Source organism: Mytilus galloprovincialis, chromosome 5 (assembly GCF_965363235.1).
Source record: "Mytilus galloprovincialis chromosome 5, xbMytGall1.hap1.1, whole genome shotgun sequence".
NCBI lineage: Eukaryota > Metazoa > Mollusca > Bivalvia > Mytilida > Mytilidae > Mytilus > Mytilus galloprovincialis.
The window spans coordinates 4,159,252-4,447,609 of record NC_134842.1 but is presented as its reverse complement, the minus strand read 5'-3'; the positions used below and the strand labels follow the sequence as shown (position 1 = coordinate 4,447,609).

General features: G+C 32.2%; 6 protein-coding genes across 12 annotated transcripts in view; 3 read left to right on the top strand and 3 right to left on the bottom strand.

Annotated features, from left to right (window-relative positions):
* The window catches only part of LOC143076957 (uncharacterized), an 89,187-nt gene extending 2,726 nt beyond the window's left edge, over window positions 1–86,461 (bottom strand). The window contains exons 1-13 of the mRNA XM_076252853.1: window positions 85,916–86,461; window positions 78,977–79,003; window positions 51,269–53,026; window positions 50,196–50,395; window positions 31,540–31,766; window positions 27,007–27,175; window positions 25,554–25,728; window positions 24,716–24,854; window positions 23,514–23,606; window positions 20,146–20,290; window positions 3,791–3,922; window positions 3,148–3,313; window positions 2,388–2,564 (exon numbers count right to left, since the gene is read on the bottom strand). Coding sequence (XP_076108968.1) covers window positions 2,388–2,564; window positions 3,148–3,313; window positions 3,791–3,922; window positions 20,146–20,290; window positions 23,514–23,606; window positions 24,716–24,854; window positions 25,554–25,728; window positions 27,007–27,175; window positions 31,540–31,766; window positions 50,196–50,395; window positions 51,269–53,026; window positions 78,977–79,003; window positions 85,916–86,393 — 3,886 coding nt within the window. The 5' untranslated portion in view covers window positions 86,394–86,461. The remainder of the gene's footprint in view (window positions 1–2,387; window positions 2,565–3,147; window positions 3,314–3,790; window positions 3,923–20,145; window positions 20,291–23,513; window positions 23,607–24,715; window positions 24,855–25,553; window positions 25,729–27,006; window positions 27,176–31,539; window positions 31,767–50,195; window positions 50,396–51,268; window positions 53,027–78,976; window positions 79,004–85,915) is intronic.
* Window positions 86,462–125,445: 38,984 nt separating this feature from the next.
* Window positions 125,446–146,219, bottom strand: LOC143076956 (uncharacterized). The gene is made up of 7 exons (XM_076252852.1): window positions 146,057–146,219; window positions 138,378–138,787; window positions 136,792–137,027; window positions 134,943–135,555; window positions 131,183–131,209; window positions 126,979–130,040; window positions 125,446–125,637 (listed from the first exon to the last, which is right to left on the bottom strand). Exons 2-7 carry the CDS (start codon window positions 138,577–138,579, stop codon window positions 125,446–125,448), a joined length of 4,332 nt encoding a protein of 1,443 aa, XP_076108967.1. The 5' UTR covers window positions 138,580–138,787; window positions 146,057–146,219.
* A 233-nt stretch (window positions 146,220–146,452) lies between these two features.
* LOC143074989 (splicing factor ESS-2 homolog) lies at window positions 146,453–168,779 on the top strand. 2 transcript variants are annotated; one of them, XM_076250210.1, is made up of 7 exons: window positions 146,453–146,639; window positions 149,284–149,437; window positions 151,190–151,294; window positions 151,737–151,882; window positions 158,468–158,944; window positions 165,315–165,430; window positions 167,053–168,779. In XM_076250210.1, exons 1-7 carry the CDS (start codon window positions 146,490–146,492, stop codon window positions 167,366–167,368), a joined length of 1,464 nt encoding a protein of 487 aa, XP_076106325.1. In that variant the 5' UTR covers window positions 146,453–146,489; the 3' UTR covers window positions 167,369–168,779. The 2 variants fall into 2 exon arrangements, with proteins under 2 accessions (XP_076106325.1, XP_076106324.1); XM_076250209.1 differs by having other exon boundaries at window positions 151,190–151,312.
* A 1,989-nt stretch (window positions 168,780–170,768) lies between these two features.
* LOC143074987 (WD repeat and SOCS box-containing protein 1-like) lies at window positions 170,769–185,741 on the bottom strand. 2 transcript variants are annotated; one of them, XR_012978205.1, is made up of 10 exons: window positions 185,707–185,741; window positions 183,852–183,939; window positions 180,752–180,932; window positions 179,591–179,850; window positions 178,371–178,603; window positions 177,663–177,835; window positions 177,065–177,178; window positions 176,387–176,500; window positions 175,037–175,116; window positions 172,354–172,490 (listed from the first exon to the last, which is right to left on the bottom strand). XR_012978205.1 is itself a non-coding variant. In XM_076250206.1 (9 exons), exons 2-9 carry the CDS (start codon window positions 183,907–183,909, stop codon window positions 172,316–172,318), a joined length of 1,308 nt encoding a protein of 435 aa, XP_076106321.1. In that variant the 5' UTR covers window positions 183,910–183,939; window positions 185,707–185,739; the 3' UTR covers window positions 170,769–172,315. The 2 variants fall into 2 exon arrangements, 1 of the variants encoding a protein (XP_076106321.1); XM_076250206.1 differs by lacking the exon at window positions 175,037–175,116 and having other exon boundaries at window positions 170,769–172,490; window positions 185,707–185,739.
* On the top strand, window positions 181,497–193,772 carry LOC143074988 (uncharacterized). Of its 2 annotated transcripts, none has more exons than XM_076250208.1 (2): window positions 181,497–181,516; window positions 192,441–193,772. In XM_076250208.1, the coding sequence occupies exon 2, from the start codon at window positions 192,492–192,494 to the stop codon at window positions 193,605–193,607; it is 1,116 nt and encodes a 371-aa protein (XP_076106323.1). In that variant the 5' UTR covers window positions 181,497–181,516; window positions 192,441–192,491; the 3' UTR covers window positions 193,608–193,772. The 2 variants fall into 2 exon arrangements, with proteins under 2 accessions (XP_076106323.1, XP_076106322.1); XM_076250207.1 differs by lacking the exon at window positions 181,497–181,516 and adding an exon at window positions 185,337–185,459.
* Window positions 193,773–200,934: 7,162 nt separating this feature from the next.
* LOC143074986 (protein retinal degeneration B-like) lies at window positions 200,935–264,693 on the top strand. 4 transcript variants are annotated; one of them, XM_076250201.1, is made up of 24 exons: window positions 200,935–201,007; window positions 208,027–208,054; window positions 223,046–223,576; window positions 228,785–228,917; window positions 237,470–237,673; window positions 239,020–239,265; window positions 240,438–240,797; window positions 241,474–241,566; window positions 242,531–242,575; window positions 244,540–244,647; window positions 245,073–245,204; window positions 246,413–246,593; window positions 247,249–247,456; window positions 248,738–249,248; window positions 249,905–250,075; window positions 250,846–250,992; window positions 251,484–251,632; window positions 253,178–253,303; window positions 253,757–253,873; window positions 256,443–256,588; window positions 257,616–257,765; window positions 259,268–259,451; window positions 259,923–260,051; window positions 260,794–264,693. In XM_076250201.1, exons 3-24 carry the CDS (start codon window positions 223,499–223,501, stop codon window positions 261,124–261,126), a joined length of 3,951 nt encoding a protein of 1,316 aa, XP_076106316.1. In that variant the 5' UTR covers window positions 200,935–201,007; window positions 208,027–208,054; window positions 223,046–223,498; the 3' UTR covers window positions 261,127–264,693. The 4 variants fall into 4 exon arrangements, with proteins under 4 accessions (XP_076106316.1, XP_076106319.1, XP_076106318.1 ...); XM_076250204.1 differs by lacking the exon at window positions 242,531–242,575; XM_076250203.1 differs by lacking the exons at window positions 200,935–201,007; window positions 208,027–208,054 and adding an exon at window positions 211,591–211,752.
* Window positions 264,694–288,358: the final 23,665 nt, after the last annotated feature.

The following is a 288,358-nucleotide window of genomic DNA, read 5'->3' as shown; positions in this document are numbered from 1 at the left end:
TAACTTGACCTCTATTTTGTCATCAGTTACAACATATTAAAATTTGGGAAATTTTGGTAGAACAGTTCATGCGTAAATGCACGGACACAACTGGAAACTCCATTTTTCAATCTTTCAAGAACCATAACTCCTGAACAGTAAAGGTCAAAATCGTCATTATTGAACTTGACCTCCATTTTGTCATCAGTAACAACATATTAAAATTTGGGAATCTTTGGCTGAACGGTTCATGAGTTAATGCACGGACAACATTTGATTGCCGCCCGCCCGACCGCCCGACTGCCTGACCGCCCGACCGCCCGGCCGCCCGCCGTACATCCCCAAATCAATAACCGACATTTTTGTCACAAAAATCCGGTTAAAAATGAAACAGATCGTTAAAAATCATTAATAAAGAGGAAGTACTCCTACAGAGTTGACTTATGATCCCAGCTATATGAATTATTTGTAGTGTTGCTGATCATTATTGCATATTTAAAAACATCTATCTATCTATAACAGTTAGTCCAATATAGAGTAAACAAGAATGACTCCCCAGTACACGGATGTTCCACTCCAACTATCATTTTCTATCTTCAAGGGAGCATGAAATTGGAGAAAAACTCTTAATTTTGCATTAAAATTAAAACGTTCATATCAGTGGGAACATGTGTACTAAGTTTCAAGTTGATTGGACTCCCACTTCATCAAAAACTTCCTTGACCAAAAACTTTAACATGAACCGGGACAGAGGGACGAATGGACACACGGTACAGACAAACAGACCACAAAAAATAATGCCCTTCTGAATCATAAGTGCGGCATAACATTGCAACAAAATGGTCAAAGGAGTGATCAACTGACAATTTTCGACTAACTAGACTTTTTGCACATCTTGTTTTTTTATTGCTTTTGTATGTATAAAAGGGAGATAATCATGTGTCTCCATTGTAATATACACCATGTAAAAGACTATCTTTGTATCTGAAAGTAACTAATCATTTACTAATATACTGTGTATTCATTTCAGGTATCAGTCATCCTTATTATTAAAGCTATAAACCTAGGAAGATGTTGACTGTCATTTAGAAAGCAGGGGCGGATCCAGGATTTCCAGTTAGGGGAGGGGGCGCAAAGTGTTATTTTGGTGAGCGGAGTGAGGGGAAAATTTTTGGAGGTTTTTTTAGGTAAAACTATTGAAATATTCTTTTATTAAAGGGGTGAAATGTAGATATCTCGAACTATTGTGTAGTAAAATTAGTGAGAAATTAAAGTTTCAAGCTGAAACCGCCTTAATCCACACCTGACAACAATCTACAGATAGACAAGTGGACAGACGGAAGCAAAGTGAGACGAGACAGATCACAATTGGTCACCTGACCAATATATTTTTCAAACGAAAATTTATATCTTTACCAGCAATTTTTAATTGTCCTTTCATACTATCTGTGTTTTACTTTCTTGATTTTCGGAGGTCGTGCCAGACTTTACTGTGTTCGCCACAAACAACTAAAATCAGAATGAGATGCATTCACGCAGTTATATTTATTTTCGTGGGATCCCAAGCATACAGTAATACGGTACAGAATTCGGCTAAATATTTAGGTTGCAAGTGAGAAATAAATATAGACACATAGATACAAATTAATAAACTAACCTTTCGCTTGAAACAGTATTTCTCTCTTTCATTACGGATATTATAAAATAATCTCACTGTTTTCTTGACCGTGTCATGATGAAATTGTGAAAGTGAGTAAGGGATGTTTTGGAACTGCGATTATCAAACAAATTGATTATAAAAACCGCAAATACAATGTAACATTTGTTTTTACTTTTACTGCTAAAAACCCTATTATATTTGTCATCAAACACAAATCCTTGTTTGACACCTTCCTTTGAAGTTATTTATAGAACTTTAATAAAGCGTAGGTCAGTTGATTAGTAATCTCGTTTATTTTGTTAAACTGACTGTTTTTTATACTTTGAATGTTAAAAAAGATTGAACGGTCTCTTCTGATACTTCAATATGTTAAAGTCAACCCATGCTTTGCAAATTTTAGGAGGGGGCACCACTGGAAAGATGAGAGATAATACTTGTCATCATTTTATATTACCAATGTTATTTCAACTGATCAGGCAGAGCTAACGTTTTAATTTGCATAAGGACAGTTTATTTGATGATGTGTGGGATAAGGAAGATGACTGTTATAATTATAATTGATTTCTAATCACCTATCAGTGTCAACAAATGTATATACAAATGAACTGAGTGTATGATATAGCACAAATATCTGGACTCTTCATTCATTAATTTATCCCGAAAACACCTGTCTATAGATGGACTGGTCTTAAATAAGTGAACCGGTTAAACCCTGCCCAATCAAGCAAACAAATCACTTTATACATACCATGTAAAGGTCTAGCACCTGAAGAATCTGGTAGAAACATTGACACCAATCTTTTACAGACATCTTTTACAGCTAGGTCTAGACTGATTTTAGATTTATGAGCAGGATACTGGATTGTAAGTCTACTACCAAGGCCTGAATGGATCTTTTCTATTGCATCTAATAGTATGTAGTTTGCTGGAATTCAGAAAACGTGATTATAGTTTTTATTTGGGTTAAGTTCATGAAAAATAGCAATTCAAACATTTTATTGCTCAATAAATTATAAAGGGTGATTTATAATGAATATGTCTCTGAAATTACAATCATGATAGAATTAAGAAAATGTTAATGTAGAAGGGTAATTACTTGTGTTATAATAAATGAACAACCGCATATTTTTTTTCAATTTAACTACAATTCATAAATAAAAATCAAAGCAAGAAAAATGTATTCGGAAACAAAAAGCATTCATATTATATCATTTTTTTTTCAATAACAAATAATTACATTCATTTATCAATCCATACAGAAATAAAAGCCAAGACAATTGTGCTGTTTGAGTGACAACAAAGTAGTAGCGCAGTCTGTATCATTAGCCACTAGTCAATTAACATACCCCAGACTAGTAAAAAAAAATTTGGACTAGCAAAAACTTGGTTGAGGCACATAAGAAGAATGGCAGAATTTTGGTCGTCAGGCTATTAAATGGAAGAGTTTTTGGTGCAGACTGGTAGCATCAGACAGAACAGCAAAAATAGAAAATTTACAATATACTTACCACACATCCATATAGGACCTCTCCAGTTACTATTACCACCCATCATTTTACCGTCTGCCTCACCAGGAGCATAATGTAAGGTGTAATTTTCAGTAAGTGAAGTTTCTGGATTCTCTGTTGGCCTCTTTCTAACAGGAAGTGTTAAAATGTAGTCTTTACTGTGAATCTAATAACAAGTAATGTTAATACAGTAGTTTTAAAAACACGAGGTGTGAATATTGTTTACTGAAAATCTACCAACAGGAGGTGTCTTGTATTTATTGAATAATAAAATGAGTCTTTTGACATTGTGGATTATAGGTCATAAGATGGCTTGATAGTAGTCTTTAACCCCGCCACATTATTTATGTATGTGCCTGTCCCAAGTCAGGAGCCTGTAATTTAGTGGTTGTCTTTTGTTTATGTGTTACATATTTGTTTTTCGTTCATTTTTTTTACATAAATGAGGCCGTTAGTTTTCTCGTTTGAATTGTTTTACATTGTCTTATCGGGGCCTTTCATAGCTGACTATATGCGGTATGGGCTTTGCTCATTGTTGAAGGCCGTACAGTGACCTAAAATTGTTAATGTTTGTGTCATTTTGGTCTTTTGTGGATAGTTGTCTCATTGGCAATCATACCACATTTTCTTTTTTATATATTACCTTAGAAAGAGACCTTATTCCAAAATTAGAAAGGAACTCCTCTTCATCAAACAAACTTTCTAGTAAATTTGTTATACGTTCAGGAGGTACACAGGTCAGAAAAAAGGTATCGTCTTCTGATTGCTTTATTATCTACAAACAATACATAAACATTAACAACATAATATAGGAATTTGAAATAAAAAAATTAAATAAAATGTTTCACTGAGCACAGCCTGATAAAATTGCAGAGGTCAAATCCTGAACAGTTGGTGCATGTTTGGAAACAATATTCAAGCTTGATACTGTCTGGATTGTGATCAAATTTTGACATATGATAGGTTTCTGACACAAAATAAATGTAGTAAAATATGTTAAATATTTGAGATGGGTTGAAACATTAGCATTCATTTTCAACTGAAGATTTCTTGCTATTGCACAATACTGTGATATTGTGCAATATTGTGCTACTGCCTAATACTGTGCTTTTGCTTTAAACTGTGCAATTGAAGATTTCTTTCTATTGCACAATACTGTGTACTGTAAATTCAGAAATTATTGTGTGCACTTCTTATTGGGATTTTGTGAATTTAGAGTTAAATGCGATTTTGATGTTAACGATTTTGAGAAAATCCTGTTTAATTCATATAAAATATTTCAAAATGCAAGTTTAAATTATTGTGTTTACAACTCTGTATATTTTTCGCAATAATAAAAACACTGCAATAATTTCTGAATTAACAGTAATTGGATATTTCTTGCTACTGCACAATACTGTGCCATTGAAGATTTCTTGCTGATTTGCATTGCTGTGCAATTCAAGATTTCTAGATATTTGGCATGATTTTTGTTGTTGCTCAAAACTGTGCAATTGGACATTTCTTACTATTGCACAACTGTGACTGTGCAATTGTAGAATTCTTTCTGATTTACATTACTGTGCAATTGATGATTTCTTGTTATTGCACAATACTTTCCAATTAAAGATTTCTTGCTACATGTATGTACCAATTATCAGGTTATCTGCATGTTGATATCGTAAAATATCAGCTGCGAGACGTAAAAAGAAGCTTTTTGTCGAGTGAGCGTAGTGAATGAGATCAAAAAGCCTTCATATAATGTCAAGCAGCTGATATTTTACCATATCAATATGCAGATAATCTTATAATCGATTTATCGGGCCATATTTGCGTGTTTCAGAAGTGTTTTCTTTGTTTCGCCAGCATACAAAAGATGACTTGATAAGTTCGGGTCAAAGTTATTAACGTCGGTTCAAACATTATGACGTCGCTGATATGTCCGGGTCAAAGTTATTCAGGCCGGGTCAACGCATTTGACGTCACAAAGACATGATACGGAATAATATGAAGATCTGAACAGAATGATATAGACAGAGGGACGACTGATAATGAGCAATATTTGGCAATTGAAGATTTTTGCTATTGCACAATACTTCATATAATAATCTATACATCATATTTGGTGTGTATCTCCTGCCACATCAGTATTTTTTGCATTTATATATAATTACATTAGATGTAAGTTTCATTATAATACGTTATTCTGAGTGGCTAACATGTTATTCCGTAAACAATTGCATCAGACAATAACATTTATCATGCATGATGACACGAGGTCCCACAAAAAAGTGCACAGGTGAATTAAATAAAACTGGATAAAAATCGTGTTTTCATGATTTTAGCTAAAAAAATGTAATTATAAGTATTGAATTCTTCTTTTTGAAACTTTATAGGGTTGTAAAAGCGTTGACCGTGCGTACATTTTTAGAATGAAGCGCTTCCGCGCTTCATACAAAATGTACTTCGGTCAACGCTTTTACCACCCAATAAATTTACAAAAAGAAACATTCAATTCTTAAATAAATAAGAAATATAAATCAATGGAAAAATGGAAAATTTTAAGAAAAAAAACCCTAGGAAAAAAAATATTTACCTCATCCCCCAATTCTTTTTTAACTCCCTTTAAGTAATTATTTACAAACTTAATTCCAGCTTTCCCTTTGTGGTTTGTATCCTTGCAGTATAATTACAGCGAGATCCATACACTAAAACACAAGTTATTGTCTGGAAACTGGAAAAACGCTTTTTTAAATTTTTTTTGGCCCCTAATTCTTGAACATTTGGGCCAATTACACCCAAAATTCAATCCCAGCCTTCCCTTTGTGTTGCTTTACCTAGCATTACAATTTCAGAGAGATCCATACACTGAAACACAAGTTATTGTCTGAAAACTAGAAAAAAACACTTCTTTTGTGCCTTTTTTTGTCCCCTCATTCTTGAACATTTCAAGCAATCACCCCCAAACTCAATCACAGCCTTTCATATCTGATATGAAACCTGGTTGTACAATTTCAGAAAGATTCTTACATTGACACACAAATTATTGTCTGGAAACTAGAAAAATGCTTATTTAGACCCCTTTTAGGTCCCTTTTCCTAAACATTTGGGACCATAACTGCCAAAATCAATCTAAACCTTCCTTCTGTGGTTTCAAACCGTGTGTTTAAATTTCATAGAGATCCATTCACTAAAACTAAAGCTATCGTCTGGAAACCAAGTGCCTTTGGAAGACTATGACAATGACAATGACAACATGATACCAAAAAATTTGTTTGCTCTGGTATCAAAATTTTCACTGTTCTAAACCAGATTTTTTTTATGGCGCTGTGGGATAAGATATGGCAAGATGTAAAGCACGGAAAGGAATTCAGTAAGACTCCTGCCCATTTTTAAAATATGATCTCTGACAAATAAACCAGGTGATCACCTGATAAAAATTGTACAGGTAAGTAATGAAAATTTGAAAACTGTAAAAGTAATTGGACAGTAATTTGATAAGAAAGTGCTGCATTCTGTTCAAAAGAGCCTGGGCAGGACAATGATTTGATCAAAAGCTCACAAGACAACCAATTTTGATTTTCTGTCCTATCTATGTGGGAAGGGTAGACAACTTATGATTTACTGCATTTTTAATGTAGGAAGTGTAAATTAACAGTAATAGATTGCCTTCAATCCAAAATATTTAACAAAGTGAACAAGAAATTGCAATGAGACCTACATGTAAAGAGTCGGTTTGTAAAACCTGTTTTAATTCCTCTGTACATCTAATACCACTAAAGTAAATAGTATCACAAGCTACAAGGGGAAGTAACCCAACAAGTGATCTAACTATAATTACTCCACATACATGTATAGAGTCTGTTTGTAACACCTGTTTTAATTCCGCTGTACATCTAATACCACTAAAGTTAACAGTTCCACAAGCTACAAGGGGAAGTAACCCAATAAGTGATCTAACTATAATTAAAAACCAATTGTTCAGAGAACAATTGTAGGTCTTTCCACTAGAAAAGATCTTTTTTGATATTGAAATATTAAAAATCAGTTTAAAATGTTAGTTCCTATGGCTGTATGATGTATTTATATGAATTTAAAGCAAAGGTCAAAATCTAGAACGTCATATTAACCTATGACCTTGACCTCAATTTCAAGTTCACAAACCAAGGACCTTAAATCAAAAGACCCAAGGTCTTTAATATGTTTGGTTTATCAGTAATATCACTTTACGCGTAATTCTAAATGTAAGATGGGCAAAAACTCCTATTTATTGTCTGCGCACCCTTTCAATCAAAATATACAAGTAAGGACATGTCGCAACTAACAATTTATGAAAAATTATTTGTCGATATGTCATAAGGTATTTGAAAATAAATGAAAATAAGCCAAAATCAAAATTTAGAATATGACCTTGACCTTTGACCTTGACCTCATTTTTATTATTTTCGACCAAGGACCCCAAATCTAAAGACCCTATGTCTTTATCACTTATGGTTTACCATTTAGAAATGCATATCACTTAATTTAAGGGAAAAGGGGGAATAACTCTCATATGGAGTCTCCGTAAAGCTTCGGTCCAAATGAATATCCTAATCCTGAAGATGTAACGAGCAATTTGGTAAAATAAATTTGTCGTAATCTTTAACGGTTGCGAAGGAGTAGTGGCCACAAGAAAAACAGTGTTTGGGGAGATAACTCTTACAACGTAAAGTATTTTGTTACACAGTTGTAAATTTTTAAAGCGTATAAACTATACGATACCATATTCCAAATATCTAAGCGACATCTTTTGAAACATCAATAATACGCAAGAAAAAAAATTAGGCGGAAGAAAAAAAAAAAAAAAAATAATAATAATAATAATAATAATCAGAACAAATTCAATAGGTCTTTCCACGGAAAGGTGGAAAGACCTAATTACTCCACATACATGTATAGAGTCTGTTTGTAGCACTTGTTTTAATTCCGCTGTACATCTAATACCACTAAAGTTAACAGTACCACAAGCTACAAGGGGAAGTAACCCAACAAGTGATCTAACTTGTATTGGTATGTATTGCTCTGTATGTTGGTCTACCAGAACATCATTATAAAATGTCATCTCTGGATTCCACATTCCTGAAATTTGAATAAATAAACAGAAATGTAAAAAAAAATAATAAACTAGACACAAAAAGAAGGAGACATATAATTTTACCTTGTATAAATATCAAACATGAAGACTTTTTGATTTCTTTCTTATAATAAACTTGGAATACACCTTGTGGTTACCATGGATAAAGCAATTCAGGATCAATCCAAAATGCAAATATAATTTTCTTTTTTTAAATTTCCTTTGTCAAGATTTTTTTTGTAATAACATAAGCAACACGACGGGTGCCACAGGTGGAGCAGGATCTGCATACTCTTCTAGAGCACCTGTGATCACCCCCAGTTTTTGGTGGTGTTAGTGTTGCTTAGTTTTGTGTACTATTTTTTGTCTTTTTTAGCTGCCATGGTGTTGTCAATTTATTTTGATTTGTGAACTTGACTGGTCCTCTGGTATCTCTCCCCTCTCTCGGATGTACTTTTTAAAAAAAATATTATGTTAATATTACGTACCTCCATTATATATATCCTTATTTAACTGTTTGGAAATACACAGGAAATCTTTGAGGTATTTAACCAGATCATTCTGAATGTCTCCAGGGCTAGGAAAGTTATGTCTGGTTAACTCTAGTCCAATCTGTATCATACTTATAGCAAACAAAGCCATCCATGTTGTAGCGTCAGCCTACAAATAAATATATATATCATTCCTTGAAAGGTCTATGTCATAGAAATGATGGAGTATTACAGTATCACATTCAAGGAAAACAATGTTATTTATGTAGAATTGTCAGTTTACAAATAATAATAAGGTCAATGTCAGTAATCGGTGGTCTAGGGGGTCCAGTACATGTAAAGCTAACATAAACATGAAACATGTTCCATACCTGTTTAATTGGGCGCACTACGTTTGCGCGCATTTGGGGATTAAAATGTTTTACGTTTGCGCGCAGCTTTTGATTACATTTGCGCGCATTCATTTTACAGGTAAACTCAGGTAAAAATATAAATAAAAATTAAATTAAATTATAATTGACTATATATTTTTTTATTTTCATAATAAATATGACTATCAATTATTAATTTTGAAAATATTTCTTAATTCAAACTATATATTGTTCATATTGAATTATAAAACCAATTATAAAGTGATCATTATAAACTCCGTAGTATAGCTTAATACATCTAACTTCATTGCGAATATTTCAGAGTGAAAAGGATTTAAACGAATAGTCATCGTTTTTAAAATAAGTAAATAATTTAAGTTAGTTTGTAAAGTTACACCAAGGCACAAACATGGAGTTTCGACACGTACCTACATGTAAAGTAATGAAATTATCAATACTTTTACCTTTATGATTAGCTATGTTTTAGCATTTTAACATTTTTATCTGTACAATTTGTAGGATTTAGTGCTTGTGCATAATAAAACGGACTTATCTTGCTCGAAATCCCACTTCCACCTCATCTTTGGTGAGTAGGGGACCAAGACTAACGGAATGAGTACTTATACTTGTAAATAATTGAACTGATTATAAATAAATCAGTATTATTACCTGTCTTTTACCTGAGTTTACCTGTCAAAAAAATGCGCGCAATTGTAATCAAAAGCTGCGCGCAAACGTAATGATTTTTGCGCGCAAATGTAATGGTAATGCGCGCAAACGTAATGCACCGGTTTAATTGTATATCCCTCTGGTGGACAGCCTCTGTCTACAACACTTATATTGTCAGTGATATAATCCATACCTGTTTAATTGTATATCCCTCTGGTGGACAGCCTCTGTCTACAACACTTATATTGTCAGTGATATAGTCCATACCTGTTTAATTGTATATCCCTCTGGTGGACAGCCTCTGTCTACAACACTTATATTGTCAGTGATATAATCCATACCTGTTTAATTGTATATCCCTCTGGTGGACAGCCTCTGTCTACAACACTTATATTGTCAGTGATATAGTCCATACCTGTTTAATTGTATATCCCTCTGGTGGACAGCCTCTGTCTACAACACTTATATTGTCAGTGATATAGTCCATACCTGTTTAATTGTATATCCCTCTGGTGGACAGCCTCTGACTACAACACTTATATTGTCAGTGATATAGTCCATACCTGTTTAATTGTATATCCCTCTGGTGGACAGCCTCTGTCTACAACACTTATATTGTCAGTGATATAGTCCATACCTGTTTAATTGTATATCCCTCTGGTGGACAGCCTCTGACTACAACACTTATATTGTCAGTGATATAGTCCATACCTGTTTAATTGTATATCCCTCTGGTGGACAGCCTCTGTCTACAACACTTATATTGTCAGTGATATAGTCCATACCTGTTTAATTGTATATCCCTCTGGTGGACAGCCTCTGTCTACAACACTTATATTGTCAGTGATATAGTCCATACCTGTTTAATTGTATATCCCTCTGGTGGACAGCCTCTGTCTACAACACTTATATTGTCAGTGATATAGTCCATACCTGTTTAATTGTATATCCCTCTGGTGGACAGCCTCTCTCTACAATACTTATATTGTCAGTGATATAATCCATACCTGTTTAATTGTATATCTCTCTGGTGGACAGCCTCTCTCTACAACACTTATATTGTCAGTGATATAGTTCATACCTGTTTAATTGTATATCCCTCTGGTGGACAGCCTCTGTCTACAACACTTATATTGTCAGTGATATAGTCCATACCTGTTTAATTGTATATCCCTCTGGTGGACAGCCTCTGTCTACAACACTTATATTGTCAGTGATATAGTCCATACCTGTTTAATTGTATATCCCTCTGGTGGACAGCATCTGTCTACAACACTTATATTGTCAGTGATATAGTCCATACCTGTTTAATTGTATATCCCTCTGGTGGACAGCCTCTGTCTACAACACTTATATTGTCCGTGATATAATCCATACCTGTTTAATTGTATATCCCTCTGGTGGACAGCCTCTCTCTACAATACTTATATTGTCAGTGATATAATCCATACCTGTTTAATTGTATATCCCTCTGGTGGACAGCCTCTGTCTACAACACTTATATTGTCAGTGATATAGTCCATACCTGTTTAATTGTATATCCCTCTGGTGGACAGCCTCTGTCTACAACACTTATATTGTCAGTGATATAGTCCATACCTGTTTAATTGTATATCCCTCTGGTGGACAGCCTCTGTCTACAACACTTATATTGTCCGTGATATAATCCATACCTGTTTAATTGTATATCCCTCTGGTGGACAGCCTCTGTCTACAACACTTATATTGTCAGTGATATAGTCCATACCTGTTTAATTGTATATCCCTCTGGTGGACAGCCTCTGTCTACAACACTTATATTGTCAGTGATATAGTCCATACCTGTTTAATTGTATATCCCTCTGGTGGACAGCCTCTGTCTACAACACTTATATTGTCAGTGATATAATCCATACCTGTTTAATTGTATATCCCTCTGGTGGACAGCCTCTGTCTACAATACTTATATTGTCACTGGTATAGTCCATACATGTTTAATTGTATATCCCTCTGGTGGACAGCATCTGTCTACAACACTTATATTGTCAGTGATATAGTCCATACCTGTTTAATTGTATATCCCTCTGGTGGACAGCCTCTGTCTACAACACTTATATTGTCAGTGATATAGTCCATACCTGTTTAATTGTATATCCCTCTGGTGGACAGCCTCTGTCTACAACACTTATATTGTCAGTGATATAGTCCATACCTGTTTAATTGTATATCCCTCTGGTGGACAGCCTCTGTCTACAACACTTATATTGTCAGTGGTATAGTCCATACCTGTTTAATTGTATATCCCTCTGGTGGACAGCCTCTGTCTACAACACTTATATTGTCAGTGATATAGTCCATACCTGTTTAATTGTATATCCCTCTGGTGGACAGCATCTGTCTACAACACTTATATTGTCAGTGATATAGTCCATACCTGTTTAATTGTATATCCCTCTGGTGGACAGCATCTGTCTACAACACTTATATTGTCAGTGATATAGTCCATACCTGTTTAATTGTATATCCCTCTGGTGGACAGCCTCTGTCTACAACACTTATATTGTCAGTGATATAGTTCATACCTGTTTAATTGTATATCTCTCTGGTGGACAGCCTCTGACTACAACACTTATAGTGTCAGTGATATAGTCCATACCTGTTTAATTGTATATCCCTCTGGTGGACAGCCTCTGTCTACAACACTTATATTGTCAGTGATATAGTCCATACCTGTTTAATTGTATATCTCTCTGGTGGACAGCCTCTGACTACAACACTTATATTGTCAGTGATATAGTCCATACCTGTTTAATTGTATATCTCTCTGGTGGACAGCCTCTGTCTACAACACTTATATTGTCAGTGATATAATCCATACCTGTTTAATTGTATATCTCTCTGGTGGACAGCCTCTGTCTACAACACTTATATTGTCAGTGATATAGTCCATACCTGTTTAATTGTATATCCCTCTGGTGGACAGCCTCTGTCTACAACACTTATATTGTCAGTGATATAGTCCATACCTGTTTAATTGTATATCCCTCTGGTGGACAGCCTCTGTCTACAACACTTATATTGTCAGTGATATAGTCCATACCTGTTTAATTGTATATCCCTCTGGTGGACAGCCTCTGTCTACAACACTTATATTGTCAGTGATATAGTCCATACCTGTTTAATTGTATATCCCTCTGGTGGACAGCCTCTGTCTACAACACTTATATTGTCAGTAATATAGTCCATACCTGTTTAATTGTATATCTCTCTGGTGGACAGCCTCTGTCTACAACACTTATATTGTCAGTGATATAATCCATACCTGTTTAATTGTATATCTCTCTGGTGGACAGCCTCTGTCTACAACACTAATATTGTCAGGGATATAGTCCATACCTGTTTAATTGTATATCTCTCTGGTGGACAGCCTCTGTCTACAACACTTATATTGTCAGTGATATAGTCCATACCTGTTTAATTGTATATCCCTTTGGTGGACAGCCTCTGTCTACAACACTTATATTGTCAGTGGTATAGTCCATACCTGTTTAATTGTATATCCCTCTGGTGGACAGCCTCTGTCTACAACACTAATATTGTCTGTGATATAGTCCATACCTGTTTAATTGTATATCCCTCTGGTGGACAGTCTCTGTCTACAACACTTATATTGTCAGTGATATAGTCCATACCTGTTTAATTGTATATCCCTCTGGTGGACAGCCTCTGTCTACAACACTTATATTGTCAGTGGTATAGTCCATACCTGTTTAATTGTATATCCCTCTGGTGGACAGCCTCTGACTACAACACTTATATTGTCAGTGATATAGTCCATACCTGTTTAATTGTATATCCCTCTGGTGGACAGCCTCTGTCTACAACACTTATATTGTCAGAGATATAGTCCATACCTGTTTAATTGTATATCTCTCTGGTGGACAGCCTCTGACTACAACACTTATAGTGTCAGTGATATAGTCCATACCTGTTTAATTGTATATCCCTCTGGTGGACAGCCTCTGTCTACAACACTTATATTGTCAGTGATATAGTCCATACCTGTTTAATTGTATATCTCTCTGGTGGACAGCCTCTGACTACAACACTTATATTGTCAGTGATATAGTCCATACCTGTTTAATTGTATATCCCTCTGGTGGACAGCATCTGTCTACAACACTTATATTGTCAGTGATATAATCCATACCTGTTTAATTGTATATCCCTCTGGTGGACAGCCTCTGACTACAACACTTATATTGTCAGTGATATAGTCCATACCTGTTTAATTGTATATCCCTCTGGTGGACAGCCTCTGTCTACAACACTTATATTGTCAGTGATATAGTCCATACCTGTTTAATTGTATATCTCTCTGGTGGACAGCCTCTGACTACAACACTTATATTGTCAGTGATATAGTCCATACCTGTTTAATTGTATATCCCTCTGGTGGACAGCCTCTGTCTACAACACTTATATTGTCAGTGATATAGTCCATACCTGTTTAATTGTATATCCCTCTGGTGGACAGCCTCTGTCTACAACACTTATATTGTCAGTGATATAGTCCATACCTGTTTAATTGTATATCCCTCTGGTGGACAGCCTCTGTCTACAACACTTATATTGTCAGTGATATAGTCCATACCTGTTTAATTGTATATCCCTCTGGTGGACAGCCTCTGTCTACAACACATATATTGTCAGTGATATAGTCCATACCTGTTTAATTGTATATCCCTCTGGTGGACAGCCTCTGTCTACAACACTTATATTGTCAGTGATATAATCCATACCTGTTTAATTGTATATCCCTCTGGTGGACAGCCTCTGTCTACAACACTTATATTGTCAGTGATATAGTCCATACCTGTTTAATTGTATATCCCTCTGGTGGACAGCCTCTGTCTACAACACTTATATTGTCAGTGATATAGTTCATACCTGTTTAATTGTATATCCCTCTGGTGGACAGCCTCTGTCTACAACACTTATATTGTCAGAGATATAGTTCATACCTGTTTAATTGTATATCCCTCTGGTGGACAGCCTCTGTCTACAACACTTATATTGTCAGTGATATAGTCCATACCTGTTTAATTGTATATCCCTCTGGTGGACAGCCTCTGTCTACAACACTTATATTGTCAGTAATATATTCCATACCTGTTTAATTGTATATCTCTCTGGTGGACAGCCTCTGTCTACAACACTTATATTGTCAGTGATATAGTCCATACCTGTTTAATTGTATATCCCTCTGGTGGACAGCCTCTGTCTACAACACTTATATTGTCAGTAATATAGTCCATACCTGTTTAATTGTATATCCCTCTGGTGGACAGCCTCTGTCTACAACACTTATATTGTCAGTAATATATTCCATACCTGTTTAATTGTATATCCCTCTGGTGGACAGCCTCTGTCTACAACACTTATATTGTCAGTGATATAGTCCATACCTGTTTAATTGTATATCCCTCTGGTGGACAGCCTCTGTCTACAACACTTATATTGTCAGTGATATAGTCCATACCTGTTTAATTGTATATCTCTCTGGTGGACAGCCTCTCTCTACAACACTTATATTGTCAGTGATATAGTCCATACCTGTTTAATTGTATATCCCTCTGGTGGACAGCCTCTGTCTACAACACTTATATTGTCAGTGATATAGTCCATACCTGTTTAATTGTATATCCCTCTGGTGGACAGCCTCTGTCTACAACACTTATATTGTCAGTGATATAGTCCATACCTGTTTAATTGTATATCTCTCTGGTGGACAGCCTCTGTCTACAACACTAATATTGTCAGTGATATAATCCATATCTGTTTAATTGTATATCCCTCTGGTGGACAGCCTCTGTCTACAACACTTATATTGTCAGTGATATAATCCATACCTGTTTAATTGTATATCTCTCTGGTGGACAGCCTCTGTCTACAACACTTATATTGTCTAAGCCCAGGAAGCCACCATAGAATATGTATCTGTCACTGCACTGAAGGTTTGCCATCCACCTGTTAAGATTTAGGGAATAAGATATTAAAACGAATTACTCTTCCAGGGACTCATAAGGGACGACATCAAAAAATTAATGACATATAAAAAACTTAACTCAAATAGTTTGGGGGTAGAGGGGTCAAATTGCTGCAAGTTTTGTATAAATTGACATCTATTTTACATATATCCTTATTGGTCAATCAATTTTTCCCAAGTTAAGTTAGTAGGGGCCGGGGTCAGTGAAAAAACTATATGAATTAAGTTGTTTATCCTTCATTGAACTTTTGATGTCGTCCCTAACAGAAGCAGTAATGAAGATATTGTTATAAATCAGGTCATTAGTTTTCTTGTTTTGACCAGTTGCACTCAAATACAATGGTGTATTAAAAACAATGGTGGATTTCGAAAGAAATGTTATCAATGTTTCACTTTGTGATTATTTGTTTTGAAAATAGACCATTAAATAATACCTTGAATGCACACATGTGTAGTATAATCAAAACAAGTAAAAATCAAGTCATTATATGTAGTCGGCCCAGTACATCACAAAATTATAATTACTTTGGATATATAATCAAAACTTGATTTTGTGGCCAAAAAAGACCCATCATTTCAATGTGTTCAAGGAAATACTAAATATCCTTCTTAAAATAATCAAATCAAGTATCAGGCAGTAGCCAGGAATTCCCAAGGGGGAATTACATGAACTCAAAAAATAACTTTAGCAGTTACAATTCAAACAGAATGTTGACTTTAACAGTGCTTATTAGTTTTCTTTTTTTGGGGGGAGGGGGAGGGGGGAGAGTGCAGGTTCATACGAACTCCTCTAACTGAGTATCCACATAAATACAATTATGTACAATTCATGTTAAGACATATACTAACCAGTTATAGTTCTTCTGAAGTTTACAGTACGAGCTGAATAAGAAGTTTAGATCAGTTCCTCCAGTCATTTGGAACACCTTTAGACTTGTCCATGCATGAATAGGTGGATTATTGTCATCGAAGTTAAACTCACATCCTGGTAACTAAAAAAAAATTTAATATTTTGTAAATAGTGAAATTCCTCATTAGACAGTGCCTCAAGAATGTGTTAAGTCTGAGTGTGTGATTGGGTTGCTGTCACATTGATGTAGACCCCTATATTTATATCAAGGTCACATGATATCTTTAAGACAAACCATGTGTGACTTTAAATGAATTAAGAAGTTCAAATAAATTTGCATTGTATGGTATAGAAACTTTTATTGTCATGTTTTACTATAAAATGTTAAATCACATAAAAGTCATTTCTAATTGTGAGACTTGAATGTGACCTACCAAATTAGACTATTTACCAGATTTGTTATCACATAAGCAACACGACGGGTGCCACATGTGGAGTAGGATCTGCTAACCCTTCCGGAGCACCTGAGATCACCCCTAGTGTTTTGTGGGGTTCATGTTGCTTATTCTTTAGTTTTCTATGTAGTGTCATATGTACTATTGTTTGTCTGTTTGTCTTTTTCTTTTTTAGCCATGGCGTTGTCAGTTTATTTTCTATTTATGAGTTTCACTGTCCCTTTGGTATCCTTCGTCCCTCTTTGATAGAAATATTGCAGTCAGGAATGATAAATTGAATCTTTCTGCTATAACAGCACAATTAAAGATAGTGGGTTTATTAACTGAGCTTTTAACAAATGGAACAAATAATTGTTTATAAGTTATGAAATATAGAAACAGACCTGTCCTTCCGGGGACATGTATCTCTTTGATAATAATAGTAGTAATTGGTGCTTAGCAAAGTCAGGATCAAGACGACAAAGTGGTATCATCTGAAAACATGTGTCCCAAGTGGCAAACTGGAATAGAAATAACAATGCAATTATGTTATAACAAAATGACTCATATTTCTAAAACTAATTTATTTTAAAAATAGATGTTTTTCCCATGTATTTGAAGTTTAGAGTTAATTGAAGATCTGTAATATATTCCATGTTGAATATATTCATGACTTTATTATATTAAAGCAAGTTAGATTTTATATAGGAAACAAGAATGTATGTTGACCTTGATAATTCCTTTGGCTTCAATAAAGACACAACTATTTTGTATTTGAAGCTTTTCTGACATCCATCGGTAGTTTTACTGTTGCAAATTAAATATACCTGGCGACGTGTAGCAGAGACAGATAAATGGGTATTTGAAACAGTAAAACTACCGATGTAAATCTGCAAAGCTTCAAATATGATACATTATCTCTATTCTAATGCAAAACAAGCAAACAATTCTATTTGAATCCTTATTTCAGTGTAAAATTTTTATTGAAAAAATTCAACGAAAAGATGTTATCTTTTTTTGCCCTTTAACTGGGTGACATCATAGGAATGCTTCCATCATCAAACGTAAACACTGGGATTTTTTGTGGCTTCTTGACCACTTTAGAATGTAATAATTTAAAATTGGACAACAAGAAGATTTCTAGGTGCTGCAAATGAGTTTTTTTGTTATTATTGTAGAAATTATATGTAAATACATTGCACAATTCAAAATGTTGGCTGCCTTAGTTAGAACCATTGATACAAAATAATTGCATTAGAACATGTGTTTTTGGGTTGCTGTCTCATAGTTCAGTAGTATTAGAGTATTGTATGTTGACCTTGAGACAACTTTTGATTATTTATGTCTTTGGGTTGTTGTCTCATTGTTCAGTAGTATTGGAGTATTGTATGTTGACCTTGAGACAACTTTTGATTATTTATGTCTTTGGGTTGTTGTCTCATTGTTCAGTAGTATTGGAGTATTGTATGTTGACCTTGAGACAACTTTTGATTATTTATGTCTTTGGGTTACTGTCTCATAGTTCAGTAGTATTGGAGTATTGTATGTTGACCTTGAGACAACTTTTGATTATTTATGTCTTTGGGTTGCTGTCTCATTGTTCAGTAGTATCGGAGTATTATATGTTGACCTTGAGACATCTTTTGATTATTTGTGTCTTTGGGTTGTTGTCTCATTGTTCAGTAGTATTGGAGTATTGTATGTTGACCTTGAGACAACTTTTGATTATTTATGTCTTTGGGTTACTGTCTCATAGTTCAGTAGTATTGGAGTATTGTATGTTGACCTTGAGACATCTTTTGATTATTTGTGTCTTTGGGTTGTTGTCTCATTATTCAGTAGTATTGGATATTGTATGTTGACCTTGAGACATCTTTTGATTATTTGTGTCTTTGGGTTGTTGTCTCATTGTTCAGTAGTATTGGATATTGTATGTTAACCTTGAGACAACTTTTGATTATTTATGTCTTTGGGTTGCTGTCTCATTGTTCAGTAGTATCGGAGTATTATATGTTGACCTTGAGACATCTTTTGATTATTTGTGTCTTTGGGTTGTTGTCTCATTGTTCAGTAGTATTGGAGTATTGTATGTTGACCTTGAGACAACTTTTGATTATTTATGTCTTTGGGTTACTGTCTCATAGTTCAGTAGTATTGGATATTGTATGTTAACCTTGAGACAACTTTTGATTATTTATGTCTTTGGGTTGCTGTCTCATTGTTCAGTAGTATCGGAGTATTGTATGTTGACCTTGAGACATCTTTTGATTATTTGTGTCTTTGGGTTGCTGTCTCATAGTTTAGTAGTATTGGAGTATTGTATGACAAAAGTATTAAGTTAATTCTGTACAACTGATACATGTCATAAATGTCAAACTGCCGAAAAATATACATAGTATTTCTGTTTGATAGTCATGATAGTACTATTTATAACTTTCTTAACTAATTCTGAAAAAGACATACCCATGGGAATTCCCATTTATCTGGCACAGATAGGATATCTTTAGCTTTGAAATGTTTTCTCCATTTTATATTTCTTTCCATAACATCCCAGTTTCCAGGTTTAACTACAATAAATTATTTTTCTAAATAAAACAACTTTCATTGGTGAAATACATAAGATCTAGGTTTATGCTACACAGAGTTAAGAAAAATCTTCTATTTCTTACTTCTATGATATATTGAAAATGGTAAAATTATTAATTGTAGTTGTGACAAAAGCATGTTTTGATCTTTGTTATGTTTTTAACAAGTGAAGTTTGATATGGTCTCCAATACTTATGGTTATTCAAGCTTACCCTACTGGAGCAACTGAGGTTACCTTTGGTGAGATTTGTCTATTTTTTGTGTGGTATTTTATGGCCTGTTTCTTTCCATGGTTATTGTGTAATAATATAAGACTTTTTGTATGGTCTCCCCTGTTTTTGTTCTTTACTTTTAATTTTTGTGAAACTTCATGTTAAAATTCAGATTAATTAGAGGGAGATATAATTCTATCTTTTGAAATTTCCCTTTTTTTCAAGTCACCCTTCTGTTCATTTATGTTATATATAATATAAATACCTGTTTTAACTTTATTTTCTGTAGCTTGTCCTCTGTGATACCACTCATCAACATCATAATAATAAAATTGTTTATTCCACAGAAGTCCTGCCCAAGCTCCTTTAGCAACACTCTTTTCTTGGTCTGACCATTGACAATCAAACAGCTACAAATATAACAGGAATAATTTATTATGTTGTTACTATGACAGTTCAAATGTCTGACAAATGCTGTTACCCAGTCGTTCAAAATGTGTGACAAAAGGTAAATTCACAAAAATACTGAAAAGTCAAAACAGAAAGTCCCTAATTAAATGGCTAAATCAAAAGCTCAAAGGCATCACATGAATTGATAACAACTGTCGTATTGTTGACTTGTTACAGGCATTTTCAGATGTAGAAAATGGTGGATTGAACCTGGTTTTATAGCGCTAAACCTCTCACTTGTATGACAAGCACATCAAATTCCATTATATTGACAACTATGCGTGAAAAAGCTCAGTCCAAATGTCTGACATATATGTTGTAAACATGTCAGTCCAAATGTTTGACATATGTTGTTATCATGTCAGTCTAAATGTTTGACATATGTTTTACCATGTCAGTCCAAATTTATGACATTTGTTGTTAACATGTCAGTCCAAATGTATAACATATGCTGTTATTGTCAGTCTAAATGTTTGACATCTGTTGTTACCATGTCAGTCCAAATACATGTTAAATGTTATAATGTCAGTCCACATATTTGAATTGACATTTGCGGTTTAATATTATGTCAGTCAAAATGTCCAACTTATGTTGTTAACTTGTCCGATGTATGTTATCATGCCAGTTCAATTGTCTGACATATGTTGTTATCTGTCCAAATGTTGGACATATGTAGATAAAATACCAGTTTAAATTGTCATTTAAGGGCAACAACTCCTGTTATGAGTAAACAATTTTGATTTAAATGGATAGTAGGTAGCTAGAGGTTTATATGTCTTTATTGTGTTTTGGGCATGTCAAATTTGGTTGTATTCTGTCTATGTCAGAAAAGTATATAAAACCACAAAAAATCACACAGATAAAAAAAATTTAAATAGGGATGAACAACTTCAGGGCTATATAAAAGCTAGATATGTTGCAACTACACAAATGGCCCTGCCTAAAAAAATTGAAAAATCCACAATTTCAACAACAGATGTGGACACAAACATACACATTAGATAGTATCCAGCTGTCAAGGCTAATACTTGGTCAGAGACCACAATTATTTTGTAGTGCATTTCCTTTAGACAATAAATGAAAATTAGAATATCCCACCTGAACTATCTCAATATTTTTTTTACAGAGTGTTGTACTACTTTTGGGACAAACTATATCAAAATCATAGAAAACTTCATCTGCTCTTACTTAAAATATTGACAATTTTATGTTAAGGGGGTCCTGAAATCATTTAACAGCTTCTGACGTGCTAATTTTTAAACTTTTACTTTAAAATTCATGACTCAAATTCTTAGACAGTGTAATTTCATCCCCCTACTTGCTATTTGAGGCATAACACATGGAGAAATACATTTGGAAGGGGTATACAACAAATTGGCAAGTAACACACTGTCCACACTAGGGACTACTTTCATGAACAACAAAAATCAAAGGACAATAATTGTAGTCTTGGACAACTTGTTTGATGAAAAATTTCCTTGATCAATGAGTAGTTAAATTTCTAAACTATCAGCAAACAAGAAGTGAATGTACTGCAGATCTAACAAGATGTGATGAAAATCAGCATACATAGGTAGTGGAACACAACATAAACTTGATCTGTAACTGGTCATGATTAATTCACATACCTAAAATTAGCCCATTTAAAAAAAAATGTGTATAATGGTTTGCTACAGAATAACAGAAAGAAGGAATAATGTATGTATTGACAGAATGACAGAAAAGGGTTAAACCCAATCCATAAAAGCTGTGCATAATAAGATGTCTTCAGTAAAATCTTTTTCCAAGGAGTTTTGTATAAACTGAGTGTGACACAGAAGATATGGACCACAAAAAATCACAAAAGAAGAGATGACCCAGCTAGACAATGACATGTGTACCTACTGAATTATAAAATGACTCAGCTTTAATCTTCCATTCCTGTATAACATTAGAACTACTGTCAAGGTAAGAACGTTTTCCTACAGGTAATAATTCCCATTCTATAATATCCTGTTCACCAGGGTTTACTTCAAGGTTGTAGGCTGCATAGCAACAGTCTGGCTCTGAAAGAAATAAAACTGAGTGACTGAAACACTATATACTAACACAGTTATAGCAAATAATCATTTATATTTATTTTGACTTAAGGGTCACAGATAACTTACATTAATCATGTTAATATGCAAATAAAGTACAAGTCATATCCAGTAACAGCATATAGTCAACTTATATACCTTCAAAATGGGAGATCTCATTGAGGGGAAATTGCTGTAATTCCTTTAAAAAAAAACTTATTTTCTGTGATATTTCTAAAGAAAATTTACACATGAATTATAAGGTGTTTGTTTTAATCACCCTTTAGATGCAGATACAAAATCATACTGGATTTTATGGATGTTGTTTTGTTTACAGTCATAAATTCATGTTCACCTTGGAATATATCGTCATGGAAGATTATAAAAATCATGTTTGCATATTGAATAAATTTCTAATATTGACGAAAACATTATGTTTGATTGATTGGTGAATGTTTACTTGATGTCCAGAGGCAAATATTTCATGCATCCTTTGCAATCGTTCTTTCCCAAGTAGAATGTGTGGACATTTATACACAAGGCATCAATTTTAATGTCTCAATTTGAACTGGAAAATGTGGTGTATTTATCTATTCCAGCACAGTCAAAAGATACCCCATTTATTTAATGAAAGATGGCATGTTGAACAAGGCCCTAAGATGACTTAAAGTTTGTCTTTGTTCTCTATTGGCTATATATATTTCAACATCTTACTTGTATTTGAATGGTTCCTCTTCAATTTAATTTCTGGAGATTGACCTGAACTTGATTTTGAAAAATTTAAACAGAATTCACCTAAAACACAGAAACACATGAATTTAATTATTATACAATGTCAATGAAATGATTGTGTATTGTTGCATGTATTGGTGTGCTAGTGTACATGTCTAAAGGGTGTTCCTTTTTTACTCATAAAACAGTTTACCCCGAACAGTGAAAATTTTTTATCTTGTTGTTTTTTTCTGTATGAGAAATTTTGTTTTATTACATTCTGTTGAATGATGAATCTTGCTAATAAATTAAAAGTGTATAATTGCTGTCTCTTGACTCATACCCCACAACACCCTCCTACTCATAAAGTTTATAATATCTGTCACATAAAACTTAATTAAATATAATAATAAACTCACCCAACTGATAACTGACAGAAACAGCTGATTCTTCACCTTTGACCTCAAAACAGGGGACATTACTCATTTGTTTGGCATCATATTCATGTCTGGAAAAAACAAATATGTGAAGGAATGGACTTTTTATCAGATTAAATTAAACATCAATGCACAATTTCTTCTTATGAAAATAAAATTATCACTTTTATGTGTTTTTAAATGATGAAAAACTATTTAGACTTGTCAATGAAGTTATTTTCAATCGATTGAAAAGGTCATTTAAATAGTGCTAGTGTCAAGAAAACTTTAAAGAATGTTTTCAGCAAATACATTTCTTCAAACTATAAGATTGTTTCAATTGAAAACAGTTGCTTTTCTTGGATTGATAATGAGATTCATATTCATGATAACTGGATCAACATGTACTTTGAAAATAAAAATACACAACATATCATGTTGATTGTCACAAACTCTTAAATGTCCCTTTTGTAACTCAATGATGGAACCACCAATCTGAACCAAGAAGTGAAAATTGCTTTCTTTGGTTCATCATCATGTCAGACTATTCTAATTTGATTCATGAATTATTATTGATTACTGTATCTTAAACAACAATTTACTGACAGGTTTTATGTTCAGTTTTGTAGTTGGTTCCTGTTTCTTATCAACAATTTACTGACACACCCAGTAGGTTTGAAGTTTTGCTTCCTGTATTGTTATAGGTTTAGAATCCTGCTTCCTGTATTGTGATTGGTTGCTGTATCTAAAGCAACATTTTTGAGACAGGTTTTAAGTTATGTTTTCTGTATTTTGAATTTATGTTAAAAGATATCAACTTTTAAATATTCAAACTAAACATAGAACTATTAGAAAGCTTGCAAAGTAGAATGTTCACATCTCGGTACCGCCCACAATCCCATGTTTTTGTACTTTAAGATCTTACAATATACCTAGTAATTTCATATGTTTTAGTCCTGCTTTAAGTTAAATTGTAAATAATTTTATCTTACTAAGGAGACATTGATATAGTGGATACATTGTGTGTTACATAAATTTTCCTTTTAATTGGTGTAAGACTTTAGAACAGTTATATTTTTTTTTATATTAGATATCCTTGTATTTATTTTCTTGGTGGAGGATAACTATAACTCCCACTAAGTGGAGGCGTGCCTTTATTGGCAGAAGTTAGAGACATACCGGTACAGATTGGTTACTCTACCTGAACCAAAACTTTGGAGACAAGTTGAGTGTTTGGACTTCATGACTTATATTGGTCACTGTATATCTACACAGAATGGTGTCATTTTCAGGTTTGGTATACTCAACCATAATCTGCCAATGGCCGTCATCAAACACACCTGAAAAATACAATACAGGTAAATGAGAAACACATAATCTACCAATGGCCGTCATCAAACACACCTGAAAAATACAATACAGGTAAATGAGAAACACATAATCTACCAATGGCCGTCATCAAACACACCTGCGAAATACAACACAGTTATATGAGAAACCCTTAATAACAAGAAAAAAAGAAAATCAACATAAACATTTGAATGTAAAAAAAACTTTTTTTCAAAAACCAAAATTTTTTCTACAGCTATTGCATAGTCATATGAATAATATTTATATAATTGTGAATTGTGGATTTCAATTATCAATCATCTGTTACTGTTTACTTTTGAACTTGTTAATATAAGTGATGTATGAAGTTTGGAAAAATTTGGTCGATTATATAGGAAATCACTGAAGCATGACTGTGGGACAATATCAAAGTTTATAACATTGGTTTCCAATTCAGCTTGATGTCAGGTAACATAATATTAAAGCCTTACAGTACCAGGGGTCTATGTTTAACTGTAGATATAATTTTGGGGAGGGACCTATTTCTGTAGAATAATGAAAAAAAAATAGTTTTCATGGATGTTTAACTTGCTGTTTGGTGTATTTTGTCGAAACCCTAAAAATCATGATTTATCTTGTCCCACAAAATTGCCAAAAATAAGAAAAAGTCTATCAAATTATAATCAATCTAAAGTATCCAATAAACATACCAGTGTCCAATACCTCATATTCTGATTGTCCTGGTGATCTCCCCTTGTTCTGCTCTATAAGTTCTGTGTATGGAAATTCTGTCTGAGGATACAAATATAAGGCCTTCATGTATCTGTGGTCAGGATCATTGTCCAAGTAGAAATACAGTTCTTTAACATCCTCTCCATGGTTACCCTGAAATATTGACCTTGAGATTAACCTGTCAGAGTGCTTATTGAATTCCTGTTTATGGTTGGCTGTCACAATATATACATATCATAACACTTGATAACAATCACAGATTTTTTTGTAAGGAGTAGTATTTTAGCAATCAAGTCTTCAAAAAGAATTTTCTAAAGCTAAAACAACTCTTCTTAACAAACGTAAATTATACAAATTTAAGGAATGCAAGAAATTTTATATCTGATGTGCAAATCTAAACTGAGCTTAGGAAGAATTTACACAACAAGAATGTGTCCATAGTACACAGATGTCCGACAGGCAATATCATTTTCTATGTTCAGTGGAACATGCAATTGGAGTCAAAACTCTAATTTGGCAATAAAATTATAAAGATCAAGTGTATTAAGTTTTAAGTTGATTGTACCTCATCTTCAACAAAGACTACTGTGACTAAAACTTTAACCTGAAGCGCATGGACAGATGCATGAACGAACACCCCCAGCCCATAAAACATAATGCCCCGACGTGAGGCAATAAAATAGTTGGTGGGTCACATCTGTGAATACTACTTTTTCACATCTGAGTATACTACTTTTTCACATCTGTGTATACTACTTTTTCACATCTGAGTATACTACTTTTTAACAACATTTCACTTTTGAAAGCTGTATATTTGTTCACCAGCCTTGCTGTATTATTGTTAAGTAACAGTAACTTATTACCTGTTGTCCTGTGAGTCCAAAAAATCTTTCTTTTACAACAGAATCTAATTACCTGTGGTCCTGTGAGTCCAAAAAATCTTTCTTTTACAACAATCTAATTACCTGTGGTCCTGTGAGTCCAAAAAATCTTTCTTTTACAACTGAATCTAATTACCTGTTGTCCTGTGAGTCCAAACAATCTTTCTTTTACAACAGAATCTAATTACCTGTGGTCCTGTGAGTCCAAAAAATCTTTCTTTTACAACAATCTAATTACCTGTGGTCATGTGAGTCCAAAAAATCTTTCTTTTACAACTGAATCTAATTACCTGTTGTCCTGTGAGTCCAAACAATCTTTCTTTTACAACAGAATCTAATTACCTGTGGTCCTGTGAGTCCAAAAAATCTTTCTTTTACAACAGAATCTAATTACCTGTGGTCCTGTGAGTCCAAAAAATCTTTCTTTTACAACTGAATCTAATTACCTGTTGTCCTGTGAGTCCAAACAATCTTTCTTTTACAACAGAATCTAATTACCTGTGGTCCTGTGAGTCCAAAAAATCTTTCTTTTACAACAGAATCTAATTACCTGTGGTCCTGTGAGTCCAAAAAATCTTTCTTTTACAACAGAATCTTTGCCATTCCACAAAGACAGTCCCATACAGAGTTGTTGTTGTTCGTCAGACAGACCAAATATACCGTCCTCTCCCCATCTATAACTGTCAAGAGTTATCTCCCCATAGGATGTACTTTCCCAACTGTAATATAAGAATTCTGTAATCTAATCAGACAGACCAAATATACCGTCCTCTCCCCATCTACAACTGTCAAGAGTTATCTCCCCATAGGATGTACTATCCCAACTGTTATATAAGAATTCAATAATCTAATCAGACAGACCAAATATACAATCCTCTCCCCATCTATAACTGTCAAGAGTTATCTCCCCATAGGATGTAATATAAGAATTCTATAATCTAATCAGACAGACCAAATATACCGTCCTCTCCCCATCTATAACTGTCAAGAGTTATCTCCCCATAAGATGTACTATCCCAACTGTAATATAAGAATTCTATAATCTAATCAGACAGACCTAATATACCGTCCTCTCCCCTTCTATAACTGTCAAGAGTTATCTCCCCATAAGATGTACTATCCCAACTGTAATATAAGAATTCTATAATCTAATCAGACAGACCTAATATACCGTCCTCTCCCCATCTATAACTGTCAAGAGTTATCTCCTCAAATGATGTACTATCCCAACTGTAATATAAAAATTCTATAATCTAATCAGACAGACCAAATTTACTGTCCTCTCCACATCTATCACTGGCAAGAGTTATCTCCTCATAGGATGTATTATCCCAACTGTAATATAAGAATTCTATAATCTAATCAGACAGACCAAATATACCGTCCTCTCCCCATCTATAACTGTCAAGAGTTATCTCCTCATAGGATATACAAATATACCGTCCTCTCCCCATCTATAACTGTCAAGAGTTATCTCCCCATAGGATGTATTATCCCAACTATAATATAAGAATTCTATAATCTAATCAGACAGACCAAATATACCGTCCTCTCCCCATCTATAACTGGCAAGAGTTATCTCCCCATAGGATGTATTATCCCAACTATAATATAAGAATTCTATAATCTAATCAGACAGACCAAATATACCGTCCTCTCCACATCTATAATTCGCAAGAGTTATCTCCTCATAGGATGTATTATCCCAACTGTAATATAAGAATTCTATAATTTAATCAGACAGACCAAATATACCGTCCTCTCCTCATCTATAACTGTCAAGAGTTATCTCTTTATAAGATGTACTATCCCAACTGTAATATGGACCATAATTTGGTATTCAGCCTTTGGTTTCTTTTTGTATCCTTTTTTATAAGTTCTAAAATTTAACTTTTATTCAGTGGGTTCTGTTGGTGTTAGAATAGTATGAATGGAACAATTGAGTTTTTCAAGAAAAAATTAATACATTTTGATTCACCGTTTACGTGACAGGAAACCAAACAGGAAACCAATCTGGATTTTCTTTATTTTGCACAATATATTTCAATAGACATAAATGAACACCATTACTTGTGTAACTTGCTTCATGTTAATATTTAAAATCTATTTTCAATGTTAAATTAAAGTTTTTTTTAAACGTGACAGGAAACGATAAGAAACCGAAAGCATTTTTTAAGTTTTATTTTATTGCAAAATCTGCTTAAAATAATCTGAACAGTATACTTTTTCTTAAAATCCATCTTAAATGTAACAGTATTATAAAACTCCTAAATATGTGCATGTTTTGAAAACAATTTGTACAATTTATTCAGAAATTTCCATATTTTCTTCATTGATACAGGATACCATAATCGTTGTATCTTGATGTTTTAGCCAAAAAAATATATTTATATTTGGTTTTGAAATTCCAGTTATATACAATTTATTCCAAATCATTGGCAATGTAAAATTCTGTAAATCCAGTAAAGAAAAAAACTTTTAACTTGTAATTAAAATCGTTAAAATAGGCACCATGTGATATTTGTGACCTGTACACCATCTACATGGTTACCACATTTTAACCTACTTTAGTGGGCTAAAATCAATAAAGTACTTCCTTTCAAGTCATGCTTGGTAAAAGTTTACTTTTCCTTTGACAAGTTTATTGTGTTTCTGAAAAGTGTTTGCAGAACATTTATAAAAAATATTAATTAAAAATTGTAACAAAGATACCAACTTTGTATATTCCATGTGTAACGGTATATTAACATGTATTTTTTATTAAATTATCTTTATTCACCTAAAATATCCAGTAATATTTACTGCTGAAGCAAAATCAATCCAACGAACATCGGCACCATGATAAGAGACGTAATTTTGATTGAATTTTCCAAGGACCCTTTACGGCGTTATTGGGAAACAAAGTGTGTTAAAACGTCGGTCAAATCTGAAATCGATTTTGTCAAGTCATTGGGCATTTATTTTCACACAAGATAGTATGTAACATTATGCACATAGGAAAATTAATAGACCCCAGGCACAATCTCTTTGAAAATTGTATTTTCCTTTTTTAAACACGACAAAACAAGTCTACAGATTATGTTTGCTAACATCCCGTTGGAAACAAAAACAAAGTTTAGACCTAGTATATCGTCTGTCCGGCGGTAATGGCGTGATCACATGTTAGTCACATGTTTCACGTATGACCGGAAATGATTAGAACTTAAGGACAAAAACAATTTTAATAAATAACTGGACTTCTGTTTCGTGTGAAATGTAACGCATATATAACGATAACGTCATTTTCTTACTTAATTATTACGAAGATCAAAACAAGAATGTAAATCATCTCTGATTTACCTGTTTGAACATCTTGCGAGAGTTCATATTTGCATATTGTTTTTAAGAATTCTATTACAACAAAGCAGATAACATCATCTAAAATTTGCGTTACGAAATCGGACACAAAAGTCACGCCACTGTTCTTACATCTGCTACATAAATACTTATAGTTCTCAGCATTTTCTTCTCATTATTCTTATTGGTCGATGTTCTTTGTTATTTGAAAGCAAAAGTTACGAATTTGCCGGTGACGATTATCTATAAATCAGTCAGTGTTATGCTCTTCGGAAGCAAAAAGTAACGCGAGAAACGACACAAAAATACGGTTGTAGAATCTTTGAAATTCGTATATTTCAATTTTTTTTCTAGGGAAGAGTAGCATACACTTGTATGTTGATAAAACCAATGGCATCTTTAGATGTAGTTACAACTTTTCTTACAGTAATTCACATTTTATCACTTTTCTATAGTTATAGGAAACGGAGCCCAATAGCAAATTATGGTCCATATAAGAATTCTATAATCTGAGAGGGCATTATTTGTATTTTGTATGTTCATCATATCAAAATTCTTAATTTGTAAATTGTCAATTTGTATCTTGTATCTGTATGATTTCAAAATTCCTTATCGGTAAATTGTCAATTTGTTTATTTTAATCAAAGAAGAAACCAAGTGCCATATGTCGTCATTATAATCATTTACTTAGCATAATACAACTATGACATTTCACACATTGACATTTAACAAATCTACATGTTACACGTTACAAAACATCAATATACACCTTGACAATTTACCAATTAAGAATTTTGAAATAACAAAAGTACAAGTTACAAATTGACAATTTTCGAATTAGGAATTCTAAAATTACAAAAATACAAGTTACAAATTGACAATTTACACATTGACACTTTACACATTAAGAATTTTGGCCCTTTTGGCTTTCCATAGATATATGTATGTATTGGTAAGTTAAACTCAAATCTGCATTATCTTAATATTTAAGGTTAACTACACTATATTGTATATTACAAGTTTCCTAAAGTTAACTACACTATATTGTATATTACCAGTTTCCTAATGTTAACTACACTATATTGTATATTACCAGTTTCCTAAAGTTAACTACACTATATTGTATATTACCAGTTTCCTAAAGTTAACTACACTATATTGTATATTACCAGTTTATCTTAATATTTAAAGTTAACTACACTATATTGTATATTACCAGTTTCCTAATGTTTCCTCCCTAACAGTAAGTTAACTACACTATATTGTATATTACCAGTTTCCTAATGTTAACTACACTATATTGTATATTACCAGTTTCCTAAAGTTAACTACACTATATTGTATATTACCAGTTTCCTAAAGTTAACTACACTATATTGTATATTACCAGTTTCCTAAAGTTAACTACACTATATTGTATATTACCAGTTTCCTAAAGTTAACTACACTATATTGTATATTACCAGTTTATCTTAATATTTAAAGTTAACTACACTATATTGTATATTACCAGTTTCCTAATGTTTCCTCCCTAACAGTAAGTTAACTACACTATATTGTATATTACCAGTTTCCTAATGTTAACTACACTATATTGTATATTACCAGTTTCCTAAAGTTAACTACACTATATTGTATATTACCAGTTTATCTTAATATTTAAAGTTAACTACACTATATTGTATATTACCAGTTTCCTAATGTTTCCTCCCTAACAGTAAGTTAACAACACTATATTGTATATTACCAGTTTCCTAATGTTTCCTCCCTAACGGTACACCACTGTCTCTCTGATAAATATGGACCCCAGAATTTATTTCCATAGATATGGTCAAAGACTTTCTTCCTTACAGGATCCTGTTGGCCTGGTACCTCAGTATGTTTCCTTTTTAGAGCCTGTTGCCCTGGTTCCTTTGCATGTTTCCTCTTTGGCTCATGTTGATCTAGTACCTCATGTTTTCTTTTTGTTGACATCTATATATATATACAGATATACAATTAAAAATAAGTATGTCATATGTTTCTTCAACATGTTTACACAATGTATTTAAAGACAGTTCTATCAAAATGTTCATATAATCTTAAAGTTATAATAAACAAGTGACCGTTGAAAAATAATGTTATTCTAATTCTTTAACCAATGCATACAAACCTCATAAACTTAGTCTTCTGTGCACGATTTTATCATTTTTTTGCGTAAATTTCGTATAATCGTTAATTTTTTTTTTCAATAAGTCACTGTTGTTTTGAAAATATGGCAGTTAATTAAAGCTCGTGTTTTTTTAAGCCGAAGTTTAAAAACGATTGTCACCCAATCAACTATCAACAAAAAAAGCATGGATACTGAGCATGTGTTTAACATGAACAATCAGATAATAGTTTATTTTAAGGACATCCATGTGTATAGCGATCACCAGATTTGTATGAAATGGTTCACACTGAGGTCACTTTGCATACGGAAAATATGTTGAGGAAGCAATTAAAATAAAGTAAACTTCTTCTAAATATGAACATATTGGAAGAATTTTCTTCAGAAAAAAGTATATGTACATAAGTTTTATAATGAAAACTATCCATTGAGTTATAAGAAAACATATGCATTACAGTAGACTCCACCTAATCGTATATCGGCTATTGTAATATTATTTCAAAACACCAAACCATTCCCTATATGTTTAATGTTAATTGCATCATGTAATCGAATATTGGATATGAGAATATATCGGCAAATCAGATAAGAATATTCGGGTAATTTTGTTCAAAACCATGTACGATTGGATATTTTCAATGTTTTTCTGACAGGAAATGAAATTATTAAATTTTTGTCTTTATTCATTGGTTTCCTTTGTCATGTGAATTACATGCCCTTTTACTTCAAATGGTTTGAATCTATTTATCATCATGATCATGGTGATGCAACTGATAAAAATCACCTCCAGCTTCATCAAGCCCTTTCACATATTAAGCAATTGTCAGGGTCAATGAGGGTTAGTAACATCTCAGGATTAGATCTACTTAATATAATATGCAGAATATTCAATGAATATACATTCATTGTCTAATTGAATATATCTGGTAATTGGATATTTTTAGCTGACATTTTGTGTATCCGATTAGGCGGAGTCTACTGTAGTAGGCTAAATTACAAATATAGGCGGCTGTAACATGTGTTCCGCGAAGCCGGATGGCCACAAAGCTATAAGCTTGGTGCTTTACAGCAGGGGGTATGGGGGCAAGCTGAAGGCCCCCAAAAGCTCTGGCATAAATAGAGCAAAATCATGCATTCTCACAATCTCCTGGCACCTAATTTCATCTTTCAAATGACCATTTTTTTATGAATGGAAAAAAAAATCTCGAATGGTTTGGTTTTTTTTTCTTTACCTTATGCTAAAAATTCATGTGCTTCTACAGGAGTTTTATCTATATAATAATTAGATTTGTTAGAAATCTTGATCGATTTTTTTTTGCATATCTACGTGCATTTGTAAACAAATCACCCCCTTTTTCTCCAAAGACTGTTACAAGTATTTAAATCATACAATTATTTCTCAAGCTTTGTCAGAAAATTGATATATATCCTCTGATATTCTCTTTTTTTGAAACTGTTCAATAAGTCAAATACATAAATCATTTGGAAATGTTATTTATTTGTGGTCTAGTTGACAATATTCTACTTTCGTTTTTGACCTTGATTTTGAATAACATATATGATCTACTACACTTTCTTTTATCATGTTTATTTGACTGATATTTTTTCCATAACATAATATTGTCATCCTATCTGATTGTCTTGAACTTCACGCTCTAAAAGCCAAAACCAACAAGTTGATGACCATCGGAACATCTCTATTGATGTATTGTTATCTTTCAATGACCACTAGAACGTCTCTCTTGTTATCTTTGAAAAGAAACAATGAATTCTGACTTTAAATAGACAACCAATCAGTGACCTGAATTCATGTGAACTATATTTAGACCAAGGTAAACACTGACTTTTCATCTTTGTTTATCGTGACCGCGACTTTGCAACAATATGTCTCTCGGCTGCCACTAAATTGAGAAAGATATTTTTTTTCTTTTTGAATTTATATTTTTGTCAGTGAAGTAGCGGGCACTTGAAGTCACAGACACAGCGGAAATCCGCCGTCTACCATCTACTTTGGAAAGCCCTGTATAGACTTTTAACTGGCTATATATCTGACCAAGGATTTCAAATGACCAAGGATTTATATATAGTCTTCCTTTACAATCCTTGATCTAAACTGAAGTCATGTTCCTTTGTCATAAAAGTTGTGATATACATACATGTATGTATGTGCCTGTCCCAAGTCAGGAATCTGTAATTCAGTGGTTGTTGTTTGTTTAAGTGTTACATATTTTTTTCGTTCATTTCTTTTATAAAAATAAGGCCGTTAGTTGACTTGTCTTGTTTGAATTGTTTTACATTGCCATTTCAAGGTCTTATGTAGCAGACTATGTGATATCGACTTTGCTCATTGCATTGTTGAAGGCCATGCGATAACTTATAGTTGTTAATTTCTGCGTCATTTTGGTGTCTTGTGGAGAGTTATGTCTCACTGGCAATCATACCACATCTTCTATTTTATATATCTCAGTTATTTTTATTGTATAAGATTGCGCCAGAATGATTTTGTATGGTTTGCAATGGTATAAATGGTACGAGTTGACTTATGGTGGTACTCATACATGTGATTACAGATTATCAGATATATTAAACCATTGACATTAGATTTGTTCCATGTCACATTGTTATAATTTACGTGCCTGATGAATCGTCGTTACATGGACAACACTAAGTGTTTCATACTCAATCACGTGTATTTTCAAACCTTGTGCTCTCATCTTTTTGCCAGTTCTAAATGTTTACCTTAAGATTTCTTTATCCTCTAATAACCGGGGGAACTGAACTTCCTCTCTGTTTACATTTTTTACCGCAATTTTTTTCAAGACAAATGTCATTATCTCCCCTGATCTGTATCTGTATCTGTCTAACTTCTGCCAATAAAGGCACACCTCCACTTATTGGGAGTAATAATATGGTTATCCTCCACCAAGAATATATATATACACGGATTATTTATATAAAAAAAAAAAAAAAGGTAAATAATATATATCTGTTCTAAAGTCCTCCACCAATAAGAAAAAATTATATACAACACACTGTATCCACTAGATTAATGTCTCTTTAGTAGGATATAATTACAACACACTGTATCCACTAACTTAAAGATTAATGTCTCTTTAGAAGGATATAATTATTTACACTTTAACTTTAAGCAGGGCTAGAAAATATGAAATTAGTAGGTATATTGAGATCTCAAAGTATAAAAACATGGGATTGTGGGCAGTACCAAGATGCGAACATTCTACTTTGCAAGCTTTCTAACAGTTCTAGGTTTAGTTTGAATGTCTAAAAGTTGATATCTTTTAGCATGAAGCTTGTAGCATAAGCATCTACAGAGAGGTTCCAGCAATTGATCAATGTCTGATATAAGATTCCTAGAATTCCATTGTTCTCCACAATAATAATATGGGTTGATGAGAATTGTAAGCAGATCAAATTTAATATTGAGCTTATATTTTGCAAAAAGCACACTGCACACTTCAATAATTTCACGAATTAGTGTCATTCGTATATTTTCCAACTCAGTACACACAAGAAGAAAATGACTCAGTGTTTCATCACTTTTTCCACATAACATGCAGGTCGGATCAGGATTAGTGATGTTGAATACAGCTCTTTTTGTTTGCAGTATATAGCTACCAGTTAGGATCTTTAAAGGGATTGGGATTCTTGATATATCTCGAATATTCGCAGAGCAAGATCAGGGGTTACACGAAAGACCTGAAAGTGGACCTGAAAAGACCTGAAAAGACCTGAAAATATACGACTAAATTATTCAAATTGCAATAACTTTTTTTTTATTGGATGGAATTTCTTCAAATTGGAATTTTATTAATTGCAAATATCCATAGTTCATTAAAGTCTAAACATTTTAAATTTTAAACAAATTTTGGATGCCAAAAGTTGGACCTGTGGTGTGTTTGATTTTTTTAATTTTAATTTGAAAAAAGGTTGAAATCAATGATCATCTATCGTATATCTAAATAATTATGACGTCTAGCTGGGAACAGTATATCTAATATGTAGGTATTCCTGCGTCTAGCAAGGCTATCTTAATTATTCTACGGATTCAATAAACTCGAATTATTCACTTGCAAGTGAAAGAAAATCTACAGCATCGCTGTTTTTTTAAATTTAGAAAGGAAAAGGGGAATATGTCAAAGCGGCAACAACTCGAACATAGATCAATCAACAGCCGAAGGCAACCAATGGGTCTTCAATGCAGCGAGAAATACCCGCACCCGTAGGCGTCCTTCAGCTGGCCCCTTAAAAAATAGGCACTGGCTACGGTTACATGGGAATGTAACAATAATAAAAATATTATTGTTACATTGGAGTCTAATTGCCGGAATGGAAAGCTGGGTAAGGAACCGATTAATTACGAATGTATTGAGGCTACGGTTACATTGAGTTACTAACAAACATATTTCTCTCTTTAAAGATTTTAAATTCCGTGTTTATGAAAACGTACTATGAATTTAAAATAGCGAGAATAAAACTTGAGAACCACAACATATAAATTATTTTCTTAGCACTATCAAGGAGGTTATTATTCTAATATAACCTCCTTGGCACTATGATATATAGATGCTTAACACATGACATGAGTAAAATCTCTTTGTTCTTACTGTGCTATAATCTGGATAATGCACAGCAAAGGTAACTTTTTACAAACATCGTAGTTTCAAAATAGGAAAAATGAAAGGTTCCTTAATCCTTTTTTTCATCTAAGCTTGAACATAAAAAGTTTTATTATATTTTGTGTACAACATAAATCTTAAATCAGCGTTTTAATTATGAAAGATGGTTAAAACATTTTTTGGTAATTTCTGCCAAAAGAGAAATGCATATTAGTATATCCGAATCAAAGAAATCAGATTTGAATTAGTTATAGACTTATATAATAACGCATTTTTATAACGACTTTTTGAATATCTATTCCCCAGATTGTTGGATCGAATTTAAGGGGGGTCATTTTAAGATTCTTTTAAAACAGGGAGACAAGCTGGAGACCAAAGAGACTTCATTTAGACGGACGTGTCTTAAAAATTAATACAGTAGATACAAAGCAATTTTGGGGAAGGGGGGGGGGGGGTAAAGATTAGAAAGAGAAACGTATTTTCTGTTTATTCAACATTTAAAATTTAGGAAATATCTTCCTCGGTTTCTCTTTCTCTTTTAAAGAAAATCATTGAGGGAAATAAATTCAAAAGCTCAATAACCCTTTCAGTAATGTTTTTTTTTCTTTCATACAACGTTTTGAAAGTACAGAATTTTTCAAAGTCTTAATCGTCACTTATTAAATAAAAAATGGGAATAGATTTAACAGAAACATTAAAAAAATATCTACCATTAAATCGCAATTTTACAATATTGAATAAGTCTAACACGGCTGGTAATCTACACACGCAGAACATTTGGTTCTGCAAAGAAAACCGTGAGAGGATTTTCCGGTTGTGCTTGAGTGGAGCAATTGTCACCGCTTCAAAGGCTATAGACATTTCTAAATCGCAATTTTCTTATTCGACTGATCAAAATATTGAAAATCGGAGAATGCTATGCTGTGGTGAATACTTTAACGAAGAGATACATGTATCATTTACTGTTGTACGTGGAGTTGAACTCCTACAAAATGAGTTGCCCCACGAAAATTTGCCGAAAAAAGTTACATTTAGATTTTGAAATGGTTCTATTAACAGACATATAAGTTCAAATTTACTTTTTATTCGGTCAATGGGTAAAAATGTCGTCTTGGGCGGCGTGGACGCTGTCCGGTGTTGATAGACATCTTAAAAAAATCTAAAAACCTCACAATTTCATTTTGTCATGCGTGAGGGGATCAGTTCTGATTGAGGACATCGTGAATGCGTGAGGGGACTTGGAATTATATCTTTATATATAAGGTATCAATCGTTGAAAGTTGCCTTGATATGGTTAGATTGTTTATGAAAAAACAAAGGAGTAGGTCCGGTAAGGACCGATTTTGGCCTCAAATTTCAGATTCATCTTTTGAAAGATTTTGACCACTTTTTAAACACTTAAGTGTCTATTTCATTTGATTCAATTAGTTGTAAGATTTTAACTGATTTAGTCATAAGAAACGATCCGAATCAAGCTCAAATATGAAAAACTACCAATTATGCCGAAAATGTCACTTTTCAGATGTTTTTTTGTGGCCGCATCCGTGTTCATCCACTACCTTTATATATGTTATGTATTATCATCAAATACAACTTATATTTCAATATTAAGGATTAACACGAATGCTGCCACTTTCGTTTTACACGGAAACCGTAAAAAAATTAACTAAAATGCTGGAATTGTGGAGATTTCAGTAATTTAGCTACTACCCGATATATGTGCATTGTATTGTCAAAAACAGCCCATATTTATGTAGCAGAAGCATTCTTTTATCCAATAAATAACTATTAGTTTACATTTTAACAGCTACTTAAAACTGCTATATTTTGGGGCCAAAAAGGGGTCTTACTTGACCTTCTCCTTTGTATGCATCAATACAAATTATGAGATAGAATTTTGAAATAACAACAAATCACAAAGTTTTCTTTTTATGAATAAAAGTCTAACCAATAAATTTCAAATTTTCATTGTTATATCAGTATTGCAAATCTAATCCTGAATTTTGTCTATCCTTGTTTTGGAATGTTGTTTAAGAAATGCATGTGACGTCACTTTGTGGGTTGGTGGTATGGATAACTCGGCTGTGAATTTTTATGTGCTGGTTTAGGTTGTTTTATTATCCGTTTTTATTGTGTAGTTAGTCACCACTTCAATTTTATCATGTATATATTATATAGTCATTTTATAAAACTTCACTGGTTGTAAAATCAAGTACTATTCGAAATAACAAAGATGTTCTTTTTCCAAGCAGAAACCTTCTGGCCGTGTTAGGCACAACTTTTTGGAACTTTTGTTCCTCAATGTACTTGTCTTGGCTTTCGAACTTTTTTTCATCTGAGCGTTTGTGTAGACGAAAGACGCGTCTGACGTATAATTTTATTTTAACCTGGTACCTTTTGTTAGCTATAATTGGCATGTTTCTCTGTCCTATATGTTCTCTCATTTATTTGTATTGTAGTCCTGTCATGTAATGTTGTCTTCAAATGATATATTTACCATTGCCGTAGAAGCGGGAGGTTTGGCATGTTACAAAACCGGGTTCATCCCACCATTTTTTTCTTAAAATGTCCTGTGCCAAGTGTGTGTGTTAAAGTTTATTGTTAACTTGTGTTTCTGTTTTGTCGTAGTTTTCCTCTTATATTTGATGTGTTTTCCTCACTTTTAGTTTGTAGTCCGAATTTGTTTTTCTCAATCAATTTATGAATTTCGAACAGCGGTTTACTACTGTTGCCTTTATTGGAGACATATTTGCAATTTATTGGTTAGACTGTTTATTCATATACAGAAAACTTTGTGATGTATTGTATAAATAAAAATATTCAAACAAATATCCAAATTTGTGTTTAAGCAATCATTTTTTTTTAAATACGCAATATAAGGGGAGTTAACTCTTTTCGTAAAAAATATATAATGGGCTGATATGAAATTTTTCAACTTTTATTTGTAGCTAGAAACAAATCGTTGACATATTTTTTCCCTTTATTGTTCGTAAAACATATCTTCCAACAATTGTATTTCAAAATTCTATTTCATTAATTTTGTTTATGCACACAAATGTGTTTTTTCATGAACAAAATGACCACATTTAGTTAACTTTCAAAGACTCATAGTTTGGAAATAATATTATGATTTCACGTCCTCTCACGCATTCACGATGTCCTTAATCAGAACAAATCCCCTCACGCATGACATAATACAAATATGAGGTTTTTAGATTAATTAAGATGTCGATCAACACCGGACAGCGTACACGCCGCCCAAATCGACATTCATAGCCATTGACCGAAAAAAAAGTAAATTTGAACTTGTAGGTCTGTAATTAGAACCATTTTAAAATTTGAATGTCACTTTTTTAGGCCAAATCTCGTACGGTAACTGATTTTGTAGGAGTTCAACTCCACGTACAACAGTAAATTATATATGTATCACTTTGTTTAAGTATTCACCACAGCATAGCATTCTCCGATTTTCAATATTTTGATCAGTCGAATAAGAAAATTGCGATTTAGAAATGTCTATACCCTTTGAAGCGGTGACAATTGCTACACTCAAGCACAACCGAAAAATCCTCTCACGGTTTTCATTGCAGAACCAAATGTTCTGCGTGTGTAGATTACCAGCCGTGTCTAAACAAAAAAAAGTTAGCAATTTAAAACTTACACTAGTCGTATTTCCCCAAATCTTTACCCTATAAGCCTACAAGGAACTTTCCTGGGATTGAACATCGTCCACATATAAAACGTTCTCGTAAATTAATGACGTCATCTGTTCAAACAGTTATTGGCCAATCAAATCGGTATATAGAGGTTAATCTGCACGCTCAGGGTGACCCTCTAACCCGAACTCCTAGGCGTCGTTCGGGTTAATAAGGGTCACCTGAGCTGTGCAGATTAACTTCTATATACCGACTTGCTTGGTCAATAACTTCATGTATAACATATTTTGTTTTGATTTTATACGTGTACAGTTATCTCCGTTTTTATCTTGTAAATAAATAAAGTCAATGAACATAGTCGTAGGGGAACATGTCAACGGTTATATATGAGGGTTTGAATGCTTAGAATGGGAATTTCAAATATTTATTTTTTAATCATTGTCGCCCATAATTTGATTTTCCTTTAATTTATAATTAAGCACCACTTTAAATCCATATGCTTTTAAATTTAAATCAATTTCAGGGCCGCTTTTTTTGTTTTCTTAAAACCTCACCCAGGCCCTCATATACTAGAAACTCACTGTTTTCGCTTGCAATGGGGTAGGACAAAATAAATCTGTTGTCGATTTCCTTTTACTCTGACAAACTTGAATTACAGAAAACTACCGTGAAGACATAACAAGTTGCTATATTATTGTTTAGTAGCTAATTTGCTGCAATAATCATTTAAAAGAAAATACAGTGAAGGAAAATATATTTTTCCACCAAGGCAACTGCATCGGTTGCCTTAACGTAAGCTACGCCCCTGCTATTGAAGTTATCAAGACCAAATATGGGCCATCCGTAGACCTCATCATGAAGTATTACCAGATGAGGCTGTGTAGGATTTCATCATCCCCTTTAGAAGTTATTTCCCTTTTATTGTTTTTTTTCGACATGGCCCCCTCGTTGTTTTTGAAGATATCATAACCTTATTTGGACAATAGTTAGATCTCATCATGATATGTTACCATATGAGGCTGCTAAGGATTTCATCATTCACCATGAGAGTTATGTCCCCTTGAAGCAATAATAACAGTTGCAGTAAATGTACATAAAACAATTTTTACGAATAAAACAAATGATATAATACTTTGTTTATGTCAATAACCTAATGAACTCAGGATGAATGAATTAACATTTGCCATTGGTGACAATGATGGCTTAAGAGTTAGTCAAATAATCTATACTCAAAAACAAGTAATAACTCACGACACATACAAACAGTTTAATCTTAAATAAGATAAAGAAACTCACCATAAACTTATCAAAGCTGATTATACATAAGATAATAAACTTTTAAAAGCTGATTATACAGAAAATGATAAAACAATGTTAAAGATAATCAAAGCAATAATTGACAATATTTTTTTTATTATTATTTGAGGAACAATAAATGTAATTTTATCATTGGTACAGTATACAATTTTACAGAAATTGAAAAAAAATAAAAGAATAACATGTAGAAGGACACAAATTTCCCCGCTCAAGCTCTGCAATTTCCCAAGTTAATAAGGACATAAGTCTAAAATTTGGATGGGGGAACTTAAGATCGGGACATACTTCAAACTGAATATGCAATTTACGAAGATATAAAGGGGCAAAACTCTAGGAGGGTATTTTAGGTGACTGAAATATACGCAATTGCTTTTAGGAACTGCAGTAATACTAAAATATTTGCAAATTGTAATGTAAAAGAAGTTTTATATTTTACTTCCATTCTTAATTATTTTAACGGAATTTGGTTCAGTATCCGGCTTGTCGAAGTTAAAAAATTAAATTTATAATACAATAACCAGTATAACATTTTTGTCCAATGTTTAAAAATTCACAATTAGTTTTGCATTTACAGTATGCACTTATAATCCATGTTTAAACATGATATTTACAACATAATGGTTATTACTGAACAAAGTTTTAACATAACATTTACAATATAATGATTAATATGGTTAATACTGGTCCAAGTTTAAACATGATATTTGAAATATTAAGATTATTACTGAGTTAATATAACTAGAGGCTCTAAAGAGCCTGTGTCGCTCACCTTGGTCTATGTGAATATTCAACAATTGACACAGATGGATTCATGACAAAATTGTGTTTTGGTGATGGTGATGTGTTTGTAGATCTTACTTTACTGAACATTCTTGCTGTGTACAATTATCCCTATCTATAATGATTGGCCCAGTAGTTTCAGTGGAAAATGTTAGTAAAAATTTACTAATTTTATGAAAATTGTTAAAAATTGACTATAAAGGGCAATAACTCCTTAATGGGTCAATTGACCATTTTGGTCATGTCGACTTATTTTTAGGTCGTACTTTGCTGTAAATTATTGCTGTTTCCAGTTTATCTCTATCTATAATAATATTCAAGATAACTAGAGGCTCTAAAGAGCCTTTGTTGCTCAATATTAAACAATGGACACAGATGGATTCATGACAAAATTGTGTTTTGGTGATGGTGATGTGTTTGTAGATCTTACTTTATTAATCATTCTCGCTGCTTACAATTATCTTTATCTATAACAGTAGTTTCTGTGGAAAATGTTAGTGAAAAATCCACAAATTTTATGAAAATTGTTAAAAATTTACTATGAAGGGCAATAACTCCTTAGGGGAAAAATTGACCATTTTGGTCATGTTGACTTATTTTTAGTTCTTACTTTGCTGTACATTATTGCTGTTTACAGTTTATCTCTATCTATAATAATATTCAAGATAATAACAAAAAAAACAGCAAAATTTCCTCAAAATTACCAATTCAGGGGCAGCAACCTAACAACCGATTGCTGAAAATTCCAGGGCAGATAGATCTTGATCTGATCAACAATTTTACTTCCTGTCAGATTTGCTCTTAATGCTTTGGTTTTAGAGTTAAAAGCCAAAAACTGCATTTTACCCCCATGTTCTATTTTTAGCCATGGCAGTCATCTTGGTTTGTTGGCAGAGTTACCTGACACATTTTTTAAACTAGATACCCCAATGATGATAATGGCCAGGTTTGGTTTAATTTGTCCCAATAGTTTCAGAGAAGATTTTTCTAAAAGATTAATAAGATTTACGAAAAATGGTTAAAAATTGACTATAAAGGGCAATAACTCCTAAAGAGGTCAACTGACCATTTTTGTCATGTTGACTTATTTGTAGATCTTACTTTGCTGAACATTATTGCTGTTTACAGTTTATCTATATCTATAATAATATTCAAGATAATAACCAAAAACAGCAAATTTTCCTTAAAATTACCAATTCAGGGGCAGCAACCCAACAACAGAATGTCGGATTCATCTTAAAATTCCAGGGCAGATAGATATCAACCTGATAAACAACATGCAATAACATGAATTGTTCTATATAATAAGAATGTTCTTATCCCGGGCATAAAAACAATGCCGTATTTTGCGAAACCTTTTCAACTTTTGATCTTCAGTGCTGTACAACTTTGTACTTTTTTCACGTTCGATCTTTTATATCTGGGCGTCACTGGTGAGTCTTGTGTGGGCAAGGCGCGTTTTTGGCGTATTGAATTTTGGACCTGATGCTTTTTGTTATCTATTAATCATGTTTTTCTGTGTCTAATATGTTCTCCTGTTTGTTTGTGTTGTGGTCCTGTGGTGTTGTGTTGTCGTTTCGGTGTTGTATTTAACTTTGCCATTAAAGTGCGAGGTTTGGCATGCCTTAAAACCAGGTTCAACCCACCACTTTTATTCCCCTTTAAAAGTGTCCTGTACCAAGTCAGGAAGATGGTCATTGTTATAATATTGTTCGTTTCTCTTTGTGTTGCATTTTAACGTTGAGTCGTTTGTGTTTTCTCTTATTTTTGAGATATTGAGATAAGACGTGGCACGGTACTTGTCTATCCCAAATTCATGTATTTGGTTTTCATGTTACATTTGTTATTCTCGTGGTGTTTTGTCTGATGATTGGTCTGTTTCTGTGTGTGTTGCGTTTCGGTGTTGTGTCGTTGTTCTTCTCTTATATTTAATGCGTTTCGCTCGGTTTTGGTTTGTTACCCCGATTTTGTTTTTTGTCCATGGATTTATGAGTTTTGAACAGCGGTATACTACTGTTGCCTTTATTTACCTCATGTCAGATTTGCTCTAAATGCTTTGGTTTTTGAGTTATAAGCCAAAAAACTGCATTTTACCTCTATGTTTTATTTTTAGCCATGGCGGCCATCTTGGTTGGTTGACCGGGTCACCGGATATATTTTTTAAACAAGATACCCCAATGATGATTGTGGCCATGTTTGGTTAAATTTGGCCCATAAGTTCCAGAGGAGAAGATTTTTGTAAAAGTTAAAGCAGGACGACGACGGACGACGGACGACAAGTGATGAGAAAAGCTTACTTGGCCCTGTGGGCCAGGTGAGCTTTAAAAAAAAAATCCGGCAAAATTTCATTAAAATTACCAATTCAAGGACAGCTACCTTTGGTATCTTTCGTCCCTCTTTTAAGCAACCAGTTGTGAAATTCATCTGAAAATTTTAGAGCAGACAGATCTTAACCTGATAAGCAATATCAACCCCTATCAGATTTGCTCTAAATGCTTTGGTTTTTGAGTTATAAGCCGAAAACTGCATTTTACCCCTATGTTCTATTTTTAGCCATGACGGCCATCTTGTTTGGTTGGCGGGTTCACCGGATACAATTTTTAAACTAGATTCCCTAATGATGATTGTGGCCAAGTTTGATTTTATTTGGCCCAGCAGTTTCAGAGGAGAAGATTTTTGTAAAAGTTAACGACGGACGACGACGACGGACACCAAGTGATGAGAAAAGCTCACTTAGCCCTTTGTGCCAGGTGAGCTAAAAAAAGAAGATGTGTTATGATTGCCAATGAGACAACTGTCCACAAGAGACCAAAATGACATAGACATTAACAACTATAGGTCACCGCACGGCCTTCAACACTGAACAAAACCCATAACGCATAGTAAGCTATAAAAGGCTCCGATAAGAAAGTGTAAAACAATTCAAACGAAAAAAACTAATGGCCTTATTTATATAAAAAAAAATGACCGAAAAACAAATATGTAACAGATAAACAAACGACAACCACTGAATTACAGGCTCCTGACTTGGGATAAGGCACATCCTTAAATAATGTGGCGGGGTTAAACATGTTAGCGGGATCCCAACCCTCCCTAACCTGGGACAGTGGTATAGCAGTACAACATAAGAACGAACTATAAACTTGCTTATTACAATATAATGATTATTATTTCTTATAAAGAAATATATGATGTCTGGAAAAAAAAATTCTGAAACAAAGTAATTGTTAATAGCCAAAAACAGAATGAACATGTAATTTGGTCACAATGTTAGGCGTAAAAATTGTACCAACTATCTAGTTAACCCTAAAACAAGTTAACTTTCATTCTATGTGGAGCTTGTTCTCAACGTTACTAATATAAACCATTGATATAAACATGATAAATAACTCTTTAAAAATAATTGATCATTACTGATTTTAAAACTTGTTCAACATACTGCTGAAATTTACCATTGATATAAGAATCACAAAAATTGTCATGCATTGTACAAATGAGAACACTAGCAATGTAATTTTCCAACCTATGATATGAGTTTTATCAAATATGGCAACAATTGAACACATGAGAGAACTGACAAAACAAGACCAATGGATGCCCGGTATTTCTAATTCTCCAATAATGAGTCAGGCGAGGAAAATGAATTTAAAATAGGTTAACATAGCAGAAAACTGAATTGGGCTATAACTATTATAATGATAATACATTATAGGTACATGCAATTATTCAACTTTTAACCATACATATATTAAATAATATTATTAAATTCTTCAATTTAGAGTATGGAAAAATTAAATCTGAAAGTCCCTTCAGAACATAAAATTGAGAATGGAAAAGGGGAATGTGTGAAAGAGACAACAGCCTGACAATAGAAAAAAACAAGAGCAGAAGGTCACCAACTGGTCTTCAATGTAGCGAGAAATTCCCGGACCCAGGGGCGTCCTTCAGCTGCCCCCTACACAAATATATACTAGTTCAGTGATAATGAACGCCATACTAATTTCCAAATAGTACACAAGAAACTAAAATTAAAATAATACAAGACTAACAAAGGCCAGAGGCTCCTGACTTGGGACAGGCGGGGTTAATTATGTTTATGAGATCCCAACCCTCCCCCTTTACCTCTAGCCAATGTAGAAAAGTAAACGCTAAACAATACGTACATTTAAAATTCAGTTCAAAAGAAGTTCGAGTCTGATGTCAGAAGATGTAACCAAAGAAAATAAACAAAATGACAATTATACAAAAATAACAACAGACTACTAGCAGTTAACTGACACGCCAGCTCCAGACTTCAATTAAACTGATTGAAAGATTATGATTTCATCATATGAATATCAGGCACAATCCTTCCCGTTAGGGGTTTAGTATCAAACCATCATAACATATATGAGAAAAACATAACCCGTGTCATGCCAACAACTGTTTTTTTAGTAAATGTGTTTAGTTCTGATATATATACATATTTTCTTTTTTCTTCTTCATGAGTACACACCTTAAAATATTTCCCAAAATAAAGAGCTTAAAAAATTGCACTGAACCCCTAGTATGTCAACTATTGGTTGATTTAATCTATATATGTTTTTTGTTTGCATTGTATGAATGCTAGATATTGACCTATAACCCACATCTGCTGTCATGTTAATCTATATTCATTCTATATACATACAATATGTTTGCAACTAAAACATTACAAAACAAAACATATACAATACAATGTAGTATGTTTGAACAAGATACATATATTAATGAAATTATTAAATTCTTCAATTAACAGTATAGAAAAATTAAAATCAGAAAATCCCTTCAGAACATATATACATATTCTCCTTTTTTTATTCATAGAGTACACACCTTAAAGCACTTCCCAAAATATAGAGCTAAACAAATTGCAGGGACCCCCAAGTATGTCAAATATTGTTTGATTAAATCTATATAAGTGTTATTTGCATTGTTGGAATGTTAGATATTGACATATACCCCACATCTGTTGTCATGTTAATCTATATTCATTCAATATATTTGAAACTAAACGAGATCATAAAAAAACATATACAATATAATGAATGTATGTTTGAACAAGATGTTTTGTCAAAGAATTACATATTACTTATCTAAGTTTAAAAACAATAATTATAAATATGTAAAATTCAATACTTATTTCAGAACTAATTAAAAAAAACTGTTTATACCAATATTATTACGGATAAAAGTTTGAACTTGAGATGAACAATGTAATTGTTAGATATTACTGATCCATGTTTGAACATATTTGCCTGTACCAAGTCAGGAATATGACAGTTCTTGTCCATTCGTTTTTGATGCGTTTTGTTTTTTGATTTTGCCATGTGATTATGGACTTTTCAAATTGATTTTCCTCTGAGTTCAGTATTTTTGTCATTTTACTTTTTTCAATACAATGCTTCTATTACTGATCCGTGTTTGAACATTTTATTTACAATACATTGGTTATGACTGGTGCATGTATGAACATAATATCAAAAATACAACGATAATGTCTGATCCAAGTCTGAAAATATTAACAGCATAATTATAATACTGATCCAGTTTTCACTTTTTATTTACAATGCAAAATCATTATTATTCAATGTCAGACCTAATATTGTTTTTATACTGCAACTTAAATAAATAAATTGATAGCTATCTAAACGCAAATTTCAAATTTTATTCCTTAATGAACCCTTGAATATCGAAAAAGTGTTCAATGATGAAATTGATATTGCAAAAAATAAAGGTGTGTTACTATATTTAGGAAATCAATAAAACTAGTTGCAGTATAAAATGTTTATGATTGATGCATGTTTGAACATGATATTTACAATACACTGATTGGTATGCATCCGTGTGCACATGCTATTAACAATACAATGGTAATACATTTTTTTTTTATTTAAACACAAAAATCACTATACCATAGGTATATATAAGGCTATAACTAAAACAGATGTATATATATCAATATTTTCTACATCAAATTATATCATAATGTTAAGATTCATTGACTGACACTTTATTCATGTTTGCTCTTTTTTCCACAGCATATACATCTTTTCATTGCTGATGGACAATCATCATAATCAATACTGCTGTTTGAGTCATCATTGTCTTCTGAGTCTTCTTCACAATATTGCCCATCATTAACTTGTTGACTTTTTAGGATTATATTTTCTTCACTACTTAACAATGCATTGTCAGATTGACATATTCTCTGCGTTAATTTCCTAATGTATAGTAACCATGTTTTCATTTCATCATCTGAGTCAGACGTTTCCGTAATTTTATTCAATATAGTCTCTATTTCAAACATGTTTATATCATGTACATAGTGCCACAATAAAGCTGCACACATGACATGATTCACTCGTTTTTCAAATATATGAATATTTCCATGTTTAAATCCAATACAAGCTTCATGAAATGCAGATTTAATATCCAGTTCTTTATTTCCAACATTTCCTAGTATCCACTGCACGAGTTTAAAACGGCCATCCCTACATGCTTCGTTCAAAAGATTCTTTAGGTCTGTGTTTTTACAATATCCTGCTTGTAGGAAGTACAGTATAAGTTCAAACTTTTTCTTTTCAATTAATTCATTCATAACTGATGCTGAGTAAGAATCTTTATGTTTTGTTATTTGAAACAAATAATTTACAATAATCAATGATTTTGGTTCATCAATTTGCGTTTGAAACAACAAGTCCTCTTCAGTCTGTAGCAAATTGGGCTGTTCATCTTTCATTTGAAACACATTTTTAACTATACTAGTATTTAGTTCATCATATTTTTTCGGAAACATTATTTCAACTGAAGCTACCAGACATGCTTGAACAAATGCTTCTTTTATGTGAAGCTGTTCATTATTTACTTTATGAAATATATACTTCACATGATGGATTTTACCTTGTAGACAACAGGTTATTAAAACTTCATTGATTGGAATTTCATTAAGAGGAAGATTAAGAAGAATCCAGGTCATAACATAATTACTGACTTTTTCTTCCTTACAAACTGCACTCACAATTGTTCTTATATCGATGGAATCATGGTCAATTTTATTAATTTCATTCCACAACAGACTCAAACAGACAATTAACTGACTATTAGTATAATCTTTTTTTTCAAATCTTAATAATACATCCCTTCGAGAATATTCTGATTTGCATGCATTGATCATTGCTTGTTTCATGTCCAACGCATAGAAAGATTTACATAATATTTTAATTGTTTCAATCTCAGCATCTCTACAGGCTTTGTTCAAAATCATCTGTTTATCAAATGAAATAGAGCCTCTTTTTTCAAGAAACCAATTCACAAGAACATAATAATTCATTTTAAGACATGTGTTTATGATTTCTTTCATATCTTCGGTTTGTATGCTACTCGAGTGTTTATTAAGTATAAAAATAATTAAATCATGCAAGTCATTTCTTATTTCCTTGTCAACACTTATTAAGTTCAAGTCATTTCTTATTTTGATGTCAACACTTATTAACTTTAACACCCCCGAAACAATGTCCAAGCGCTGTGGTTGAAAAGTTTCAAGAATCCAATTCAATGTGAATATCAATTTATTCACGTTATTTACCACTTTTATCCGATTTTCCTGAATGATAGTATATAGGAGATAATTTTTTTCACTACACGCTATCATGAACAATGTGTCTCCACCAATATCCAGTGATGTTTGTTCAAAAGTCTGAACTACCCACTTTGCTACATCAACCCTGCAATCTTCACATGCTAACATTAATACTTTCTTTGGATCCATAGATATATGTGGATGACAGTTTTCATGAATCCACATCAATAACTCAAAGGATTTCCTTTCATACGCTGTATTTACCATTTCTTCCATTTGTAACACTTCTTTGTCCTCTGTACCATACCATATAGCGCGTACTATTTCCAATAGTGTAGTAGAACATTCAGCAGTATAGTGTTCAGTTACAGATTGTAAAACTGCCGTTTTATCTAAACTCTCGAATTCAATATTTTTCATAAGGCTTTCTAATATATCTGATCTTTTACAAACTAAAGCTGAATCTATAATGGTATACACATCCAGTTTAGATTTATCAATGTTAAGAAAAAGCCATTCTAAGACTTTGATCTGTTTGGAGGAACATGATTGTTGACATACAACTTTCAAATCAAACCGATCAAATCCAAGTTTTTCCACAATATATTTTACTATTTTTAACTTTTCAACTTCAACATCTTCTTTGTGGAAAAATAAATGATGAAGTTTCCCCTCAGATTCGTTACATGTTGCAATGAGAGCTGACTGAACGTCTAAGTGTTCAATGTGGCTGCTATTGATTATTAGTTTTACAAGATGAAACCGTCCATAACTACAAGCCAAAGTTAATATACCTGTATCATTGAGGCAGACAGGAATGATAACATCAAACATATAATCAGGAACATCCTCTTTTTGTATAAGTGATTCAACAACAGGAATAAATTCTTTGGAATTGATGTCAATTTTTTTAATAAGGTAATTAAATAATTCTGGATTATAAGGAATACTGGTGACTAAACTCTCACGAGGTTGATTAACAAAAGCTAGAAGACATGAAATATAATCAAATGTTTTAGATCCAGAAGTAAGATACTCAACTGTATCCAAACTCTGGTACTTGCACGCATGTGTCAATATAAAGGAAGGGTCATCTAATTTCTGGTCTGGAAATCTTTCTATCATCCATTTTAGTTGTTTAGACGATAAAAATAGATTTCCCAAAAGAAATTGTCTAGACACCATATGTTCTAGGATAAAATTTTCTTTATTATATACCATCTTGAAAAATAAGATGATGTCAAAAGGAGTCTGATTGTATTTTAAAAGTAAGAATTCCAACACAGGTATATTACATACTTCATATGATTTCCGTATACATACTGTAAGAAAAACACATGTTTCTTTGTCATAATCTTCCCAAAATGTGGATATTGAAGTTATGTTTGGTATAATACCTTGATCAAGTAAAACAGGTATTTTGTTTTCTTCTATTACGTCCAATGTGGCTTTAACACATCTTACATCTTTAGTCGCACAGATGGCATATAAAGATGAAATCAAAGCAAACTTCATGTAATCAATAGTAAATTGATGACTGCTGGTTTTTATTAATGTCTGCAATGTCTTCAATACAAAGTTAAATGTATTTAACTGACTTTCTGATATTGCTAATGATTGAAGTAAGTTAGCAAGATGTATATCTTTTTTCTTTATGTGTAAAAGATACTTATTAGAAAAATCCGTTTCACTAGATCTGATCATATTTTCTATATGTTTATCTTTGTCATCTTCCTTTTCCAAAGCTTCTAATAAACAAGGTAGCAGGAGACTATATACTTGTTGGAATATTTCAGTATTAGATAAGATAGACATAAAGGCATCTCCTATGTGCATGTATGTCATAAAGTCTACCATGAATATATCCACTAATCTATTAGCCAATAGTTTATAACTGCTAGATGGAACTCTCAATACTACCTCTCCCTCTTTTTCAGTGTACGATTCTGGTTTAACCATCTTAAGAAAAAATGACCAACTGATTAAAGGAATGATCTTGTTTATATATTCTTCATCAATCGATGCAAAAGATAAGATGACACTCTCTTGAAGTGTTGAATGGTGTAATTTGTAAGACCTTTGGTTGGGATTTCTTATCAAATAACTTCCTTTAAGTTCGTTAACTGCATCTGATATGTGGCATTTTTTAAGTTTTATGGTCTCTCCGTAGATTGCATCAATTATTTTCGGAATCTCTGTAACGCTAGAAGTATCATCAGGGTTAATACAATTTTCATTTATTGCTGTATAGACCATAACTGCATACTGTTTCATAAACTTTATTTTATCCTTTCTTTGATCTCCACCTTTACGTCTTATTGCATTCATTTCTTCTAACATGGCCTCTGTTGGCCTGTCAAAAAATTTACTACCAAGACGATAATATTTGTCATTATGGACAAACTGATACATCACTAAAGGAAACCCTTGAATAGGATTCTCTTGTAAAATTTTCCAAACCTCTGTCTCATCTAAAATTGTAACACCGTTACAATCCAAAAACCCTTTATTGTCAGTATAGTCTGACTGGCGAACTGTTTTCATGTATTTTGTGAGAAAAGTATGTTTCTCTTTATAACTAAGTACATACTTTTTGGAATTTAGATCAATGAAGTCAAATTGAAAAAGTCTATGACTGTCAAAAAATTCTTGACACTGACGTTTGACTGTATCTCTGATTGTTATAATGACTTTAGTTTTACCTTTACATACATATGCATGAACTAGGTCTAGAATTGGTGCATCTTTTTCTCTATTAAACATACAATTTGTTTCTCCGAAAATGTCATCAAGTAGAAGCACCAAATTAGCTGCTCTATTGTCTATATTTTCTTCTCCTCTGTTGTCCTTCTTTTCTTTTTTATTGGTTATACTATCCCATTCTGCCAATGTTAACTTCATACATTTGAATGACTTGTTTTCAGTACAAAACATATGCAAGACTTGACGACCAATCCGACTTTTTCCAGTACCCGCGGGTCCTGTTATTAACAAGACTCCATTCCGTTTCAGCAGTAATAAGCCATCCGTCACTGCCTTAGTCGCCACAAATGTATCTTCTATCACATCTACTTCAATAAGAGCTCTTGTATCTTCTGAAATATATTTTAAGAGTGAGTATGTATAGTCGTATAGAATTTAAATTAGTTTAAGGTAGCAGTTAATTGCATTTGACTAGTGCTATCGTAAATCATATAATAATTGACCATCGATGCTTCATTATATAAATCGACTACCTACGTTCATATTAATAATAATCTACTATCAATGTTCATATCGTATAACATTTCTATCAAATAAAAATCAACTATTGATGATTATATCATATTGTTATAGATGGATATTACTATAATCATAAAGAACAATACATTTTATATTTAAAATTTGTTGGAATCAAAATTTGTAAACTGAAAAATCTTAGATGGTTGTTATGCAATACTCCACTAGGACAACTTTGAACTCAATTTAGGGAAATTAAATTAAATATTTTCATAACTAGTACCAAAAGAGGATATCAGAATATTTTAGATAACATCTAACTTATTATTGTATTGACATAGCTGTAAAACTTAAAACTGTCAGTGAGCAGGCACTGTACTGTTAAGCTATAATTAAATGAATTGCTGGTTTCCGTCATGTTCATTTTTTTGTTAAGGGTACTGAATTTTATGTTAATATTACGTAAAATACGTTTATGTCCAGCGCCATTAATGAACTATTGTCTTATTTCCTCCATGAGTGACGTCAAATAGAAACATAGATGATAAGTATAGTATGGAATTTTAATGTTTACATTTAAAATATCACTTGTCTTTTTGGAAATTAGAGCAAACCTTCGCAGTTTTGTTTGTTTATAACGCCATTTCATGACATGAGCCAGAGTTTTCGTTAATATTTCAAAGTTATAGTAGATTTTAAGTTTTGTGAGTCGCGCATGTATTTCGTCGTCAAGTATAAATACAGCGTTGCTCGAGCACTTCGGCATATAGTATCTGGCTGTCAAGCTGAACAGAACAGTTATCGTTATCTACAGATAGATGTGAAACCAGACATGTTAACTTTACAAATTCTAATACTAGTAGTAGTTTTAGAAAAAAATATAACAGTTATTGAATATATATACATGTATATATATAGATACGATATCCCATCACGTTGACAACCTTATATAAGTCAGTAATTTAATGATATAAGACTAGTATGTTTTCATTCAAGTCCTGGAAATCTGTATATACAACAGATACAGTTAAGTCGGCCTCATACCTTGACTTAAGTCTAGAAATTGACAATGAGTGTCGGTTGAAAACAAAAATTTACGACTAATGAGATGATTTTAGCTAAGTAGCAACATTCCAGCAGCACCAGCATACGGGGTATATATATATATATATATATATATATACAATTCGTCTAAACATCAACCCAACAATGTTAGATCTGTAAATTTGCTTTCGCAAATTTTTGGTTCTTCCCTCGCCGGGATTCGAACCCATGCTACTGTGATATCGTGACACCAAATCGCCTGCACTGCAGCCGTCCCGCTAGACCACACGACCACCTGGGCTCTCAAAAAAAGAGCTTTCGCTGGCCATGTGTTACCTTTCCACGTCAGTTTTAATCTAGCGGCGTACTACAGTACATGATATATAAGGCATGAAGATGTTATTGTTACAGATCAGCTAAATTATCTATAGTAAAGGATCCTACAAATTAATATAAGATACAGTCACAGAAAATAATTATATTCATAAGTACGTCCGAGTCAGTGACAACCCTACAACATATATATATATATATATATATATATATATATAGATTACTAAAAAATCCAACATTTCCGGTATGAATAGTTTTAATTCACTAGTACTTTCATGTTTAAATAACAATCTTCAGGTGAAACTATACATGATTAACGTAACTATGTAACGGTAGGTATGTAACGTCATAGTTGTCGTTGAGTATATAAAGGGAGATAAATCGTATTACACTTAGTCTATATATAGAAGTATGGAGCGTCATTATTACACAATAGAAAATGTATAGTTTGCATTCAATCGTGATTTAAATTTTGAAATAAAATGTTTTTCCTTGACTTCTCGTGTAATGTCACAACCCATATTCATTTTATAAAATGGGAATATTTTATATATATTATTTATTATATATATATATATCCCAATTGATACGATATTCCCGTGCTTGCATTTCCTACCATGATTTTCTTGATAGAGAATTGCTGCTCACAAGGAAGCTATTAAACCAACAGTTCCAAACGGCGAAGTTAAAATCATCCCTTTGTAAATTTTACGGACGCCATCACGAGTTGGTTGACTGTTATGGGATAACCGTTTCAGAAATGATATCGCAAATGTTCTATACCTCGTAACTACAATTCCCTTCCCTTTCATGAATGTGACTTCCCGAATTAGACTATTTACCAGATTCGTTATAACATGAGCAACACGACGGGAGGATCTGCTTACCCTTCCGGAGCACCTGAAATTACCCCTAGTTCTTGGTGGATTTTTTATTGCTGATTCTTTAGTTTTCTATGTTGTGTCATGTGTACTATTGTTTGTATGTCTTTTTCATTTTTAGCCATGGCCTTGTAAGTTTATTTTCGATTTATGGGTTTGACTTTCCCTCTGATATCTTTCGTCTCACTGTATATTAAGTTACATATGGGGTTCAGAAGGCCAGCATCTTACTCACATTTATTTGGTATCTGCGGTTGGATGTTTCGCATCAAGGATTATCAACAGCCCAGTACTCATCACTTCGATATTGTTATGACTATATCAATTACATGGTCATTTTTTTTTTTTATAAATTTACTGTTTGAAAAAGTATAAACTATTCGAGATACCAAGGATTTTCTTATCCCAGGCAAACATAACCTCAGTCGTACTTGGCACAACTCTTGGAATTTTGTGTCATAAATGCTCTTCGATTTTATACTTGTTTGGCTTTCTAACTATTTTTTTTTATCTAAGCGTCACTGCTAAGTCTATTTGTAAGCGAAACGCGCTTCTGGCGTATCAAATTATAAGCCTGGTACCTTTGATATTATACAGCTTTTAATGAATTGATACTTAATGAGGATGCCTAGCCTTTGCCTCGTGTGGACGATTGGTTATATTCTTAAGCAGGTGACAAATGGTTTCGGTGTAGACCTCAACCAAGATTTTTTAATAAGTTGAACTCTATCCAGATGACAGAGAAAAACAGCATTAGACTCAGTCATAGACTTTTTACAGTAACCCCGTTTGGCTTAGCTACTAGCCTAGAAGTTTTTGAAAGGCTAATGGATGACGTACTGAGAGGACAACAGTGGGGGGAATGCCTCATGTATATAGATGATGTAATTATTCTAAGGGAAACGTTTGAAGAAGAGCACGTGATTAAGAATGTGAGAGGCCAACCTTGCTACACCCCTCACTGAAGTAGATGAAACACCAGATATCAAGAACACAGGGCTAATTCCAGGAATGAGCAGAGCTGTCACAAGGAGCGAACTCAAGGAACAAAAGAATGGAATGAGACACTTAAAGGGGGTTAGGAAACATCAATATTGATACTTCATTCTTGATGAATATGTATTAGTTTTTATGGGCATTGAACAAGTATTAGTACTAAATAACTCAGGGTGCTGATAAATTGATGTCTTATATCTTTATGTTTATATAAAGACTACTGTTTGTAATAAGCTGATGAGTCAATCCATTTCAGGACTAGAGGGTTAAGTATTATGTTGCCAGCCATTTAAGGGCATGAGGGTTTAGTCTTATGTTGCAAGACATTTCAGAGCTTGTGGGTTTAGTCTTATTGTGTAATGTTACAGCGTGTTCAAGGTGAAACGGACTGTCTACAAGCCATATGTTAGGGGCTATCATTCTGTAGTTTGAGTTTCTTATTTTGAGTCATATTTATTTTTCGTTGACTGTTAATCATCAATCAGGCCGAAAATAAATACTTGTATTCATTCAGGTGTTTTTATTGATTGCACTGTTAATGGCGACTTTAGGGTTTTACTATCGGTATTTGTTCATGGATATACGTTGATTTATCAATGCTTAAATGTTATTTCGATTCTCCTAGATTCTATGAGAATCGAAATAACAATTAAGCATTGATAAATCAACGTATATCCATGAACAAATACCGATAGTAAAACCATTAGATAGATGTCTCGTTTGCATTCCACGCGTCAAGAACAAATTAACAATACATCCAATAAATAGGTCCAAAATCTTCTTGAAACGATATGGTTTAAAATCACAAAATCCAATGAATGCTTGTATTGATATATTCGAGATATTATCAGATGAAAAATACTACAAACTAAACGGTTTTAATCTTTCAATCTATGATATTTCCTTCAAATTGACACAGATGGACGACATTACTAAGTGGTTGTCGCCTTTTGTGCTATATGCTACTTGTTTTTCGTTCTTTGTTATGTGCATTAATCAGGCCTTTAGTTTTCTCTTTAAATTATGTTACAAGTAATGCTGTATCCTTTTATTGGGTACTGTGTGTTATGCATGTTCTGGGTGTAGCTCATTGTTAAAAACGTATGATGATCTATGGTTGGTCTTTATGGGGAGTTTTTTTTACCTTCAAAACTTTCTTAGCAATAATATAAATGCCCTCCGTCTTGCGTTCACACTCGCATATACCCACAATATATTCACGTCTTTGACAATGGGCGTGCCTCTGAAACGTTAAAGTCGCCCCTGTATACCCCTATATAAATGTACCTGGCATGATTAGAAAATGGTTGACCTATATTTTATGACAAATTTTAACGACATGGTTTCGGAGTCTAATGTCAATTTGATATTTTGACTATCTAAAGATGCGTTAGCTGGATAGTGTGGATGAACCTGATCTCACTCCTTTTGGAGCCAATGTGATTCACTCATTTGTGCTTATTTCTATTAAGCTCAATGATTACAAGATATTTGAACACCCAGAAAAAGTAACATAAAACAAATACTCCGAGGAAAACTCTAAACGGAAAGTCCTTACTTAAGGCGGCTCGCGGGTCTAAATGATTTTTTAAAATTTAATATAGGATTTCTCTATATTTTTCTATAAATGAACTTTATCTTATACTTAATAGAAAAATGAAATAAAAAAATGGGGTCACCGTTCATTTACGCTCACAATCTGCTTTCGAAAGAAGCATACATTTTTGTTAATGTCCTTTTTTTCTGTTGAACTAATAGGAGAAATAGCGGTAATATCGAAATAAAAAAAGAACTAAATTACAGAAATCGCTAAAATTTTATAATTATTTAGTTTATGTACAGCTTATTCGAAAACAACAATAAAAAATATAGGTCACCGATGAATTAAAAAAGATTTTTCAATTTTAATGCCAAAAAATGGCATTTTTGCACCAAAGGGAGATAATTTGGAGCTTTTTAAGTGATATCTACATTTTAAAAGTCCGCTGGGGCCAACACGAATTGATTTTTTGGAATGATTTTTGTACCACATGATAAAGTAACAACTACTTAAGGTAATAAATAAAATTTGTAATGAAAATTTAATGTTTAATTTTTTTCTGAAAATCTTATACCCGCGAGCCTCCTTAAATGATTATTCCAAAAGCTTAAACACATTACAACCGCCACATTGCTGACCTGGTACAGGCATATTTGGTAGAAAATGATGGGTTAAACCTGATTATATAGCTATCAAAGTATTTGTAAAATTACATAGATAAAATACGTCAGTAGTTAAATGTTCGTAATGAATCCGTATTACAGGTGTAAAAAAACGGTACGGATCGTTTGTGTCTAAATGGTTCGCTTTGGTGCATCTTTCTACATTCTTATGCACTTTAAGATTATGCACTCTCTTTGTTCGAGTACATTTTCACTTCATAAGATGATATCAAATTAAAGGTTTTATCTGCTCTTCTTGACATTTAATATTTGTTGATATTAACTTAAGAAATTGCCAATTTAATAAGTTTAAATGACAACAGCATCAGGTGACAAACTATAATTGTACTTGTTAATCTTGTGGCAAAGTAAGTAACTTGTTTTTTATGCAAAATGGAGAACGATCTTTACAATCACGGTTCACCCATTAGCTGCATATGAACGGCTTACGGGTTTATTAATTTTTGAAAAATAAACAGCTTTTACTAAATTTTTGTACGATATTTTAGTTTATTCATTGATATGATTATTTTTGCATTGTGTTAAGCGAGTTAAGTTATCAAATTACACGATTTATAAATATTGTATCATGAAGAAATAATAAAATAAGAAGAAAAAAGGCAAACCATTGTTATTAAACAAATGTTGATAGTTATCAAAGGTACCAGGATTATAATTTAATACGACAGACGCGCGTTTCGTCTACATAAGACTCATCAGTGACGCTCAGATCAAAACATTTAAAAAGCAAAACAAATACAAAGTTGGAGAGCATTGAGGACCCAAAATTCCAAAAAGTTGTGCCAAATACGGCTACGGTAATATACTCCTGGGGTCAGAAAATCCTTATTTTTTCTAAAAAATTCAAAGTTTGACACAGATATATATCTCGTCTGTTCACATACAATTTAAAAAAAAACTATATGATGGACAGCAGTATTGCGTGTTTATTCCAAATCGCTGGACCATAAGATTGTGATCATGGATTAGAAATGTCTCGACATACTTAAATGTACTGATAGTAATGCAACTTTATGCAAATAATTATCAATCTGTCACAAGTATTTCTTCTTAAAACGACTTAAACAGGAAATTTTACATTTGAATTGCTAATTTATTTAAAGTCACTGTACCATGAACAAGGGGATAAGGCCACAAAATATTCGTCAAAGAGCTATGTACTGATATTGAATACAGCAATTAGAAGATGAAAATATTGGAAAATTGTTTGCTTCCTTTGAAGTTGGATCTCAAAAACCATAACGAAAAAGTATTTCTAGTGGACCATTAGCATTAACCAGATGCTCCGCAGGGCGCAGCTTTATACGACCGCAGAGGTCGAACCCTGAACAGTTGGGGCAAGTATGGACACAACATGTAAGCTTGATATAGCTCTGAATTTGGATTGTGATTAAATAGTTGACACAACATAGGTTTCTGACACAGAATGAATGTGGTCTAAGATTTTAGATTGGACATTTACCTATTATGGTCCAACATCCAAAATATACAAAAAGGCAACAGTAGTATACCGCTGTTCAAAACTCATAAATCCATGGACAAAAAATCGGGGTAACAAACTAAAACCGACGGAAACGCATTAAATATAAGAGGAGAACAACGACACACAGAAACGGACCAAGCATCAGACAAAATACCACGAGAATAACAAATATAACATCAAAACCAAATACATGAATTTGGGATAGACAATAACCGTGCCACGTCTTATCTTTATATCTCAAAAATAAGAGAAAACAAACGATCAAACGTTAAAATGCAACACACACAGAAACGAACAATAATATAACAATGACCATCTTCCTGACTTGGTACAGGACATTTTTAAAGAGGAATAAAAACGGTGGGTTGAACCTGGTTTTGTGGCATGCCAAACCTCGCACTTTAATGGCAAAGTTAAATATAACATTGAAATGACAACATAATATTACAGGACTACAATACAAATAAATAGGAGAACATACTTAGTATTAGACAAAGAAACACATGATTAATAGATAACAAAAAGCATCAGGTTTAAAATTCAATACGCCAAAAAACGCGCCTCGTCCACACAAGACTCACCAGTGACGCCCAGATATAAAAGATCGAAAGTGAAAAAGTACAAAGTTGTACAGCACTGAAGATCAAAAGTTAAACAAGAATGTGTCCAAAGTACACGGATGCCCCACTCGCACTATCCTTTTGCATGTTCCATGGACCGTGCAATTGGGTAATAATCTAATTTGGCTTTAAAATTAGAAAGATTATACTACAGGAAACATATGTACTAAGTTTCAAGTTGATTGAATTTCAATTTCATCAAAAACTACCTTGACCAAAAACTTTAACCTGAAACTTCCACTTATATTTTCTATGTTCAGTGGACCGTGAAATTGAAGTCAGAAGTCTAATTTGGCTTTAAAATGAGAAAGATCATATCATAAGCAACAAGTGTACTAAGTTTTAAGTTGATTGGACTTCAGCTTCATCAAAAACTACCTAGATCAAAAACTTCAACCTGAACGAACGGACGCACAGACGGACGAACGGAACTACAGACGAACGAACGGAGCCACAGACCAGTAAACATAATGCTCCTCTACTATCGTAGGTGGGGCATGAAAAGGTTGTGCCAAATATGGCATTGTTAAATACATGGTTAGATTCAGCATATCATAGAACCCCAAGAATTCAATTTTTGATGAAATCAAATAATGATCAATTTAAGACCCTTTAGACCTCAATGTGGACCAATTTGAGAACCTGGCCCAAATATTAAAAATCTAAATACATGGTTAGAATCAGCATATTGAAGAACCCCATATATTCAATTTTTGTTGAAATCAAACAAAGTTTAATTATTGACCGTTTTGGACCTTAATGTAGACCAATTTGAAAACGGGACAATACTGTGCAATTGAATATTTCTTGCTATTGCGCAAAACTGTGCAATTGCGCAATATTGTGCAATTAGATATTTCTTACTATTGTGCAATACTGTGCAATTGAAGATTTCTTGCTATTGCGCAACACTATGCAATTGAAAATTTCTTGCTATTGCACAATACTTAATACAATAATTTGGACCCCGATTTGGACCAACTTGAAAACTGGGCCCCTAATCAAAAATCTAAGTACATGTTTAGATTCAGCATATCAAAGAACCCCAAGAATTGATTTTTTGTTAAAATCAAGCTAAATTTAATTTTGGACCCTTTGGACCTTAATGTAGACTAATTTGTAAACAGCACCAAAAATTAGGAATCTGAATACACTGTTAGATTTGGCATATCAAAGAACCCCAATAATTATTTTTTTAATGAAATAAAACAAAGTTTAATTTTGGACCCTTTTGGACCCTAATTCGTTCGGTCCAAAACTCCCAAAATCAATCCTAACCTTCCTTTTGTGGTCACAAACCTTGTCTTAAAGTTTCATAGATTTTAAGTTATGGTTCGAAAAACAAGAAAAATGCTTTTTTGGGCCCCTTTTTAACCCCTAATTCCTAAACTGTTGGGACCTCAACTCCTAAAATCAACCCCAACCTTCCTTCTGAGTTCGTAACCTTGTGTTTAAATTTCATTGATTTCTATTTCCTTATACTAAAGTTATTGTGCGAAAACCAAGAATAATGCTTATTTGGGCCCTTTTTTTGCCCATAATTCCTAAACTGTTGGGACCAAAACTCCCAAAATAAATCCCAACCTTCCTTTAGTGGTCATAAACCTTGTGTCAAAATTTCATAAGTTTCTATTTACTTAAACTAAAGTTATAGTGCGAAAACTAAGAATAATGCTTATTTGGGCCCTGTTTGGCCTCTAATTCCCAAATTGTTGGAACCAAAACATCCAAAATCAATCCCAACCTTCATTTTATGGTCATAAACCTTGTGTTTAAATTTCATAGATTGTTATTCACCTATACTAAAGTTATAGTGCGAAAACCAAAAGTCTTCGGACGCCGACGACGACTACGGACGACGACGACGACGCCAACGTGATACCAATATACGACCAAAATTTTTTCAATTTTTGCTGTCGTATAAAAACTATTTGGGACAAATGGGACAGATTAAAACACATGGAGGAGTGTTATACAGGAGGTTTGAGACAGATATTGATCAAGAAGCCAGAAAACAAATTATTGTTTATAAGAGTCGAACACAAAAGCTCTTGTACTACTTTCCTGATGAACCATCGGCTGCTCATTTAGGCGGCAATAAGACACTATTATAGAAGCTCAAGAACTAATAATATTGGCCTAACATGCGACAGATGCTTTGTAAGAAAATCCAAGAAAAATCAACCTTCGGGTACATGCGTCTCAGGATAACCAATGGAAAGAGTAGCACTAGAGATATTTGGAACACTTCCATTAACAAATCGATGCAATAAATACATATAAGTAATCTCAGATCTTTTTTACCAAGTAGAATTGGTTGATCCATACGATGTATCTTTGTCCAAACTAACTATGGTGTTAGATTGTGGTTTGTCATTACGTCGTCTGATCTTTTTATTACCGCATTCGAATGTGACTTATTCCCGATTGTGACTGTTTTTCTGAGTTTGGATTCGTATTGCTATAAAACGTGTATCGGTACTTTTCCATCCCAACTTCATTTATTTAGTTTTGATGTTATATTTGTTATTGTAATGGGAATTTGGCACATGTCTTAACGTTCGTAGTTGTAAACCAATTCAGTTTAATCATGATTATCTATTAGGCATAGATAACCTTAGCTGGATTTGGCAAAACTTTTAGGAATTTTGGTCCTCAATGCTTTTCAACTTCGTACTTTATTTGGCCTTTTTAACTTTTTTGGATTCGATCGTCACTGATGAGTCTTTTTTAGACGAAACGCGCGTCTGCCGTATATACAAAATTTAGTCCTCGTATCTATATGAGTTTATTTATATAGTCATTTTGTAAAATGTACTGTTTGCAAAATTATGAATTATTCTTAATGATAAGGATTTTCATGTCCCAGGCGGATAACCCTGGCCGTATTGGTCACAACTTTTTGGAACTTTTGGTCCTCGGTTATCTTCAACTATGTACTTGTTTTGGCTTTCAAACTATTTTCATCTGAGCGTCGCTGGTTAGTCTTTTGTGGACGTGGCGCACGTCTGGCGTATAAATTTCAAACCTGGTACTTTAAAAGAATGGCTATTACTCGTTTGTTTCTCTGTCCTATATTCTCTTCCATTTATTTTTTATTTAAGTCCTGTCATGTAATGTTGTCATTATAATGTTACAATTAATATTTCCATGAAAGCGGGAGGTTTGACTTGCCACAACGCCAGGTTCAACCCATTATTTTTTTTCTTAAAATGGCCTGTACCAAGTCAGGAAAATTGCCATTGTTATATTATATAGTTAGTTTCTGAGTGTGTTACATTTCAATGTTGTGTTTCTGTCGTGTCTGTTGTGTCGTAGTTCTCTTATATTTGATACGTTTCCCTTAGTTCTCCTTTGTAACCCAGGTTTGTTTTTTCTCTATCGATTGATGAATTTCGAACTGCGGTATTCTACTGTTGTATATAGCCCTACCAAATTAGAAAAAGTTCAACTATCTGTATTGTTACATAAACTGTTATGTCTCGTTTTTTTGTAATTTCAATAGTGCAAATGATAAAATTAAAATAGCAACACTTTAAAAAGTAGTTTTTGCAAATAATCAAAGTCAATAAACCAAGACTGAAAGTAAATGGCTAAACCAATTCTATGGAAATGAGATGTGCCAATGCTAATACTTTTTAAAACTGTATACCAAATACCGTAAGTAGTTCCCTTTAAACAGACCTTTTTTTTCACAGCGAGTACTTTAAGATCTGTACATAGTGTCTTTTTGTTGTTAGGACATTCAAGTGCCCGGCCATGTCAACTTGTATTTATGTCCATCTTATTAGTTAAAGGATATAGAAAGATGTGGTATAAGTGCCAATGAGACAACTCTCCATCCATGTTTAAATTTATAAAAGTAAACCATTTTAGGTCAAGGTACGGCCTTCAACATGAAACTTTGACTCACACCTAACAGCAGTCTATAAAGGGCCACAGAAATTACTAGTGCCTTTTCCAGCTGATTTTTAAAGTTCGTTCTTATGTTGTACTGTTAAACCACTGTCCCAGCTGGTTAGGGGAGGGTTGGAATCCTGCTAACATGTTTAACCCCACTACTATATGTATGTGTGTGCCTGTTCCAAGTCAGTAGGCCTGTAATTCAGTGGTTGTCGTTTGTTTTTCGATCATTTTTTATACATAGATAAGGCCATTAGTTTTCTCGTTTGAATTGTTTTACATTGTCATTGCGGGCCCTTTTATAGTTGACGAAGTGGTATGGGTTTTGCTCATTGTTGAAGGTTATATGGAGACCTATAGTTGTTAATTTGTAATTTTGGTCTCTTGTGTAGAGTTATCTCATTGACAATCATACCACATCTTCTTTATTTTTCTTTCAAAATTGTTAGATCTGAAATTCAAGAGTGTAATGCTGCTACACATGTGGCACCTGTCGTTTTGTTTATGAGATAACAAATACGGTAAATAGTCTAATTCGGTAAGTCACACTCATGAAAGGGAAGCGAATTGTAGTAACGACGTAAGGTATCATTTGGGAAAGGGTCAACCAACTCGTGATGGCGTCCGTAAAATTTACAAAGAGATGATTTCAACTTCACCATTTGGAACTCTTGATTTAATAGTCTCATTATGAGCAACAACCCTCTATCAAGAAAATCATGATAGGAATTGCAAGCACGGGAACATCGTGTCAATCGGGAGATATATACACCCCATATGCAGGTGCTGCTGGAATGTTGCTACTCAGAAATGGAAAGTTCACAATTGGAAAGCTGAAATCATCTCTTTTGTCATAAAGTTTTTCAATCGACCCTCATTGTCAATTTCTAGATGTAAGTCCAGATATGAGGCCGACTCAAATGTATCTGTTGTATAATTTATCTCTAGTTCAATGGGATAGATGCAAATGTGAATTATTTAGTGAAAGTACATCATCTATATAGCGGAAAGTAGAGTTAACGGATATTGCTAACTTCTTATCTTTCTTCCTCAGAAGTTCCTGTATGAAGTGTCGCTCGATTATCAATACTAGTGTGAAAACTAAACATCCACGTTTTTTTCTCTGTTATCTTCCACAGATTAATTAAGAAACAAGTCGGCAAAAAAGGGGCAAAATTCGTTCCCATTGCAATGCTGATAGTCTGTTGAAAAACACGTCCTGCGAACGTAACAAATATGTTGTCAATCAAGAAATCAGGCATCTTGATAATGTCAGTTTCAGAGAATTTTTTTTTAATCAGAGTGATCCTTTACAAAGTAGGATTTATCCCTTTCTTAGACAAGATACTTGTATCTTCGTTGGCCATTCTTTTTAATGAAACAAAGCAACTCTTTCAATTTGTCTTTTAGTTTGGAATTATGTTTGTTAACACAGATGACATTGAACAGCTTACAGTCTTTGATTTGAGTGGTACACCTGATGAACTCATTGGTTCAACAGATGTCCATGGCTAGCAGACCACTTCTCCATGACTCATGTGACTTGTATGAAAGGTAAGCAAAACTTTCAAAGTCAATAGACCAAGACTAAGGTGTATGGACCAAATATTCTCCATAAAAATGAGATATGACAATGTTAATACAACTGCATACAAAATATAATTGACCAACCACTAGTGGTTTCCCTTTAACTGACCTTATCACAAACTAAAACATATACACTTAGCCAAGTTTCAAAGTCAATAGACCATGATAAAGTGGTGGGGCCAAATGATCTATATGGTAATGCTAATGAAACTGTATATCAATTATTATTGACTGTATATTCATGGTTCACAATAAAATAAACCTACTCACAAACTATTCCGTTGTTGACTTTAGTTAGTTTTGGGAAATTTCAAATGATTAAGAAAACAAAAAATAATTACCCTCCAGTCTTTTTTGTTTACTTCCACCTGGAAAACAGAAAACAACAATTATGTAATGGTGTTCACATAACCTGAACAATACAGTATAATTCAAGGTCAATCTAAAAGCTAACTTTTATTTTTCTATTTAAACAATATATACATGAACATAATATAAATGAATAAAAGTAAATACCACAGATATTCATATTTAACTTCCCACCAATTGCTTTTTAATAATGGTAAGGCTATTTACACAAAGTTATCAGTTCAGTACCACATAATGGAATTCCCGCTTTTTACATCGCGATGACCGTAAGGGCATTCCAGTGTATTGCTATCGCCTAGATTTCCATTACGTTACTTTCGTTTTGTGTTTGTAACCGTTCTATAAACATTATAAGTACCTGGACATTCACGAGTGCAAAACAAAACATTCCTTATCATTTGTCATAAATACATCTCTTCAATAAATACTGATACAAATTTTTTTGTTTCGAACATTAATTAACATGATATGAAAATGTTTTGGCATTACATTTATTTATGTACAAGTAAAAAATCATTGATATTATTTATGCCCACATACTGAAAAATTCAAGCATGCAGAAGAATATCTCACTAACATTTTGCATCTGGTGCAATAAAATTGGTACCGTTAATTTTATTGCGACAATCTCGGCAAGATAAATATGCATGGAAGATTGTATTTGCAGGAAAATATGAATCCAATCTTCAAGAAAAATTGAATTTTTACATTAGAGTGTCCACCATGCACTTGCAGTGCACTATTATTAGAATAGTAGAATAGAATAATATACAAATGGACGAAAATTTTATATTTACATGTAACTGATGTATTACTATAAAATAACACAACAAACCAGTGTATACTGATTTGTATCACTACAATAAAATAGTTATAAAGTTGAGGTTGAATTTCCTGTAATTTATTCTTCATCCACGCACAAACTTGTCTCATTAAAAAATATATCTCTGTACATTTACCTCAGTTTCAGGTAAAGAGATGTGTTTTTTGTATGTGACAAGTACTTTTGACCATCCACAATAACTTGGGGTCATTTGATGTTCAGTACTTTGATGTGTTTTGTAATAAACAAATTTCAGAGATGTAAGATAACAACATAACACAGTCTATGGTACGTTATACTCTACCTTTAATAAAGCATGCACACTGTTCTTGGCAATGTGATTTATATAGATTCTACCACTGCATTGAGTGTAATACAATATTTATCCACTCCAGACAGTTAAATTTTTCAAATTGAAAACGTGTGGCTCGCCGAGCGTTTTAAATATTTTAAATTTAACTGTCAAGAGTTGATAAATATCGTATTACACGATATTTGGTGGTAGAATCTGTTTCTCTAATGATTTTCAAACAATATGTAGGCAAACATATTCCATAATTCTTTGCAAATGATCCACAAAAAAAATGTGTTCTTTCTATGTGACGTCATCAGACATGGTCGCCTTTTTTCATGCTGTCACAATAGGAAATTCAGAGGAAAGCAAGAAAATTCTATGTCATAATCGGATTTTAACCAATGAAGAACTGAGATCAAACGAACCACACATTGATTACATTTTTTTATACAATGGGTGCAGAAAGAGCAGTTGAACGGCAAACGATTTATGGCTTCTAAGTTCAAGACATTGGTCACGTGATAAAAGGTCAGAGTTTACGATTTTTTTTGTAAACGTGCATGCCTCGTGGTTTTTGGACTCGTATCGTCTTATTTGTACTCGTACATTAATAAAAAACCAAAGTGTTCAATTCTAGATTGAATAAGCTTTCTTATTTTATTTAATTATAATAAAAAAAAGTATTGTTAAAATGTTATAAATTCACGAGTGAAGTGAAACTTTTTTTCTGAAAATTTGCGTAGGTCCACGGAAAATCCGTAATAAATCCTTAAATAGGTTTGGTAACGTGTTGAGGGTAATAAAATATGAAGTAAAACCATTTTTTGCTCCTACTATTTCAATATCAGATCACAAAAACCCCGGATACGCAATTGTGTCAGTTTATTCGTGGCGAAGCGGAGATCAAAGGGAGATAACTCGGTACGCGCATCGTAGGATATTACAAGTTCACAACAGTAAATCTGAGTAAAATTAACGATTGCAGATCTATTTCGACGAGTTCTTGAATACCTTTCAATATTCTATGATCCTCTACTGTTGTAACATTAAAATAGCCATGAAAAGGTTGAATATGACATTTTTTTTCAAGTTCTTACAGGTTTTTGAACACTTCCAAAGAAGACAATTACCTACATTTTATAACGAATGTAGGAAAAAAAGTCACAGGAAAAAAAGTCACGGAAAAAAAGTCACAGGAAAAAAGGTCACAGGAAAAAAAGTCACAATATATATTTTTTGCATGAAATAGTCATAGGGTCTGCACATACATGTATTAACAGGAGAAACATTCCCAATTAATATTTTTTTATGAAAATGGTCATAAGGCCGCACATATATATATATATGAATATATTGGGAAACATTTCAAATAGATATTTGTTTGGAAATAGACATTTTTTAATTCATTTTATTTGACTAGCTTTGGAAATTTAGATATAAATCGCAAACCATTTAAATGGAACATGTACATGCTGGTGTACTAGATTGATACAAGTCGTGTTTTCAAGGATTCTCAGATCCGGACATCCTGGCATTTACATTTATCAGGGGGTGATGCTATCAGGAATCCTCTAGATTTTTCGTCTATTTGAAGATGATTGCTGATTATTTATATTGCCAATTTTTTTTTAACCAGAGGTTATAATATGTTAAAAATCAAAATGTCGAAAAAAAAGTTAAAGTTAATATTTGATACTTGCCAAGAAAGATATATCCATATGCAAGTGGCTGATGAAGAAGTAGAAAAAACAATATCAAGTTTGAACAAAAATAAAGTATCAAATATTTATGGAATCACAGCAGAAAATATTATATATGGTGGTGAAGATCTGAGAGATTATATACGTGAACTCATAAATATGTCATTTAAATACTGCTATGTCCCAGACCTACTAAAAAAATGCACATTATTTCCAATATTTAAAAACAAAGGAAATATTAAAGATGCTATTAACTATAGTGGAATAACTGTCACTCAAATTTTATCGAAAAAAATAGAAAAGATTTTGAAACTAAGAGAAAATGCAAAAATTATAGAATCTCAAAACCCATAACAAAGTGGATTCACAGAGAATACCATTCCATTAATGTGTGAACTCATCACTTAGGAATTTGAGAGAGAAAATAAAGACCTAAAAAGACCAACTTACTTAGCTATGCTTGATGGGAAATCAGCCTTTGATGTTATAGTACATGCAAATCTCATTGGAAGACTATATCAAATTGGAATATCTGACCAATCTCTACTAATGATATAAAATGTTTACCAAAATGCTGCTACATTTATTAAATTGAATGATCACCTTTCAGAATCTTTTCTAGTAGAACAAGGAGTACATCAAGGTGGAGCTATCTCTGCTGACTTGTAAAAAAGAGGGACGAAAGATACCAAAGGGACAGTCAAACTCATAAATCTAAAACAAACTGACAACGCCAAGGCTAAAAATGAAAAAGAAAAACAGAAAAACAATAGTACACACGACACAACATAGAAAACTAAAGAATAAACAACACGAACCCCACCAAAAACTAGGGGTGATCTCAGATGCACCCGAAGGGTAAGCAGATCCTGCTCCACATGTGGCACCCGACATCATTTGTGAAACGGTTATTCCATAACGGTCAACCAACTCGTGATGGCCTCCGTAAAATTTACGAAGGGATGATTTCAACTTCACCATTTGGAACTCTTGGTTTAATAACTTTCTTGTGAGCAGTAAACCTCTATCAAGAAAATCATGATAGGAAATGCAAGCACGGGAATATCGTATCAGTTGGGAGATATATACCCCGTATGCAGGTGCTGCTGGAATGTTGCTACTTAGAAATGGAAAGTTCACAATTTGAAAGCTGAAATCATCTCTTTTGTCGTAAAGTTTTGTTTTCAACCGACCCTCATTGTCAATTTCTAGATGTAAGTCAAAATATGAAGCCGACTTAACTGTATCTGTAGTATCCTTTATCTCCAATTCGATGGGATAGATGCGTTCCACATAGTCACCAAATTTTGAATTGTTTAGTGAAAGAACGTCATCTATATAGCGGAAAGTAGAGTTAAAGGATATTGCTAACTTCTTATCTTTCTTCCTAAGAAGTTCCTGCATGAAGTCAGCCTCATAATAATAAAGAAACAAGTCGGCTAGTAGAGGGCACAGTTTGTTCCCATTGGGATGCCGACAGTCTGTTGAAAAACATGTCCTCCGAACGTAACAAATATGTTGTCAATCAAGAAATCAAGCATCTTGATAATATCGGTTTCAGAGAATTTTTTGTTTGAATCAAAGTGATTCTTTACAAAGTAGAATTTATTCCTCCCTAAGACAAGATACTTTTATCTACGTTTGCCATTCTTTTTTATGAAGCAAAGTAATACCAACTCTTTCAATTTGTCTTTTAGTTTGGAATGTGGAATACTTGTGTAAAGAGTAGAAAAGTCAAATGTTTTAATACTGTTACAAGATGAAAGAGAGTTAGATTGTATGTACTCTAAAAGATCTTTGGAATTTTTAAGTATCCACATCTGATTCACGCCGCCTCTAGAATAGGCAGTTTCACAATAAATTTGAAGCCCGTCTTTGATTGCTGATAAAATAGATGTTAATAATTTGGAAAGAGGTTTCGTGGAGCATTTGGAAGACCCAGCAATATACCGTTGTTTGTAAGGACACTTATGTAGTTTAGGTATCCAATACAGTGATGGAAGATCCAGTTCTTTATCTTTGGTTGAAATACCAAAGGAACAAAGAACAGACCTATGATATCCAGGATTTCCTCTTTGGTAAGTGTCGTGAGGGTATATGTTGAGTTTCCAAGTGAATTGTCTATACCTAATTCGTTTATCAAGCAATTAATGTAATGACTTTTACAGACAAAAACGATGTTATTTGGGGCTTTGTCTGCGGGGACAACAACATATTTATCATGGAGCTCAGATAGGTGTTTAGCAACATCAGGGTCTTTAAAGATTGACGTAGCATGAGCATTGATGGACCCATTCAGTCTCTTAATTCTGATTTGTATTAACGACCTCACTGCCTTAATCCATTCGGATAGAGTGTCTACGTCTTCCTTCTCGCGCTTAGCCCATTGCCTGGCATAATCCTCGACTGAATATAAAGTATATGTTAACCCTTTATTGAACCTCTTGTGTGAAACAGGACTAGGCGGAAAAATTGGTAACATAAACTGTTGTGCACCTACCTGGACTGATGATGTCGCTATTATAGCAACTAATCCTCTTGAGATACAGTCTTTGGTCGATATTGCAGTTGACTTCAGTAGAAGAGAAGGATATCTGTTACAACCAACTAAAAGTGTCATACTGCCAGTAAGAACAACCACAAAAACAATAGAAACTGAAGAAGGATTATGGAATATGGATGATAAGCCAATGCCAGTAGTTAAAACAGCAAAACACATTGGAATACATAAATCAGAAAAAAACAAGAAAACATAAAAAAAAGCAAGGCGCACTTTGTATAGTTTAATGGGATCAGGTCTACACGGAACTAACGGATTAGACCCAGAAACAATACCCACACTAGTAAAACCGTATGTACTACCAATTCTAACTTATGGACTAGAAATTTTGACCCCAAAGGGAAAATCGCTAACAACTTTAAATCTATACACACGAAGTTATTAAAACAGCTATTATCGTTACCTACAAATACAGCAGACCCAGACATTTATATACTATCTGGCATGATACCAATTGAAGCTGAGTTACATATCAAACTTTTGACATTATTTGGAACCATCTCTAGATCAGAAAATACTTCAAATGTGTGGAGAATAGCAGAAAGACAGCTTAAATTTAAATCCTTTAATAGTAACAGTTGGTTCATTGATATTAAAAATATACTGCTTGTTATATAATATAGAAAATATAGAGAAGTATCTGGGCAATCCACTTACAAAAACAAAACGGAAATCATTTATAGACGGTAAAGTGCAAAGCTACTGGACTAACACAAATCTTGATGACTGAAAGATGTACTCAACTCTTCAGTATATAATATACTATCGGGAAAATACACCCACTGATTACTACAAAAACAGCACATAATAGAGACATTGTAAGGATTCCTTCAAGAACTAAAATTGCTACAGGAATATATATTTCAATCTAATCGAGCATCATTCAATAAAAACAAAGTCAATCCAACATGTAAACTTTGTAATAAGAGTCCTGAAACCTTATCACATTTTCCATTGACATGTGAGTCACTTGAAATGGTCAGGAAAAGATTGGTGGATATAATAATTGATATGGGTAGTGAACTTTTAGCAAAACCTTACTTTGTAGAAGAAGTAGACTTAGTTCAACTAATAGCTAATCCCTTCTACTATACTGTGAAAAATTGTAACAATGAAATTGTTCAAAATATTGCTGGACAACTAGAAAGAGTGTGTAGACAGCTTATTAATCTGCATATGAAGCGATATGAACTGCTACCTAAACAACAAAAATGTGAAAAGAAAAACAATCTTTCATGAGGAGTGAATTTTAAGTTACATGTGACATTATGCTGATGATCAGGGTGGGAATCTCCACAGGTATCATCAGTTGTAATCAAATCAAATAGACAGTTAAATCAACCTTAATAAATTTTGGTTATTATATGGGTGCATACAGATTAAAATTAAAGATAAATTTTACCTTTTTATTGTCAAATTAAATATTAAATTGCATTACAGAAGTCACTTTTTACCGATATATCACTGTGTATACCTGATTGGATTAGACATTCATTGTGTATTATAACATTGTGTGGTGGATGATAACATATTTAACTTTTTTGGAGGTGTGCCTACATTGGCAGAATCTATATTGATACAGATACAGAATCTATGGATATTTCGGGTATAATGCTAAAGATTAAAACTTTAAAATCTTCTTTTTCAATTACTTTCGGGCAAGGGTCGAATTTTTGCAAGATTGACTGGACTACAAGACCCCCACAAAAATATTCTTGTCAGTTTCCTAAATTAAAAGATTCCGTAACTATTTTAATGGTTCAACATTAGAGGAACATGAAGTATCAGAAAAGTTATTCAAGAAAGTGTCGAAATATAACTGCAATCATAATTTTACTCGAATTTACTGTTGTAAACTTGCAATATCCTACGATGCGTGTACCTAGTTATCTCCCTTTGATCTCAGCTTTGCAACGGATAAGCTGACATAATTGCGTATCCAGGGGTTTTGTGATCTGAAAGAGTCAAATACGAGCCAAAAAATGGTTTAACTTCATACTTTAAAGCCCTCAACACGTTACCAAACCTATTTAATAAGGAATTATTAGGGATTTTCCGGACCTACGAATTTTTTTTAGAAAAACAGTTTCACTTCACTCGTGAATCTATAACACTTGAACAACACTTTTAATTACAATTATATAAAATAGGGAAGATAATTGAATCTAGAATTGATCACTTTGTTTTCTATTAATGTACGACTACAAATAAGACGAAACGAGTTCAAAAAACCACGAGGCATGCACGTTTATCCAAAATATCGTAAACTCTGACCTTTTATCACGTGACCAATGACTTGACCTTAGTCGCCATTAAATCGTTTGCCGTCTAACTGATTCTGACCATTCTTAGCGATCAAACTTTCGACAAGGTGTTTACGGTAATTTTATTTAAATAACACAATATAATCCACATAGTAAAACATTTACAAAGTAACATCATTCCTAAAAGTACAGCCTTCAACGATAGTCTATCATGTTAATGTCTCTTGACGACAGGAGCATTCATGAATTAGACTATTTACCGGATTTGTAATCACATAAGCAACACGACTAGTGCCACATGTGGAGCAGGATCTGTTTATATACTAGTATTCACCTCTAGACTAAATTAAACAGGGCTAACCGACCATTGATATTTTTTATGTGAAAGGGGGGGGAGTTGTTTTGTAAATGTTGGATTCTAAATTTCTTGAAAGAGATTTTATATATTTCAGAAGGGAAACGAAATGGTTTGTTTCCATTTAAAATGAGGAAAACATAAATCAATGATGAAACTTAAAAAAAAAATAAACCATTTTTTTTTGTTTTTTTTTAATTTCGAACAAGGAAATACATGTGCTCCTTCCCTCAAACTAGAGTCGGTGTCTAACACATTTATTTATGAATATATAATGTACAGATCATCTGTTTAAGCTTTAAATACAAGGATCTGACAACACGTCATTTTATTTTCTGTCCTTTGTATATATTACATCAGCCAATGGCATTTCAGCCTTTAAATTTTTGAGGCTGTGTATCAATCCAACAAAACCAGAGGAGTGAGCGTTTTTAATCTGCTGTCTAAATGAACTGAAAACACTGCATTTATTTATTTTTTACTGAGACCTGTTGTTCTCTTACAGATACAGAGTGGTGTTTTGAATTTTTCAAAGTGAAGATTTACGGTAGCGGCTTTTAATATTTTGCGTTTATCCTTGAAACATAATATATTTTAAAAAAAAATAGTGCAATGTGTCTGAATATACTCTATAGTAAAGGTACTTTTTGGGCGTTTTTTCCTTTCAGAGTTTTGTTGTTTTATTGGCTATTATCTTGATAACTAATAATAGAGAAACCTTTTCTTGCAAGGTATAGACAAGAACATATATAATCAAAGTACTGAAGTATGAAAGTTGTTTGCGACTTCAGGGAACTTAGTTTGGATTTCATTAAGATTTACCACACCTTCATTCAATAATAGCATCCGATGAAAAATTCTCTGCTAGGAGAAATTGTTGAAACTAGATTTTCAGGTTTTAACAATTCAGGTGAGCAACACGAGGCGTAAAGATTGATGCCTACGGTTGACGAAGAATTCGGCATAACATTATACCGCGGCAAATTTATAACTTTATACAATTGAATGCCACTTTTCTTATCCCCTCTTTTTTTTTTGGTTACAAATGACCGGTTCCTTATATGAGCAATTACTCTATCAGAGTCCGTTTTATTCCCAACTGTTTGTGTCTATCTTAAGAATATATAAAGAGAAACTCGAACAGCTAAAATGATCAGAAAGGCAATATTTACATAAATGAAAATACTAAACTTCGTGTATTATCTTCTTATAGAAAAATTACTAATACCGAAATTGACAAATATAATGCCTTCCCTCGTTAAAACGATCATAGAGCATGACACAAAAGAATTATTTATTAAATTTGATAACTTTAACCGTATTGTATAGACTCCATATGTTTATTATTAAAGACTTGCGATTTAAACAAAACTTTGCAATTCATTTATATTTTTACAATTTTCCAACAATATCAGATTTGATTTTTCGCATCTTAAAACGAGGTATTAACATGCCAAGGTTTATCTCAAAGCTGAACTATTTTCCAAACGGTAGCAACTGATTTGATCATTATTAGTAGTAACGGTTACTCCGCAGAAGCAGATCGGAATAAGTAATGACGTAGACAGTAATCATTCTAATCGTAATCATGTTCATTGACCATAACGACGATGAAAGCACATCATATAATGACGTTTAGACATCACATAATGAAGTAAATAAAACCACATAATATAACATTACAAGCACATAATATAATGACACAAACACATCATATAAAGATGTTTGCACATAATATAAAGGAAACTGTACATCATATAATGATATGTACACATCATATAGGTATAGTTGCACATCATATAAGGATCTTTCAACATAATATAAGTATATTTTCACATCAAATAAGAATGTTTGCACATCATATAAGTACATTTGCACATCATATAAGTATATTTGCACATCATATACGTATATATGTGCATCATATAAGTATGTTTACGCATCATATAAGTATGTTTGCACAACATATAATGATGTTTGCACAACATATAATGATGTTTGCACGTCATATAATGATGTTTGCACATTATATAAGGATATTTGCACATCATATAAAGGTGTTTGTACATCATATGATGACAAGTACACATCATATAAAGGTAAATGCACATCATATAAAGGTAAATGCACATCCTATAAAGGTAAATGCACATTACATAAAGGTAAATGCACACCATATAATGAAAAATGGGCATAATAAGACAGTTTTGGCGTTCCATAGTTTACCCTTCCGGAGCACCTGAGATCATCCCTAGTTTTTGCTGGGGTTCGTGTTGTTTTTTCTTTAGTTTTCTATGTTGTGTCATGTGTACTATTGTTCTTCTGTTTGTCTTTTTCATTTTTAGCCATTGCGTTGTCAGTTTGTTTTAGATTTATTAGTTAGACTGTCCCTTTGGTATCTTTCGTCCCTCTTTTATAAGTAAATAATACATTTTCTGTATAAATAACGGCAACAGTAGTATATCGATGATCAAAACTCATAAATCGATCATAGAAAAAAAAAAATCCCCGGCTACAACTTTTGAAAATCATGCTCAACTATTGACAATTCACTTGGAAACTCAACAAATACCCTCACAATACTTACCAAAGAGGAAATAATGGATAACCATAGATTTGTTCAATGTTCCTTTTGAATATCAACCAAAGATGAAGAACTGGATCTTCCATCACAGTATTGGATACCTTAACTACATAAGCGTCCTTACAAACAACGGTATATTACTGGGTCTTCCAAATGCTCCATGAAACCTCTTTCTAAATTAATCCAATCAATGTGTTTGTAGTGTCCTTCATTTTTTGGTGGTGTGTTTCGTATATGCGACTTTTTGTATTTCTTTGGTTTTATAACGTGTCTCTGTACTTTAAAAGATCCCGTCAGTATCATGTGTACTATTGTCTGTTTGTCTTTTTTATTTTTAGCCATGGCGTTGTCAGTTTTTTTTATGATTTATGAGTTTGACTGGCCCTTCGGTATCTTTCGTCCCTCTTTTAAATCTCGGTCTATTTCTGAAATTTATTCTACCATACCTTTGATTTTAACCCTGTATGCTAACATTGCCTATGTGAAATTTTAAAATTGTTTGTATGCACATTGAACGACAAATTAAGTGACGTTTAACATTTTCTGACGTCAGACACGCAAATCAATGAATGTGTTTATAGGTAAATGTTTTTGTGCTCTGTTAAATTGTTCCTTTTAAAATTGTTACAAAAGAATGACTTCTGTACCCATATTTTGACTATTTTATTTATTGTGTCTGTTTAGTTAACGCATCATTGTAAATATAACGGAAATTGATGAGACTGTCATCAAAGTCAGAGGGTTAGCGCTATAAAACCAGGTTTGATCCACCATTTTCTACATTTGAAAATGCCTGTACCAAGTCAGGAATATGACAGTTCTTATCCATTCGTTTTTATGGGTTTTGTTATTTGATTTTGCCATGTGATTATGGACTTTCCGAATAGATTTTCCTTGAGTTCAGTTTTTTTGGTGATTTTACTTTGTATTTTATCAGCAATCAAAGCCGGGCTTCAGAGTTATTGTGAAACTGCCTATTCTAGAGGTGAGGTGAATCAGATGAGGATGATAAAAAATACCAAAGATCTTTTAGAGTACATGCAATCTAGATTCAATTGTTTTACAATAGTATTACAACATTTGACTTTTCTACACTTTTCAACAGTATTCCCAATTCCCATCTAAAAGACAAATTAAAAGAGTTGGTATTGCTTTGTTTTCTTTAAAAAAGGGCCAATGTAGAAACAAGTATAAATCCTACTTTGTAAAGAATCTGATTCAAACAAACAGTTCTCTGAAACTGAAATTATCAACATGCTTCATTTTTTGATTGACAACATATTTGTTACGTTTGACGTACGTGTTTGTCAACAGACTGTCGAAATATTCCCGGGCTTGTATTTCCTATCATATTTTACTTGATATATGGTTGCTGCTTACAAGAAAGCAATTGAATCAACAGTTACAATGATGAAGTTGAAATCATCCCTTCGTAAATTTGACGGACGCCATTACGTGTTGGTTGATCGTTATGGAATAAACCTTTCATAGATGTTAACGGATATGTTCCTCATTTTGTAACTTCAATCCCCTTTCCTTAATATTGTTCAATAAACAGGTTAATTCTATATAGATGAAATTTAAAATTTGATGTTTGGAATAATCATTCCTATCTGCATACATTTTCTAAAGAAATCGCTGATTTTTTTTATCTTACAGGGTAAGAGCAATAGCTACTAAAAGCAGCCATACCATGCAGATACTGCTGACACCGTTCGGGGCAAAAATTAGCTTTATACAATGACATGCAACAGAAAGTCCTAATAATCATAGTAATTTGTAACTTAGTGAAAAGTAAATATTTACCTTCAAGTCTCTTTTGTTTGCTTCTGACTGAAAAAGAATTAAATATACAACTGTTGTTTAATTGGATGTATATTTCTGAAAGACTAATAACTTTCAACTTTTTCATTAATCAAAAAGATAATCATGGTTAATATGCCTAATTTGTGGCTCGTGGGTCTAAATCATTTTTTTTATTTAATATAGGATTTCGCTATATTTTTCTATAAATTAACTTTATCTTATATTTAACAGAAAAATGAAATAAAAACATGGAGTCACCGTTCATTTACGCTCTCAATCTGCCTTCGAAAAAGGCATACATTGTTTTTAATGTCCTTTTTTTTTGTTGTTGAAGTAATAGGAGAAAATGCGGTAATATGGAAATGAAAAAAGAACTAAATTACAGAAATCGCTTAAATGTTACAATTATTTAGTTAATGTACAGCTTATTCGAAAATTCCACATTTAATGCCAAAAATGGCATTTTTACACCAAAGGGAGATGATGTGGAGCTTTTTCAATAATATCAACATTTAAAAAGTCATCTGGGGCCAACACGAATTGATTTTTTGGAATGAGTTTTGTACCATATGATAAAGTATCAACTACTAAAAGACATTTGCGGAAACAAGGTCTATGCCTAGGATTACACTTTAGACTTACGATTACAGGTGAGAAAAACAAAGGGTCATCTCAAAATGCAAAAACAAACCAACATTACATAAACAAAATAGCAAATGGTGTCTTCTACATATATAAATAAAGATGTTAGCAACACGTTAAATTGCATGTGTTCGAAGCGGTTTTCTGGATATACCGTAAGGACTGCACAAAGCCGAATATTTTAAGACAAGGATTTTAAGCACATAATGTGTAGATAGATGTATGATATATATGTTATCAGCCGGGTAAATAAGCTTTCCTCGCGAAACAGGGTACTTTTAATGCAATGGTTAGTATTCGAAAACCAGCACAAATATTGTTCAGATGATTCTCTAATCCACGATTACAACTTTGTACCCGCAAGTGTTGCGTTGTCGACTTTAATAGATTGACTGTGTTTTTTAACAATTTCTTCTGGCCGGCTACACTTTTGATTTTTATATCCCTAACATTCAATAGAATAGATATGCGTATAAACTTTGTGTTGAAATGAACAACGTCGCAGTGAGAGATCACAGGCTGTTCCGGGGTTGGAACACCCCTTTTCTTGCAAATCAATGCTTATGATTAGGGACATTTGGTCGGATCCCCCCTTTAACAGTATCTTGGGTTGGAATCCTTTTTGTAAAATGGCCCTTGCGTCGTTAGTGCACTTTATATAACAATTCCATGAAAATAGCACCAGTCTCGGAACAGGGGTTTAATTTAGCTCCTGTTTCGAGCATATCAGTTAAACCTATGGTCATAAAGGATAGTTATCGACACCGCGAAAAAAATACCGTCCATACTCAATGATTCCTAGATCTTTTGATAATAGTTGCACGAAAGAAAAACAACTTGGAACTCGTTTCTCATTTTCTGTGTGTTGCTGTTGAAAACATAGATAGAAAAGTTTTAACTATTTTAGTACAGCTATTCAACATTACAACTGAGTCTGGTGAACAGTCTAAAATATATTTCCGACACAGAAAAATTCTTCGATAACTGTTTTTTTTTCTGGGAGGCGGTGGGTTATCGAATGGTTGTGATTTTTTTTCTATAGAAACCAAAAACGTAGACAAAAAGTCTGTGTCCTATTCAGGAAAAAAAAACATTTATTTTAAAAAATTTATATCGAACGGCAAGTGAAACTTCACGAAGAATAAATAGCTAAAAAATACCCGTCCGCTGTATTTCCTAATTCTCTTTAAAACAAAATAAAAGAGAGAATGTATGTCTTAGTATACAATGGTTTATTGCACCTTTCCTAACACAAAATATTGCTGTTGTTTTTTTCAATTTGTTTTTTGCAATTGTCCCAATCTATCAACTGTAACGACAATTGCGATATGTTGCGTGTCTCATGTTAAATTTATTTTAAAAATAATGTTAGTTCATTCTATCATACTTCGTTCAATTGCAGTATTTTCAACCTTGGATAACACTGTATACAATAATTAATGTTAACACATTGTTGCAAATATATTTGAAAAAAATCCTTGTTCAACTGCAGAAAAACATCCCTATCGTACATTGTTTTGGATCGACGGTTTATTTTTACACTTTGAGAAAGCCCACGATTTAAATGTTACCTGTAAGTGTAATTGTAATCCTAATTGTAAGTGTATGACAGTTTCCGCAAATGTCTAAAGGTAATAATTGAAATGTGTAATGAAAAATAAATGTTATTTTTTTTCTAAAAATCTTATACCCGCGAGCCTCATTAATTTGTTCTTCTTATAAAAGCATCACTTACTTTTATTTTCAAGGTACGGATTCGTCCTAAATATTTCACAATTTAGAGAAACCCAAAACATTGAAATGGAGCTTCTCAATGTAAAAAACAATTAAGTTAAAATTCCATTATGTAGATAAGCGTTATGATGAATACAGTAGTGGTGACGTCATGAGACGACAACGTTGAAGAGCTGACAAGTTTACTAAGTAGCATATAGGGTAAACATGAATAAAAAGAAATATATATTTTAATTAACTAAGTAGTAGTAATATATTTTGTATACATTAAAAAGATAGTCTAACGTTGATAGGGCGGAATACTTTACCTAGCAGTGTTCAGGGTATACATCACAAAAAGAATGAGATTTTAACGTTGATAAAACTACTGAATTTAGTATATAGTATAAAAATCGAGAGAGGTACTTTTTTGGTTGAAAGAGAGCTGATTACTGTACCCAGTATTATAGACCGTATACATTATAGAGTGAAGGAGATTGACTGATTGATTTACTTAATACAGTAAAACCTGTCCAAACCGAACACCTACGGGACTTTGCGTTTTGTTCTGTTTTCACAGGTGTTCGGATTAAAGAGGTAAACGGAAGTCGACACCAAAATAGTTTTGGCACTTACTGACAAAGCACGATAGGTGACACAACAGACGACAATTTATTTTCATGATGATTTATATGTAAATGTAAAAATCTAGATAGCTGAAGATAGACGTATCTTTCCTTTTTTGATATAATTCAAACGCCGATCCGTCAATCACAATCCTCGTTGTGTAAAGATACAAATCGTTCAATAATGTCCGACGTGGAGCCAATTTGATTTTTATAATTATTTTATAATCCGTTAATTCAGTGACCAATTCAGATTCTCAGTCACTGCCAAAAGACGATTCCGTTGTCGTCATTTTCAATGATCTAAACACACGAGTTCTTGGACTAAACTGGTCACCCGCTGATCGATACTTTGCCACAAGATAAGAGCAAAACAACAGCAGGGGTCCAGTTTATTCTCGGACTTTATCGTTGACAAATAGATAACGGAGGAGGAGCATGAATTATATATATAGGGCCTCAAAAGGGAATCCGGCATCCCATAAATATAATTCGAAAGTCTTGCACGAAGTCTTATTCCAACGAAACGCTTTAAATTCTTGTTTAATTTAACAGGTTAGCTACTAAATGACAATTATCAATTTATGACTGTAAACATTTAAGTAACGAGCATTTAATTGATCTAAGGAAGAGATCCATTCTTGTCCTTTTCGGCGATAGGGCAGCTGACCAGTTTTCTTTACAAACAAATCATTTGATCACTGAATATAAAGACATAAGCATGCCAATTAGTTTGTAATAACAACTCACCAGTTCATTAAACCTCAATTACCCTCGGGGATACTCTGTCATCCTGTGTTTGTTAAATTAAATCATGCAAATAATTAAAAATACTTTTTTGTTTTGACTGCTATCGATCGATTTTGACAGGTAAGTTTTAGATATATACTTACTAACGAGCCTTCAAAAAGCGTTCGGAGTTCGGTGTTGACAGGGTTCGGTTTTTTTCAGGTTAGATTAACGTAAATTGATAGGGAAATTTAGTGGGACTCTAAAAATCGTACGGTTTAAACTGAAATTCGGTTTTAGCAGGGTTCAGTTTACCCAGGTTTCACTGTACTTCTACTTCTACTTCTACCATATAGTGACCGCCTTCAACAAATTGAAGATTATGTCACAGGAGGAAACTTACAACAAGACATAGATTGAAAAAATGTACAAGTTTTTTTAAAAATACGAAAAATTAAAAATATAAAATGTTTTGTATAATAAAGTAAGATGTTGTAATTAATATTGATGCTTTGAGATTGAAGATTTGAAAGAGTCTACTGAAGTGCAATTTACAATGTTATCTGGAAGTTTGTTCCAGTCGTATGTTACCGTGAACTTGTATAATCAGGGATTATGTAGAATCCCAGATTTTTCAGGGAATATGTAGAATCACTAAAATCATATATTATTCCTGAAAATGACCTGTGATTTTACATAATCACTGAATATTTTAATCATTATTCTACAATTCCCTAATATGATTTTAGGGATTATCAATGATTTAAGGATCTTTTGCAGGTTAAAAAATCAAATAAAATATCAGTTGTCCTTTACATTCCTTGTCAGTTGAAATTGTTTTGCTTTTAAACACAGGATGATCCAAAAGATAAACCAAACACAGGGTTTCGAGATAAAGTTGAAGATTTCAAAATTAATAATATCAACATTCCCTTTTTAGCGATAAAGGATTAGGTCCATTAAGACACCTTTTTGGCTCCAAAATAGAGCAGTTTTACAAAATTGTTAAAATGTAAACTTTTAATTATTTATTGGACAGTAGCATGCTTCAGCTACATAAATATGGGCTGTTTTTGACAATGCAATGTACATATATAGGGTACTAGCACCATTAAGTCATGCTAAATCACTGAAATCTTGACTATAGCATTTTTATTAAATCTTAGACTGTTTTCGTGCAAAACGAAAGTTGCCGCATTCGTGTTTATCCTTAATAGTGAAATGTAAGTTTTATTTTATGAAAATACATATCATATAGAAAGGTTGAGGATGAACACAGATGCGGCCACTTTCATTTTGACAAAAAAACATCTGAAAAATTACATTTTCGGCATATTTGATAGATTCTCATTTTTGAGCCTGAATCGGATCTTTTTTAATGATTAAATCATTTAAAATCGTTCACATAAACTAATTGATTCAAATGAAGTAGACACTTGAGTGTTTAAAAAGTGGTCAAAATCTTTTGTCAGATCAACCTGAAATTTGAGGGCCAAAATCGGTCCTTACCGGACCTTCTCCTTTATTTGTTTTGTTTGTTTATTAATAATACTTTATTTCCGATAGCAATTACAGCTCAGAAAACTGATTTATCTTTAGAAATGTATAGAAAAACAGACAGAACTAAGGATTGACAATTAAACAAAATTTTAGATTAAGCTTGCATTTGTTGTAATATTCTCATATCAATTCCACAGAGTGAAAGGAAAGGAAAACCAAAATACCCTAATGGCAATTGTGCTTTAAAAAAAATCTGAAAAAGAATATCGCCTGACCACCAAAGTTGCTAATTTTATAAGAAAAAATTGGAAAAGGGGGGGGTATCCTTAGATGTTTTAACTGACCACTTTATTTCTCTAAGGCGTGTCGTAAAATCTGACTATTTATTCATTTCAGTTATTATGTATAATCCCCGACGTTTCAGGGATTCTACATAATCACTGATTATTCACTGTAACATATACATGTAGGATAAACCAAACAGAGAAAAAAAATAACGTTGATAGAGCTGATAACAATACCTAGTAGTTCATATTCTAAAACAAATATCCAAATAATAAAAAGTCTTAATAAAGGAAACAGTAGTATACCAAAGTTCAAAAGTCATAAGTCGATTGAGAGAATACAAATTCGGATTTAAACTTAAACCGAGAAAAACATATCATTATAAGAGAAAACACATAAAAACAACAGGAACACAAACGCAAACATACATAGAAATTAATTATTTGATAACAACTGCCATATTCCTGACTTCGTACAATACATTTTTTGAAAAAAAAATTGTCGATTGAACCTGGTTTAATGGCTATGTTAAAAAATATATCACTAAGATGACAACATCAAGTGACAGAAATACAACACAAACATACCCCAAGGACATTTATCACAGAGAAACGCACACAAAAATTAACTAAAATGTCGACACAACATGAAAACTGCAGAACAATAACGATCGTATCCATCAATGATAGACACAGGATATCAGAAACAGTGACGCGCTTACGTAACTAACATGCAATCTCGAGCTTTTTAAATTGTTTTTTTTTTTTACTATTGTCGTATAAACAATTTCCATACAATTGTGGTATATATTGAAAGGCACTATCATAATTATTTGGACTACAAACGATAAGACGTAGCACATTATCCACCCGAAATCTTAACAGAAATATCAACATAAATACATGAATGTTGGATGTACAAAGTACCTAGACACGTCGTAAAAATAGACCATAGACAATGAATTGGGTCGATGTATCAGCATTTTATGTGTATTTTTTAAAATTATATGCCTGATACTTTTGATATCATTTAAGTCTAGACGAATTGGAATTTTGTAGGTCTGTTTGATTTCATCCTATATTTAAATCATCGTGTTTACCTGTACACGAATGAGTTTATATGGATAGAATCAGTCAATCAATTGCTTTAATATTGTTTCACTTTCAATGTTGACATTCTGTTCCTTTTTATAACTGGGCACGTCTTATTCATTATGATGTCGGTGATGTGTCCGTCAAGGTCTAAATTATTAAGGTCTGGTTAACGTGTCTATGGTCATAAAGCTGTGGTATGAAATTTAATTAAAAGCTGAGCAGAGGAATACAGACAAACGGAACACAGATAAAGCATGATGATTGTATTGAGCGATATCACTGACACTGAATAGGGATTGGTACTATATATTGTTTTATAATGACAACAACTGAATTTTAACCAACGTTACCTGATGTGACATCAGTATCATGTTGTTTCTCCTTTATATCAGCAATATTTTTTTCACATTTTTCTAGCTGTTCCTTTTGTTGTATAATCTGTCCATCATGCACTTCCAAACGTTCTCCGTGTTCCTTTATCATCTTGTCATGTTGTTCATATTGAATTTCAAGTTTGCCTATTCGTGTTACTAGATTCTCTATCTCATTCTCTTTCTTATCTGATTGGTTTTGCAATCCTTTCATGATTTCTTTATTCTTTTTTATGTCATTCTTACATGTCTCTAATTCCTTAGTACATGCATCTATAGTTCCTTTGTAGTCAGAGAGTTTGGTTGTCAGTTTCTGTGTTTCAGCTTCCATTTTATGAATTTTCGCTACCAGCTCTTCTTCATTCGTGGTAAGGCGATCAAGTGATGATTGATGACTGTTGATCTTGTCAGTCATTCCCTGAAGTGATTTTTCACAGTTTCTTAGTTCCAGTAACATATCTTTTAGGGATGTATCCAGAATAACATGTTGTGCAGATTGTGCTTCAATCAGTAGTGGTGGTCCACCAAGACGTCCAATGGCCTATTTAAAATGGATTTATACGAAATTAAAGTAAGTACATCACATAAAATGGTCCTTATCACGGAAATCATTTACAAATGTAACTATGATCAACTTGACTGATTTTATCATGGATCTTTACAGTTAAAATAATGGAATTTGATTTTTTTTTAAATAGTTACTACACAGATCATTATCCAAGACTTAATAGCCTTCTAATTTTGTTGGACTCAAAGGTTATATATTTGTTTGGTCTAAAATTTTATATCTTTAGAAGAAAAAAAAAATTCCGATAAAATTTGTTTACACAGTGTATAAAAGCATCCATTTTTTCCCCAAAAGATGTTATGGTTTTACACAAAAAGAAAACCTCCACCAATATCACATGATAAAGATATTTAAAGTATCTGTTAAGACCGTTCTTTGATAAAAGGTGAATTTCAATTTTACCAGAATCTATGTTTTAATCGAAAGATATGACAAATACATCACACAACATTATATACATTTTTTTATTTATCAGCAAATACCTTTAAAAACTGAAAAAAAAATCGACAGAAGATCGACCTTAGGCATAAGAATATCAATACAACTGTCTAGCTATTTCAAGTAGAACAAAAAAATCTCTTTTGAAAGTCTGTTACTGTGCGAAAGTTGAACTGTTAAAGAAAAATCTACTTTACAGACCAGCATTCATCTTTCCTTTGTCATTGAATGTCCCCAAATCTACCAAAGTCTTATTCATGTACATGTTTTCGTCCTCTAAGTTCATTATTTTTGTGATTTTGCTTTCCACTTGCAAAAGGTCAATTTCTATCCGACACAACTCATTTCAAATCTTAGCAAGACTATGTGTGATATCAACAAATTAACCTAATAGTCCAGCAGATAAGTGCAATATATGAAGGTATTGTGCACTTTGTGTTTAAAGTACCAAATTTTGCTCAAACATACTTCTATCTATAATCTTCAATTTTAGATATGGAGACAGGCTGGAAATATAGTTCGCGGATGCATTTTTAAATTTCACCTTTTTTAATTCTCTTTCACATGTTTAGATTTAAACTGTAAGAACTGATGTTTTAATTTGATCTGAATAAAAATAGATGGGTATTAGTGTTGTTTATAAAGTTGAAGCAACATTTTGTGACGTTTGGTCAACTTCCGGTCGAAATTTCATGATAAAATTCAAGCATGAAATATGTCGACTTTTAATTTGCAAAAAGTGAGAAGAAGGTTGTAACAAAATCATGTATTTATTTCTTAGGAGATCATTAAAATTCATTTTTGGTGAATAACATTATTTCATTAACATTATTTTTGAATAAAGATAGACATACACTTAATAAATCAGGAGTATCAAATACAATTCAAAGATAATCTCTTAAAGATTTAAACTTCATGAGACATCAGAGGATCAAAGACCAGGATTTTTTTTTAAAGAGGTTGACTGGACTTTATTTTAGTTCATTTTTATTTTTTGTTTTTAGTGTGACGTCCATTTTCACTGAATAATACAATTGTATATAGGAGCCAACTGAGGACCATCTCCGGGTGCGGGAATTTCTCGCTGCATTAAACACCCATTAGTTACCTTCGGGTATTGTCTGCTGACTGGACATTATCTTAGTTTATTTATATCTTGTGGAGTTTACTGTGACGTCCACTTTTACTGAACTATAGTACACAAATGTATATAGGGCCCAGCTGAGGACCACCTCCGGGTGCGGGAATTTCTCGTGCATTAAACACCCATTGGTGGCCTTCATCTGTTGTCTGCTATTGGGTCGGGTTGTTGTCTCTTTGACATATTCCCTATTTCCATTCTCAATTTAAAATGTATAGTTTGTCAAAATATGACAGACGAATAGCTGCAAAATTAATCAATATTGGTACCAGATATGTAACTTTTGCGGAAAATGTCATAAACTACAAAGAATTTCCATGTTTACTGTCTACGACCAATCTGAATACAAAATCTGATGGCAGTGGTCTTCTTCATACTTTGTACAAAAACAAAAAAAGTTCAATTCAACAGAACCAAAGAGAGCCAAAAGACAAAACAAGGATACAGATGATTGTAAAAACAACCAGGCAATCGGAGCTGGAAACTCACCCGCACCAGCTATCCATGTAAAATAGCATTGAAAAAATATGTAGGTTTCTTTTGTGGTTCGTATAAACCAGATAAAAACCTCCACAAAGTAACAACAAGTAATGTTGATATCCCTGTTCGTCAAGTGTACTAAAGCTGTAGGATACAACTTTATTAGTGAAAATCAGTGCTGGGGACCTTATTGTAAAAGAAACGAAATATCCTTGTCTTTCTAATCTTTATCGAAAGGCATCAGGAGTTCCTAGTGAAATTGAGACTTTATAAGGAAGAGCCATACGAATAAGCCATGGAATCCTTTAGCTGAATTCATCAGTTACATTAAAGATTCCATAACCAAGGAAGATTTAACACTAGTTTTCAAGATGTCAGTTTATTCTAGGCGAATAAGGAATCTAGGTGTTGACATTGAAGACAGAGTGAAGATAAACGAATACACAATTATGGGTTGTTGGAATTTGAGAGAGCTTTCACATATTTGACTTTGATGGAGAGTGGTCTATATGGCACTCATACCACAACTTCTTATAGCTAATGCTTGCTGATTTACTTGATAATCAGGAATGAAAATAAGGGAGAGGGAACTAATTTCAAAGATGATATAGGACACTTTTTTCTAAAAGCAGGTGATGATGACTTTGACTCAAACTAAATGCAGATTTTTAAAGCAGTACAAATCATTCGCAGCGACATTTTTATTGGTACATTTGGTTTTGACTATAGTTTTCCAGGACAATGTTTCAAGATATCTTTTAAATCTTTTTACACATGTTAATTGACATGTAGTACTTGTATGTTGTTTTACAGACAAGATATAACAACCGACTCTTATTCTCAGGAAACACTAACGATTGCTTAGATGTTAATTTCCAACAGCTACAAACAAATATGTAACTCTCCAACGATCCGGCATCATGCATCTAAAGAAACCCCATTACATATGCACCTAGGAATAATGGTTCACTGTCAGACAAAAAAACTCGGAAATTAGTGGATATATTTTTCATTTAGGTTTGTAGATGCTATATTTTTGGTTATATATAGTTTAGGGGTGGGGATCTAGACCGTTTCCAAGTTCTCAAACAGGAGGGTGGGGTGACCCCACGTGACTCCCCCTATGTTTCATTTGATTTGTTATATATTTCCATACATGAGTATATGTGGTTTAGTGGTGGGGATCTTGAACGTTTCAAGTTCTTAAACAGGAAGGATGGGATGACCCCCAGGGACTCGCCCTATATTTCATTTGATTTATCATATTGTCCCATACATGAATATATATTGTTTAAGGGTGGGATCTCGACCGTTTCCAAGATCTCATACAGGAGGGCGGGGTGACCCGCAGGGACTCTCCCTATATTTCATTTGATATATCATATTGTCCTATACATGAATATATAGTGATTAGGGATGGGGATCTCGACCGTTTCCAAGATCTCATACAGGAGGGTGGGGTAACCCCCAAGGGACTACCCCTTTTTTTCATTTGATTTGTTGTAAAGTCCCATACATGAAAATATATTGTTTAGGGGTGGGGATCTCGACCGTTTTCAAGATCTCATACAGGAGGGTGGGGTGACCCCCAGGGACTACCCCTTTATTTCATTTGATTTGTTATATAATCCCATTCATGAGTATATATGGTTTAGGGGTTGGAATCTCGACCGTTTCCAAGTTCTCAAACAGGAGGGGTGGGATGACCCCAAGGGATTCCCCCTAGATTTCATTTGATTTATCATATAGTCCAATGCATGAATATATATGGTTTAGGGTTTTTGGGATCTCGACTGTTTCAAATTTCCCAAACAGGAGGGATGGGGTGACCCCAGGGACTCCCCCATATTATATTTTATTTGTTATATACATGTAGTCCCATACATGAGTATATATGGTTTAGGGGTATTCGAAAATCTTACTAATGTGCTTTGCAAGCAATACCAAGAAGATGAACATTTTGTAGTTCATAAGTCAAAGTTTTTCAGTAATAGTTATTGTCTATGCACATGAACAAAATAAATATGCTGTCAAGTCAGATGGAGGCACTGTTAACATCAAACGCATTAGCCCTGCGACGATGGATGACAGCTTGACTGGATATGGCAAGCCTTGCTAAAGTGTTTGAGAAGAGGGGCAAAAGATACAAGAGGGACAGTCATAGATTTATTTCTAAATGATGAGAACATAACTCACCATGAGCAGAAACTAAGTGTTCAAATGTCGTTTATCCATGATGTAGCCTCTTTAGAAGAAAGCTTAGAAAATCAATTTCTTGAAGACAGCAACGAACTACTTGTTCTGTATACTAATTAAAAATATACCTCCTTCAGCAGTTGTTAATACTATTCGTCGAATAGAAGAAGTTGGACAATACCAGTATGGAAATGTATCCAAGAGGAAACTTGGACGAGTTCTTTAAACAGAAAAATCACATCCATCTACCGGCATTCAGTCTGATAACTTATGAAGTGTAAAGAACCATTGACAACATCAACAGGAGAAGTAACTTTTGTAGACACTATACAAATTGACAGCACAAGGAGACGTGTTCAAAGACAAACATGCTAACCACGAAACTGGTAGAGCTTCCCACGCGTGTAGATAAAAACAAATCAGAGTACTTTCATTTTCTGTCACATAAATGACAGATGAAAACATTTTCGGGAAGAGAATTATTGCTACAGTTGATACCGATGAAGCAGTACTTGGCGTGTCCTGCTTTCATGCGACATATGCTTCTGATATATGGGTTGCTTTACTAAGGACTTTATGCATTGCCTGTTTTCCATGCATTTACTGGATTCGACACTGTGGCATCAATCGCTGGTTAAGGGAAAAAAGATAAAGGGATACATGGATGGAATTGAATAGTGTCACTAGAGCATTCACCGTTATGAGAGACTAGGCGAGTATCCTGAATGTAGGAACCACTATTACGCCATTAATCGAACGATTCGTTATCCTGATCAAAAAAATATAACAGATAAGGACAATGTAATTCAACTTTTTTTTTACCACATTGCTTATTTTTATTTTATATAGAGTGGAAGGCCCGTATTCGCCGTGGACACAATTCGCCGTTTTATGATTTTGAGGTATAAACACTTTAAAGAATTGCTGAAATGGAAGAAAGTTTGCCGATAAATTTTAATTTTATAACAAATAGGATTATTTTTAAACTTAATAAAATTACGGCACTAACTGCAAAAAATCAAAATACGGACAACAATTTTAGGTCAATTTCCTGAATGAAAAACAGGATTTTCAAAGATTTTTTTCTTAGTAATTTTATGACTGATTGGCCTACATTACACCTTTGAAATGTCTGCTGTTCATCTAAAATGAAATTTATTTGATAAATATTATAAAAAGCTGCATATATTTGGTTTTAAATAGATGTGTTAAAACAACGAATATGTGCCTCCATTGACAAAACTTCAGGAAATTGCAAGCACCCTTTAATCTAACTTTACAGAATATATATATATCTTCATATAGAAAGATCAGTATACTTCAAAAACATATAGACCTGAACATAACCTGTAGAAAACATGGAAAGATATGGCGAAAATGAGCACCCCACTCTATGTATTTTCCCCCTAAATAACGTTTTTTTGTTATTTACCGAAAGTGATAAATTATGAATAAAATACCTCAATGGTTTCAAAGAAATGATCATTATGTCAAACCACGAGTACACAATAATATTATCGTCTACAAGGCAAACTTTAGCTACCAGTTTTGAGAATTAAATAACCATTAATCAGTTATCAAATGCATGTCCGCAATTTTGATGATAAAACCGGAAGTTAATAAAATAAGCTTCCCGCCATATCTAAATTTGTTCAGAATAGTCCAAACTAGGTTTCTACTAAATTTTATGCTTTTAACGCAAAGCGCACAATTATTCACCTATCTGCTGGACTATAACAATTTTATGTAAAGTTGAACTAAGTATATAATTTTTAATATTTCTTCTTCAATTTTCAAAATGTTTATGAGTATTCACATTTTAAAGATATGATTGATGATTAGAACTAATCATTCATTATGGATAAAATACATTTGCTGTGAATTTGGAAAAATACCCAAAACTCTTAATACTTTTGATACTTAAATTTGAAAATTTACCTGTTCTAAGTCTCCCCAGTACTGGCTAGTACCTGATAATTCCACCTTTGTACTATGTGAAACAAAGTTTCTGTAGAATTTAGCGCGAGCAAGGTCAGCACGACAACTTGTATTATTTCCTTGTGGTAAGTCATCCCAACTTGTAGCACGACAATTGGGTACCTGACATGGCTGCATGTTCCGTAAAAGACAAATCATCAATGTGGTATCAAATTGATCTGATCTAACAATATTGCCTGTAAGTAAAAGTAAATCAAAAGTATTATCATAGATTCATGGTGTTTGTTTCATTCCAGTTCTTTAATATGCTTTATTTTTTTACAAGAAGCAGTCAAATAACATCAACAAAGAATTTGGATTATTAACATTGGTCTGCTTACCCTTCCGGATCACCTGAGATCACCCCTAGTTTTAAGAGGGGTTCTTGTTGTTTCTTCTTTAATTTTTTATGTTGTGTCGTGTGTAATATTTTTTTGTCTGTTTGACCTTTTCATTTTTAGCCATGGCGTTTCAGTTTATTTTCGAGTTTGACTGTCCCTCTGGTATCTTTGGTCCCTCTTTTAAGTTTTAACTGTTTCACATGTCTATTTTACTTTTCTAGTTAAGACAAAAATTCCAAAAGAAATATTGTACATCATATGAGAAGTTTATTTGATTTTGCCAATTTGGTCGTGTTTTATTTGTTTGACTATTGTAGATTTTGTCTTACAGAAATTGTTTTTCATAATGTGTCTATCATTCTTTTTGTACAACAATTAAAATGAATATCAAGTCCCCATAATATACGACACAGTAAATGAAAAATGATTTTTTGGACCTTTGTATGTATCAAAGAAATTTCAAACTGAAATGTATTTTGTATCATAAGTAGGTTATAACATCTTTCAATTCTATTAAAGGAAAATGTGGTATGAGTGCCATTGAGACAACTCTCTATCCAAGTCACAATATGATATCTATAAAATAAATCCTTGCTTTTTGGCTAACCGGGGCCCGAAGGGCCTTTTGTGAGATTCAGACATCACTTGGTGTCCGTCGTCGTCCGTCGTCTGTTGTCGTCGTTATCTATTTAAAAAATCTTCTAATCTGAAACAATTGGACCAAATACCTTCAATATGTAACTAAATGTCCCTTAGTGTATCTAGTTTAAAAACTATATCCGAAGTTTAGTTTCAGCGACAAACATAGCCGTCATGGCTAAAAATAGAACATAGGGGTCAAATACAGTTTTTGACAAATTGAACAACCTGTTAGGTTGCTGCCATTAACATGACTAAATCAGAAGTTTGAAAGAAAATTTGAGAAAACTATTTAAAAAATCTTCTTCTCTGAAACTACTAGGCCAAATACCTTCAAACTTTAAATAGATGTTCCTTTGGGTATCTAGTTTATAAATTGTATCCGACCTGGCTTCCATGGCTAAAATAGAGCATAGAGGTCAAATGCAGTTTTTGGCTATTATATCAAAAACTAAAGCTTTTACAGCAAATCTAACAAAATTGTTCAAAAGGTCAAAATATATCAACTGGAAATTTTCAAACAAACCAAACAACCCTTTGTTGGGTTGCGGACACTAAATTGGTAATTTTAAGAAAAATTTTATGTTTTGGTTGTTATCTTGACTATAATGGAAGATAAAGATACACTGAAGTTATTACCTTTTAATAAAATTGAGAATGGAAATGGGGAATGTGTCAAAGAGACAACAACCCGACCAAATAAAAAAACCAACAGCAGAAGGTCACCAACAGGTCTTCAATGTAGCGAGAAATTCCCGCACCCGGAGGCGTCCTTCAGCTGTCCCCTAAACAAATATATACTAGTTCAGTGATAATGAACGCCATACTAATTTCCAAATTGTACACAAGAAACCAAAATTAAAATAATACAAGACTAACAAAGGCCAGAGGCTCCTGATTTGGGACAGGCGCAAAAATGCGGCGGGGTTAAACATGTTTGTGGGATCTCAACCCTCCCCCTATACCTCTAACCAATGTAGAAAAATAAACGCATAACAATACGCACATTAAAATTCAGTTCAAGAGAAGTCCGAGTCTGATGTCAGAAGATGTAACCAAAGAATATAAACAAAATGACAATAATACATAAATAACAACAGACTACTAGCAGTTAACTGACATGCCAGCTCCAGACTTCAATTAAACTGACTGAAAGATTATGATTTTATCATATGAACATCAGGCACAATCCTTCCCGTTAGGGGTTTAGTATCATGCCATCATAACATATATGAGAAGAACATAACCCGTGTCATGCCAACAACTGTTTTTAGAATAAATGTGTTTAGTTCCGACGCAAAGACCTTATCAGTGACTCAATATTAACGCCAAAATATGCAATCTTTAATGACTTGACAACAGTATCGTAATTATATCCCTTCTTAATCAGTTTATTTAAAGGTTTTGTAAGTTTCTGAGGTGAATACTGACACCGTTGTGCTGTATAAAGAATATTTCCATAAAAATTGGATGTGAAATACCTGAACGTATAAAAAGTAAAGATATTTTACACAAGTTGTTTACGTTTTTTTAACTTTAAAAATCTTCTCGATTGAATCTAGTATAAATTTTGTATGTAGTTTCCTTTTAAGTCAAGAAACAGACACTATCGGTAAAATGTATTTGTTTGCTTTTGAAGAAAATATGTCAGATACAATGAATATTTTTAAAAATGGCATTTTAAGCCACTCATTGAAATATTGAAAAGCAAAAATAATCATTGATGAAAGATTTAAGCTAAAAAAAAAGAGGTGAGCGATTAGAACCTCTTGTTCATCAACGCATATTGATTTCGCAAACTAACATTTTCATAAACATGTAACTAGAATTTAGATAACAGGTAAATTCGCGCAGGTGTAATATGTTTCATCGCGCGAATGTTAAAATTCGCGCAAATATAGATTGCTTGAATTTTGACAGATGTCAAATATAATAAGCGAAAGAATTGCTCTGAATCAACATGATGAATGAAAATAATATTGCATCAAAGAGTTATTGCATTTAAATGACTGCTCATCAATTGAATTTTTTTTATGAGGTTAAGTGTCTTCACTACCATAACATTCCATTTATATCGTTAATAATATGTGAACAGTGCATCACTTTTTGCAACAGATTTAAAAAAGGATCTATACTTTTAAATAACTTAATTTTTGTAAAATCAGTAAATGTTACACACATGTTTAAAAACATGCCATTTTGTTGGTAATGACTTTATAGCTGTCTAATCAGTTGTATTGAACAATCAATCTTAATTATTAGTTAACTTAATGAATGAAAATTTACATACATGATATACATGATATAATTGTTCCCTATTAAATGCTCAAAACAGGTAAATTCCACTCTTAAAAAAAATCAACTGATAACCTTTTCTAAAAATAAAATAATTCTTTCTGTTTTTACTTTATTTTTAAATTTCACGATTTTAGAGAGATGAAATATTCAACACATTTTTACACAACAACATTCGGCATTCGAAATGAAAGGGTTACTATATGCCTTGGTTTTGCATGAACGTTAGTGTCAGATTTCAAAGATTTTATAAGCAACTTACCAGAACCTGGATATAAAATTATCTTTTGAGAACTTGTAATAAATCGAAGACTTTTTAAGTGTGCCTCATTTTTTCTAAGTTCTCCTGCAAGCTTAGCTGGTGGATATATTTTATCAAAATATACTCTGACAGCTTTTGAAGCTACCTTCAAATTCAGGAAATAAAATCGTAAAAAATTAGACTCTTCTGAATCTACTGTTAGATTCATGTTAGTGTGGTAAGTCACTCATACAGTTTGTAGTACAGATGTTGATTTGATTAATCAAACCAACCCACTAATATAGTGTTATTCAAATCAGTAGTGTCCTCTAATTCACCAATGCAGTCACTGTATACATTTCATCGTGTCTTTAAGAATGAATCTACAATAGAATGGAATATTACCATATAAAGTGTCAACACAAAATGTAACATACATTTTTACATATAAATGAGTAGATGTGGCATGAGTGCCAATAAGACAACTATCTATATGCAAGTAATAATGTACAGTAATGTTACAATAATAGATAAAAGTACGGCCTTCAACATAGAGCCTGGGCTCACACAATTTATTATATATTCAATAAGAAGTCCTAATGCATTTTATCAAAACAATAATGTACTCCAAATATTTACCATTCTTATTCACAAAGTAACATATATCTTAATAAAGGCAGAGCCCAGGTTCAAACATATTTTGAGTACATGAATTATTCAAAAGAGGGAACAAAAGATACCAAAAGGACAGTCAAACTCATAAATCTAAATCAAACTGACAACGCAATGTCTAAAAATGAAAAAAGGCAAACAAACAACAGCACAGATGACACAACATAGAAAACCAAAGAATAAACAACACGAACCTCATAAAAAAAACTAGGGGTGATCTCAGGTGCTTCGGAAGGGTAAGGAGATCCTGCTCCACATGTGGCACCCGTCGTGTTGCTCATGTGATAACAAATCCGGTGAATAGTCTAATTCGGTTGGTCACATTCATAAAGGAAGGGGATTGTAGTAACGACGTAAGTTACATATCCGATATTATTTGTGAAACGGTTTTTCCATAAGGGTCAACCAACTGGTGATGACGTCCGTACAATTTACAAAGGGATGATTTCAACTTCACAAATGTATGGAAAAGGCATTGCTTAATAAAATTAAGAAATACATCTGGTGCCTACACTTGTCATTGAAACCAAACAGACTTAATGAAGATTTAAGAGCACTGCTGCTAATCCAAATGTGTCGCAGTCTGCAATATTTGCTTTAACTCTATTAATTATAAATAATCGGCACTGAGGTCCGAAATTGATTTAATCCTATAATTTAAGTTTCATAAAATTCTGACAAGAATTGTACACATGGAAGTGCTATAATACACAATGCACATTTTCATACAATCAATATTTTAATTGGCCTTAAAACGCTCTTTTCAAAATGAATGATCGGCACTAGTATTGATGATAAAAACTATAATTTAAATGTCATAAAACATTGCATATATTGCACGTTCACAATGCAATTTTCCATAGAGCAAATATTTCCCAAAGGATATAACTGATCAACACGGATTTTCGAACTCTTCAAAGACATTGCTGATATAAACCTATTTCTTAATATCTGTTTTTAATTCTGGTCGGAATTCAGACAAAAGTTGTACACGCGAGAGTACTAACAATTATGTTATTTCTAGGTCGCCGTAAAACCTGCGCAGGGTATAAATTAACTGGAAAGACATAATTAGTTATCAAAAGTATTAAAACAACCATAAAAGAGAGCCAAAATATACCATGTGACATGCAAACTAGTCGAAAATAGACAAAACAATATCTATTACACACAAAATAGAACACTTAGCAACACGAGCCTCACCAAATGCTATTGTTGTTTTTGGAAGTATAACATGTGGATTAGTTTTTCCTTATGTCAAAGAGGGCACGGGAATGCACCTATGTCAATCGAAATATATCCATCGGCATCTATGAAACAGATATTACATACATTGTAACAAAAAACCATTGCTTCATGGGAAATGTTACTACATAAAAATAAAAATTTCAAAATTGGGACGCTGGAATAATCTCTTTTGTCGACACTCATTGTCAATTTCGAGATGTAAGTCAAGATAGGGGCAGACTTATGGGGTTTTATACACTTTAAATATGGAGCCGGATCGTCTACAGACGAAGCTACTAGGAACGGTTCGACTTAAGACCGAGGAAAGCTTTGTACAACAGTCACTTAGGTTATGTAAGCTTAATGCATACACTGTAAGCACTTACACTCGCTACGACAAAATGTCGATTGATCAAATTCCATCTGTGTACATAAAAGCTTTTATTGTTTTCTACTACAAATATTCTGATCTATGTTTGACGACGATGCAGTTTCTAATGTGATTTTGTCGAATCATATGTTTTGTTGAATTAAAGGTTGCTTTTTAAAAAGATTAAATGAAAAAAAATAATGAAAAAAAAACATTATAAAGGTATTTATACCTAAATTCGGTTATTCTAGTGAAAAGTTTTAATTTCGTTCGTTGCAGTGCTTTCTTTTGTAAATTCATATTTATTCATTAAAATTTATGTATAGTTGTTATGTTACAATTTGACGTTAACTTTCTTTTTAACTTTCAGCAGCAAGAGAGCAGACGTAAATAATTAGAGTGAGAAAGCGTCGTGAAATAGTCACTGATGTATTAAAAAGTATTATAACAGAAAAACCTAACTGAAAAGGAAACTCAAAAGAAAAGTCGGTAATCCAATGGCAAAATCAGAAGCTCAAACACATCAAACGAATAGACAACAACTTTAATATACCCAACTTGGTTCAGTCATGACCACAAAGTAAAGTTTTCATTAGATTAACATGTAAATTAAGGCAACAGTAGTATACCGCTGTTCATTTGTCATAAATCGATTTACAGAAAAAAAAGGGTTACATACTATAACATGTATAACCGATGGAAACAACGAAACAACAGAATCACTAAAGTGCAACAAAAAACAACACACACTGAAACGAACTATGAATAACACTTGTCATTTTCTTGACTTGATACAGGACATTTAACAACAGATTGTGGGTTGAACCTGACTTATAGCTATCCAAGAACCTCGTGTTTTTGCGGAAATGTTGAATATACTTCTAAAATGACAACATTGCATGACAGGTATAAAGTACAAATAAGTAACATTACATTTCGACATGTTAAATTAACCACAGAATAACAACCAATACGTAAATAATTTTGGACAATCCAAAAAGAAACCCAGCATAATAGAATTACGAACTGTCAGGGACACGAATGTATCAACGCAAACTTGTGTTTTTTCAAACCGTTCTACAGTAGGATTGCATTGATTTGATTGTTAAGAATAGACTCTCAAAAGTATAAAAATATACATGAGATTATTTATGGAATACTATCACTAACAAGTTAGTGTTGAATTAATAATATCACTAATAAGGTAGTGTTGATGTAATACTATCACTCATAAGGTAGTGTTGATGTAATCCTGTATGGTAGACAGCATGGTAATTTCGATATGCTTGTGTAATGTAAACTGTCAACAGTATGACTCTATTAGAGTAAATAAGAGGAGTAGACTGTCAAGGTTATAATAATATTGACCAGATTATGTAGGGAAATCCGTCAGAAAGTTTGTAGTACTAAGATATACTAGTATTTCTACACTGTGATTGTTAAATTATTATAGTATTGTAAATATATAAAATCATGTCTGGTAAACTCTCAACAGTATGTTAGTTATATTTAAAATCATATTAGCATATTCATTTATCGGTGAAAGTATGCTTATTTTAAGAGGCTAAAATAAAAATAAAATTACTACTTTTGCAGTCGAAACTTCAAAAATTCTCGATAATTTTAAATATCGATCTTCATTTGAAACTTATCATATCAATAAACTCCTCATATATACCAGGGTTAACTTTTGTATATACGCAAGATGCGCGTTGTGTCTATAAAAGACTCATCAAGGACGCTCGAATCCAAAAAAGTTAAAAAAAAAAGGCCATATCAAAACATTGTATACCACCATTCCCCATGTCTGTCTCTTCTTATTTTATATAAGTTGGAGTTCCTTTGGAAACTTTAAAAAAATAAGATCAAAGAAGACAGACCATTTGATTTCACATTCATATATATTGATAATGTTCTTTCTATTAACAATCCAATCTTTTCTGATTCGGTTCCATAAACTATCTGTCAGAACTATAAATAAAAGCCACAGCAGACACAGTTTTTCTACGCCTCAGTTTTAGACGTTTTCATTGAATTTGACATAAGCGGTCATCGAAGTACCAGAATCAAAGAAAACAAGACGATTCTAAAATTAGATGTCTTCCCCACCTTGGCAGCAATATATCAACTTTATCTGAATATGGGATGACGCTGGTAGGTCAGACTTCATTAAACGCAAAAAAGGTCTGAGCAGAAAGTTGATAAACCAGTGTTACGTCTTCATGATCTCGTTTTTCTTGTAAAGCAAATCATCGGAAGATAGCAAAACAATGTCGATTAACATTCCGTTTCATCTTCACAAATAATACATGATGGTCTCGAAGCATAGATTCTAGGTACTGATGTCGTTTATCATCGGAACTTCATGGTGTAGTGGATTTTTATTTTTGTTTGTTTATGAATATTTTAATCTTTATTGCTTACCTAATGTTTTGTATTTGATGGCTCAGTATTATACATCCCTCTGTGTTATGTACTATTTATGTCTGTAATGCTTTTTCTGATACACTTTGTCTATAGTATATAGGGTTTGTATTTGCCATTTTGCTTTCTTTGTTGAAATAAGTTTTGTTAATATTTTGATTAAGATAACAACACGGTGTTGACTGCTGTACCCCAATTTATTTTGCCAGCATGTTGTTGTCAACATAAAATGAATTCTATCATACAAGTGAGGGATTTAACTAGCTATAAAACAAGATTAAGTCCTGTATCAAGTCAGGAATGAGTCAGAATATTGTTACATAATAGTTTTTTTCTATGTACTGTGCTGCATTATTGTTTCTTTTTGTTGCACTTCAGTGTTCTGTTATTTCGTTGTTTTTCTCTTATAGAGAAGAGACCATCGCAAACTCTTAACAAATTATTCATTAATTGTTATTTTTTTCACTTAATAGTGAGTGTCATGGCTACCAAAATAGTAATACACGTTTATAACAGTTTCATGACGTCATAATCTGTTATGCAAATACTTCACATATTTCTTAATTTTGATGAAAACAGGTATTTCAAAAGATTTTAATTGTGCACCACTACTGGCCAACTTATTTTTTACTGATATGTAACAAAAATCATACGGAATATTCCAAAATACAAATAGAAAACGCATCTTGCTTAGAACTCCAATGTTACCTTAAGATATGTTGATAGTGTCCTGTCAAACAGAAACCTAAATAATGTGCTCGCATCCCATATTTTCGAGCGATTTGTGGGTTGAGGATATACGTACTACCAAAAAACTTGAAGGTCTGTTTTATGTCTTGTAACGATATATGATATAACTGTTGCTCGATAAAAACTTTCATTTCTTATAGCATAAAGGCTACAGGAATAAACTCAATAGTGGTTTATCAATGCTTCAAACTTATGGAAATGAAAGAAAAATCAATACAATAAATAACAAGAGTGCACACGCTGAAATTTCCCGCCTTCTTTACTAATCATTGATATTATGTTGATAGTCCTAACTATAAAGTTTTCCTACAACAATAACATAAACGTAAGATGTTTCAAGAAAATTAGGTCAAGGTCATATAGACAAAACAAAAAAAACCCATGTACACCTTACAATCATTCAATACACTATACATAGTTGATCTATTGCTTATAGTTTCTAAGAAACATACTTAACCAAGAAAGCTAAAATTGACCAATGAACCATGAAAATAATGTCATTGTCAGAGAAACCATGCCAGGCAGACATATACAGCTGAAAAGTCTTCCATACAACAAATATAGTTGACCTCTTATTGATAGTTTTTAAAAAAGGGACCAAAACACAAAAACTTAACTCTGACCACAGAACCGTGACAATGAGGTCTAGGTCAAATAAGACTGACACGCACATCCTAAAATGTTTCTATACACCAAATATAGTTGACCTATTGCATATAGTGTTAGAAAAAAAGACCAAATTTCAAATACAGGCAACAGTAGTATACCGCTGTTCAAAACTCATAAATCCATGGATAAAAAACAAAATCGGGGTAACAAACTAAAACCGAGGGAAACGCATTAAATATGAGAGGAGAACAACGACACAACACTGAAATGTAACACATACAGAAACAAAAATTTTCTTTGATCACTGAACCATGAAAATGAGGTCAAGGTCAGATGTACACCTTACAATCATTCCATACACCAAATTTAGTAAACCTATTACATATACGATAAGAAGAACAGACCAAAACACAAATCTTAACTTTTACCACTGAACCATGAAAATGAGGTCAAGGTCAGATGACACCTGCCGGTTGAAAATGTATACCTTACAATAATTCCATACACCGAATATACTTGACCTACTGCTAATTGTATCTGAGATATGGACTTGACCATCAAAATGTTACCTTGTTCACTGGTTCATGATATGACAAAAGTCGCAGGCTCGACAAAAACTCCAGGAACCGTATGAATTCCAAAGGCAGCATAACAGGGTGCATCGATCGACGGGGAAATTTTTGAAAATAAATGTTGCTATCGTTATCATATGAAAAGTAAAATGAATAACAAAACGATTTAAACTCTGAGTTAAAACTACTATTTAATTAATTAACACAACGTTTTGATTGGCACTGACTGTATATTGCAAACTGCTCTAATAAACCGTTAATAAAAAAACAGACAAATAAATCATCCAAATAAACATTTTTAAAAGTAATCTTCAGACCATTAATGATCGACAGAAACTCTAAACAGCAAATATAATCTATAAATATGGCGATCTGCAGACATTTTCTGTACATTAATTTTATAGTCATGGACCTTGTTAAAATGTATCATCCTGATATCATTTCTAACAAAATCCAATTGATACACAAATGGTTAAAAGTGAAAGTCATACATGAGCATAACATTGGTCAAATGAAGGGTCATTAAATGTTTGAAATATGTCATCTTCATATTCATCGATTTTCCTTTACTTTTATCGACAAAGTTTACACAAATATAAACCCCTTTCAAATAATATGTCATCTAAATTAACCTCGAGAAATCCAGTATTATAACTTTGAACCTACCTTCAATGAAATATAGTATCTAATCGATCCCTCATCGGATAAATGAATGTTGTGTTATTAAAAATACACTATAACAACTGAAATTTGAGAACCTCATTATGAATTATCTTTTATTGACTGTCACACACCAACGATTTTTTATAACCAGTACATCTAAATATCAAATACTACTACTGTATATACATGATGTATAAATATTTAAATTAATTATTAAAATATATAACGTGTAAGAAATGTGTAAGTTTTCTGTTTGAATAATTTTTTATAACAACACCGAGAGGTCAGTATATATTTGGTAAACTTCTGAGGTATAAATGACATATATTTAACCCAACTGGAACCTCAATTACGTCATCTTAACAAACGTTACTATGTGTCGTAGTCTGAAGTTTACAGAAAACTTAAAGAATGTCAGAGGCTCACACAGGAAATTAATGACGTTTATGCGTCAATAATAGTTATTTCAATGTAAATCACGCGCTTGAATCTCTCACCTATTATTTGTTTGCTTAAATCTTACAACATTGATTATTTTTGCTATCCAATATATGATAAGGAGTGGTTTAAAAATTCCACTGTAATCTTCTTTGTATGTCTGTCATATTTTTTTAAAAGCAAACAAATGCTTTTTACCCATATGTTCCCTGTTAGCCATAGTGTGTATGTTTCTTTACGTACAAGAAAATACAATACTAAATTTATATTTGATTCATTTGAGACATGATTTTTAAAGTCATAACTTTAAAAACTTGTGTTTACTTGTCCTTAAAGGGCAATATTTCCTTAAGGGGTCGATTGACTATTTTGGTCGTATAAAAGTTTTTTGTAAAGATTACTTTGTTTTAACTTTATCTTTATCTTCAATTATATTCAAGATAATAAGCAAAAAACTGCATTTTTTTTAAATAATCAATTTAGTGGCAGCAACCCAACAATTAGTAGTTCGCATTGTCTGAAAATTTCAGGGCCGATAGATCTTATCCTTTTGAGCATTATCAATATTTTCAGATGTCAGATTTGCTTTAAAATTGATTTTCGTTTTTGAAATATAAGCGAAAAACTATAGCGAGAAACTCCCACACCCGGAGGCGTCCTTCAGCTGGCTTCTTAAAAAATATGTATACTAGTACAGTGATAATGAACGTCATACTTAACTCCGACATAGTTGTTTAATTGTTCAATTGGTTAAGATCTATCAGCCCTAAAAATTTCAGACGAATGAAACAATGTTAATAACTCTGATAAGAAACAGTTTTGATATGATTAAACATCTAGATCTCATTCTTGCAGACTTTTGGCCCCCCTCAGATTTTTCTGTATATGTTGAAGGACAAGAGGCAATCACATAGAAAATACAGTAGACCTATATTGGATATAGTGTTAGAAAATACAAAGATCTCAAGAGCATGAATCTCTTTCCTATTATTTGTTTGCTTTAATCTTTCATCATTGATTATTTTTCCTTTCCAATATATAATTAGGAGTGGTTTAAGAATCCCATTGTAATGTTCTTTGTATATCTGTCATATTTTCTTAAAAAGCGTATGAATGTTTTTTTGCCCATATGTTCCCTGTTAGCCATAGTGTGTATGTTTCTTTACGTACAAGGAAATACGATAGATACTAAAATTATACTAGATTTATTTGCGACATGATTTTAAAAGTTATAAACTTTAAAAACTTATGTTAACTTGTCCTTAAAGGGCAATATCTCCTTGGGTCGATTGACAATTTTGGTCGTATAAAAGTTTTTTGTAAAACTTACTTTGCTGAACATTTTTATCTTTATCTTCAATTATATTCAAGATAATAACCAAAAAACTGCCAAATTTTCTTAATATAATCAATTTAGTGGCAGCAACCTTACAATTAGTTGTTCGCATCGTCTGAAAATTTCAGGGCCGATAGATCTTATCCTTTTGAGCATTATCAATATTTTCAGATGTCAGATTTGCTTTAAAATTAATTTTCGTTTTATGTTTGAAATATAAGCGAAAAGCTGTAGCGAGATACTCCCGCACCCGGAGGCGTCCTTCAGCTGGCCCCTTAAAAAAATGTATACTAGGACAGTGAGTAATACTAAACTCCGACATAGTTGTAAAATTTTTCAATTGGTCAAGATCTATCAGCCCTGAAAATTTTAGACGAATGAAACAACCCATTTTTGTGATGCTGTTACTAATTGATAGTTTCAAGGAAATTTTGCAGATTTTTGTTATCATCTGGTCTTGTTTCCGTATGAGCCTTCTTTAATTAGGCGCACCACCAAGAGTTATGGCGTATAAAGGAGGACATTTGGAGCCGGTATCGGTACACATTAATGTGAGTATTATCTTGAAATTTTTGGGGATGAAAATAAACTGTACACATCAATAATGTTCACCAAAGTAAGATACAGCACGAACTATATAACAAACACTGTCAATTGACCCCTTTAAAAGTGATTTCATGGATTAGTGAACAAGATTAATAACTCTGATAAGAAACCGTCCTACAATTTTGATATCATTAAACATTATCTAGATTTCATTCTTTTAAAATTTCTGCCCCCCTTCGATTTTTCTGTATATGTTGAAGGACAAGAGGCAATCACATGGAAAGTAAGTTTGAGATCCGGATTTGTTTTCTCTCAGTCGATTTATGACTTTTGAACAGCGGTATACTACTCATGCTACTGTTGCCTTTATTTGACCCTTAGGAACCGGTGAGGTTATAATTGTTCTTAATGAGCACTAATTCCTATTGAGTCCTCTCAGACTTACATGTAGATAATTTTTGCTGCATACATTTTGTTTTATATCCTATTGTTTTCTCCAAAAATTCAATAAATGCATAAAAATCATTATAAAAAGGCAAGTAACTCATAAAGCGAGTTGACCAAGGACTATCTTATAAACCTATTGATTAAACTTCTCTTATAATATTTTTTATCTATTATAATTTCATGATGATAGGGAAAACTGTATTTTAGACTATAAATAGTTGTCAAACAATTCTGGTCAAAATGATAAGAGGAAGATCTTGGTTTTCTGAACAGTTTTGCTGATTAGCATATGTCTTTATCTATAATGTAGATTATGCCTATTTTCATCAGTGTCAGACAGGACTATCTTAAACATTGTTTTAAAAGTAAATCTCTTAGAATGGCCATTAAGTTTGGTTCTTATTGATCTACTAGTTTTAAAGAAGAATTTTTACAAAACGATCAATTAATGATGACGATGCTGGATATAAAATTACTTTAAAATTCACCTTTCACAAGACAATCTGGTGAACATTTGAATTAAAAGAGATCTGACCAATAGAAATTGTTCTTATAAAAATAAGTATTCTAAGTCATTTTGATAGGTGAATAAAAAAGTCCAACCAGCACGTGTTCTCAGGGTTTTAAATAACCCTAAGGAATCAAACATAACTCTTATGGTTGGACTCAAAAAAAACATACATAGACATTTTTGTTTTATTCACCAGGTTCGTCAACTTATAATTTTTTGTTAAATGAGAAATTAAACGTAAACTTAGCAACGTTTTAAAGTAATAATCTTACAACAGAAATCTTTATTAAAGTTATCACAAATATCATAATAAACAATTTCCAAAAATTAATGATTAAAAGTATTTTGATATTATTATTAATCTAATAGATTTAGGAAGATGTGGTCTGAGTGCCAATGAGACAACTCTCCATCCAAATATAAAAGTAAACCATTATAGGTCAATGTACAGCCTTCAACACGGAGCCTTGGCTCACACCGAACAACAAGCTATAAAGGGGCCCGAACATTACTCGTTTAAAACCATTCAACTAACGGTCTAATCTATATAAAAAAAACGAGAAACGAGAAACACGTATACATTACATAAACAAACGACAACTTCTGTACATCAGATTCCTGACTTAGGACAGGTGCAAACATTTGTAATGGGATTAGACGTTTTAATGGATCCAAACCTTCTCCCTTTTTCTGCAACAATAGCATAACATCACAACATAGAAAATCACACGATAAAATATCAATTGTCAGGCTTGAGCACAATACAAAGATTTTAAAACTCACACTCCCAAGTTTTAAAATGTTGTAACTTTCTTAATAATGCTTGAAAATTTATAAAAGTGTTAGTTTTGAATAGCTAGCATATTACTCTTTCAAATTAATGCAATATGTTAGTATTGTGCAACAATTATGTACCAATTATAACATTAACTGTGTCTTAAATATTTTTCACCAAATTTCCACTTTCAAATGAAATTAGCTTCTGCAAAGGTATCACTAGAGGGTTGATTTTATTATATGTTGTTCATATGGCCATTATCTACAAAAGTGTGTCTCAGATTTCAGATAGAATGTATAGAACAAATTTTACACCTAATTTAACATTATCTTCTTTTATGTGGTTAAGATGTTTAAACTAATTAGAGATTTATGAGATAATGGAATACCATAGAGACAATCTGAGACACCCTTTTGAAGCTTGTTTTGTACATATTGTAAATATTTATTGTTGTATTTGTTATCTCTGTAACGATGTAATGCATTGGCTTGATGAGAATAAAGATATATATAAGCCCATGATGTGTTGATTAAGATTTCGTTACAGTTTTCTGTAAAGTTAAAGAGATGATAGAGCTCATTTCAGTCAAGTGAACTTACCGAGATTCTGCCACTAATTACATAATAATTGATTACAAAATGATTGCATAATTTAAAAATATTGCATTCAATTAAAAGTTTAATCTTTTATCTATCTATATATACCTCTTTTATTATTTTCTATGCATTCATAAGAAAGTTACAGCATTTCAAAGATTAGTGATTTCAAGTAAAAAAATCTTTGTATTGTACGTGCTACTTTAACTCAATCTAAAAACGTAAATTAACACACTATGAACGAATAAATTTGATTTTCGATATCTAAGTTTTTTTTAAGAATCAAACTCTTTTATGTCACATTAATGTATTTTGATTTAATTACTCTTATGGTCGGACTAGAAATAAACATACATATGCATCTTTGTTTTATTTACCAGGAGGCCTCGAAAGAACATGAACGACAGTCCCCCTATTATCGTAGTTTAATTAGTGAGCTGAAACATGTAAAACAGGGCAACAACACTTAACCCTTTATTGGGAGAGGGTATGCAACTTTCCGAGTTAACCCTGTCCCCCTCTTTCTCGCATAACAATAGTAAACACATGTGTATTTTGCAAAGACAATAGGTGTAGAAGAAGTGACAAGAAGAAAAGGTGACGATGACAAATTTAAATTTTCGCTTATTTTCGCGAATAAAAGTCAATCGCCAAAAAAAACATTACGCCAATTTAAAAGTGCACATGCAAAGGTATTGATCAAAGTTTTAAATCAACCAAATTAATTACAGTTATTATATTTCGTATACATTTCACAATGAGAATCGCGAAATTTTACACCCGCGAAAATAACCCGCTTTACGGTATGTTGTACTAATATCAATGTGTATTCAATACAATTAGAAAACTGAAAAAATCATTATACAAAATACAAAATACAAAGTCATATATATTTACTGCTCCAAATTGTTTCTTTTTTTTTTTAATCTTAATCAATTTCACAAGTAGATGAATTTATATATTAAATATTATTTATCATCTTCTAAATTCAAAAGTCTACCAGATCAAAAGCAAAAACTGTAGCAGGGAAATAACCCTATCGCTGAACTCGTTGCCCTGACAACTTATGAAACTAATTCCATGTAAGATGGTAAGCATCAGCTAGTATTTCTGAAATACCCTTTGATAAATATGAAACAAGGTTGAGTTTGGTCGCTGCTATGAAATATCTTATTGAATGATCTCCCTTTTCCCAGTGATAATATGTGCAACTTTCGGATCTGACTATTGACTTGTGTATGATTTCCTTTTATATTGACAACTCTAAAATCATGTTTAGTGTACATTTATATTGTGAATACAATGTTTATTTGATAAACATCTTATTAACTTAAAATTGAGACTTTATGCATTAGTTGAACCTTTCTAGATTCTGTCCACGTACATTTGTTCCACTTAACAAGTGCTTGCTAATGATTGATTGATTGTTGGTGTATTAATGCAACTTTTAAGCACTGCACTAAGGTTATTTCGTGGTTAGCCAATTTTAATTGCCAGAGGAAGCCGGAATGACCGGAGAAAACCATCGACCTTCGATAGGAAAATTGACAATCTTAGTCAATTAAGATTTGAGTCGAGTACACTTGCACGAGCGGGGTTCGAACTCATTAGCTCAGTGTTGACTGGCTAATGATTACAGTAGTAAATATCAAGACCACTCGGCAACCGAGGCCCATGCTGCGAGTTCGAGCCCCGTTCGTGCGGGTGCACTCGACTTGAATCTTAGTTGACTAGGATTGTCAGTTTTTCTATCGAAGGTCTGTGGTTTTCTCCTCCACCATGTTTAATAAAAACTGGCCGCCACGAAAAGGCCTAAATGCGGTGTTAAAAGTGTCGTTAAAACACCAAAAATATTTATAAATATATAATAAAACATTGATATTATAATTTGTTAAGTCAAATATAAGTTATTTCCATTGCGCCTTTCCAGAATACAGATGTAGATGTGTAAATGAGCTGTCAACAAAAATTAAGCATTGAGAAATGGAACTCAGGCGTAGACGGAGAACTGATCATGAGTTCAGAAAATATGGAAAAGAAATTACGATTTCAAGGATATAGTTATGTAAAATATTGTTTCGAACCTGGGACAAATTTCCCAGATCACACGCATGATGTTTCGAAAAAGGGTGCCATATTATATCTGGAAATTTTCAGTTTCGTATGTATGGAGAAACTGTAGTGTTAGAACCGGGAGATATAGTAAAAGTTCCTAAACATATTATACACAATGCACGTGTCGTCATTCGTGGGATCAGAAAATATAATATTTTACGATTCTTTAAAATAAATTGTATATTCATGAATTTTCTACTTAATTAATTGATCTCTTAGATATATATTGTACGCATTGTTTAATTGAAATGTCAACGTTTTTTGCAGAACTAGTGGCCGGTAAAACCAGCTTTGTGTCTGATTTTTCTCCTAAACTCTCTGTTTAATATTGTTTAAATGTTTTGTATTAATCATTTGACAAGACATATGGAATAGAAACATGAATTTCCATGAACTAGTAAGTGTACACATGCTAAAATGAACATCCTCAACTATTCCCATAATATAAATAAGGTCAAGGTCAGATTATACATGCCAGATAGGCATATACACCTTAATACAATTCTTCCGTTCAACAAATATAGTAGAAATACTAGTATTGCTTTAAGAAAAACTTACCTAAACACAAAAGCTTAACACTGAGTAATGAACCATGAAAATGAGGTGAAGTTCAACTAAAGATAAGTCCATGCACCAAATATAGTTGATCTATTGCTTATAGTTTTAAGAATCTTGGTTTAAAAGCTTCCTTGTGAGCAGCAACCCTATATCATAAAATCATGGTAGAAAATACAAGCCCGTATACTCCGTATGCATGCGCTGCTGAAATGTTGCTACATAAGAAAAACTTAGCTGAACACAAAAGTTAAACACTGAGCTATGAACCATAAAAATTTGGTCAATGTAAACATAAATCTGCGTAACTGACATGTCCATCATCAACTATTTCCATGCAACAAATATAGTTGACGTATTGCTTACAGTTTAAGAAAAACGTCCCAAAACACAAAAGCTTAACACTGAGGAATAAACCCTGAAATTCGAAATGAGGTCAAGGTCAAATAAAACCTGCGTAGCTTCTATAGACGTCGCTACTCACTGTCCTACTACCTGTCGATACATTTATTTTTGGCATTGCACAAGTCATATCTTCTCTGACTGTTCATGACGTTAAAATACTAAATCCCTGGGATGTGTTTCAGTTGATTTTAGTCTCTGATGCATGATTTTTTTTATTATTACTTGTTTTTGGCTTTTAACTAGCTGTCAGTCACTGCGAGTACTCTCAAATCGTATTTTCTTGTTAATTCGACATGTTGATAATGCTTATAATGCTTTTTTGTTGTTTTATATATGTAGGACTCTAAAGTGCGATGGTACTCTAAAGTGCGATGGTCACGCTAAAGTGCGATGGTCACGCTAAAGTACGATGGTCTACGCTAAAGTACGATGGTGTCTCACGCTAAAGTGCAATGTTTGTTTGTTCGCTAAAGTACGATGGTATATCACGCTAAAGTGCGATGGACCAATAGGGTGAGGTTCTAGGGCTTTTTAAAGAACGTTAAAGAACACTCAATGTAAAAATAGTCCTTTTGTATAATCTAGTATTATAAGGTATACCATATGTGAAAGGCAAGTTTGAAGTGAATTATTCTAAAAGACCGACCACGTAATAATTGCTAAACATGTAATTTAGGTGGCACAGAATACTATATTTCTTGTACTAGTCAATGATTTTTTTACAATTTGGGCGTATTTACAAATATTGTGATAATTGGTGTAGCTTGCCGTTCACACGTAGTCTATCACTTATTTGAACACATCCCCTTACAATCGTCTTTATAATTAAAGATACAAAATGTAATTATTATCGGAATATGTTATTTGTAACATTTATTTGTTTAATTTAAATGAGAGAGAAAGGCGATGTTTGCCGAGCTTAATTTACGCCTTTTTTTGTAGCGACTACACATCCATGTTATATTATCCTGCAATGTGCATGCTAATGTTTTGGCCGACAATTTATAATTTACGCACGAAAACATGTCCCTTTATTTTGCCGACGTTGCTTTTCAATAAGAGCGACAGCATTTTAACAGTAAAACGGTCGACAGCAGGATACAAGTTCTTCTTCAAGCCACCAAAATAAAACACCTTTGCTTTAGCCGTCAAAGCACGGTTTGGTTTAAATAAGATAAGTCATTGACATTTGGTTTAAAAGTTGTTAATCAAATGTCTGTAGTTTATTTTCCGGCGTGTTCATTTGTAGTTTGTATAAACGACTGTTAACGTCATAATCCAACTACATTTCTTACGTCTTTACTTTCGCGGACCATCGCAGTTTAGCGTATGGAAGCATCGCACTTTAGCGTATACCATCGCACTTTAGCGTGTCCTTCGCACTTTAGCTTCCCCATCGCACTTTAGAGTCCTACATATATATATGGATCTTGTCTATATTCCAGCTTTGATTATTTGGAATATCACTTCTTCTTACTACATTTGTATAATCTTCAAGATTTACCTGTATTTTTTTAAAACCGTTTTTTTTTTCTTTCTAAAGTGAATATTTTCGAAGGGTTTAATATTTCGCTGTGGTGTCTTGACATGGCTTTGTTTTGACTTGTTTGTTTGCTTTTTGGCCTTGAATGTTGTCCCTAATATTTTATTAACTGTGCATTTGCATTCAGATATCGCAGATCAAATTTATTCGTTTATAGTGTATTAATGTACGTTTTTTGATTGATTTAAGCCTGCCAATTGATATTTAATCATGTGTTTTTCTATGGTGTGATGTAATGTCATTGTCTCAGAAAAAGGGAGAAGGATTGGTACCATTAAAACGTTTAATCCCGCTGCAAATGTTTGCACCTGTCCTAAGTCAGGAATCTGATGTACAGTAGTTGTCGTTTGTTTATGTAATTTATACGTGTTACTCGTTTCTCGTTTTTCTTTAATTTTATATAGATTTGACTGTTGGTTTTCCCGTTTGAATGGTTTTACACTAGTAATTTTGGGGCCTTTATAGCTTGTTGTTCGGTGTGAGCCATGGTTCCGTGTTGAAGGCCGTACACTGACCTATAATGGTTTACTTTTAAAAAAAATGTTACATGGATGGAGAGTTGTCTCATTGGCACTCACACCACATCTTCCTTTATCTATCTGTTAATCGTATTTGATATATTGACTAAAACTACGCAAACTTAACCTTGTTTACTAATAAATGAAATGAGGTCGAGGTCAAATGAAAACTGTCTGACGGACATGAGGTACGCACATGCTAAAATGAGGACATATAACAGACGAAAAATTCATAACATAAGTCATCTTTATGATCTTAACAAGAAATTATTTGTATCTGGAATAATTCAAAATTCTGGAAAATTGATCAGAAATATATGATGAAAACTTAAAAAGGCAAGCAATGCGCGCAATTAGGACATCGCCTTACCATGACACGACCGCAATTTTTTGACATCGTAATGACAGGCAAAATAAAGTATGGAGTAGAATATTCAACATTTTTATAACATGTTTCCAAGGAAAGAAATATTGTTGTTTTGTCAAGAAGCTAAAGATGGTAAAATATTCTTCTTCGATGTCGCAAAAAGAACAATGAAATAATAAGGTAATTGTTATGTGTTTTGTTGGGTGTGCTTTCTGAAGATGTCTATCCTATTATAAAAGTTTATCCACTTCAAAGGTCTGTTGAGAATAACTACGAAATAACTCATGAATCCATTTGATTATAGTTTATTAGAATAAAAGACATAATAACATAGTATAACTATTTCTCCTTTTGAATGTGTATTGACCAGAGTTCTTAATAGCCTGTATCCCCATACAGCTTCGTAATATAATTAAATGCGATATTCATGGGGTAACATCAAAAGTAGCTACCACGATCAAAGAACACCAGTATCACCTGGTCCTATCAGTCTTTGCTAATAAAAGGACTACTGTTATCTCAATTCTTTAACTTCTATTTTCAGGAATAGTTTTGGCAAAGTTGATCATAGGTAAGTGATTTGTTTAAATGTTAATAATGAGCATAGAATAATTAAAAACAATTCAAATAACCCTGTGAATTTTGTATAAATCAAACCAAGTTTTGACCCGTTGGACCTTAATGTGGACCAGGCCCAAATTCAAAATCTTTATTTACGGCAGATTGAGTATATCAAAGAACCCCTAGAACTCAATTTTTCCTTAAGTCAAGCCAAGTTTTCATTAGACGTTTTGGACGTTAATGGTCGTATAAAACTGGATCTTAAACACATTTAGATTCGGCATTTCAAAAAAACCTAATATTCATTTTTTAATGAAATCATACGGAGTTTAATTTAAAACCTTTTCTGCCGATGTGTAAAAATTATTATCAGAGGATATTCTGTTTTATAGCCTGGGATCCGGCCCAATCTAGCTGCGCGTTGTAAGGGCCAGGTTGGGGAACAAATACCATGTGATCGATACAGTGCCAGTTGACTCTGAATCTAAAGTGAGGCTGAATAAATCTTTGCATAAATTTTGATGTTTGATGTAAACCAGCACAATTGGATTCCAATTGACACCTTGGACATGTGAAATCTTAAACTTTTAACTTTCTCACCAGGCGATTGCTGATAAGAATTAACCCTTTTCTGCTTACTAATTATCATCATACTAATAATTAGATATGATAACACTATACATCAATTCATAAAGAAAATAATTACAGTCTAATTTTTACTAATTGATGTTAAACAAGAATTGATTGGATACAGATGTAAAACAAACATTAAGGATAAAATTATTTTTAACCAATCATTGACAGGCAGTCCATTGATACACGCCTGGCTATACTGACAAGATTAGCCAGGACCCCAGGCTATCTGTTTTACAGATGCATTTTAAAATAGTGTACCTAACACTGCAGGGAAATAACTCTGTCAAATCAGCTAAACGTTTTAATTAGCTTGACTTGTCAAGGGAATATAAAGCTTCTCAATGATCAAAATCAATTTTTTTAAATTTTTATATTTTTGTCAATGTTCCAAAGTAAATACTTTTTCAAAATTTTATGAAAATTAAATGAGCAAAATTAATCTTTGTGAAGGTGTTGGGTACTACCTTAAGAATATATATTATTATCACCAAAGCTGCAACTTGACATTTATCATGTTTATGCGTTTAAATTTCATTAACAGTTGCAGTAAATATAGTTATACATAAAACAATTCTTACGAATGAAAAAAATGATCTTATACTTTGGTTTTGTCAATAACCTTTTGAACTCAGGATGAACACGTTATAATTTGTCATTGGTAACAATGGTGGCTTAAGAGTTAGTCAAATAACATCAAATGTATACTAAAAACAAGTAATAACTCACGAAACATACAAACTTATTTTACTAGTGCTCTTAAATAAGATAAATAAACTCATCACAAACTTATCAAAACTGATTATACATAAGACATTTGTAAGGTAATAAACTTATAAAAGCAGATTTTTGATTATGCAGAAAATAATAAAAATAATATCAAAGCAATAAAAGACAATAATTTTATTATTACTATTTGAAGAACAATAAATGTAATTTTATTATTGGTACAGCTAGTATATACATTTTCAGAAATTTTGAAAAAATAAAAGAATAATATGTAGTAGGACACAAATTACCACCATTCAAGCTCTGCAATTTGCCAAGTTTAAAAGAACATAACTCTAAAATTTGGATGGGGGAAACTTAAGAAGGGGACATACTCGAAAATGAAAATGCAATTTACCAAGATATAAAGGACAAAACTCTAGGAGGGTATTTTTAAGTAACTGAAATATACACAATTGCTTTTAGGAACTGCAGTAATACTAAAATATTTGCAATTGTAGTGTAAAAAAAATTTCATATTTTACTCCAATTCTTAATTGTTTTAAAGGAAATTGGTTCAGTGTCCACCAGCCTGTCGAAGTTAAAACATTTATAATACAATAATCAGTATAACATTTTTGTCCAATGTTTAGATACTTACAACTAGTTTTGCATTTACAGTATGCAATTATAATCCAAGTTTAAACATAATATTTAAAACGCAATGGTTATTACTGAACAAAGTTTAACCATGAAATTTACAATATAATGATTAATATGGTTAATACATGTCCATGTTTTAACATGATATTTGAAATATAAAGATTATTGAGTTAAGTTTGAACTTGGTTTTTACAATATAATGATTATTATTTCTTTTAAAGAAATATAAGGTGATGTCTGGAAAAAAATAATCTGAAATAAAGTTATTGTAAATAGCCAACAACAGAATAAATTTGATATTTGGTCACAATGGCAGGCGTAATAATAGTACCAATTATCTAGCTACTCCTAAAACAAGTTAACTTTCATTATATGTAGAACTTGTTTTCAACGTTAATAATATAAACCATTGATATAAATAACTCTTCTAAACATTAATGATCATAACTGTTTTTTTAAAACTTGTCCAAGATATTGCTGAAATTAACAATTGATATAAGAGTCCCCAAAAAATGGCATGCATTGTACACATGAGAACCCTAACAATATACTAGTAATAAATATTTCCTGGGATAAGCTATTTTGATTATTATTGAACTTGTCCAAGACATTTCTGATTTCAACCTATGATATGAGTTTTACAAAATTTGGCAACAATTGTTTACATGAGAGAACTGACAAAACCTGAGCAATTTCTTAATCTCCCATAAGCAGCCACGCGAGGAAAATGAATTCAAAATAGGTTAACATAGCAAAAAACTGATAATTGTGCAATAACAATTGAAATGACAATACATAATAGAAACATGTAGGTATTCAACTTTTTAACCATACATATTAGTGAAAGAATCCAATTCTTCAATTTACAGTATGGAAAAATGTAAAATATGAAAATCTTTCTGACTCCAAGAAAAATTAAAATCCCTTAAGAACATATATACATATTCACTTTTTTTACTTCTTATTGAGTACTCACCTTCAAGCAGTTCTAAGAACAAGAGCTTAACAAATTACAATGACCCCCAAGTATGTCAAATATTGTTTGATTACAACTATATAAGTGTTATTTCCATTGTTGGTATGCTAGATATTATCATATATCCCACATCTGTTATCATGTTAATCTATATTGATTCAACATTTTCAAAACCTAACTAGAACAGAACAAAACATGTTCAATAAAAGGATTGTGTGTTGGAATAACAGGTTTTAATTTTAGAGTTACTTATTTTAGTGTCAAAACAACGTTTATAATTCAATACTTATTACTAAAGCAAGTTTCTAAACTTCTAAACAAATTCAAATTCGAACATGATATTTACAATACTATAATCATAACTGATCTTTGTTTGAACATGTTATTTACAATACTATGATTAACACTGATCGATGATTGAACATGAAATTATCAATAAGTGATGATTACTGATTGATGATACAAAATTAAATTATCAATATAATGATTATCACTGATCAATGATGAAACATGAAATTTAAAAACTATGATTTTCACTGACTTTTGTTTAAACATGACATTTACACTGATTATAAATGATTGATGTTAAAACATGATGTTAACAAAACAATGATTATAGCTATTCGATGATTGAACATGATATTAACAATACATTGATGATAACTGATTGATGATTGAACATAAAATTATTAACACAATGATTATTACTGATCTATTTTTAAACCTGATATTTACAATACTATGATTATAACTGATCATTGTTTAAATATGAAATTTACAATACTATGCTGAACACTGATCAATGTTTTTAAACATAAAATTTACAATACTATGATCATCATTGATCAATGTTTTTAAACCTGATATTAACAATACAATGCTTATCACTGATCAATGTTGAAACATGATATTTACAATACTATGATTATCACTGATCAATGTTGGAACATGAAATTCACAATACTATGATTATCACTGATCACTTTTTTAACCTGATATTTACAATACTATGTTTTTCTCTGATCAATGTTGGAGCATGAAACTTAAGATACAATGATCACTACTAAAACAATTTTAAATATGATATTTACAATACAATGATTATTACTGATCAATGTTTGAAAATGATATTTACAATACAAAGATTATTACTGATCAAACTGTAAACATCATATCACTGATCAATGTTGGAACATGATATTTACAATACTATGATTATCACTGATCAATGTTGGAACATGATATTTACAATACTATGATTATCACTGATCAATGTTGGAACATGTTATTTAAGATCCAATGATCATTATTAAAACAATTTTAAACATAATATTTACAATACAATGATTATTACTGAGTAAAGTTTAAACATCATATTTATATTACACAATGATAATAACTGATCGAAGTTTAAACACCATATTGAGACTATAATGATTATTACTGATAAAAGTATGAACATCATATTTACAATTAACTATAGTGTGTGATAACATTGTGTGAGGAAATTCGACGTTTGCTGTACCACTGTTCACTCCAACGCAATTTATGACAATGCCACTGCATCAATCAGAATTAATTTTTTTGTAGTGTTTTAAGAAATGATTTTGCTTTGTTGTCGCGTATTATTTATAAAACATTCAATGTTTTAAAAAGGCGAATTTTTGCTATAAAGTCAATGATTGACTTTTGAAGGCCAAACTTTCTACAGCCTTAAATACGCGAATGAAAGATCGAAAAACTATATCAATACATAACGACTTGTTTATGAAATTATAACAAATCTATTGGTTGACAAATTTTTATTCGTTATTGCAAAATAATGAACTTAAAATATATGACATTTTCTCCCTACCCAGTTAACCCCTATACATTTTTATGATGTGGACTGGTCATTGTTATTGAATTGAAGGCAATTTGATTGGATTAAGTTGTTATTAGTTTACCTTCAAACTCGTTCATACATGACTATTGATTAATTAGAACGTGCATGAATGTGTACGGTAACTAAAATTACCTTTAAACTTGACAGTGGACGAGTCAATTTCGTCTACCTCACAAAATCTTGTTAGGCATTATAATTTAAAATGATTTTTACTGATTAAAATTGGAACATCTTATTTACAATAAAAGATTATTACTGATCACAGTTCGATCATTATATATACAACAAGAGTGTTCACGCTGAAATGTCTCGACTGTTTCACCTAATGTGTTTTTTTACTTATTGAAAAACAGATGAAAACGGAATAAAAAGCTGCGCCATTAGTTCATGATATGCCCGTCACTTTTTTTCAAAGAATAAAGTTCAACAACAGTCTCCTACATTTTTAAATTTAAGCTTTATAAATATACGTGTACACCACCACAGCCGCAATATATAAATGTCTCGCATACTGCTATTTTCATCCCAGGCGAGACAATAAAAATGATTATTACTGATCAAAGTTTGACAGTGAAATTAACAATAGAATAGTTAATGATACCTATCCACGTTAAAACATGATATTTACAATAGAATAGTTCTTACGAATCCAAATTTGAACATGATATTAACAACACAATTGTATCACTAATTCTTTCTTAACACTAATCCATTTTTGAACAGAAGTATTTTCAACAGTATGATTATTACCATGCCAATTATAATCGTAATAATCACAAAACAACCACTTATATCTAATGCAACCTTAAACTTTCTATTTGAAATCAATATGCAGTGATGTATAATTATCTTTTTTTTTTCTATATTAAATAATGTAATTTTGTAATTGATTGATTATATTTTAACAGACACTTTATTAAGGTCTTTCCTTTCACTATAATATTACTTTTTATTATTATTATTATAAGGTATTTCAACCTTTTCGGTTGAAAGACCTATTGCTTTTGTTCGGAAAAGTGGAAAGACCTATTGGATTTCTTCTGATTATTATTATTTTTTTTTTTTTTCTTCTGCCAAATTTTTTTTCTTCGCTGTTTTTTTGTTTCGCAAGATGTCACTTAGATTTTTGGAATATGATATCGAACAGTTGATATGCTATTGAAACCAACTCTGCTCAACCGAATACTTTCCCAAATAAGAGTTATCTCCCCGAACACTGTTTTTCTTGTTATCTCTAAGGCTTCGCAACTGTATAAGAAACCGATAAATTTATTTTTCCAAATTGCTCGTTATATGCTCAGGAAGTTCTGTTTTATTTTGACCGAAGCCGTATATAGATTCCATATGAGAGTTATCCCCCTTTTATGTTTGATATAAAAAAAAATGCATTTCTAACTGGTAAACCATAAGTGATAGAGACCTAGGGTCTTTTGATTTGAAATCCTTGGTCCAAAAAAATGAAAATAAGGTCAAGGTCAAAGGTCAAGGTCATATTTTAAATTTTGATTTTGGCTTATTTTTACTTATTTTCAAAAGCCGTATAACTTATATACAAATTATTTTTACTAAATTGTTAGTTGTAACAAGTAAATTTAAGTCGAAAGAGTACGTAGACATTTGATGCCAGTTTTGCCCCCTTTTATATCTAATATTAGTTGTAAGGTAATACAACTCATTAACAATATATAGTAGAGGCCTAGAGTCTTTTGATTTGAGGTCCTTGGTTGATGACCTCGAAATTGAGCTCAAGGTCATAGGTAAATGTAACGTTCTAGATTTTGACCTTTGCTTTTACCTCATATGTATACATGATAAAGACATGGGACTTTTTAAATTAGGTTGCAAGTAATGTGATCAAGAAAAAGACAACCGGAAGTGACCTTTTGTAAACCGGAAGTAGCTATATTTTGTACTTAAGGTGGCTCGTGGGTACAAAAATTTTAGCAAAAAATTAAACCTTTATTTTTTCATTACAAATTTTATTTATTGCACTATTAGTTGTTACTTTATGATATGGTACAAAGAACAACCCCAAAAAATGATTTGGTTTGGCCCCAGATGACTTTAAAAATTGAAAAAGCTCCAAATTATCTCCCTTTGGTGCAAAAATGCCATTTTTTGGCCTTAAATTTGAAATATCTTTTTTAACTCATCGGTGACCTATATTTTTTATTATTGTTTTCAAATAAGCTGTACATAAACTAAATAATTGTAAAATTTAAGCGACTTCTTATATTAGGTTATTTTTTTATTTCGTTATTTCCTCTTTTTCTCCTATTAGTTCAACAGAAAAAAAGGACATTAACAAAAATGTATGCTTCTTCCAGAGGCAGATTTTAGCTTAAATGAACGGTGACCCCGTTTTTTTATTTCATTTTTCTTTTAAGTATATGATAAAGTTCATTTATGAAAAAATACAGCGAAATCCTATATTAGAAAAAAAAAATCATTTATACCCAGGAGCCCTCTTAATTAATAAAAAAAAGTATATAGAACCATATATTTTTGGAATCAGTGTCAAGTTAACAATAAAAAAATACCGGAAGTAACATGTTTTAAACCGGAAGCCGGAAATAACATGTTTTAAACCGGAAGTAAAAAATTATCTCCCTTATTTATATCTTTTTGTATAGAAACCATATACTTTTGGAATATTGTTCAATAATCTGTCATTTGACGCTAAAATTGACATTTAAAACCAAATTTTAATATTTTCATATAGAAATAGGTCTTAACTGGTGGAAAGACCATCAATGGTTCTCTGAACAATTGGTTTTTAATTATTATTTTTTTTCTTCCACCTAATTTTCTTTCCTTCACTGTTTTTTTGTTTTACAATATGTCGCTTAGATAAATGGTATATGATATCAAACAGTTAATACGCTTTTGCAACTAAACCCGTTTAACAAAATTTTCTTCTATATAAGAGTTATCTCCCCAAACACTGTTTTTCTTTATTATTACTTATATGTCACAACCATTTAAGAAACCGACAAATTTAATTTAACAAATTGCTTATTACATCCTGAGGATAAATTGAATAATTTTAATAGAAGCTATCCGGAGACTCCATATGATAGTTATCCCCCCTTATTTATATGATATAAGTGTTATGCATTTCTAACAGGTGAACCATAAGTGATAGAGACCTATGGTCTTTTGATTTGAGGTCCTTGGTCCAAAAAATTGGAAATGAGGTCAATGTCAAAGATCAAGGTCATGTTCAAAATTTTGATTTTGGCTTGTTATCACTAATTTTCAGAAATCTTACAAAATATCGACAAAATATTTTCACTCAATTGTTAGTTGCACCATGTCGTTACACATAAATTTTAGTCAAAGGAGTACATAAACACTTGATGCATGCTTTCCCCCCTTTTATATCTAATATCAGTCGTATGGTTATATAAATCATTAACAATATAAAGTAGAGACCTAGAGTCTTTTGATTTGAGGTCCTTGGTATATGACCTTGAAATTTAGCTCAAGGTCATATGTTAATTTAACGTTCTAGATTTTGACCTTTGCTTTTACCTCATATGTATTCATGTTAAAGCTATTAGAATTTTTCATTGGGATGCAAGCAATATGACGTTGAAAAAGCTAACCGAAAGTGACCTTTTGTAAACCGGAAGTAGCAAATTTTTTTGATAAATTATTGTAAAAGTATGTAAAACTATATATTTTTGGAATAAGCGTCAAGTAAACTATAAGGCAATACCGGAAGTAACATATTTTGAACCGGAAATAGAAAATTATCTCCCTTGTTTATATCTTTTTGTATCAGCGTACAATAAACTGACATTTGACGCTGAAATAAATATTTTTAAACCAAATTTTAATGTTTTCATATCAAAATAGATCCTTACTGGTTGAAAGACCTTCAATTGTTCTCTGAACAATTGGTTTTTAATTATTAAGGTCTTTCCTTTCTTAAATGGAAAGACCTTACTGTATTTCGTTTGTTTATTATTATTATTCTTTTTCTTCCGCCGTTTTCAAAGTCAATCCCCAAGAAAAGTACGCAAGATATCAAAATAATCTTTGGTACCAAGTATCGGGTCAATAAAAGCTATCTTGTATTAAGGGCACCGAAGTGTACTATTTACGTTATAGGAGTTATCTCCCCAATTACAAAAAACACTGTTATCGCTATAACTCATGAACTATAAGACTTAGCGGCAAATGGTTTTTTTTTAAATGTTCCTTGCCAAATAATACAAGTTCAAATAATTTTAACCGAAACGATCCAGTGACTTATTATAAGAGTTATTTCCCCTTGAATATTTTAATTTTCGATATGCATATAAATCTCATGAACCGTAAGTCGTAAAGACTGCGGGTCTTCAGATTTGAGTTCATTGGACCAAAACTTAAAAATATAGGTCAAGGTCAAAGGTCAAGGTCATATTTTAGATTTTCAAAAGTTTTTCATTTCCCTATAACTATTGAACGGTTATTGATACAGAAAATTTAAGCAGTGAAAAATGATTGGTACTTCAAGGGACAACTTTTTTACATTATGACTATATTGATTTTACCATCATGTAAGGGACATAACTCCCACTAATGGTTTTTAAAAAGCCATTTTTAGGCAAAACTCTTAAACAAAAGGTCCTTGACCCATAGGGTCTTTTGCAATGACCTTGTGGAGCAATGACCTTGACGAAGGTCACAAGGTCAAAGGTCAAGGTCATCAAATTATGTGGTTTTTGGCACTATTTAAACAGTTTTATGTGTGTTTGAATCCAAACCAACCAACCAACCAACCAACCAACCAATCAATCAATCAATCAATTAATCAATCAATCAATCACTCAATCAATCAATCAATGTTTCCGTTTAATGTGTTTCATAAGGGATCCAAGGTGTTTTTTTTTGCTTGTTTTAATTGAGCCTATTAAACGTGTTTAACCAACCAACGTGTTTAACCAGCATATTTAACCGACGTGTTTAACCAACCAACCAATCAATCAATCAATCAATCAATCATTCAATACATGTTTCCGTTTCATGTGTTTAATACGGAATCCAAGGTCTCTTTTTTTCGCTTGTTTCAAGAGACCCTGTATCAAGTGTTTAACTAATAAACCAACCAACCAACCAACCAACTAATCAATAAATTTATCAATCAATATATATATGATATATTTATTTATGACAGTATAATTAAAAGAAAATGGAAGGAAAGACCTATCAATTATTCAAGAAGAATTGAACTTTAATTGTTATAATTATTCTTTCCACCAAACTTTAAGGAAATTTCCCCAAAAAAGTACGCGACATGTATAAATGATATAAGGTATCTAGTATCGGTTGACCAAAAGCTATCTTGTGGTAAGGGCACGACCCCGTAACATTTCCTTTATAGGAGTTATCTCCCCTAACACCGAAAACCTTGTTATCATTGTAACTCCATAACCATAATAGGTAGAAAAAAAACAAAGGGTGGAATTTGTTCAGGAACAGATCCTGGTGCTTCGTTACATTTGAATCGAAAAGATTCAACGACTCATTGGAAGGGTTATGCCACTTTGAAAATTGACCAATGTCGGTTGGCCACTAAAACTCAAAAACTGTAAGTTGTAGCCACCGACGATCATCACGAGTGATAATCAATTTACATGAACATGAAAATTGACCAAAGGTCAAGGTCATGACCTAGATTTTGACCTTAGCTTGTTATCGGATTTACTAAATAACCGTTAAAGATGGCTGATAAAATGTAACGGAGAAAATGTGTGTCTTGTCGAGATCTACATTTGTTATGTGGGTTGAAAATTGTTTGACCAACTGTTATTGAACTAGAGTACCAAAACTGTTTTGGGGTCCGAAATGATGATTGTTTGCTTAAAACTCAAAAGTGGTTAGAGATCATGAGATAGAAAGAAACTTTGAATTGCAAAAATGATCAGCATAATAAGATCTACAAAGTTAGGTCAAGGTCAGAGGTCAAGTCCCTAGCAACGACATAAAACATCTTAGCAACCATATATTTTTGAACTTAGAAGGCTATGAATAATATAAATATGACATTTTCAATACTGGAAATGACATTTTTGTCCCTAGCAACGACATACAAGTCCTTAGCAATGACTTATTTTTTTTTAACTTTAAATACTATGAATAGTACATATGACATTTTTAATAATTTATTTTTAAAATATTTATCCTAAGAATGATTTTTGTCCTAAGCAACCACTTATGACCATTAAAGTCCTTAGAAACCATACATTTTTTAACAAAGAAGGCAATTAATAAAAGAAAAAAGGAAAGACCATTCAATTGTTCATGAACAATGTTCATGAACAATTGACTTTTTAATTTATGTTTGTTCTTCTTTTTCTAAACACAATCTTTTCGTTGGTGATGAACAATCATCATTATCACTACTGCTGTTCAATTCATTATTTTCTTGTGGGGCTTGTTCACAACATTGCCCATCATTAACTTGCTGTCTTTTTAGGTTTATATTTTCTTCACTACTTAATAATGCATTGTCAGATTGACATTTTCTCTGATTTATTTTTTTGATGTATAGTAACCAGGTTTTCAATTCATCAATAGAAATTTGCTTATAATCTAACAAAGACGTGTCTGATTGTGACTCTGTCATATGTTTTAATACAGTATCTATCTCAAACATGTTTATATCATGTATATAGTGCCATAATAAAGCTACACACATGACATGATTCACTCGTTCTTCGTTGTCTAGAAATACTAGATGATGTTCATGATCATTTTCTTTACCATCACAAGCCGCATGAAATGCAGATGTTATATCCAGTTCTTTATGTTCAACGTTTCCTAAAATCCAAATCACTAATTTAACATGTCCATGCCCACATGCTTCGTTCAAAAGATTCTGCACGTCAACGTGTCTACAATATCCTGCCTGTCGAAAGTACAGTAAAAGATTGAACTTTTTCTTTTCAACTATTTCATTTACAACTAAGGATACACAATAATCTTTATCATGTAACTTCTGAAACACATAATCTATAATCATTAAGAAATCTTGCCCATAATTGCTCATTGGAAAAAGCTCAAAGGCATTCATCCTGGCATTTAATTCATCATATTTCGATAAAAACTTTTCTTCACCTGGAGCTGCCAGACATGCACGAACAAATGCTTCCTTTATGTCAAGCTTTTCATTGTCCACTTCTTGAAATATATACTTCACATGCTGGATTTTACTTTGTTGACAACATGTTGTTAAAACTTCATTGATTGGAATTTTATCCAGAGGAAAATTTAAAAGAATCCATGTCATAACATTGTTACTGACTTTTTTCCCCTCACAAACTGTACTCACAATTGTTCTTATATCTATGTTATCATGATCAATTTTATTAATTTCTTTCCACAAAAGATTCAAACAGGCAACTGATTGATTATTGTTTAAATCTTTCTGTTGAAATATGAATTCTTCATATCGAGATGATGTTGAAGTACACGCCTTGATCATTGCTTGATTCATGTCCAAAGTATAGAAATATTTACTTAATATCTTAATTGTTTCAATCTCCTGATCTGCACATGCATTGTTCAGAATCATCTGTTTATCATATGACAAAGATCCTCTTTTTTCAAGAAACCAATTAACAGGAACATAACATTTATTTTGAATAGATTTGTATATCAGATCTTTTATATCCTCTATTCCGAGGCAACTTAAGTATTTTTCAAGTATTAAAATAACTAAATTAGATATCAAGTCATTTCCTATTTTTCTATTGACATGTGTTAATTTTAAAACACCGGATACAATATCCGACTGTTTTATTTGAAAATTCGTAAGAATCCAATGTACCGTGTCTATCAATTCAGGTCTCATTTTTACACCTCTTACACTATATTTAAAATCAAACATTTTACAACATAATTTAATGAATATTTTTCCTTCATTATTATCCAATGATGTTTGTTTAAAAGTCTGAGATGCCCACTTTACTACATCAACCCTGGCATCTTCAACTGCTAATATTATTACTTTTTTTGAATCAATAGATACATGTGGGTGACATTTATCATGAATCCACATCAATAACTCGAAATGTTTCCTTTCATATGCTGTATTTACTATTTCTTCCATGTGTAACACTTCCTTATCTTCTGTACTATCCCAGATAGTGCGTACTATTTCTAATATTGTAGTAGAACATTCGGCAGTATATTGTTCAGTTACAGATTTTAAAACTCTTCGTTTATCTAAACTTTCTAAGTCAATATTTTTCATTATGTGTTCTAACATATCTGATCTTTTATTAATTAAAGCTGCATCTATAAAGGTATGCACATTTAATCTAGTTGTTTCAATGTTCTGAACAAACCATTCTATAATTTTGATTTGTTTTGAAGCACATGCCTGTTGACACACAGCTTTCAAATCAAACTGATCAAATCCAATTTTTTCAACAATGTATTGTACTATGTTTAACTTTTTAATTTCAATATTTCTTATATTAATTTCAATGTAAAAAAAAAGGTTATAATTGCTCTGACATCCACATGCTGCCATAAGGGCTGACTGAATGTCTAAATTTTCAAAACGGCTGCTCTCCATTATTAGATTAACAAGATAAAACTGTCCATTCTGGCAAGCCAAAGTTAGTATATCTGTACTATTTAAACAGACTGGAAGGAAAGCATCGAAAATATAATCAGGAATATTATTTTTCTGTATAATTGACATAACAACAGGAATCAGTCCTTTTGATGAGATGTCAACTTTTTTAAGAAGAAAACTAAATAATTCTCGATTAAAAGAAACTTTACTAAGTGGACTCATAGGCATATCTACAAATGCTTGAAGACAAGAAATTTCATCAAACGTTTTACATATAGAAGCAACATACTCAACTGTATCAAACATCTGGTACTTGCATGCAGTTCTTAAGATAAAGGTAGGATCATCTAATTTCTGGTCTGGAAATTTTTCTATCATCCATTTTAGAGGTAAAGAAGATAAAGATGGATTTCCAAAATTAAGTTTTCTTAATGATAGTACCATAGTTCCATACATTTCTTTGCTATATGTCATCTTGAAAAATAAATTGATATCAAAAGGAGTCTGAATGTATTTTGAAAGTAGGAACTCTAATACAGGTAGATTAAATACTGTATATGCATTCCAAATACAAAATGCAAGACAAACATATGGTTTGTTATCACGCCAGTTCAATGCTGTCATGCTGTCGGTTAGTTTAACACCTTGATCAAGCAAAACAGGTATTTTGTATTCTTCTGCTATCTCCAAAGTGGCTTTAACATGTATAACATACTTGGTGGAACAGACCTTACATAAAGATGAAATCAAAGAAGATTTCATGTAGTCAATGGTAAATTGATGACTGTTAGTTTTTCCTATTGTTTTAAATGTCTTCAATGTAAAGTTATATAAATCAAACTGCCCGTCTAACATGGCTAACGTTTCAAGTAAGTTAGCAAGGAAACTGATTTTTTTCTTAATGTGAGAAACGTTTTGAGAAAGATAACTATTAAAAGTATCCATTTCATTAGATCTAATCATATTTTCCGTATGTTCAACGTTACCATCTTCCTTTTGTAAAGCCTCTAATAAACAAGGAAGCAGCAGACAATTTTCTTCTTGAAATATTTCAGTATTACATAAGGAGGGTATAAACTGATCTATACCATAATGACTAGATTTTGGCATGTAAAAATCCACTAATCTATCGGCTAATAGTTTATAACTGTTAATTGGAACTCTCAATACTACCTCTCCCTCTTTTTCTGTGTATGATTTTGGTTTAACCATCTTCAGGAAAAATGACCAGCTGATTAAAGGTATGATCTTGTCTATATTTTTTTCATCAATCTGAGCAAAAGATAAGATAACACTCTCCTGAAGTGTTGGATGGTGTAATTTGTAAGATCTTTGGTTTGGTATATTTACTAAGTAACTGCCTTTAAGATCCTTCACGGCATCTAATATGTGGCGTTTTTTCATTTCAGTGGTCCCTCCATAGATTGCATTAATTACTTTTGAAATTTCTGTACCACATGAGTTATCATCAGGGTTAATACGGTTTTCATTTATTGCTGTGTAGACCATAACTGCATACTGTATCATACACCTCCTTTTATCATTACTTTGATCCTCACCTTTTCGTCTTATTGCATTCATTTCTTCTAACATGGCTTCTGTTGGCCGGTCAAAAAAATTGCTTCCAAGCTTAAAATATTTGTCATTATGGACAAACTGATAAACTACTAGAGGAAACCCTTTGACTGGATTCCCCCGTGAAATATTCGAAACTTCATTAGATTTTAAAATCAAATGTCCATTACGGTCTACAAATCCTTTACTTTTTATATAGTCTGATTGACGAACTATTTTCATGTATTTTGTGAGAAAAGTAAGTTTCTCCCCCCTGCTTAATACATACTTGCCTGAACTAAGATCAATAAAATCAAACTTAAATAATCTATGACTTTCAAACATTTCTTGACACTGACGTTTGACTGTATCTCTGATTGTTATAATGACTTTAATGTTACCTTTACATACATATGCATAAATCTTGTCTAGAATTGGTGTGTCTTTTTCTCCATTATAAATACAATTTGTTTCACCGAAAATGTCATCAAGTAAAAGTACCACTTTATCTGCTCTAATGTCCATATTTTCTTCTTTGTTGTCCTTCTTTTCATTTTTTTTGGTCATATCATCCCATTCCGCTAATGTTAGCTGCATACATTTGACTGACTTATTTTCAGTACAAACCATATGTAGGACATGACGACCAATCCGACTTTTTCCAGTACCTGCATATCCTGTTATCAACAAGACTCCATTCTGTTTCAGCAGTAACAAGCCATCAGTCACTGCCTTAGTACTAACGAATGTAGCCTCTCTCACATCTTCTTCAATAAGAGCTCTTGTATCTTCTAAAATATAGTCAAAAAGATCAATCATATATCAAAGCTTATTTTAAGCATAAAATAGTCAAAAGTAAAATAAAATAAAACACTCAAAGGAAAATTACAAACGGAAAGTCCCTTATTACAGTAAGTAAACTATTCCCCATTTCCATCCTCAATTTTATATCAATCATTTAATCTTACAATAATCAACAACTATCTAACACCCACACTAGAACTTTATCATGACTATTCCAATACAAATTTATTTTAGAGATTTAGTATTTGGCAATTTCTTACAAAAAAATTTGCAAGGATTAAGTTTTAAGTTTTTCTTGTTCTTGTCCTTTATTTTCATATTCCTTAAAGATCATATTTTTTAGGAGATATTTTTTGCAATTTTATCTTAATTCTGAAATAAACAAATCGAAATATCATCCCTGGACAATATCTGATAGGAATATACAAGACTTTATGTCCATATGACATTAAGCCATGTAATACAGTCTATTATTTGACACAATGTTTGAACTGGAATTATTTTTAATTATGGAATTTTAACAGAATAAACTCGGAAATCATTAAAAGTTTCAAGCACATGAAAATTTTGCAAATTCCATAATTAAAAATACTTACAAGTTCAAATAATACTAATAGCCTGTTATCAATGGTTATATATAAAAAGAAGATGTGGTATGATTGCCAATGAGACAACTATTCACAAAACACCAAAATGACACAGAGATTAACAACTATAGGTCACCGTACGGCCTTCAACAATGAGCAAAGCCCATACCGCATAGTCAGCTACAAAAGGCCCCTTTTAGAAAATGTAAAACAATTCAAACGAGAAAACTAACGGCCTTATTTATATAAAAAAATGAACGAAAAACAAATATGTAACACATAAACAAACAACAACCACTTAATTACAGGTATACATGGTATATATATGTACTTTCGTACTTCATTGTTAAGTAAGCTTTATAATCTAACGCTACCTTTGTAAATGTTTCCATCATAATGAACATACTAGATTTAAAACACACTAAAACCTATATCCAAATTATAACTAGAGGCTCCAAGGAGCTTGTGTCGCTCACCTGATATGTTGTTCTAAAAAAATGCTTCATATAATATCTATGGACTAACAAACAAAACATACTTACCCTCAAGTCTTGTTTGATTATTTCCACCTGGAAAATGGAAAACAGTTGTATAAATTGGTCTATAATTGTTACCTACATAATATATAATTATAATCAGTTTAAAAGCAACCTTCATTTTTGTTTTAACATATATTATATTAAACTATATATACAGTTTCAAATTGGCAATGATACTATATACTATATAGATGGATAAAAGATTTAAGAGTTGTCTAATGTGTGTTCCATTATACTACTTTATACTATACACGCTGAAATGTTTCACTTCTTTACTGATCTTTGTTTATATGTTATAGTCCTTAATATAATATAAAGCTTAATTACAACTATCACATAAACTTAACGGGATCCATGAAAATGAGGTCAAGGACAAACAAATCAAACTGGAAATACATGTAAACCTTACAATCCTTCTATACACCAGATATGCCTTATATATTGTTGAACTATTGCACATGGTAATGTAAGAAACAAACTTAACCAGGAAAATATAACCTTTATCAATGAACCATGAAAATGAGATCAAGGTCAGATGAACCCTGGCAGACAGACATGTACAATGCTTTTCAACTTTGTACTTGGTTTGCTTTATAAATATATTGATATGACTATGAGCGTCACTGATGAGTCTTGTGTAAACGAAACGCACGTTTGGCAAACTAAATTATAGTCTTGGTATCTTTGATAATTATGCACACTTTACAATCATTACATGCTTTAAATACAGTTGACATATATTGCATATAGTATCCAAGTAACAAACTTAACCAAGAAAACTTAAAATTGACCAATGAACCATGAAAATGAGGTCATGGTCAGATGATAATTGTCTGACAAACATATAAAGCTTACAATCATTCTCTACACCACATATCATGCATATAGTTGATTTATTGCTTATAGCATTATAACCAGATGCTCCGCAGGGCGTAGCTTTATACGACCGCAGAGGTTGAACCCTGAACAGTTGGGGCAAGTATGGACACAACATTCAAGCTGGATTCAGCTCTAAATTTGGATTGTGATTAAATAGTTGACACAGCATAGGTTTCTGACACAGAATGAATGTGTTCTAATAAACATAAAATTTTTGTTTTCTCTTTAATAGAGCAATTCACTATGCTGTTGAATATTAATCCTCTCAAAAAAATGTTTGAAGAAATTTTCTTTTTATTTATGAAATTTCAAATGAGAAAAATTGAACCCAATTTTTTTAATCACATCCCCCTTTCCCTTATTCCAAAACTAATCTCAATTAAAATTTCTAATGGAGTTTGCAACAATAACTACTCATTTAAATACATCATAAAATATTAAGATGTAAAAAAACTGCTTGTTATCACTGAATGGTAAAGATTATTTCAATTTATCAGTTGGTAGTAAAAAGTGATTATACATTGTATAGAGTATATAACAAAGATTTAAGTTGATTCTGGACAAAGAAAGATAACTCCAATTAAAAAAAAATCTTGCTATTGCACAATATTGTGCAATTAGATATTTCTTGCTTACTATTCTGGACAAAGAAAGATAACTCTATTTAAAAAAAAAATTGCTATTTCACAATATTGTGCAATTAGATATTGCTTGCCATTGCGCAATACTGTGCAATTGAAAAGACTTGCTATTGCACACTACTTAATATAATAATTTTGGACCCCGATTTGGACCAAATTGAAAACTGGGCCAATAATCAAGAATCTAAGTACATTTTTAGATTCAGCATATCAAAGAACCCAACTGATTCATTTTTTGTCAAAATCAAACTAAGTTTAATTTTGGACCCTTTGGACCTTAATGTAGACCAATTTGAAAACGGGACCAACAGTTAAGAATCTACATACACAGTTAGATTCGGCATATCAAAGAACCCCAATTATTCAATTTTGATGAAATCAAACAAAGTTTAATTTTGGACCCTTTGGGCCCCTAATTCCTAAACTGTTGGTACCTAAACTCCCAAAATCAATATCAACCTTCCTTTTGTGGTCATAAACATTGTGTTTAAATTTCAATGAATTCTATTTACTTTAAATTTCATTGAATTCTATTTACTTAAACTAAAGTTATTGTGCGAAAACCAAGAATAATGCTTATTTGGGCCCTTTTTTGGCCCCTAATTCCTAAACTGTTGAAACCAAAACTCCAAAAATCAATCCCAACCTTTCTTTTGTGGTCATAAACCATGTGTCAAAATTTCATAGATTTCTATTAACTTAAACTAAAGTTATAGTGCGAAAACCAAGAAAATGCTTATTTGGGCCCTTTTTGGCCCCTAATTCCTAAAATGTTGGGACCAAAACTCCCAAAATCAATACCAACCTTCCTTTTGTGGTCATAAATATTGTGTTAAAATTTCATAGATTTCTATTCACTTTTACTAAAGTTAGAGTGCGAAAACTAAAAGTATTCAGACGACGACGACGACGACGACGCAGACGACGACGACGACGCAGACGACGACGCCAACGTGATAGCAATATACGACGAAAATTTTTTCAAATTTTGCGGTCGTAAAAAACAAACCATAACATTTAGCAATGAACCATAGTCAAATTAAACATGCTAGACTGACATGTACATTGTAAAATATTTTCATAAACCAAATATAGTTAACTATATTAAAAGAAAAGAACCAAAAAACAAAACTTAATTTGAACCACTGAACTATGAAAATGAGGTCAGGGTCACATGACACCTGCCTGTTGGACATGTACACCTTAAAATCATTCCATACACCAAATATAGTAAACCTATTGCTTATAGTATCTGAGATATGGACTTGACCACGAAAACTTAACCTGGTTCATGAATCAATAAAATGAGGTTAATGTACGTCAAGTGAAAACAGGCTTGAAGACCTTGCAAAGTATGCACTTACTAAATATATTTATCCTATAACTCATAATAAAAGAGAAAATAAGAATACTAAAAATCTTAACCTTTTTTTTCAAGTAGTCACTGAACCATTAAGATGAGATCAAGGAAAACTAATGGACATACTACAGACGAAAACTTCATAACATATGATGAGACATTTATATTCAAAGTATGAAGGATCCAGGTCTTCTACCATCCGACAAATTAAGCTTTTTAGACGTTTGTTAACGCTGCCGGATCACTATCCCTATGTATGTCGAGCTTTCTGAGACAGAATTCTCAGGCTGGACAAAAACATTGACAATTACATATGTATGTTCAAAATTGAATGTACTTATAGTATTTGTAAATACTAAATGGACAAATCTATTTGTGACAGCGTTTTTGAGGTACATGAGGTACTGAAATAACAATTTGTGTTTATTTGTCATAATCAATCAAGTAAAACACTTACATGTTATCATTATCAAACATGATATATGTTACATGTGTTAATAACCTTCCCTTCTTGAGACAGAGACATAATTAAATGACAATCTTTTACGGGCATACGATACAGTTTTGATCCTGTATTTACAAGTTCGTGAAAACTTGCATATAGTTTATTTTTTCCCTGGTATACAAAATTTCACAATGGAAGTTTGTCCTTCTCTAGATATTTTGGCATTGCTGAGGACAATATTTCAGCATACATAGTTATAAAATACTGTCTTACGGTAAATATTTCATAGGACAAAATTTTGCTCTACAGATACTGAATCAATCTTACCTGATGTGTCATCAGCACCATGGCTACAGAAATAAAGAACGATGGAATACTAAACCATGCATACAGGTCATGGCTGCAGAAGAAAACAACTGAAAACTGAAAATAGCTCACCTTGTTGTGCAATATGTTTACGTTGAATTTCCATTTGTTCACCTTGTTGTGCCATCTGTTCACAATGTTGTGCTAACTGTTCAGCTTGTTGTGCTATCTGTTCACCTTGTTTTGACCCCTGTCCATCAAGCATAGCCAAATGTTCATCATGTTCTTTTAACATCTTGTCATGTTGTTCATATTTAATTTCAAGTTTACATATATGTAAAATAAGGTCAGCTATCTTATTTTGTTTCTTATCTGATTGGTCTTGCAACTCTTTAATTGTCACTTCATTCTTTTTTATATCATTCTTACAGGCCTGGAGTTTCTCTGTACATTCGTCTTTGTAAACAATAGGTTCAGTCGACAATTTCTGTTTTTTAGCTTCCCCTTTTTGATGGGAAACATTTACCTGGTGCATTTTCTTTTCATGCTCTTCTTTATTACTCATAAGAATGTCAATTGATGATTGCTGATTGTTTATCTTTTCTGTCAGTTCCTGTTGAGACTTTTTACAGCTTCTTAATTCTAGTAACATATCTGTTAGGGATCCATCCAGGACAACATGTTTTGCCAACTGAGCTTCTTTAAGCATTGGCAGACCGCCCTTAGCACTAAGACGTCCAATAGCCTATATAAATTGAAAATACAGCGCTATTTAACTTTAGGAGGAGGAGATGTTTTGGTAGCCACAAAACCATGTTCAACCCACCATTTTTGCTTAAAATGTCCTGTACCAAGTCAGGGATATGGCAGTTGTTATAAACTAATAATTCATTTCTATATATGTTGCATTGTTGTTTATTTTTGCACTTCAGTGTTCTGTTGTTTCGTAGTTTTCCTCTTATTGTTGATGTGTTTCCCTCCGTTTCAGTTTGTTACCTGAATTTGTTTTCTCTCAATCAAATTATGACTTTTATAAACATCTATGTACTACAGTTTCCTTTACTTTTAAACATTACAGAAGAAAAATTGTGGTCTTGGATAAAGAATTAAATGCATTCCTGTCAGTCAGGGATACTACTAGTACTATAATACAAGTCATGTTTATTTACTAAAGGATAAAAGTTATAAGATATTTATTTAATTTCAAGGTTTGAATTTTCTTAGAAAAAGTTATTTTTTTACAACGATTGACAACCTATTAAATTCTCAAGTGTGTCATTTTTCATGTTTGCTAATTATCTCACATAGATCTGCTATGTAATGGTGTCATTTTAGTGTTATATTAAACATTGCCATAAAAGTGCAAAGCTGGGCTAGCCATAAAACCATGTTCAACCCACCATTTTTCTTTAAAAAGTCCTGTACCCAAGTCATGAAAATGGATTTTATTAGTAAATTTTGTGTATCTTTGCCAAGCCTTTAAATCATACTTTTATGCATAATAGGTAAGGAAAATTTACCAGTGTAAAGAACACCAATATCATTACAAGCTAATTTTCGTTGGAGCATAATCGTTATAGATATTTTTCAGTGCCTTTTTGGCAATTTTCAATTTATTACTGCTGTGACCTTACCAAGTGACCCTCTAGTGTAACAATAGACTCGTCCCCTGAGATGCATTATCCAATCTGAAGCCTGTCAGCCATTAATTATTAACAATGATAAGATAATTAAGTTAAAAGAGGAAGCCATGAGAAGATTTGACCTTTCTGTCTGTCATGAGCTGGATTTGGTGGGCAGGGCAATAAATTTAAGACAAAAGTGTGCCTACTTTTATCATTTGAAGTAATTTAAAGAAGATAGAATATAAATGGGGATTTGGTCAAAGAGACAACAACCCTACTACTAAATAGTAGAAAACTGTCCAAGCCGGTAAATTGGAATAATTTGATTATATTTTGGTCATGATCTATATACTTACACCTTCTAAATCTCCCCACCACTGATTAAAATCTGTTGACGACAATATTCCATCTTTACTATGGACTAACTGGTTTCTGTACCATTTAACTCTGGCAAGGTCTGCACCTGTACTGGTATCACCTGGTAGTGGTAAATTATCCCAGCCAGTAACAGGGGCAGATTCACGTGGTGTCAGGTTCCGTAAAAGGCAAACAATCAGAGTTGTATCAAACTCTGCTGAAGTACCTGTTTGGCCTGAAACAGATATCATATAATTATATCATGAGGATGAGGTCATCATTTATCTCAGCTTAATACAGGGACAGACTCATGTTCCATAAAAGGCAGAGAATCATTGTTATACATGTATCGATGTCTTCTGATCTAACATTAGTTGTTTCAATACATCATATTATATAAATCATGATAATATAATTATAAATTTCAAAACGAGTGAGATCAAGATAAATTTTATTAAAAAAAAAATAGACAATATAAAAAAGAAAATGTGGTATGATTGCCAATGAGACAACTATCCACAAAAGACAAATGACACAAACATTAACAATTATAGGTCACCGTACGGCCTTCAACAATGAGCAAAGCCCATACAGCAAAAGAAGAATTGAAGTTTGAAAATGTCAACATTTAATATACTATTGAGGATATATCACAAAGTAGTTTGTTGTGAACTTTGAAAGTCATCATTCGCTTAGTGAGTACCGTAGCTAATGAAAATATCATGTTGCATGCAGGATAAGCCAACTTAATCAAAGCATTCTGTTTATTTCGTTTAGCTTATTATACCACACTTTCTTCAAAGTGATAAAAATGATCTCCTTTTTTTAAAAATAGAAAAAAAAGCTACAAGACTATATTACCATGATTACTTTACAAGAAAACATTTTAAAGACATAACCATGATAACCCCCCTTTTTGGAAGATCAAGGCATTTGGATGGGGACATATGGTTGGAACTCCCTCTTTGATTTTTATTTGGTTGGGAACCTCCCCTTTTGAAAATGGCTGGATCCACTCCTGAGCTTACATTTAAAGATCTTTGAACTTGTGTGGTTTTTTTATATACATTAAGGTTCACCTTAATCACAAGATGATTGATTGTTGGTTGCTTAACATCCAGGGGCAAATGTTTCATGCATGTTCAGGACGAGAACAAGTTAACATTTCTTTAGTTTTCTATGTTGTGTCATGTGTACTATTGTTTTTCTGTTTGTCTTTTTCATTTTTTGTCTTGGCGTTGTCAGTTTGTTTTAGATTTATGAGTTTGACTGTCCCTTTGGTATCTTTCGTCCCTCTTTTAACAATAAATTTATACAATTGATAGGTCTTGTTATAGAGGCAATCTGGAATGATGGTCAGGGAATTATGGACGGCAACTGTAAAATAATGGTATTTTGGATAGGGACAAAATAAATGCCTTGAAACAAGCAACCTATGGACCCCTTAAAGATTTATTGCAATGGTTCTTAATCATGTTAATGTGCAGAGAGCATTGGCACTATCTTTATACACAAGGCATGGTCCCCGTTGAAGCATTCTGACCAGACAACATTTATCACAAGAACATACATAGCTAAAACATACCAGGACTTGGATATAAAATATTCAGTTGCAATTTTGTCATAAAACGGAGGCCTTTCAAGGTCACAGAACTGTTGGTAAGTTCACTGGCAAGTCCTGCTGGATGATGGACATAATCAAAATACACCTTGGCAGCCTTTGTGGCAATCTTTAGATTCAGGAAGTAAAACCTGAAGAAATTTGACTCTTCTTCTGTTAGACTCATGTTGTTTCTCTAGTAGTATCTCCTTTTCTTAACATCTTTGTTCTGTTTATATTGGTTTATATTGCTCGCTACAGTGCTGCCCTCCACATCACTTTAGCTTCTGTCTACAACTACATCTTTGTTCTGCTTGTATTGGGTTCTATTGCTAGAGCTGCCCTTAACATCCTAATGTCACTGTCTACACTACATCTTTTCTTTCAGAATGGACCTGTAACATGTATTATAGAACAGACTAAAATATATAAAATATCCTGTCCATCTGTCTGTATCTGTCCATATCGTACACTTGGAGATGTAAAGATCGGCTTGTTTCGAGGCTAAGGCGTTTTCACACCTGTGGTTTAAATATTGGGATAATGGAGTGTGGTTCATTTTTTCACAATTTGGAAAACCAGAAGATCCCAATGTCACTCAGGGGTAATCATGGTATTACGCTTATACAAGTCATGTTTATTTTCTTTAAGATGTAATATTTACTTCAGAAATTCAGAAATTTGTAAGATTTTTATTACATTTTCAAGGTTTGAAAAATCTCCCCTTAAGGGGAATCGGGACTATTTTACTGCACATAATTTCATGCATGAATTCGGTACCAATAAATTATGCATACAAAACGTTTGTGTAGTAAGTTCACTTTTATTTTTTTCAATAATTTGATTGATTAAAATTGTTAAATTACTGTATATTTGTCACTTAAAAATTATTATTGTTATAATAATGTGTTTATTAGTGAAAGGCTCAAATAAAATTTCACCCAATTTCACCATTTTCCCGCCAAAAACTTTGGGTTTTAATGCAAAATATTTTTTTTACTTATTGGTGACCTATATTTTTAGTTGCACATTCTTTTAAGCTATATTTCAGCTTTATATATATTACAGTTTGGGACCAAGTGTCACAGACATTTTAATTTTATATTCAGATAAAATTATATGTTAAACATGTTAATTACAGTATCTATTTTCCCTATAATTTCAATGAAAAATTTGTAAGGGTTCCGCAGAAGCCAGTGTCACACCTACTTTTGCTGTAAATTGCATGCTCAACAAAAATCAATAAAAATATTCCTCTTGATACTATCTTTTGATTGTAAGAAGCTTCTGTCCAAGTTTGGTAAAAATCCAGGATAGCTTATGAAGTCCATTTATAAGTAAAATACAGATACTCAGGTATAAAATATTGACAAAATTTCCTTCTAGATACTAGATTTAGATCATAATAAAACAATCTTCTGTCCAAGTTTGGTAAAAATTCAAAAAAGTATAAGAAAGTTGTTAATTTTTTTTTAAAATTTAACCACAGAGTGAATATGTGAATGTGTTGTTTCCTAGCAGAAAATCTAAGTCCATTTAAAAGTTAATTACAGGAAAAATGGATTTATTTTTTTACAAACTTTACTTTTGAATACTATCTCATCATATGATCATAACAAGCTTCTGCCAGGATAGTTTATGAAAGTAATTAAAATTTTAAAAACTTTAACCACAGAGTAAATGTAATGTTTCCGAACAGAAAAACTAAAGCCATTTATAAATTAAATGCAGAAAAAATGGAATTTTATTTTTATAAAATTTACTTCTGGATACTATCTAATGATAATAAACAAGCTTCTGTCCAAGTTTGGTAGAAATCCAGTAAAGTTTAAGAAAGTTATTAAAATTTCAAAAACTTTATCCACAGAGTGAATATTTATGGACACCGCCAACGATGACGACGGAATGTAGGATCGCTTTGTCTCGCTTTTTAGACTAACGTCGAGGGCTCAAAAAAAATGCTCCCTTTTACTGGTACAGAAATTGCTAACAAAAGCACATGAGTTGCACTCTAGTGATTCAATAATGTATGCCAAGTGGCAATTATAATCTCCTTAAGGGGTCAATTGACAATTATGGTCTAATTAACTTTTTTGTAGATCTTACTTTGCTGAGCATTATTGCTGTTTACAGTTTATATCTATCTATAATAATATATGAAGATATTAATAACAAAAAACTGCAAAACTTCCTAAAACCTACCAATTTAGGACTTGTCTGCTCATTTCATTTGCATTTACAAGCCCCAAAGGAACAATTTTTGAAGGCCTTGTCACTTGTTGGAAAATCCTTTCAAGTGATTGTAAAAATGGTAAAGGATTTGAGATTGTAAAGGGAAAACAGAAGAATGCACAGTTCGTGGGAAATAAAAGCTATCTTATGAAACCAAACTAGAGGCTCTAAAAAGCCTGTGTCGCTTACCTTGGTACACATGGTACATATGAAACAAAGGACATTCTCCAACATTATAAACGTGAAAAGACTTCTTGATAAAAATCTCTACTTAGTTGATCTTGTATTACTGATCTTATCATCTGTTTAGTTTCTCTTTATCTTCTTTATTTTTTGCTCAAAACATATACTTTTAAAAAGATCTTAGGGCAATTAGTTTTTTTGTTGAATTAATGAGATGAAACATTGAACTCTAATAAAATATTATTAGCTAACCCGGGGGATATCATTAAAGGCATGATTTTACATCTCAAAACTTGAGAATTTTTGTTAGATTGTAAGAAAAATTTACTTATACAAGTGATTTTTTGAGAAAATTAAGGGGAGATTATTCAAACATTATATAAATTTACTTATATGTAAAATAAAATTGAGAAAAGAAATGGGGAATGTGTCAAAGCGACAACAACCGACGATAGAGCAGACAACAGCTGAAGGCCACCAATGGGTCTTTTATGTAGCGAGAAACTCCCGCACTCGTAGGCGTATACTAGTACAGTGATAATGGACATCATACTAAACTCTGAAATTATGCACAAGAAATTAAAAATCATACAAGACTTACAAAAGCCAGAGGCTCCTGACTTGGGCCATATTATTTTTTAATTCAAGATTCAAGTAAATAAAAATTACTTACAAGTATAAGTAGTACCTCTGACTGATTTACTGCTGATATAAACTTTTGAAAATCAAAATGCAGACACCTACAAATGGATAGATGGGTGCCATTATTTCAGCCTGCATATTTATGTAATAGTTGCCGCTGTACATATGCAGGCTGAACTGATTAATGTTTATGTTATATGTTTATATGATATGAATGTGTTCAGCTTTTACAAAACCTGAACGATGATAGTTGGATGTCAAGGTTTACCTTATATGGCCTTTTTAAATTTATTTGACTTTATTGGCATTTTTAGACTGAAATCAATGATACAAGGCAATATATGATCGTCATGCAATCAATAAATGATGAAAACAAAATGTTCAAAGTTGTGACTGAAGCACTATGTGGATCTACCTTCATCAAGAACGTTCAAAGCTGAATATTTGAAGGCCAGCAATTTATAAAGAACCAAAATAGTTGATTAAAAGGTTAAAGATGATGAATCAAAAGGTACATCCATCTGCCGACATGATTGCAGAAAGTAAAGAAGTCGTAGAGCAAATTTTTTAACAATAAAATTTAAGCTTATACACGTGTATTGGGCCATTTTATTGCTTAAAGTACAGTAGAAATATATACATACTCAACCTAACCATACTAGGAGTTGATCAGTTTTCACTGTTACTCTTAAATGATAGCCCCGATGAGAAAACCAAATAGTTCTGAATCATTTGAATTATTGATCTGAAACGCTATAAACATGATAAAGCTTTTATATGTTAGGGATTTTTTAAAACATAAATCCACTTGTATGATGCCGGTTTGAATAGTTTTTTTTTTCAATAGATGCAAAACCTTAAAACTTTCAACTCAAGATACTGTTATCTCATGGTAATGATCCAATTCTTTCTTTTTTTTTTAAATATGACTTTAGACTATTAAATTTATTTTGCAATTGAAAATGATTTGATATATTTTGTGCCTTGGCTTCTATGCATAGGTAACAGTATCACTATCAAAGCTGTACAGGCATCTTGTTTTAAAATGAATTTTCTTCTTTTGAGAAATTTTTATTTAGTTATTCAATTTTTCACCACTTACAACTGTCATGACTGTCTGCCTCTGGTTTTATTTTATACATTAACTTTTAAGTATCTGTATTTTTTCATGACATTTTGCTTTGTTTCGTTCCACTTTTATTTCGTTTCAGACAAAGTTTACAGGTACCCCTTTTTTCGTCCTTTTTTTTATTTTTTAAAAAGCAACCCATGGGTTAAAAGTTCAAATATTATTATTCAAAACTGAGGTTTATCAAATTCAAATGTTAACCCTACTATTAAACCCTTTTTTGGTTTTATGAAACAAAGACTAATTGACCAGGGTTTAAACTTTTCAGGAACAACATGCAAATATTTCAGCATTTCCAAAATTAACATTTTTCCAGAGTGTTTGACAAAATGAGTGAACAGGCAAGTTATGTAGTTGATGCTTTAACATTTTTAAGAAATAGATCAAATCGATCAGATGGATCATTGTGTCAATTAAGAGTTAGTGCTCATAACCTTGCCATTGAAAGAGGAAGATATTTAAAAGTGCCCAGAGATCAAAGAATTTGTGAAATCTGTAAAAGTGGCGAAATTGAAAATGAACAGCACATGCTGCTTCACTGCAGAGGTTACTCCAGTACTAGAGAGACTTTTGTATTAAAAATGTTCAAAATTACCGGAAAAAATATAGCCACATACATTTACATAGTGTGCTATAAAAATAAAATAAATCTTACCATGCTTACACTTAATAATACATCTTACATGTCTTAAACGGCACTAAAACTATTTTCTTTTGTAACAAATTGTTTAAACATGTTAAATGCAAGAAGTAATCTATTGCAATAGATTTTCATTATACCTTTAATTTTTTATTCACATATGATACATATGGACCATAATTTGCTATTGGGCTCCGTTTCCTATAACTATAGAAAAGTGATAAAATGTGAATTACTGTAAGAAAAGTTGCAACTACATCTAAAGATGCCATTATTTTTATCAACATACAAGTGTATGCTACTCTTCCCTAGAAAAAAAATTAAAATATACGAATTTTAAAGATTCTACAACCGTATTTTTGTGTCGTTTCTCGCGTTACTTATTGCTTCCGAAGATCATAACGCTGACCGATTTATAGATAATCGTCACCGGCAAATTCGTAACTTTTGCTTTCAAATAACAAAGAACATCGACCAATAAGAATAGTGAGAAGAAAATGCTGAGAACTATAAGTATTTATGTAGCAGATGTAAGAACAGTGGCGTGATTTTTGTGTCCGATTTCGTAACGCAATTTTTAGATGATGTAATCTGCTTTGTTGTAATAGAATTCTTAAAAACAATATGCAAATATGAACTCTCGCGAGATGTTCAAACAGGTAAATCCGAGATGATTTACATTCTTGTTTTGATCTTCGTAATAATTAAGTAAGAAAATTACGTTGTCGTTATGCGTTACATTTCACACGAAACAGAAGTCCAGTTATTTATTAAAATTGTTTTTGTCCTTAAGTTCTAACCATTTCCAGTCATACATGAAACACGTGACTAACATGTGATAACGCCATTACGGCCGGATGTACGAAATACTAGGTCTAAACATTGTTTTTGTTTCCAACGGGATGTTAGCAAACATAATCTGTAGACTTGTTTCGTCTTGTTTAAAAGAGGAAAATACAATTGTCAAAGAGATTGCGCCGGTGGTCTGCTATTTTTCCTATGTGCATAATGTTACATACGATCCTGTGTGAAAATAAATGCCCAATGACTTGACAAAATCGATTTCATATTTGACAGACGTTAGAACACACTTCGTTTCCCGATAATGACGTGAAGAGTCCTTGGAAAAATCAATCAAAATTACGTCTCTTATCATTGTACCAATGCTCGTTGGATTGATTTAACTTCAGCAGTAAATATTACTGGATATTTTAGGTGAATAAATATAATTAATAACAAATACATGTTAATATACCGTTACACTTAGAATGTACAAAGTTTGAATCCTGTCACAGTTTTTAATTAATATTTTTTATTCATGTTCTGCAAACACTTATCAGAAACGCAATAAACTTGTCAAAGGAGAAGTAAACTTTTACCATGCATGACTTGAAAGGAAGTACTTTATTGATTTTAGCCCACTAAAGTAGGTTAAAATGTGGAAACCATGTAGATAGTGTACAGGTCACAAGTATCACATTGTGCCTATTTTAAAGATTTTAATTCCAAGTTAAAAGTTTTTTTCTTTACTGGATTTAAAGAATGTTACATTGCCAATGATTTGGAATAAATTGTATATAACTGGAATATCAAAACCAAATATAAATACATTTTTTTGCCTAAACATCAAGATACAACGATTATGGTATCCTGTATCAATGGAGAAAATATGGAAAATTCTGAATTAATTGTACTAATTGTTTTCAAAACAAGCACATATTTAGGAGTTTTATAATACTGTTACATTTAAGATGGATTTTAAGAAAAAGTATACTTTTCAGATTATTTTAAGCAGATTTTGCAATAAAATAAAACTAAAAAAATGCTTTCGGTTTCTTATGGTTTCCTGTCAGGTTTAAAAAAAACTTTAATATAACATTGAAAATAGATTTTAAATATTAACATGAAGCAAGTAACACTAGTAATGGTGTTTATTTATGCCTTTTGAATTACATTGTGCAAAATAAAGAAAATAAAGATTGGTTTCCTGTTTGGTTTCATGTCACGTAAATGGTGAATCAAAATGTATTAATTTTTTCTCGAAAAACTAAATTGTTCCATTCATACTATTCTAACACCAACACAACCCACAAAATAAAAGTTAAAATTTTAGAACTTATAAAAAAGGATACAAAAAGAAAACAAAGGCCGAATACCAAATTATGGTCCATATATATATATATATAAAATTGAGAATGGAAATGGGGAATGTGTCAAAGAGACAACAACCCGACCAAATAAAAAAACAACAGCAGAAGGTCACCAACAGGTCTCCTAAAGTAATGCACTAGAGCAGTATATATAACTGTTTGTATTTTACTACCATGTATTGTAAATTGTTTATCAATTCGGTCATTACCAATAATGAGTTTGTGCCAATATTAAGTTAAACATATCTAGGGAAGTTCGTCCGAATCGAAAGTGACATCACACTGTCTACCAGTCTTCACGCCGAGTGGCAGCCCAGGCAGCCCAGGCTGGTAAAATTGCTCTCGGGCCTGTAAAAATCAGACCTACAGGCCAACAGAATCTAACTAAAATTTTTCAAAAATTGAGCTGCGGGCCTGTAGATTTAGCAGTTCAGCGTGAAGACTGGTCTACTGTTTATCTAAATCAGAAACTTAAAAAAAATCTAACTTTCAAAAAGCGAAATAGTAGCCTGGCTAATCTTGTCACGACGTGCAGCTAGATTGGGCCGCATCCCAGGCTAGCGAAATAGCAAAATTACATGTTAGATATAGTACTTTAAAAGTTTGATCAAATATCTAAACTTTCACATTGAAAAAACGCTATATAGAATTTGAAATTTTTGATTTTGAAAAACTTAGACCTGTTTACCTGTTTACCTGTACTGCAACTCTACCTATGTCAGGAGAACCACCAATCCTAGAATCGGTGTAATATCACTCGCGGTTAAAATCCTCAAGATTAGACATGTTTGATAAAAATTCCAAAAATTTAAAATTTGAAATCTTTTGAAAAATTTGAATTGATAAGTGTTACACGGATCAATTACCCAATGATATGTTGATTAAATGGCTTTCCTCTGTTCTACAAGAATTATTTCTCGTAGTTTTTTACTGTTTTACTTCAAAGTTCCTACTTTCGTTTTCGAATATACTGGTACTCTGGTATTTTATATAAAAGGACAACAGCAAATGCGGCAGCGACCCAGACTATAATTTCTCACGGTCAGATGAGTGTTTTTCACCAGATCAGATTTTGCGCTTTGATCAAGTTCTGATTTCACTTTGAAGTAAACGTTTGTAAAATGTCCCAAAACGTAGATGATGACTACCAGAAGACTAGAGCGCTTGTTAAACGTTTAGATGGAACCATATCTCTATCTCATTTACCTAACGATGAGAATAAAAAGTCTTTGAAAAGCCTTAAAGTGCTAGATGAAGAGACCTACACTAAGGTGTGACTAAAATGAGGCAGGCATTACCTGTAAACTAAAATCCCTTAACAACAGAACCAAAATCGGAAACGTTACAGTATTTCTGTTTCTCTTTTTTTTTACAAATATTTTAGTTCCAAAAAATAATCAGATAATTCATACAGACTTCGTCCGGAAGCAAGTTAACTCGTACCATGTTAACTCGTACCAAAAAAGTTAACTCGTACCAAAAAAGTTAACTCGTACCACTGGGATGTCGTACCACTGCAAACTCGTACCATCAAAAATATATTAAAAATTACGAATATTTTATGCTATTTTTTTTGTAAACTTAATAAAATTAATGTTTTTCTAAAAAGCTATTTTTTAAGCTGATCTTTCAAAGTAGTTATAATCCAGAAGAAAGAAAAAAACATTACTTTAACTGTACCTTAAGTTGAATATCTATATCCAAATTATCCAAATTAAATTAATTAATGCTGTAAACCGTGTTCACAAATTGAATGCTATGTTTACAATTGTTGAAAGCCATGTGCTTTTTGGCTAGAAATCATTTTGATTATTTTGATTAACTGCTAAAAATTAAATTCAATAATAATCGGTAAAAGTTTAAAAAAGTCAAGGCCTAGGAGACAACAAAGCAAATCTGCCACGGTATTTTCTATCCAATAGACAGGGAACATTTATAGCTGCAGATTGGTCATTGTACTTTCGAATTATATACATTTTACAGACTTGAGAGGTATTGAGTGAAAGTAAATTGCATACATCATTAAACACCATTTAAATGCATTTAAATAACTTCGGAATTATAGTTATCCCGTACCATTGTAAACTCGTACCAACGTCAACTCGTACCACTTTACAAAAACTCGTACCAATGCAAACTCGTACCACTGCTAACTCGTACCAACTTATCTAAATGCATTTAAATGGTGTTTAATGATGTATGCAATTTACTTTCACTCAATACCTCTCAAGTCTGTAAAATGTATATAATTCGAAAGTACAATGACCAATCTGCAGCTATAAATGTTCCCTGTCTATTGGATAGAAAATACCGTGGCAGATTTGCTTTGTTGTCTCCTAGGCCTTGACTTTTTTAAACTTTTACCGATTATTATTGAATTTAATTTTTAGCAGTTAATCAAAATAATCAAAATGAATTCTAGCCAAAAAGCACATGGCTTTCAACAATTGTAAACATAGCATTCAATTTGTGAACACGGTTTACAGCATTAATTAATTTAATTTGGATAATTTGGATATAGATATTCAACTTAAGGTACAGTTAAAGTAATGTTTTTTTCTTTCTTCTGGATTATAACTACTTTGAAAGATCAGCTTAAAAAATAGCTTTTTAGAAAAACATTAATTTTATTAAGTTTACAAAAAAAATAGCATAAAATATTCGTAATTTTTAATATATTTTTGATGGTACGAGTTTGCAGTGGTACGACATCCCAGTGGTACGAGTTAACTTTTTTGGTACGAGTTAACTTGCTTCCGGACGAAGTCTGTATGAATTATCTGATTATTTTTTGGAACTAAAATATTTGTAAAAAAAAAGAGAAACAGAAATACTGTAACATTTCCGATTTTGGTTCTGTTGTTAAGGGATTTTAGTTGTGACGTTATTGAAGTTATGACGTCATATATGCATTAAACATCGCGAACAAACGGCCGTTAAAATGTAATAATAATTTTTGACTAAGTATAACTAGAAGAACGTGGCTAGGTACTTATACATCCCTCAAAAAATTAAGCAATTTAAATTGGTATCTTCAACAAATGTATCAAATATATATATATATAAACGAGTCTAAATTGAAAACTACGTTCAAACCTATGATTGCGTTGGATAAAATATATATATATATATAATGACTGAATAAATAGTCAACGATTAATCTTACAGGGCGATAGATCATGTAATATGATTCTGTACACTACAAAATATAATAATTATAACAAGTCAAAAGGGTACAACATCACCATTAAATAACTATAAAATTAACAGATACAAATGTATAAGATATTTCGGATAACAGATACCCTTTTTTTCGGAAATAGCACAATTTCAAATGAATCATGTCAATATATTCAAAATCTTGAAATTTTAAACAATTTAGTCGCTTATAAATATGAGGAGGTGGTACCATAAAAAGTAAAAACACAAAAATACTGAACTCAGAGGAAAATCCAAAATCAAAAGTCCAGACACCTCAAACAAATGGATAACAACTGTCATATTGCTGACTTGGTACAGGCATTTTCTAATGTAGAAAATGGTGGATTGAACTTGGTTTTATAGCTAGCTAAACCTCTCACTTGTATGACAGTCGCATCAAATTCCATTACATTGTCCAAGATGCATGAACAAAACAAACATACTCAAAGAGTAAAAATGTCAAAAATAGGGGTACAGCAGTCAATATTATACATAAAGTTATACCTTCTACCTAACTCCTCTAGCATGCATAGAGTCTAGTCTACCAATACCTAATGATAAGGGACAGGTTTTGGCAAACTGAAATATTTTCAAAGCTGGTCTTTTATTATTATGATTATCATGATTATGATAACCTAATCAGAAATCTTTGAAAGAGGCATGAGAGGTGAAGTTAATAATTTTGAATTACCAAAAATATTTTTTTATTCATAGGATTTAGAAGACATTATAGTTAGAGATTTTTATCCAGAACTTCCAACCCTACAAGAGAAAACTGAATATTATGAGGCATTGAAAAGTAATGATCTTGGTAAACTAAGAGAGTTACAGTTGAAATATGGAACAGAAGGAAGGCCCTCTTCAGTTTGTAAGTATTAGATTGCAGTAATAATTTTATATGCCAATGAGACAAATCTCCATCATAGGCACAATTTGAAAAAGTAAACTATTAAAGTCTAAGTATGGTCTTCAACACATGTGCATGTACATAGCCTTGGCTCACATTGAACAGCAAGCTATAAAGGGCCCTAAAAATGACTAGTGTAAAACCATTGAAACAGGAAAACCAATGGTCTAATCTATTTTAAAAAATGAGATACAAGAAACACTTATGAACCACATCAACAAACGACAACCACTCAAGATCAGGTTCCTTACTTAAGATAGGTGGAAACAAATGTAGCCCGTTTAAAAATACCAACCTCCACCTTTACTGTCACAACATAGAAAGACCTGTATAAGTCAGACTGTCTATAGATAGTATATGAGTATTGATAACAAAATATTTCTAAAAAAAACTTGTATCCTGTGACTTTAAAAGTTTATTGTAACGACTGTTATTGTACATGTTGTATAGGGTGAAAATGTATGATTTTCTACTATTAGCCAAAATTCTACACACTTTGTCTTGTGAATTGCATTCCTCATTAACTACATTGTATTTTCGCTTCAAATCCATCAAAGTATATGAAATAACAAATAGAACCTGACAATACTGGTTCACCAACACAACAAAACAAGAAGACATTTGTGAGTGTCCACATTTATTTCTTGTGTACAAAAATTAGAGATCGTAACTGTTACACCCAGACACAAAAATAAAATAATTTAGAAATTCGTATACATGTGTTTCGCAATTTTTTCTCTGTTAGTTATTTACATGCTGTTTAATGTATGTCCATAATTTGCAATACACCAGTAAGCTTTAATTTTCAGATTCTTGCAAATAACTAGGTCACATTGATATGAATTCAAAATGGCATTGCTTGCATGTATATTTTGAAAGCGTCAATTGTGAATTGATGCCATGAAAATTGGTGATGTTATCCAATCAAAATGAATAATACACAGTCAGGGGCATTACCTAAACAAGTAACAATTAAAATTACCTATACAAGTAATGTTGAAGACGAGGCTATTTTAAATATTACTTATATAAGTAACTTTTCTGAATATTATTTTTATAGTTGTCCAAAAATACAGATTTTACTAGCTTTAACTAATTTTCACAGTCTTCTGGTTATTTTTCCTATTAAATATAAAATCTAATTCTTCTGAAACACTAATTAACTTTCTGACGCACTTATCTTTCATATCGACGCTTCTGGGTCAAAGATTGGTCTCTTGGGACTATTAAATTATCATTTTCCTCCAAAATCTTGAAGGTAGACTGATATAAATAGATAGATACTTGTGAATTAATTAAGACTTGAAGTTATTTATAATTTGTAACCAAAATCAATTACATATGTTCCTTAGATAATTGTAATTACTATTTTTTTCAAAAATGTATAAAATAACTTATTCAAGTAATATTTTTGTCATTATTTTTAAAGTAACCCTTTATCATGTTTATCTCTTTACATCTCTCAAATCTGACAAATTCTTTATTTTATGATATAAAACGATGTAAAAATTCATGAAAACTACATTAAGTCTATGTTTCTATTGAAAATTAAAATAACTCTATTAAGTAATTTTATTATTTTAAAAACAAAAATTACTTAAATAAGTAACTTAAAAAAATTACTTGTTTAAGTAACGCCCCTGACTGATACAAACAATGTTGGTTAAGAATTATAATGTATACACATGTATATGTTGTTATATTTAACTGCAGATAATACACCTGCAACCTTTGAAACACCAGAACCAGAGAGTAGAAAAGATTCTCCTAAACTACATTCAAAACAAGATCATGTGGAGAAGAAAAAAGAAGAGACAAGTAAAGACAGTAAAAGTGGTAAGTTTGGATTGTTACTGACACATGTTGTCTTACAACTCAAAGTGATAAAATGATATATATATATATGTGATGATAAGTTTACAGTCAATTAAAAACCTGAAATATTTATGAGCCTCTAGTTTGGACACATACTTCTGGATTGCCCATACTTTGAATTTTTCATTAGAATTTTTGTCACACATAAATTCCCCCAAACTACTGAAAAAAATGGCATAAGTTTATATATTTAGTTAGCTGCATGGTTATGCTGAATTAGGAGGAGTTTTCAAAATCAGTCACACATCTACCTTGAAGAAACTTCTGATTTCTGAACACTGTAGTAGCACAACATCACATGCATTTTCTTGTTTATGTCATACGAAATAATCATAAGATCAGGCTAAATAACATGAATAATATCAACATGCTATTTATTTTACAGGTACTAAGAAGTTATCATTAGACCAGTACCTAGCCAAGAATACCAGTGAAGATAATGCTTCATTCACAGAGATACTGGAAGAAACCCAACAAAAACACAGAGATAAACACGCTTGGCTGTTTGAAAGTGAAAAGTCAAGAACTGAAGTAAGTTTAAAACAAAGCTAGAGAATCTGTAGAACCATCAAAAGAGCAGTTGCTATAGAAGCCGTTGTCATATAAACAATAGTTCTACAATAGTTGCCATAGATAGATACTATAGCACAAGTCAAAAATGTAACTGCATCTCCTTTTATCATTGAAAAAAATATATCGATATAATATATAAACAAAATGGTTTTATAACTTTTGGGTATTCCAGGAAGTGTAATGGTGTATGGGAAGGTTTGACTCCACATGCTATTTTGTTAGAAGTATATATCATGTATATATTGGAAGACACAAATATAATTCTGTTACAAATTAAATAAAATTATAGGTGGAGTCATACAAAAAAAGGTTGTCCAACTCCCCTTGAATAGCCCTTATAGTGATTTTAAAAGTTTTTTCCAAGCAATTTCAAACAAGAGCTTTTTGATATTAAGTATTAAGTTTCGTTGAGTAAGTCATACAATGTAGCACATTTTCTGATCGGTCATGTGTAAACATGCATAGACCATTGTTTACTTGTTAAAGTTTGTATTGAAGTCAATTCAAATGGAACCTGGTATGATAAGTCATGAGAGTTTTTAGTGGAAGAAGACGTCAAGTCTTCTGAAGACTTAAGGGGCTGACCATTGGCATTGAGTCTCTGTATGCCGCATTCATTTCGTGTATTACAATTTCAAAACAACTTAGATTCCTGACACCGATTTTTACACATGATTAGGCATCTGAATCATTTAATTTGTAAATTATGATTGTAAAACAATCACTATCGTAAATATGACCCTTTTATTTATGTAAATTATTAGATTTCATCTCATCCACATGAACGTTATTTGTTTACTTGTAACAGGATGTTTTAACTGTAGATATTTGTATTATGCATGCGTGAATTTGGTATCGGGACAACTCGCCCTGTTTACAAGTTCGCCCTTGAAGTTACGAATTTGCAATCCTGCAGACAAGAAGATTTTGTTTTTATATAAATAAAAAGGATATATAAAGTGTTGTCTTTATTCATGGTTTTCCTTTGTCATGTGAATTAGATGCCCTTCGTAACATACATGTGAACCTCCCGTTTAGGAGAAAAAACTCCCGTGTATGAAATTTTTCAGACGCCATATTTGATCATTTCTTACTACTGTACGGGTGTAATTGACACCTGTGTTAAATTTTACCTGAACATCAAAGAAGATGTATAATTATATGGCTTCACTTGACAGCTTGGGTGTCAAACATACTGGTAATCAACGATGTTTACCTCCGGCTAACTGCCGTTGTGTTATCAAAACGATGTGTATTGGGAATATTGAAATACTTTTTTGTTACTTCCCTTTGTTTTATCCTGTTTTCAGTTATTTTGCTTTTAAAAATGTAAATTGTAAAAAGACTATAAATGATTAATATTTTAATCAAATAATCATAAAAGGATGTTGATTAAATGAATTTAAATGATTTTGGACAATAAAAAAAATTAAAATTTATAAATTATTTTAGCAATCTAGACCTCCTTTCAAGGATTAAATTGAAGTTTATATCATAATTTTGTTTACAGCAGAATGTTGTTTTAATTAATTTACGATGTTTCAAATATACATGTGGAGCTTATTTCTTTCTTATTTGTCTATACATTTACAAATGATAAGGAGATGAAGACATGAACAAAAATATATACAGATAAGATATATAAATATAATGATTCATTTGCTAGCAGTGAACAATCATTTGTCAAAAACAAAACAAAACAAAACAAGAAACAGATTCTTCTTATTATTTTATTTTATTCAAATAGAGAGGCAATAATGGAACTATAAACATTACAATTTGATGGAAATTTGAAGAAAAAACACAATTTCTACATCATTTGGTTACATTTATGACAAAATTTATGTCGATAAAAAAACATGATGTTTTGACCATTCAGTACTTAACCCTTTCCTCCATAATGACGCTTTTTGACGCCACCCCCTTTACTCCATAATGACGCCTTTTGACGCCTGTGTAGTACCTCAGTTGAAACACTTTGACTACAAAGTGTCTGCAGTAGACTCAATAAAATTTGTATCCAATATGAAAAGGAATATCATGGGAATATTCTACTTAAATTTATTTAATGAAATATTTGTTTTTTGCAATGCATTTTAATAAAGCCTATTTTCAGCATTTTATTGAAAAATTCTATTTTGTGTTCATTTTTTACAGTGGGTTGTGATGATCTTCAAGTTAGGTTACCCTCATTTGGAGTGTTGTTCCCAACCTGTTAAAGGTCCATCTTTGTGCATAATTCAAAATTGGAAATTTCAACAAGCATCTATAAATATTCTTAATCTGGAAAATAAACCCTGGTCTGCTAGCTTCATGTATATTTTTTCTACTGATTTAATATATACCGGTAACTAGAATCATGCAAACAGACTTAAGGAAAAGGCATGTAAGTTCATCATACAAATATGACACTTTTTCTAGACAATCCAGATCTTGCAAAATACGTCGCTAAAAATTGTAACCTTTAAAATTGTTGTGCAGTAAAAACCCATGTGGGAACTTTCAAAAGTTGGCATGTATGTAACAAGTCTTACTATTTTTATGCTCCATTTATGGGCAATATGTTTTCTAGTCTGTCCGTCCGTCCTGCTTCTGGTTATAAAGTTTATGGTCGAGGTAGTTTTTGATGAAGTTGAAATCCAATCAACTTGAAACTTAGTACACATGTGTTCCTCTTGATATGATCTTCTTAATTACTGCCAAATTAAAGATTTTACCTAATTTTCATAGTCAACTGAACATAGAAAATGATTGTACGGATGGGAAATCCATGTACTTATGACCTTTTCTTGTTTGAAGAAAAAAAATACATTTTAACGATAATGGAACAAAGCAGCCTGGGTAAGTGGGGCTGCTTTTATGGTAATTCAAGTTACCTTTTATTCACCTTCTTCCACTTCAGAGCTATCAGCTCTTTGATTAGAAGTTCTCATTTCAATGGATTTTATTTGAATCTGGAGTCTGTATCTTCAGTCATGGTTTATTGACATTAAATAATTGGCATATTTTATATTATTTTCATTTTAATGTTAAATTTTTATACGACCGCAAAATTTGAAAAAATTTTCGTCGTATATTGCTATCACGTTGGCGGCGTCGTCGTCGTCCGAATACTTTTAGTTTTCGCACTCTAACTTTAGTAAAAGTGAATGGAAATCTATGAAATTTTAACACAAGGTTTATTACCTTAAAAGGAAGGTTGGTATTGATTTTGGGAGTTTTGGTCCCAACATTTTAGGATTTAGGGGCCAAAAAGGGCCCAAATAAGCATTTTCTTGGTTTTCGCACTATAACTTTAGTTTAAGTTAATAGAAATCTATGAAATTTTGTCACAAGGTTTATGACCACAAAAGAACGGTTGGGATTGATTTTGGGAGTTTTGGTTTCAATAGTTTAGGAATTAGGGGCCAAAAAAGGGCCCAAATAAGCATTATTCTTGGTTTTCGCACAATAACTTTAGTTTAAGTAAATAGAAATCAATGAAATTTAAACACAATGTTAATGACTACAAAAGGAAGGTTGGTATTGATTTTGGGAGTTTAGGTCCCAACAGTTTAGGAATTAGGGGCCAAAAAAGGGCCCAAATAAGCATTTTTCTTGGTTTTCGGACCATAACATTAGTATAAGTAAATAGAAATCTATGAAATTTAAACACAAGGTTTATGACCATAAAAGGAAGGTTGGTATTGATTTTGGGAGTTTTGGTCCCAACAGAATAAGGGGCCCAAAGGGTCCAAAATTAAACTTTGTTTGATTTCATCAAAATTGAATAATTGGGGTTCTTTGATATGCCGAATCTAACTGTCATGACTGTGTATGTAGATTCTTAACTTTTGGTCCCGTTTTCAAATTGGTCTACATTAAGGTCCAAAGGGTCCAAAATTAAACTTAGTTTGATTTTGACAAAAAATGAATCAGTTAGGTTCTTTGATATGCTGAATCTAAAAATGTACTTAGATTCTTGATTATTGGCCCAGTTTTCAAGTTGGTCCAAATCGGGGTCCAAAATTAAACTTTGTTTGATTTCATCAAAAATTGAATAAATGGGGTTCTTTGATATACCAAATCTAACTGTGTATGAAGATTCTTCATTTTTGGTCCTGTTTTCAAATTGGTCTACACTAAAGTCCAAAGGGTCCAAAATTAAACTTAGTCTGATTTTAACAAAAATTGAAATCTTGGGGTTCTTTGATATGCTGAATCCAAAAATGTACTTAGATTTTTTATTATGGGCTCAGTTTTCAAGTTGGTCCAAATCAGGATCTAAAATGATAATATTAAGTATTGTGCAATAGCAAGTCTTTTCAATTGCACAGTATTGTGCAATGGCAAGAAATATCTAATTGCACAATATTGTGAAATAGCAAATTTTTTTTTAATTAGAGTTATCTTTCTTTGTCCAGAATAGTAAGCAAGAAATATCTAATTGCAAAATATTGTGAAATAGCAAATTTTTTTTTAATTGGAGTTATCTTTCTTTGTCCAGAATCAACTTTAATCCTTGTTATATACAATATACAATGTATATTCACTTTTTACTACCAACTGATAAATTAAAATAATCTTTACCATTCAGTGATAACAAGCAGTTTTTTTACATCTTAATATTTTATGATGTATTTAAATGAGTAGTTATTGTTGCAAACTCCATTAGAAATTTTAATTGAGATTAGTTTTGGAATAAGGGAAAGGGGGATGTGATTAAAAAAATTGGGTTCAATTTTTCTCATTTGAAATTTCATAAATAAAAAAGAAAATTTCTTCAAACATTTTTTTGAGAGGATCAATATTCAACAGCATAGTGAATTGCTCTAAGAGAAAACAAAAATTTTAAGTTCATTAGAACACATTCATTCTGTGTCAGAAACCTATGCTGTGTCAACTATTTAATCACAATCCAAATTTAGAGCTGAATCCAGCTTGAATGTTGTGTCCATACTTGCCCCAACCGTTCAGGGTTCAACCTCTGCGGTCGTATAAAGCTACGCCCTGCGGAGCATCTGGTTTCAAAATGACATGAAAGCACACCATATCGATATGTCAACAGTTTATATGTAGTATGCATATATATTTTTCTTAGCAACTACAAATCATATATAGCTTCTTGAAACTTGTTATTTCTAAATTGGTTAGCTTTACCTTTTGCTTTTGGTTTATACTTAAGAAATAATTCATGGAAGTCATAGATTTGTTGGAAATTTGCACATGGCCTGGGCCGTGATATTCGAATTTTATCCTGAGTGTCAGCGAGGGATAAAATTAACGAATATCACAGCCCAGGCCATGTGTAAATTTACAACAAATATATGGCTTCCATGAATTATTTCGATTCTAATAGGACAAATACGATCATCAAAAAACTGAAGCGATGATGGGTATACCGTGTGTGTGGCTGTTCTATTTTACCCACTGTTCGATAAATGTAAAACAAATCTAATAAACCTGCATGAATGATTTCTTAACTAACCGCTAGAAAAAACAATGTGATTACTTTTTTTACTTCTCAGTAAACCCAACATTTGCAATTTTAAATTTACATTTTTTATTGTAAGCTACCGTTAAATTCGCCATGTTGACTTGCTGAAATTAGTAAATGTGCGAATAATGCAATAGAACAGAAAACAAGCAACACCTACCTCAATACTTTATTTTAATGCAATTGTATCCTAGTTTAGAAGTTAAACGCAATAGAAAAACCTTCAGCTTTGACGTTTTCATTCGTATGACGTCATGTTTTGAAATGACGTTAATGCGCCAAAATCATTACTGGAATTTCGCAGAATTTTAATTTATTTTGTTTTTGTCCATTTTCCCGTTCTCTAATGTGTAAATTCTTTTTGTTATGCGTCAGAATCAGAATAAATCTTCTGTAGGGTTTTATTCAATTGTAATTGTTGACACAGCGAAATCCACAACCGTTTACACATAGGTTACGATACATGTGGATTTACGTGGGAGGCATATTTAAACAGCCATTTGTGTACATCTTGGAGTCTGCGCTAAGTATAGATATATTGAGAATTTTATCACGGTGTTGTTTACAAAGCAAAAGAAGCACGTCATATTAGAATGTGGATTCTTTTATTGTTACGTTGTTTAAATTGTCATAGATGGAGGAAAGCTTGTACATGTTGTATTTTGGTGGATATTTGATTTTGTAATTTTCCCAAAGTACTTGCAAGTCACCAACCTTATAGGGTACGGTTACCTATAGTTGTTAATGTCTATGTCATTTTGGTCTCTTGTGGACAGTTGTCTCATTGGCAATCATACCACATCTTCTTTTTTATATTATAGAAAATTTGTAATATAGACATTTTAATTTGTGGTTCACCTGTACCATGAAATCCATGAATTAGTATCCAATGACCAAAGAATAATAATGAATACACTGTAACCACTAGACCTATAAAAAAGATACAACTTCATTTGAATTTGTGGTTCACCTGTACCACAAAATCAATGAATATTGGTATACTAAGAATGATAATTAATCCATAGTAACCACTTAAAATATAAAATGATATAAATTCTTACTTTTAGGAAGAGAAAGAACACCTAGCACTACCATCAGTTGAACAGCAAGCAGCCATTGAAGGGAACCATGATATAATCAACAGTTGGAAATACAAAACAAGAAATGCTCTGATGTATGTGCCTGATGGGGCGGAGTTTAGCAATGAGGAACTTGTCGACATGAAGAAAAAGAAACCAAGGAAAATAGTACATGACAACACACGCTTTCAAATTAACCCTTGGAATCGGAATAAAAGTCGTGAAATGATGAAGCAGGCTGCATCAGCTAAAGCAATGGCTAATTGTGGTAAAATAGGGCATGATGGGAAGGAAATCTTGCCTTCAGAATCCCCACAGATTAATGGATATGGATTTGTGGGTACTCCGTCACCAGCCCCTGGTGTAGACGAGTCTCCATTAATGACTTGGGGAGAAATCGAGGGTACACCATTTAGATTGGATCCTGCAGATGCTATTTCAGCAACGCCTGGTCCTACATTTAAGGTAAAGTTGTTAGGTTACTGTCATATCAATATTTAGTCCGTACACTGATGAGATGTACAAGGTCTCATAGCATGTAAGCAATGTGTACAAAACACTGTTTTTGGAAAGTTTGCTATAGCTTGCTATTGCTACTTTCCTTAGGCGTCGGCCTCAAACTTCCGGTTGACAGATTATCGCAATATATTCTGCTCCGAGATAGTGTAGTACTAGTGTTTGAGTTCTGATTCTTGGAAGATTCTTTTAAAATTTTGAGTAACTACTGTTTTGACTGAAAAGATTACAGCTTGAATAAAAAGAAATGAATATTCACCGACGATTCAGATGAATTTAACTTCATTTTAAAATGAGTATTACAAACACTACTTCGCGGATCTGCCATGCGCTGTAGAGAAAATCACAAGAAATCTACGCCAGATTGCGTTTTCATTCATTCATGAATATCATTCATTCATGAATATTTCATGAATGAACATTTCCCTGCTCTACTTTTACCTGTTTACTATATGTACGTACGTAAACGTGGTAAAATCCTGAGTGTATGGTAAGAATCAGGAATGACTGATTAAAATGCGAGAACAAGTTGACATTTTGACCAAGCCGTCGGATAATTGAAAAGTGATAATGGTTTGTTTAAACAAAACACAGATGAAAGAATATAAAATACTCGATAATTAAATTATATTATATGTCTAACGTCTCACGCCAAGGACGAGTAAAGGTAAAAATGACCGGCTTTAATAAAATAAAAAAATAAAAAATGCATTGTTTTTGTCTAAACATCGATTGGAAGATTTTGATGACAAAAATCATTTGAAAACTTAATTCCGTTATTTAAATACTAATTGTTTCACATTCCAATGTGGATATAAGGAACTTTACTCGTTCAGCATGCTCAAGTGGATCAAACTGACAGCAGAAAAACATTGACCCAACGTCAGTTCTTCTTCCAAAAATTTACATCATACCACTTCTGGTGTGTTATTGTAAATTCGTATCATATAGCATCTGTATTAAAAGCAACCGAGTCAGCATCCACTTCTTCGAATATTATAGCTCAGGGTATCAAGACAAGTTCTATAGAAATGATTATAAGGTTCATGATGTGTACCCTTTGGCTAAAATGGCTGCATTTTCACCTCAAAATTTAGATAGATTACAGACAAACAGCGGCCTGTGCATCTGGAAAAGTTTTAAGGCATACCATGCCCTATATTAATAGATTTCAATTGCTTTGTCACCCAAACACAGAGGCAATGATTACCGTAATATATATCAAGTGAATGGCTTAAAACAAAAATTCTCAAATGTTCTTAACTCATAAGACAATGCTTAATTTCACAACAGCAACTAAATGTGTTACAGGTTATAAGCACCTCTATGAATCTAGTGTATATAAACTTTTTATTCCTGTGGTCATACTGCTGTTGTTATGCTCCCACCGTATTGAGTTTTATCCTTGTTCAGCTGTAAGTATGTATGTCCTTCCCTTACTTGTACGTACATGTACCTCCGTACATCCCAAAATTCGTTTCTGTTCTCTTACTTTAGTTTGCCTGAACCAAATTGTATGAAACTTATACGCAATGCTTATAACCACAATTCACAAGTCAAGTTTGAATTTTAGTTGCGTCACTTTTACCATTCTAGCATTTTATGCTACTTTACAAAAAGGAAAGTTGCTTGAAATTTTAGTTTCTGTTCTCTAACTTTAGTTTGTCTTAACCAAATGCTATGAATCTTATACACAATGCTCATTACCACAAACACTGATCAAGTTTGAATTTTGGTGGCGATAGTTATACCATTTTAGAGTTATGCCCCTTTACATATGTAAAAAATTGCTGACTATTTTCGTTTCAGTTATCTAACTTCAGTTCGCTCAACCAAATGTTATGAAATTAATACAGTGTTAATACTTTTAACAATAAAACAAAGATCAATCTTGAAATTTGGTGGAGAAATTTTTACTGCTCTAGGGTTGTGCCTTGTTACAAATGGAACCAGATGCTCCGCTGGGCACATCTTTATACGACCACATAGGTCGAAACCCTGAACAGTTGGGACAAGTATGGACACAACATTCAAACTTGATATAGCTCTAAATTTGGATTGCGATCAAATTTTTGACATAATATATAGGTTTCTGACACAAAACAAATGTCAAGATCTAACAAATCTATTGCGCAATACTGTGTAATTAGAATGTATACACAATGCTTATTACCCCATAACTCAGATCAACTTTTCACTCAGTACACATTTTGGTAGCGTCACGCACATTTACAGTTCTTGAGTTGTGACCCTTTATAACATTAATTCTAGCGGTGGCATCATTTGTATCCCATGGACACATTCCCTATTTTAGATAAAAGCCTTTAATATAAATTCACTTTCATTACATTTGTATTGATTTAAGTTACTGTAACTGTCTTATTTATAAAAAAGGATGTGGTATTTTTTGCAAAGAACCAATGCTATCCAAAAGAGTTCAAAGGAGGAAAATGTATCAATAACTATAGGCCACCATATGGTCGTCAATAATGAGAAATATCTGTACCATATATATGCAGAAAGCTATAAAAGGCCCCGATAGGAAACATATGGAGCAATTCAAACAAAAAAACTTACGTGTTAATTTACTAAAACCAAATATGAAGGATCTAAACCAATATAAAAATACTAATTCACAGGCCCTTGATGTTGACATGGTATGGGTACTTAAAAAGAAATATTCAGAGCTTTCTGTATATTTCAATATTTTAGATCTACAGTTTTAGGTTTCAATAGAAAATATCAATACTTTTTATGACAAACATGAAAAAAGTGATTTTTAACCGGATTTTTGTGACAAAAATGTCGGTTATTGATTTGGGGATGTACGGCGGGCAGGCGGGCGGTCGGGCGGGCGGGCGGGCGGGCGGGCGGCAATCAAATGTTGTCCGTGCATTAACTCATGAACCGTTCAACCAAAGCTTTTAAAATTTTAATATGTTATTACTGACAACTATACGAAGGTCAAGTTCAATAATGGCGATTTTGACTTTTACCGTTCATGAGTTATGGTTCTTGAAAGATTGAAAAATGGAGTTGTCCGTGCATTTACGCATGAACTGTTCTACCAAAGCTTCCCAAATTTTAATATGTTGTTACTAATGACAGAATGGAGGTCAAGTTCAATAATGACGAATTTGACTTTTACCGTTCAGGAGTTATGGTTCTTGAAAGATTGAAAAATGGAGTTTCCAGTCGTGTCCGTGCATTTATGCATGAACTGTTCTACCAAAGCTTCCGAAATTTTAATATGCTGTTATTGATGACAAAATGGAGGTCAAGTTCAATAATGACGATTTTGACTTTTACCGTTCAGGAGTTATGGTTCTTGAAAGATTGAAAAATGGTGTTTCCTGTCGTGTCCGTGCATTTTCTCATGAACCATTCAACCAAAGCTTTTGAAATTTTAATATGTTGTTACTGATGACAAAATAGAGGTCAAGTTCAATAATGACGATTTTGACTTTTACCGTTCAGGAGTTATGGTTCTTGAAAGATCGTAAAATGGTGTTTCCATTCACGTTGTTGCATTTACTCATGAACCATTCAATCTAAGCTTTTCAAATTTTAATATGTTGATACTGATGACAAAATGGAGGTCAAATTTGATATTGACGATTTTCACTTTCACCATTCATCAGTAATGGTTCTTGTGATATTGCCAGGACACAAATAAATGTTAATAAATCCGGTTTGCTGTCGTTGTGACAGCCTCTTGTTGATAATTACTGACAAGACAATGGTTTAGTTTAAAACATCCAAGCTGTGATGAAATACATTTTTGAAATGATACACGTCTATAACCTTTTTGGAATAATACACATGCAGCTACAGTTGCAAACTTTCCAGAGGTGCTATCCAGCACTTTGATTTATACAGCCATTGACAGGACGTAATATGGTATACCACTGAACATCTGTCTGTCCGTCAACAACATGTCGGACATTAACTCAAAAATGTTTTAACCAATATCCATGAAACATTGGTGAATTGTTTATTTCTCTTGACATGAGCCCCTTATGTTTTTTAGCTCACCTGGGCCAAGTTGTCTAGCGTCGTTTACTTATCAAAAATCTTCTCTGAAACAACTGGGCCAAATTTAACAAAACTTGGCCACAATCATCACTAGCGTTTCTAGTTTAAAAAATGTGTTTGGTGACCCAGCCTACCAACCAAGATGGCTGCCATGGCTAAAAATAGAACATAGGGGTAAAATGTAGATTTTGGCTTATATCTCTAAAACCAAAGCATTAAGAGCAAATCTGACATGGAGAAAAAAATTTAATCAGGTCAATATCTATCTTCCCTCATATTTTCAGACAAATCAGAAAACCCTTTTTTAGCTCACCTGACCTGAAAGGTCAAGTGAGCTTTTCTCATCACTTGGCGTCCGTCGTCCGTCGTCCTGCGTCCGTCGTCTGTCGTCCGTCGTCCGTCGTCCGTAAACTTTTACAAAAATCTTCTCCTCTGAAACTACCATGCCAAACTAAACCAAACTTGGCCACAATCATCATTGGGATATCTAGTTTTAAAAATGTGTGGCTTGACCCGGCCAACCAACCAAGATGGCCGCCATGGCTAAAAATAGAACATAGGGGTAAAATGCAGTTTTTGGCTTATAACTCAAAAACCAAAGCATTTAGAGCAAATCTGACATGGGGTAAAATTGTTTATCAGGTCAAGATCTATCTGCCCTGAAATTTTCAGATGAATCGGACAACCCATTGTCGGGTTGCTGCCCCTGAATTGGTAATTTTAGGAAAATTTTGCTGTTTTTGGTTATTATCTTGAATATTATTATAGATAGAGATAAACTGTAAACAGCATTTATGTTCAGCAAGGTAAGACCTACAAATAAGTCAACATGACCAAAATTGTCAGTTGACCCCTTAAGGAGTTATTGCCCTTTATAGTAAATTTTTAACAACTTTTCGTCATTTTTTGTAACTTTTCTAAAAATATTCTTCTCCAAAACTACTTTGCCAAATTTAACCAATCTTGGCCACAATTATCATTGTGGTTTATAGTTTAAAAAATGTGTCCGATGACCCAGCCTACTAAACAAAATGGCCGACATGGCTAAAATTAGAACATAGTGGTAAAATGCAGTTTTTGCTTTATATCTTTGAAACTAAGACATTTAGGGCAAATCTTTCAACATTTAAATGTCCATCAGAATAAGATATATCCCCTCACAAATTTTGAGTTGAATCGGACAACCGGTTGTTGGGTTGCTGCCCTAAAATTTGTGATTTTAAGGATATTTTGCAGTTATTGGTTATTATCTTGAATACTATTATAGATAGAGATAAACTGTAAACAGCAATAATGTTCAGCAAAGTAAGATCTACAAATAAGTCAGCATGATCAAAATTGTTAGAGGACCCCTTAAGGAGTTATTGCCCTTTATAGTCAATATTGAACAACTTTTGGTCATTTTTGTAACTTGTATAAAAATCTTTTCTAAAACGACTTGTCCAAATTTAACCAAACTTCGCTACAATCATAATACATTGTACTAGGGTATCTATTTTAAAAAAAAATGTCTAATGACCCCGCCTACCAACGAAGATGGCCGACATCAGTAAACACATTAACAGGTGAGCGACACAGGCTCTTGAGAGCCTCTAGTTTGGTTGCTGCCCCCAAATTAGTAATTTTAAGGAAATTTTGCAGTTTTTGGTTATCTTGAATATTATTATAGATAAACTGTAAACAGCAATAATGTTCAGCAAAGTAAGATCTACTTATAAGTCAACATGACCAGAATGGTCAGTTGACCCCTTGAGGAGTCAATTTTTACCAATTTTTCTTTTTAAAAAATCTTCTACTCTGAAACTATTGGGCCAAATTTAACCAAACTTAGCCACAATCATTATTAGGTGATCTTGTTTTAAAAAAATGTTTGCGGTGACCCATGGTCACCATGGAAAAAAAAAAAACATAGGGGTAAAATGTAGATTTTGCCTTATTACTCTGAAACTGAATTACGAAGCATTTAGAGCAAATCTGACAAGGGGTTAAATTGTTTATCAAGTCAATATCTATATGCCCTGAAATTTTCAAATGAATAAGACAACTGGTTGTTTGGTTTCTGCCCCCAATTGGTAATTTTTAAAGAAATTTTGCCGTTTTTAGTATTATCTTGAATACTAATATAGTTAGAGATAATCTGTAAACAGCAATAATGTTCAGCTGAGTAAGATCTACAAATAAGTTAACATGACCAAAATGGTCAGTTGACCCCTTAAGGAGTTGCCCTTTATAGTAAATTTTTACAATTTTCATTAATTTGGGAAATTTCTTTGTTTTAATATAGATACCAGATGTTCCAAGGAGAGATGAAATAGCTCTTGAGTTAGCTGAAAAAGCCAGTAAAGCTCATAGAGATAAGAAAGAAAAAGCTATTAAATCTGTTCAGGCCAGATTTTCGTCGTAAGTATTAAATCTGTTCAGGCCAGACTTTCATCATTAAGTATAAATCTGTTCAGGCTAGACTGCCTTACTCAACAAAAAGCTTCAAGCAGGCTAGACTTTCAACTTAATTATTAAATTGCACTAAAATGGACAAAAAGCTTCATATTGTGACTCGCAGCTGATATTTTACAATATCAACATGCAGACAACTTGATAATCAGTTTATTGTCTGTTTTTTCGTCTTTTCAAAGTGTATTCTTAGTTTCACTAGCAACCGGAAGATGACTTGATAAGTTTGGGTCAAATTTATCAACGTCAGCTCAAACATTATGACATCGATGATATATCCGGGTCAAAGTTATTAAGATCGGGTCAACTTATATGACGCCACAAAGCTGTGATATGCAATTTTATTAAGAGCTGAGAAGAGTGATATAAACAGTGGGAAGACTGATAAAAATTCATATTGATCTGTTGATTGACTTGATCTTTCCTCGTCTTTCCATATATACACAAACACACATGTCATTAAGTAATTCTTTGAAAGGAATGTAAATGTAACCTTTGAAATCCATGAAACAGCAAACCACTGTAAAGACATCACCACATGGTCTATAACAACAGACAAGTTTCTTATGTATATAATGTCTCACTGTAAAGACATCACCACATGGTTTATAACAACAGACAAGTTTCTTATGTATATAATGTCTCACTGTAAAGACATCACCACATGGTCTATAACAACAGACAAGTTTCTTATGTATATAATGTCTCACTGTAAAGACATCACCACATGGTCTATAACAACAGACAAGTTTCTTATGTATATAATGTCTCACTGTAAAGACATCACCACATGGTCTATAACAACAGACAAGTTTCTTATGTATATAATGTCTCACTGTAAAGACATCACCACATGGTCTATAACAACAGACAAGTTTCTTATGTATATAATGTCTCACTGTAAAGACATCACCACATGGTCTATAACAACAGATAAGTTTCTTATGTATATAATGTCTCACTGTAAAGACATCACCACATGGTTTATAACAACAGACAAGTTTCTTATGTATATAATGTCTCACTGTAAAGACATCACCACATGGTTTATAACAACAGACAAGTTTCTTATGTATATAATGTCTCACTGTAAAGACATCACCACATGGTCTATAACAACAGACAAGTTTCTTATGTATATAATGTCTCAATTGTAGGCAAATTTTGACTTAATTTCACACTGCTGTGTATTCATTAATAATTGTTGGATACCAATTTTTGTGAGAACAGGGGAACAAAAAATTTATGTGTTCAATGAATTAAAAAAAGTAATTAAAGGATTGTATGCAGACTTTGCTAAAGCTAGGCAGCGACCATGCATTAAAAAAATGAGCAAGTGCAGAGATTTAATTTTAATAAGATTGACTGTTACAATAAGACATATGAATATACAATAGTTTGCCTTGTCAAATTTAAATGAAATAGTAACAAAATTTAGAAATATAAAGTGCGAATATATTTTAATATTGTAATTTTCACTTATTCCCATTCTGAAGTTATCTGACTTTCATGGTTAAATAAAATGTTTTTCTATGTTCAGCCTTTAACTTGATTATCATTTTCTTTTACAGGCCAGCAGCCAGATTTGGTATGAGTACAACTGATCGTGTAGCATCGATGTCTCCTGCAGCACAAAAACTGGTCAACTCTCGATTCAGGATCCGTACAAATACAGATAAAGCTCTTAGAGACAGTTATAGTCCTTCACCGATACATAGACTACCAGGAGACAAAACTCCTGTCAGACTCACACCTACAAATACGCCAAAAAGTGTCAAAACTCCAAATCGGACACCTGGAAGTAAACGTGAAGGAAGTGATATTACCTCCCTTACTGACAATCTCCTCAAATTACCAAAAAGGAAAACAGCTGCAGATTTCTTTTAATGTTGATGATTTTTATCATTTATTCCAAGAAATATTAATCTGCCAACTCTAAAGAAGTGGTCAATCATTTCAGATTGATTGACAGTAAAAATTTCTTTGTGAGATACCCTGAAAGAAATTTAAAGTGTTTTGTGGCAGGGTATGATGGAGTTGACATACAGTAACAAACACAGTGTATTCTAAGATCCAAACACATAGCAGACGTGATAGAAGGAAACATACAGTCTGAAATGAACAAATAACAGACATCATATTACAATCCAATGTAACTTGTTAAAAAGATTTATAACGCAAAGTAGAATTGAAAAAAAATAAGCTATGTTTTACTTTATTAGTTTTATACTATAGAAATTTCAACCTGCATTTGATAATTTTGTTGAAAATTGTTATTATCTGTTAAACTAGTCTGAGATCAATTATTTGCTACAAAAAGTAATCGCATGGTTTATAAGTAGAACGGAAATGAGGGAAATGTTTTAAAATTTCTAGAAATACCAAAATCTATTTACAGAAATAGGGGTCACATAACTTAAATACTGTTGACATTTTGGGAAGAACAGGTGCACTTTTGGTGTGTTTTTCCATGTGACCCTGCCCATTGTAATGCAAGGAAAAACTAGTTATCATCTGTAATTTGCAGAGCATAAAATTCTTTTATATATATTCTATGTCATCAATATTTTTATATATTGCATTCCACCATGTCTGTTTATTCCACATAGACATGAAATACATGCATGACATGTTGAGAACTTTATTATCAATCCAGAGATTATTGCATTGTTTATAACTTTATTTGTGAAACTTTTAATAAAAGGACAAATATATAAGATAATTTTATGTCGATTTTTTAAATGCAGCATACAAGTTATTTTCTTGCTAAAGTTTTAAATGGAGCACCAAGAAGCTTAATATGTTTTAAGTTTTGTGTTGACATATATTGATGGCTAAAACAATTTTACTGTATGTTAACATAACTGCTAAAAACTGAATTTCATGTAGAAACAAGGAATTATTTGAATCTGGAATAATTTTGAATTCTGGAAAATTGATTAGAAATGTAGTATGAAACTAACCTAACTAAATAGGGTTAGCCATGCACGCATGGCTACGGTTAATTTTACACTCGCTATCATTTCAGTATGAACTAACTAACCCCCTTAGCCATGCTCGCATGGCTAACCCTATTTAGTTGGGTTAGTTTTCATCATAAATTTATTATTAATTTTCCAGAATTCAAAATTATTCCAGATTCAAATAATTCCTTGTTTAGACATGATTCTTCTGTGATGTTAAAAAATAGAAGTCATTCAAGGTGTTACCTCCAGTGTAATATTAATGAGTCTTGTATTTGCTGTTAAAAAATTTAATATGAATTTTCATTAAGTTTTTAATAAAATGTTTGACATTTTGTGTTATGGTATATTGCTTACATGTTTCTACTTTCTGTTTGTTCAAGTCATATGAAACATCAAATTAAAAAAAAATTATACACATGTTTTTTTATAACTAAATAGATAGTTTTCATTATACAACTTATGTACATATACTTTTTTCTGATGAAAATTCTTTTAATTTGTCCACATTTAGAAGAAGTTTACTTATTTTCAATTGCTTGCTTCCAGGAAGCAATTCTCTGAAATATTTTCCGTATGCATAGTGACCTGAGCGTAACCCTCCTTAAAAACATCTGGTGATCGCAATACGCATGGATCTGTCATTAAAATAAACAATTATCTGATTGTACATGTTGAACACGTGCTCAATACCAATGCTTTTTGTTATTTGTTTACTATAAGGTGATAATTGGTAAACTTCGTCTTCAAAACACGACATTTAATGAACAGCCATATTTGTTAAATCATAACAGACAGAGAGAAAATAAAATGACGATTATACAATATATTTGCATAGAAAATGATAAAATCGTGCACAGAGGACTAAGTTAAGGATATATACATGCATTGGTTCAAGAATTAGATAAAGTATATTTTCACCACTCACTCGTTTCATATGACTTTAATTATTACATTAGTCAAAGATATTCCTCCATACAATTTTTACATTTTTAAGGTGCGTATCATATATAGATATAAGAAGATGTGGTATTAGTGCCAATGAGACAACTCTCCATCCTAGAAGTAACAATTTGTAAAAGTATACCATTATAGACATAATAGGTCAATGTCCAGTCTTCAACACAGTGCCTTGGCTCACACTGAACAGCAAGCTGTAAAGGGCCCAAAAAATGACTACCAGTAGTGTAAAACCATTCAAATGGGAAAACCATGTGCATATAAAAACCAAACGATCCTAAAAGGTCTGGTTAGATCCTTGTAAGCCAAGTATGGACACGGGAAATGTATTTATGATCATTTATGTTGCCTAGGAAACTAGAAAAGCATTATTTATGTTCTATCAAAAAGTAAAATAGCAAAATTACTAAACTCAACAGAAAATTCTGTATGGGAAGTCTGTTCACAAATGAGAAAAACAAAAGCTCAAACAGATTAAGCAAACTGTTATATTCCTGACTTTGAACCGGCATTGCCTAATGAAGAAAATGGTGGATGAAACCTAGTTAATCTACAGTAAGAACAATGGATTTACGTTAGAGAAATGGGTTAACAATGAATATCTATAATTTTGTCATGTATAGCGCTCAGGTTGTTCCTACAGTATAGAAACATCAATTGTCATGGTGATCTTTGGTTATATTATTTTTCTTAATTAGTTATATATGGTGGGTTGTTGTCTCACTGACATTACATCCCACCAACCATCATTTTATGTACTGTGGAGTCATTTTTTTCCGTTGGATACCAATTTTCATGGATTTCGTGGGTAAAGGTTTACCACGAAATTAAATGTTTCACAAATAAGAAATTTTCCATAGAATTATTGCATGCAGACTTAGTCATAACCACGAAATTAAAATATCAACGAACATGTAAGTTTTCCCTTGTCCATGAAAATTGATACCCACGAAAATAAATGAATCCACAGTATTTGACTTTTAGTTTATATATATTCTCATTACTAATTTGGAATTTTATATGTGTGGTATTCAGTCATATTTTCTTTTCATTTCAATATGTCCAATTTTATTTTGATCCATCGCCCTTTCCCCTCTGAAAAAGCTCAATCTTTCTATTTATTAACTATTTGTTCCATGACATTTTTATAGTATTTTCTCATAGCTTTGTATATTTGGTGTGATGGTTTATCTTTTTTTTATTGCACAGTCATGCTTCAGTGATTTCCTATATAATCAACAAATTTTCCCCACGTTTATTGAATACTTAAAGTGAGGGTATCATAAAGGAACAATAGCTAACAATTCTTATTTTTTCCTGATATTTTTACTCGTCAGAATGCATTGATGAAAAGAAACACAATGTGGAGTATTAATTACTTTAATCACAAAGCTGTACAATTATTTACATCTATACATATATATAAGAAAATATGTACACAGGCCAAACAAAAATTGAAAAAAAAATTTGACATAATTAACAATAATATATAACAAATAAACAAAAAAAAGGACTTATAAAATAAAGGATTGAGGGAGTTTAAGAACTGTTAATGTGCCTCTGTTACTTAACAATACATCCAAATACCTCAATACAGAGATGGAATTTATCAGGGGAAATAACTCTTATTTAATGTATGTGGTTTAGAGCATATCCTATTTCTTACTGACATGCCTTTCTTCTGCCCTGTGAGGAGCCATACCCATCATTCAGTTCTCTGATTTCTCTTTGACTTTTAACTTTCAATTAAAGTCCTTTCTTCTACTTTAACCCCAATACATGTAACCTTTTGCTATCATTATGAAAATGATAATTTGAAATAAAAAAAAAAGAAATCCATGTTAAAAAGAGAAGGTATGATAAAGCCTCTCTTTTGGTCCCTTGATTTCAAAATTATCAAAAAATATTAAAAACAATCCTATTATTATAATATGGAGTTACTGCTTAAAACTTTTTGAATTAATGACATAGTGTACAGTTGACAAAAAAGTCTTATTTCAAGAATGTTTCATTAAAACTGGTTTAACTGTATTCAGTAAACTGAAACAGTACCAGTGACCTGCCTTCTATCAGGAAAAAATCTTATTCGGCAAAGATTTTTTTTTTTTTAATTGAAGTAGAAAATCTGAAATCAAAGACAGAATTTTTTAAAGAAAACCTAATGGGAAATTAAAGAAAGGTACTTTGTATTTAAATATAAGAATTTTGGCAAAGAGAAGGTAATTATGAATAAACTAATACAAATGTGACCCTTATTCTAAACTTGTAATAATTCTTCATTGGTTTCATTGATAGGTAAATACAATATTATTTATAAGGATGCCCAACCTTTATCAGACAAAGAAAATGGATAACCAATCATTATCTATATTTCAGACAAAGAAATATTATAAAAACAATCTCATTCAAATACATAGAATTCTTCATCAACCATTAAACTTCACAACTTACAGGTCAGGCCCGTAGCCAGAAATTTCAAAAGGGGGGTTATTTGGCCTCAAAAACTCGACTTTAACAGTCACAATTCGAACAGAACGTTGACTTTAACAGTCATTATTTGTTTTCAAGGGGGAGTTCGTTCGAACCCCCCCAACCCCCCTGGCTACGGGTATGCAGGTTCTATGATAAGACTGAAAAAATAATAATAAACTAAAACACAATGAAAAGAAATCACTAAATTATAACTTTGATGAATCAGACATAGTTATTCATCAGTTTCAATGCACCAAATACATAAGTCTTAAATGTGCCATGAAAAATATTCAATCCATCTGTTTTGTTTTAAAGCTGTATCATAAGAGTTTCCCAATCACCTAGCTGCCCTCCAGAGTAAATCGGAGATTCTTTATTCTGAACAGGAAGTGGAAAACTAACAATATAAAAAAAGTCTGTTCAACATTCGACTGTTGTTTTATCCAGTCTTTGTGAAGTTGTGATACTTCAGATATTCCTTTATTCTACACGGTAGGCGTAGGAAGTCGATTTTTGTTGATTTGACATGATTCCTTACGACCATTCGAGAGAGATGTTGGAGACGAGCTACTTTTGGCGGAGTCTGATAAAATCTAATCGTTCCGTCTTTATCCCTGTGAAGAAAAAAAAATATGGTTGAGAGACAATTCTCATAAAATAAATCTTTCAATAGTATGTAGGTATATGTGTGTCATATGTCTGCTGCTTGATTCTTTTCTTTTTAAACAACCCACAGTCTTTTGTAGATAATAGAGCTTATGTTGTAGTATGTTTGTCAGTATGTCCAATCAAAATAAAGTTTTACTCTCACTTTTTTTTATAATACAAGTTTTAAAGGGCTGAAGAAATAAAAGTAGCAGACTAAAGGTGCCTGTATGGTTTACATGGAACATTGAGTAATATGTCTTAAAGATTTAGAATCTTAAAATGACTTCAGGAAAATTAAGCTTCAAATGCAATTAATTTAGTTTTTTTGTTTTTTTTTTCAATTCCATTACTTTTGACAATTGATGATCTGTCCACTAAAGCTCACTTCCATCAATCATCTCAAAACAAAAGACTGTAATTTGTTTAAATAAGAAAATGAAAATGAATAAGATTTAACACAAAATTCAAGCGGTGGCAGTGTTACATTTAGGTGCAGTCTATGAGTTAGACATTATTTTTAGATGAATAACTTTGTCAAAACCTTTTTTTTTTTCATACCTTACATTAAGGTGCAGTATAAGTATTTTAGACATTGTTTACTTTACCAATCTATAAATATTGAACAAAAGCTAGCATCTACAGAAAAATTTGGAAAATATTCTGATTTTGCCATATTTTCCCGATAAATGGCCTTTAGGTTTTGATTCATAATTAACATGTTTTGGAGTTGAGTGTAGCCTCCATTTGGCTTAACTAGTATACATTATTAATTAGGGGCCACTTGAAGCTGGTGCAGAATTTTCTACCTGGGGTGCAGGCACATTGCTGTCTGTTTGACTAAATCCTTGGTTCCATTCTTTATTCTAATTTTTTTTTTTGGCAGTTAATACTAAGGGAAATTTGGGATTGAAGTTTATATGGGGACGAAGTCCCCAATAACAGTAGAAAATTCAATAAAAAAAAAAAAAATCGGGAAAATTTCCCGAATTTTTCATTGTACTAATGAACTCAAAATCGTTCAATTTTTTTTATGTCATGTTTTGAAATCCCGGACCTGCGCAGAAATGTACAATATACTTCCTTTTTCCGGTCTCGTTTGTATGAAACTTTGAGTAAAATATATATTTATCAGTCTAGTATAAAATAGGAAGAAACGCGCAATACCAATTTCATTTTTAATAATTCCTTGATATGAAAAAACGTTACCTTATGATAGCGTTTCTTTGTTTACATTGCATATGACGTCATAATTTAAATAACGTCACAACTAAAATCCCTAACAACAGAACCAAACTCGGAAACGTTACGGTATTTCCATTTCTTTTTTTTTTTGACAAATAATTAAGTTACAAAAAAATAATTCATACAGACTTCGTCCCCATTTACAGGTAATGCCTGCCTCATATTAAGATATCCTTCAATTTCTCAAATCATCAAGTTGCTCATTCTTTTATTTTTATGTTGTGTTTTGTTGTTTGTCTTTTCTTTTTTTTTTTCTTTTCTTGGCGTTGTCAGTTTATTTTCAAATTATTTGTTTGAATTTGAATATTACAATCCATTCATAATAGAAGATCCAGAATATTTTACTTGTATGCTCAATAAATATTTCATTTTACATTTCTAACTTACAGTGGTAAAAACTGCAGAGTAAAATGACAGGTTGCAAGATAAAATGTATGGTTGGAGTTATATAGTTCCCCATGGGCGCAGCCATTTTTATTAGGGATTAGCCGGTCCACTTCCTGTGGCGCGGCCGGGACATTTTAGGGTTTAATATAAGTACTCCGATCCCGGTGGCCGGCAGTTCCGAACCCGGTAGCAGACGATACACAAGTGAAAACTATTACAGAAGCAACAATATAAACATTTAGTTTATAAGGTAACCAGCTAAGCATATTTAAGCTATTTAAGGTACCACCATACACTCCCGTAAACTTGTATGCTTTAACTATAGTGTATTACAAATGTTCCATTTGTAGAATGTCAAATAAATCATCATTGAAACTTAACGGTTTAATTCTTTAAAATCAGAGAACTCGGGAATAGTGATTCCCATGACATTACTATTCATAATGGATATCAAATGATGACATAGATAAATCTAACTGTATGCTTGGAGTAAGGGGCCATCCGCAATTGTCAACCATATTCAAATTATACAAAACATACACTTTTCAGACCCCCCACCCTCCCTCAAAAAATGTACATCAACTATTTTTAGATTTCAAGACAAGAATCAATCATTCTTAATAAAAAGAAGATCCTGTCTATTACAGTTAAGTTTAATATAGAAATTTGCATTGAAAATAAACTGAAACATGTTTGACTGTTTTATTTGATGACATTAGGCTGAAATTAAAAAAAAACGTAATGTTGATGTCTTAACCCCCTCCCCCCAAGTGTACGATTCATACACTTTGGAAAATGGTTGACAATTATGGATGACCCCTTAACTCCCTTTATAAATATAAATACAATAATACAATGGACATCAAATGATGTTTACACCAACCTGAACCTTTGTGATGATGCTGAGAGAAAGGTTTACTTTCTTCCAGCTTTCCTCACTCTCCGACATTCTACTGGGGCTTTCTGCAGAACAAACAATTAGTATAACACATGACCTTCGACCTTCAGGTCTAAAGGAAGTAGAATAACTTTAATTTAAGAGGCAATTTATCATTTAAATGTGAACAAAATTACACAATATCTTAAGCTTATTGAAATATAAATAGGGGTCTTTTATCTCTCACCTAATTAAGATTGACCACTTCCCCTCTATTCAAGACGGTAGTAATGCCCTTTACTGTCAGACGTCAAATAGTAATTTTAGGCTTCCTTTATCGACAAATTGGTTAAAAGTTTACTGTGATTCATTTAAATAACCTTATTGTGATTTGTCAGAGGTCTCAAATAATTATCAATGTTATTTTAGAAAAAAATTTAAAGTGATTCGTCAAGTTTGTTTAATTTTTTATCGGCTAAAAGAACGTGTACATTTTATCGCCATGCACCAAAAATTACAGTTAGTGTCATTTGGCAAGAATTTTTACCTTTATTCATCATAAAGGTACCCCCATTACAACCCCCATTCAATGAAATACTGATGATGGATGTAGAAGTGATGGCTATTATGGCTGTCAAAGGTTTTTTTTTTTGATAATCTAAATAGAATTTTAAAAAATCAATATTTCAATTCAAAATAATATAATCATATGTTCATTTTTATCTTCTTTGTAGAATTCAGTTTTTCAACAGCGAAAAAAAATCTAGATTTTTAAGAAAAAATATACATTGCTTTAGAAAAGCACAAGTAATATGTGATTTGGATTTCATTTAAAAGGTATGTGATAATTGATGATGAATACAAAATGTATGATAATGTGTATAAATTCTGTTCATTTTACCCAACTGGCATGAATCTACATAAATATTTCACTCCAGAAATTAAGAAATCCAATGAAATCATTTTCTGCCACAAGAAAATTAAATGTTCACCCACAAGAAGGCTGTAAAATCTCATTCTAAATTTTACATGTATTGTTGGAAATTAAATTAAACTAAATTAAATCTTGTTTTTAACTTCAACAACTGAATTATGATAATCTTTGATTCAAAAAAATATATTTAGCCAAAAATGGCTTCTTATGTAAATTTCAGTAGTATCTACAATTTAATCATTTCTATGAAGAAAATTTTAATGTCACTTCTATAGATAAACTGAATTCTACATAGAAATAGCATCTTAATATTCATTTTTAACTGTTAAGAATAAATCTTTTATAATAAAAATATCTTCTGATTAAAATACAAATATATAATTCCAAAACCAGTAAATATGAAAACTTTAACATAAACCTACCCGACTGAGATTCGTTGACCTTTTGGTGAGAATGTGCAGTAAAGAGCATTGGCTTGCTCAACAACATATGATGGGTCATTATCATCTTCTTCTAAGTCCCAACATCGCACGTACCTAAAACATTTACACAGATAATCTTATCAATTTATCTATGTTCCAACATCGCACGTATCTAAATCACTTAGGTCTATTCTTCTAACTTAAAATAATTGATATTCTTTCCAAGAAAATTTCGCTAAGAACTTAAAATTCAAAGTTTAATTTGAACTTTGGATAGTTGGCATTCATACCTCATCTCTTTATTTTTATAATCATTAGCATTTTTCACAGCGACAAAATTAAGTTCTATACTTATTCAAACTCTACGTAAAACTTTCAGTTCTATATATTAAGAACAAATACCCATCTTTGTTTATACTATTTTTTAACGATGGATTTTTTCTTATTAAACTTATATCCCATGTCCCCTTTTGAAATAATACAATATTGTTGATTCATTATTTTCGGTGGAACCAATTTTCGTCGATTGAGGAAAACTTGCATTTTCGTAGATTGGACAAAATGTGCATATATTCCATTATGAAATTATTAAATATTAATTAAATTCATGGTTCCCCTGTACCTACGAAATTTGGTATCCAATCAATATTAATGAATCCACAATATAAAGTGGCTTACCCATCATCATTAATGGTGAGAACCATCTGGCCATGTGGATGAAATGAGATTCCGCGAATATAAAATTCATTGGCTCCGGCTGCAAATATTGGTCTTGGAGGAGGATACATGTGGCTGCAATCAAAAATATAAATTTTTCATAAATAAAATACAGTAAACCATTGTGAGAAGAACTGTGGTCTGTTTTAACAATTCTATGAAAATATTAGGTGTCACCTGTTCATTTTATATTTAGTAGAAATCAATAGGAACTTTTAAGTAGCTGTAAAAGGAATCTTATTTTGAGATCTTGTCATTAAAATCTTGATATGAGTCAATAATTTTTTGATTTCTCAAAAATAGTTGCTAGATGATGTGTCATGTGTGTTTTACAAAGATTTTACTATTGGACAAATATTGGCTCTTATATCCTGCATTTATATTCATTGAACATATGTTGTATTTTAAATGTGAGAGAATGTCACAAATATTGTTGTAACTTTGTCCAATCCCTTTTGCTACTTTTGCAAATAAAATATGTTTAAACTAATCTAAATGTATCAAACTTGGGAATTTCAAAATAACTCAGTCATTTTTTTGTTTTATAAAGAATGCCTACCAAAGTTCTTGAAGTGACTGTCCAGTATATACATCCCATAATATAACCCTAGTATCAAAAGATGCAGTAGCTAATAAGGCGCCATCTGGTGAGAAACAACATCCAATAACATCATGATAATGTCCATGTAAATGAGACGGAGAATAATTATTCAACAAATCCCATAGTATCACCTGAAAAATATTTAATTATGTCAAAATGAATTGACTGCTTTTAATAAGAAGTTATGACTGAATTCTAGATAAATTCAAAAACAAAGTAAAAATTAGCATTTAGACAAAAAATAATCAAATATCATAATATTATATTTATCATTAATTGTTTAGTTCAACACTTTTTTAGATCATTTCTATTTTAAGTTGGTGAACTATAAATTTAATGTCTGCTTCATTTGGTCTCTTGTGGAGAGTTGTCTCATTGGTAACCATACCACATATTCTTTATTTGTATCTCCAGGTAAATTCTAAACACAGAGGGAAATAACAAGAAAATCTGGAAAAAACAATATATTGTGTTGTATGTTTCAAAACACCAAACGATATATTTTGTATCTGATATAAATAATAATTCTGTGCAATTTTGAAATTTCAGATTTGAAGTCCTGAGATCAGTTTCTGTTATAATGGCATTCTCATAAACCAAATTAGTAATAGACTTAAATAATTATCTCCCCTGAAACCTGTCTATTTTGACTGACATATAACTTACAGTTTTTCCACTGCCAACACTAGCAATCATATCACATTTGGGTGACCATTTAGTATCATACACCCATTTAGTATTGCCTCGCAGTGATTTATACATATTTCCGTCGTCGTTAAGGTCCCAAAATTTAATAGTTCCATCTCTGGACCCTGACAAGAGAATGAGACTTCCATCTGGAGCAAAGTTTAAACTTTTAACAATGTCTTTATGGTCTTTTAACATCAGTAGTAGTTTTCCTGCAATTATAAATATTACAGTTTACAGTACACAAAAGGTTTAAAAATCACTCTCGAAATTTGATGATAAAGATTTCAATATGCAGTACACACAAGATAACTTGAAAATCATAAAAATTGCAATAAACAGTACATGATTTTTTTGTACATACAGGGTTTTAAATCACAGCTACATTTTTGTACTAGTGATTATAACAATACATGTATCAATAAACAGAACACACAGGTCTAATTATCTGTGAAACAGGTGGAATGGCCGTTGATTGACAAATAACACTCTGATTTTCAGATTACTGTGTATTGATTAAATTTCGTGAGTACGAATTATTGTTAATACACTTTCGAGGATATTTAATTTTGTGGTTTTGCCAAAGTCTGTATACAAGACAATGGAAAATCTGTAATTTGTCAAGCATTTAACTCCACATAATGACTCCACATAGAGATATAATAAATACTGCAATAAAAGAGGCTTCAAAAGTGTAAGTGTAGTCTGTGGATTATAAACTACTGTGAATTCATTTATTTTTGTGGGTATGATTAAATCATTTTTCGTGGATTGTTGATAACTTGCATATTCGTGGATATTTGATTTCGTGGTTTTGCCAATCGTTGTATACACAGCCTCTTTACAATATGTTATTCATTGAACATTTGAATTTGTGGTTCACCTGTACCCACGACAAAAAACAACAAAAATTGGTACCCAACGAATAATAATGAATCTACAATATACAGTGAGGGTTTTATTCTTTGCTTTGTTTTGAAGGCAGTATGCATATGGTTGCATAAAATTGCTTATATCCACATAATTTGAAATATTGTGGAAAGATGTCTCATTGGCAATCATACCACATCTCCTTATTCTTATTGTGAGCTTAATTATAGTTCTCCTGTAATAATAAATATTGGAACACCAGAAGCTTTTTCCGACAATTTTTAACATTCTTAATTAATTTACGAATAAAATATACACAAGTCTATTACCTGTATTACAGTCCCAAACTTTAATGTTACCATTCTGATGACCAGTGGCTAGTAGAAGACCCTCGTCTACTTTCAAATGTTTCCACGTCAAAGTATTATCTCCCTTAGTAGAACCAGATCCAAAGGCAACAGACCAAACAACTTCAACGCCATCTAGAATTCTGGTTGGTCTTTGTTCATCCTGGTGCTGTAAATTCCCATCCAAATGTAACGTTACATTCTCTGCATCTTCATATAATAATATGTCCTCATTTAACACTCTGTGTGAGGAAATAAAATAAAATTATATAAAATCAATTTTCAAATTAAATGTATTAACAAATAGAGGAAAACTTTTAAACTTTATGGTCAAAGAGAAGGATTATGGTCTCATTAACCTTGTTCAACCCTGGTCATAGAGCCAGTCCTGAAACAGCATCATTATAATCATTGATAATTGGTTGCTTACTGTCATACTTGACATTTTCTGTATTTTGAGATTTAGAGTTGCAAGCAGTTCTTTGATAGGTTTTGTCTAATTTATTCACTCATGGCAATCTAGAGCTAAATATATTGTACATGCACCTAATTATATAAACATTGCTGACGTTTGTATTTTGACCTCTAAAGGTTATTTGGTTGTTTAGATCCGCAAAGAGATATTTACATAAAGGAAGTGCAAATTGATTGTATCTTTTTGCTTGCAAGATATTAAACTATTCTCATTTTCTATCTATATTGATATTTTAAATCAACAGCTGTATGTAACATGTGCAAGTCATAAGTTTTTTATTTTGAGTTTTTTGTTGAGATAATCATAATGTATGTGTCTCACTGAAACATAATATCAAAATGACGATCAGATGTGGTATTGATGCCACAAAGACATAAAACTGAGAATGGTAATGGGGAATGTGTCAAAGAGACAACAACCCAACCAAAGAGCAGACAACAAAAGGCCATCCCTGGGTCTTCAATGCAGGGAGAGAAACTTCCACACCCAGAGGCGTGCTTAGCTGGCCCTAAACAAAAATGTATACTAGTTCTGTGATAATAGACGTCATACGACTATTCATCAGAGAACAAAATCTTGTATGTAAACAACTAAAGCTAGGTCATCATAGCTGATTTTTCATGTTTCCTTTGAACTACACATACATGTATATAATATTAATCACTCACATTTTGTTTTCTCTGTTATCCCAGGGTACCAGTTCAACCTTTCCTCCACCACATGGCCAAGCAAAATAAGTATTATCTGGTGACCAGGCACAAGTCTTGGCACCAGACGGGGACCTGGTGGTTCTGTGGGTTATAGGTAATGTAAGGGGGTGTAACTGTACATCGGTCTGCTTGAGACGTTCTAAAAATAAAAATAAACATATGATTAATATGTCTGCCTTGTCCTCTGTATTCTGCTTGAAACAAGCATTTTTTTTTTAATGTGGAGTAACTTTGAATTCTGGAAAATTGATAAGAAAAGTATGATGAAAACTAAATAGGGTTCCATGCGCACATGGCTATTAGTTCATACTGAAATATATGTGAAAGTAAAATTAACCTCTAAGCAGTCTATGCATGCTTAACTCTGTTTAAGGTTTAGTTTTCACCATTCATTCTTTTCTATCAATTTTAAATTCAAATTTATTCCAGATTTCAATAATACCTTGTTTTGAGACGTTCCAAAAATTTAAAAAAAAACATGAACATGTGATTCAAATGTACAAAAAAGCAGTTCTATATTATAAGTTAGTTTGTAGTTCACACTGTACTATGAATATTTCTTTTATTAAATTGACTTTGTTATACAAGAATATAAGGTCACACTGATCACACAACTGATAAGCCAAGGACAAGGGTAATCAATTCAAACTTGTGGTCCAGTCATTAAATCAATAGAACTTTGACCTCAATTGTTTTCCATTTGAGTGTGGTGTTAACAGTCAGGTAAGTCAAATAATATGTGTATTCACTGCTCTGTAAACAATGGTAAATGTCTGTGTATTAAACATGTGTATAACACTAACACTAAAATTGGTACATACAAACCAAAAACTGGTACTCTTTTCCCAATATACACCCCAAAAACTTAATCCCTCCTCCTCATGAACACCACAAATCTTATGCCCTTTATGTAACATACATCCCCAAAAACTTAAACCCTTTAAAACCAATAACCACTCTAAAATCCTAATCCCTCACATGCACACCAATATCTCCATTCCTCCTCCCCACATACACACAAAAATCATAAAGCCTCCACCTCAATTGCATGTTAAAATCTTATACCCTCCTCCCCACATATAACCCAAAAACTTAAACCCTGTCCTCCTAATACCCATTTTAAAACCTTAAACCCTCCACCTCACTTCATGCACTTGCACATCAAAAACTTAAACCCTCCAACTCACTTGCACATCAAAAAATTAAACACTTCTCTCCGCATACAACCCAAAAACTTAAACCCTGTCCTCCTAATTAAATTGAGAATGGAAATGGGGAATGTGTCAAAGAGACAACAACCCATTTGAAAACCTTAAACCCACCACTTCACTTGCACATCAAAATCTTATACTCTCCTCCTAACATACACCCCAAAAACTATCCCTACTGTTTCCCTAAATTATGGCTGTTTTAGATAATTTTAACATTTTTAATACAATATATGCACATGTATGCATGGTGTAATATATAATATGTTAATTACTGCAAAGCATAGGTGCAATAACACTGTAAACTTTCTGATGCAATATCAGACACAGTGCAGTTATATAATTAAATAACATGTACACAGTACATGTATAAGTACAAGATTCAAATAAACTAAACAAAGTATTTACACACACATACACACACACACATGTAAGATATTCAATAAAGTATTTACCTCCTGTATCTCCTTTAAGAAAACTTGTCCTAGTCATTTTTAAGTTTTTCAACAAGTAATATGACTCTTTACATGTAACTTTTTATAAACAATAACAACCTAATTCAGATAAAACACATATGACCTTGACACTGATCAGACAGTACCCACATGACATCATTTGACATTTATAAGTACTAAGATAATACCAGTTTTGTCAATGAAGTAGGGATTATTTTTATCAATGAACAATCCTTACAGTTTTCCTGTTAGTATGACAGTTGTAGATCCCATAACAATAAAATTTCAAATTTTTTTCTAACATGATACTACGAAATTTGATGGTAGTGATTGAATGTCTGTAGAAATAGACACTACATGTAGTTATAGTAAATTTGCCAGGATGAAGAGCAAGCAAGCTATCAATTAAATTTGCATAATTATTTTCAAAAGTCTAAAAATATTATAAATTTAAATTTTGATTTAACGAACTTTTTTTATAACTTACAGCCTAACCATGCTAACTAGCAAAACTAGAGATCGATCACCACAAGAACAAGTCATATTTATTTTCCTTATAATACCTGATTGTGAAAATATACCTTACTACATCCCTCCCTGTCTGGATGCAAATACACCCTTTTAAAACTTTGAACATGTAGTATAGTAGTACATGTAGTACATTATGATACATATAATGAAAATTCCTATCACAGTATCTCCTATACCATTGTATACTAAACTTAACAAGAGGCCCATGGGAACATGCCTGGCTAAAATATGACATTTTGATATATATAAGTAAAGTCATGAAAGTGTGTGTGATACTTTTTTTTCAACATATACATAGATTCTTCCACTGCCATGACCATGATGACTGTATCGAGTGTGCTACAATATTTATCCACTCAAACAGTTAAATTTTTAAATTTAAAACGTGAGGCTCACAGAGCATTTTAAATATATTTTATTTTTTACTGCTGAGAGTGAATAAATATTGTATTGCACAAGATTTGGTGGTGGAATCTGATTCCCCAATTTTTATGATTTTTAAATGATTTTTAGACTAGTTGAATCCTTTCTTTTCAAATGATTTGCGAAAAACTTGTGTTATTTCTATGTGACGTCATCAGACATGGTCACCTTTTTATAAAATCACAATAGGAGTTTCAGAGGAAAGTAATAAAATTTGACGCCATAATTGTATTTTGACCAATGAAGTACTGAGATCAAACAATAAAAAAACAGTGGTTTGTTTGATCTCAGTACATTTTGTACTTCACATGTACATATGCTGATATCTGAGCAAGTTTGACAATAATAGACAGACTGATCATATCTTAGTTTTATTTGACAATAATAGGTAGTAGAGTTACTAATAAATAAGTTTTGTTTGACAATACTAGGTAAACTTACTAATATCATCAGAATCTATACACTGGAACCCAGAAGGTCTTGAAGAGGTGGTTCTCATTTATTAGGTTCGACTGTCTTATCCAATGATCTGAAATCATTCAATGTTCATTTATTAGGTTCGACTGTCTTATCCAATGATTTGAAACCATTCAATATTCAAAATGGTAAACAAAGTACTTCTAAGCTGTACACATTAAATATCATTATTAAAATGTATCTTATACAGTTTACAACAGTCTGTACCTTTAGTCACTATTTTTAGGCCCGAGACTAGTAAAATTTTATTAGGACTAGTAAGTATTTGAAAAATTTTGTTTAGCCACATACATGTACATGTAATAAAAATGTTGGAATATTGGTCTTCTGACTGGTATATATTACAAAAGAAGCAAATAGTTTAAAAGCTTTTAATGGTAAAAATATACAATTTTTCCATACAAGATGGGAATACTACAATGCAACTGTAACCTATCACTGTCATGACTAAGATAATTAAACTGTTGCTGTTGTAAATCAATAACTGTATCTATAATACTACTCTCAAAATAAACAAAGGAAACACATAGTATCCTGTTTCAAGATATATTTATATGTACATATTATTTATAACTATTATATATTTAGTAGTTGTTTGTGTAACACAATCAATGGGAATCTGCTCTGTAATAAAAATTATGAGCTAACCTTAGAAAAATTGTTAGAGGCATGTTTTTACATCTCAAAACTTGAGAATTTTAGAGATTGTAAAAAGTTACTGATACAAGTATTTTTTTATAAAATTAAGGGGAGATTATTTAAACATTATAAACAAAACAAAATTTACTTAAATAAGTATACTGTACATGTATTATTATTTACTTTATAGCTTGCTGTTCAATGTGAGCCAAGGTTCTGTGTTGAACTCAGTAGGTGATACTTTGATCTATAAAGGTTTACTCATTACAAACTGTGACTTGAATGGAGAGGTGTCTTATTGGCACTCATGCCACTTCTTCTAAAATCTATTTGCAACTGTGACTGATATCCAGAGGCGGACTTGCCCCCCTTTTTAATGGGAAAAATTTGTTTGTTTATATAGGATATAAATGGAGCATTAAAAGGGGGTTCCAACTGTATGTCCCCATTCAAATGCATTGATCATCCCAAAAAAAAAAACCCTGACAACCCCTATCCCCCCTTTTGGATCAGCCACTACACAATTTATCTGTATATGCTACTTAGTATATGGTAAGTAAAATAATTAGCCTCAAGTTTAAAATAATACCTCAAAAATATAATGTAAAGAATTTTCAAAGATAAAGGAACAAATATTGCAGAGTACTGAACAAAATAGAAAAATAGAAAGTACATAATTAGATTTTTGGCAAACTAGAAATTTAATTTAAATTGTGGAACACTTATATACATTATTAAAGTACTGTGCAAATGTTTAAATAATTTAAATGTCAAATTCTATTTTTATCAAGTTCTGTTTGCATGTGCAATGATGCATGTACAATAACATATATTATAATTATGTAGGTCATCACCTCAGTGTCCTGAGAGAACTGCTGTGGATTGAAGTTTGTGTTAAATCAGTTTTAAGAAATTTCATGGAACAGATCATTTGTATGTATTTTGATTACCATGGCTGTAATATTAATTCCCTTGATATTACATTTCCGTCTGAAAATTCCCAGATTCTGATAAATATATTTTCATTTTGTATTGAAACGAAACACTTGTGACTTGAAAGTTCAATATTAATTTGTGACATTACGAGCAATTCGAATGTTTTTATTTTCTACAGATTTTTAACTTTGTTTTATCAACATAAATAAACAAACGCATCTAACATGATAACCTGATATCTTACCAGCAATGTTTTTCTGTTTGCTATAGGTAAATGACCGAATTTTTTATTGATACTAAAGTGTTGGTTTACTCATTGACACGTGACTTTTTTTTATTGTGCGCTTCAATGAGATGATTTTATTTTCTCCTACACTATTTCATCAGTGAATTTGTTAACTTACACTAGTCTCTAATATTGTGTGTTTATTGCTTCCTTTTTTTCTATTTTTTAGCGAAATGCACTAAACAATTGATCATGAGATGAACACACTACAGATCAAAACTTTTGCACGTACTGGTTTCCTGTTTATAGCCCATAATCACCCTTATCTCATAATGTAACCCGACATTCCTCAAAGTAAACATGGGGGTGTGTCCGATGTGACCTTGAACGATCCATCGTGACACTTTTCGTGTTCTACATTTGTGGGGGTATACACGATAACTCGTTTTTGTATTTTTTCCAAAATGAAATTAACATTTCTATTCTTTATAAACTTTCTGATTAGATGTTCACACTAATCTTTTTTTATAATTTTTTTTTGGGAGGGGGTTCTGCATGATAGAGGGGGAGGACAGGGGGTACCCTTCTCCCTTCTCCCACCCCTCTTCTCCTTTCTCCTACCCCCGTTCTCCTTTCTCCCATTAGAATAAAACATCTCCTTTTGAGATATTTTTTCTTGAAATATTAGATTTTTTTTTAAAAGGAGAGATATTTTATTTTTTCTCCTTTCTCCAACTTTTTCTCCTTTCTCCCAGCCTTCCTCTCCTTTCTCCCACCCCCTTTCTCCTTTCTCCCACCCCTTTCTCCTTTCTCCTACCCCCTTTCTCCCTGTCTCCCTTACCCCTGTCCCCCCCCTCATGATACCTTGGATTACATGATACTATAACACATGTTAATCTTTGCTACTTAACTTTTTTCATTTTTGTTTTGATTCGTTAATCTTTATAGCGTACATATATCTATCTTTTCAATAACGGGTTTATTATAGTGAGCTATCATTAGATTTTATGGGGAGAGGGGCTAGATGTAAAGAATGCATGTCCTGCATTCTTTTTAGTATGCTTTTTTATTGTTTACTCTTTTCGGTTCTGCCGATAAATAAATTGTATTGTTTCTTAAGTGCTTATTGTATGTTTTATGCTCAACCTACGATAGTAGAGGGGCATTATCTGTTTTTCGGCCTGTACATCTGTCTGCATGTCCGTCTGTTTTGGTCATATAGAAGTTTTTGATAAAAATTAAATCCAATCAAATTGAAACTTCGTACAGATGTTCCCTATGATATGATCTTTATCATGATTTTTTAAATGCCAAATTGAGAATTTTTACCCCAATTTCACGGTCAACTGAACATAGAGAATGATGCATCCGCCATAGGCTATGAACACATTTTAGTTGTAAAATCATTTTGTCAACTTTATTATAACGGAATATTAATTTTTTGGCAACCTGTAAACTGTGACTATATCATTATGTTGTGTCGACTGAGGTAAAGTCTACAGTGAGAGTAACGGCCCTTAGCACTGAAAACGTCTGTTTATTTAATGTGAAAAACATAAATCCCTCGATAAATCCATACTGAAATCCATCGTTTGTATTTGGTCTACCAATCTGTGAGTTAGGTTCGCCAGTGGGTTTGTATTTTATACAAACAGGAGACAAGTCGTCGGTCACTGCGTTTAGTTTCGGCATTTTCCAGCCAACGGATGTAATAAATAATCTCTACATTTCAGTTTAACTTTATCTATTACAATATATATTACCTAAAGATATGCGAAAGCAGTGAAAGTACTAGTAAAAAGTGATGCATTGAAACCGTTATTGTCTTTTAATTGTGTTCTTATATATATATATATATATATAGTTACAGTGAATTTGTATAATCAGTGATTATGTAGAATCCCTGAAATGTAGAATCACTGGCTAGTTTAGTGATAATGTAGAATCCCTGAAAATTTCATGGATTATGTATAATCACTAGAAAAAAACGTCAGGGATTCTACACTAATAACTGAAATGAAGAAATAGTTTTATTTCTAAAGCAAATGAATAAAAGTAAAATAATTTATTCTATAAAATCACATAAATACATCATAATAAAGTAACAAAAATTGTAAAATGTTAAGCACAATATATCAAAATGATAAACCCAATTTTTAGTTAAAGTTAGGCACACGATCTTAAAATGTTAAACACAATATATTAAAATAATATGCATCACATCTGTTTTACCACAATATCCACATTTTAAGAATCCTTTTCCTGCACATATCGAATCAGATTTTAACGACACGCCTAAGAGAAATAAAAAGTTCAGTAAACCCCCCCCCCCCCAAAAAAAAAGAAGAATAAAATAAAATGTGAATTTGCAACCTTGAACTGGTTCGAGCAAGACAGATACCATTGTTTTGTGATCAGGCGATATCCTTTTTCAGACTTTTTTTTTAACAATTGCCATTATGTTTTTTGGGTTTCCCTTTCCTTTTTTATCCTGTCGAATTGCTATGAGAATATTACACAAAATGCAAACTTCCTCTAAAATTTTGTTCCATTTGTCAATCCTAAGTTCTGCCTGTTTTTCAATACATTTACATTTTGAACAAATAAACATACAAAACAGTTGTTCCATAATCTTCTACACATTTGCTTTACATGTATCACAAATAACATGCTTGTGGATTTACAGATAGAGCATGAATATCTATTTGACGCTGACTTTTAATAAACAAACAATACATGTAAAGCTATCGCTATAAAGGGAATGTTAATATTATTAATTTTGAAGTCTTCAACTATATCTCGAAACCTTGTGCTGGTTATATCTATTAGATCATCCTATGTGTTTGAAAGCAAAATTATTTCATCTATTAAGGAAAATAAAAGAAACTTAAAATTACAATTTGTTTATATTAATTCTTTTTATCAAAACAAAGGATCATTAAATTATTCATAATCCCTGAAATCATATTAGGGAATTTTTAGAATAATTATTAAATTGTTCAGTGATTATGTAAAATCACTGGTCATTTTCAGGGATTATATATACAATTCAATTCAATTCTTTATTCAATATAATTACTAATGATTTTAGCGATTCTACATATTCCCTGAAAAATCTACATAATCCCTGATTATATATTAGTAAATACAAATAATTCCTAAAATGGCCCAGTTATTACCAGTAATTACTAATTTTTAAATGAATTTTTACACCTATTTACTAACAGTTGAAACAATGTTGTAATATTGTCAGCTGATCAAAAGTTATGGTAATAATAACTATAAGATCAGTGAGTAATCTTTAAAAATGATCAGCCAAAAATGTACCTTTTTTGTTTTATGTACATTAGCTACGAGATAAAAAAAAATTAAATGTGATTTTTTTTTATTAATGAAAATGATATAGTGAAATTATAATTCACTTTTAGCAGCCCGTCTGATTCTTTTTCGTTGTTGTTAAATAAGCATAGAAACATTGTTGATGAGTTGTTTACTTGCAAGTTAATAATTTGACCTCATTGAATTCGTATTCATGTGACCTTCTATTCAACCCCTAACTGGATATGGGTTACTGTTATATTCAGCTATGGAAATTGTAAGGGTTTCGCTGAACCCATTGTCTCGTCTACTTTTGGTGTTAGTTTTAGGCTCAACAAAAATGGGGAAAAAAATATTAAAATTTTCTTCTAGATTCTATCTTTTGACTAGTACTTGTAAGAAGCTCCTGTCCAAATTTGGTAAAAAAAACAGGATGGTTTATGAAATCTGCTAAATGTTTTAAAAATATTTAACTTCAGATGATAACTGGAAAGAAAAAATGCAAATTTTTAGGAAATATACAAAACAAGGATTTTTTTTAAACTTTACCTCTTGATATTATCTTACGATCAAAAACAGGCTTCAGTTTAAGTTCAGTTGAAATCCATGATAGTTTCAGAAAGTTACTAAAATTTTGAAAACTTTAACCACAGTGTATATTTAATGTTAACTGGCATAAAAACTAAGTCCATGTATAAGTTAAATACAGAAACATTTGATTTTATGTTTACAAAATTTACTTTTGAAATTTATCTCATGATCATAAACGAGTTTCTGTTCAAGTTTGGTAGAAATCCATGATAATTTAAGAAAGTTGTAAAAATTTTAAAAACTTTAACCTCAGAGTGAATATTTGTGTACCCTGCTGACGACAGAATGTAGGTTGGTTCGCTATGTCTCGCTTTTGCGACAAAAGTCGCAGGCTCGACAAAAAGGAAAAGAATTTCAACATTGAAAGTAAAATAAAAGGGATGGACCATTAATTTTACTTATTCAATCAACAAAAAGATCATTCATATACACTAAACCAGGTAAAAACGATGTTAAAATTTTGTTGCAGGTATATAAGCTTAGGTTTGGAGGTCTAGAAAAACTTTAAAAAAAAAAAGAAACACAGAAACACAGAAATATGAAAATGTGATTCTTATCGCCATCAATTTGTATAAATTTGTTGGGTTTTTTTTCTGAAGAATGTCAGCTTCATCACTAAAGTCTGATAAAAGAAGTTGTAGTTAAACCTATTTTGTAAAGGGAATTTAACTCATGTCATTGGGCAAGTTGATAGGCAAAGTCTGCCTGATGGAGATTTTAATTTAACAAAATTATGAGATTTTGAGAATTATCAAGATCATTTAACCATATTTGGCATAAACGAACGTCTATCATCAAAAAGAGCTTCAGAAGTTGCCTATTAACTTCTCACACATGTATTCCTCAATTTTGGATTAATATCATTGTCTTGCATGCTGAAAAAGATTTTGAGGGAGTTTCAAAACTTATAAAACAACCATTTTCCAGTTTCAATTCACAAACACTAAAGAGTTCGCACTTTTGATGAGCCTTATATTTCTTAATCCTTTAAGTTAGCCTTAAAGATCCCTATACCTTTACTTTCTTATTTGGTATCTTGAATTATGTCTTTAATTTTTAAACAAAAATATCAAGTCAGTAAATAGCTGTAAAAATGCCAGAAAAAAAGATATGATAAATCAATCATTTAATTTACAAACTTTTGACTCTTTTTTGTTGTACATGTAGTCTACAGGATAACATTCTTCTCAGACAGTGACAGTCGGTATTTTCGGTAGAATCTTCGAAACATAAGATTGCAAAAAGTGTTCAAAAAATTTCTAAACACAAGAGCTGGTTGAAGACGGATCGTTCTCATTATAAAAATTAGAAAAAAATGGTAGAATTGCAGATCACTGCAAATGAGATGACTATCTACCCCGAGATACCAAAATGTACTATATAGGTCACCGTACAGTGTCAAAGTGTAATTTTGCATAAACATTCCTATTTTAACTTTTCATTAAGAAAAGCTTTTATTTTATTAAATATTTGAATTTTTTCTTTTCCAATAATATTTTGAAGTTTTGTCACAACTGGACAATTAATTTATTCTTTGTTATATTCTTAAGAACATGATACTAGTATTAATAATTATCTTTTCTTTGTCATATCTTAATGATAGATTTTATTTTATAAGATCCTGTCACACTCTTTTGCCCAAATAGGTGTAAATTATTTGTTAATAACAATGTCTATGTACAATAGTTGCAATTAAGTTCCTACATCTCCAAGCAATTTAGTGGATAATCCTAATACGTAGTAACTTGAACTTTTGAGTTAGCCCAAGGATTAATAAGAAGAACCGAATTTCGATTGGTTGAACCTGCAAAATTGTCCAAATCTGTGAATTATCTTTAGTCACTGAATAGCGTCACTTGACCATTAGTTTGCAGTGAATAAAGACAATTCTCAGTAAACAGATGATTATTTTCAGGCCTGTCAAACAACTCTATAGCCAACAAGAGTATCTTGTCACAGCAAGAAATCAGTACACATTCAAAGCCACACTGCCATCTGTCTGTCACACTCTTCCTCGGATTAAGCTCTACCACTTACAACCAAAAGCCAAGTTTGGCACTAAAACATTTAGCGAAACCTATACCACATAGAAATCTATAAAAGACGTCCCGACGACAGCAAAGGTGAAACAATTCAAATTAAAATACCAATATCATTATGTACAGAACAATAAACAAAAAACACCAACAAACGACCAGCACTGAATTGCTGATCCTAAATTAGAATAAACAATCGAATGTGGAAAACATGTTTGCTAGTGCCCAATAGACTGGAATTAAGGGCGAACAATGTGTAAAATTAGGGTTTGTTGGATAAGGGCAAACATTTTACCTTTTAACAAACCTTTTACGGACCTAAAATGACTTGTGGCAGGAAAAATATCAATTACAATTTTATATATCTGCGAAATAAGTCAAAGTTGTAAAAGTACCAGGTTCCGATCGATATTTTTATGTCATATTCAAATTAATATAACACAGAAAAAACACAAATCTTAGTTGATATTATTTCAGTAGTACCATAGATATAATAGCTATGGGGTAGTACTACCATTACACATGATGTTTCTTTGTAATCTTTGTTAATCGTGAATTTATCAGAAAGAAGGGACTGTACTGTCTGTTTTAAGCCCCTTTTACTGATGATCCGACCAGCCTAATATTATATAGTTAGCACCTGACAATTAAATTTCATTGTTGAAAAAAAATCCTACTTAAACATGCGAGACTTGAGTGACCTTTCACTCCGTGGTCGGCTTTGTCGTTGTCAATGTTTGATAAGACGTTAATTATAATTCAAAGTAATTCTGCAAACGAACTAAAATATATTTACTTTACTTTCAGATCATGGAAATTACCTGCTAGTAAAAGAAGTATAATATCTGACTGACAATAATGGAGATTTTGATCTGGGCTGTATGTTTCAACCTAGTGTCGGTATCTGTATCGAACCAGTTTGATCCGCACGTTTACCCAGATGTTGGACCTTTCTTTGAAGGCTGGTACATGAGGCTAATTGATTTCAGTACCAATAATAGCTATGGATTGTTATTTGGTCACGTCTTGTCTATCCAGTCAACCAATTCCTCCTCTCCCAAAGTACTGGCTTCGCTATTACACAGGAATCATTGCATAGAAAACAATAATACTTGCAAGCTTTACTCTAGCAACGTCGTTTGTCGGTCAAAGGATCTAAATGTGACAGTCCGGGACGCTCCTGTTATCAAAAATCCAGATGATAAAAGTCCGCCTCATTTCACATGGCAAACTCCGTTTGGTCTATTTACACAAACTAATAACATAACAACGTTTCACTTTGATTTTGGAAAATATATTTTTAGAGGTAGAATTGGACAACCTGTACCGTGGGGACCAGACGGGGAGGGACCTGAAGGCTGGATTGATAAACTTCCATTTGTTCCACTTCACTGGTTTGTATTTAGTCTGAGATCACCTGTCATTCAGTATGAGCTATTGAACGTTCAAACAGGACAATTAGTTGGGGGAACCAATGGCGTTGTTCATATGGAGAAAAATTGGGGGAACTCCTTTCCTAAAGGCTGGATATGGTCACAAGGTGTTTCGCGCCATAATATTTCATTTGCTCTGTCAGGAGGACTAGTATCCTTAGGAGAAATAACAACCACACAGTATTTAATGGGATATCGTAATCTGGCCAAAAATCTCAATCTGAATTATCGGCCAGGGAATGCAATGTTTTCCGCTACACATAATGGCTGTGGTGGATTGTTTGAAATAAAAGTGTACGGCTTATTGCATGAAATTCATCTATCAGCATCAGCAGATTTGTCTACCTTTAGCGACTGTCTGTATGGTCCTGAAATAACCGGTTTTAGACAAGCGTGCATTGAAAGCTACGACGCAATTATCCACATCACAGTGTTTAAGAGAGAGTTGTTGTCTTTAAAGAAAATTGATACACAAATAATTAAGTTTTCAGCACTAGAATTTGGTGGAAAATACACGTGTAACGGGCAATGCCAAGGATGAATTTTGGTGTACATGCATGAAATACCAAAGCATTTGCGTTATGGAGAAGTGTACGTTAATGGACAGTATTTTGGAATTTCAGGAAGCTCGGACTGAACTGCTTCTGAAAATTGAAAAGATTGTGACATTGATATTTAAAAAATGAATTAAAGAATTAGAAATGTGTTAGTCGATCATGATAAATATATCAACCTTCAAATGCATTAATCGTCAAAAAGGGGGGATTCCATCCCCCACCCCAACTCCCCGACCCCCTGGATCCGCCACTGAACTTTAAAAGGCCCCGAAATGACAAGCGTAATAGCAACGAACGACAACCATTGAATAGCAGGCTCCTGACTCAGAAAAGATACATTAATTCTCTCGTATTGATTACTAATCTGAGGATAGTAAGGGGTGGTTATGATTTGTTGTTGTTGTTGTAGATTTTGTTTAGTTCTGCCTCAGAAGTTCTTTATTGTTCGGAGTTTATTAGCTTTAATACTTCTTAAATCATTAACCATAATAATGCTAGCAAGACAAACGGTAGTTGAAAGTTCTTCAATTTGATTAAAATCCATGTATCGGAAATCATGTTCTCATCTATATATCTTTGGAGCATAATGGAATCAAAGATCTAATATAAGATTAAAAGATATTGCATTGGTTTTCAACATCTTTGAACATTATATTTAGTCCAGTAGAATTAAAAACGATCCAAACTATTTTTGTTCTTTATATATATGTTGATGTCTGGTGCTGTTCGTGTTCTTACATTATTTTTTTTTATCGTTGCTGTACTTCCAGAACAATATAACAAAGTGGGGTGATTCACTATGATGAAAATCTAGAACCTTTCTACGAAGAGAACAAATTGGCTTGGTTGACGGATGAAGATCTGGAACCTTTTTACGAAGAAAACAAATTAGCGCGGTTGACTATAATGAAGATCCCTAGCCCGATATTCTAAAATAAATGAAAAAAATATTGTGCACATAGCCTAGCACTGGTGAATCGATATGCTTTTCTATCAATGTGTCGAAAGCACTGGATAAAAAAGTATAAATAAAATTCCAAATTCCAAGGGAAATTTAAAAAAGGTTAGCTAGACAAAATATTCGTTATATTTTATTTAACAATACATTGGAACGAATGGAAAACAGCTGTTACACTCCTAAGATACGCTTCATCCCATGATTCTCTTTGTTTTTGCTTACATGTTCCCAAGTAATGAATAACATAGTCGAGCGTTAAAATTCAATTCATATAGTAGCTTTATATATACACTTTCAACTGGCTTCTTCTATTCACAGTCTAGTATTTCACACCAAAGCAAACACAAATTCAGTAACAACCTTTTCGTGACGCAACCTTTTCGTGACACGGCAGTCAGCGGTATTGGTTCACATGTTGCTTTTCTTTTTTTTTAAGAAAGCAACTTGTTTTATTTTAGTTCTGATTGGGTTTCAACTACAAACCAAATGATAATATCTCCCTATTGCATAGACTTATAGAGACATACATTTGTTTTGAAATGCTATCGATTTGAGCAACAAAGCAATAACTATAGCTCAAAAACACAAGATTTACCCCAAGTCCTTTAAACATTTTTTTACATCATGCCTAATGGCTTTTCAATTGCAATGTTATCTCTCGGAATTATGTATTCCAAATACTTACTCTATCAAAAAAGTGTACTTCTTTGCTGTCAATTCAAGGCCATGATATTTTCATTTTGTGAATGCATTTTTTAGTCCGTCCAAACGTTCATTCATGGTTTCAAATTTTCTTAGTACTTAGTATATAATTAAAATTTAGACGTTAACGTAACGGAATGGCTAAAGAACCGTTGAAATGTTGCAGGGCTACAACAAATCTAATCTAGTACAATTCTATTAGGCCAAATTAAGTGGTATCAGAACGCAGATTTATTTTGGTCATCCTGCGAAAGCCACAAGCAAGAACAAATGATATGGAAACGCACAATTGTCAGAATCAAAGGGGCACTAGCTACGAGATCTATATAAAATCTAAATTATGATTTGTTTTTGTTCAATTAATAATGAAAGTGAAATAGTAAAACGATAATTCGCTTTTAGCAGCCAAAATGCTTCAATTTTGTCAAATTTAGCAAAATAACATTGATAATGAATTATTCACTTGCAAGTGAATATTTCGACCTCATTAAATCCGTATTCATATGAACTTTAATTTAACCCCTTTACTAGAGATGGACAACGCATGCATTTACTTGTATACTGGTTATTTAAAGGAAAAGAATGTCAATATTGAAAGTGAAACAAAGGTAAATCAGTTGATGACTGATTCGATCCACAAAAAATCTTTCTTCTACAGGTAAAAGCAATGAGAAACAATATTTTAAATCTATAAAATAAAATTAAACAGACCTATAAAAATCCAATTGCACATTTTGGCTTAATCTATTTATATCTATATTTATGTTTACATCGCTTATATGGTCATCTGAGGTCAACTCGATAGTTAATTATATGGATTCTAGGGTGACCGGCTAGACCAAAATACACACGAAACGATAGTTTGGATAAATCATGTATTATATTGACAATATAACAGTTCCATGGATAAATGTTTTACATGATTATCAATAAAATATGAGAGTTTAAGTCAAATCGGTGACTATGAATTTGACAGCTAGTGCCCCTTTAAGGTTTATACTTTGGTAATCAATCAGACATGGGGTAATGCAACTGTTTATAAACTTTTTTGGATTCGAGCGTCACTGATGAGTCTTTTGTAGACTAAACGCGCGTCTGGCGTAAATACAAAATTTAATCCTGGTATCTATGATGAGTTTATTCACAGATTGTTGGAGATTTAGGCAAAGCAGCATTTTAAGAAGGACATCACTTTAAATGTTTTATTGTTGTCAAAACATAAATGAATACATTGAACTATTAATTATAAATAAACTTAAAATATATTAGAATTGAAATCAAAGAATTGAGCATAACGCTTCTAACATTGTCTAAGCTGAATGAAACAATGGGATATAATATGTAACGTATCTTCTCAAGGCATGCAACAAATACGTTACCATAGGAAACAAATACGTTACTTGCATGATGTTTTCACCCTGAATTACAATACTTTAATATTATTTTCATCGTGAAGGTACAAAATTCAAAGTTCTTATTATTTCTTATTCTATGTGTTAAAATATCTAAATTAATATATTAGCAAAAGATATATTAAACGAGGGAAGAACAAAAAATTGCGAAAGCAAATTTACAGATCTAACATTGTTGGGTTGATGAATAGACGAGTTGTATATACATGATGTACACAGCCATGTATCACAATCACTGCTGCAGGTGATCCGATAGATAAATCTGTTGTAGAGTTGTCACTGGCTCAGACGTATAAGCTATATAAATCACAATATTGTACAGAGTCCACTTAAAATAGAAACAGGACGATATGAGAAAAAGCCAATAAATGACAGATGTTGTTTTATGTGTAAAAACGAAATTGAAGATGAGACACATGTAGTTACTTTATGTCCTTTATATGCAGACCTTCGAAGCATATTGTGTAATGAAGCAGTAAAACATAACGATCAATTTTATAACTTGTCTTCTGACGAAAAATTTATATTTTTATTCAGCAAGGACTTGTATTCAGTAATGAAGAACTATGTCAGGTAGTTGCTAAAACCTGCTTTAATATTTTATGTAGAAGAACAAATTTTTTATTTGTATATAGCTAATGATGTATTTTGAATCTTAGATATATATATAGTTTTAAGATATGCATTATCTATAAAATATTAGTCTCTCATAATTTTTAATAGAATGGCACTTGTATATGTTTTAGTATTTAAGCTAATGATATTTTACTGTTAGTTTTGATATACAATATGTTTTATATATGTTATCCAATATTTCATGTTATACGCAATATTTTATATGTATATTGGAATGTATAATGTTAAACAAGTGGAGAGACTTTAATAAACTCTATAATACTTCCTTGTACACACTATACAATTGTATCTAGATAATAATGAAAAGCATATTAATTTCCACACTGATGGATGAAAAATGTGTAACATTTTGTTTTAAAAGATACAAGTGTATTACTCTTTTTTTTTAAATTTCATTTGGTAAACTGTTCAATATTCGAGAACCTAAATATGTAAATGTTTTCTTTAAAAAATATGTTTTTGGTTTTGGAAGATTTAATAGTTTTTCATCAGCTGAACGTAAATTATAATTTTGATTACAAGTAAAATGAAAATTTTCTTGTAGATAGTTAGGAACCATATATCATTTAATGATTAAAACTGGGTTACACTTAGGACTGGACCGAATGACAGGACCTTGAAATGACAGGACCAAATCTTTATGTATAAACTTTATTTTCATTTAAAAAAAAAATTATTTATCAAATGATGAAATCTTGTTATACTTCAAATTTCAGAAAAATATTTTGAGAAATAAAAGAGAAATTAGCAATTTCATTTGGTCTTGACATTGTCGAGGATGGTCCTGTCAGTAAGCGATGGTCATGTCACGTTTTCGAATGTTTTTTTAAAAAAAATCTATATTTTTTATAACATTTAGGTTTCAAAATATGACATATCATTTTATGTTTTAAATCTGAGATAATTCCTTTGAAAAATAAAAAGGTTATAAGCATTTTTATTTGGTCCTGTTATTGTCGATGTTGGTCCTGTCATTATCAGAGTTGGTCATGTCACGTTTTCTTAAGTTTCTTACATTTTTTTTAAAACTTTTTTTCAAAATTTATTTATCAAATGAAATCTTATATTTCAAATTTCAGAAAAATATTTTGAGAAATAAAGGAGTCATAAGCAATTTCATTTGGTCCTGACATTGTCGATGTTGGTTCTGTCATTATCACAGTTGGTCATGTCACGTTTTCTAAAGGTTATTACATTTTTTTTTCTTAAATCTATATATCAAATGATTAAATCTTATTATATTCAAATTTGAGATCAATCCTTTGAGAAATGAAAAAGTTATTAGCATTTTTCATTCGGTCCTGTCCTTCCGTCCAGTCATCAGTGTAACCCATTAAAACTTCACAACATAGCTGACTTTTCTTATTTTCAACATTGTCATTTTTGTTTTTTGATGTCTATTTTTTTAATAGGCATTTTTAATATGTCTAATTCAAACAGCAAGACATTATACATTTTCTTTGGTTTTATACATGATTTCAGAAACTAAAATAGTGGGCTTAATCTAAACATATTTATGTATTATAATAGTGGATTGGGCCCGAACAAGTTTTGCAACTAATATTAACCCCTTTCCACTTTGCGGGTGCGATTGCTGCCTTTTAGTGGCACCAGCCTGCTCTTTTCGAAATCTAAAAGGGTGTATTTTACGTGCAAGCGATATGGCTCTCTCTTAACACGGGTAAGCCATTTATCGTCCCCTTCCGACGGACTATCATCGTTTCCTCAAGACCATACTAGCTAATGGTGTCGAGGGAGAGCCGAACATTCAGTCCCTGAAATTTTCATCCCGGTACGGGAATCGAACCAGGGACCTTTGTGTAAGTAGTCCGATGCACTTTTATTTATTTTTATCCTTATTAACTCAGTCACTGAAATTTTCATCCCGGTACGGGAATTGAACCAGGAACTTTGTGTTAGAAGTCTGATGCACAAACCACTACACCACGGCTCTTTCTAAAGAGTGGGCTTGTTTAAATTCAGACTAGAACACACCCTTGATATCACGGGTACGTGACTGAATTATAGTATATAACTATGCGCAAGCCTTATTTTAGTATTAGTATTGTCATCTGATAAAGTCATGCCGATTATAAGATGCACAGTTTTTCTCTGCTTTCAAGTCTTTCTGTTTGAACCCGTCGAACTGAAACAATAATATTAATTATTTGGAAAACAAAATGGAATGGAGTATTTTTTAATCAACAGCATTGTCCTATATAAGTTATAAATACAGTTGAATTCTTTGCTTCGCTGTTTTACGTCATGCCCACTAACAAATTGAAAACTGTACCTATACGCCTTATTTTTAGTCCAGATTTTTAGCATTCGTATTGTTATCTCAGAAAGTCTTACTAATTAAAATACCACAATAGGTAACAATTTGACAATTTAGTAGTGTCAACCCTGTGGTTATGACCCGTGTATATAGCATATTAATCCTGAAAACAACGTTTGGTGGTGCGCCTGTCAGATGCGGAACGTACAGATAAGGTAATAGGTAACAGGTGAATATACTATTGGTATCGGTAGCGGACTCGACCCGGAACTTTTTAATTATTGGCAATATTAATTACATGGAAAACAAAAGGGCCTGGAGTGGTGTAATTTTTAATCTACACCTTTGTACTATATTAGTTATATATAAAGTTGAATTCTGTGATTCGTCGTTTTTACGTGATGACGGCTAACAAATTGGACCTCGTAATTTTAGTATTATAGATGCGTCGAAGACTTGGTTTAAACTAATCGACAAGCTTCTACAATATAGCATTTTATTTTTGGTTTTTATATATATTATTTGATTTTTTTTCATATTTTTAAATTATTTGAGACCTCTGACGACTGATGACAAGGATATTTTGACAAATCACCGTAACATTTTAACCAATTTAACGCTTACGGTAGCCGAAATGAGATCAAATGACTGTTTGACGCCTGACGTTAAAAGGCATTACTCGGGCCTCATATCATATACACATATATGAGGATGAATTACACTTCACCATAAAATGTACCAAACTCAATGAGTTGAGAATTAAATTTTTCAGAATATTTCAGATATTTTACCATCTTTCAATAATCTTTCAGACATAGAAAAATTTCACCTCATTTTTCGAAGTAACGATTATGATGTCAGTAAATGTTGCATAAAAGGTATTAGTGAGATGTATAAGTTCAGACGTTCACTAACTTAAGCTATTTTACGTTATTTAGTATATAAATTGTATAACTATGATGTAAAACTGTACCTCCTCAGTCAAATAGATAGATAAGAAAGAAAATATATATTACCATTTTATGTACATATAATTGATTGTAATGATTACTGTTTGTTTGTTCTTTGTGTATGTGTTGATGACAATCCAGATTTTGGATTTTTATCAGTATCAATAAAATCTTATATCTTAAATCTTATATATGTCTCTGATACGTTGATGGTTTTCTGAAGCGGAAGAAGAAGAAATCCTTCTTTTAATCAGTTCTCCACTTTTTTAAATCAAGTTTCTGTATGCTGTCTCTTAATTGAACTTATCAATTTAATTTTAACTTTAAAAAAATGTGCGGGACGGAATACATATTTTGTTATTTTCAATGTTGTAAGCGACATTTCCTGATTTGTAATTCATGAAAGTGTGTGGACATCTTCATGTAAACAAATTGACCATTATAACAGGTAATTATTTGTTCTTATTTAGTCCATTCGTCGTGGAATAGACCAATAGATACGCAATAAAGTAATGCAAATGTTCAAATACTATAATTACAATGATTACGCCCTTGCACAAGGCTTGTGTATCCGACAACATCAGATCATGCAGATGCCACTCGACTGGTTTGAGTTATACATTGTTAATAGCGGATACATATAAAATTTTGTAGATGTGGTATGATGACTAATGAAACAACTATCCACCAAAGTTTAAATGAAGTGGTCGAAAGCAATTAATAAATAAAAGCCGAAAGGTGACCTATAGTTGTTGATTTCTGTATCATTTGGTTTCTTGTGGAGATTTGTCTCATTGCCATTGGCAATCATGTATATGTTACAGTGAATTTGTATAATCAGGGATTATGTAGAATCCCTGATTTTTCAGGGAATAAGTAGAATCACTAAAATCATTAGTAATTATATAATATGAGGCAGGCATTACCTGTAAATGGGGACGAAGTTTGTTTAAATTATTTTTTTTGTAATTTAAATATTTGTTAAAAAAAAGATACTGAAATACCGTAGTGTTTCCGATTTTGGTTCTGTTGTTAGGGAATTTACTTGTGATGTTATTTAAGTTATGACGTCATGTTCAATGTAAACAAAAGAACGCAATGCATCAGGTAACGTTTATTCATACCAAAGACAAAGAATGATTAAAAATGAAATATTGGTATTGTGTTCCTTGAGTTCCTATATTTTACTAGACTAATCAAAGTCTCACGACAACAAGACCGGAAGAAGGAAGTAGAGTTATGTGTTCTGCGCAGATCCGGAAATTAAAAAACTCGACAAAAAAAATTGAACGATTTTGAGTTCATTAGTACAATGAAAAATTCGGGAAATTTTCCCGATTTTTTTTTTTTATTGAATTTTCTACTTAAGAAATAATTCATGGAAGCCATAGATTTGTTGGAAATTTACACATGGCCTGGGCCGTGATATTCGAATTTTATCCTGAGCGTTAGCGAGGGATAAAATTAACGAATATCACGGCCCAGGCCATGTGTAAATTTACAACAAATCTATGGCTTCCATGAATTATTTCGATTCTAATAGGACAAATACGATCATTAAAAAACTGAAGCGATGATGGGTATACCGTGTGTGTGGCTGTTCTATTTTACCCACTGTTCGATAAATGTAAAACAAATCTAATAAACCTGCATGAATGATTTCTTAACTAACCGCTAGAAAAAAAATGTGATTACTTTTGATACTTCTCAGTAAACCCAACATTTGCAATTTTAAATTTACATTTTTTATCGTAAGCTACCGTCAAATTCACTGTTGACATGTTGTAACCAAGGAGCCGCCATGTTGACTTGCTGAAATCAGTAAATGTGCGAATAATGCAATAGAACAGAAAACAAGCAACACCTACCTCAATAATTTATTTATGCAATTGTATCCGAGTTTAGAAGGTAAACGCAATAGAAAAACGTTCAGCTTTGACGTTTTCATTCGTATGACGTCATGTTTTGAAATGACGTTAATGCGCCAAAATCATTACTGGAATTTCGGGGAATTTTAATTTATTTTGTTTTTGTCCATTTTTCTGTTCTCTAATGTGTAAATTCTTTTTGTTATGCGTCAGAATCAGAATAAATGTTCTGTAGGGTTTTATTCAATTGTAATTGTTAACACAGCGAAATCCACAACCGTTTACACATAGGTTACGATACATGTGGATTTACGTGGGAGGCATATTTAAACAGCCATTTGTGTACATCTTGGAGTCTGCGCTAAGTATAGATATATCGAGAATTTTATCACGGTGTTGTTTACAAAGCGAAAGAAGCACGTCATATTAGAATGTAATATAACCAACACATGGTTTCGAGATAAAGTTGAAGACTTCAAAATTAATAATATTAAGATTCCCTCTTTTTAGCGATAACTTTACATTTAGTGTTTGTTTATTAAAAGCCAGCGTTAAATGATATTCATGTTCTATTTGTAAATCCAAGGAGCATGTTATTTGTGGTACATGTAAAACAAATGGCGAAAAAGATTATGAACATCTGTTTTTTTTGTTTTTTGTTTTTGTTCAAATGAACAAGAAATTCAAACAGAGAGAACTTACACATCTAAATGACTTAAAATGTATAGAAAATTTAAGGATTGACAATTAGAACAAAATTTTAGCGGAAGCAATTCCACAGGTGAAAAAGGAAAGGGAATCCTAAAAAATAATGGTAATTGTTCACCAAAAGTCTGAAAAAGGATATCGCCTGGCAAAAAAAAAAGACATGGTATCTTGCCTGGACCAGTTCGAGGTTGCTAATTCCTTTTTTTTGGGGGGTATACAGTGTAATGCTGTTTTAATATGATTTTATAGCATAAATTAATTGACTTTTATTCATTTTCTTTATAAATAGACTATTTCTTCATTTCAGTTATTATGTATAATCCCTGACGTTTTTTCTAGTGATTATACATAATCCCTGAAAACTTTAGTGATTATATATAATCCCTAAACTGGCCAGTGATTCTACATAATCCCTGAAAATTTCAGGGATTCTACATAATCACTGATTGTACAAATTCACTGTAACATATATACCACATTTTCTTCTTCTTTTTTTTTTTTATCTATACAGTATAGTCAGGAATAAAAGCAATCATACTACATCTTCTTTTTTTACCTATTCCGTATACATTTGTAGTTGGCTATAAAAGACCCTGGTAACACAGGCACTTAAAGTCTCAGAATTTTTTTTCCTATATATACCTTATTATAAAATGACAAGGTATATAGGAAATTTTTTTCTGAGACAAATGCCTGTGCCTGGAAATTAAAAAAAATGTGAAAAATGAAAAAACCAGAAAACTAACGCCCTAGGCTAATTTATAACGAATACATTATTTAATTACGAAAAACAAATATGACAGATCTATATAACCATTGTACTACAGGCTCCTGACATTAGACAGGTAAATCAGTCGGTATAACCCAAGTTGTATTTAAGAAATATATAACTCAGAAATATAACTAATGGCAATTTTTCAATTTTGTGTTGTTACACAATATATTAAATATAACACTCAGAAACGTGTCCTTCCTCCCAAACATGTCCGATTCCCCTAAACATGTCCACATCGATGTCACTGAACTGCAAAACATTTTTAGTTATAAAAGGGCGTTAAAGGGTGTCATTTGTATAAACACTCAAACATGTCCATCTTTGATTTAACACCCAAACATGTCCATACCGAAATGGTCAGTTGACCCCTTTAGGAGTTATTGCCCTTTATAGTAAAATTTTAACCATTTTTGTCGAGCCTGGCTACGGCGGCAGCGTTAGCTCACTTCTTAAAAGCTTTATATTTTAGAAGGTAGAAGACATGGATGCTAATCATACTTCGTATATAGATGCTTCATGTTACGAAGTTTCCGTCAGTCACATGTCCAATGTCCTTGACCTAATTTTCATGGTTCAGTGACCACTTGAAAAAAAAGTTCAAATTTTTTGTAATGTTGAATTCTCTCTTATTATAAGTAATAGGATAACTATATTTGATATGTGCGTACCTTGCAAGGTCCTTGTGTCTGTCAGACAGTTTTCACTTGACCTCGACCTCATTTCATGGATCAGTGAACAAGGTTAAGTTTTGGTGGTCAAGTCCACATCTCAGATACTATAAGCAATAGGGCTAGTATATTCGGTGTATGGAAGGACTGTAAGGTGTACATGTCCAACCCTAAATTCTATGAATGATAATAGAACCTATATACAGTATGTATTGCATAGATATAAGATTTTCTTCAAAAGTATAAATTCTTCATTGTCTGAACTCAGTGGTACACAGTGTGTTCGACTCAAATGCTTCAATGTTTGGATTCGTCTGTATCAGGGTTATATATGGGATGAACTCATTTTGGTCTCCTGTGGACAGCAGAGGTGGATTTATGGAGGGGGGGGCCCCCCTTTTTGGGAAAAAAATTTGGTTTCTTATATAGGGAATCACTGAAACATGACTGGAGCGGTCCCCCTCTTAGGCAGTCAGTGGGCCCCCACTTATGAAAATTTCTGGATCCGCCACTGAACAGTTGTCTCATTGGCAATCATACCACATCTTCTTTTTGGTGGAAGAAGACTTCAAGTCTTCTGAAGGCCTATTGTGATGACTTTAAATCATTGAACCTCCGTATGACGCATCCGTTTCTGTGCATTACAATTTCATAACAACTTCTGATTCCTGACACCGATTTTTACCCATGATTAAGCATCTGAATCATTCAATTTGTAAATAAGAAATGAAAAACAATCACTATCGTAAATATGTACCCTTTTATTAATGTAAATTATTAGATATCATCTCATCTACATGAACGTTATTTGTTTACTTGTAACCGGATGTTTTTACTGTAGATATTTGTAGTAAGCATGCGAAAATTTGGTATCGGGACAACTCGCCCTGTTTACATTTTCGCCCTTGGTCTGTTCGTCCTGAGTTCTTTCGCTCGTATAGTACGTTCGCCCTGTGTTCATTCTCTTTACTCTTATCACGGACGTTTTATAATACGTCCTTACATTTTTAAAAATATTAATATTAAAGGTATCGTTAAAAAACCTCTAAAACACGTGACGATTTAGTGAAAGTTTTGTTCCCAAGGTAAGACAATCGTGTTCAGCCAATCAAATTCTGTGTTTCTCATGATCAATAAATAAGCCAATCAAAAACGTTTTCTCTAAAGATTATTCTAACATGCTAGATTTTGAACTTGTGTTGTTTTCATCTAGTTGTAAAATCGTGAACATGGCATGTGAATTTTCATCTGCAAGCAGGTTCTTACACAGCTTAAGGATAAAAGCATGGCTGATTGACAATACTTGTTGTAACAAATTTTATTTTTGTATTCAATTAAATCATGTAAAGGACAATGTACTATTCTTTTTTCACAAAGACCAACAAACAGGTTGGGACCCCCCCTCCCCCACTCTGAGGGGTGTCCCTTAAATGAGGGACTGTCCCTAAAACAAGGGGTCATTTTACTGTTGAAAAAAAAGAAAGAAAATTTTTAAGATCTTTAACTCAAAAGTTGGAAATTTATTATATTTGGATCAACTTTTCTAAATGAGGGGTCAAATTAATAAAGATGTTATAAGTTAAGTAACATCACAAAATTCTTTTGACATGTTTTGACCATTTAATACTTGATAGATGCATAGTTCTTGGGGGAAAGTTTCATCAAATAATATGAATATAAAGGTGCTCATTTTTTACAGTGGGTTGTAATGTTCTTCCAATGAGGGTTACCCCTCATTTGGAGTGTTGTTCCCAATTTGTTTAAGGTCCATCTTTGTGCATTTAATTCAAAATTGGGAATTTCAACAAGCATCTAATATTCTTACACAAGAAAATAAACCCTGGTCTGCTAGCTACATGTTCATCTTTTCTTCTGATTTAATAACTAGAATCATGCAAACAGACTTAAGAAAAAGGCATTAAAGTTCATCATACAAATATGACACTTTTTCTAGACAATCCAGATCGTGCAAATTACTTTGCTAAAAATTGTAACTTTTAAAATTGTTGTCGCACACTAAAAACCCCCATGGGAACTTTCAAATGATTGTACGAATGGGAAATCCATGTACTTATGACACATTCTTGTTTGAAGAAAAAAAAAACCGTCGAAAGTCATTGAAAGTTAATGGAACAAAGCAGGATGGATTAGTGGGAGGCATTACATTTTGTCGAATGTTTTTGTCAGAAAATTTTATACATCAGACTACTTTGAAAGATTATTAACATTTTTAATTATTTAGTAGCTATAACAGACACATGATAAAAGAAAACAAAATTAAAATAAGACACATAATTTTATTACAAAAACATGCTTTTATGGTAATTCAAGTTACCTTTTATTCACCTTCTTCCACCTCAGAGCTATCAGCTCTTTGATTTATATCTAAAGCTAAGTCACTTGTAATTTTCTATTTTAACTTAACAAACAAAAAGTAACAAAATCAACTTGCTAAGAATTATGTGAATTACGATTCATATGAAAAAGAAGATGTGGTATGATTGTCAATGAGGCAACTCTCCACAAGAGACCAAATTACACAAAATTTAACAACTATAGGTCAGCATACAGCCTTCAACAATGAGCAAAGCCTGTACTGCATAGTCAGCTATAAAAGGCATGCATTGAATAGATTTTCTTTTAAACATCAACATTAGCATTTACACTATGCAAAGAAACCGTGTAGGTGATATAAATGAGCCGATCCCTGTGAAAAGTTAAAAAAGTCCTTTTGATATTAAACTTTACAAGAAATGTTGTTTAATAGTCTTAAAATATTTTTGAAAAAACGATTACAACCTTAAGCTTTGATTCCTCAAGTATGTTTTACTCATTTAACATCTTTGACTTTGTATAAGCCATATTTCCTCAATAGTATATCTGGTAACCTGTTTACCTTGCTCATATCTTAAAGTACTAAGTAAACAAAGGAATTCTTTTTACAGCTACAGTAATCAAAAACAGTGGCGGATCCAGGGGGGGTTCCGGGGGTGCGCACCCCCCCCTTTATTTTTGCCGATCAATGCATTTGTATCGGGACATATGTTTTGCACCCCCCCTTTGCCCTGGGTGCCCTGGGTTAGCACCCCCCCTTTCGAAAATTCCTGCATCCGCCCCTGAAAAATGTTATTCCATCCTTTTATGAATGTACATAATACATCTTGCATTAGGATGTGTTCATTTGAACAACGTTAACTTGTCATTTAAAAATCAGTAAAGGATTGTCAAAAATCAAAAGAATTTCTATTTTTTTTTTTAATTTACCCCTACTTTCATAATTGAATTCTATGGATTGAATTTGATGGTATTTAGAGAATAGTAAGATTACCTGAGGTTCTTACTACATTGTATCTGCTGACTCTAGAATCATGCCATTGTATAATACATCAAGATAAAAATCAATCAGCCTTTCGCTTAATTACTGATTTTTTGTCATTTTATGTTACAGTCAAAGAGAAGAAAGAGTATAAGTGAAGGTAGGAATAGATTTTATTTTTATTATATATGTTGTATACATATGTTTTACAGCCATGACAAATGTTCTTGTCTAATGGAAATCTCAAGATTACTAACTGTAAAAGATCTAAGACACCTTGCCTTCAATATATATAGCTCCTGCTTATAAAAATCGTAAGATTTTAATTTTCATTTCTAGATTTGAATGTATGTAATTAATCTTATCAAAAATTTACTTTGACTTGTAATATTTTTTTTTACAACAAGAAATTCTTAAATTTTGGTTGGTCAAAACATGCATATAAATGCAATCTCTTTGTTGTTTGCCTTTTATCTCAAGAATTTGGAACAAACAAATCTTGCACAGATGTAACTTGTAACAAATTAGAGGCTTTCAAAAATTACTCTGGAGGCTGGTAAATACAATGTTAAAGCAGTGTTGTGAAAATGTCAGGCAAATGAAATTTTATTGTCCATGATATTGAACATGAAAACATTAACTATTAACTACAGACAATAACATGATCATGATTTCACATAAATTTATGGCATTTAGTCAAAAGAAATTCCAGAATAGAAGAAAATATGAAAGATTGGATATGCTATAGATCCTTTATTATTCGTCGGATACCAATTTTCATGGATTTCCTTGGTATGGGTAAATCACAAATTTTAATGTTTATCAAATAAAAAATTTATTTTTAGAGTGTATATATATGCATGCTGACTTTTGGGAAAAACAGTTTTTGTCAATCCATGAAAATTTGTTCCCACCAAAATAAATCAATCCGCAGTGGATATATTCACCTGAGTACAAGAAATAAAAAAAACACATGTATTAGAAGTTATATCTATACCTCTGGCTAAATTACAAAAGATGTAAAGACCACAGAGATCGAGTTATTAAAATAGAAGCCATTTTTTCTGATGTTAATCATGTTAATAAAACAAGGAATCATATTGTAATCATAGCAACACTATAGACAAGGACAGATGAAAGTTTTCCATTGCTTCTTAATTAACAAAATGATTGTATTAATAATCTAAGCTTGGCACCTATCAGTAAAGTAATTACTTCAAAATAAACTAGGTATAAAAATATTATTCTGCAGAAGAAAACACTTATTGTAACTTTCTCTTGTCAATTGTAATATAGTTATGTAATTAGTGGTTTTACTTTATGTACAAAGAACACACCAGTACCATGTATACTGTAAATATTTTTATCAGTTTAAGATTATACCAATGTATACTTACAGTAAAAGTTAAATGGCAAATTGTGCTAATTATGCATGAAATATTTGCCACTGGAAATTAAACAAGCTACAATTAACTGGTCACTTCATTAGTTCTAATTTATATACAGATATACATGTACTAAATGGAAATAATGTTACAAAATAAATAAATCATGGGATTATCCATTCAAATATGCCACTCCGTTTTTATCATGCGTTAATCCTGAAAGCCAGATTGATAATAAGAGCTGATCGAGACTTTGATATGGTAGAGATGCTTCTTACCTGTACAAGGTGTTTAAATTCTTTCCCTATCAAATATTTCAACCTTAAATATGATGTGACCTATCGCAGGTTGCTAATATTTTTTTAAAAGTCTTTTTGCTAATTCACTTAATGGGTGCAGAGGGCACCACTGGATATATATACATGTAGATACCCCAAAGCGGTGGAATAAACAAATATAATATTTGGTAAGGTCAAGTTGTCTTATTTTGATTATATTCTACATTGTTCTACAACTAGAAAAGTTTTGTAATACACCAGGATCCTAATGATGTAAATTGGCTTTCTCTCTTCATATTGTCAGAATCTGACCGGGTGGTACCTATTATCTAAAGAAACATGTGACGAGTTTAAGCTTGTCAAAAACACATTTATTTTTCAACTGATCATTTGATGTTTTCGTACAACAAAGTTACTTCATATTTATGGTTGAACAACACTGTACTTGGAAATAAACCATCGTTTCCACAGAGAAATTCATGTAAATAAAGCAAATAAATTGTACAGCCAAATTAGCAGTTAATGGTTTTACAATTTACCATATTACCTTGGAATATAATACATGTAGCTACCGGTACTTTTTTTTCTTTCATTGTTTCTATGAATTGGGGCTTACCCTTTATTTGGTAGTCAGATGCTACTCAGTGATCATGGTGATACAGTCTTAAATAGAATCAAACAAAAAATATTATAGATTAAAGAAATAGTGAAAAGACAACAATATAAGCTATAAGACAAAATACCCATAAATGGTTTATGAAACTTTTAAAAAGTTCTGGACACACAAAAACCTAGAAAGAACTGTACAAACTAAATTACCATGGGAACCTCTTCTCACATTTTTATGACTTTGTGTATCAAACCTGAGTTCACCTCTAGTTAATTGTTATTAGTTAATTCTACCTCAACAGAGCCTATAATTTACATGTTAATTTTCCAGGTCATTAGAAATAAGAAATGTTTAGGTTTACACTCATTATTTCAGTAATAATAAATGTTTTTTAAGTGAACCAAGAAAAACAGTATTCAGGGAGAGTTATACAATTTCCATTACATGACTTACCCTATAATGATCATAATGGTATTGGTCTTTCACCTAGGCTCTATACAAATCCTTGGCCCTACCATTAATTGAAATTATTTGATAACATTTTAAATTTAAAATATTCATTGTCTGTCCATTTGGTTGATTGAAAGAATATATACTCGTGTAATTTTCTGTCAAACCATTAATAAACAAATCCTGCTAATTTTATTTTGACCAGTACAAATTAACATAAGATCATGGAGATGTAGGGTATTTAATAACTATCTAACAGACAACCCATGGTCATAAAATCACAAAATAAGCAAAATGGCAAATATTTAGTAACTCTGACCTGTACAAAATTACCTTTAAATTCAACTTTTCTGAACCTAAGCATTTTATGTAATTTTTTCAAAAGTGTATTTCAAAGAGTTAACTAATTCACTAGGTTAATGCACCACTAACAAATAAAATCCAACCAATGACTGGACATACAAACAACAAAATTAATGGCTATACTCCTATATATTGTGATAATGTAAAGTTGTTAATCCCCCCTTCTTTTCCCTGTCCGATATGAACTTTATATAATTTAGTTGCCTGAGTGTCTTTGCATGAACAAGTAGTGCTTGAACTATCATATCTCATCTGTGTTATTGAAAGAAAAAACATGAAACCTTTTCTCAATAAGAGAGGAAAATATTGTGCCTGTTAGCCTTGAACTCAGGTTCCCTGTTGTATTGTTATTGTCCTTGCTTGTTTGTCCAACACAATACTGACTGGTATATTTCAATCATTGAGGAAATGAACATTTAGGTCTGTTTGTTTGACAGTGCCATTTATAAATATAATAATTGTAGCACTGACTGTGAATTAATTAACACAAATTAATTATTTCTGACAGAGATTTTTGTGTGGAGGTTTTTCTCGTCATTGAATGTTTTAGATCAATAACTGCAGCAGCAGAGTGTATTCCCCACATCGTAGATAGATCTTGTGGTATTGATCTAAGTTTAAATATCACTGTATGATAATGCCTGTGTCTACATCTACTGTTCCATTGCTGTAACTTACAATTAGATTAATTTCTATATATATAGTATATAGTGTTAAATCTGTTGTTTTATGGATAGTTATTATTGTGAGGAATAAACAACAATCTGTTTTGGTAATGTATTACAATTTTTCCTGTTTGTTTACATTTTTCTAATGTCATTGATTTTTTTACTATCTACATTAAATGAGAATGGGGAATTTCAAAGAATAATAATTTATTTTGTGTTTTGTCATGTTTTTGCCAGCAGCTGTTGTTTTCTACATACAATCTGTTGTTAATGTTAAATTCATTGACCTTTTATGTCATAGTCCATATACTGTAAACTTCTCAGATCAGAACCTCCATGGGGTGGATTCCAAGCACTCAAAGTACATACTGATGCAGTAATAGTCATATTATCCAGGGGTGGATCCAGCCATTGTTAAAAGGGGAAATAGGGGGGGGGGGACAGTTCCCAATCCAGGATAAAGGGATAAAGGGGGTTCCAACTATATGTCCCCATTCAAATGCATTGATCAACGCAAAAACGGGGGTGGGGGGGGGGGGGTGGGGGTGGGGGGTTCAAACCTCTGGACCCCCCTTCTAGATCCACCACTGTCATATTTTGCTATGGTTTCAAATAGAGACATAGTGTCAAAGCAAGGGCTGCAATTAATTGGACTTCCCCATAATTCACCACTGGTTAGATTTTTTGCTTATTTTTTAAAAACCCATTCATATAATTATTCTTGTTTTTATCAAAAAAACATCATTCAATTCCTAAATATTTGATGTAAAAGTTTCCCATCAAATTCTCACAAAGTTAGGACCCATTACAGTGGCACTTCTGTGTTTTGAACTTCAGAATAAAGGAACCTTATCACCTCAACCTTATTACTCCCTTTCCAAGTTTGTGTTTGTTTTCTGATAACTTGGCTTAAGGTGTTGCAGGGGACATGCATAATTACCAGGTGTCAGTTCGATCTATTTAGCACTCTCCTGTGTACAATTTTTGCCAGATTTGTATGAAACTTATAATAATAATCTTTTATTCGTAAGCAATACAGCTAGCTTATAGAATATAAATATTACAAATATATTTACATTCAAACAATTAGTCAAATAATCATATAAGTAAGTATACCCATATAACAGTACAGCAGAGTATGATAAAATATAAAACATATTAAGCATTTAATTATAATGATGAAACTAATTACGTGCCTTCTCAGCCAGAAATAAAATATCATCAGTAATGATTAGGTTAATTGCCCTTGTCCCTTGGATATAAAATATGCCCAATGGTGGGGGCAGGGGAGACATTGGAACTCTGTTCTTTTATTAAAAATTAAATTAAAATTTGTACCTAGATGGAAAAAGGTATTTATAAGCCCAGTAATGATCACACATTGTCTTTTATGTCACAGGAAATGATTTAAGAATACTGTGGTTTATTTTTGTGAAGTTTCTACACCAGCTGTAAAAGTGACATCACTCATCTTGGCTTAATTTTATATGAAAAATGTCCCCAGGTCAGCATATCATCATTCACTGCACTTTCTGTAGCCATCAACATAGACTTTTTATGAAAGAAGTTGAAAACACTTTTCTGCAATAGTTCAAATTTGAATTTTATTCAGATCTGATGATTTTGTGCAGAGTTAGACTTAAAATATTCATACAAATAATCAGTTTCCACCATTTTTTTCGTCATGCTTGAAGATATTGACTTGACATTTAATATATTGTTTACACCATGACAAGTTATAGATCATGTTAGCATTTTTTCCAATTCAATGAATTTTTAATTGGTAGGGGACTATAAGACTTCAGGTGAGACAGTAAAAGGGATGTATGAACTTAATTGGACTCTTCACGGTTAGTTTAGCCATATTAGATGGGGATCAAATTTTCACAATGGAGGTAAAAATAGTGTGAAAAATACGGGAACACATCATTTAAACAGAGCAGTTGCTTGGAAACATGCATAGGATTTGCCATACTTTCATACTATTTCCACCTCTTTCAAAAAAAAATCTGCCCCCTATCCAATATGGCTGAACTAACCGTGAAGAGCCCTATTGTTTACAGTTAGATAACTTACTTCCTAGAGATGGATTAACATATGCTTGTTTTAATCATTTAGTAATCAACAGGTGCTTATGTTCTTATCATAAAGCAGGTTAACACAGGTACTTGTAATGTTTACAATTTCTGCCAGAGTATTTAACACAGAATTTTGTTGATTATATTTTCTGTCAGAGTTTTTAACACAGATATGAATAACAGGAGATGTCTTAAACACGAAACAATGCAGAAATCAAAAACAACACATATACAAGAAGCATTGTTTAGTATGAACTAGTATACATATTTTTTAAGGGGCCTCCCGGTGGGGGAGTTTCTTGCTACATTGAAGACCCATTGGTGGCCTTCGACTGTTGTCTGCTCTATGGTCAGGTTGTTGTCACTTTGACACATTCTCCATTTCTTTCTCAATTTTATTAAAATGCTTTTTTAATCTTTTAGTCTACATTTCACAGATCACATATAGTCATCACATACATAGATACAGTAATCTTGAAATAGTAACTGTTCACTTGTTGATAGATTATCAGTGTAAATGTAATACTATATGATTTGAGGATGGATGATAATGATATGAAGATATAGCTGGTATTTTGGGGGGGATTATATAATATGCAAGAATTTGCAGCAAAAAATCATTCAGCAGATTTTTACAAAGTAATCTCCCTGTAGTGTTATGTACCACCTTAAATACAAGATATTAACTTACTTAGTATGGTGACAATTTTATAGTTCTTTAAAATCCACATCATTTGAACTCTGTTTTATAGTTGTTTCATTTCATTGGCAATCTGTCAATACCACATCTTGGTATTTCACATAATACAATTTCAGGTTTCGAAAAAATATCAAAATAGCTGAATGAACTTTTTGATTATGTAGAATTTCTATTGACATCTTACATGTTCCAAATACAGATAGAATCTATAATGACATAAAAAGATATCAGAATTATAAAAACGTTTGCAATATCAGTATTGAGTGAAATCTGCTTTAACAGAACTCTGGTCAATAAGATATATATCTAAACTAGGTGAATATGTACATGATAGAATATTTAAAGGCAATTTGAAATTGAAAGGATTTGGTGAAATTTTTTTTGTAAGTGAATAATTGAATAGACAAAGACAAATTTTCCAAGGTTATTAAAATAACAAGATTACTGGTAGGTGGAATTTTTATGGATATATAGACAATAATTTAGGATAAAGGTAAAATTTCAAAAATTATAACATGTAAACAAACATTATAGGTGGTAATTAACGTCTAATCAAATAGGCTAAAGATTCCTATCAAAACTATTAAGTGAGTTTTTGTTGAGAAACCATTTATTATTCCATTACTGTTTTGATGTTTTCTGATTAACTTATAACAATTACTCGCATCACTTATTTTGTCTTTGAACTATTTATCCCCCCTCCATTCATTCTCTGACCTAATCAACGCCTGATTGAAAATGAGAATTAATGGCGTTATTCCAGTATGTGGTTTCCCCAAAACTCTTTGAACTATTTATCCCCCCTCCATTCATTCTCTGACCTAATCATCACCAGTTTGATTTAGAATGAGAATTAGTGGCATTATTCCAGTATGTGGTTTCCCCACAACTCCCATTGCTAACTTAAATCTTCTGTAGTTTCATTGATCTTACAAAAACTTAGAGATAATATGTCTAATTCTAAATGTCAAAGTTCATACTTCCAACTTTTGTGCTAATTATAGTATTTATTTTGGTAAAATGTCAGAGTTTAGTGTTTGCGGAAATGTGTTAATTTATTTAGATTTAAGATATTTATTTCATCTAACGGATTATACTTTCTTTAAAGATGATAAAAAGTTTAAGTGAATTAATTGTTATATGCAGTAAACTGAAAGCAGGTTGGTTAGTTTTTATTTATTTTCTACTCTGTAACTCAATAGCATAATCTTGTACAAGTCCAATATTTATTTACAATGATTTCGGATTAGGTGTTATCTCTCATTTTTTAAATCGTTTAAATCAACATTTGAAAGGCTATCCATCTTTTGTTAAATATAAAACAATTTTGTCTTATAAATGACACAAAGCAATTATAGAAATTGTAGCAGAAAAGGTTTACAATTTAAAACATTTTACCTATTCATGTCTGTTTGTTTTGCTTACAGATTGTTGACAATATGATGAAATTCTATGAGACTGTCATACAAGTGAGAGGTTTAGCTAGCTATAAAACCATGACAATTTTCAAATTTTTTGTATATCTTCAATTTAATTTGAAGTACATTGACTCATAAGTTTCATAAGGTTACAACAATTTTTTTATATCTTTTTTATAGAAATTCTTTTTGATAAAAAAAATAATTATCAAGTGCTAGAATATAAGAAACATATCTTAGGGGAAAACATTACACATTTCCTGTATATATATATATACACGTTCATGAAGGTGTAAATCACTTTTCAATCTTGTCACGGAATATGTAAGTAAATAAAATTAAGTGTGAAATACTTAAATCTTCTCCTTCACAAAATGTTGAGTAATGGTGTTTGTAAATGTTTGTGTTTTAATATTACCTTATGGTAATTTCAGTATCAATTTTACTAAACTACTGTAAATTGAGAAAGTTTTTTGTGTATTTAATATTGTCAACTTTTTGGAATTTTGGATCCTCAATGCTCTACAACTTTGTACATGTTTGGCTTTATAAATATTTTGATAAGAGCGTCACTGATGAGTCTTATGTAGACGAAACGCACGTCTGGCGTACTAAATTATAATCCTGGTACATTTGATAACTATTGAATAATTGACACAAAGATGTGACTAAAGACTAATTATTGCAATTTCAATATATGCAGCATACAGCTATTTAAGTCTGTCAAATTAAGAAAATGCAGGTTTATTTTAGTGAAACCTTCCCTGTCATAATTAATTGAAAAAGGCAGAAAAAATTGAAGCAACATTTATGTTTTATTTGTTTGTTTGGTTGCTGTTCTTGTCACCCATTATCTCTTAATATTAAAATAGGAATTTATACACATATTTCATGTATTTACCAGGTATATTATAAATGCTTGTCAAAAGTTTAAATACAATCAGTTTGGATATAGGTTATTTGATTTTAATTACTGATCGATTTAAATCTCATTTTTTCCTTTAAAGTAATTTTATTTTTGACCTATAGATTGTACTGTATAAGTTTGTTTCATACTTTATTAATTAAAACTGGGTACACCATGTTTTTCATACCATCATTGTTATTATTTAAACTATGTACAGATTTTTTGACCCCATTTATAGTTTGCTTACATTTTTGAATTGATGTGTGGTATGTAAACAAATAAGATATTTTAGATTATCTTTACACGATTATACTGCATTCATATCGGACTTTGAACTATTTTTTTGTTGTGTTTTTTTCCTTTGAAAAGGTAAGGTTTTGTCACTTTCACAGAAATTAAGAAAAGATTCCCTAGATTAATGGCAATTAAGAAGAAAATACAAAATAAAGAAAGGTTACTAAGTTTATGTAATTTACAAACAGATTTGTGTATATCAACATTTTCTTAGTACTATGGCAGAATGGTATCAAGATTTATAATGTAGTTTGGTGAGTTTCACAATTGCTGAATAAGATAAGATATTTTTTTCCAATTAAAGGACCCATGTTGAGAAAAAGAATTTAATACAATGATTTTTTATACGACCGCAAAATTTGAAAAATTTTTCGTCGTATATTGCTATCACGTTGGCGTCAGCGTCGTCGTCGTCGTCGTCGTCGTCGTCGTCGTCAGCGTCGTCGTCGTCGTCGTCGTCGTCGTCGTCCAGCGTCCGAATACTTTTAGTTTTCGCACTCTAACTTTAGTAAAAGTGAATGGAAATCTATGAAATTTTAACACAAGGTTTATGACCACAAAAGGAAGGTTGGTATTGATTTTGGGAGTTTTGGTCCCAACATTTTAGGAATTAGGGGCCAAAAAGGGCCCAAATAAGCATTTTCTTGGTTTTCGCACTATAACTTTAGTTTAAGTTAATAGAAATCTATGAAATTTTGACACAAGGTTTATGACCACAAAAGAACGGTTGGGATTGATTTTGGGAGTTTAGGTTTCAACAGTTTAGGAATTAGGGGCCAAAAAAGGGCCCAAATAAGCATTATTCTTGGTTTTCGCACAATAACTTTAGTTTAAGTAAATAGAAATCAATGAAATTTAAACACAATGTTAATGACTACAAAAGGAAGGTTGGTATTGATTTTGGGAGTTAAGGTCCCAACAGTTTAGAAATTAGGGGCCAAAAAGGGACCCAAATAAGCATTTTTCTTGGTTTTCGCACCATAACGTTAGTATAAGTAAATAGAAATCTATGAAATTTAAACACAAGGTTAATGACCATAAAAGGAAGGTTGGTATTGATTTTAGGAGTTTTGGTCCCAACAGAATAAGGGGCCCAAAGGGTCCAAAATTAAACTTTGTTTGATTTCATCAAAATTGAATAATGGGGGTTCTTTGATATGCCGAATCTAACTGTCATGACTGTGTATGTAGATTCTTAACTTTTGGTCCCGTTTTCAAATTGGTCTACATTAAGGTCCAAAGGGTCCAAAATTAAACTTAGTTTGATTTTGACAAAAAATGAATCAGTTAGGTTCTTTGATATGCTGAATCTAAAAATGTACTTAGATTCTTGATTATTGGCCCAGTTTTCAAGTTGGTCCAAATCGGGGTCCAAAATTAAACTTTGTTTGATTTCATCAAAAATTTAATAAATGGGGTTCTTTGATATACCAAATCTAACTGTGTATGTAGATTCTTCATTTTTGGTCCTGTTTTCAAATTGGTCTACACTAAAGTCCAAAGGGTCCAAAATTAAACTTAGTCTGATTTCAACAAAAATTGAAATATTGGGGTTCTTTGATCTGCTGAATCCAAAAATGTACTTAGATTTTTTTATTATGGGCCCAGTTTTCAAGTTGGTCCAAATCAGGATCTAAAATTATTATATTAAGTATTGTGCAATAGCAAGTCTTTTCAATTGCACAGTATTGCGCAATGGCAAGAAATATCTAATTGCACAATATTGTGAAATAGCAATTTTTTTTTTAATTAGAGTTATCTTTCTTTGTCCAGAATAGTAAGCAAGAAATATCTAATTGCAAAATATTGTGCAATAGCAAGATTTTTTTTTAATTGGAGTTATCTTTCTTTGTCCAGAATCAACTTAAATCTTTGTTATATACAATATACAATGTATATTCACTTTTTACTACCAACTGATAAATTAAAATAATCTTTACCATTCAGTGATAACAAGCAGTTTTTTTACATCTTAATATTTTATGATGTATTTAAATAAGTAGTTATTGTTGCAAGCTCCATTAGAAATTTTAATTGAGATTAGTTTTGGAATAAGGGAAAGGGGGATGTGATTAAAAAAATTGGGATCAATTTTTCTCATTTGAAATTTCATAAATAAAAAAGAAAATTTCTTCAAACATTTTTTTGAGAGGATTAATATTCAACAGCATAGTGAATTGCTCTAAGAGAAAACAAAAATTTTAAGTTCATTAGAACACATTCATTCTGTGTCAGAAACCTATGCTGTGTCAACTATTTAATCACAATCCAAATTTAGAGCTGAATCCAGCTTGAATGTTGTGTCCATACTTGCCCCAACCGTTCAGGGTTCAACCTCTGCGGTCGTATAAAGCTACGCCCTGCGGAGCATCTGGTTATTAATTGACACAAACAATTTTGACAATCATATAGAAATATGAATATAATCAAACAAAATTGTAGGATTTAAGTTAAAATACAGCCAGTCGGTTTTACCACAAAACTTAGTACAACTTTAAGATTGATCGTATGAAAATTGTACTTAGGATAAAATTCTTAGTCGTTAGTTTTTTTTGTGAAACTGATTCCTGATTCATAAGCATTTGTTGTATTATTGCATACGGTATATACAATACAGTGATTTGGTATGGTTGCCATTTTACCAACTAAACCCCCTAAGAACACACATGTTTAGCCTATTTTAGGCTTGTATGGGGTGATAGCTCTATACTTGATATATATATTGCTTTACTAAACATTTTGGATCTGGATGATATTAGGACAATTTTGAAAATTATCCTTAAAGTCATTATGACAAAAGAAAAGAAAACTGATTGCAAAAACATGGGAAATAAATATAGGAGAAGTAGAGTTTTTTGTCGAGCTGGCAACTTTTGTTGCAGAAAAGTTCGACATAGGGATAGTGATTTGGCAGTGGCTGTGTTAGCTAACTTCTTAAAAGCTTTATATTTTAGAAGCTAGAAGACCTGGATACTTCATACTTTGTATACAGATGCCATATGTTATGAAGTTTCTGCCTTTCATAGTCCATTGTCCTTGACCTCATTTTCATAGTTCAGTGACAACTTGAAAAAAGTTAAGATTTTTTGTAATGTTAATTTCTTTCTTATTATGAGTTGTAGGATGACTAGTAGGATAACAATATTTAGTACCTTGGAAGGTCCTTATGCCTGTCAGACAGTTTTCATTTGACCTCGACCTCAGGGATCAATGAACACGGTTTACGGGTTAAGTTTTCATAGTCAAGTCCATATATCAGATACTATAAGCTAAAGGTCTACTATATTTGGCATATGGAATGATTCAGATTGTAAGGTGTACATGTCAAACTGGCAGGTGTCATCTGACCTTGACCTCATTTTAATGGATCATGTTAAGTTTATGTGTTACTTGTAGTATAAAGCTTTATTATTCAAGACTATCAGCATAAAATCAATGTGGTTATAAGTAAAGAAAGCATGTGTGCACTCTTGTGTTATTAGTGATTAAAGCTTAAGATTTAGGTACAAACTATTTTCTTGCACTATATGTACCTGCATGGCATTCCATATTAATTGTATACCTGCTGTTTAACCATGTTAATTCGTGTAATGAGTTATGTCGTCATTAATCATCTATTAACTACAATTAAAGTTGCATGGCTCCATTATCTAAAACTAAATACATTTCTAAAATATAATAAAATCTACATTTAAAATAGTATCTGAGTAAAAGAAGGGCAAAGTATAAACTCTTGACTGGAATGGACTTAACCCTACCAATGGACTGGGTTCGACTATAAGACTGACTGGAATAGGTTTAAAAGAGAAAAAAAGAAAAATATCCATATTCTTTAAAGTAAGTCCATTAGTCCATTCAATGAGTCCTGTCCATTCCTGTCAGGACTTACACATTGCCTTAAAGAAGTGAAGAAAACCTTTCATGTGTCAGGTGGTTTTTGTCAGATTGGTAGAATTTTAATGAATATTTATTGTTAGGTTGAATATGGACTATCTATTTATGTTAAGGTAAATGGTTTTTAATTAGTGTTCTTAATGATTTTAAACTTTAAAATTGGATACTGCTGATGAGTATATATTTCAGACAATCTTAAAATAAATTAATTTAAAGTTTTATCCATTAATTTCTTACAATAGGGTAATAAGTTTTGAAATATAAGTATCCAAATATAAGTATCCATTTACTCTGAATACAGGATCACAATGTTGTATCTGTAATTAAATGCTTGGCGTATTTTAATTTAATTTTTGTATGCGAGTCAATCTACCTTGATGAGTTTCAGACTTAGTTTATGTTTGGTTTAGCTGTGCTGGTTTTTGCTGATATTTCAGGCTTTGGTTTTCGAAAATATTAATTATAAAAATATTAACCTGAATCTTTATATTTAAGCCTGAAACTTTTAATTTAAATAGACCTTTATAATTGTTATTTGGGAATCTGCAACCCTTAACCACACTCAAACTATTCCTTTGTGGCATCAGATATTTTCAATGGGACTTCAAAATTTAACTGAAACCTGTGTGATGTCCAGTAATGGCAGACAAATAGCAATAAGATGTTTACTAGATTTCATGACTTCTTTTTTTGATTTTTCAAAATGTTTTCAAACTGGCATTTGACGAAATCTCTCAAAACTTTTTACTTTGTCTCACTTCTATTAAACAAACAACAGCCTTTATATTATGCCTGTTTAATGCCTGTTAAATGTAATTCAAGTTAAAATTGTTTGACATAACTACATGTATATCCATTTTAACTTCAAGTTGTTTTACATGTTCTTTTGGTTTCAAGTTTTACGTACTTCAATTAAAAATGAAAGAGTGGTTGAGTGGAGTGCACTCTAAAACTATATACATAAATAAGCTATTATTGAATCAACATCTTAGTTAGCCTAAGAGTTATGATCTGTCTCTCTCTTCATTGCTGTGTAGAGGAGGGGGCTGGATCATATCCCTTGGTTAGAGATAATGTAAGTCGAAGGAGAAGACTGCTTGTTTTTATTATGCCAGTAGCTTATAGCTGGTTTAAGCAATCAATGAAGGAGTTCCTAACTGAAGACTGAATTTTTTTTTGTTAGAGGTTAAATATTAAAAATGAATTCCTTCCTTCCCATCTTATTAATCATTAAGAGACAACAGATATTGGCCTATCATTAACGATCAAACCCTATAAATCTTGATGAAATAAGTACTGTATGTCACTTGAGGGGAGGAATGTAGTGTATGTCAGATGATAACAAATTAAAAATAGAATGGCAGGTATATAAATTAATGTGAAATTTATGATATACTTAATTAGTACATAATTATTTTAACTTTTTTTCTTGTAAAAAATCTGCTGATTATTGGAAAAACCAAAACTATGATTGATACAGTTTATACATAGTATTATAGTTTTCATCATCACATTTTTATGGATAAATGTTTAACTCTCCAGAGAGCATTTATACAGGAAGATGAAATATGCCTCAATTCCTTTTTGCCATGGAGTTGTCATTTTTTCTTTGATGTATGTGTTTTGAATGTTGCATATCCCTTGGTTATTAATTCTAATTATTTTTTTATACAAATGTAGATCGAAGATAATAAATATACAAAAAAAAAATCTAATAGTTCTGGGAATACAGTATATCTGGGACTATCTGACTATTATACTAATAGTATAATACTCACTGTCCCAGAGTAAATGTAACAATATAATATTATATGTTCCTGAATAGTTTAATCAGTAGTTATGGTACTTTTATGAATTAACTGTGGATTATTTATTATTCGTAGGATACCAATTTTTGTGGGTTTCATGGGAACAGGTGTACCAAGAATTCAAATGTTCAAAGAATAACAAATTTTATATAGACTTTGTGCACATAAATTGGCAAAACCACAAAATCATATATTAACGAAAACGCAAGTTTTTCTAAATCCACGAAAATTGATACCCATGAATATGCAGTAGTCTCATTTTAGAGATAATAATTAAAATTTCTATTTCTACTTCCAGGTTTATAACTGATGACAACAAAGGAAAATGAAAATGAAGATTAAAATGATTAGAAAAAAAGTTTTCCAGAGAAGGAAGAGATGAAAGGAAGATTACATGACGTTTGTAAAAATGTTAATTATTTTAATAGAGGATTATGGTTTATGAAACTTCAGTAATATACTTCTCAGAAGGAAACCATAGTTGGATATATTTAGTTTAGTTTAAGCTGAACATGCAGAATTGTTTGTCAAAATGTAGCTGAGTGTATGGAGTTCTAAGACAAAAGCCATGTGATACCTATGAAAGTAATTTGTTCATTACTCATAAGTCCAAAAAAAGTTGAATCAACCATTCATAATTACGATATTACGATACTTTTGAATTATTTTGTAAGAGAGTGAATAAGTTAAGGATTTATTGACTAATCAGAACGAAGACTGTTATTTATTGACCAATCAGATCAAAGACGCAATGTTGGTGAAGGAATATAGAATAGCTTTGCCTATGAGTGTAGAGGAGTACAGGATAGCACAGTTATATATGATACAGGTTAGATATTTTATATACATATATATAGAATAGAAGATGTTGTTTGGTTGCCAACGAGTCAACTCTCCACAAGAGACCAAATGACACAGAAATTTAAAACAACTATAGGTTACCATATGGCCTTCAATGATGAGCAAAGCCCATACTGCAAAGTAGGCTTTAAAAGGCTATATAGTCCATAAGAATTATTGTAAATCCTTCTGATAAAGCAAACCTAATAGACTAAATTAATTCATACCAATTAGACCAATAGTCCATTAGAACAATAGTCCTTATAATAAAACACAAACCAAATGGATCACATTATTCTGACTCCAATCCAACTTTATTTCTCCTATTCCCTTAATACCACTTTTGTAGTGGTTATACCACTTTTGTTGTGGAGAAGATGACAAGGGACCAAACCCAAGACCTACCCTACACGAGGTCAGCTTGTTATCTTATCACATTCAGGCAAGACCATTTAAAAGGGTTATCAGTGTACCTTGCTTGTTATTACAAAATGTGGTTTGTTCAGAACATTGATACTAGAGTTAGATGTGTATACCTTTATCAATTCAGCTTTAGTTTATAAAAGATCAGCATACAGTTTTAATGTATAATTCTGTTAGATTTGCAAGGTATACTGTTAATTAAGATTTTTGTTTGTTTGAGGATTGCTTATTTTAATTCCTCAATATTTTAACCCTTAGATAAAATTTTGAAATAGCCACTTCAGGTCAATTTGACCTTTACAGAGTCTAAGTATCAGGGGACAAGAAAAAATCCCCAAAATACCTATTGAACCTAAGGTTGAATTGCCCAAGAAATCTCTAAGTGCAAACTCTGCACTTAATAAGTAGATATGTCATGTATGTATATATAAAAGAAATGACATTTCAATCGATAAAATGCAGACAAATCCATGACATTTAATGAAATTGCATTCCAATATTAGACTGTAAGCTTGATGTCTGCACTCTTCACCCACACACATGCAGTTTACAACTACAAATGTACGTCGTAATAGGACATTAACAATTTGTTACAGAAATGTCAAGATATATATATATATTGTACAGGTCTGGAAGTTCAGTTTATATAGATAAGCTAGGAAACTGTAATCTAGTGGTTGTATTTGGTAGTCGTTTGCTGTAATTTGTTTTTAACTGGGTTTTCCAATCATGCCATTGGAAACATGGTTATTGATTTTAGGTTGAACATACTGAACAGCAGGTAGGCATTGTTTATACATGGCTCCAGTTGTTTCTGTGCAATCATTTATAAAAATTAGAATGAAAAATAAGGAATGTGTCAAAGAGATAACAACCTGACCAAACAGTAGAAAACAGCCCAAGGCCACCAATGGGTACTCAACCCAGCTAGAACATCATACACCCAGGATGATCAAAATGATGAAATTGATCAACTCATCAATGCTTTTCAAAATTTATCATTTTGTTACTGCTGACAAAAATTGGGTTCACACTTGATATTAAAAAGATTTTCCATTTTGACATTCAGGTGTCCTTGATTGATTAGAAGATGACACTGTATGTCATTTCCTGACAATCATGAGTTATGGTCCTTGATTGATTAGAAGATGACACTGTATGTCATTTCCTGACAATCATGAGTTATGGTCCTTGATTAATTAAAAGATGGCACTGTATGTCATTTCCTGACAATCATGAGTTATGTTCCTTGATTGATTAGAAGATGACACTGTTTGTCATTTCCTGACAATCATGAGTTATGGTCCTTGATTGATTAGAAGATGACACTGTTTGTCATTTCCTGACAATCATGAGTTATGGTCCTTGATTGATTAGAAGATGACACTGTATGTCATTTCCTGACAATCATGAGTTATGATCCTTGATTGATAAGAAGATGACACTGTATGTCATTTCCTGACAATCATTAACAAATGTTCAACCAGTGCTTTTCATATTTAATCATGTTAATATTTTCCTGCTGATGACAAAATGGAAGAAATAATCGATATTTACAATTTTCTTTTTTTACTGTTAATGAGTTATGGTCCTTTATTGATGAGAAACTGTCACTTTATGTCCTTTCTGTGCAATAACTTAAGACATGTTCACCCAATCATTTTAATACATGTACATGTGTATTGTAATGAAAGATGATTATTTGTTGAGGTTGTGGAGTTTTGCCACTAATTAATGTAAATGAAACTTAGTCTCCTGTCAGCCTCATGTTGTTTTATTATCATTGTACATGTAGTATAAATCAAACTGTTTTTTTTCCTCTCTCCTGCTTAAGAAAGTGAGACATAGGTATTTCTTTTAGTTGTGCAATAAAAAAGAAGTACAATGTACATGTATGAACAAGTCCAGGAAATATCAGTTGCAATATAGTTTTTATTGTCGAGCCTGCAACTTTTGTTGCAGAAAGCTCGACATAGGGATAGTGATCCGGCAGCGGCGGCGGCGTTAACAAACTTCTTAAAAGCTTTATATTTTAGAAGGTGGAAGACCTGGATGCTTCATACTGTGTATATAGATGCTTCATGTTACGAAGTTTCCGTCAGTTACATGTCCAATGTCCTTGACCTCATTGTCATGGTTCAGTGACCACTTGAAAAAAAAGTTCAAATTTTTTGTAATGTTGAATTCTCTCTTATTTTAAGTAATAGGATAACTATATTTGATATGTGCATACCTTGCAAGGTCCTCATGTCTGTCAGACAGTTTTCACTTGACCTTGACCTCATTTCTTGGATCAGTGAACAAGGTTAAGTTTTGGTGGTCAAGTCCATATCTCAGATACTATAAGCAATAGGGCTAGTATATTCCGTGTATGGAAGGACTGTAAGGTGTACATGTCCAACTGGCAGGTGTCATCTGACCTTGACCTCATTTTCATGGTTCAGTGGTTATAGTTAAATTTTTGTGTTTTGGTCTGTTTTTCTCATACTATATGCAATAGGTCTACTATATTTGTTGTATGGAATGATTGTAAAGTGTACATGTCTAGTGGGCAGATGTCATGTGACCTTGACCTCATTTTCATGGTTCAGTGGTCAAAGTTAAGTTTTTGAGTTTTGGTCTTTTTAGCTCACCTGGCCCGAAGGGCCAAGTGAGCTTTTCCCATCACTTGGCGTCCGTCGTCCGTCGTCCGTCGTCGTCGTCGTCGTCGTCCGTCGTCGTTAACTTTTACAAAAATCTTCTCCTCTGAAACTACTGGGCCAAATTAATCCAAACTTGGCCACAATCATCATTGGGGTATCTAGTTTAAAAAATGTGTGGCGTGACCCGGCCAACCAACCAAGATGGCCGCCATGGCTAAAAATAGAACATAGGGGTAAAATGCAGTTTTTGGCTTATAACTCAAAAACCAAAGCACTTAGAGCAAATCTGACATGGGGTAAAATTGTTTATCAGGTCAAGATCTTTCTGCCCTCAAATTTTCAGATGAATCCGACAACCCGTTGTTTGGTTACTGCCCCTGAATTGGTATCTTGAATATTATTATAGATAGAGATAAACTGTAAACAGCAATAATGTTCAGCAAAGTTTGATTTACAAATAAGTCAACATGACCAAAATAGTCAATTGACTCCTTAAGGAGTTATTGCCGTTTATAGTTAATTTTTAGCATTTTTCATAAATTTTTGTAAATTTTTAGAAAATATTTTCCACTGTAATTACTGGGCCAAGTTCATTATAGATAAAGATAATTGTAGCAACAAGAATGTTCAGTAAAGTAAGATCTACAAACACATCACCATCACCAAAACACAATTATATCATGAATTTATCTGTGTCCATTGTTTAATATGCACATCAACCAATGTGAGCGACACAGGCTCTTGAGAGCCTCTAGTTATCTAATACTTTATGCTATAGGTCAACTATATTTGGTGTATGGAAATATTTTATGATCTTTATGTCAGTCGGGCAGGTTTTATTTGACCGTGACCTCATTTTCACGGTTCATTGCACAGTGTTAAGTTTTTGTGTTTTGATCTGTTTTTCTTAAACTATAAGTAATGGGTCAACTATATATGTTGTATAGAAGCATTGTTAGCTGTACATGTCTGCCTGGCATTGTTCATCTGACCTTGACCTCATTTTCAAGGTTCATTGGTCTTTGTTTAGTTATCTTGGTTAATGTTAAGTTTATGAGACAGTTGTAATAAAACTAAGCTTTATACTTAGGACTATCAACATAATATCAATGATTAGTATAGAAGGCGAGACATTTCAGCGTGTGCACTCTTGTTACACATTTTAATAATATTTGAAATTGGTCTTTGATTTCAAGATTTTAAAATGAAATATCATAACTATCATAACTATATAACTAGTTACAAAGTAAAATAATATGTTATGCTTAGCATGCTTAGTGTACATGTAAAACTTCAATGTTTGTATCTACCAAGACTCCCACATTACATTTGTTAAGTTCTATATAAGCTGATATAACATGCTAAATGAGAATCAGCTCAATCAGCTCTGACAAAGTCTTTATAAATATGATTACTTTGTATTACTAATCAGTAAGCTTGATGTATCTGATTGGAGGTGAACGTGACATTTCTATCTCTACAACAGATCCAGGTTCTTATAGTTTAGAAAATATCCATCGCCATGCATTAAATATTTGCCACTGGACATAAACAGCAGACAGCAATTAACAATATTGATTTAAAAAACAATATACATGTTCCTGTAATATGCTTATTTTAATATAAATCACAGATACAGGTGAAGGATTTACTTTAACACCAGGAGGCAGACATTGACCAGACACCAACCTAATGACAAAAATAACCAAAATAACAGGCTTTTGAGTATTTGTGAAAGCACATTTACAGATCTAACATTGTAGTCTTGATGGTTAGACGAGTTGTATATACAGAATGTACACAGCCATGTATCACCATAACTACTGGTGATCCGATGGATAATTCTATTGCAGAGTTGTCACTGGTTCAGACGCACTTATATATACTGTACTTATATATTGTTATGGTCTCCATTGATATTATCAAAAATATAAATATCATTGACAATATTTTATTTGAACAGTTATAGATCACCATGTCTTAAAAAATGAGGAAAATCCATACCATACTGTAAGTCAGCTTTAAAAAATGCATCATGTTTATTATTTCTTCTTAAATAAAACATTTACAGTCAATATTATACATATTATACAATGTAATCTTGATCTTGATCTTGATTATTTTGTTTTTAGAAAAAGAGTCGAGATGAAAGCTCTGGTGAAGGTAGTGGTGTGGAAATTATTGTGAATGAACCGTACACGGATGGGCCAGGAGGGAACGGACAGTACACATATAAAATCTATCACATAGGATCACATTTACCAGGTAAGAATGAACCATACACGGATGGGCCAGGAGGGAATGGACAGTACACATATAAAATCTATCACATAGGATCACATTTACCAGGTAAGAATGAACCATACACGGATGGGCCAGGAGGGAACGGACAGTACACATATAAAATCTATCACATAGGATCACATTTACCAGGTAAGAAAGAACCATACACGGATGGGCCAGGAGGGAATGGACAGTACACATATAAAATCTATCACATTGGATCACATTTACCAGGTAAGAATGAACCATACACAGATGGGCCAGGAGGGAACGGACAGTACACATATAAAATCTATCACATTGGATCACATTTACCAGGTAAGAATGAACCATACACAGATGGACCAGGAGGGAATGGACAGTACACATATAAAATCTATCACATTGGATCACATTTACCAGGTAAGAATGAACCATAGACAGATGGGCCAGGAGGGAATGGACAGTACACATATAAAATCTATCACATTGGATCACATTTACCAGGTAAGAATGAACCGTACACAGATGGGCCAGGAGGGAACGGACAGTACACATCTAAAATCTATCACATAGGATCACATTTACCAGGTAAGAAAGAACCATACACGGATGGGCCAGGAGGGAATGGACAGTACACATATAAAATCTATCACATTGGATCACATTTACCAGGTAAGAATGAACCGTACACAGATGGGCCAGGAGGGAACGGACAGTACACATATAAAATCTATCACATAGGATCACATTTACCAGGTAAGAATGAACCATACACGGATGGGCCAGGAGGGAACGGACAGTACACATATAAAATCTATCACATAGGATCACATTTACCAGGTAAGAATGAACCATACACGGATGGGCCAGGAGGGAATGGACAGTACACATATAAAATCTATCACATTGGATCACATTTACCAGGTAAGAATGAACCGTACACAGATGGGCCAGGAGGGAACGGACAGTACACATATAAAATCTATCACATAGGATCACATTTACCAGGTAAGAAAGAACCATACACAGATGGGCCAGGAGGGAATGGACAGTACACATATAAAATCTATCACATTGGATCACATTTACCAGGTAAGAATGAACCATACACCGATGGGCCAGGAGGGAACGGACAGTACACATATAAAATCTATCACATTGGATCACATTTACCAGGTAAGAATGAACCATACACAGATGGACCAGGAGGGAATGGACAGTACACATATAAAATCTATCACTTTGGATCACATTTACCAGGTAAGAATGAACCATACACAGATGGACCAGGAGGGAATGGACAGTACACATATAAAATCTATCACATAGGATCACATTTACCAGGTAAGAATGAACCATACACAGATGGGCCAGGAGGAAACGGATAGTACACATTTAAAATCTATCACATAGGATCACATTTACCAGGTAAGAATGAACCGTACACAGATGGGCCAGGAGGAAACGGACAGTACACATATAAAATCTATCACATAGGATCACATTTACCAGGTAAGAATGAACCATAGACAGATGGGCCAGGAGGGAACGGACAGTACACATATAAAATCTATCACATTGGATCACATTTACCAGGTAAGAATGAACCATACACAGATGGGCCAGGAGGGAACGGACAATACACATATAAAATCTATCACATAGGATCACATTTACCAGGTAAGAATGAACCATAGACAGATGGGCCAGGAGGGAATGGACAGTACACATATAAAATCTATCACATTGGATCACATTTACCAGGTAAGAATGAACTGTACACAGATGGGCCAGGAGGGAACGGACAGTACACATATAAAATCTATCACATTTACCAGGTAAGAATGAACCGTACACAGATGGGCCAGGAGGGAATGGACAGTACACATATAAAATCTATCACATTGGATCACATTTACCGGGTAGGAAAAACTTTAGCCCTTCCAGAGCACTTGAGATCACATCCAGTTTCTGTTGCATTGTTGTTGCTTAGTCATTATTATTTTCATGTTGAGTTTTGTTTACTATTGTTTGTCTTTTGGCCTTTTTTTTTTTTTTTTAACTTTTTAGGCATTGCTTTGTCAATTTGTTCTTGACTTATCAGTTTGAATGTCCCTCTGGTATCTCAGGCCTCTCTTTTTCTTCTTTTTAGCAATCTTACACTCCATTGTCCATGTGCTTATTAATTATTTTCAAATAGGTCATGTAAATCCTGTCATATAAAACTGTCCATAGAATGTGATATAAACAGTTTTGTGAACATTTGCGACAAGTTCTTTCTTGATGCTGCTCTTGGGCTTTTCTATCAATACGATTAAGTTATTCTTTTCCTTTAATTCCCCAAAACATTATAAAATTTATAATTTGATCCTATAATAATATATAATTGTCATAATAAATATATATTAAATATTTCTGTAAAAGAGGAATTAATAATAATTTTGTCATTTGACCGTGAAGTCATCAATGTTTTTGCCATGAATTTATTACTCCTTGAAAATAGAATTTTATTAAATAATAAGAAATGGCTGCTAGACTTTTTCTGTCTTTTTAAAATAACCTTAAAAAAATATGGATGATTCAGTGTGCACCACAATGTTGATTTTATTTTTTATATCAAGACAGTCATCCCCCCCCCCCAAAAAAAAATCCCATATCTCACTATAACGGACCAGAATAACATGCCACCATTAAATTTTTATTCTGTTTTAAGTGATATAACCTGTAAGTATGAAAAAGTCACAGACATCGCACATGTTTTGGCTACACAATTCTAATGCTTTGTTAAAGTCAAATGAGCTATATAACTTTTATATTGCTTTTAAAAAAAACATATGTCCTTCAAGAATTCCTGAATGAAGGTAAAGTGAAGCTAGTTGTAGTCATTCATTCACTGAAGTTAAATCATCGATTATTGATTGCTGTTGGGTTGCTGTCTCTTTTTTATTTGCCCATGGTTTCTATGCATTCATATGCCTATGGATTCTATGGATTCAGCATGATCTCGAATGAAATGATAAAGTATAGTCAAACCGTTTGTATCCCTCTAATACAAAAACTCTTTAATTTAGTATTTTCCAGTAGTATTTACCCAAAATTATGGGGCCAAGGCTTTATCACCCCCCTTCACAAGTCTGGATCTAATCATGATCCATCAAACTACAGGGGCATTACTATTGCAGATAACATAGGCAAGTTATTTAATTCAATTCTAAATAACAGGTTGACAAAATTTTTAAAAACTAGAAATATAATTAGAAGTGAGCAAATTGGTTTTACTAAAGGATGTCGCACAACAGACCATATGTATGTGTTAAATACCATCATTCAAAAATTTTTGAAAAATAATTCAAAGCCTCTGTATGCATGCTTTGTAGATTTTAAGCGTGCATTTGATTCAGTTTCACATCTCCACCTTTTTTATAAACTTAAATGTATAGGTGTTGGAACAAAATTTTATGACATTATAAAATGTATGTATGAAAACACAGAAACTTGTGTAAAAATAGACCAACACAGGACAAACCTTTTTAAATCGAATATAGGAGTAAGACAAGGGGATAATCTCAGTCCCTGTCTCTTTAATATATATTTAAATGATTTTGCCAACCTATTTTGACCAAACATGTGACCCAATCCCATTAAATACACATCCCTTAAATATTTTAATGTATGCTGATGATGTAGTTCTTTTATCATCATCAGAGCAAGGACTTCAAAATTGTGTTAACAAATTAAATAAATTTACAGTTGATTATAAAATGACAGTTAACACAAAAAAGACCAAGGTTCTTGTATTTAACAAATCAGGAAGACTTAAAAATATTAAAATATCATTAGGAAACCAGACTTTAGAATGTGTACAGAACTACACATACTTAGGTATAAATTTTTCATCATCTGGGAGTTTCCAAATAGCAAAGAAAGAACTTTATAACAAAGGAATGAAAGCATATTTCAAATTAAGAAAGACCTTTTCAGTGGAAAGCCCAAAACCTAGTACTTTATTACACATCTATAACCATACAATCCGACCAATCTTGTTGTATGGATCTGAAATTTGGGGTTATATACCACATAAGAAACAAATACATTTGGATAACTTTATATCAAAAGAAACTGATTATCTTGTACTAGAGAAAATTCATACTAAGCTTTGTAAATTTTCACTTGGAGTAAATATAAAAACATCAAATATGGCATGTAGAGGAGAACTAGGTTCACTCCCTACACTGTATTATGTAATAATGAATATGGTAAAATATTGGATCCATCTTATGAAAGATATTGAACCTTCAAATATTATTCTAAGGGAAGCCATAAATCTATCTCATTCTATGGACAAACATAACCAGGAATCTTGGATAGGAAGCATTAAACATATATTTAAATTTCTAGACTTAGAATATCTATTTGTTAACCAGTCAAACTTTAAACAAAACCATATTCTAAAAAAAGTAAAAACATCTTTAACTATTAAATTTAAAGAAAGCTGGTTAGCTAGTTTAGAAAACAATTCTGGGAAGTGTACTAATTTACAATCTGGCAATAAATTAAGAACTTACAGAAAATTTAAAAATATTTTTATGTTTGAACCATATTTAAAAATGAATTCAAAAAAAGATAGGCAAATAATCACAAGATTTAGAACTAGCTGTCATGATCTTGAAATCGAAAGAGGGAGGTATATTGGAATTAAAGCTGAAGACAGAAAGTGTAAGCTATGTAAGAATGCAGTTGAAGACGAACTACATTTTCTTTTAAAATGTCCTGTTCTAAAAGATACTCGATCTCAACATCTATCTAATTTAAATTCAAAATTCAAAAATTTTTCAAGATTATCTGATGAAATGAAATTTGTTTGGATTCTTTCATCTGAAGATTTGTTTGTTACTTCAAACTTATCTAATTTATTGCACTCCCTTTTTGAAGAACGAAAGAAAATTATAGAAAATATTGTTGTTTGAAATAAAAAAAAATAGAAGAAAAATATATATAGATATATATATATAGGAAATAAAATTGATCAGGAGTTGTCTCCCATACACCTAGAACTATAAAGATTTATGTAATTTCTCCAGGTCACAGTGGCACCCATAACAACTATGTTGTCAATTACTTGGTTTATATCAGGTTAATTAGTGTAAATGTGTATTCATGTGTTTTTTGTTTGTTTAAATGTACTTTAATCATTCTAATCATTTTCTGTGCTTTATTTTGTAATTCATTTGATTGTATAGCTCAAATTTTGGGCACCATGATTGGTAAATAAAATTATCTTATCTTATCTTATGCCACATTTAAGCTTTGGCAAACATAGTTAAACCAATGAGAGGATTTTATTGATTATTTTAACAGCAAAAGAAACTGCTTATAACCTATGTTGCTAAAAGAGCTTAAAAATTGTGACTTTTCATGCAGGAGATTTAACCTCTTAAGCCTAAGGTGGAACTTTCCAAAATTGTAAATTCCTCCAGTAATCTAGAGCTATGCGTTCTATCATTGCAATTAATATTCAGAGATGCTACATTAATATCTGTCCTTATACATATTGTAACTTGAATTTTCTTCACTGACTAAATCAGTTTCTCAAGGGATCAGAAAAAAACTGAGATTTGTGAAAAATTAATGTAAAATCTGACAACAGAATAACCAATACTAAATTCTATGGTTGTTCATTTCACGTATATTTAGCTCAGCCTTACCCGACACAAAACTGTTTTTCTGCAATATAAAATAATGAGATTTTTTTTTACGAGAGACTGACTGAATTGATTGTATTGTCAATGGCTCTAAATATAAAATTGAATTATGACAGAGTTAATCGGTACATGTTTAATTTATAGGCTGCACATAGTGTACATTAAATCTCTTTATCCTATTGATCGGCCATCGTAAAGACACAACTCTAATCAATCTAGATTTGAAGAGATTAAATGGATACAGTGTTTATGCATGAAAATATCCTATGGTTATTAATCTATATATACATAAACAGTAAAACCTGTTTAAACCGAACCTCTTCAGGACTTAAGATTTTGTTCGGTTTTGGCCAATGTTCGGTTTTATCAGGTTTACATTGCAAACAATTTGATATGACAGTGCTTTAGGAAATGTTTGGTTAAGACAGGTTTTCAGTTTATTAGCAGGATTCAGTTTAGCCAGGTTTCACTGTATATTGGTCTTTAGATTAGTTTAGTTGACGGATGACTCTAAAGTCAATAGTTTTTGTTATTAATTTGCATAAAAGATTTTTAAGATCAAAATTCTCCAGGGCAATATAAGGAAGATTTATATTTGAGGTTATTTGCTAATATTTATATGAAAAAAGGATAGTTTGTATTCATTAATTATTATTATACCCCACGCAACGAAGTTGCAGAGGGTATAATGTTTTTGACCCGTCCGTCCGTCAGTCCATCCGTCCGTCCGTCCGTCCGTCCGTCAGTCCTGTTTCTTGTCATCGCAACTCCTCTCAAACCGCACAACAGAATTTCACGAAACCTATTCAGATGAAAAGGACATACTATGTAGTTGTGCATATCGACAGGAAATTGCGATTCAATTTTTTTTATAAGAGTTACGCCCCTTTGAACTTATTTGCTTAATGTACTACTGCAACAGTGCGTCATCGCAACTCCTCTGAAACTACACAACAGAATTTCACGAAACCTTTTTAGATAATAAGGACATACTATGTAGATGTGCATATCGACAGGAAATTACGATTCAATTTTTTTTCTAGGAGTTACCCCCCTTTGAACTTATTTACTTTATTGTACTACTGCAACAGTTTGTCATCGCAACTCCTCTGAAACTACACAACAGAATTTCATGAAACCTTTTAAGATAATAAGGACATACTATGTAGATGTGCATATCGACAGGAAATTACGATTCAATTTTTTTTCTAGGAGTTACATCTCTTTGAACTTATTTGCTTTAAGGTACTACTTCAACAGTTTGTCATCTCAACTCCTCTGAAACCACACAACAGAATTTCATGAACATTTGTAGATAATAAGGACAATGTAGATGTGCATATCGACAGGAAATTACGATTCAATTTTTTTTTCTAGGAGTTACGCCCCTTTGAACTTATTTGCTTCAATGTACTTCTGCAACAGTTTGTCTTCTCAACTCCTCTGAAACCACACAACAGAAATTCATGATATTTTGTAGATAATAAGGACATACTATGTTGATGTGCATATTGACAGGAAATTATTATTCAATATTTTTTCTTATACAATTTTTTTTTCTTACACTTATTTAATTTCTCCAATGACAATGTGGGGACGTGGGGTATGTGAGTATGCTCACTAAGGTTCTTTAATTGGCCATAGTTGGATACCAATTTTCATGGATTTCAAGCATGGGTTATAATACAGTCTACAGATGAACCACAAATATGAATTTTCAATAAATTATGAATTTTCTATAGACTTTTATACAGACTGTGGCAAACCAATCACCAAGGCCAAATCCTCCCAAAAATATTTGACATTACAACAGCTCATAAGACCAATCACCTTAACCCTAATCCTCTCTCTGACCTTAGTTTGACCTTGAAACTTCAGTATCAAATCATTGCTCTTTATAGGTTCACCATTAAACCATATATCACTACATCCTTAAAATGGCTCATATTTCAATCATCTCATGCAAACAAAGGGAACATTGCTTTTTACTAGATTGACACATTTAACCGGACTAAGAATGTGTTATATCAGGTGTCAAGAAGGCAATGACACTTCTTCAAATCAATGCATTATTCTGATTTCAGACAATGCTCTTGGTGAACAAGCATCAACTCATTAAAAAACTCATCAATGTGATCAAATTCAGATCATTTAATTTGGCTTAACTGCAAACTCAATAACCCACACCTCTGAAGTAGGAATTATGCTACCATGATTAATTTTCAAAGGAATATATATTAAAATGCTAGAAGTAATTTAAAAAAGTACCAATCTTATTAATGCTTAATTATATCCTATTGTAATTTGGGCATAAGCTAACAAAACTACATTTTATTTTCGAAAGTTTTACTCTACCATTCAAACTTGAGTCTTATAAATACCATAAAAAATCTATGCATATTCCCAATTAAATTCCATTCTCAATTTTATGATAATAACAGTCATCCATTACAAGTGACAAAGTCAGCTGATCTCAAAGTAATTTTTAATCCATCTACATGCCATTCATACATCATAAGCTAACAAACATCATAAGCCTACGAGGAATTATAGCTTTTATTTGACTTACAATTCAAGCTTGACAGTGCAGGCAGTGCTACCTTTGTGTCGCAGAAACATAAGTTCAAGTCAACAAATAATTACAACTGCTATTTGCAGATCTAAAATTGTTTAAAAAAAATATCAGAAAAAGTATTTCCAATTTGAAATATTCCATTTTTGTTATTGTTGATCAGTTCATGAAAAATTATTATTATATTGTCTGACAAGATATTGTGAGGTATGTAAATCCAGCCTTAATACGATCCAATTGAATTTTTAATCTATAAAAATTGTATATTATCTTTTCAGGTTGGTTCCGAGCTATATTACCAAAGTCTGCACTGAGAGTGGAGGAAGAAGCATGGAATTCTTACCCGTACACCAAAACACGATACCGATGTCCATTTGTCGAGAAATTTCTTCTGGAAATAGAAACAAAGTATTTGAACGATGGAGGATCACAAGAAAATGTCTTTAAATTATCTCAGTCTGATATTAAACAAAGACAAATTGGTAGGTTTTAGTTTATTGGTGACCAAATGTTTAATCTATTGGTGATCATATGTTTTGTCATTTCGTGGGGTTGGTCTGTTGACTTAAATATTCTTAATTGTACTTCTAATAGGTTCAGTCTAAAACTGATTCAACAAGGAGTTGTTAGATATAAGAAGATGTGGTATAGTGCCAATGATACAACTTTGCATCCATGTCTCAATTTGTAAAAGTAAACCATTAGAGGTCAAAGTACGGTTTACACAAATGAGTCATTAACAAAACGACACAGGAATACAAAGACATCTCAAATGTAACAAACTGTAAAATATGATGAGTTTTTATATTGTGAATTCATTAATATTCATTGAATACCAATTTTCACAGATTTTGTTGGTACAGTGGAACCACAAATTTAAATGTTCAACCAATTACAAATTTCCTAAAGGAATATATATACATAAATTAGGACGTTAGTTTTCTTGTTTGAATTGTTTTACATTGTCATTTTTGAGCCTTTTAAAGCTGACTATGCAGTATGGGCTTTGCTCATTGTTGAAGGCTGTACAGTGACCAATAGTTTTTGATTTCTGTGTCAATTCTGAAATAACTTTTGTGGAGAGTTGTCTCATTGGCAATCATACCACATCTACGATAGTAGAGGGGCCTTTTTGTTTTCTGGTCTGTACGTCTGTTCGTCTGTCCATTCGTTCGTATGTCCATTCGTCAGTTTGTCCCGCTTGAGGTTAAAGTTTTTTGTCAAGGTAGTTTTTTGATGAAATTAAAGTCCAATCCACTTGAAACTTAGTACACATGTTCCTTATGATATGATTTTTAACCGGATTTTTGTGACAAAAATGTCGGTTAAATTGATTTGGGGATGTACGGCAGGCGGCCGGGCAGTCGGGCAGGCGGGCGGGCGGCAACCAAATGTTGTCCATGCATTTACTTATGAACCGTTCAACCAAAGCTTTTCAAATTTTGATATGTTGATACTGATGACAAAATGGAAGTCAAATTTGATATTGACGTTTTCACTTTCACCGTTCATCAGTTATGGTTCTTGTGATATTGGCAGGATACAAATAAATGTTAATAAATCCGGTTTGCTGTCGTTGTGTCAGCCTCTTGTTTAAATTTTAATGCCAAATAAGAATTTTGATCCCAATTTCACTGCCCACTGAACATAGAAAATTATAGTGCGAGTGGGGCATCTGTGTATTGGGGACACATTCTTGTTATATTTGCCAAAACCACGAAATCAAATATCCATGATTATGCAAGTTTACCTAAATCAACGAAAATTGGTACCCACAATAATAAATGAATCCACAGTTCTATATAAAAATAGCCATTTTGTATTTCAGATTATCTGGACATTGTAAAAGACCCTATATCTAGTGGGGACTACAGAAAAGAAGAGGACCCCAAGTTATATAAGTCTACAAAAACTCAACGGGGTCCATTGACAGACACATGGTGGAAAGAACATTCTGAGGGGTTAAAAAATCCATCCTCTGGAAAAGCTATCATGACTGCTTATAAACTTTGTCGTGTGGAATTCAAATATTGGGGCATGCAGAATAAGATAGAGAGATTTATACATGAAATAGGTAAACAGACATTTATATAATGAACAAGATAAAAAGATATATAAAAAAAAACATTTGATATTCATCATGAAACAATAACAGAGAGATTTTTTACAAGAAATAGGTAAAATATATTGTTGTTAGAACTGTTGAATATTGTTTTATGCCACCTCAGGACAAAATAGCTAATATATTGTAATACTAATTAATTAATATAAGTGTGTCACATTTTTATTGTTATTTAACATCTGCAAAATTTGTAATATTTACACATAAAACATCAATAACTAACCATTGAACTCTGACAATAAGTTTTAATGACTAAGATCATGCCAATCCTAGCTGTATATATATATATTATTATAAATTATAGTGTGAGTGGGGCATCTGTGTATTGGGGACACATTCTTGTTATATTTGCCAAAACCACGAAATCAAATATCCATGATTATGCAAGTTCATGCAAATCATGATCCTATATGATATATAAAAATTGTTGAGTTAGATTGCTGACAAATAATAAATACATTGTGTATGAAAATAATAATATAACATCTACACACGCTTAAAAAACACGTGTTTCATGTCTATCTCTAGATTCACCTTCCGTGACAAGGTAACACTACGACTATTGAAGTTATATTTTTATATAGCGGATGTGGTCGAGTGGTCTAGAGCACTGGACATGAGGCTAAGCGATTGGTGCTGTAGTGTATCAAAGGTGTGAGTTCGAGTCCCGCTGAGGGACGGACAAAAATTTGTCAGGATAAAATCTAACTCTAACACTGTTTGGTGTAATTTTCAGACTTATATATATATATCAACAAGCTATATATATTTATATATAGATTAAAACTGACCAGAAAAGGTAACACACGGCCAGCGAAAGCTCTTTTTTTGAGAGCCCAGGTGCCCGTGTGGTCTAGCGGGACGGCTGCAGTGCAGGCGATTTGGTGTCACGATATCACAGTAGCATGGGTTCGAATCCCGGCGAGGGAAGAACCAAAAGTTGTGATGTTAAATTGCTGTCTGGTAGATGAACAGTCCCATCTCCTTTTATTCATATCATACTGATCAGTGTAGAATTCTGCATGTAATTTAATTATTTGTGTCTATAGGTTACTGTCTCATTAATAGTTATTCTTGATGTCTTTTGATTGATGCATGATCTGAATTGATGCTACTTTTTACAGGTTTGAGAAAGACCATGTTGAGAGCACATAGACAAGCTTGGTGTTGGCAGGACGAGTGGTATGGGTTACAGATCAGTGATATAAGGCGTTTAGAACTAGAAACACAGAGGGCGCTAGCAGAGAAGATGGGATTCGCCAGTGAGAACGAGGAAGAAGAAGAATCGGATGATCAGGGCAATACCTTAAAACACAATTCCACATCTTCTCACGATGAACGTCCAAAGATTCCGATCTCCAAGTCAGAAGACACAGTGTCCACTTCGTCTGACAGCAAGTTAACAGTTCGTTCAGGGGATTCCCCTGCTGTGATGAAGGAACATAGATCTCTGTCTGCTTCCTCTAAATCAAGATCATTTGGAAGTATGTACAGTAATTCTACACGGAGGGAAACAGTTTAACAACAAATATTTATTTTCCATATACATTTAAGGAATGACTGTAATATTTTTTCTATGAAGAACTAACATTAAAAATTTGGTGCACACTGAATAACGTGCGTAGCGGGTTATTTAACAGTGTGCACCACATTTTTTATGTTATTTCAAATAGACAGAAAAATATTACAGTCATTTCTTATAATTTAATCCTAAATTCCATTTTAAACCGTAAAAAAAACATGAAAAAACGTTGATGACGTCACGGTCACATGACTACATTATGTCTATGGGCTCATAACAAAATAACGTCAGCCAATCAGAAGACGCGTTACATTCAAAATTAAATTATTTGATGCTATTCTTTTTTGTAAAATAAATTTATAAAAGGATATATTCAACTTCTCATGTATATAAATCACATAGTGCTAGTTATTTTCACTTTAGTATTGGTTCTGATATATATATTCCTTTTTGAATGTCAACTAAAATTTTATAAATTGATTTTAAAATGAAATTTATTTTAAATTGTCTTATTTGAATTTTCATTTCTAGCCCTTTTATATCAGACCATACCATATTTGAGTTTTGCTGGTTGTTGAAGGTGACCTATAATTGTAGATGCCACATCTTCAATAAGGGTCTTGATTCTTATGTTACAGGTTCTGCTAGAGAGATATCTACAACCCGAATGTTTGAGAGTTTAGAAAAGTTACAAGAATCCAGTTCAGATGAAGAATTCTACGATGCTGAAGGTAATTTACAGCATTTATACCTTTACATGTTATTTATTAGGTTTATGCTGAAGGTTTTGTTGATTCTTCTTTTTTTAAAGAGGTTACCTTAACCATGATAACATAGACAAAGATCTACCTATTGTTAAATGGTGTTTTTAATGGTGTTAAAATTTTATATAGTCAGTGTCAAATTTTATTGTAATGATTTATTGTTTTTCTTATAAATGTAGCATGTTGTGATGTTGTAAAGCTCCTATCATATATATTAATATAGTCCTCCTCAGCTTTTATTTTATGTATGATTTATTTTGTTTTGATATATTTTGACAGCACTATCATTGATAATACTGCTTTAAAGTGTTCATGAATGATTTATTTATTTTCATCTATGTTCTTTGGTCTTTTAATTTGTTAACAGTTGTCTCATTTAATAACAATCTTACCACATCTTTTACTTTATATATGATCATGTATAAGGTTACTTCAAAATTCATCATGAATGATTTATTTTATTTCATTTTCAAGAAACGTGTCTCACATATTTTGGCTTTATATACTGTTAAGCACTGTTGATTCATAAATATTTGTTGGATACCAATTTTCATTAATTTTGTATGTAAATGTGAACCCAAAATTAAAGATTTTCAGCATGGAACATCTTTTCTATAGACTTGTACACAGACTTTAGCAAAACCTAAAAATCATTTTCAAAAAAAGTTCAATTTTTCCTCAATCCTGTAGAATTGGTATCCTCAATATAGATAAATCCACAATATAGCAATGATTTGAAATTATTGTCAGGATTTTGTTGCATGTTTGTATCAACCTTGTTTGTGTGGATGAGTTAAGAAGAATTTACCATGTTTACCTAATTTATTTGTAAACAGCATGCTTTTGATCTTATTTTTGAATGATACAAAACTAGAATTATTTTGTTTGTTTCCTGCATGTTTTTCTTTACTTTATGTTTGAATGATTTCAGAGGAATTAATAGAATTTTATTTGTCCAACTCTACGGAAGATTTGTGTAAGTATATGTTGTGTTCGGAACTAGTTTTCTGTTATTGACAGCTTGATATATTAAAAGTTTGACCTTCATTTACTTGGAAGGAGCCGAGCAATTTAGGGTTAGGGTTCATTATAATAACCAACTTATTTTCACAGATACTTTATTTGGCGTTTAGTTCTTTCTAATCCATTTCACAGCGATTTAATTTCACGATTTTGAAATTGTCTCATTGCAGATAGATAAGAAAACATCGAAGTTTTACATTTTCACAGGAATTTTTATTAGCATTATTTTTCTACTTGCAAAAGTCTCAAGAAATAAATAGCTCTCCAAAAATTAGTTGGTTTACAATATAATTGTGTTAAGGGTATTGGTAGATTAACATTTAAGGTTGGCCATATGATGAGAGTATAGTCAAATGATCAGGTTGTATTTATTTATTTGACACCTGTATGGGCTTGGTCCCTAAAGTAAATGAAGGCAAAAAGTTGACACTTGCAATATTTTAAAAGAAATAACACTTATTGTTGAAGCTGATTTCAATAAGGCATTTAACTTTTGAGTTGTCATGGCTATTGCTTGGAATGAAATAACTACAATTTGAAATTCAAAATTAATGAATTTTTTTGTTTAACATTAGATTGATAATAAGCACTTGCATAAATTCAGTTCCAGTGGAAAACGATCAGTGTGAACTTATTTCATAGATATTTGATTTGAAACAAACTTCAGTTCACAACATAGTGTAGTTTAGTGTGTGACATTAACACATGATAATATATAACTTATAATACTAACACTAATATCATAGTAGCAACACATTTAATATTAGTAACATATAGGTATGTGATATTAAAATAGACCTGCCAAAATTTCCAGTTTATGAACTGTAGACCTGACTCTAGAAAACCTTTATCATATATTTATGAACTTAATCATGTGAATAGGGTTATAGAGGCATTAGTAAGAATATATACTCAGTCTAAGGTGAAGGGGGATCGATGTCTTCTGTTCTCCTAATTGAATTGGATCATCTTACTTTCATTTAAGAATATATGGAGATTATACAAATTCTTACCATCATGTTTATATTTTCATATTTTGACTGGGCCTTGGTGGCCAAGTGGTCTAAGTAGTTCTACTACTGTAATTACTTGCCAGCTGTCAACACAGAGGTTGTGAGTTCAACCCCGCTTGTACAGGTGCACTCTACTCCAATCTTAATTTAATTAATGGATATAGTCCCAATCAATCATATTTTGATGATTTTCAGTTTCCCATTTATGCATTTTTCCAATAAAAAAATGATGTCATTTACATCATCTGACGTGAAGTAAATCATTCATTAAAGCATATGACGTGTGAGTAGGATTAAAACAGCTCAAACAAATCATGATGTTGCATGTCTATCAGCTAACATATGAATTTTTCCAAGGGTGTGTATAAATCAAGGTGCTTGAAGAACGTCATATATTAGAATTGATCTTATATCTGTCATATTTGCATGACTGCACACTATATGTAATATATTTTGGGGGTTTGGAATCTGGTATTCCCTAATTGAAAAAATTATAACAGATAGATAGAATCTAGCTTAATTTGGTGTCCTCCTTTCCAAAATTATGCAGAAGAGGACAGTGACAGTTTAACCAGGAGGAAAAGAGGGAGGGGTATATATAAGCTTGTAAATATATCTTTACCAAGCTCTCTTGTCATTAGGTAAAGTCAATTGTCAAAAGTTTAATCTACATTTTGTGGGAGCAAAGCTCAAATTACAATACAGATGTCTTCAATATGAAAATTTTTGTTAATAAATAGAAATGTAATAGTGCGAGTTCTCTGGATAATGTGTTTGTGTTACTGTTTAATATATAAATTTGAAAAGAACCAGAAACTTACATTTATTGATTGATTGAGTTTTGTTTGCTAAATGCCTAGATCAGTAATACACATTATTTATAAACTAGTGTATATACTTTCAGATGAGAGAAGTGCTGACCCCCAGTTATTAAGGTCATCACCAATAGATGTACAGTCCCTGAATGATGAGTTTGCTGATGCCAGATCTACTATATCTCTTGATCCAGCAGGTATATTAAAACCTCATTACTATTTCAGAATCTGCCACTCTTGAACTATTGACATTATACAATAACTATTTACCCTTTGTGGTGTCAGAAAATTTTACAGGTACATAGTTGTCAATTTCTTACATTGAAGATCTGTAGAATCACAAATCATCGCCTGCCTAGAAAAAAAATAGTGCAAAGATATCTACTGTACACAACAATATTTTTACCAAATAATTCAGACATGCAGAGACTAAGTACAAATTTTCATATAACTAATTAAGGCTAAAAACTAACTAGAAAATATCTAGTTATAAATATGAACAGCAATATGTATTTTTAATGGTGGTCAGCAGCTCCCAATGAGGCTTCATCTGATATTGAGAGTATATCTGTAAATATTATATTATTTTGGTATTACATATGTCTGAATTGATTTTTTTTAGATACTCCATTAGAAAGAAGAATGGAACAAATTCGTCAACATTACAGCATTGACCAATCAACACACCCTCACACATCACCGCCTGACTCAGCCAGTTGTAAATCTAGTATATTATTTATGGTGCTTCATGGAGGTAATTTTATACCATTTATAACCCCAACCTTACCGTAAACATGATGCTATAAACAGAAACTATTTCAATGTTTTTATTATTGGTATTATTTCAATAATTTAAACTTGCATTTTGAATTTTTTATATGAATTAAACAGGATTTTTCTAAATGTCACAAAAAATGGAAATAGAAAGAGTGTTTTCAAGATCATAGGAAACAATTATAATCATAAGTATTGAATGCTTCTATTAGTAAAGGGTTGTAAAAGTGTTGACCGTGCCCACATTTTTAGAATAAAGTGCTTTTGTGCTTCATACAAAATGTACTTCGGTCAACGCTTTTATACCCCAATAAATTTACAAGAGAAGTCACTTTTAATAGTTTTTGTTGTTTTGTTGTTTTGTTGCTGTCTACTATATTTCTTTCTACTCTCATGTTTGATTCAATAGGTTGTCTTGTTCATACACACGTTGAGAACCAACATTCTTCGAAACAGTATAACTTTGCTGTTTACAATATATATATATTTATTCTAATGTTTATTTCTATAGGTTTTCTTGTTCATACACACATAGAGAACCAACATCCCTCCAAAGGGAACGACTGTGTTTGTTGTCTACAATATATATATGTAATTCTTATATGATTTGCATATTAAGCAATACGCTGATGTGATTGGTTGAGAGAACTTCCAGTAGTTGATCTTGACGGTTTTTTTTTTCAATAGACAACGTTGACAGAACTTCTTTTCTTAACCAATGTTAACAAGATGGTGGTGATAATAACACCTATGTTTACAAAATTTATTTTCACTGCACATTAATTGTTAAATAAGATTATACGCAAAAACATTCGTTTGAATATTATAAGAGTTTTTGTAGTTATAACTTTTTATCAGATAGCAAATTTCATTGAATTGAGTACATATTTTTGTGTTAATCAACAAATATATTCATGTGCCAGGCTTATTCAATGACATAAATATACAATGTACGTGTGATAGAGGTAACGAGTGTGGAAAAATATATTCCTTATCTCCAATTTTAAAGAATTATAAGGATTAAACACCTTTTTAAAGGAATTTATTGGTGTATAAACTCGACCAATTTACTCACGAACATGCATTCAGACTTTTATTTGATGGTGAGTGAATTGGTCCAGTTTATACACCAATAAATTCCTTTAAAAAGGTGTTTTATACTATATTAATCATGATTTATTTCTATAGGTTGTCTTGTGGATACACATGTAGAAAACCAACACCCCTCAAAACGTAATGACTTTGTTACTATGAAGTCATCATTTGAAAGTGTAATACGTTCACATTATCCTGGAGCTTATGGACACATAGCATTCAAACTGGTCCCTTGTCCACAGATTTGTTCTGATGTTCTAGATATATTAGCAAGGTAAGTAAAAAATGTGTTTCAGACTATTTGTTTGTTTATATAAGTATCAGAATTTTTTATTGTCTATAAATTGAAATAAGATCAGAATTGATGATAAACATGATTTTAAAAAAGAAATGTGGTATGATTGCCAATGAGACAACTCTCCATAAGAGACCAAAATGACACAGAAATTAACAACTATAGGTCACCATACGGCCTTCAACATAGTCAACATAGTATCCAAAATGATTAACTACAAAAAATTTGCTTAAGAAACATCCTTTATTAAGCAAAATGTGTGTTATTATTAATAAAATAACAAAAATAACGAACTCCAAGCAAATTTCAAATTGTAAAGTCCCTCATCACATAAGACCACTTATTCAAAATTCTTGACAAGATTGAACTTGTTTTTAAAGACCACCTGTCTTATGAGACCACTATTTTTATCTATCTTAAATTTCCTTTTAAAATAGGTTTCACTGTATTGAGATAGTACCATCCCCCTTAAAACAAAACATAAACTACATGCTTACTTTTCTTGGGATATGATATTTTCTTTCAAGCTCTGTTGCAAAATGCTGTCATTGATAATTGTCATACTGATAACACTGTATTGCATGATGACATAACATTCATCGACTATCAACATTTTATTTATTATTTTTTACAGTATAACCCCGTTTTCCGTTGAATCTCAGACCCCAAACAGTGTGGATGGACCAATATGGACACAAGAGTTCGTTCCCCTTGGTGCAATAGCATTATTTGCTAGTTCTAATCCTGATTACCACGAGTGTGTTAATAAAACAGTGTCTAAGGCTAATATAGTGTATCAGGAATTCTTAACTTCAGATGAAGGAAAAGGATTTAATGGACAGGTAAATATAAAATAAAGCCAGGTCTTATGGTAAATGACCCAGGGGTGTGGAAATGCTATGCCCGACTCGCCCGACTCGTACATTTGAACAACCGGACAAGTAATTATTTTTGTCTTGGTTGCCCGTGGACAAGTAAAAAATATACAAGACAAAGTTCAAATCCAACAAAAACATAAAATTAATTTCAAAATGTATAAAAATGTTTAATTGATGTAAAATAAACCAATGTTCAGCAAGTGAAAACATCAATGTTCATGACGATAAATATTACATGATACTGGAAATAGATCAATTACCATAATAAATAAAAATAAGTATGGGAACCAGAGTCGCGTAACATTGCATTGGCTTTGTCCATTGACCCGGGATCGTCGATTAAGTTTCAACCATCATTTACTGGAAGTGTCATTTCTTTAAATTTTGTATCGAGATTCAGATTGATAAGTTTTTGTCTTATTTATAGATGAAAGGTCAACATTATTTGTTGTCAAACTGACAAATAGAAGGGACGCTTTAATTGCACATCAAGACAATAAATAAATAATCAAGAAAAAACAAGTGTGTTAGTTGAGAGAAACACCACAAAATCAATAGTTAATCTATTATTTAGTTTACATTTCTTCAATCACTGTCCTCAAATTAATTATTATTATTATGTACCTACTGGCTACAATTGTTATTCCAAAACTGCTGCAAAATTGTCCTTTACATGTCATTTCATTGGTTGGTTTGCTGTTAAGTTTCTGTCCCATTGATGTTAACCCATTTCCTACTTTTCTAAATTTTGGACACATATAAACAAATGGATTTCATTTGTTTGTGATGCACAATAGTGCTAAGTAAGAATCATATATAAGCTGACAAGAAATACTTCAATATTTATTGGGATCATCAGGGCAAGTAAAAAATTTTCCGGACAAGTTAAAATTTTAGTTTTACTTGCCCAGGGACAAGTGCTCACAACAAATATTTCCACACCCCTGTGACCAATGGTCAAGGTAAGTTGTCAATAAAACCGTGTCTAAGGCTAATATAGTGTACCAGTAATTCTTAACCTGAGATGAAGGAAAAGGACAGGTAAAAATAAAGTAAAGTCTTGTCTAAAGTTAAATGACCATTGGTCAAGACAAGTTGTTGATAAAATTCAAGATTGGCACCCTTAAAATTTAATCACATTGAGCAAGGGAATAAAAAAATTTGCCAAACTATAGAATTGCCTAAAGTCTAAATGACTTAGTTTGATATCTTAAAGAATATTACATCTTTATTTTAACATTACAGGTTTGTTTGATAGCTGATAGTACCAGTTCTGTGTTAGCGTATGATGCCCTTTGTCAAAATCCTTCCTGTATGCGATACCTTAGTACATATGACAGTCGTGAGGCTCTTCCTGAGGTCGACTCTACGACATCGTTCAGGAGAGAACGTTCAAAAACAGAATCGTCTAGTGCAAAAACAAACATAGACACAACAAGACAATTGAGTCACAGTGACCCAGATTTAACATTAAATAGCCCTAATGTAAACAATCAGTGTAGTAAAAGTGATATTGTATCCATAGATTACAAAATGAAAAGGACATGTTCTACAAGAGATCCACCTAATCACCCAAGTCATCAATCATATCTAAATGTAAATGAGAAAGACCCTTCAAGGAGGACTAGTACTGGCAGTAATTTTGAAGGGACTTATTTAAAATTTGACTTTGATGTGTCTGACATGTTTATTCTAGGATCTCCTTTAGGACTAGTGTTAGCTTATCGGAGGATGTATTGTGGTGAAGATAGATCTTGTAAGTCTTTTAATGTACTATAGCAAAGTTTCCTTTTGCTGAGGTGGAAGATATATTTGATCAATCATAGTTGTGTTATTATTATTTTTATTAGAACTTATTAATATAAAAATAAGAAGTGGAATGATTCTCAATGAAACAATGATCCAGTAGAATTAAGAGGTAGTGGTAGTAAACAATACTGCATTTAACATGATTGAATATAATGAGCAAAAGAGGTGGCTTCTGAGACCATCTCCCAAACCAACATTAACATTTCAGTGCTAAAGTATTTAACAGTTTTTTAGCAGTGATTTTCCCTAACTATGAGATTTGGGAGAGTACTGTATTGCATTAAAAGCTGCCTACGTAAAACATATATTTTACTGTCACAAAGTGACATGAAGCAGAGCTAGGTAAACAGATATTCCTAGCAGTTGAACAAAGTTTACTTAGGCCAAGCTGAAAATACAACACAGTTATCTTCATTACATTACAAATGAATTGAATTTGACTTATATTGTATAATATTTATTATGCTTTGTTTCAGTTTCTACATACAATCCAGAATGCCTTCAGCTACTTTACACATTTTAAGCAGTAATAATTTATGTCTCAGTTGCAATGATCATTCCTTGCTAAATTAATATATTACAATAAATTATGCTTTATTTCAGTTTCTCCCTACAGTCCAGCCTGTGGTCAAGTCTACAACATATTTCATAATAGTGACCCATCAGCATTTAGACTGGAACCTTTATTAAACAACACATTCAGATACATACCACCTGTAAAAGTTTCTAGATACTCTAAATACCCTCTAGGTGATGGGGAACCAGTACATGTCGGTAAGTGGTAGAGCCAAAAATTTATAGTGTAGAAAACTAAATTGAGTAACAAAATGGCGTAATAACAAAGAGAACATCATGAAGGAAAGCAGGTTTTTCTGCACTAGTAATTATTACCAGCTCCAGGGATACCATGAATCAGGAAAACAACATCAATTAATTATGTTTAAAATCATAATCATACAACACTCTTTCAATAACAAATATATATCTGTATATATAGGATGAAGCAGGCTTGGTATGTCAACCTCTGGAAATTTATCTTTTTGTATCCTTATGCTGTCGGCTGGTTTTAATATATATCATACCTATTTTTACGCATCTGCCATAGGGGAGGGGACATTAAGGGTTACCCTTGTCCTTTTGTACCTCTGTACATCCTGTAATTGGTTTTCATTCTCCTAGCTAAGTTTGCCTCAGCCAAATGATATGAATCTTATACACAATGCTTATTACCATAAAACACAGATCTTTTTTGAATTTTGGTGGTGTCACTTTTACAGTTCTAGAGTTATGTCCCTTTACAAATGGAAAAAATGTTAAATGTTTTGTTTCTGTTCTCTTACTTAAATAAGTTTGCTTCAACCAAATGTTATGACTGTTGAACACAATGCTTATTACCACAAAACTCAGATCAAGTATGAATTTCGGTAGTGTCACTTTTATTCTTTTGGATATATCTATCACTTTAAAACTTCATATGCATGCAGCAGCATCATCTGTGTCCCATTTCCCCATTTATTTTTATAAATATCAATGTTTATTTTCAGTTGAAACAGTACAGAGTAATTTATCCTTGTTTCTTGGAACCAGGAAAAGTTCCAGTGGCCATATTTTACAACGACAAAACAGTATATCTAGTGTCGTTAGTAATATGTCTGGAATGGGAGAGAACACAATGTCAGTTTTAGCCAATGGTAGGTAACACATTTTCTAATGCAACACCCTTTGTAACGTTCATCTTGATTGGATAATGTCCTCAATTTTCATGACATCAAGTAACAATTGATGCTATAAAAATATACCCGCAGACAACGTATGACAGATTTTAAACGTATGTTTTGATGAGGTTTTCTATTAGTTTCATTAGAAAGGAGATAACAATATTGTATTCAAAGCTCAGACAGCATCAATTGGTGGTTTGACAGTCGCAAATACCTGTGAACTGAGGAATGTGTCAAAAAAAAAACCCAGACCAAAGTGCAGAAAACCACCAAAGGCCTGCAATGGGTTGTCAACACAGTGAGTAAATGCCCCACCAGGAGGTTGGCTTAAGTTTGCTCATCATCAAAAAGTGTTCTATTTCAGTGAAAATGGACATCACACTAAACAATTATAAGTGAAAGCTTAATTTTCTAAATTTCTATAATATATATTTCATATTAATTATTTGGTATTTGTGTTTCAGTAACTAGTAAATGGTGGGGTAACAAGAGGATAGACTTTGAGTTATACAGTCCAGATATCCTACATTCATTCCCTACATCAGCGTTACCTCCCCTGTTTCATGCCAGTTTCTGGGAGTCATCAGATTTAGCATCGTTTATCTTAAGACAGGTGAGTTATCTCCCATTGTTTCATGTCAGTTTCTGGGAGTCATCAGATTTAGCATCGTTTGTATTAAGACAGGTGAGTTATCCCCCATTGTTTCATGTCAGTTTCTGGGAGTCATCAGATTTAGCATCGTTTATCTTAAGACAGGTGAGTTATCTCCTGTTGTCATCAGATTTAGCATTGTTTATTTAAAGACCGGTGAGTTATCTCCCATTGTTATCAGATTAAGCATCATTTTTCTAAAGACAGGTGAGTTATGTCCCATTGGTCTGTGCTTGTTTCTGAGGTTCACCAACCTAAACAGAATTTATACCTGTTCTTTGGATTAGTATTTTGGAATTTATTGGCAAAGCCTTTGAAATGTTAACCAAAAATATAAATGTTAAATGAGATACTCATTAGGCTGATATGCAAACTTTGGCAAAACCACAAAATCACTTATCCTTAAAAATACCATTTTTCCTCCGTTCATGATTATTGGTTTCCACGAAAATAAATGAATCCACAGTAAATAAGTTATTACCCATGCTGCTTGACAGTTTCTCAAATTAAAGATAAACCTGTACTTATAAGTTGCATTATCTGGTTGTCTTCCCCTGAAATTGCAGAATTAATAAAAAATTATTCAATCCTTTTCAAAATTATTAATTTTGATAGATAAATGAATTGGTTAACATCTGATGAATACAAGGCTTCCAGAACTTTGAATTTGAATCAAAGAAAATTTAATATGTTTTTTTTTAATGTCAATCATTGGAATGGCCAACTTGGCAACTGATTAACATAATTGCGTTTTGTTTTTTCTAGTAAGGGATTAAAATTGGGATAATATATAAAATGTCTGGCTGGCTAAAAATAATTTTGGAAGCCCTGGGTGATTATTCTTCTCATTGCATTGGCAGTCATTCACCACCTCCTTATTTTATAAATAAAGGAAAACAATATAACTTTAAAGTCATAAGAAACCTTAAATTAAAAAAAAATATGCATATGTTTTTTTTATAACTAAATGATAGTTTTCATTATACAAGTTGTCAACTTATGTACATATACTTTTTTCTGAGGAAAATTCTTTAATTTATCCACATTTAGAAGAAGTTTATTTGTTTTTAATTGCTTGCTGCCAGGAAGCAATTCGCTGACATATTTTTTGTATGCATAGTGACCTAAGCGTAACCCTCCTCGTAAAAATCCGGTAGTCGCAATACGCATGGATTTGTCATTTAAATAAACAATTGTCTGATTGTACATCTTAAACACGTGCTCAATACCCATGCTTTTTGTTATTTGTTTACTATAAGGTGACAATCTGTAAACTTCGGCTTCAAAACTTGGCATTTAATGAGCAGCCATATTTGTTAAATCATAACGGACAGAGAGAAAAAAATTGACGATTATACGTTATATTTGCAAAAAAAATGAGAAAATCGTGCACAGAGGACTAAGTTTATGATATATACATGCATTGGTAAAAGAATTGGATAAACATTTTTTTTCACCACTCACTCGTTTCATATGACTTTAAATGTTTCCATGTTTTTTTTCCAGGTTTTGCGACATGATGTTTTATTGAATGAAGCAGCAGAGAAACTAAGTTTATTACCAGACTCTGTGATGTCAGCTAAACAACCAAAGGAAAAATGGTTAAAAAGGAGAACAACCATCAAAGTTAAAGTAAGAAACATTCATTTAATGTTTTATCTGTGCAAGGTGTTTCCACAACAGAAATAAAGATAGAAAACTGCATAAATTCTGTATTTTTCATCGTTTTTTTGTCTTATTGTGACGTCATCAGATAAAATCTGAATGTTTTTCATTTATATTTCTTGACCCTATGCATTTCTAAACATTATGTGCCAATTTTATTTTCCTGGGCCAAAACCAGACCTTAATGCACGCCACTTCTTTGTAATTTTAGTTTATTCTTCTGCTTATTCTAAATATTAATGATTGTATATTTTTCATGTAATGTATATTTTTCATGTAATGGTAAACTTTATAACTTGTATCTTCTTACTCCTATTGTATAATGTCACAATATTATTAATCTCAGATTTAGATACTATTTGAATTAACCAAAAATAATTTGGAGATGATGTTAATTTTTCAATAATTATTTTGTTTTAGAATTTACAAGCCAATCATCGTGGTAATGATGTAATAGTGGTTGATGGGAAGGAACAGGCGATCACAGCTAGGTTTATGTACGGATCATTTGATGTTACTTCTTTGTCAGGAGAAAAGGTCAGAATATGTCATATTTTAAAAATCATTTCATCTTTCCCTAATTTTCACATATTATAAGTTAACTTTAGTTTTTGTGAACTATAAGAAAACTTGAATTTTCATGTATTATTAAGTAACTATGACAATATAAGTCTTTTGTGAAAATGCTGTTATTCCTGATTTTGTGTCTCGCATTCTATGTTAGAATTTTCATTTGTTCAACAAACGTAGTCTGTATTGTTGACCCTAAAAAAGGTCTTTTGTGATAATGTGTTACTCAAAAGTATTGTTTATCATTTATGTAAGATATAAAAGTGGCAATTTTGTGTATTTAGATAGGAATTCTTGTGAATAGAAATAAGAAGATGTGGTACATATTTATGCCAATGAGACAACTCTCCATCTAAAGTGACAATGTGTCCGAAGTGTGACAATGTGTCAGTAGTTTGACAATGTGTCAGAAGTTTGACAATGTGTCAGAAGTTTGACAATGTGTCAGAAGTTTGACAATGTGTCAGAAGTGTGACAATGTGTCAGAAGTGTGACAATGTGTCAGAAGTTAACAATTGTAGTCCTTCAACACCGAAGTTTTGGGAATTTTAGGAAGATGCACATGTAAACCAGGGCTTCCAAAACGGTCATATATTCCGGACATTTGATTAATGTCCGGTAAAAGTCCGGCTGGGCAAAGCATGAAACGGTCATATACATTTTAGTTTTCAAGGCTTTTTCGGTCATTTTAACATAAGTCACGATCTTTTTGACCCAACCTTTTGCCTTTAACATCTACACATTTCCGGTCATAAAAGTGACATGATGATTAATTACTATCAAAACAACCCCTACTTCAATACTTTCTAATTTTAATCAAGGCTAATTAGTTGTTGGACAGGTGATATCTACCTGTTCAGTTGACAGGTAAACTATGTTCAGTACCGGACATCGTATAAATTGTCTATTCACAATTATTTTCTTACATTTCAGCAGTTTGTAGCTCATTGATTTAGTCCAAAAGATTAAAATTATAAGAAATTAGTTTATCTACATGATTTGATAAAAAAATTTAAAAGGTTTAAATGAAAAATCGTCAGAACTACGTCGAATGAACTAGAATACGTGTGCGCATGTGCAAAGGTGGGAAATGTAATTATGCATCCTTTATTTCTTCAAAATGCTAAATTTATCATTGATACCTGTATCTAAACGTTCATTTCAAGCATTTTGTTGAAAAAATAACGTGGAAAAGGCTTCTTCACTCAGTCATGCTTTGCAAACGTACACGGATTTTACGTATACGTTTACGGTCCATATTTTACCATTGTCAAGTCAACATCCGGTTTTAGAAAAACATGATTTTCAAAACGAAAATGAAGTTTTTGACATGTCATTTTGCACAAATAAAGAGTCTATGGCAGATATGAGCACGCTGATGTGCACACTTTGAATGATACACTGCCAGTTTAACAGTTTACATCCAAACATCCAAAACAAAGTAAAGTTTAAAATCGTTTTTTAATCTAATGTCATTATCATTGGAATGGCCATCTGATTACCATAATTGCCTTTTGTGACTTAGTCTTAAGGGATTAAAATCGGGATCAGATATAAAATGTCCGGCTGGCTCAAATGTTTTTTGGAAGCCCTGATGTAAACACAGATGTTTTGTGTATTTTAGATAGATGTACATGTATACACACATTTTGTGTATTTTAGGTAGATGTACATGTAAACACACATGTTGCTTATTTTAGGTATATATACATGTAAACACAGACTCCCAAGTTTTAAAATGCTGTAATTTTCTTAATAATGCTTGAAAATTTATAAAAGTGGTAGTTTTGGATAGCTAACAGATTATTCTTTCAAATAAATGCAATGTTAGTATGATGCAACAATTATGTAACCAATTATAATGTTAACTGTGTCTAAAATATTTTTATTTAAATTTCCACTTTCAATTGAAATGAACTTCCTCATAGGTATTCCTAGAGGATTGATTTTATTACATGTTGTTCCTATGGCCATTATCTACAAAAGGGTGTCTCAGATTTCAGATAGAATGTATAGAACAAATTGTACACCTAATTAAACATTATCTTCTTTTATGTGGTTAGGATGTTCACACTAATTAGAGATTTATGAGAGAATGAAATACCATAGGGACAATTTGAGACACCCTTTTGAAGCCCATGATGTGTTGATTAAGATTTCGTTAAAATTTTCTGTATAGTTAAAGAGACGAAAGAGCTAAATTCATTCAAGTGAACTGACCCAGATTTTGCCACTTATTACATAATAATTGATTACATAATGATTGCATAATAAAAATATTGCAGTCATTTAAAAGTTTAATCTTTTATCAATCTATATACCTCTTTTATTATTTTGTATGGATTCATAAGAAAGTTACAGCATTTTAAAGGTTAGTGATTGGAAGTAAAAAAAATCTTTGTATTGTGCTACCTTAAGGTAGATGTACTTGTAAACACACGTTGTGTATTTTAGTAAGACATTCACGTAAACACAGAACTTTTGTGTATTTTAGGTAAATGTACATTCATGTAAACACATGTTTCATGTATTTTAGGTAGACGTTCATGTAAACAACCAATCTACCGGAGACTGGGAATATCTAGGTACTTCTGTAACAGACAAACATGGAAGATTACAGTTTACTGTACCTAAAGAAAAAATGTTACCTCAGGGAATGCACCCAGTAAAAGTGGTTGTCAGGTATATGGTATAATGTAAAAGGAAGGTGATGTGGTAGGATTGACAATGAGACAATTATACACCAGAGCCATTGATGTAAGCAACTATAGGACACAGTACACCTAGAGCCTTTAACAACAAGACAAAACCCATACTGCTATAAAAGGCATGAAACATATGTGATGCCTTATTTTAGGGGACAGGGTTAATAAATATTTAGACGTCTATTTAGTGGAAGGGTTTGTAAATATAGAAGATCAACATATATATGATGTACCACAGGAGAGATTTTTACCTCAAGCAAATTATGAAGTTTTATAAGTAATTATTCTTCACTACTTCTATTTATTGTTAAAAAAACACATTATTTTGTTTTAGGAATGATTTAATGCAACAATCGATCAGTATATTTCTAAAATTTATACACATATGGAACTTTTAAAATGCATGATATCATTAGTTGTTTTGGAGTAACAATATAATCCCATATTCACTTCATAGTTAATTATCATTATACAATTTCATAAATTTCTACCTATATTTCAAATTGAGGCACAGCAACATATGACTCGGACTTCTCTTGAACTGAATTTTAATGTGCGTATTGTTATGCGTTTACTTTTCTGCATTGGCTAGAGGTATAGGGGGAGGGTTGAGATCTCATAAACATGTTTAACCCTGACACATTTTTGCGCCTGTCCCAAGTCATGAGCCTCTGGACTTTGTTAATCTTGTATTTTTTTTAATTTTAGCTTCTTGTGTACAATTTGGAGTTTAGTATGGCGTTCATTATCACTGAACTAGTATATATATTTGTTTAGGGCAAGCTGAAGGACGCCTTTAGGTGCGGGAATTTCTTGCTGCATTGACGACCTGTTGGTGACCTTCTGCTGTTGTCTTCTCTATAGTCGGGTTGTTGTCTCTTTGACACATTCCCCATTTCCATTCTCAATTTTATTCATATTCACATTCATGTAGATGTGTATCTAAAGTTTTGTACTACCCTAATATAAGGCAATATTAATGTATGGTACTTTTTTAATTCCAGAGGAGACCATACCTTTGCTGACTTTTTCCTGTCTGTATTACCACCCAACACTGACACAGTGGTTTTCAGTATAGATGGATCTTTTACTGCCAGTGTTTCAATATCAGGGAAAGATCCAAAAGTGAGAGGAGGGGCCGTTGATGTCGTCAGGTAATTATTGTGTATATCAGGGAAAGATCCAAAAGTGAGAGGAGGGGCCATTGATGTCGTCAGGTAATTATTGTCTATATCAGGGAAAGATCCAAAAGTGAGAGGAGGGGCTGTCGATGTTGTCAGGTAATTATTTTATTTCTCTTATATTCATGGCCTTACTGATCATGGACACGACTTTATCTCTCATGGTTATGGCCTGTTATTGATTTCTCCCATGAAGAAATATTTCTTTTATACAATTTGAACATTTTCCTTTTGATCTTACTGCTTAATATTTTTAAGATCATGGACATGACTTAAAATTTGAAAATATAATTAAGCAATGACGTCATGTATCAGTGCAGCAATGTCAAGTGCTAAAGTCCGTCTGCATCAATTTATCATAATTAATGAAATGCACTTGACTTCATTCATACAACCTGATAAAGTCGGTATCAGAAACAAAAAATAACAAGCTATTATTTGAACTTGGAATTATTTTTAATTATGGAATTTGCATAATTTCTTGTGCGTGAAATTTTTATCAAATTCCATGTTTATTTAGTATTATAATGTTTTGAGCTGTTAATAACACTTTCCATACACTGTATTTTGTATGATAGTGTTGTGCGCGGCACAGTACATTCTATTGAAAATGTACTATCTTCTTTGTAATAGAAAGTGTTGTGCACAGCACAGAATATTACAGTACACAATAAACATAGAATTTATGAAAAATTTTAAGCACAAGAAATTATGCAAATTCCATAATTAAAAATAATTCTAACTTCAAATAATAGTTTGTTAAATGCATTATCTTATATTTATCACAGTACTGAGCATTGGATATGAAAATGTAATAAGAAACGTATGTAAATTTGTTTGAATTATTCAGCATCATGAAATAATATTGGGACATTTTCAATGGGTTATAGTTAAGTGCGTTTTTCAGACACATAAACAGCAAAATTGTTCAGCAATGTAAGTCAACTTGATCAAGATGGTCTATTAACCCTTTCCAGAGTTATTGGCCTTTAAAGTAATTTTTTCACAAGTTTTTGTACATATTTGTAAGTTTTTACAATTTCTTCTGAAACTGCTGGGCCAAATTCATTATTAATAGCTATAGAGATAATTGTAAGCAACGAGAATGTTCAGTATGGTAGGATCATAGGATCAACAAACAAGTCATCATCACCAAAACGGACAATTTTGTCATGAATTTTATTCCTGTCTCTAATGGGTGTCCTTTGTTTAATATGCACATAGACCAAGGTGAGCTCTTTAGAGCCTCTGGAGTCAAATATTTTCACTTTCTAAACATCAATGATAGATATTTTTTATATATTTCCAGACATTGGCAGGACCAAGGTTATTTAATTATATATGTCACAGCTCGCCCAGACATAATGATAGATATTTTTTATATATTTTCAGACATTGGCAGGACCAAGGTTATTTAATTATATACGTCACAGCTCGCCCAGACATAATGATAGATATTTTTTATATATTTTCAGACATTGGCAGGACCAAGGTTATTTAATTATATACGTCACAGCTCGCCCAGACATGCAACATCGTAAAGTGGTTTCATGGTTAGCAATGCATAACTTTCCACATGGCATGGTGGCATTCATGGAAGGTATCACTAAAGACCCACTTAGACAAAAGTTAAACTATCTGAAAGGACTACAAACAGATGTATGTACTAATTATAATTTATCTCATTGCATAATATCAAATGTAAAGATGAAGCAAACAATCATATCAGACAAGTATAGTTTGAATATTAAATTGTGATAAAAAGGACATAAATAAAATGGAAGTCATGGGTTATGCATGGTTGTTTGTAATTTTATTTCAATATTTTTGCTGACTTTTTGGAGATTTGTAAAATTCCTTATTACCTTAATTACCATTGGAATAACCTGTGAATATAAAGGGAACATTTCTTCCAAGAACTTCTTACTTTAAATAAAGCTATGTTTTGCATGCAGCTATATATACATTCATATATTCATGATATTTGTCAGCACTCTCCTTGATGAAACATGTGAAATGTCAAAAACCAAAATAAACCTGTAGTATTTGTTATTTTTAGTTAAAAATAGAACTATTCCATTCATCGTCTTCCTTTGAAGTTGTGTACTAATATTGAAAACTTTGCTGTAGGCCCAGATAGTTTACAAAGCAGCCTATGGCTCCAGTAAAGATATCTATGTCTATAAAGAGTTAGGTCTGACAGTGGCACAGATATTTATTGTGGGAAAAGCTTCAAAGAAAGATGCATCTAAAGCACAGGTAAGCCTTATCATGTTAGATATTTTTATTTTCTAATTACCATTTCTGTGGTATCATGGTAGCTTGTCTAACTACATTTTGGGATGTGATATGTTTGATCCTTATTGTCAAACCATTGATTTGTTTGGAAAGTAGTAATTATTGATTATCAGCTTATCACACATTTGGCTGAAAAAGCAATGACTGGACATATAAAAAGAAGATGTGGTATGATTGCCAATGAGACAACTCTCCACAAAAGACCAAAATGACACAGAAATTTACAACTATAGGTCACTGTACGGCCTTCAACAATGAGCAAAGCCCACACCGCATAGTCAGCTATTAAAGGCCCTGAACTGACAATGTTAAACATTTCAAACGAGAAAACTAACGGCCTAATTAATGAAGTTGAAAGTAGAGAATATGTGCCAGGGTAGGGTGACATGTGTTCCTGTTCTGTGTTTTTATTTTTATACAAATGCAGCAAATAAACTGAGTATATATTTGAGACAGCAACTGAACACTACAATCCAACTAAAAGACTCACAGATTGATTGGGTTTGTTTTTACAGATTTGTAGACATTTGTCTAGCAAATCAATCAAATAAGTGCATTATTTAAAAATGTAAAATACCAGTTTATATACTTGATGGTTTACAACACCAGGTAAAAATACCATATGACACCTATAGTATTTCATGTTGTGACATAATGTAAAGAAAGACCAGTAAGATTATAGAATTGTTTGATTACTTTCCAGGTTTTAGTAGATGGTTATGGTGCACATTTAAATGACTTATTAGCAGCAGGATCTTTACGCCCTGTCTTAACTAATGCCAGGATAATCCGACGTGGCTGCATAGCACATCCAGAAAAATCAGAGGGCAAAAAACAATTGAAACGATCCTCTTCACATAATCCAGCCGGAAAAGATGGCAAACAATTGGAAAACTGTGCTTCACAGATCCGAATCACTGTGGGAGAACATGGTAACACAGTGTTACAACCAGGACAGACGGATTACGGAGGGATAGTCCGACCTCGAGGCTCATCACCTCGGTTAATGACTAGTATAAATGATAGCAAGAGATAGCATCTCATGTAAATATATATTGTGCCATCTCATGGCATGTGATTTGTTGGTAACATATCTGGGTACTGTGTATCCTGGTTTTATCCCTATGGTTCAGAATCAAGTTATCAGATTTGGCACTTAAAAGAAAGCTCGATCAGAATTCAAAGTAAGGTTAAGAGAATGTATTGTTTAAAATCATAGGTGAATTAAATTGTTAAGCTACTACATGGGTTGTTTGAAGACCTTTACTACTCATGAGTGTATTGTAAGGATTGTTTTGATAGATTGGTACATTGGTTTGTAATGACTCAATACATGTTAAAAACTCGGTTGGATTAGCATTCTGTTTTCATTAATTTTTTAATTGGTGTAGTTATGGATTAAAAAGTTTAAAACCCCTTCATCTGTTGTGTCAACCTGTAACATTTTGATATTGTCACTTGTATATAATTTTTGACACAATATCACTTCATATTGGACCTTTTAGAAATTACATTTTGACCAATATGTTCGAGAGTTTAAATGGAAACAACAAAATTTTTTTTTCACGGAGACTGAGGTTAAAGAAACGAAAATGTTTGCCTTCAAAGAATTGAACTTGACAAGAAATGTTACAGTCGATACTACCCTCCTTTCCAAGTAGCCTAGTTCAACAGACATTTAGATTGGTTATCTGCAGGACTAGTCTACTCTCAAAGGAGGATAGGTTACCTGACCTAACTATAACTTCACTGTTTAGCTAACAAGCAAGGGTACATTGACCTGTAATGGTTTACTTTTTATATGACCATTATTTGGATGGAGAGTTGTCTCATTGGCACTCACACCACATCTTCCTATATCTATTATCAAAGATATTACCTTTGGCTACACACTCAATGAAATTGCCTGTAAGATTAAATAGGGCTTTGTTGATAGTTTTAAAACATTTCTTGCAAAAGATAGTGTTCCTACCAAGAAATGTCTATTTTGTAGACTTCTGTCATAAAAAATACTTTAACATAATTTTTTTGCAATGGTTGGCAAGATTATTTTGATTCTGTAGATAAGATATATATAGTATAAAGTGAATAAAGTATATGTATCGTTGATAAGATATATTTAAATTGTATAAGATAATATACAAATGGTAATCATTAATAAACTCATCATAGATACCAGTCCATAATGAAAAACAATAACTTGCATACATACAGTGCCTTTATTATGGAAAACACTGTCAAAAACATACACATTGTCAATACACATTGTTAATTCTTCAGCAAGGAGGCATTTTAAATAGTTTGCTGCATAAATAAATACAAATATATATATTTGTCCAGACATAATATTTTTGATTATATTTTTTGTGGAATGCTTTTCAAGTTTAAGAAGAAAAAACATTTGTAATAACTTTTTTCATTAACCACAGTTTTCAGCATAATAATTTGTAGTAAATTTTCTATTTATTTGTATTCAAAGTTTATTATGATAGACACAGTTTATAACCTGTTAGTAGATTTAAGATATGTAATAAGTGTGATATTTTGGGTTTTTAAAGAATTTATTTTTACAATTATTTAATGATAGTTTATTTTCTAAGAATAGATAAATATTTTTAAATTACTTTGTCAGAATTTATTGTTACTTGAAAATGTTGATATAGAAATAAGCGAATATTTAATTTGTGTTTGTTTGTAAATAATTTTATCTCATATACTTGGTGACTATGGTATAAGAGTTATCTTTCTCTAACAAATACCTTAAACAGTAATACAATGCACTTCATTCTATGCCAAAAAAACAAAAACAAAAGTATAAAGTGTTGATTTCATTTAAAAAAAAACATCAAAGTTATTGTTTTTACAAAAATAAGAAAAAGCTTGAAACAATTAGCATACATGAATGTGATAAGTGATAACATGTGTTGATTACACACCCACTCCACAACAGCAAAAAGAAACATCCCATTAGTTTAGCTATTGAAACTCCTACAGCATCAAACACATGAGAGTTTTTGTCACCAAAGGGACATAACCATGAAGAATGTCCTCAATTAGCCTGCTTAATTTCATTCATAGGTTTTTCATTTAGAATGTCTTATTTTCCTTATAATTTTGTTTCTATCAAGTTTTAGACAATCATTGTTTATGTTTTGTGGACTTTCTGTACTTTTACCATAAACTTGTTGAATTTATTGGTTATATTCAGTGGTACATATTTTGTACAATTCTCTCATTTTTAGTCTTTCAATACATCTTGTACTGTTTTTGTACTCCATCTATATATGTTTATTATCTCTCTCCTGTCCCTCATTTTCTTGGGGAGATACCATGATAAATCTTGTTAAATTGTGTTTACAGAGGGATAGTGTCCTGTTTTTTTTCTGTGAGCATAAATAAGATTCAAGTATTAGAATGATAGACTTGATCTTTTTTTTAGAATCCTTCATGCCCAAAAATGTTAAAGCAACAATTGTTTTTATCCATGCCTCTGTCATTGCAAACTTGTCAAAATATTCATACTGAGTGTAATTGTGCATGGTAAGTTAAGGTGCCTCCTTAATTTTTTTTAAATCTGTCATATTTATCAGTTAAGGATGTACTTAGGTAAAGTTAGGTAAAAATAAATAAATTAATAAATTGAAATTGATACTATAAGCAGGTAGGGCATCAATTAAGGATAAAGATAAGCTAAAAATATTGATAGGTCATGGACCTCCTTTTCGAGATATTTGAGATTTAAAATATTGGGGGAAAAGGCTGACTCGGACTTTTAACTTTATATTAGCATTGGTATTATTTGGGTCTCAAAACAAAAGAAAGAAAATCAAGAATCTTTTAAATTTGGGTAAATGACCTTTTATGAGCTATTTTAAAAGTCTTGTATGAAAAAATAAACAGGTGTTATGGGGCAAAATATTTTACATTGTATTGTATAGAAAAACACCAAGGAGTCCGAACATTTGACACAAATTCAAAAACCTCACCTAAGTACATTCTTAAGAATGAAGTAAAGAGAAAAGCAGGACACAAAATTATTTTTAGTCTTTTTGTATCAATTGAGTAACATTTTCATTTTTATTAAAAAAAACCTCCTTGAAACCATTAACTGTTTTTTATGTTTTGGGCATTCATTATTTCTATATGTACTGTCTTGTTATTAATTGTATGTGGAGTTGTGTATCAGATTATAATTCAATTTAAACCAATCTTTTGATTGTTTTAGTTACAAGAGTTTTGTGTTTCATCTCCCTTAACAGCATGACTTATGTGCCATTGGATGTAAAGCTGCTTATAATCAATCTTCTATTTTATATTGGCAAGATCAACTAAATTATGATATTGAAAATACAATTATTATAATTATTTTCTTTTGTAGATCTTCTGTAAAAAAAAATAGCATGTAGGGAGCTGAAACAAAACTCTTGTAATATATGTACGCCAGACCTGTGTGATATTTGCTATTAAAGTATATTGTTACAAAAGTGTTAATTCTGGTACATCTAAAAATAGATGTTGTGATACATATTTGTTGTTATTTGTATGAAAATGAAATATATTGAATAGATTCTTTTAATTAATAAAATCAACATGGTGGTAAAAACTTATGTTTTGATTTACACTTTAGCTATATTAGGGTTTCTATGGGTCACATTTGTCAATATAATGGCATTTATGCGACTTTCACACAAGTGAGATGTTTAGCTAGCTATAAACCAAGTTCAATCTACCATTTTCAACATAAGAAAATGTCTGTACCAAGTCAGGAATATGACAGTTGTTATCCATTCGTTTGATTTGTTTTCAGCTATGGATTTTGCCTTTTGATGAGGGATTTGTCATTTCCCTAGAGTTCAGTATTTTTTGTGGTTTTATATTTTTTCGATGAAAAGCCAAATTCTGCCTTATTTGCGATTGTGGTACCATATTTTGTGCAAATTAAATTGTTCCTGGAGTAGTCTGACATCCTGGTCAATCTCTGTTTTGCCTTGTTGGTGAACTTGGATACAAGTTTAATTCGTATTGCCTAATTTGATTACCTTGATTTACATTTACACAGAGGACTTAGTTTAGTAGTTATGCTTTGAATGGTTAAAAAATTTCCTGAACACTGTTATGACCATATAAATCTAGTTCCATTCAATTTATATATTCAAAAATTTCTACTGTTATCTTAAAGATATTTTTTCTTTTAATAATCAAAAAGTAAAATCACAAAAAAAATGAACTAAAAAAAAATCAAAAAGGAAAATCCCCAATCAAATGGCAAAATCAAAAGCTCAAACACATCAAACGAATGGACAACAACAGTCATATTCCTGACTTGGTACTGGTATTTTCTTATGCAGATATGGTAGAATAAACCTAGTTTTATAGCTAGCTAAACCTCTCACTTGTTGCATGAAATTCCAAGTTTACTATCCGCGGCTGTCATTGATATTTATTATATAAGAGTCTCTAAAATTGAATATATTGCCTAGAATAGACGACTCGGAAGTGATAGTAAATAGCAAAAATACTTTATTTATAGTATATGTATGTTCATAGTATACAGAAAAACACAAAACAAAAAAAACGGACTTTGAAAAAAAGGGGGAGGGTTAAAAAAATTGTCCTGTCACCAAATACCTATTACTTTTTATACCTTTCCTGACTGAATTCTCCAGTTAGAAAATCTTTAACAAAAAATTCATCCTTCAACAGTTCATACTTTCAACCACGTTCTAAATGCCCGCGATTTCACGGGTGTGTTCTATTAAAACTTTAAATCAGAAACTACACAAGTGTATGTCACCTTGATGATTTAATTAGTAAAACAAACAAACTACCAATTTCTCTTTGAGATGAAGACCCATTGGTGGCCTTGTGCTATGCTCTGCTCTTTGTTCGGGTTGTGTTCTCTTTGACATTTTTCCTGTTACCATTCTATTTTTTTTAAGTATTTCATTTACAAGCCAAAAACAACTAAAATGGTGGATTAAACCATTGTTTACAGCTAGCCAAACCTCTCATTTGTATGCCAGTCGTATAAAATTCCATTACAATGAGAACGATGTGTTAACAAAACAATCGGACATAATACCTAGATACGTCGAAAATAGGGATACAGCAGTCAATGTTTTGTTATTATCTTAATCACTATAAAATCAAGCAGATATATACTCTGAAATCGTACTTTCTTTTTAATTTGACCAGTTGATACTATTTGTTATTATATGTTAATATGGATCTTGTCTATATACCAGCTTTGATTATTTGGAATAATACTTATTTTCCCTTCTTCGTACTATGCACATCAAAATTATTTCATTTCTCTTTAAATATTGTTCCTGTTTTGTACTGAAAGTTTTATCTAGCTCTAATCGTATAGCTTTATTGTTGATATTCACCCCATATGTACCAAATGTTAGATTAGTTTGTTTGTATTAAATAAATTTCTTGGTATTCCTAAATGAAAGATCTTATTCACAGAGACGATCAAGTATACCTAATGACAAAATAATTTGATTTACCGGACTTTTTGTGTAAAAAATTCTCCACAAAATTACTCTTATATATACTGTAATATAATTAGAGGTGTTCCTGTCTATAGGAAGCTTATACAAAGAAGAAGAAGTAGGATATGACGCAGCTTTTTTCCAAATGTGGTGATTTTCTATAAATTGTTTAATATTTCACAGTGGTATTTTACTTTAACTTTGTTTATACCTGTTTATTTACTTTTGACCTTAATTATTTATCCCTTATCAATTTTATTAACTATGAATTTGCATTCAGGTATCGAAGATCAAATTTATTCGTTCATTGTGTGTTAATTTGCGTTTTTTGATTGAGTTAAGCCTTCCAATTGATATTTTATAGTGTTTTTTTCTATGTTGTGATGTTATACTATTGTTTCAGAAAAGGGAGAAGGTTTGGTACCATTAAAACGTTTAATCTCGCCTCAAGTGTTTGCACCTGTCCTAAGTCAGAAATCTGATGTACAGCAGTTGTCGTTCGTTTATGTAGTTCATACGTGTTTCTCGTTTCTTGTTTTCATATAGATTAGACCGTTGGTTTTCCTGTTTGAATGGTTTTACATTACGAATTTTGGGGGCCCTTTATAGCTTGCTGTTCGGTGTGAGCCAAGGCTCCGTGTTGAAGGCCGTACATTGACCTATAATGGTTTACTTTTATAAGTTGTTATTTGGATGGAGAGTTGTCTCATTGGCACTCATACCACTTCTTCCTATATCTATATAACCAAACATTTACCATGACACAATAACATAATGACCCGATGTACATTGCCACGTCACATGCAAGAAAGGAACACGGCGGACAAAGCCCATAAGCAAAAAGAAAAGATAAGAATACAGAAATTATCATAGAACAATAATATACTGGCAGGATGTACAGAGTCACGTCATATTTAACCAAGAAACACAATAAAAAAACACACAGAAAAAGCATATGAGCAAATATTAAAGACAAGAATACAAAAATTTCTCACAGAACAATAACGCAATGACGGGATGTAAAAGTACAGAGCCATGTCAAGTAAATACCATCAAAAAGAACAGACTAAACAGTAAATAGTGACAAATAAAAGTATACTATAATGAGACATTATCAAGATGACAATCAGCGTCAGAACCCAGAATCTATCCTTCAAGACCATCACCTATTATTTGTGAATTTGATACAAAATAACATGATACATCAACAAGGTCATGGTACCTTCCGATGACATTTTTAGGAAAAAGGACGAGGTTCTTTGACACACCCCTAGTTCATCCACTTTCAGCTCAGACTGGTGACATTTTAAAAATCCTTGAGTAGTTGCACATGCTCTTGAATACCGAATAAGTTGAGGAAATATATATCCCATATGCAGGTGAAGTTGATATTTTTGTCGAGCCTGCAACTTTTGTTGCAGAAAGCTCGACATAAGGATAGTGATCCGACGGCGGCGGCGTTAGCTCACTTCTTAAAAGCTTTATATTTTAGAAGGTGGAAGACCTGGATGCTTCATACTTTATATATAGATGCTTCATGTTACGAAGTTTCCGTCAGTCACATGTCCAATGTCCTTGACCTCATTTTCATGGTTCAGTGACCACTTGATAAAAAGTTCAATTCTTTTGTAATGTTGAATTCTCTCTTATTATAAGTAATAGGATAACTATATTTGATATGTGCGTACCTTGCAAGGTACTCGTGTCTGTCAGACAGTTTTCACTTGACCTCGACCTCATTTCATGGATCAGTGAACAAGGTTAAGTTTTGGTGGTCAAGTCCATATCTCAGATACTATAAGCAATAGGGCTAGTATATTCGGTGTATGGAAGGACTGTAAGGTGTACATGTCCAACTGGCAGGTGTCATCTGACCTTGACCTCATTTTCATGGTTCAGTGGTTATAGTTAAATTTTTGTGTTTTGGTCTGTTTTTCTCATACCATATGCAATAGGTCTACTTTATTTGTTGTATGGAATGATTGTTAAGTGTACATGTCTAGCGGGCAGATGTCATGTGACCTTGACCTCATTTTCATGGTTCAGTGGTCAAAGTTAAGTTTTGAGTTTTGGTCTTTTTATCTAATACTAAATGCCATAGGTCAACTATATTTGGTGTATGGAAATATTTTATGATCTTTATGTCAGTCGAGCAGGTTTTATTTAACCGTGACCACATTTTCACGGTTCATTGCACAGTGTTTTTGTGTTTTGGTCTATTTTTCTTAAACTATAAGTAATGTGTCAACTATATATGTTGTATAGAAGCATTGTTAGCTGTACCTGTCTGCCTGGCATGGTTCATCTGACCTGGACCTCTTTTTCAAGGTTCATTGGTCTTTGTTTAGTTATCTTGGTTAATGTTAAGTTTATGTGACAGTTGTAATAAAGCTTAGCTTTATACTTAGGACTATCAACATAATATCAATGATTAGTATAGAAGGCGAGACATTTCAGCGTGTGCACTCTTGTGTTACTAAGGTAGGGGAAGTTCTCTAGATATAATGCTGACATTTACCAAAAAGAAAATTTATTTAAAATCAATATTATATGAACAGCAATAGTAATGTCTATGGCCACTAACGTCCATACATTTTCTAATTCAACTATCCTTTCCTAGATTCAAGTATTAAGTTTCACACTAGATATTTTTATTTTATTTATACAAACATGTCCATTATGCCTGCAACTAAACTCCTAAACTAAATAGTTGTATCTGTGAAAAAAAGTTAAGTAAACTTTTTAAGAAATCTGTTGTTACCTAAGCCCTGAATTAATATTGTTCAATAATACATAGATTATGTTCATTGAACACGAAATTGACACCACATATGTACCTGCAGAAAACTTATTACAAACAGGTTAATGCATCTTTATAGTGATGTGGAAAAGGTCTGTATATAGAGATGATCCATGTCAACCTATGGTTCTATGAACAATTATTCAAAAAGGTTATCAATTTAGCACTGTAATACGATCACTGGAAACAGTTATATTTTCTCTGTACAAACATAAATTTTGTTATTTATGAATTAAAACATAAGTGAATTGTCCGGCATCTTGTCAATATTTATTGTTTTGGCATTGCACTGGGTCAGGTTTCTATCAGAATGTTTATGATGTCCTCACACTAAATTCATTGGATGTGAATTGATTGTAATTAGTCTTGGAAACAATATATCATAACTTGTGATAAACTTACCGTTTAACTGCTTACCCTTCCGTAGCATCTGAGATCACCACCAGTTTGTCATGGGAAACGTGTTGCTCGGTCTTTGGTTTTCTATGTTGTGTTTTGTGAACTGTGTTGTGTTTTCTTTTTAGCCATGATCTTGTCAGTTAATTTTGATTTATAAGTTAGAAAGCGCCTCTCTTTTCAGTAATTTACAGTTGTCTTAGATAGTTACCTTATGTCTTTAGGTTTTTGTGCTTTGTGTCGATCTGACGAGGAAAGTCTTATTCAACTGATTGTTAGAATTGTTTTGTTATGTTGTGCTGTCACACCACTGTCCCCCGGTAAAGAGGAGGTTTGAGCACTCAATACATTGTTTAACCCTGTAGTATTCTGTGTGTGTCTGACTCAGACGTACTTATGAATATAATTATTTTCTGTGACTGTATCTTACATTAATTTGTAGGATCCTTTACTATAGATAATTTAGCTGATCTGTAACAATAACATCTTCATGCCTTATATATCATGTACTGCAGTACGCCGCTAGATTAAAACTGACGTGGAAAGGTAAAACATGGCCAGCGAAAGCTCTTTTTTTGAGAGCCCAGGTGGTCGTGTGGTCTAGCGGGACGGCTGCAGTGCAGGCGATTTGGTGTCACGATATCACAGTAGCATGGGTTCGAATCCCGGCGAGGGAAGAACCAAAAATTTGCGAAAGCAAATTTACAGATCTAACATTGTTGGGTTGATGTTTAGACGAGTTGTATATACATTATGTACACAGCCATGTATCACCATCATTGATGGCGATCCGATGGATACATCTGTTGTAGGGTTGTCACTGACTCAGACGTACTTATGAATATAATTATTTTCTGTGACTGTATCTTACATTAATTTGTAGGATCCTTTACTATAGATAATTTAGCTGATCTGTAACAATAACATCTTCATGCCTTATATATCATGTACTGTAGTACGCCGCTAGATTAAAACTGACGTGGAAAGGTAACACATGCCCACCGAAAGCTCTTTTTTTTGAGAGCCCAGGTGGTCGTGTGGTCTAGCGGGACGGCTGCAGTGCAGGCGATTTGGTGTCACGATATCACAGTAGCATGGGTTCGAATCCCGGCGAGGGAAGAACCAAAAATTTGCGAAAGCAAATTTACAGATCTAACATTGTTGGGTTGATGTAAAGACGAGTTGTATATACATTATGTACACAGCCATGTATCACCATCATTGATGGCGATCCGATGGATACATCTGTTGTAGGGTTGTCACTGACTCAGACGTACTTATGAATATAATAATTTTCTGTGACCGTATCTTACATTAATTTGTAGAATCCTTTACTATAGATTATTTAGCTGATCTGTAACAATAACATCTTCATGCCTTATATATCATGTACTGTAGTACGCCGCTAGATGAAAACTGACGTGGAAAGGTAACACATGCCCACCGAGAGCTCTTTTTTTTTGAGAGCCCAGGTGGTCGTGTGGTCTAGCGGGACGGCTGCAGTGCAGGCGATTTGGTGTCACGATATCACAGTAGCATGGGTTCGAATCCCGGCGAGGGAAGAACCAAAAATTTGCGAAAGCAAATTTACAGATCTAACATTGTTGGGTTGATGTAAAGACGAGTTGTATATACATTATGTACACAGCCATGTATCACCATCATTGATGGCGATCCGATGGATACATCTGTTGTAGGGTTGTCACTGACTCAGACGTACTTATGAATATAATTATTTTCTGTGACTGTATCTTACATTAATTTGTAGGATCCTTTACTATAGATAATTTAGCTGATCTGTAACAATAACATCTTCATGCCTTATATATCATGTACTGTAGTACGCCACTAGATTAAAACTGACGTGGAAAGGTAACACATGCCCACCGAAAGCTCTTTTTTTTTGAGAGCCCAGGTGGTCGTGTGGTCTAGCGGGACGGCTGCAGTGCAGGCGATTTGGTGTCACGATATCACAGTAGCATGGGTTCGAATCCCGGCGAGGGAAGAACCAAAAATTTGCGAAAGCAAATTTACAGATTTAACATTGTTGGGTTGATGTAAAGACGAGTTGTATATACATTATGTACACAGCCATGTATCACCATCATTGATGGCGATCCGATGGATACATCTGTTGTAGGGTTGTCACTGACTCAGACGTACTTATGAATATAATAATTTTCTGTGACCGTATCTTACATTAATTTGTAGGATCCTTTACTATAGATTATTTAGCTGATCTGTAACAATAACATCTTCATGCCTTATATATCATGTACTGTAGTACGCCGCTAGATTAAAACTGACGTGGAAAGGTAACACATGCCCACCGAAAGCTCTTTTTTTTGAGAGCCCAGGTGGTCGTGTGGTCTAGCGGGACGGCTGCAGTGCAGGCGATTTGGTGTCACGATATCACAGTAGCATGGGTTCGAATCCCGGCGAGGGAAGAACCAAAAATTTGCGAAAGCAAATTTACAGATCTAACATTGTTGGGTTGATGTAAAGACGAGTTGTATATACATTATGTACACAGCCATGTATCACCATCATTGATGGCGATCCGATGGATACATCTGTTGTAGGGTTGTCACTGACTCAGACGTACTTATGAATATAATAATTTTCTGTGACCGTATCTTACATTAATTTGTAGGATCCTTTACTATAGATTATTTAGCTGATCTGTAACAATAACATCTTCATGCCTTATATATCATGTACTGTAGTACGCCGCTAGATTAAAACTGACGTGGAAAGGTAACACATGCCCACCGAAAGCTCTTTTTTTGAGAGCCCAGGTGGTCGTGTGGTCTAGCGGGACGGCTGCAGTGCAGGCGATTTGGTGTCACGATATCACAGTAGCATGGGTTCGAATCCCGGCGAGGGAAGAACCAAAAATTTGCGAAAGCAAATTTACAGATCTAACATTGTTGGGTTGATGTAAAGACGAGTTGTATATACATTATGTACACAGCCATGTATCACCATCATTGATGGCGATCCGATGGATACATCTGTTGTAGGGTTGTCACTGACTCAGACGTACTTATGAATATAATATACCAACACAAAAATACAACTGAACTGGTGTTTCATTTATTACTCCTTTCTACTTAAGGAAAAAACCAGTTAAAATATATAAAATAAACTCATCATAGATACCAGGACTAAATTTTGTATATACACCAGACCCGCGTTTCGTCTACAAAAGACTCATCAGTGACGCTCGAATAAAAAAAAATGAAAATATACTCTCAGCTGCTAACAAAATAATATGAAGCAACTAATATTCCATCCTTTTGTTTAATACCTGATAATATTGTTACGGCCAGAAATCGCCTTTAAATTGTAGCCAACAAAAGACACAAATCAATAGTAAAATTTAACAATATTTATTATACAAAAGTTTACAAAAGGTATTACACAAATATTACTGTTAACTTAACTGTCAAAATATGAGTCCAATCTGTTATCTTTATCTGTATCCGGAAATCTTTCGGAATCCAATCTGAATATTATGTTCACTACTAAGGTCACAATCCAGTATGATGTTGTTTGTAGAATAAAAGTGTCAATCCAAATGCTGTGAATACTAATGTCTATCAATGTCTATGTCCAAGTTTAATTTTCAGAGTTTAACTTTAGTGTCTGTATATATAGTGTTGTCATGGAAAATTCTAGAACACTCTATAATGGAACATTGTGGAAAATCCTGGAAAGTTACAACGGAAGTTTCTGGAATAACGTAGAAGTTTAAATTACGCATCGTTTATAAGGATCATTCTAGAAAGTTCCAATCATTCTGTGAATGTTCCAGTGATTCCTAAACTGCACAGTTATAAGATTATTTGGTAAACAACTATCAGGCCATACAACACAAATTAGGCCAACATAAATAACATAATAATTACAATATCATAACACCTCCCCCCTTAAAAGAAGTTTTAGTGTAACAAAAACTTATCATGAATAATATGAACAAAAATACATAATACATACAAAGTGATTTAATAAGCTCTAGATAAAGCATCAGCTATTACATTATCTTTACCCTTAATATGTTTTACAATTACATCATATTCCTGTAACAATAAACTCCACCTAGTCAACCTCTGATTCTTGTTTCTCATTTTATGCATGAAGGTGAGAGGATTATGATCAGTATAAACAAGAATAGGATATGGAACGGGGACCCAATTATTTGCCCCATTGGAACGCATTGAAAATCATAGTAAATACATAGGGTCCTGTTCAATAAATAATTTTGATAGCCACCTTGGGACTTCTGGTTCATGTTAGGCATTCATTTAGAAGTGTCTAAGTGCAATCTCAGTGCCTCATGACCGGCATTCCGTTGCAAAATTTTGTTTTTATTGACAACAGGGTCAGTCTGTCTACTTCCGGGAAAGAATAAAGGCTAGAATTTAGGCAATTTACTCTATGTACTGACGCCAGATTACATTTAAATCAATCAAAATTTTTACAGAAATTCAAACTAGAAAGCCTACCCTTTCAAATAAAACTACATTCAGTTACAGAACTAGTGAAATAATAACACTACACAATTTATAACAAAAGTTATATATTTTTTTTAAGAACTACATTCGTGGGTACCGGACTGGTTGCCCTAACTGGGATCCTATTCCTGTCAGACTTTATTTTTTTTCCCAGACTTAAAACTGCACTTTTAAAATAAAGATATACATCTCAGTAGTTATTGTGCAAAGTTTCAAAAAATTTGATCAAACAGTTACAGAATTATAGATCCTTATCTATAACATCTCAAATACCAGAAAATTGATCGGAGAAAATCTTAAATTCATGAAGAAAATATGCTAAAAATCAGCAAAACTTTTTTATTTCAAGAGATATTTACATTCTGTAAATTGCATAAGGTAGACAAATTCATTCTTTGTATGGAAATCTAGTTGAAACCAAAATTTGTTTAAAAATAAATTAAAAATATTATTTTTTTCAATTAAAATTAAAAAATCTTCTGTTTTAAAGAATTACATATGCAAAACAAGCATACCCCATAAACAATGGTATAAAATATGAGACAAAGTCTTCAAATAGTCTGCTAAGTTCATTTAAAATACAATATAAGAGGCTAGATGCAGAGAAGTTCTCACTTGTAGCTAAAACCAGTCAAACAGCACCTCCTATAGTTTAACAGATGTGAAGGGAAATCCTTGATCTTCCTGACCGCCTAACGCTACTGTGCGTTGTTGTACTTTTGACTGCTCTAAATGTCCCACTAGTTCATATGTGTGTTCTCTTGGACACTGAAACTGTTGGTGGCTGGGATCCATGTACTTTAGTCCAAGTTCACCAACCTGAATATAGATAACAAAGACAAGTTAATAATGCAGGAACTTTTAAAAATGAAACTTAGGAAAGAAGCATTAATTAAAATGAAATTCAAACAGTGAAACTATTAAAAGAGCACTAAGTGTTTCCTTAACCAGAAGCAGATCTCCAAAAGTTCCAAAACCAAGGAAGATATAGCTCTATTCATTTACTGCTGAAATAGATACAGATAAAATTAACGGTCCTTTTAAGGACCATCAAAATCTTTAAAAGGGAGTCTTAAATTGTTGTACATTGAGTTTAAATTGCTTGTATAAGCTATATTATAGCCCTACCCCTTAAATATCTTCCAAAAAATGTAAAATAAGGGAGCCCCTGGCAAGTGTTTCTGAGTTTACACAATAATATGTGGCTATGTATGTGATGCGGCTCTAAATAAATGTTAGCTGGATTCGCACACAACTTTCATAACTGAACCGTGGCACTTAAATGATTTATTTAATAGCCACAATTTATCAAAAACTTATTAAAAACCTAAAACTGAAACTATGGGTTTATTTTCTGTTTCCAGGTCCCAGAAATAAGATATTAGAAAGAAATAAGCCCATATTTTCCATCTTTCACTGTCCCCTGATCCCATATAACACATTTATTATTTCTTTCCCTGTGACTTTTTCTAATACTATTTGCTGATATTTTTCAAAAATCCCTCCATTTTAACTTGCAAGTGTAGGAATACATATTACAGACAACTATGACCTTTCTGTGACCCCCTTTTAAACTTTAAATTGAAAAACAAACTTTTTTAAATTTCATAAATTTAAATTTCAATTTAATTTAAAAAGTTTAATTCAAATTTAAAAAAAAATTACACCATTGTTTTCCTTATTAAATTTTGAAGCCTGGAGCCAAATTTCATCCATGAAACTTTAAAAATGAGCTGACAATTGCAGATTAAAATGTTCAAAACATGCTCTCTGACAGGAACGGGGACCCAATTATTTGCCCCATTGGAACGCATTGAAAATCATAGTAAATACATAGGGTCCTGTTCAATAAATAATTTTGATAGCCACCTTGGGACTTCTGGTTCATGTTAGGCATTCATTTAGAAGTGTCTAAGTGCAATCTCAGTGCCTCATGACCGGCATTCCGTTGCAAAATTTTGTTTTTATTGACAACAGGGTCAGTCTGTCTACTTCCGGGAAAGAATAAAGGCTAGAATTTAGGCAATTTACTCTATGTACTGACGCCAGATTACATTTAAATCAATCAAAATTTTTACAGAAATTCAAACTAGAAAGCCTACCCTTTCAAATAAAACTACATTCAGTTACAGAACTAGTGAAATAATAACACTACACAATTTATAACAAAAGTTATATATTTTTTTTAAGAACTACATTCGTGGGTACCGGACTGGTTGCCCTAACTGGGATCCTATTCCTGTCAGACTTTATTTTTTTTCCCAGACTTAAAACTGCACTTTTAAAATAAAGATATACATCTCAGTAGTTATTGTGCAAAGTTTCAAAAAATTTGATCAAACAGTTACAGAATTATAGATCCTTATCTATAACATCTCAAATACCAGAAAATTGATCGGAGAAAATCTTAAATTCATGAAGAAAATATGCTAAAAATCAGCAAAACTTTTTTATTTCAAGAGATATTTACATTCTGTAAATTGCATAAGGTAGACAAATTCATTCTTTGTATGGAAATCTAGTTGAAACCAAAATTTGTTTAAAAATAAATTAAAAATATTATTTTTTTCAATTAAAATTAAAAAATCTTCTGTTTTAAAGAATTACATATGCAAAACAAGCATACCCCATAAACAATGGTATAAAATATGAGACAAAGTCTTCAAATAGTCTGCTAAGTTCATTTAAAATACAATATAAGAGGCTAGATGCAGAGAAGTTCTCACTTGTAGCTAAAACCAGTCAAACAGCACCTCCTATAGTTTAACAGATGTGAAGGGAAATCCTTGATCTTCCTGACCGCCTAACGCTACTGTGCGTTGTTGTACTTTTGACTGCTCTAAATGTCCCACTAGTTCATATGTGTGTTCTCTTGGACACTGAAACTGTTGGTGGCTGGGATCCATGTACTTTAGTCCAAGTTCACCAACCTGAATATAGATAACAAAGACAAGTTAATAATGCAGGAACTTTTAAAAATGAAACTTAGGAAAGAAGCATTAATTAAAATGAAATTCAAACAGTGAAACTATTAAAAGAGCACTAAGTGTTTCCTTAACCAGAAGCAGATCTCCAAAAGTTCCAAAACCAAGGAAGATATAGCTCTATTCATTTACTGCTGAAATAGATACAGATAAAATTAACGGTCCTTTTAAGGACCATCAAAATCTTTAAAAGGGAGTCTTAAATTGTTGTACATTGAGTTTAAATTGCTTGTATAAGCTATATTATAGCCCTACCCCTTAAATATCTTCCAAAAAATGTAAAATAAGGGAGCCCCTGGCAAGTGTTTCTGAGTTTACACAATAATATGTGGCTATGTATGTGATGCGGCTCTAAATAAATGTTAGCTGGATTCGCACACAACTTTCATAACTGAACCGTGGCACTTAAATGATTTATTTAATAGCCACAATTTATCAAAAACTTATTAAAAACCTAAAACTGAAACTATGGGTTTATTTTCTGTTTCCAGGTCCCAGAAATAAGATATTAGAAAGAAATAAGCCCATATTTTCCATCTTTCACTGTCCCCTGATCCCATATAACACATTTATTATTTCTTTCCCTGTGACTTTTTCTAATACTATTTGCTGATATTTTTCAAAAATCCCTCCATTTTAACTTGCAAGTGTAGGAATACATATTACAGACAACTATGACCTTTCTGTGACCCCCTTTTAAACTTTAAATTGAAAAACAAACTTTTTTAAATTTCATAAATTTAAATTTCAATTTAATTTAAAAAGTTTAATTCAAATTTAAAAAAAAATTACACCATTGTTTTCCTTATTAAATTTTGAAGCCTGGAGCCAAATTTCATCCATGAAACTTTAAAAATGAGCTGACAATTGCAGATTAAAATGTTCAAAACATGCTCTCTGACAGGAACGGGGACCCAATTATTTGCCCCATTGGAACGCATTGAAAATCATAGTAAATACATAGGGTCCTGTTCAATAAATAATTTTGATAGCCACCTTGGGACTTCTGGTTCATGTTAGGCATTCATTTAGAAGTGTCTAAGTGCAATCTCAGTGCCTCATGACCGGCATTCCGTTGCAAAATTTTGTTTTTATTGACAACAGGGTCAGTCTGTCTACTTCCGGGAAAGAATAAAGGCTAGAATTTAGGCAATTTACTCTATGTACTGACGCCAGATTACATTTAAATCAATCAAAATTTTTACAGAAATTCAAACTAGAAAGCCTACCCTTTCAAATAAAACTACATTCAGTTACAGAACTAGTGAAATAATAACACTACACAATTTATAACAAAAGTTATATATTTTTTTTAAGAACTACATTCGTGGGTACCGGACTGGTTGCCCTAACTGGGATCCTATTCCTGTCAGACTTTATTTTTTTTCCCAGACTTAAAACTGCACTTTTAAAATAAAGATATACATCTCAGTAGTTATTGTGCAAAGTTTCAAAAAATTTGATCAAACAGTTACAGAATTATAGATCCTTATCTATAACATCTCAAATACCAGAAAATTGATCGGAGAAAATCTTAAATTCATGAAGAAAATATGCTAAAAATCAGCAAAACTTTTTTATTTCAAGAGATATTTACATTCTGTAAATTGCATAAGGTAGACAAATTCATTCTTTGTATGGAAATCTAGTTGAAACCAAAATTTGTTTAAAAATAAATTAAAAATATTATTTTTTTCAATTAAAATTAAAAAATCTTCTGTTTTAAAGAATTACATATGCAAAACAAGCATACCCCATAAACAATGGTATAAAATATGAGACAAAGTCTTCAAATAGTCTGCTAAGTTCATTTAAAATACAATATAAGAGGCTAGATGCAGAGAAGTTCTCACTTGTAGCTAAAACCAGTCAAACAGCACCTCCTATAGTTTAACAGATGTGAAGGGAAATCCTTGATCTTCCTGACCGCCTAACGCTACTGTGCGTTGTTGTACTTTTGACTGCTCTAAATGTCCCACTAGTTCATATGTGTGTTCTCTTGGACACTGAAACTGTTGGTGGCTGGGATCCATGTACTTTAGTCCAAGTTCACCAACCTGAATATAGATAACAAAGACAAGTTAATAATGCAGGAACTTTTAAAAATGAAACTTAGGAAAGAAGCATTAATTAAAATGAAATTCAAACAGTGAAACTATTAAAAGAGCACTAAGTGTTTCCTTAACCAGAAGCAGATCTCCAAAAGTTCCAAAACCAAGGAAGATATAGCTCTATTCATTTACTGCTGAAATAGATACAGATAAAATTAACGGTCCTTTTAAGGACCATCAAAATCTTTAAAAGGGAGTCTTAAATTGTTGTACATTGAGTTTAAATTGCTTGTATAAGCTATATTATAGCCCTACCCCTTAAATATCTTCCAAAAAATGTAAAATAAGGGAGCCCCTGGCAAGTGTTTCTGAGTTTACACAATAATATGTGGCTATGTATGTGATGCGGCTCTAAATAAATGTTAGCTGGATTCGCACACAACTTTCATAACTGAACCGTGGCACTTAAATGATTTATTTAATAGCCACAATTTATCAAAAACTTATTAAAAACCTAAAACTGAAACTATGGGTTTATTTTCTGTTTCCAGGTCCCAGAAATAAGATATTAGAAAGAAATAAGCCCATATTTTCCATCTTTCACTGTCCCCTGATCCCATATAACACATTTATTATTTCTTTCCCTGTGACTTTTTCTAATACTATTTGCTGATATTTTTCAAAAATCCCTCCATTTTAACTTGCAAGTGTAGGAATACATATTACAGACAACTATGACCTTTCTGTGACCCCCTTTTAAACTTTAAATTGAAAAACAAACTTTTTTAAATTTCATAAATTTAAATTTCAATTTAATTTAAAAAGTTTAATTCAAATTTAAAAAAAAATTACACCATTGTTTTCCTTATTAAATTTTGAAGCCTGGAGCCAAATTTCATCCATGAAACTTTAAAAATGAGCTGACAATTGCAGATTAAAATGTTCAAAACATGCTCTCTGACAGGAACGGGGACCCAATTATTTGCCCCATTGGAACGCATTGAAAATCATAGTAAATACATAGGGTCCTGTTCAATAAATAATTTTGATAGCCACCTTGGGACTTCTGGTTCATGTTAGGCATTCATTTAGAAGTGTCTAAGTGCAATCTCAGTGCCTCATGACCGGCATTCCGTTGCAAAATTTTGTTTTTATTGACAACAGGGTCAGTCTGTCTACTTCCGGGAAAGAATAAAGGCTAGAATTTAGGCAATTTACTCTATGTACTGACGCCAGATTACATTTAAATCAATCAAAATTTTTACAGAAATTCAAACTAGAAAGCCTACCCTTTCAAATAAAACTACATTCAGTTACAGAACTAGTGAAATAATAACACTACACAATTTATAACAAAAGTTATATATTTTTTTTAAGAACTACATTCGTGGGTACCGGACTGGTTGCCCTAACTGGGATCCTATTCCTGTCAGACTTTATTTTTTTTCCCAGACTTAAAACTGCACTTTTAAAATAAAGATATACATCTCAGTAGTTATTGTGCAAAGTTTCAAAAAATTTGATCAAACAGTTACAGAATTATAGATCCTTATCTATAACATCTCAAATACCAGAAAATTGATCGGAGAAAATCTTAAATTCATGAAGAAAATATGCTAAAAATCAGCAAAACTTTTTTATTTCAAGAGATATTTACATTCTGTAAATTGCATAAGGTAGACAAATTCATTCTTTGTATGGAAATCTAGTTGAAACCAAAATTTGTTTAAAAATAAATTAAAAATATTATTTTTTTCAATTAAAATTAAAAAATCTTCTGTTTTAAAGAATTACATATGCAAAACAAGCATACCCCATAAACAATGGTATAAAATATGAGACAAAGTCTTCAAATAGTCTGCTAAGTTCATTTAAAATACAATATAAGAGGCTAGATGCAGAGAAGTTCTCACTTGTAGCTAAAACCAGTCAAACAGCACCTCCTATAGTTTAACAGATGTGAAGGGAAATCCTTGATCTTCCTGACCGCCTAACGCTACTGTGCGTTGTTGTACTTTTGACTGCTCTAAATGTCCCACTAGTTCATATGTGTGTTCTCTTGGACACTGAAACTGTTGGTGGCTGGGATCCATGTACTTTAGTCCAAGTTCACCAACCTGAATATAGATAACAAAGACAAGTTAATAATGCAGGAACTTTTAAAAATGAAACTTAGGAAAGAAGCATTAATTAAAATGAAATTCAAACAGTGAAACTATTAAAAGAGCACTAAGTGTTTCCTTAACCAGAAGCAGATCTCCAAAAGTTCCAAAACCAAGGAAGATATAGCTCTATTCATTTACTGCTGAAATAGATACAGATAAAATTAACGGTCCTTTTAAGGACCATCAAAATCTTTAAAAGGGAGTCTTAAATTGTTGTACATTGAGTTTAAATTGCTTGTATAAGCTATATTATAGCCCTACCCCTTAAATATCTTCCAAAAAATGTAAAATAAGGGAGCCCCTGGCAAGTGTTTCTGAGTTTACACAATAATATGTGGCTATGTATGTGATGCGGCTCTAAATAAATGTTAGCTGGATTCGCACACAACTTTCATAACTGAACCGTGGCACTTAAATGATTTATTTAATAGCCACAATTTATCAAAAACTTATTAAAAACCTAAAACTGAAACTATGGGTTTATTTTCTGTTTCCAGGTCCCAGAAATAAGATATTAGAAAGAAATAAGCCCATATTTTCCATCTTTCACTGTCCCCTGATCCCATATAACACATTTATTATTTCTTTCCCTGTGACTTTTTCTAATACTATTTGCTGATATTTTTCAAAAATCCCTCCATTTTAACTTGCAAGTGTAGGAATACATATTACAGACAACTATGACCTTTCTGTGACCCCCTTTTAAACTTTAAATTGAAAAACAAACTTTTTTAAATTTCATAAATTTAAATTTCAATTTAATTTAAAAAGTTTAATTCAAATTTAAAAAAAAATTACACCATTGTTTTCCTTATTAAATTTTGAAGCCTGGAGCCAAATTTCATCCATGAAACTTTAAAAATGAGCTGACAATTGCAGATTAAAATGTTCAAAACATGCTCTCTGACAGGAACGGGGACCCAATTATTTGCCCCATTGGAACGCATTGAAAATCATAGTAAATACATAGGGTCCTGTTCAATAAATAATTTTGATAGCCACCTTGGGACTTCTGGTTCATGTTAGGCATTCATTTAGAAGTGTCTAAGTGCAATCTCAGTGCCTCATGACCGGCATTCCGTTGCAAAATTTTGTTTTTATTGACAACAGGGTCAGTCTGTCTACTTCCGGGAAAGAATAAAGGCTAGAATTTAGGCAATTTACTCTATGTACTGACGCCAGATTACATTTAAATCAATCAAAATTTTTACAGAAATTCAAACTAGAAAGCCTACCCTTTCAAATAAAACTACATTCAGTTACAGAACTAGTGAAATAATAACACTACACAATTTATAACAAAAGTTATATATTTTTTTTAAGAACTACATTCGTGGGTACCGGACTGGTTGCCCTAACTGGGATCCTATTCCTGTCAGACTTTATTTTTTTTCCCAGACTTAAAACTGCACTTTTAAAATAAAGATATACATCTCAGTAGTTATTGTGCAAAGTTTCAAAAAATTTGATCAAACAGTTACAGAATTATAGATCCTTATCTATAACATCTCAAATACCAGAAAATTGATCGGAGAAAATCTTAAATTCATGAAGAAAATATGCTAAAAATCAGCAAAACTTTTTTATTTCAAGAGATATTTACATTCTGTAAATTGCATAAGGTAGACAAATTCATTCTTTGTATGGAAATCTAGTTGAAACCAAAATTTGTTTAAAAATAAATTAAAAATATTATTTTTTTCAATTAAAATTAAAAAATCTTCTGTTTTAAAGAATTACATATGCAAAACAAGCATACCCCATAAACAATGGTATAAAATATGAGACAAAGTCTTCAAATAGTCTGCTAAGTTCATTTAAAATACAATATAAGAGGCTAGATGCAGAGAAGTTCTCACTTGTAGCTAAAACCAGTCAAACAGCACCTCCTATAGTTTAACAGATGTGAAGGGAAATCCTTGATCTTCCTGACCGCCTAACGCTACTGTGCGTTGTTGTACTTTTGACTGCTCTAAATGTCCCACTAGTTCATATGTGTGTTCTCTTGGACACTGAAACTGTTGGTGGCTGGGATCCATGTACTTTAGTCCAAGTTCACCAACCTGAATATAGATAACAAAGACAAGTTAATAATGCAGGAACTTTTAAAAATGAAACTTAGGAAAGAAGCATTAATTAAAATGAAATTCAAACAGTGAAACTATTAAAAGAGCACTAAGTGTTTCCTTAACCAGAAGCAGATCTCCAAAAGTTCCAAAACCAAGGAAGATATAGCTCTATTCATTTACTGCTGAAATAGATACAGATAAAATTAACGGTCCTTTTAAGGACCATCAAAATCTTTAAAAGGGAGTCTTAAATTGTTGTACATTGAGTTTAAATTGCTTGTATAAGCTATATTATAGCCCTACCCCTTAAATATCTTCCAAAAAATGTAAAATAAGGGAGCCCCTGGCAAGTGTTTCTGAGTTTACACAATAATATGTGGCTATGTATGTGATGCGGCTCTAAATAAATGTTAGCTGGATTCGCACACAACTTTCATAACTGAACCGTGGCACTTAAATGATTTATTTAATAGCCACAATTTATCAAAAACTTATTAAAAACCTAAAACTGAAACTATGGGTTTATTTTCTGTTTCCAGGTCCCAGAAATAAGATATTAGAAAGAAATAAGCCCATATTTTCCATCTTTCACTGTCCCCTGATCCCATATAACACATTTATTATTTCTTTCCCTGTGACTTTTTCTAATACTATTTGCTGATATTTTTCAAAAATCCCTCCATTTTAACTTGCAAGTGTAGGAATACATATTACAGACAACTATGACCTTTCTGTGACCCCCTTTTAAACTTTAAATTGAAAAACAAACTTTTTTAAATTTCATAAATTTAAATTTCAATTTAATTTAAAAAGTTTAATTCAAATTTAAAAAAAAATTACACCATTGTTTTCCTTATTAAATTTTGAAGCCTGGAGCCAAATTTCATCCATGAAACTTTAAAAATGAGCTGACAATTGCAGATTAAAATGTTCAAAACATGCTCTCTGACAGGAACGGGGACCCAATTATTTGCCCCATTGGAACGCATTGAAAATCATAGTAAATACATAGGGTCCTGTTCAATAAATAATTTTGATAGCCACCTTGGGACTTCTGGTTCATGTTAGGCATTCATTTAGAAGTGTCTAAGTGCAATCTCAGTGCCTCATGACCGGCATTCCGTTGCAAAATTTTGTTTTTATTGACAACAGGGTCAGTCTGTCTACTTCCGGGAAAGAATAAAGGCTAGAATTTAGGCAATTTACTCTATGTACTGACGCCAGATTACATTTAAATCAATCAAAATTTTTACAGAAATTCAAACTAGAAAGCCTACCCTTTCAAATAAAACTACATTCAGTTACAGAACTAGTGAAATAATAACACTACACAATTTATAACAAAAGTTATATATTTTTTTTAAGAACTACATTCGTGGGTACCGGACTGGTTGCCCTAACTGGGATCCTATTCCTGTCAGACTTTATTTTTTTTCCCAGACTTAAAACTGCACTTTTAAAATAAAGATATACATCTCAGTAGTTATTGTGCAAAGTTTCAAAAAATTTGATCAAACAGTTACAGAATTATAGATCCTTATCTATAACATCTCAAATACCAGAAAATTGATCGGAGAAAATCTTAAATTCATGAAGAAAATATGCTAAAAATCAGCAAAACTTTTTTATTTCAAGAGATATTTACATTCTGTAAATTGCATAAGGTAGACAAATTCATTCTTTGTATGGAAATCTAGTTGAAACCAAAATTTGTTTAAAAATAAATTAAAAATATTATTTTTTTCAATTAAAATTAAAAAATCTTCTGTTTTAAAGAATTACATATGCAAAACAAGCATACCCCATAAACAATGGTATAAAATATGAGACAAAGTCTTCAAATAGTCTGCTAAGTTCATTTAAAATACAATATAAGAGGCTAGATGCAGAGAAGTTCTCACTTGTAGCTAAAACCAGTCAAACAGCACCTCCTATAGTTTAACAGATGTGAAGGGAAATCCTTGATCTTCCTGACCGCCTAACGCTACTGTGCGTTGTTGTACTTTTGACTGCTCTAAATGTCCCACTAGTTCATATGTGTGTTCTCTTGGACACTGAAACTGTTGGTGGCTGGGATCCATGTACTTTAGTCCAAGTTCACCAACCTGAATATAGATAACAAAGACAAGTTAATAATGCAGGAACTTTTAAAAATGAAACTTAGGAAAGAAGCATTAATTAAAATGAAATTCAAACAGTGAAACTATTAAAAGAGCACTAAGTGTTTCCTTAACCAGAAGCAGATCTCCAAAAGTTCCAAAACCAAGGAAGATATAGCTCTATTCATTTACTGCTGAAATAGATACAGATAAAATTAACGGTCCTTTTAAGGACCATCAAAATCTTTAAAAGGGAGTCTTAAATTGTTGTACATTGAGTTTAAATTGCTTGTATAAGCTATATTATAGCCCTACCCCTTAAATATCTTCCAAAAAATGTAAAATAAGGGAGCCCCTGGCAAGTGTTTCTGAGTTCACACAATAATATGTGGCTATGTATGTGATGCGGCTCTAAATAAATGTTAGCTGGATTCGCACACAACTTTCATAACTGAACCGTGGCACTTAAATGATTTATTTAATAGCCACAATTTATCAAAAACTTATTAAAAACCTAAAACTGAAACTATGGGTTTATTTTCTGTTTCCAGGTCCCAGAAATAAGATATTAGAAAGAAATAAGCCCATATTTTCCATCTTTCACTGTCCCCTGATCCCATATAACACATTTATTATTTCTTTCCCTGTGACTTTTTCTAATACTATTTGCTGATATTTTTCAAAAATCCCTCCATTTTAACTTGCAAGTGTAGGAATACATATTACAGACAACTATGACCTTTCTGTGACCCCCTTTTAAACTTTAAATTGAAAAACAAACTTTTTTAAATTTCATAAATTTAAATTTCAATTTAATTTAAAAAGTTTAATTCAAATTTAAAAAAAAATTACACCATTGTTTTCCTTATTAAATTTTGAAGCCTGGAGCCAAATTTCATCCATGAAACTTTAAAAATGAGCTGACAATTGCAGATTAAAATGTTCAAAACATGCTCTCTGACAGGAACGGGGACCCAATTATTTGCCCCATTGGAACGCATTGAAAATCATAGTAAATACATAGGGTCCTGTTCAATAAATAATTTTGATAGCCACCTTGGGACTTCTGGTTCATGTTAGGCATTCATTTAGAAGTGTCTAAGTGCAATCTCAGTGCCTCATGACCGGCATTCCGTTGCAAAATTTTGTTTTTATTGACAACAGGGTCAGTCTGTCTACTTCCGGGAAAGAATAAAGGCTAGAATTTAGGCAATTTACTCTATGTACTGACGCTAGATTACATTTAAATCAATCAAAATTTTTACAGAAATTCAAACTAGAAAGCCTACCCTTTCAAATAAAACTACATTCAGTTACAGAACTAGTGAAATAATAACACTACACAATTTATAACAAAAGTTATATATTTTTTTTAAGAACTACATTCGTGGGTACCGGACTGGTTGCCCTAACTGGGATCCTATTCCTGTCAGACTTTATTTTTTTTCCCAGACTTAAAACTGCACTTTTAAAATAAAGATATACATCTCAGTAGTTATTGTGCAAAGTTTCAAAAAATTTGATCAAACAGTTACAGAATTATAGATCCTTATCTATAACATCTCAAATACCAGAAAATTGATCGGAGAAAATCTTAAATTCATGAAGAAAATATGCTAAAAATCAGCAAAACTTTTTTATTTCAAGAGATATTTACATTCTGTAAATTGCATAAGGTAGACAAATTCATTCTTTGTATGGAAATCTAGTTGAAACCAAAATTTGTTTAAAAATAAATTAAAAATATTATTTTTTTCAATTAAAATTAAAAAATCTTCTGTTTTAAAGAATTACATATATGCAAAACAAGCATACCCCATAAACAATGGTATAAAATATGAGACAAAGTCTTCAAATAGTCTGCTAAGTTCATTTAAAATACAATATAAGAGGCTAGATGCAGAGAAGTTCTCACTTGTAGCTAAAACCAGTCAAACAGCACCTCCTATAGTTTAACAGATGTGAAGGGAAATCCTTGATCTTCCTGACCGCCTAACGCTACTGTGCGTTGTTGTACTTTTGACTGCTCTAAATGTCCCACTAGTTCATATGTGTGTTCTCTTGGACACTGAAACTGTTGGTGGCTGGGATCCATGTACTTTAGTCCAAGTTCACCAACCTGAATATAGATAACAAAGACAAGTTAATAATGCAGGAACTTTTAAAAATGAAACTTAGGAAAGAAGCATTAATTAAAATGAAATTCAAACAGTGAAACTATTAAAAGAGCACTAAGTGTTTCCTTAACCAGAAGCAGATCTCCAAAAGTTCCAAAACCAAGGAAGATATAGCTCTATTCATTTACTGCTGAAATAGATACAGATAAAATTAACGGTCCTTTTAAGGACCATCAAAATCTTTAAAAGGGAGTCTTAAATTGTTGTACATTGAGTTTAAATTGCTTGTATAAGCTATATTATAGCCCTACCCCTTAAATATCTTCCAAAAAATGTAAAATAAGGGAGCCCCTGGCAAGTGTTTCTGAGTTCACACAATAATATGTGGCTATGTATGTGATGCGGCTCTAAATAAATGTTAGCTGGATTCGCACACAACTTTCATAACTGAACCGTGGCACTTAAATGATTTATTTAATAGCCACAATTTATCAAAAACTTATTAAAAACCTAAAACTGAAACTATGGGTTTATTTTCTGTTTCCAGGTCCCAGAAATAAGATATTAGAAAGA

Coding starts and splice junctions, on each gene's coding strand:
- LOC143074987 (XM_076250206.1), bottom strand. CDS start 183,909: ATGAGAACCACCTCTTCAAGACCTTCTGGGTTCCAGTGTATAGATTCT. Junction 180,933..183,851: donor TATAGATTCTGATGATATTA/GTAAGTTTACCT, acceptor TTTTATTTTTAG/AACGTCTCAAGCAGACCGAT. Junction 172,491..176,386: donor GGTCAACGAATCTCAGTCGG/GTAGGTTTATGT, acceptor TTTTCTTCACAG/GGATAAAGACGGAACGATTA.
- LOC143074988 (XM_076250208.1), top strand. CDS start 192,492: ATGGAGATTTTGATCTGGGCTGTATGTTTCAACCTAGTGTCGGTATCT.
- LOC143074986 (XM_076250201.1), top strand. CDS start 223,499: ATGTTGGTGAAGGAATATAGAATAGCTTTGCCTATGAGTGTAGAGGAG. Junction 242,576..244,539: donor CAACTCTACGGAAGATTTGT/GTAAGTATATGT, acceptor ATATACTTTCAG/ATGAGAGAAGTGCTGACCCC. Junction 250,076..250,845: donor TGGGGAACCAGTACATGTCG/GTAAGTGGTAGA, acceptor GTTTATTTTCAG/TTGAAACAGTACAGAGTAAT.
- LOC143076956 (XM_076252852.1), bottom strand. CDS start 138,579: ATGAGTCTAACAGAAGAAGAGTCAAATTTCTTCAGGTTTTACTTCCTG. Junction 131,210..134,942: donor TAAACATATTGCACAACAAG/GTGAGCTATTTT, acceptor TCCATTTTCCAG/GTGGAAATAATCAAACAAGA. Junction 125,638..126,978: donor TGTTTGATTTTAAATATAGT/GTAAGAGGTGTA, acceptor AAAATAAATCAG/AGAAAATGTCAATCTGACAA.
- LOC143074989 (XM_076250209.1), top strand. CDS start 146,490: ATGTCCCAAAACGTAGATGATGACTACCAGAAGACTAGAGCGCTTGTT. Junction 149,438..151,189: donor AGGAAGGCCCTCTTCAGTTT/GTAAGTATTAGA, acceptor ATTTAACTGCAG/ATAATACACCTGCAACCTTT. Junction 151,883..158,467: donor GTGAAAAGTCAAGAACTGAA/GTAAGTTTAAAA, acceptor TCTTACTTTTAG/GAAGAGAAAGAACACCTAGC.